Genomic DNA, 249,203 nt, shown 5'->3' with positions numbered 1-249,203 from the left:
GTTTGTGTGTAAGGAAGATTCATGAAATTATATGCAAAATTGTGTGTGCACATGCATATGTTTGTGTTCGGAAGAAAGGCTTCATGGCTTTAATCAATTTTCGGGAGGGTTGATGACAGAAAGAATCCCAGTCTGCCTGTCTCACTTTCCTTCCCTTGCTTCTCTGAAGTCAACAGCACTGTCTCTCTCTCTCTCTCTCTCTAGCTTCCTATTAGTCCCTTACCGGATGAATTGTTCTTTTGTTTTCTGAACAAGTGAGGCTGAGCCAGGGTGGTGGTGGTGGCAGGTAAATGGCAAGATGGCGGGGGGCGGGGGGGCGTGCAGTGAGTGCCCTGTGGGTGGGCTGTTGGGAAGACGGACAGACGGATGGTGCCTCCTGCACCTGCCCTGAGCAGCATCTCCTAGAGGGCAGTGGTGCCTCCAACATGCCACCATGTCAAGCTTCCATTACGTGGAGGACACGCTGAAAGAGACTGTCAAGGGGAGAAACTGAAGTGGCCAGGAGCTTTCCCTGAATACTCAACTGTGATCCATTCTTTTTCCATTTGGTTTTATTTTTTATTTGAGGTTTTGGGGCATTTTTTTCCCACTTTCCTTCGTTTCTGTATCCATTTCAACATCCTAACACTCTAATTGGCTTTCTGTGGGGCAAACAGGAGGTATTGCTCCTGGCAGGATAGGATTTTCTGTCCTGTTGATTGATAGGTTAATTTTTATTGAGCACAGTGTGCTACCAGCAGAACCAAAAATCCAAGACACAATTCCAGCTTTAGGAGTTTCTGTTCTAATGAAAAGTAAGACAGACAACACATGCAAACCTCCCGGTTTCTTTCTCTTACCAGTAGTATTCCCTTCTATCTCTCTCTTTTAAGACAAGTCTACATAAATAGTAAGTGGATATTGAGGCACCAAGACAGATAACTTAGGGCCCAGAAACATGCCATTAAAAAGGGTGGGGGGGGGCGACTGGATCAAGCAGCCTGGTGGGGGGAGTAGGGTCATCGGAAGATTTTGAGTGGCTGTTCAGTGCTGGATTTTAAAATGGGCAAACAGGGGCGCCTGGGGGCACAGCGGTTAAGCGTCTGCCTTCGGCTCAGGGCGTGATCCCGGCGTTCCAGGATCGAGCCCCACATCAGGCTCCTCCGCTGGGAGCCTGCTTCTTCCTCTCCCACTCCCCCTGCTTGTGTTCCCTCTCACTGGCTGTCTATCTCTGTCAAATAAATAAATAAAATCTTAAAAAAAATTTTTTAATAAAAAAATAAATAAATAAATAAAAATAAAAATAAAACGGGCAAACATTTCTCCAGATTCTTTTGGTTCTATCCTATGTCAAGTTAGATTAAATTATGTCAAGTTAGATTAAAGAAGGTTACATTCTTGGACCACATAATAGTTTAACCGCAGAAAGAAATCCCTTCACTGAAATACAACTCAATACTACCTGACTTAATGTCATGAAGATCTGACGACTTTTCGGTAGTCATTTGAAGAATGCGTCATTGTCCCTCCATGTCCGTGATATAGGAACCCGTATGTTCATTCCCCCTTAAATTACCAGGCCCCAAAGAGGTCTCCCTTTCCAGACAGTTCTCCTTCCTTTTATCAGCACTCAATGTGCAGTGACCCAGAATGTTGTGCAATGTGTTCAGAGGAAATTTAGTCCCCAAATGAGCTCGTTGTTTCATCTCTGAATCAGTCACAATATCTCTTCTTTTTAAAGATTTTACTTATGTATTTGACAGAGAGAGAGAGAGCACAAGCAGAGGGGCGGCAGGCAGAGGGAGAGGGAGAAGCCCAACTCAGGACTCCATCCCAGGACCCTGAGATCATGACTTGAGCTGAAGGCAGACACTTAACCAACTGAGCCACCCAGGCGCCACAGTCGCAATATCTCTGAACTGATTTCCTCATCCGTAAAATGATATATATTGGAGATGATGGTCTTTAAGATTCTTCCAGCTCTGAAGCACCTCCCAACACACACATACACACACACACACACACACACACACACATTCTTACATGATTTCTGATCTCATTCATACCCTTACTTAATTACAATGGAAGCTGCATAAGAGCATGACCCATGTCTGCCTTGCTCACCTAGACACCCCTGGTTCCTAGCACGTAAATGGAGTGCACTAAACATATCTTGAAGGAATAAATTACATTCATAGGGATGCGTGCCTCAAAATCCCTCTTTGGAAGCAAACAGTCCATAATAGAAGTTCTCACATTTTATTTGCATGTAATACCTACATCGTATGTAAACATCTTACGTTTACCCTGCCTGTGTAGCTACCGGTAACATTTTGTCATTTCTTTCTCCTCCTTTTTTCTCTTGTTGATCTGGTTCTCTTGCATACTATTTCATAAAAGGCCCCGATTTAAAAATAAAGCTAAAGCTTACACACAGGTGGCCAGAGCTGGGGCCGCTCAGAAAGAGGGGGACAAGGCCCCTGAGCCCAGGGAGGCCAGGTCTGCTGCCACCAAACCTACCGGCTGACAGCCAACCTAACAACACACAGAAGGAGCAAAGCTCCTTGCTCCCTAGGCTGAACACGGTAACCTGCCCCCCCGAAACAGTGGGTCTGGTCCTTCAGAGCTGGGCAGAATGAGGCAGCCACTGCCGCAGAGGCCCCGGAGGCTGCCACTGTCGCCCACGGAGAGAGTCCTCGGTGAGCGAGGGCTAGGGTCCCAACAACTTCGACCATGTTCAGTGTGCTGGGTTCAGCTTTTCCTGACGCGTCAGAGGTTTAGCCAGCACGAGATGGTGTTCTTGGAAGGCAGAGAGTTAAAGGGTGGATTATGGGGAAGATCCAGGAAAAAACGGGAAACCGAGATGAGAGAAGAGATGCCCTTGTGGGATTGACGTGCTGCCTCTGAACGGCAGTCTGCCGCGCCGGCCTTCCGCTACATTTGATAGGCAATGCTGCCCTCTAGTGGCCAAGTCAGATGAGCGCAGGTTCCGATTACATTCCTGTAATATTTAGGGGCATCTTTTGTTACTGCGGATTTCATCAGCAGTTTTAAGATGACTTTGCTTCTAGATCTTGAACTGAAAAGACGGACATTTTGCCACAACACATAAATTCTTATAAAAGAACTCGTGTGACTCTCCTCCTCTTCCTTTCTTCACTCGTTTTTCCATGATGTTCCTACATAACCTGGGCAGTCGACCTTCCAGGTTCGCTCCTCTCTTACACCTCAGGTGCCGGCTATTAGAGGAACACCGGCAACGGCGTGGGGTGGACACTTTCTCTCACTGCTCCTTTCAATTGGAAAGCTCTGTCATTTCTTCACACGGCTGGTTCCTTCCCATCACTTAGCCCAGCTCAGAGGCCGCGAGACTACAGCAGCCCTCCCAGAGTGCCAATCCCCAGTCTTCTGGACCCGTACACTTCATCGCTTTTCAAAATTATGTTTATTTGTTTTCTTATTTACTGTCTCTCTCTCCCCCATCACAATATAAGCTTTATAACAGCAGGAACTTTATTTTTTTCCACTCATATATCTCCAAACACTAGAAAATGTTGCAGGTGTTTGGCACATAGCTGACTCCCAATAAATATTTCCAAATGAATGATAGAGACTATTTATCTCCTAAAACTTCTCTCCCAATAGCGATATTTGTGTCTAACATCTTGCCATCTCCAATGTCGGGAAAGTGGGACCTGAAGATCTAGGCAGAATCTCACCAAGGGAGCTGGAAGGTACAAAGTCCCTGTCCATGCATCGGCAGGGGCAGCAGATTAGAATGCAAATTACTAGTGCTGGGTTTAATTTAATTTCTTAAAAGTCTGATTATCTGTGTTTCCCCTCATCTACTCAGCAAAAAGTCCTATTGTAGGCAGGTACAGTTTTCTAAAACAAAAGAAACACACAGAAAAGAAATAGAAAAGAATGTAATGATAAAGAAAATTCTCACGGTCTTGTCAATAATCAAATGTCAGTTGGTAGTAGTATGATTTCATTTAATTGATTTGAGACATAAACTCATGGATACACAACCCCATCGTACCAAGAAAGTTTTTAAGAGGACAATACCCTTTCTTGGTCATACCAGCATATCCTGTGCTGTAGTGACTACAATATCTGCCCTCATTCATCTTTTATTTTTTTTTATTTTTTTTTAAGATTTTATTCATTTATTCGACAGAGATAGAGACAGCCAGCGAGAGAGGGAACACAAGCAGGGGGAGTGGGAAAGGAAGAAGCAGGCTCATAGCAGAGGAGCCTGATGTGGGGCTCGATCCCATAACGCCGGGATCACGCCTTGAGCCGAAGGCAGACGCTTAACCGCTGTGCCACCCAGGTGCCCCAACCTCATTCATCTTTTAAAGCAACAGTTTCATGGTTTCTTTACTTACCTGCAGAACCATCTTTATAAGACGTGTTTTGATAGTCTACTTACATCAGGGCTTTTCTCCTTTTTGTATCTTTTTTTTTCTTCCTTTTTTCTCCCCATATAAAATATAATATGCCACACTAATGTGTAAAAAAAAAAAAAATCCTGAGCTGCTCTGGTTAAGGCCAAGTTAGGGACCCAGAGTCCTGCCCAGTCTGCCTCTCTCACCATTCTTTCCTCCCTCCTTCCCCTTCTCTCATGATGAAAGCCACTGGGTTCCCTCAGTGGGTTACAGGGCTCCCAAATATAGACAGAAACCAATGGTGTATATTATAGCCCATAGTAATCCCTATACTTTTTTAAAATAGTCTAATATTCTATTATTAATTCCGGCTAAAGAGAAGCACTTGTTAAACAGGCTAATATGTGATTTCCATATATTTGCTCATTCAGTAAACATTGTGGATTATGTTCTTACCATGTGCCAGGCTCTGCTAAGAATGGGGGATACCTACGAAACAAATGGGGCCCCTGCTTTCACAGTTTATTGCAGTTGGAGATACTGATAAATAAGCAGTTACAATACAACATAGCAAATGTGATGATCGGGTAAAGATGGGGGGAGCATCCAGGGAGTACACCTAGCAGGAACTTCATAGATCACAGAAGGCTCTTTGGAGGTGGAGAGAGAGAGACATGGGTGAAGACTTCGGAAAGCAGTTTTCCAGTAGAGAGGATAACAAGTACCCATGGGCCCAGAGTGGGAAAGAGCATGGGCTCATCTGAGCACTGGAAGCAGCTCTGTTTCAAGGAAGATTCGAGTGTATGGGAAACACAGTGGGGAGAGGAGTGAAAGGTGAGGCTAGGGAGGTGGGCAGAGTCTACATCACAAAGGGCCATATAAGTAATTGTAAAAAGTCTGGACTTAAGCTGGAGGACAATGTAAACCTCTTGAACGATTATAATCAGGAAAATGATGTGATCAGATCAGCTGTAGTTGAAGAATGCCAGCAAGGCTGATCAATGAGATTGGTGAGGAGAATGTTGTCGTAACTGAGATGAGAGACGATGATGGGCTAATTCAGCAAATGGCCATGGAGATGGATTTAAGGGGTAGAAGATTCTACTAAAGAAGTAGAATCGACAAGACGTGGTTGGTTGAATATGGGAGATGAGGGTAAAGGAAAGGAAAAATATGTCTAGGCTTCTGGCCTGAGCCACAGAGTGGATGGAGACTCCATGACCAATACAGGGAACTACTATGGGCAGAAGGATAATGAGTTTTATTTGGACATGGTGGGGGATATGTTTGTGAGACAAGCAAGAGGAAATAATTGGGATGCAGTTGTGTATGTGGATTTAATCTCAGAAAAAGTATGGCCTGAAGATTAAGATACAGGATCCATCAGCATATGCGGTTGATGGTACTTGAAAACATGCAAATACATCAGATATCCAAAAGATTTTATAGAGAAAGAAAGAGAGGATCTAGAAGGGAACTTTGTGGGACAACACATGTAAAGGGCGAACAGAAGAAGAAGGGCTCCATGGCAAACAGGGAAGGAAGCAACAAGGAGGAGGAAGGCAGATATTTGAAAGCCAGGGGGAAAAAGGGTTTCAAGAAGAGAAGTGGTTGACAATGTTGGATTTTGCTGAGAGATAACTGAGCAATGTTCTTTGGTTTTAGCCAGAAGGCAGTCATTGGTGACCTTATGAAAGTAATATCCATGGAAGTCATAAGAATAGAAGTCACATTGTTATAAGGTTAAGGGAAGACGGGAAAGTAAAGACAACAGTGAGACAATTCTTAGGAAGCTTCGCTATGAAAGAAAAGTAAGACACATGGTGATAATGAAATAGAAATGTAAGGTCAGAGGAGTCCTTGCTTTTAACTATAAATATAAAGGAATAACTCAGTTCTAGGTACTGGCTTGCCAATCGAGTTTACTAGCTCAGAATCACATTCCAGTTAGTCGTAGGGGGCGAAAAAGCATATCTCAGGTACCCCACCCCCATTTAATGAAATAGGAAACTGAAGCTAAAAGAGTCTGGCTTATGCTTGCACGCTCACCAGTGGCAAATCTCAGCTCCGCTCTTTGTTTCCTTTTATTCTATCTTTTGTCCCATCTCCACTTGGCTTAGGAGATTCGGAATAGGAGCGTTAAGACACGAAGTATCTTGGTTTGACAAGCAAGTGCGTTATGCTATTTAGATTTGCTGCACGAATATTGTGAGGCTCAAGTGCTCTCTAAAAACTCTGATTAGCATGCTAATATGTAAATAAATAAAACTCAGAAGACATATGCCTAACCTCCCATATATTATATTTCTAGTAAAAATTATCAAAATTAGCACTTTTCAACTCAGCCTCAGTTGGTGTTATTCAGCTGGTTGCATAAGTATATTATAACCGCCAATGTTATCCTCAGGGAAATGAATGTATCATTTTTGCATTCCCTGTTTAGTTTGCCCCAAAGTTGTGTAAGTAGAGATTGGATAATTAAGGGAAGTTTTAGAAATGAGAGATGTAAAACCATAATGAAATAAAGAATAACCATATACAAAATTGTGCAGTAGAGGTGGTCAACCTTTTTGTAACACAAAACTCTTGTCTGGGTATGCATCAGATTCAGATCAGTGACCTAGTGGTTTAAAGCATGAAAATTAACTGAGGGGTGCCATCTAGGTAAGGTTCGCTCTTGGTGTCTACTCAAGTGCCTGCCAAACAAGCCCGCAGATTTCGCTTTGAGGCAACGTAAACAAAAACCCTACCGGTGTAGAGCATGTGCCCTGGAACCAGCCCGCTTTCTCAAATGCTAGTCGCACGTGTACTTGTGTAGTGACCTCCGGCAAGTCACTTAACCTCCTTACATCTCAGCTTAGTCGGTTTAATATGAGGATATTCACCGTGTCTATTTTGGGGGCGTAGTTCTCCAGGAGTCTCTCATATTGCTACCTATCTTAGGAAGACACTGCCGGCCATTGTTCTAGACTACCTTCTCAAAGATTTGGTAGAGCAAGTAGCCTTGGAACATAGACACAGTGTCTCCCTCAGAGCAAAGGGCAGGCATACTTACTGCCTATTATAAAAGATTTAGGTTTACTAAGCTTAGGGCTCATCTCCTACAACACAGTCCACTGTGGATGCTGGCATCCCCATGGAACTTCAGAGCCAGAAGAACTGCACAAATATGCCGACACTCATGCTGTAGGCTGAGTCATGAATAATAAAGTCCTGTGTCTCTGACCCAGGAAGCTCGTGTTTTCTGCCAGCCCTCGGAAGCTTGCCAATAGAGTAAAATCTCAGATCCCTCGCAGTTCTTCACAACTTAGAGAATTTAAAGATGAAACGAGTTCATTGCAAATGCTTAGCACACTTCTTGGTACTTAGTAGGCACTCAATAAATGTTAACTCTGTATCCGAACCATCACAATAGGGGTATGCCCGTGGGAATGTCACGTAAGTGAGAGTGTGTGTGCCTGAAGCCCCACTAACAGAAATCAATCCTGTGTGTTAAAGCTTTGTATATTTTCAGGAGTAGACTTTTATATATTTCAGGTACCAATGCCCACACGGAGGTGACTTACATAACTGTTCTTTCCCATCAAGAGTTCAGTGACTACCGACCCTCATTTCTCATAGCAGAGCTGGCAGAGGCAGTCTTAAGACGTGCACATTTTATGTGCTTGAGAGAGAATTTTGAACATGAGGTATTGCCCAGATAAACAGACTTGAGTAGGAGCCAAGGGTATCCTTATGAGGATGGGGTTGGTATCTATCTTGTCCAGTACTGTATTTCCAACACTTAGCATGACGCCTAGCACAGAGAGGCCCAGAAAAATCTTTGTTGAATGAATGGACAATATCTCAGAGAGAAGTTTGGGGATACTTTCTTTGTCACCCAGAGGTAGATTTCTAAGTCATTGAAGTGTCCCTGTCCTCAAATTATCTCCACCAAATTTGACAACCATTTTACCTACTAAAAGGAAACTCCATCAAAAGTCTGAGATAAAAAGAAACAATAAAATAGCAAAACAAACTTTTGACCTACTTTGTTATGCATTGAAAGGCACACTTTGGCAGACAAAAAGGCTTGTGCTGTGTAATTGTCATCAATGTTTCACTTAATATTTTAATGAGCTGAGCAACTGACATCCTGGCTGAACACATGCCTTTTGTGGGTCTTGTTGCTAAGCAAAAAAGTATACAAAAAACTTGTTGTCCTTTTTTTTTTTTTTTTCAAAAAAAAAAAACCCACATAATTCCTTAAAACATAAATACATCCCAACTGCCACTTGGATTTATACAAAGATGAATCCTGTCATCCTCCTTCCAGCTCTTCTCATATTTTCCTTCTCCCTCAGAGCTGCTGAGTTGGGTTCCAGATCCCTGTGCTGGTTTCTGGATACAGAGCAGATCCTTCTGAGCCAGGACATGTCTGCCAGGACAGGCAGTGTCATCCTTAGCTATTTCTCTCCCCTCTCCTCACCCCTTTCCAGAACTACACTGGTATATTTATTTTAATATTCCTTCTTTCTTTTCAACTGGCAAAGACTACTCCGTAGCTGATGTTTTTCTCTTTTTGCTCCATCCTCTTCTTTTCTCTCTTCGCTCCTTTTCCCCCCTCTCTGGGGAGGGGTGATTTATTGGAAACCCCAGGATGATCAAGAGGCAATTTTAGAGAAGCAGGGGACATCGGTAATGTGATTCTAAATTGGGTGGGAGCTGCAGTGAACTGAATACTCTTTAAGCAATGTGGTATTTACACTCCTTATTTGCCAGCCCTTGAAGAGAAGCATTAAAATTCTCCCTGTCAGGGGCATCTGGGTGGCTCAGTCAGTTAAGCATCTGTCTTCTGCTCAGGTCTTGACCCAGGGTCCTGGGACCGAGTCCTGCGTCAGGGGCTCTCTGCTCAGTAGGAAGTCTGCTTCTCCCTGCCCCTCTGCCCCTCCCTCCTGCATGTTCTCTCTCTCTCTCTCTTTCTCAATCTCTGTCAAATAAATAAATAAAATCTTTAAAATAAAATAAAATAAAATTCTCCCCATCATACATACGGGAAAACTAAGGACTGAGAGATTAAGCTACCATACCAGGTCTAAAGGAGAATAAATTTCAACCCCCAAATTTATGCTCAGACAGTGAAACTCCAACGCTGACTCTTAGCCCTGTGATCTCATGTCTTGAGCTCAGATTTCGGGGATAAATAGGAGTTATCTAAGCAAATTAGTAGAGGAGAGGACAAGTTCTTGTGAGCAGATGGCACAGCATTATATACAGACCGAAAGATGTGAACCAGCTTAACAAGTTTGGGGAACCACATATCCACAGGGGAGTAACCAGGAAACAAACAAACAAAAAACCTAGGAAAGTCCGGACACTCACTTATGACATAGCATAGGAGTGGAAAAACAGGTAGGGTCATACCCTAGAGACCTGGGTTGCAATAACATCTAACGTCAGACGTAATGGTCTATGCATTATTTAAGCTCTTAAGCCTCTATTTCCTCATCTCTAAAACTAAGATAACACACATTTCACAGTTTAATGGCACAGATTTTAAAAAGATAACATATGAAAGAGCTTTGTAAACTATGGCGTTCTATGCAAATATCTTTCTCCCTCTTAACTTCTCCCCCTCTCTCATGGAAAGGAGGTTCATAACTGGGACTCAGGAAGCAACTATAAAATAAAGGACATTCCAGGGGCCTGGGAAAATCTTGCAGGCAGGCTGCACTCCAAAAGTTATTCTTTTCTAGCCTGAAGTCTGGGAGGTTTATGAGACCCATCCTAACCCAGCGGCACAGAGAAAACGGTTTTGTCAAAGACATTAGTCAAGCATTTTTCTACTAGAGAGAAGTTGCACCTTTGAACTCTGGCATTTTATGGATTTTTATGAAATACAATAAGAACAGAAATGACTAAAACAAAGGAATGCTAGACTCTATATCTTAAAAACTGAACTTTGAGAAGATACAAAGAACTCCGGAATTTGTATATCTTCTCTAATCCAATGAGCTGGTGTGGGATGCAGGGTCGGCGTGGGATGTGGACTGGGGCAGAAGGTAGGCTGATCGGCAGATGAGGACGTAGCCTGTGACAGAAGATCCCAAGCCCACACAGCCACCTCCCCAAGCCACCACTCAGCTTCAGTACATGGAATGATCTGGAGCCATTTGCCAGTTGGACAATACTAGCCAGCAGAAAATTCTGTCATGTTTGGAGGGCTCTTCCCTGCCCCTAAGCACCCTTCCAGGAGCTAAAGATACAGCCATGGACAGGACCTGCAGTATCACTGCTGCTTGGAGCCTACATTCTAAGCCCAGCTGGGTGGGGTGGAGAGTATAAATGAACCAGATAATTTCAAGTAAGGGGCTCACTGACATGCAGGAGGTGTTCGCTAGTATTTGTTAACTGGATAGATACATTAACGAGGCCTAGGATTCTCTCAAAAGGCCATCTTTGTGCAGCAAGGCAGTCCAGCCAACTGTCTTCACTGGCAATGCCATTTAAAGCAGTCACTCATATTCATGTAACGATTTAGCAAAGAGTTCTGAAGTATCTATTCCATGCCAGGCCCGGTGCTAGGCACTAGGGCTATAAAGATAAAACCTATCCCACTCAGTAACCCTTTTATTGAGGAATCAGCTTCTCCTGACTTTGTTCTTTCCTGATTTTGCCCACTTTCAGATTCAGCCTGAATGTACCAGCAACTAGGAGGGACACAGAAGGCTTGGTGCCAAAAGGCTTGCAGAGCCTGGATGGCCCAGGCTTCCCATCTAGGAGAAGTAAGGAGTGACATTTTCACAAGGCAGGTGGCTCCCTGCTGGAGTTTCGGGTTTCCCTCAGAATCTCATGTAAAACTAGTAAAGAAAATGAAAGTTAAGCATTAGGCGGTGCAGTGACCAATTCTCTCCCAAGCGTGAGCGCACATGCTATTTAATTTATAGATGGGTAACCCAACCACAGAATACTCCAGAAGTCTAGACATCTGGAAGTCTCCAATATTCTAGAAGTCTAAAAGTTTAGAAGTTTACCTTCTGTGAAGGGGCGGAGGGAAATCGTTACAGACGAAGAGTCTCTCTGGCTGCTACTTCCACACAGCAAAGTCCTGTGACTGTCGCAGGTCCCCTAACCGCTGGCTGTCCCTGAACCCACAAACATGCATAGACACATACAAATCATTAGGACTGCTTTGACCATCCTACTAATATTTAAGATATGGGAGGAAACAAATTTGGCCAGTTCTGTGGTGTCTTTTCTTCACTAAATCCCATGAGACCTTTGGGAAAAGCCTACACTTTCTTCTCAAGATATAAAGCTCTCTTCCAGGTGCCTGTTAATCCTTTTTTTTTTTTTTTTAAGTGAAGAGAGCTTATTGAGCTGACAACACCATTTAATTTGTGATTTCAAAATTGTGACCAGAGAAGGTTGAATTTGTGAGTTGTTTAAAGGTTTGTAAAGTGGAAAACAGCCCAGATGAGCCAGAAAAGCTGAGAAGGAAACACAGTGATGAAAAAGGAAAATAATCTCCCCCAAGGGACTGAGCATGCAACACATGGAAAAAACACAATACAGAAGAAAGAACACATCGTGTCCACCTGAAAATTGTCATCAATCTTTTTTCTTCAAAAAAAAAGATGAATTAATATGCAACAATAAATATGTGTGTCAAATGGGGTTTACAAACACCATTGTTATCACACAGCAGGACAACACGGCTCTCTTTTGAGATAGGCGGTGATGACAGGAAGAAAAGATCTAAACCATGTTTAAATTTTAGCAGAGAGTCCTTCTGGAGGAAAGTTGATCCATAAATGCAAGGAATAAATAAACAAGCCATCATCTTAGACAATGTTCTTGAAACACTGACAAGGCAAATTCCTTCTAAGTCGACAAGTTAAGGTTGGAGAAGTGGCCCGGGATTCTGCTTGGTTTCCCCTGACTTGATGAAGGACGACAACTGCTGTTCTCCATCCTCCCTAAACTCTGGTCCCCTCCTCCTTCCACCCATACACACGCACCCCTCCCAGATACCATCTTTATAGCATGTTGAAATATCACACCAGCCTCTTTGGTTCAGTGTGAGTTGTGGATTCTAAAAGTCGGCAGGTTGGTTTTTCCAGATATGCTTTGGTTTGATATCTTTACTATTCCCTAGCTTTCAGTGGCAGGAAACTGGTTTGTTTGGTTTTTTTAGTTTGAAATTTACATATAAATTTCATAGGCGAGTGAGAACAGTAATGTGACTAATGGAAATTTTATATTCTATGGCACTATTAGCATGGACACTGATAATCTTATAGGTTGGTTTTAATTTTGTTTTGTTTTAACTATAGAAGAGGCCTAATTATGACTTAAGCTCTTCTTCCGGATGGAAAATTCTATCATGAACCTTAGATTCAGTGTTCTTTTTTTTTATTTATTTATTTATTTATTTATTTGAGAGAGAGTGAGAGCAAGAGAGTCACAGAGGGAGAGGGAGAAGCAGACTCCCCGCTGAGCAGGGTGCCCGATGAGGGACTCGATCCCAGGACCCTGAGATCATGACCCGAGCCTACAGCAGCAGCTTAACCGACTGAGCCACCCAGGTGCCCCTAGATTCAGTGTTCTGAACAGGAACACTAATATATCTTTGGATACTGGGTGAGGTGGATGTGTTCCTGGATAGACGGTTGGGGTGGGGTACCCTCAGAGCTCTTAGTAGCTCTGTATCAGGCCATAAGTGATAGGACAAACTCAGGTGTAGAAAGCTTGTTCTGAAAAACACAACTGAATACTGTCCTAAAGAACGAAGCATGGAGAGAATACAATAGACCATGAAGACAAGGGCTCTCTTACCTTCAGTGCTGAGCACAGTGCCCAGCATGGAGGAAATGTTCTATGAATAATATTTTGAATGAGTGACGTTCCCTTATCCTCACCAAGTATCTGATAAAATGCCAAAACTTGAAATCACACTTCAAATTTGAAAATTCAAACTTTTCAATTTCCCCCTACTAATGAGTATTTTGCTGCCATTCCCAATGGATGACAGAATGAACCAACTAGACTCTTCCAAGCCCAACCTCTCCTCGCTAAAAGCTGAAGGATCCTTCACCTGTAATACCTGTACTGGTCCTGACCTGGATAGACCACTTTCTGTTCCACAGCCTATCACAACAAAGATCTGGAAGATTTACAAACCACCTCATCATCACCCGAATCATAAAATGTCCAATTCGAAGTAAAGTATGGGTCGAGGGGCAAGGGTGGTTTTCTAATGGTCTGTGCTTCACTGTGATTATTTTATTATTATTATTATTATTATTATTATTAATTATTTTAGAATGTCTTGTTTGGAATGTGGCTGCTGGTACTTTTATCCTACTGAGAAAAGGTTTTGTGCCTGACAAGACTTTTTTAATTAATCGAGGCAATGAAAGGGACAAGACCACGAATAGCTTCTGTTCACTTATGAACCTCTAACCCTCTCTGTTTCTTTGCAGCTGTTAAATATGTTTTGCCTGAGTGCCACCAAGACGGTGAGCACACACTCTACCCCTCTACACCCACCTTCAGGTCAGACTTGATACTTCACTGCACTTCTTTTTAAACACTTTTTTAAAAAGATGAATTCACGGGGCACTTGGGTGGCACGGTCAGTTGAGCATCCGACTTTTGGTTTCAGCTCAGGTCGTGAGCTCAGGGTCTTGAGATCGGGCCCCATGTCAGGCTCCACACTCAGTGTGGAGTCGGCTTGAGATTCTCTCTCCCTCTCACCCTGCCCCACCAGCTCATGCTCTTTCTTGCTCACTCTAAAATAAATACATAAATCTTAAAAATAAAATAAAATAAATAAAAATACAAATTCACATTTCTAAAACATTAGGGATTAGTCGAGATTTTCTGAAGCATGTTCCAAGAAGACGGAGTCCTGCTAGCAGGGGGCAATACAGCCTCTTTGCAGATATCTAAGAGAAGAGATTTGCCATTCCTTCAGCAAGCTCTGACACTGTTGAACAAAAATATCTGCAAGAAAGTGTCAGTTTATTTGGTCTGGGAGGAGATAAGCCATCATATCACATTCCTTCTTTGCATTCCCCTTCTCTTCATTATCTTGCTCCCGAATTACCTGCTGCATTTCTATGCTTAGGAAAGGCAATAAGCTGTAGTGGAAAGCCCAAGGGGCCAGGAAGAGTGAGGAATTGTAAAGTGGCAAGGAACAGAGTCCTACTCCAGCTAGTTCAGGACGCGCAACTCTTGCACAGCACAATCGCATGGGGAGCTCTAAAAACACTGTTGGCAGTTGTCATTAGTGGGTCTGGGAGGGGATTGAGGTCCCTGTCGTTGTAAACACTGCACGTGCACCTGTCCCTCAGCAGCCTCTGAGCTCTCCTTCTCTCTGCACGGACTTCATGCCTGCCTAACAGAGCTCATTCCTTCGCTGATTCCTACACCGTGATGCCAGAGGGCCTGTGGCTTTGGTTTGATGGGGCACGAATCCTGGCTCCCACTCTGCAGAGCCTTTCAGAACTGTCCGTCGGTTCAAATCACAGAGCAAATAGATCTCCTCACTGCACAAGAAATGCATTGGTTCTTCTTCGTTCAGATGTTGGTCCCACCACTTCTAGATGTGTGACTTTGACCGTGATACTTAGAACCTGAGTTTCTTTTGTAAAACAGAGATACAAATTTCCACGTCGCTGGGCTGCGGCGAGGATGAAGTGCAAATGTGCGCACTGCAGCCGTCCCAGTGCCTGGCCCCTGGCACGCTGGTCTCCATCCCCCTTCAGACACAGGGAAGGCTAAGAGCCCGATTTGCTGTTTCTCTCTCACATTGAGCTGGTGTCACCCCCACTTTCCCCAGCGACCTACAATGTGGTTGAATTAGTCTTGTTGTTTCTCCCTTTCCTCATGTCTGTCAATAGCCACTTTCAAAACTCACCAGCGCAGAGATGGGAAAGAAAGTTTCTGAAACTCAGAGTGGTTTAGTTTACTTTTGTTAGAGTCGGAAGAAAATTAAAGAAAATTAAATCTAAAGGCCAAAATGAAATTTTTGTGGCGGGTGTCAGTGGACTGAATTCGTCTCTGCTGTCTTCGTTTGGGCTACTGCCACAAAGTACCACAGACTGTGTGGCTGAAACAACAAACATTTATTTCTCACAGTTCTGGAGGCTGCAAGTCAAAGATCAAGGTGCCAGCAAATCCAGTATCTGGTGAGAACCTTCGTCCTGGGCTGCAGACAACTGTCCTCTTGCTGTGCCCTCACATGCTGGAGAAGAGAGGGAGAAGCTCTCATGTCTCTTCTTACAAGGGCACTAATGCCATCCACGATGGCTCCACCTTCATGAGTTAATTACCTCCCCGAAGCCCCACCTCCTAATAAAATCACACTGGGGGTTAGGATTTTTGCCCATGAACTTTTGGGTGGGACACAACACTCAGTCTGTAACGGTGCCATCTGTCACTCCTGTGGCTCTGACAAATAGGGGCTTTGCACTTAAGTAAGCACAGGGTAACCATGTACTAATCTGTTTTTATTAAAATGCATTCTGTGTTTTCGCTGTTTTAATTGTGTAAATCTTCTGGATGCAGGCAGAATTAAACATGTATAATAAGTCTTTTTTCCTCTTTTTCCCCTCTCTGTCTCCTGACATATTTCCAGTTTCTCTGCTGGGTAGAATCAGCATCTTCCCTGAGGTTGTTGTTGTTTTTAAGATTTCATTTATTTATTTGTCAGAGAGAGAGAGCACAAGCAGTTGGAGCAGCAGGCAGAGGGAGAAGCAGGCTCCCCGCTGAGCAGGGAGCCCGATACAGGGCTCAATCCCAGGACCCCGAGATCATGACCTGAGCTGAAGGCAGACCCTTCGCCAACTGAGCCACCCAGGCATCCCATCTCCCCTTAGTTTTTAAAAGCTCCATAAACCCTCGGTCCTATCCACCCTGCTTTGAGTTAGTTTGTCGTATTGCTTTTTGGTTTTGGTCAGTGGGGAGAGACCCTATCAGTGGGAACTAGAGAGAACGTTCTGACAAGCAGAGTTTTTATTTGATAAGCTTTCTCATGTGAAGTCATGTCCTCTCTGTGCCTTACTAGGACAAGTGGCAGAGAAGCTTTTTAGATCTTTTTTCTTCTCGGAAACCTTGTTCATTTGAAGCAAAAGCTTCCTTTTTTTTTTTCTTTTTTTAATCTTTCGCCACATTGTTCAAAGCTTTAAAAAAAAAAACAACACAGAGAAAATCAGTTTGCATCCAGAGATGGCTCCTTTTGGAAGCCCTGGACTGCAGAGAGAGGTATCAGGGGACAGGAGGTCACCTTTCTTTGAGGTCAGACAGCTATTCCTTTGTCACACTGATAACTTCTGACTGGGAAGAACATCTGAAGAACACATTCCAAACATAAAAGTTGAGGCAGCTCTTTACCCTGCCACTTCCCACCCTGGTCTCTACAGGAGTCCCTCCAAACAAACCTGTCACAGGAGTGGCAGGCCCACTCCTCCAGTCTCATTCTGCTCAGTGACCTTTGCAAGGAGCACACTCATCCTCCCACCCCTCCCACCCACTTCCGTTGGTGTTTTGAAGTTTATACTTTAGAGATGAGAGAAAAGTCTAACATCTCAATGACAACATTCAAATGTATTTTGGCCCCTGCTGAAATGAATAAATCATCAGAGCTACTTTGAAATTGGGAACTGAGGGAGAGCATAGACCACATGAACTTTGGGGGCCTCACTGGGAACCTGCAGTGAGGTTCTGAGTGAAGCTTTAGGAGGGCATTTTATGTAAACATGCCGTGATCCTGCCTATGACCTTGAAAGGGCATGGTGTCACCATTTCCACCAGTCAGAAGGCCCAGGGATGAACCTCTCTGAGAGAAGGAAAAACGATTTATGAAATCAATATTTAAATAAGAATGATAACCAATTTTATTAAACATTTACTCTGTACCGGGTACTATTTTAAGTGCTTTTATAACCCTTATCTTAATTAATTCCCCTACCAAACCCTACACAATTTCTTCATTTACAGATGAGTAAGTAAATACAGTAAATCGGAAAAATATATGTACACGCGTAGTCTGTAGTGGACATAGCCTGGAAGCATCCTGATTCTCCATTAATAGAGAAATAATTAAATATGCCTTTTAGTACAAAAGAAATTTGCAGTATAATACTGATTTTAAAAACCACCTTTTTTAGCCTAAAGAAGAAAGAGAAGGATCAAAAGAAATTTGGATATGATTGAAATTGAACACTTAGTAGGAACTAGGAAGCCTACTGCCTCTCAAGGAAAACTCTTGCCCTGTCCTCGACTAGTTTCTTGGTACTTCAGAAGCGGTATATTTATGTTTTACTGTACTGACAAGCACAGCACCCTCTTGGAATGCCGATGGCATATCTAGTGTGGTGAGTAGGTGGGCTGACAATGTACCTGATCACTCAGATCAGGACCCTTGTGAGAGTGAAAGGGAGTGCTACGGATAACTGCCCTGGGCAACAGGCGTAACCCGGGAGTATCCTGAGCGGACAAGAAGACATGGTTACCTGTACCAGGACACCTAGGGACAGCAAGCCTCAGCCAAGCCCACATACGGCTGTGACTCTGATCCCAGGGTCCGCCTTCCCTTGGCTCCAGCGCTCCAACCTGATCTAACATTCTATTACTTCATCCCATATTCAAGCATTATGTGACTGACTTCAGGTACCCGAGCCCCAACAAACCCCTGGGGTTAATGACTTCCACCCATGTCTCCAAGGGGAGGTGACCATCCTCCGAGGAAAAACGGAACCACAGACACCGTCTCACTCTCCTTCCCTATGAATCCCTCCATGGCCACTACCACGCACACAGACTAAGGACAGGGCAGAACAAAGCAGCCGCCTGGGACTCCATGAGGAAAGGATCCTGGCTCACAACCTCAGGGCTGCTCAAGAGGACCAGACAGTCCTCAGCTCCAGGGGACCGAAGAGAATATGAAAAGAGATGGAGGAAATCCAGAAAGTCAAATGCCAAACCCGGTTCTGCTCAAATTGTTTCAATCATTTGTCAGGAAAAAAAGCACAAAGCTCTGACCCTAAAATAAAATCTTCATTTCATCCTTTTCAAAATGAAATAGAACACAGATGGGAGATTCAACCTCTCCTCTCTTTGCTCACCCACCACTGCCCCGTATCAGTTAGTCACCAGAAGCCTCCTATGCCACATAAAATACAGCCCAGGAGAGGCCAGACGCATCAGTCCAGGAACAGGTATTTATATCAATTTTATGGGGTTCTAAGAAATCCTATTTTCATGGAGTAGAAAATGTCATTGAAAAATATTACGCAGGAGCGCCTGGGTGACTCAGTCAGTTAAGTACCTGACTCTTGATCTCGGGTCAGGTCTTGATCTCAGGGTTGTGAGCTTAAGCCCCACCCTGGGCTCCACACCCAGTGTGGAGCCCACTTTTAAAAAGTACATATATATAAAACGATTTATTAAATCCTCTTCCCCTCCCCCTTTCAATGGTTAGCTCTTGTGTTTTGAATTGCTCGGGTCCGTTGAAACAAAAGCTAAACATTTTGTCCCAAACAGGGAGACATGGCAGAAGCCCTCCTTTAGTCAGCGGGTGTTACCGAAATCAACAAGCAAGTCAAATCGTGTCCCATGGAAAATATCAGCTTCCTGTGGAAAATGCCCCATATGACAGCTTTAAGCAGCTGTTTGCCCTGAGTTCTCTGGTTGAGGTAGGTGGTAGTGGGGAACATCAGAAGGACCCCAAGAACTTGGTCGTTGCACCCAGAGTCCCTTGCTCTGTAGTTATACTCCCACTATAAGACTGAGAGTGGATACAGCGCAAAGGGATTTGAGAAAGTCTCATTTCACCCTGTGGTGGGAGACGGAGGAAATGAAGTGGATAGACAGAGGGACCAGAGCTCTCCCTTCTCACACACCAACCCCTGAGCTTTATGCATAATCATTAGCGCAATGGCTGAGCTGTCTTCTGTAACGTTAGTCATAACTGGGTCCAGACGAAGATTCACAGAGACATCTACACATCATAGCTGGAACTGGATTAAAATAAAAACTATGTCTTAACGTGTCAATATTTTAATTTAGATGATCCCATCAAACACTAAGGTCAATTTATCAGTAGTTAATTGGAGGAAATTAACTGGGAAACAATTTGTCATTTGTTGTCAATGTGCAAATTATTCAGTGTGGGAAGAAAAGAAAATCGACATTTGTTGAGCATTTACCACATGACAAGCTCTGCATTGGGCAATTCTACATTCAGATGCCATTGCTTTCCAGAACAAGACTCTGGGCAGCAGTATTCAATCCATTTTACAGACAACCATGACTTACAGGTGTTAAGTAAGTCAAGTTCCCACAGAGAGGGAGCAGAATCCATGTGGGGCTTGGTTCAAACCTAGACCTATGTGGGGCTACAGCCTACTCTCTTTCCACTGTTCCGAAAGAGCCAGAAGCTTTCAAATATAGAAAACTAACTGCACTCAGGGTTATCAACAATCATGTGCATAGTATGAGGTTTCAATTTACTCACTCTTCTTATTAGACAGGTAAAAAGAAAACTGGTATTTTTAGACAACTGAACAAACTTCTTTCGTCAACTTTCAACTGCTGAGTAGCGAGGAGAAAAATAACTGAAAGTCTGATCTGGTTTAAACCTTGCCCCATACAACCATCTAGAGTCCCTTTGTTTAATGTTCCACCTTTCCAGATAAAGGTACTTGGTGATTCCTCTGTCTTCCATGCCCCCTTCCTGGCTCCTTTTCAAGACGGCAGCTGAACACGTGAATATACATGGGGTTAGGTTGTCATCACAAAACTTGGCTGTCTCGTGGTAGATGGGGTCAGGAGTCTCAAGCATGATGTCCCCTAGCTCCCTGGTCTGCAGGACCTTATCATTTATCCACCTACTTGCTGTTGCCTGCCTAAGGTCTGCTGCTCCTGCTGTTTGCAGCTTGTCCTCTGGGTTCTCTTCAAGCTTGGCCAAAGCCCCGTGGTGCCTCCTGCCTACCTAGCAGCCTCATCTCCACTCTTGCTGGGGGTCCTGCTAGAGATCCCGAGGAGCTCTTCCTACAAATCTCATTTGGGCTTCTGACCAGTGCTGCCCTGAGCTAAAAGGTGATTTTTCTTCTCTGTGCACCCCGCCTCCCAGACTTCTAGACTGTTCCACATGGACACAGACATGGCAGGGACCTCACTGAGCCCTCTGGCAAGCTTCCAGGCAGGCCTTAGCATCATCAGTGTTCCTCCTGGATACACGGGCACCCCTGGATATGTTCAGGGTATCATGGAATCTGGGTGAGACCCCTGAGGGACTGAATTCAGGCCCTCCCTCTATGCCCGCCTGTGTGGGAGTGGGGGGCAACCTTGAAAACAGTGATGTCTGGGTTAAAAGATACTGGAAGGGGAGACACTGGATTTTGCCTGGATGATAGGTTAACAAGTGGCTGGAAGGAGGGCAGGGCCATGTGCTGTTTCTACTTCGGTGTTAAAGGGACTTTTCTTTTACACTCCCATTGTTATCTTCGTCTCAGTGCCAACTGAAATAACCCTGTCCTTCCATGAGTCCTGGGAGAATGTGATCACTGCAGGCCAACTGGGCCAACCTAAAACCAACTGAGCCTTATTCTAGGGTTGGCTGCACCTCAAACCACAGCCTCCTCCACTTTCCTCACCAGTGTCTTGCTCGTCCACTGTCAGGGCCCCAGAGGAGGGGCCAGGGCACCATCCATGCCCTTCCTGCCCCGCCTGACCCCACAGCTTCAATGCTGGAGGTTGTGATCTGTGCCTGGCAGGTCTGGAATGGAGAGCTTTGATTGTCTTTGATTGTCCTGTTTACGTTGCCAGATGTCCAATCTCAAATATTTAAACCTATTTCTGAGAAACAAATTGCAAAAATACCAGACACATAAATGTCCAGTATTAGACAGTGTCTCTTTTCTCAAAATATAACTTTAAATTTTATTAAAGTAACCAAATATTTCCAGGTCTTTCCAAATTTTTATGACTGCCTTTATTTAAATATCCAAATAAAATAGTTCAGGCTATCGTGGGAAAGGTCAGAAAGGTCCTTCCCAGGGCCTCAAGTTCCACTGTCACCTCTCACTTGAAATGTCTGTTCCCACTAAGCTCTTGGTGTTCCCAGCTCAGTATCTCAGCGCTTAAAACCACTGGCCTGTCTCCTCTGCACTCAGCTACTTTGCCTCATTCCCCAAAGCACTGCTCGCGTAAGAAGGTTGTACGCCAGATTTGATTCGTTTTGGGAACCCATTCATTTAACAAATATTTATTGAGCACCTACTATAGACTACACCCTGTTTGGGCTCCAGGGATTCAACATCAAGTAAGAAAAACAAAAATCTCTGCCCGTGTGGAGCCTATATTCCGGGGGAAACACTCAGACAACAGGTACAATAAGGAAGACACTCCAGAGTGTGTCTGGCAACAGTGAGTGCCCAGAGAAAAATAAAGCAGAGAAAAGGGAAGCAGAGTGCTAGGAGGAGAGCTGATTTTTTAAATATATGGCCCAAGCAGGCTTCAGTGTGGAGCCTTTGCATTGAGTAGAGGAGGTGCTGGAGAGAGCCATGCCTGTATCTGGGGGAAGGATGTCCCAGGCAGAGGGAGCAGCAAACGCACAGCCCCTGATGGAGGAACAGCCTGAGCCCAGGGTGACGACAGTGGGAATCAATGAGGGAAGAGCCAAAATGTGATCCGAGGGGTTGGAAGTGGGCTGTGCAGGCCAGCAGGTCAGTGTGACGGCTGACTTTTACTCAGGGTGAGTTGGGAATGCAGGCTTTGGAGTAGAGGAGTGCTAGAACCTGACTTGCTTTAGGAGGGTCACCTGTCTGGCTCCTGGGGTGGGAGGAGACTGAGAGGCAAAGGTAGAAGCTGGATGGTGACTTTGGAAGCTATTACAACTACATAGGTTAGAGCTGGTGACTGGAACCACTGTCCAGCAGTGTGGTGGTAAGGAGTATACGTAGGTTATGGATATATATCGAAGGTCTCCCAACAGGGTGTGCAGATGAATTAAGCGTAGATGTAAAAGAGTGAGAAGAAGCAGGGATAAAACCAAGGTTGGGGGCGCCTGGGTGGCTCAGATGATTGGGTGTCTGACTCTTGGTTTTGGCTCAGGTCATGGTCTTAGGGTCATGGGATTGAGCCCCATGTCGGGCTCCATGCTCAGCATGGAGTCTGATTGGGATTCTCTTTTCCTCTCCCTCTGCCCCTCCCCCTGCTCTCTCTCTCTCTCTCTCAAATAAACACATAATAATATCATTATTAAAAGCAAGAAAAAACAAGGTTCTTGTCCTGTGCCAGTATAAAGACGGGGTTGTAATTTGCTGGAATGGGAGAGAACAGTAGTAATAACACAACTCGAGCAAGAATACCAAGTTGAATGTCGGGCGTAAGAATTTCTCCCCAGTTGTGTCCCTCCAGAGTCCCCACCTCTGGCCTTGCTGTTGGGCTCCTCTCTCTCCATATTCTTTTCCCCTACCCACTCCTTCCAAGGTTCCAACTATGTACCATGAGTGGCTGAACTTGAAACTCCAAAGTTCCTGGTTTTTATTATGTGCCAATGAACAATTATTTCTTTTCATGTGATGAAAAAACTAAAGAAAGCAAGTTCTCCGACAAATTGATTATAAGATACATGGGAGTTTTATCTCAAGCTTACTGCAAGCCAAATCAAAGAATCCCTTTTTGGGAGAAACATTCATGGAAGAGAAGACAAAGAAAAGGAAAAAGAGGAAGAAGAGGGTGCAAAGGAGAAAGGAGAAGCTACAAGAAAGAAGACAGGAAGAAGGTGAATAAATAAAAACTTGGTTGAAGACTGTTCCACATGGTCTGTCAGCAGGTGGGTGGCTAACCCACCTTCCAGAAGAGGGCCTCATTTCAGTTACATCTGTCCAGCATTTGATTAGGAATGCTAATTACGTCTCATAAGAGGCCTAGTACCTCTTAAACTGAGTTAGAACAGTTCTGTCACTGGCCGGATTTGGGACCATGTGTTCTCTCTTACATGTTTCCTTTCTCTTTATCCACAATCAAGAAACCCCATCAAGTTTTTAAATTAAAAAAATAAGAAATAGGGGCACCTGGGTGGCTCAGTCAGTTAAGTGTCTGACTGTTGATTTCGGCTCAGGTCATGATTTCAGGGTGGTGGGATCGAGCCCTGCATTGGGCTCCTCGCTGGGCGTGGAGCCTGCTTAAGATTCTCTCTCTCCCTCTCCCTCTGCCCCTCCTCCCGCTCATGCTCTTTCTCTCTTAAAAAATAATAATAATAGGAAATATGTATTTAGGAAAAACCTAAAGAGAGATGAGTGCTACACCTTCACTACAATGCACAGAATGATGACCATTTTTTTTAAAGATTTTATTTATTTATTTAAAAGAGAGAGAGAACAAGCAGGGGGAGCTCCAGGCAGAGGGAGAGGGAGAAGAAGGCTCCCCCGTGATCAAGGAACCCAATGTGGGGCTGAAGGCAGATGCCTAATAGACGGAGCCACGCAGGAGCCCTGCATGACAAGCATTTCTGTGTCTAGCCACGATTTCATTCTTCTCTTACATTACGCCCTCAGGGACAGGTTTTCACTGACATTATATTAGGGTACGACTTCTATACATGCACATAATTGGTATTGCTGCCCCTCTCCATACTGCCTTTTTGTGAAAAAGGCCCTACTGTCTGTCAGTTCTAGACTAGGAGTTTGGCCAGGAAAGCAACGAAAGCACCGACAGCTTAGAGAATCAGTCCTGTTGGCATTGTTTCATTTAAACCTTCTATGAAAGAGAGTTTCTAACATATGCAAAAAGTAGGCAGAGTGTGATGAACTTTTATATACCCATCACCTATCTTCAGTAATTGCCAACTCAGGCTGATATTTCATCAATTCCCCACTCACTTCTCTTTCTCTTGTATTATTTTGAAGCAAATTCCAGGCATACCTTTCATCTGCAAACTTTCATTGTGTATTTCTAAACTATCAAGTTGATTTTATATAAACTCATGACCATTGTCACAATTTAAAAATTAACAATAATCTCTTAATACCATTACATTTCCAGTAAGAGTTCAAATTTTCAACTGCTTCATGAATGCCGTTATTTTATTTTGTAGTGTGTTTGAATCGGGATGCAAACAAGGTCTACATGTTGTAATTGATTGGTAAGTCTTTTAAGTGTTTTTTTAATAAGTTCCTTTCTCCACCCCCACCCCCCCAACTCCCTCCACTGTGCTCGTTGAAGAAACCATTTGGAGTCTTGTGAATTTCCCATGGTCTGGATATCACCACTCCTTCATGGTATAATTTATCACGTACTCCTTATAAATTGGTAACTAGATCTAGACATTGTTGGCTTGTTCTCAAGTCACATTTGTAGCTGATGTTAGGGCTATTTCCGTTATGAAATCTTACGGTTTCTCCAAAGTGTTGCTTTTGTCTAACTTACGTGTTTTTCAAAGCTTACAACACTCTTCTAAGGTAAGAAATAGTTTTATTCCAAAAGGGCTTACCACCTGAAATCAAATTTTAAGGAAAAAAACCATTACTTTAGAACAAAAAACTGATGATACTGTTTTGGCACAAAAGTTATATTCACATTGAGAATAAAAATTGTCCCAAACCTGGTCTAGGGCAGAACTTTTTTGCATGATATAATTCACAACCTCCTCTGGGATGTAATTGGCATTGCTGTTAAAATGCTTGAGCAATTTTCTGATAGACCTAAATAAGATTAAGGACTTCTGGGAAGCCAGGGTTACCCACCCAGCTGACTGGCCAGCCTAATAATCTTTAACCAGACATGATTTTTTCTTGTATCCAGTTTAACAATGATTAACCATTCACTTGCCTTATAAAATCCCTAAAGAGAATCTTGAATCGGCGCACTGAAAGGTTTCATCGCTTGTGGCTAGCTTGAAACAAAGTTTTGGCCCAGACTTATAATCCATTTGTCTAAAAAGGTGTTTTAACAACATTTAGGGAGAAATACTGTAATTTTTTTTTTACTACTTTGTGTGAAAAGTATTAAATGTATACACAAGAGTTCTTAAATATATGGAAAATTGGTTTCTTTGAAAGCTCTGGGCACTTGGACTAATGGAGAGAAATTTCTCCTTTGGATAACATAATTCAAACTTAGCTGCTGTCATGAGTAAAAGATCTTCCTTCAGATTCCTTCTATGAGCAAGCTGGTGCCTTGAACGTGGGATCCAAGTACCCTGAGAAAACAACATCTCTTGACTGGTGGAAACTGGTTTAACATCATCATTATTATACCAAATACATCATGGATAATCTATGGGCTTTAATAGATCTAACTGGTAAAGGCTGAATTAATAAGAAATGAACTTTACTTCTGCATTTTAAAAAAAATACATTTAATCCAATGGGAAGTAAAAATGAATGCTTAGATAAAATTTTGAACTTGATCATAAATAAATAAAAATTGAACAAAATATAGTAAGAAGTTAGGTTGTATATTTTATGTATTGTGTATAACATGCATTTCAGAAAATCAGTTTTTATCACATCTATACAACAACTTTGTTGCCATTATCTGGAAACTCTTTTAGTTACCAAGGAAAGATATGTGAGCTTATACAATGGAGTTAAGCCCATACTCCTATGCCTTTTGGGATACTAGATTGGGCCAAATGGCTCAAGATGGCTCTAAATTAGACCTGCAGACCTCAAGGTTTGAGCAAAGCCACCAAGGGCTTCACCCTACCCAAGGGTTGACTAGCTAGAGGTCTTCTGAGAGCCAGCCCAGGTAACATATACAGGCTTACCTGCTTTCATCAGCACTGAGTCCACACCAAAAGAGAACGGACTCTTGTATTAAGGAAATTAACTTTAGGGGCCATGGAAAATAATAATAACAATTTCACAGAATGTTTAGAAGGATTAAAAGCAATGATGTATACAAAGTACTTAGCACAATGTTCAGTGGCCACAGGAGGTACTTAATATTTACTATTTTTAATATATTAAATTGTTAATAAATGTATTAAATTATTTTTAATATACTAAATTAATAATATTCATTAGCTCCTTCTCTCTCCCAAATTTGAAAGATCCACATGTGCTCAGGGTCAGGGATTGTCATTGAGGAAAGCATGATGTGACCACAATAATTATGTCAGAATAGTGCTTAATAATCTCTGAAAAGCTTTAACATGTACTCCTACACTTGGACCTCAGCTCACCAACAACCACCCAACGTCCTCTGTGGGACAGGACAAAGTCTATCCAGTTTACTGTTGCTGGGAAGCTGGTATAGAAGGACGTGATATTGCAGCCAGACTCCTAGAGGAGATCTGACCTCTGTGGCTTCTAATTCTCAGGTATGTGACACCCACAGTCCAGGCCTCCCCACACACACACCGCACAGACACAAGATTCCAATTCGGGCGAACAATGAAGGGATTCCTGGAACATCAGACTTCCAGGGCTAAAACGGAGAAAGTCTCAAGCAAACCCAGATGAGTTGGTCACCCTAAGTCTAAGAGAAATGAACACCAAATGCCACAGACCAAGGGAGCAAAAAAACATTAGCCGGCAGAGCCACAGGAAACATGCTGCTTAGCACATGCCGTAGAACCCAGGGTTTCACGGTTGGAGAACCTTACATATGCTCAGTCTGGGAGGACAGCTTCTCCAAGCTCTTAGGAGGGGAGCAGGTTACAAAGCACTTCTCACTAGAGCCCCTGCCAAAGCATCAGCATTAGTGCTAATCTTCTTCTATGATTTAATCATCCTCTTTCTGAAGTTTGTAGGGGCGTCCCCCCATGCACTGGAAACTCAGGTTTCCCCTCCCAGATGCAGATGTCTACAGGAGGGCCAAGCAGCCCTGTTACAGCTCCTTTACAACTGTGGCAAGACACCAGGCACAGTGGAAAACAGAGGGCACCATCTCCAAGCCTCTCCTTTAGAAAAGTCTAAACGCCTTCAGTTGACACAGAATTAAGGAACTTCATGTGCCAAAAAAATAGTGACATCCTTTGCTTTCAGTATTATTCCCCACCCTTGCATTTGTTTCAGAGCCTATATCCGGAGCTCACTAGCACATTCCTCTGTTCCTTTTGGATTTGGTGTACTCGAGTTCATGGAATCATCTCCAGAAGAAACACTCAAAAAGCTGTACCAGCTCAGAAGAGGCTGTGTCTAGGTGGGTCTCCTGCCACTCAACTCCATAATCTCTCAGTCCCCTCCAGAGAATCTGTTCCTCTCTCCAAAGATCAAGACTCTGCTTTTTCAAATTCTCCACAGGTTGGGGTGTGTGTGTGTGTGTGTGTGTGCGCGCACGTGTGTGTGTGTGTTAAGGTGAGAGAAAAGGGAGACAACCCTCTTTGGCTTCCAATACTTACCAGACATGTCTCAGAAGGAAAGTTGATCTCTAGACAAAGAGAAGAGAGGAATTTGGTTTGTGGTTTGTATCCATCACTGAAAGGAATACAACTAAAAGGCGCATCAAAGAAAACTGGTTTTGTCACCAATGCAGCTACCACGGGAGCAACTTCCACAAGATCAAGACGCTGGAGGCCAAAGGGCTAGGAGACCAATCTGCAAGCCAGAGATCCGGTGGGACCCTGAGGCTGTAGGAAATCTACTTACCATATTCTTGGACTATTGTAGAAAAAAAAAGTTTTCATAGAAAAACATGGCTATATAAGCTCCTGAGAGACTTTAAAGACATGTTCCCCTCACTGCGTCAGAACCCTCTTGTTGTGTAAAGAGGCAACCTCAGCTAAGGATCAATTACCACATGTGCCAGATGTCTTCAGCCTCGGCCCCCAGATGTTCTTTCCAACCTCCAGCCTGCTCTGTCCTGAGAGAGGCTGGCCTGTGCTTTCCATCATCTCGGCTCCCATCCCCTCTGCCTTCTGGTTAGATTCGGCTAATGGAGGCACCGGCAAGAGACAGACAGGGGACGGGAGGAAGGGAGGAAAAGGAGGCAGAGGGAGGTCAGAGGTCCTTCCTTGCATGACCGAGGCTTGGCAGTAGCTCCTTCCCTCTGGAAAAGGCCACAGCCCCCACTATACTACAGCTGCAGTTCTCAGGGTTCTGGTAGCTTTTCCATCCTCTATCCCTTTAAGCCAATGGCTGGTGAAGATTCCCACTGTTGCTAGCCCTGGGGATACTTCACCACCCTTTGTTGGTTTCCGTTACACTTGTCTATACTCTTATAGATAGCTTCTTCATTAAATTCCCTGAATATGGCCCTATTAAGTGTGACTTCTGTGTCTTTTGGGACCTGGACTGATACCTTCAGCATCTCAAGACTCTACATCGGGCAATGCAACAAAGTACAAAGGCCAACGGTGAGCAAACGAGAAACAATGCAGAAGTAAACTAGGACTACTTTCCTCCTCTTTCCCACTTTCACCTCCCAGCCAAGGAGTGCATACATTGAAGGGAGGTTTGATAATAAACAAGGGCCATAAGGAATCCTTCTGAGATTTTGTTCCAGGTCCCAAGTTCTTGGCCTTAATAATCTCTGGATGAAATGATCCCGAGGAACTTTCTTCATGCTTATCAGAGTATATTTAAATGGTTTTTGCATAAGTCATCATTTTGGTGACCCTAAAAAAGCTAGTTAACTCTCTCTTTTTTCCAACAGAGGAGTGCATCTGAGTTTCTCTTACTGTCCTAAACAAAACTGAGTAGGGCAGCCAGAAAAACCGAGAAGGCTGAACCATTTGGAAAAAAAACTGAGATGTTCAGGGTCTGGAGAGAGTCAGAGTGCCACACAGGAAGTCATCATGGCCAGAAGATGATTGTTTTATGAAAGGAGATGTGAATCTAGGAAGTGGGCCTGAAACAAATTAGCTGAAAGGAAAAAGGACAAGGAAGACAAAGTGGACTCCTGAGACCTAGGGAGCAGGTGTCTATGGCAGGCAGGCCCAGAGCAGGCAGTTAAGCAGAGATCCTAACTAGAGGCAGCTGGTGGGGTGTTGAAATGCATTCTTCCACTATATCTAGATAAAAAGCCACACAACAAAAAAGTTTTTTAGGGGCGCCTGGGTGGCACAGCGGTTAAGCGTCTGCCTTTGGCTCAGGGCGTGATCCCGGCGTTGTGGGATCAAGCCCCACATCAGGCTCCTCCGCTATGAGCCTGCTTCTTCCTCTCCCACTCCTCCTGCTTGTGTTCCCTCTCTCACTGGCTATCTCTATCTCTGTCAAATAAATAAATAAAATCTTTAAAAAAAAAAAAGTTTTTTAGGCAGCATGTTCACAAAAAGGAATAATATCCTCATCTTGCTTTCAGCATTTTTTAAAGATTTTATTTATTTATTTGAGAGAGAGAGAGAGACAGAAATAGCAACAGAGAGAAGGAGCAGGGAGGAGAGGGAGAAGCAGACTCCCTGCTCAGCAGGGAGCCCAACGTGGGGCTCGATCCCAGGACCCTGGAATCATGACCTGAGCCGAAGGCAGATGCTTAACCGACTGAGCCACACAGGCGCCCCTCACCATTTAAGTAAAACTGTGTAAAGCCCAACATTTCTCCAAATATGACATATCAAAGAGCAAAAGAAAGGGATAAATCCCTGTCAACAACTTGACCGGATATTTTCTGTGCAACTTACAGACAAGAAAGCAAGGTTTTAAGTTTATCTTTTCTTCCTATGTCTAATAGCTCTTCCTTTGTTCCCCCCAAATGCATAATGGAGCCTAGTTAGGATGGTGGTCAGTAAGCAGCAGTGAAGCAGTTGAAGAAAATATGCATAGAACAGGAATGTGGCACATAATTAGAAGTATTTACTAATCGAAGATGCAAGATAATATACAATCTGAAATGAGACATGGATTTTAGTCATGTTGGAAAGGAAGAGCAAGAACAAGAGAAAGGTTTGAAGGCTCTCACTCCTTGAAGTGAAAGGAAATTTTGGAATTTGATCTTTCTCAGGAGTCTGACCTTGACCATCACAGTTACATCATTAGGATTTCAAAACTAATGTAAGAACCTATTATATATGGACCTTGTATTAACACAAACAGTAGTACTTTTGTTGGTCGGAAAACAATTCTTTTCCCATAGTACATGAAAGATGCTCTTTCCTGGAATTCTTAATTTAAATATCTATATGTTATATAGATACTATATATAATAATGCATAATCATATCATATCTGTATACATTATATGTGATGTATAATTTACACATAGGTCTATATGTATCATATAAATCAATAGTATCTATACAGTTATACATACATTTATAATATATAAAATGAATGTCCATGTAGCTATCTATCTATCTATATATATCCATCCATTTCATTCGTCCATTCATTGAAAAGTAACTGGTTATCACGTTCAAGGCCCTGTGTTTGATGACGGGAATGCAGAGGTGCATAAGATGTCTTCTCTATCACAATTTAGTGGGAGAAACTGACTGATACTATGTATCAAATTAAAATACAAGGTAACAAATGCTATCAGATAGCAATATGATTAATAATTAGGTACCCAGTGTCCATGTGGTACCTTATATGTACAGTTACCAAAATCCATAATACCTTAGTCTGTCTGGAATTGTTACATGTGCCCCCATAATCTCTCCCCCAGGCTGTCAAAAAGGGAGCTGTGGAACATTTTCATCTGGACTACAATACCTACCACAGTGCCCACAAGTGTTTGTTGTTTTAGTGAGGATTAGATAGATAACGCTATGAAAGTTCTCTGAAAGATATAAAATGTGACACACACAAACCCTGTAATTGTTTATTCAGTGGAGTTAAAAATAGAGAAACCCATTTAAAATAACCCCATTAGAAGATAAAAGAGCGTCACTATATTTTTGTTAATAATAAGCAGCACTGAGAAGAAGGTAGATAATGTATTAACATGTCCAGGCAAGATGCATCGACATGGACCAAAGTCTACTGCAGCGCTAATGGTCGGTCTAAGTGATCACTGGCTTTGAAATCCATCCTCATTCCCCAGAAAATTATGAGATTTTCATCATCCTCATAATTGTGCTGTGATTTAAAAAATTAAAAACATCACTGCATTCCAGCTTGTTTAATATTTCCACAGTGGAAATAAATGACAATACAGGTTTTACTGAGAGTTTCCATTTGTTGAACACAGCGCGTAAGTTGGTGGCAGCTGAGCTCTGTCAATGAGAAATCAATTTGGGTTAGACTGATATGAAAATTAAACTGCTGTAGTGTATCAGAACGTGGTAAAGTGCCTTTAAATCTTCGCCATAGTGATTTATTGAAACAAAGGAAGTGACTTATTGGAAAGGAGGAAGTAAAGAAGAAGAGAGTAGCGAGAGGAGTTAATGAGGATGAAAGATGGAAGAAATGATCATGAAACCAGCCAGTTCCTTCCCTCCATTTTTGCACCTATGTTTTATTGCACTTAAAAGGAGAGCACAAAAGCCAGGTTGATTTTGTCTTATCTTTTCTCTTTTTTAGGCATAGGAAAAAAAATAAGGGAAAGAGTGATGGTAAGATAGAAATAAGAAGGGAGAGTTGTGAGTAAAAATAAAAGAATTAGTGAATAAGAGCAAAGGAAAGACACAGAAACCTGAGAACTTAAAAAGAAGGAGAAAAGTGAGAAAATTGACTAGAAAATAGGTAGAGTTGGTCCTTTTGTGTAAAGTACTTTTGCCCCAAATCATAGGACAAATACCTCAATAATGGTTTAGTATTTTTGTTTTTCTTCTACTGAGTTACGCTCATCATCGTACTTCCTGTTCGAAAATGTTAAACACTAACCACCATCATTTCCTCCCTCCTTCTCTGCCCTTTTGTGTTCTCACAGTTTTCTTTAGGCAAGAATTTCAAGATCCATATATCTTGAAGTGTGGAGCAACTGGGGTTGGGATTATTTTTTCCAGAACAAAAACAAGCAATTCTATGTAGGAAAGCAGATGATCAAAAATTAAGAGTGGTCTAAACTGTTGGAGTCCAAGCCACTCTAAGATTTTTGAAATGGCTGACTCGTAGGCGTCACACCTAAAACTGGGGTAAATGTATCTATAGGTTACAGAATCTTTGTAAAAATGCAACGAGTTGCTGCAACATGGACGGCACTGGAGGAGATAATGCTAAGCGAAATACGTCAAGCAGAGAAAGACAATTATCATATGTTCCACATCATTTATGGAACATAAGACGTAGGAAGATCAGTAGGAGAAGAAAGGGATAAAGAAGGGGGGGTAATCAGAAGGGGGAGTTAAGCATGAGAGACTATGGACTCTGAGAAACAAACTGAGGGCTTCAGAGGGGAGGGGGTGGGGGAATGGGATAGACTGGTGATGGGTAGTAAGGAGGGCACGTATTGCATGGTGCACTGGGTGTTAGACGCAACTAATGAATCATTGAACTTTACATCAAAAACCAGGGATGTACTGTATGGTGACTAACATAATATAATTAAAAAATATTATTATAATAAAAAAAATGCAACGAGTTAATGTTTATAAAGCCCCTAGGGCCCAGGCACATAGCAAGACCTCAACAGTTGTATTTTGAATGAAGATTTGTACTTGAACTGTTTTAATAACTGAAGCATTAAAAACTTAAATTTTGTGGGGCACCTGGCTGGCTCAGTCAGTAGAGCATGTGACTCTTAATCTCAGGGTCATGATTTCGAGCCCCATTTGGGTGTATAGATTATAAATAAACAAACTTTTGATTATAAATAAACTTTTTAAAAAACTTACATTTTGTTTAAATTGGGGAAATGTTTATTCTTTCTTTACCTTTGTATTCTGCAGAAGCTTTGAGATGTAACACCCACACAATAAAAATAGAGATGTTCAAAAAAGTGCTGAGAACTTCCTTCCTAATGAAAACCTGATCCAAGATTTCCTCCTTTTTCAAAGGAAAATCCGTCCCTGTACTCTTTTCCAGCATCATGACCTTATAATCTTTCACATCAAGAAACAATCTCCAACCTTATGCTTTATAACATTCATTTGAACAGCATAAAGCATGAAGGCATCTCTCCAACTTTCTCACATCCCTCAGCCTTTCTCTTTCAGGTTTCCTATCAGCAGATAAAAAGGAGCTCGAGTAGGCACATGCGTCTACCTCTAGCTGTCTTGCTAGTGAAGTATCGTAGAAATAAATTCACGATGGCAATTTCCTCAAAGGAAAGGGTCAAAAACGAGCCACGTAATTTAATTTTAAAAGTGACTTTAAGACAGGAAATCAGGAGTTGGTTTGTGGGTAACTCAGGGAAGGCTGAGGATTGCAGTGAAGGCACAGACCTTGCACCACCCCAAACTTAGTGAGGTCAAGCCTTGCAAAGGAAAGCTCGTAAGCCCTTTGTAGAACAATATCTTACTTTCAGGCCTCTGCCTGTCAGTCCTCTGCTCTGGTTAATATCATCAAGGGAATCCTTGCCTGACAGAATGTAATTTAGGATCTATTAAATATGATTACTTGGCCTTGAAAATGATGGATATTGGACAGAATTATAGAATCACTTTACAAAAGAAAGGTCTCTTTTACATCCTTTCTTGTGGAGCCTAAAATGAAGCCTGGGGAAATCCCTCAGAGGGGTTGTGGCATTTATAGGTTAGGTTTATGAAAAAGGGAATTGATATTCATATTAAAAACTGTGAAAATTGAGCAAGGTGAAGATAGTGAGCATGCAGACAGCTGTGACGTGTGTCTGAAGGGTGAGTGGCATGTTGCCCAACTGATTTACTTGCTTTAATTATATTAGTAATGTGAAAGACGACATGATTCGAAACAAGCTCTTTGGGTTTTTCATTCAAATACTAGCCCCCAGTGACCACTTTTTATGGTCCTCCCAATTTCCAATTACTTAAAATGTTCATAGCTGAAATACTTCAGAGTTCATTGCTGGGTTTGCTTTGGAGGTGGCCTAGGCCTGAGTTTTTATTTAATTACATTTTGTTCCTGGTTATAAAAGTAATACACAGCCATTGAAAAATTACAAAACATAAAAAATTGCAAAGAAGAAATTAAAATTACTAATAATTCTGTCACCCAGAGATTACCATGAACATTTTCTGTATACCCACTAGGATTTTCTTATATATATAATTATATATATATATATAATTATATATAATTTTTATTACTTAATTGATGTAATATCATAATACTGTTTTCTAAATTTTTCTAACTTTATACTATAGCATGACCATACCTCCATATTTTAAGTATTATCCTATAATGAGATATTTAGTGATTATATGATATTCATTGTATGTATATGCCACCAATTTTTAAATTGATCTGCAATTGATGAGAATTTAGAAGATCTAGTTACATTTTTTACCCACTATCAGATAACTCTGTATACTTCCCTTGTTCTTTCCTTAGGATACATTTTCAGCAGAGTCATTATGCCTAGAAGTTTGCAAAATACTAAATCTTTTTACATGTGGCAAATTTTTCCTATCATGCAAAGTCTACATTACAGTATTTCTTCACCACTTCTTCTGACTATCTTACCAAGACCAAAACAATGAAGGTAGTAGCTAAAATTGAGATTATCACCATTATATTTCTGGCTGACAATGAATTTTGTGGTAGGGATAAGGTGGGAGCCGCATTAGAACTTTAAACTCTCTGAAAAAAATAAGGAAGCAGGGAGTGAGGAATGGGGAGTTATTGTTTCATTGGGTATAGAGTTTCAGTTTTGCAAAATAAAAGAGTTCTGGTACTGGATGGTGGTGATGGTTGCACAACAATATTCACGTACTTAATACCACTGAACAACACACTTAAAAATGGTTAAGACAGTAAATTTTACATTATTTGTATTTTACCACCAAAAAAAATTGGGGGAAAAATGACCAAGCACATGAAAAAAATCTCCACTATTTGTGTTGCAGAGGCCCGCGCGTGAAAAAAGGAAATAGGTTCTCCGTATTCCATGAACATCTTCCTGATGTTATGGTAGATGAAGCTATAATCGTAACTAACATTTGTATGGTTACTTTACAGTTTAAAAGTGCTTCTGTACATATAATTTCATAGACATAACAGCCTTGTGAAATAGTTGATTATCATTGTTTTGTATATGGAACTTTGAGGCGAAGGTCTAATAACGGTGCAAGGTGATAGAGCTGGCCAAGAGCAGAAGCAAGACGTCATTCCAGGGCCCCAACTCCTCGCCTAAACTGTCTCCTGTCTCCTGCGAAATACACCACCAAGATGGCCACAAGGCTACTGTGCTGGCAAAACCATTAAGTCTTTTCATTTGACAAGTCAGATGTTTCATCTATAAACTGAAAAGGGCAAATATTTAAATAGCACTTAAAAGACTTAGCTTAGAAAAACTTTTTGTAACAGCTTTAGATAAATAATTCAATAAAACAGAAATTTTACCAATATCAGTCAAAAATAATACCCTCAGTGTTTGAATTCTTATTTCGTGTTTTTGGCACTTTCAGATATCAAGGTATTTTTAAAATTTGCCCTCTATAACATATTTTTGTCCTCAAAGGGAAAACATGTGACATAACCAGTGATCAGCGTGGCCAGGCAAGGACATAGGGAGAGGAAATGAACACACTTAGGATAATTTAGAGTCAACCGTCTCTCTCTTCACTACCTTTTGTCCCATTAAAATACAAAGAGAAAAGTTACATATTTATAAATTAAATATTAGCATAAACATATGTCTTTAAATGTAGATTTTCCATTGCTCCCTAAGTTTTCTTTGCCTATTTTTGGGTGCAGGATCTGATCAAAGATTTAAAAGTTGTTACTGGCTCTTTTATTCATCATCATCCTGAGTTTTGATAGAGGAGTTCTCCAACTTTTCAAGATCTCTTAGAGTTTTGTCTTTGATGATCCCTGAATAATTTAATCTGACACGCGGGTGTTTTTGGTAAGCAGAAATCTGATCTGGGAGATTTGTTTTGCCTGTGAGCCCATTTATTTTTGGAATTAAAAGTATCAATAGACATCATGAACATTTCTTGTTCTTATATATTGACTAACCACATGCATCTAATACACATTATTATGGACCTGTTATGTGCCCAGTACTGCAAAACTAAATAAGATAAGGTCCCATGGAACTCCCATTATATTAATAAATAGAAAAACTAACACATACACAATTTATTAAAATCAAATAGAGTAAGTGCAATACTAGAAGTACAGGCACATATTTTGGGGCCACAGAAGTATTATTTTTGCTCCTATGAGTAAGAGAAAGCTTCACAAAGGAAGAGTCATCTGAGTTGGGACTAAAAGGATGAACAATTTTTCATAAGGAAGGGGATGGGAAGGTTTATGCACATATAATACTTTGTCCCTTGTTTTATGATTAGATATTTTTCTTCAATTAATAGTATGAAGCCACACAATATCATATGCTGACTATAACATTAAAAATATCTTTAGATTTCATAGCCAGTTCATCATCCTTTTGTGAAGTCCATATTCTCTTTAAATTCACCAAACCATCATCTTCTGCTGCACCTGCCACTGAGTGGACTGATAACAATTCATTGTTGATCAATAAACATTAAGCTTAATTCTGAAGCTCCTTGATTAATTTACCTGTGTACTGGTAGTGTCAGGATGCCCAGCTACAGAGGCCACCATTTATAGACACACTTTTCCAGGGGTCCCTGGGCAGTCCTCTGCACATCTGTGGATTTAAGGTATTTATTGCTGTCTACCATGTACATGACTCTATTTTAATACCACATTTTCCTTTCCAGTTGAACTAAACAGTAGAATTTCAAGAAAAAAAAATTGCTTCTTAATATTTATAATGGTCACTGCTCCAGTTAATTGAGTTAAATAGAATTTCTAGAACAGTAGTAATGATTTTCTAAGATACTATATCATCACCTGTCTCAATTTCTTACTGGTATTGATATAATATGGATCACTGAACAATGTAAATCTCCATTGTATGGTTGATATTGATGGTTTCTGGTCAATTGATGTATGCCAGATTTTTTTCAGAAATCATACCAGCTTTGAGATTCCTCATCAACTATGCTATGTATTCTTTTTTAACCGTTAATTGAATTTTGAAAAGGAATTTGATATATTTCAAATTTCTTTTTTGATGGTAAATCAGGGCATAAATGGTCTATTGTCTAGACTCCTGAATGTGCTTGCCCTTTGTTAATAAATACTGCAGGTTATCTTAAACTATGCTTGGATATTTTTACATATCTGAAACAGATGGGTAATGGTTCTTCTCTACAATCTTACTTCATTTTTTCAGAGTTTTATGTTGGATCTTCTCTATACCATTGGATTTCTTTAACTTTGATATGTCTGCCTGGCCAGGATTCTAAACAATAGCATTTTCCCTGATTTAGATTTTTGCCCATCCGCAGCTTTTGAAGAAAAGGAAATTCATTTACACAGAGCGGTCTGAACATTCAATATGCACTCATAAGAATTAGTTCTGCAGGACTTTCCAGCTCTAGGATTCTGTGTGTATAATGGCAGAGTGAAAACAACAGATGTAGCCGTATGAATGTCATCTGTGTTAGAGAAAAACAACTTCATCCTGAATCAGATCAAACAGTACAGTCCAAAAATTTTTAATGGAGGTGAAAACTTAGTCAATTAATTGAATTGGGAATTATACTTTTCAGTGTTTAGACATCACATATTGAATAAAAGTTTCTAAAAAAATGTTAATTAGATTCTTCACAATGGCTTTTGAATCCCATCAGATTTATTTTATTTTTTGGAATCTTTTGCAATATGGCACATCCGTGCTGAGGTGTCTGCACCGAGTCATGTGTAATCACCCCACTCTAATGCCTCTGTGTGTGGTTTCTCACACAGTGACCTGTCCCCTGACAAAACAGGAGGTCATGACAACTAAGAAACCAGTGATTATGGCCTGAATACAGACGGAGGAAAACAGATTTTTCCATCAATGGATCAGCAGCCTCTTTCCCATTTTTAGAAGAGAACTTCTCTGCAGGTATTCAGGAACAAATTGAGCACTTGTTCAATGCAAAATCAGAAAGTATCAATGAACTATTTTTTTAAGACATTAAAGGAGTGGATTTGTTTTCCTGCATCCAGAAAAATACATCCATCTTCTTGTAATTTATATGCACCTGCAGGGAATTGCCTAGAGTGTTTCATTAGCAACACATACAGTAATGTTTTAACACTGCAGGACCAATAACCCACCTAATACAATCTTGTTCTCTTCCTAAGCAATCTGGGGATGAACAATAAAAATAACGATTTTTACTTTCATCTTCAGTCTTTAGAAATCCTCCCTTATTCCTACTCTGCTCCAGTTCTCTGATGTCTACTCAGAGCCAAGCATATTTAACGTGTTCACTCTGACGGTAGGAAAAAAAAGTGTGGTCCTCAGGCTAGTACTGGCAGCATCACCTGGGAATTTGTTAGAAATGCAAATTCCCAGGCACTACTCTACCCCTGCTGAGTGAGAAATTCCAGGCCCTTCTGGGTTTTACAAGCCCTCCAACTGATTTTGATAATTGTCTGTGTCGGAACCACAGTACTGTACTTACACGCCTTCATTTCCTGTTCACTCTCCCCGTTCCTCCCCAAAGATCCTTCCAGCCTCATCTTCTCCTCAGAGCTTGGTCCTGGTTCCTCTCATCCTCCCTACCTTCATTCTTCCCCAAGGAGATCTCACTCATCCCTTAGTGAGATCTCACCCATTTCTAAAAGAAAAAATTTTACGGACAACAGGGTAATAATCGCTGATAGCAATAGCCTCTTCCAGACTTCTCAGTAAATGCCAAATCTCACCTCAATGGCCTGTTCTTTTCAGAGGTTTCTTTACTGCTGAAGGGACTCGTATTAAATCTCCTATCTGATAGTAACAAAAGCTAGCCCTTGTTGAGCAATTAATATGTACTGTCCTAAATACATGTGTATATTATCCCATTTAATCCTCACTACAACTCTATGAGGTAGGTAACATCAATAGTCCATTTTACAGATAAGCAAATTGAGGCACAAAGTAGCTAAGTGATGGCACAAGGTCGTACAAACAAGTAGTGGGGAGCGTATTAAAAGCCAAAGTGTCTAAGATGGTTGTTACGCAGCAAGGAAGAAAAACCTAGTCTTATAAAGCAAACAGGAAATCAAGGACTTTTCCTTCTGCCACATGAAGAACATAAGGGAATTTTTCCTAAAAGACTATTTTAGAAAGCAGGAGATGCACCATAAAATTATACGTATACTAAATTTTGGGGGAAAATTCCCCCAGGCAGTGACCTTTATTACTAAGATTTGATTTGGAAGCCAATTTTTATAGCTCAGTTAAAAACTGCTAAACCTAGTCACTTATAAAATCGAAATGCTGACATGACCTTAATTCTAGAGGTGCAAAGGGTATAATTGAATTTAAGAACAATGTACCTCATCCATTAAGTCATTAAATAGATCGTAATAATCTGACACACTGGGTAAGTGCTACATGAAAGTGGTTAACAATGATATGCAAATAAAATGAGCTTACTCTATTAGCTACTGTATTTTAGGTTGTGTTTGCCAAATATAACATTAAATTACAATGCAGTCATTTAGAAAATGTTATGGAAATATATTTTAAATGTTCCAGAACATGATGCCAACATAAAGAAAGGGAATGTTAGAATCTACAGGATATTGCCAAGGGCCTATGTGTAATTCAGATAGCTTATATTTACAGTTTATAGAGTTCAGCTTAATCAGGAATACATCCTTTTGACCCAAACTTCTGGAGTTGCCCTGGTGATATAGTGCATCTGATTGAAAAGCATATACAAAGATGCCAACTAAATGCCCAAGTCAGAACACTCCTCCACATAGATGCACATTTGGCCCTGCTGAGAAAAAACATCCAGATGTTTGGCTTCATACAACCAAATGCCTAAATCCAAGTGAAGAGTCATGAGTTAAACGCATAGTTAGGGAGCTTAACCAGTGTAGACATCTAGTCGGGCTCATTCGGGCTCAAACAAAATAAAACAAAGCCAAAACAAAACTTCTTGAGGGCAGGGCTAGAGATCTGAATTTTCAATTTATATTGTCTCAATTCTTCATTTTTTTTTAATTTTTTTTAATTTTTTATTTATTTATTCAACAGAGATAGAGACAGCCAGCGAGAGAGGGAACACAAGCAGGGGGAGTGGGAGAGGAAGAAGCAGGCTCCCAGTGGAGGAGCCTGATGTGGGGCTCGATCCCACAACACCGGGATCACGCCCTGAGCCGAAGGCAGATGCTTAACTGCTGTGCCACCCAGGCGCCCCTCAATTCTTCATTTAATCTGACTATTTCAGGACCAGTAATGAAGCATGGTAATCATTTCAGTGTAATAGAGAATTCAGTAGTGGAAAACATTATGGGCTTCACAATTCCAACAATTATTTTAATCGGATCTTCTGTTTGTTTATTTCCTTATGCAAATGCTAATATAACAAATAAGAGTTCATAAATGAGAGTATATCTAATAAATTATCCAGGTTCTTACCTGTTGGTCACAATAATTGCAAATATATTCAAATGTCTTATGTTAGATTTATATACGGGCAACAAGCCATGGATACGGATATATGTGTTTATATAAAAGATATATAACACAGTGACATAAAAATTGAAAAGGTAAAAAAAAAATCGCTGTCCTAGTAAAGTAAATAAAAATAATTAAGGGTTTAAGTTAAATATAAGTGACTCAATTAGTGTGATAGCTCAATTATAAAAATGGCTCCAATTTCCCCTCTTATAACATGTCTATACAGCTCCTCCCATCATGATGTGGCATTTATTTGTCCCTCCTCTTGAACTGAACTGTCCTGCAACTTGATTTGGCCTCTAGAATGTGGATGACATGACAGGGTGCCTTACTTAGCAGAGGCCTCAAGAGGCATTATGCATACTCACTCGTTCTTTTGCTCCTGTTCCTTTGCCCTGAAAACAATTCTGAGCTAGCCTACTGAAGAATAAGAGCTCATGTGAAACAGAGCCAAATCATCCCAGCTGGGGTCATCCTACCCCACCAGTTTATCACGGATGCACAAGCAAGCCCAAGAATAGCTGAGCCTGGCACAGGCCAGCACAATCCACACAGCTGATCTGTAGGTTTATGGCAAATAATAAATGGTTGTTTTAAGCCAATAGGTTTGGGGTAGTTTCTTATGAAGCAATAATAGATAACTGATACAAATTGGTGTCAGACAATATTTCTAGAGCAAAATAATGAAAATATTATGGTAATCTCTAAATAGTAATGATCCTTAAATTTACATATATTTGATATTTTTTAAAGATTTATTTATTTATTTGAGAGAGAGATAAAGAGTGGGGTGGGGCAGAGGGAGAGGGAGAAAGAATCTTAAGCAGACTCCCTGCTGAGCGTGGAGCCCACTGTGGGGCTTGATCCCAGGATCCCGAGATCATGACCTGAGCTGAAACCAACTGAGCCACCCAGGCACCCCAACATACATTTGATATTTTTTAATGTACTGTCACAAACTTCGCTTGTGTGATAAAGAAGACAAATGTGATTATCCTAATTTAAAGATAACAAAACTGAGGCAGGAAAATTAAATCATGCAGCCAGCTATTACTGAGGTGAGGTAGGGGGGTAAGGATAGATTAAAGTGTAGAATCCAGTTCTCTTCTCACTAAGTCCACATCAATTTCCAATAATCCTTATGATCCTAACTGGCTTCACTGTGAATTTGACTTAAGGATTAAAAATATCAGAATCATGGTACCCCAGCTAACATGGCAAGTTCTATCTTCACCATTAGGAAAATTAGGGTATCACTGCCTCCAATAAGTCCACTAAAACAAAAAATTAGAAGATCCCCAAAACCTACAAGAAATTTAATATTAATTGCTGTTTTGGTTATGTTGTTGTTTTTGTTGTTGAATGTCTTAGGCTTCCATCATGTTTACCCCTCATGGAGATAAAAAGGGAGCAGGAGGAAAATTCACCTCTCCTACTTTGGTGTCAACCTTTGGACTACTTAATAAACCAATTAAATGAGAGATTCAGAAAGTACCAATCTTTACACTGAGATAACCACTGAGCAATCAATGATAATTAAAAAAATCAATTGGTCTTCTGTAGTAATTAAATTTGTCCACTTAGATATAATTGATATTGTTCACAACTAATTATCCAAGTAAAGGCTCTGAGGGACTTTCAGAGACTAAAGGATTGAGCCAAAGATTCTTCCTAATTTGAAATTGGACTGAATGCCATGTTTTCTCAAAAACTGATTAAGTCTTCCCTAGAAACATAGTATTGAACACACTCAAATACAGTCAGGAAATCAGTATTTCATTAGAGGCAGTTTAGCATACTCTCTAGTACTCTCTATGTGACAGTGGGCTAATCACTTAACCCCTGTGTTCCAGCTCCTTCATCCATAAAATGGAAATAATACCAGCGTCTACTTCATGGAGTTGTTGTAAGCATAAATTATTAGTAGTAAAATGTTTAGAACAGTAAGATGTGTGTTGATACCATTATTAGTTGTCCCTTGGGACTCTTTAGGAAGAATGGTAAGATAGTCACCAATCACAAGCTTATTCCACTGTCTTATTCTCACTTGTGTCTAATTCCTGTGAGCAGTTTACATTCAAGGATTACTACTGCCCTTTCCCATATTTGAGATTCAGCTGTTCTTCTTGGGATAAAAGATGGCTAAAATAGGAAAAAGGAAGTTCACATTTGCTGTGTGGCATATCTGATTACGAGTTATTAAGCCAATCCTCCCTTCTCTCTCATAAGCAATTCATTTCTCAGCACCAGAGGGGAGGAATAATAATAAAACACAGGATGATCTTATCACTGATGCTTAGCATTTGTATATTGACTTAAAAAGGCAGCAGAGCAATTTACTACAGCCCTCAAGCGGCCTAAATGACACGTTAGCAAGTTATATAGATACGCTATTACCTATTTATTCTGATATTCAATGCAAAAATGTCAAGGAGATCCCTACTTAAGTACACTAAATTACTGACTCCTGGGGCTAGAAAGTACTTGGAGAAGCTATTAGCTATTGAACCCATCCCCCGGATAAGAATCTATGGCCCGTATAGATGCAAACCTTCCCAAATTCTAGAGAAAGCTATTAAACTATCTTCTACATTAAGATCCTCACTCTTCCAGGAAATTCTTTTCAAGGTATTCTGGCTTCACCTGAAGTACATGTGCATTTGTTCTAGAATGAAAACAGCTGGTCAGCCTTGTGACCCATGCAGCATTTCCTTGAATTCTTTCCTTCGTGCCAGACCTGTATTTCTCAGTACCAATACGACAGGTTCATCTGAATGACATCCACTTATCCTATAAGGATTACTGTCTTATATCCTATAAGGTTACCATCTTCTAATGCGAGATTAAATTAAGAATATCTTACACACTCTGATTCTGAAAATGCAGAAATCATCACTGGAGCTTTGCAATCCAGCTTTGCCTTCTTCAACCTTCCAAAACACCCAGCAGTCATATAAGCATTAAGGGAAAAAAAAATGGCCTTGAAGTCGGACTCTTCTCTATTGTTACTTCCAATAGTGAGTTAAGCAACCTGGTCAAGAATCAGAACTTGAGTCAGAGAGCCAGCAACAGATCATAAGAGCACAGTTTATGGCACACTGTAGTTCCTAAGTAAATGCAGAATTAAATACAAGTAGATGTGTGAGTGAAATACATCAAAAACAGTCAGGTTTCTTTCTTTTTTTTTTACATTTTATTTTATTTTTTTGTTTTTAAGTGATCTCTACACCCAGTGTGGGACAAAAACTCATAACCCTGAGGTCAAGAGTAGCACATTCCACCAACCAAGCCAGCCAGGTGCCCCAAACTGTCAGGTTTCTGCATATATTTCTTAATTGGAAACAACCTGATGTGTTATGTAGGAAAACCAGATTTTGATTTTTGATGGTATTAAAAAGATGGTTTCAAAATGGCAGATTGAACACGTGCTGTGTGGCATATCTGATTATAAGTTCCCAGTGTCATTAAAAGTCATATTTATTAATATACATTGAGCCAGAAAACAAGAAAAGGAGCCAGTATCAGACCAGAAAGTTGCTATTAGAGGAAAAAGTAAAATAAAGACTAATAGGGAAAAAGAATAGGGAAACCTATAGCACAAATCATCAAAAGGTAAGAAAAGTCCTTTCCTGGGAAGCCCTGAAGCAGGCCCAATTTGGGAATCAAGGTTAAGTGCTGAGTCACTAATCAAGGCCATTAATTTTAAAACTTCATTTGGAATAATAAGGCAGGTTGCATTTCTCCTCTTCTTTCTCCACTTCTATGCAAGCAGAATATATAAAGCCGGCATCTGGTTTTTGTTCAAAAAGAAAACACCAAAACTTTTAAGAGATCACTTTAGCTTTCAAAAAGCAGAAAGGGGGCAGGGCCAGGAGGCTTGCATTAGGCACTTTGGTTCAAATGTGCATGCCTAGCAAGACAGTATGGTAATGTATACATTGTATATTCAAAAAATAGCAGAAAACTCTGACCATAGGAGGAGACCTTAGTCTTATAAAGAGCTAAAGGTAACTTCAGGACAACTTGGGCAGGGGGGAACAACTTCTGAGAAGGTCCTGAGCTCCCCTCTAGCTCAAACTGGCTGAGGTAAGGAGCTATCAGGCAGGACACCTAATTGGCGTCTCCTTGGCTGAAACTGTTGGTTCTGCAAAACAAAACATGTTCCTTCCATGTTTTTGTCCTTTCCCTTCCTTCCTTCTGCTGATAGCTGTTATAATGCCTTCTTATTTGAGTAACTTCCCATTGCTTTCTAGCTAACATAAGGATTTCCAGAGGAAAAGAGATATTAACATAAAATCAAAGAAGTTTCATAAACTCCTATAATCCTAAATTCAAGCTAGAAATACCAGTGAAGAGTTGCTGATGCCTTCTCTTCTTAAGAAATTGTGTTATTGGGGCGCCTGGGTGGCACAGCGGTTAAGCGTCTGCCTTCGGCTCAGGGCGTGATCCCGGCGTTATGGGATCGAGCCCCACATCAGGCTCTTCTGCTGTGAGCCTGCTTCTTCCTCTCCCACTCCTCCTGCTTGTGTTCCCTCTCTCGCTGGCTGTCTCTATCTCTGTCAAATAAATAAATAAAATCTTTTAAAAAAAAATTGTGTTATTTCCTAGCTATTTCTGCTGTAAAGGCTAAGCAATAGCCAACCCAGTAGCAGTGAGCACCGCTCCTAAACTGGTTGTGGCCTCTAAACACAATTTCTCCCTGGTCATTTGCAGGTCTGGGACAGGAACTGTAGCACCTGAGACTGAACATTCTGTCACCAAGAAAGTAAGGAGCTATCAAAAGCTATTGGCCAGGGGCAGGGGGAGGTCAAGTCAAAGGGTTCATAGGCCAACTTGAGGACGTTACTCCTGGCAAAGACAGACATCAATATAAATAACTACTGCCGAGGATTACAAACACATCAAATATGTTAACATCCATGAGTTTATGACACTTAAAAAAAAACTCATTGTTTACCTTTGGAGGATGTAAAGGAATCAGTTCATAATTCTTACATCTGGTAAATACTGAGAAAGAATCAAGCATTTAACCTGCCTTTTTGTGTTGAATACTTCAGTGTACTGCCCAATGCCCCCTTCAAGACTGAGACACTCATTCCGCTGCCTGGAGCCTCTACTGCTAAAGGTTCCCAGCTGAGCCTTCCCCAGGAATTGCCTTTGGATAGAGGTTGTTGTCTTACACGGGAATACATGCTCAACCCAGAGGCAGCCCACAAACAATGATTTGTCAGTGCAAGGGTAGAGTGGGAGTACAAAGGCACAGCCTCAAGTTTGAAGAGTTTTCCCAGCTTCAAAGCTCCCTGTGGGGTTGACTGAGTCCTCCTTTGCAATTCCTTCCCCATTCAACCTCTCCCTCACCCAGGCCCTGCTTCCCTCGCTCTCTTACAGGTGTTGTTCCCCAGAACTCTCCCCGTAAGCCTCTGACAGGCGATCTCCACCTCAAAGTCTGTTTCCCAGGGGACTGACCTAGGTCACTTACTTACCCTTATAAAATACACCTTAAAGCAACAAAATAATTGGTGAGAGAAAGTTTTCTCAATAATAAATAGAAAAAGAATGATATAGCCAAACACCATTTTGCAGATTTCTAGTTAACTAATGGATCTAGGCAATGATCATCAGTGGTTTCTGATACCACAAAAAGAGAGATAATTGGATATTATATACCTCGTAATACACATCACCACTGACCAGGTACTCTTGCAAAAAATATTTAACCTGAGTTAGACCACATCTCCACATCCAACTACCACTTTATAAGAAGCACAGAGATAGGGGGTCATGTTGAATAATACTATAGGGATACAATTTTTAAAATCTGGAATGTAGAAGACTCAAGTGGATAACCCAGTTTCCTCAATAAATACAAACCGGGGCGCCTGGGTGGCTCAGTCGTTAAGCGTCTGCCTTCAGCTCAGGTCATGATGCCCGGGTTCTGGGACCGAGCACCGCATTGGGCTCCCTGCTCCGCTGGGAGCCTGCTTCTCCCTCTCCCACTCCCCCTGCTTGTGTTCCCTCTCTCTCTGCCTGTCTCTGTCAAATAAATAAGTCAAATCTTAAAAAAAAAAAATAGGGAGAAACCTATCTATAAATTACAAAAAAGGGATTTGGGTTTCTAGTCTCTGATTCAAAAAAATACACACATATAAAAAAATTATGAGACAATCAGAGAAATTTGAACCCTCTATAGATATTTGATAATATTAAAGAAATATTATTCATTGTTTTAGGTATGATTATTTTTATAGATGTATTTTTTAAAAATCTTTCTCTTTTTACAGATATATAATGAAATATGAAAATATGAGTAAAAACGAAGGGCTATTTTGAATGTTTTATCTATTTGTTTATTTATTGAAAGAATGCACACTGACGGGAGCAGGGCAGGGGTTTCAGAGAGAGAGGGAGAGAGAGAATCCTAAGCAGGAGTCCAACGCTTAACTGACCGAGCCACCCAGGTGCCCCAGGGCTATTTTGAAGGGAAATGTAATTTTAAAACACTAAACGACAACATTCAACTCATATAAGCAGTGATACTACAGAATGAATATTTTTAAAAAACATTTTATTGGGGCACCTGGGTGGCTCAGTCAGTTAAGCGTCTGCCTTCGGATCAGGTCATGATCCCAGGGTCCTGGGATGGAGTCCTGCTGAGCAGGGAGCCTGCTTCTCCCTCTCCCTCTGCTGCTCCTCCTGCTTGTGCTTGCTCTGTCAAATAAATAAAATCTTTTTAAAATAAATATATAAATAAATAAAAACATTTTATTTTTCACTTTGGAATAGTTAAAACAGAACTAAGGGAAAAGGAGATGTTTTCCATTAAAATTTGCCTGATAAAATATAGGACACCAAGTTAAATTTGGATTTCAGATATAAATAACAAATAATTTCTTAATGTATGTCCCAAATATTTTTATTTGCTATATCTGGCAACCCTACTCCTAATTCTTTATTTTTTTCCAGTTTTATTGAGATGTAATTGACATATAACGTTAAGTAAGTTCAAGGCGTACAATGTGATGATTTGGTATATGCGTATATTGTGAAATGCTTTCGCTTGTTTTTTTAGTTGAATTTTTTTCTTCCACCATTTGACTACCTGCCCTAAAATGTTATCCATATGGTGCTTCATTAAGGCAACTATTATTTAAAACCTCTCATGTGAAGAAGCCAAGAGAGATTTCTAGCACTGTCACCTTGGAGATGGCAGTCCAGGTACAGGTATTTAATTTTGGGATCTCAAAATACCAGCAGGAAAATTATCCCCTAGAGAATAAGGAATCTGGAAAGTGTTTTTGACAGATCCACCACACTCTCACACCCGCAAACGCAGCCACTTTGTTCCCTCTCCTCCTCCCCTCTCCCTTGCAATAACACACAAACTGTATTAATCAACCAGATAATGGCAGTGGTGAGTGGGGGTTGATGAGGGCTGCACCGTACCGACTGTGCTGACTTGCCCAGACGTATGGCTTGAGGTGGGAAAAACAGGAACCAGAATGTGGCCTCTTAGTCCCAACCACAGCCCTTTAGAGATGACCCCATTTCTTCTACGTCTCCACAACTGTGCACTCGTATTTATATTGTGTTTAAAGTACTTTCCTACACTTCCCTTTGCTGCTCAGAAAAGCTCTGAGAGAGAAAGATGTTAAGCAGCTAGCCAAAAGTCACATACCTTGTGCTCCAGATTCTCTTCCCGGGATTCTTGGCATCATAATCTGGATAAAGTTGAGCTCTGGTAAAGTTAGAGATTCTATCCACTGGATTTCCTGTGAACTGATCACAGTTCCAGCCCCAACTTTTGATCCTTCTAGGTGAAGGGCTCACTATGCACACAGTCTCACATTCTCAGCTCATTCAGTCCTCAATGCAAATTGAATGAACGTTGGATTCACTCTGAGGAAACTGTGAGGGACAAGACAGAAAAGGTCCCTGCCTTCCTTGAGCTCACAGTGTAGGGGGAAATAGGCAATTAGATATGTAGTAACAATAAAATGTGATGAGTACTATCACAGAGTTGTCAGAACATACGTTAAGAGTCTCTAACCTTTATGTTGGGGAGACCTTCTAAGAAAGGAAGGCTTAAGCTGAGACCTGCAAGACTAATGATAATACAGGTGAAGGGAAAGAGGGTCAGAGAGAGCAGAAGAATATTCCAAGCAATGGGATTAGATGCGCAAAGATTTGGAGGAGAGAAAAGGTGATGTGGGCATGGTGTCAGAGGGAGGGCAGACCAAAACATGGGGAGGCATGAGGCAGGTCAATGATTTGTGCCTCTTCAAGCCAGCATATTTAATATATTTACTAAATATTTACTTAGAGGAGAAGTTGATTAGCCTGGGGAAGAACTGGCAGGGAGGACACTGGTTGCCCCTCAGCTTCTCCTCAGCTAGCCATCCCTCCTGATGACTGGATAAGGTTGCTGTATACTGATCAAGGTCAATTTGACTTTTTCTTAGACATCAGGGTCAGCACACACAAATAGTTCTCAAGTGGCCATGGCAAATATACTGTGCTCTTCTAATGCCTTGGAACGACTTCTAGTTATTTATAGGCATATCTATTTATTATTAAGAAAAAAGTTGCACACGGAGACATACATCAATTTCTTTTCCTTTAACATATTTAGCTGTTTAACACATGTTTGTCAGGATTCAGTTTAAAATTTATTTTATTTCCATTTTCCTTACATCATTATGAATTAGGCTAGAGTACATTGTTTCTATTAAAAACCTCTTTTCCTAGTGGCAAAATCAATATACTGTACAAACCAAAAAACAGACTCTTAACTATAAAGAACAAACTCATGGTCACCAGAGGGGAGATGGGTGGGGTGATGGGTGAAATAAGTGAGGGGATTAAGGACGGCACTTGTTGCGATGAGCACTGGGTGCTGTATAGAAGTGTTGAATCACTATAGCATACCTGAAACTAATATTATGCAGTATGTTAACTAACTGGAATTAAAATAAAAACTTAAAAAAATTAGTATACTGTATGTTCATTAGACACAATTTGGAAAATAGTAAAAATACTATGTAAAGAAGAAAATTAAAACCAACTCTGTCACCTAGAGACAATAAAATTAACATGTTGATGTATTTGTCTCAAGTATTTTATTTTTTTTTAAGATTTTATTTATTTATTTTAGAGCAAGAGAGCGAGCGGGGGCGGGGGAGGCAAGAGGAAGAAGGAGAGAATCTCAAGCAGACTCCCCGCTGAGCCTGGAGCCTGACATGGGGCTCAATCTGAGCCCCTGAGATCATGACCTGAGCCAAAATCAAGAGTCGGATGCTTAACCTACTGAGTCACCCAGGTGCCCCCTCAAGTATGTTATGATCATATATTTTAGAAAGTTGGCATAACTCAATATATATAGTTTTTGAATCATGCTTTTTCCCCTAACCTTATATTGTAGCTTTTTAGTATATTGCTAAATTTTTTCAAAACTGTAATTTATAATGTTGATAATATTGTACTACATAAATATTCCATAATCTATTTCCCTGTTATTGGACACTCGCTTTCCTCCCTCTATTTTTTGCCATAATAAATATTAAGAGCTAGCTTTGCTATTTTCAGTTTACCTTTGGTAAAACAGCACTGCAGAGGTTAAATGGCTTGCTGCAGGACTAGGATGGGAACACAAATTCTGTACTCCAACCTAATTCTCTTTTTCACAGACCAAACTTTAATTTGTTTTAAAACTATTAATCAATATTTAGACCATACTTGCCACTTCAATACATTTCATTTCCTGGCTTTCGTATTTAAAATAAACATTACTGACAGGGTAGGAGGGTATGAATCAAGTTCTATATACTCCCAAAGTGGGTGTAACTGGGAGTGAGGGGGTAATTCAGAGGCCCTACAGCCCCTTTCTTTGTTTCTACCTTTTCTCATTGCACCAACTTTCCTGAATGAATCACCTAATAGTGATAGTATCACTCTCTTTTGATTCCTAAGAGGAGATAAAGTTTCTTTGATGCTCAGCATGGACCCTTATATTATAGAGCTTCCCCTCTTTCTTCACCCGATTTCCCAGCTCCCTCGCTCACTCACTTGTGTGCTCTCTCTCTCTCTCTCTCAAAGTCTGACTGCTATCTGATTTTCTGTAGAAACTGTTATGCTGTCACATCATTAAAAATACGCCTACAGTATAAGAGCTACCCTGTGTCTATTCTTCCCTGCTGCTTAGAGTCATACTTCAAGGGGGCTCAGCACCAGGTCACGGAAAACACCCAGTCCTAAGAACCTGGAAGCCCAAGCTACAAGTGTTCAGCTGAGCTCCATTACTACTTGCAGCCTGACCTTGGACAAGTCACTTGTCTCTGCGGTCTCTATTCCATCTTCATTAGACGATCCTGAAGATCCCTTCCAGTTGGACACGTCACACCTTTGAACAGTGCTGTTCTTTTAGATGCTCTTTTACAACACCTCTTGAAACTGCCCGGTTTAAAAAAGAACTTGTTTGAAGTGGCTTCTTCCTGGCCATCAAACACCTTTGCTTCCATTTCTTGTACAGGACCTACACAAGAGACAATGTCTACAGGAGGGTTCCACTCCAGAGTTTTCTTGTCAGCAGTACTGCTCTTGATCCAATCAACCAAGATGTCTTTTCTGGATCCAATCCTTTAGGTCCTATTCTGGCCCTCCCCTTCCCTCCTCCTCCCATAAGGTGACAGGTCTGTCAGGATTTGCCGTCCTGGAACCTGCTTTCCCTCTTCTAAACCAAGATCTCTTTATCCAGGAAACCTAGAATTGCCTGCTCATGAAGCCCTGAACCTCCTTCAGGTGCCTACTTGGGCTTCTGCTCCTCTCTATTCTCCTAAGGGCAGACTGTATTACCCACCGTGAGGACAAGAGGTGACTACTTGGCAATTTGGGTGCAGACTGGTGGAGAGAGCTTGGATATGTAGAGTGAAGTCTACACACTTATACACAAGAGTCTTTGAGGTCAGTATGGACAGAAGGGTATGTGGCCCATTGAAGTAGGGGGAAGGTTGGAGACAACAATTTGCACATTTACCTCAGGCTCACAAATGTTAAGGGTGGGCCTGCTTGTGAGATACACTGCTTTGCACAGAGCGGCATACGGCAGCAAAGAAGAGTGGCTCTTCTCTATGAGTGATTTGTGGCCATGCTGGAGAACTCACTAACTGGAATGAGTGGGCAATAGAAAGAGCATGGAGAAGCCACAGACTTTTCATCTTTGGTTCTAGCCAGATGCAAATTCTAGACACAAAGATAATTTATAATTTCTTATCTGGTCTTCATATTCCCAAACTAGAGTTGTGATCTCGTGGACATAAAGTGTGATATTTTATTAACAGTAATGACAATAGATTATTGAGCCTAACCTAATGCCCATGTTGACGTTATTTATCTCTACATGTGTTGGTCCATTTTTCCTCATCTCCCTCCCCCACCAAAATAAAATCTTAGGTAAAGCAAAGCAATCTCCTTGGACCTAGTCAACCCTCAATTAACTACCACATCTGAGACCATAGTTATGATAAATGATCTATTAAAAACATGGTAATTCCAAACCTCATTTAACTACTTCTCACATCACAGTGGTTTTTTTAGGATTAGGAGTCATGATTTCATAAATTTGGTTCTATAAATTATATTCATATGACAGCTCAAAAGGATCAAGATGGAAAAGTATGTGCCTTTTAAAATGGTTTTAGATATAGTTCTACCCAATTCAAAAAACTAGCTTCGGAAAAATTCTACCCAGTTTACAAATTAGCTAGATGACATTGAACAAGTTATTTACCCTCTTGGGGGCTCGATTTCTTTAACTGTAAAATGAGGGGGTTGGATTAAAGGATCTCTACGTTTCCTTAAAAAAAAAAAAATCTAAGGTTTTTTATGATTGCCTATGATTTTCTAAGCAGTTATGCCTGAGCTATTTAGCAGAGAAAATTGGAGAATGTGAAGGCCTTTAGGACTTAGTGAAAAAATGAAAAGCCCATTCATCAGGAAATGGGGTCAAGTTAGAGAGCAAAGAGTGTAGTTGCCTGAGCAACTAGAGTTTGAAAAGAAATTATTACAGAGTTAAGCACAGGCCTGTGCAGGCCGAGGAGAAAGAAAAGAAATGAGAGAGCTCCATCTTTTCCTGACGCTGTCCTAGAAGGGGAATCACGTACTGCTTGACTTTTGGGAACAAGGTGAGATATAAAAAAACCCAAACACATAAAATATCCAATTATAAGTTGATTACAGCTGTTTCTGCTACAGCTTCCTTCCTAGTGTTTGAATCAAAGTCTAAAAGCTTGAATGCCAACTCTCCATGGGTACTTCGGTGGCTATGCACGGCAAGCAAAATTTCCCTCCCTCTTTCAGTATTAGAAATCCCACCCAAAATCCTACAAGTATAATTCTATCCTGAAGCTGGGGTTTAAAGCTGGTGTCAAACCTGTTAGTGATAATATGAGGAAGTAAGACATTCAACTTTGTTGGGAAACTAAATCATGATACAGCAGACAAGAATATGAAACTACTTGGTCAGAGTGTTCAACCCAAAGCTACAAACTACTCCAGAGAATATGGAGGCTCCCCAGAAGGTGTGATCTTTTGGTCCTGTAACTTCCTGCTAAAGAGAAAGTGAGGAACTATACGGTCTGTGTTGGAAGTCTAACCATATTAAGAGAAACCAGTTTCACACCGACTTCACATGCTCTGTAATTGATCAAAATGCAGAAAATTGCAGGTTTAGGGTGGGAAGGAAATAGTAAAAAAAAAAAAAAAAAAAACTTGTAAAATATCAGATCTGGCTAATCGGCTGTTGTATAAATAAAAATTGGATGCATTTCTTTTTTTTTTTTTTAAAGATTTTATTTATTTATTCGACAGAGATAGAGACAGCCAGTCAGAGAGGGAACACAAGCAGGGGGAGTGGGAGAGGAAGAAGCAGGCTCATAGCGGAGGAGCCTGATGTGGGGCTCGATCCCATAACGCCGGGATCACGCCCTGAGCCGAAGGCAGACGCTTTAACCGCTGTGCCACCCAGGTGCCCCAAATTGGATGCATTTCTAATAGCTGTAATATTAAAATCTGAAAATGTGAGGTATAAATATATAGTCAATGAATTTCATATCATTTTCTTGCATTCAGAAAGTCACAGATTTCCTGTGAATCCAGACAATTTTCTTTGTATTTATGTTTCTGAAATCTAACTCAATTTCTTCTGTGATGTGTTTTTGTAAAGCTCCTCTGCTTGTGAGAGTATTTTGTTGAACACAAAGAATGTGCTAACAACGATCTAGAAAGTAGACATCCAATATCAGTCCATCTTTTTTTTTATCTAAATAAGGTATCATTTCTCATTAGAAGTTTGGACATCCAGAGCAGACCACTGAAATAAGGACTTCTGTGAGCATTGAACACAGACACCTCTACAGTGAAGGCAAAGGAGGATTTTTCACACCATATTTTGGGGAACTTCAGCTACATTTGAGCTTTGGGAAGATTTCATGAATAGCTGTTTCTTCAGGAAACTCAGAAAAACAGTCACAGTGCCCATATCATTCTTATTTAACAAATACTTATATAGAGTTTATTATGTAGCAGACCCTGTAAGAGCTTTACAAATACTAATCTTTGATTTTTTCATAGCAACCCTACAGAGTAGGTGATATCATCATCACTATCCCTGTCCCCATTTTAATAGATGAAGAAACTGAGTCACAAAGAGGTAAGTCATTTGCTCAAGCCCCAGAGTTAACAAGAGGTAGAACCCAGGGTTCTGACTGTAGAGCCTACGCTCCTAACCAACACACTTCCCTCCTCTCAGAGTAGGTCATTATTTGAGGCAGAGGGTGGAGGCAAAGAATTAGAAAGCATCCTTGTGCCATGGCACTTCTCCAGTGTGGAAACACTGCTTTTAAATTCTAGCAACTTCCACCTCCTTAACCTACAGATTCCTTCTCAGGTCTGTGCTTCTTAGATGTTCCTACAATGAAAGATATGATGAAGTGAACACTAAGGAAGAATTTTAAGAGTAACCTCCAGAATGACCAGAAGATGAGATTGGTGAGCTAAAGGAGTCAACAGCAAGACATTAATGGTTTCTACCATGTCAGAGCCCTCTTAGTCACCCTTATAATTCTCATAAAAAATCAACACAATGCTTTTTGTTGCTGTATTTACAGGTTAACATGAATGACTTCTCTTTGGTTTAAGAGAAAAGAAGTTACCAGTTCCTACAAAATATATGCTTTGGCTAAGGACCTTAGAGAGTGACGTCCTTTAAGTATGACTAAGAGGTAGTACAGAGATGTAAATCTGAAGGAATATTTGCCATCATAAGAACATAGAAAAACCCTATTTACCTGTCAGTAGGACAATGGTTAAATTAAAGAACACCCATGCACCAGAACACAAAGCAATCATTAAAAAGAAGGTTGATCAATACATATTTCCATGAAAAGACATATATAACATACTAAGTGAAGGGGGCAAGTTGCAAAACACCTTCATAGCATTATGCCATTTCTGTGAGGGAATGACACAAGAAACATTTGGTATCTTTTTCTTTTTTTTATTTAAATTCAATTAGCCAACCTATAGTACATCATTAGTTTCAGATGTATTCAATAATTTATCAGTTGTATATAACAACCCATGCTCATCTTATCATGTGCCCTCCTTAACGCCCATCACCCAACATTTGTTTTTGTATATCTATGACATAAGGCACGCTCACATACAAGTTTTAAAAAAGGTCTGAAAGAATACATACATACCTCTTGAGAGTGGCTACCTCTGGACAATGTGTTAAAAGGGGAGGAGGATAGTGGTGAAAAGGAGAACATTTTTTACTTTGTAGACTTCTACTTGCTTGTGGTAGGTAAGATTCACCAAATGCACATGAGTCAAAGCACAAGCAAGCATATGGAAACCATTAAACAATTGGAGAAAGATTAAGAAATCATCAATTATAAGTAAGCTGTGTATAAATTTGACAAACTGATCCCTGAGATTTATCATGTAACCACTTTATGCACCAGTTCTTCCACAATTATGCATAAATTACTGTGCCGGCTTTACTAGATTTCTATTTTGCTAATGTTATGGATTTTGAGGTTTAAGGGTTTTTGTTTTTGTTTTGAGAGAGAGATAGAGAGAAAGCGAAAGCACGAGTGGGATGAGGGGCAGAGGCAGAAAGAGAATCTTAAGCAAGCTCCACACTCAGCATAGAGCCCAATGCAGGGCTGGATCTCACAACCCTGTAATTATGACCTGACCAAAATCAAGAGTTGGACGCTTAACTGACTGAGCCGCCGAGGTGCTCCTGAGGTTTTATTTTCATTAAAACTTAAAGAGGAGAGGTCCCTGGTGGCTCAGTCAGTTACGGGTCTGCCTTCGGCTCAGGTCATGACCCTGACTCCCAGAACCAAGTCCCTGAGTTGATCTCCCTGCTCAGCCGGGAGTCTGCTTCTCCCTCTGACCCTCTCTCCCCCAATAAATAAACTCGTTAAAAAAAAAACTTAAAGAGGGAAAAAATAATACCTTCTATAAAACTGATGAGTAAATAGTTAATGCACCAGTCTTTTATAATTATATATTCTTTTAGAACTCAAATACACATCTTATGGACCATAACCATACTTTAGACTGACTGGATATCAGTGTAGTATGAGAAAAACAATCTGAACTCATTTGACAAATGCAGCACACCAATGAGTTCAGATCGAATTGGTTTTCTTGCCTAATGCTTTCAGCTTTTAGAACTTTTTGGAATTCAGAATTACATCTAAGATATTGTGAACCCATATACTCTACTGCTTCTCTCTCCTGTTTAACACATACTGCTCCTTCTATCTGGAATGCCCTTCTCTCCTTGCCCCACTGGCTAACTTAAATTTAGTCTTTAAACACCATCTATCCAGCGAACTTCAAAGTTGAATTGTCCACTGACCAATCCCCTGTAGACAACCCCCATCCTACAGTCCTGGACACGTGCAAAGTCCCTGGAACAGCCCTGGAAAACTTGTGTGAGAATTGGGCTTAGGGAAACCCTATCCAGGGAAGCAACGCACAAGCAGTGTTAACGTTACATCTGTCAAATATCTGTTGAATGAAAGGTTTAAAATTTCTTAATATTGCTGCATGACACAAGAGACAGTGGGTGAGTGCACTCCTAAATGACTAAAATTTAGTGAGTTCTAAACTTCTTTTGACCACCCTCTTGAACCAAAGGCTCACAGATAAAACATAAATAGAAATTTTTGAAAAATGCTCATCTTTAGTATGTGAAATGCATACTGGCATTTTCTAGCCTATTATAATCAATTCCACTTTGTAGAAATACTGATTGAACCCCTAGAAATGGATCATCCCATACAGTTTGAAAGACTCCAAGCTAAACAATACGGGTTGACAAATGCTTACAAGCACTGTCAAACAAAGAACCAAAATGTAACTAAAATTGCAACCAAAATTTAGTCAGTTTTTCGCCATTTCCACTTTCATGTTGTTTCTCCCCATTTTTAGTAACTTGTTCGCCCAAGTAGGGGCAGGAATTCCTGTCCTAAAGTTGGATGACATCTGGCCAGAACCACAGGACGTGTGCTGAGACAGAAACCAGAGCAGCCAGCAATCTGGGAGTTGGGACTGTCTTAGCCAATTTTGGATATTTGGTCACCTTATCTGAGATTACATATAAACTCACCTGTTTCAGTTTCTCAGAAGGCAGTTTTTATAGTGTAATTTAAAAAGAATTTTTTTTCTGTGTTGTTTAACGGTTTGGGTTAATTTTAAACAAGGGTTTATGAAATGTGAGCTGGTGCCAGTAAATGTGGATCAATTGTTGCTTCCCTAGAGAAAGTAGTGGTGCTTTTAATAATATAGATCCTAGTAAAGTGTCTATATTTCTTTTGAGGACTTAAGAGGCAAAGCAAAAGATGGGTTGGATAGGGGTTTTTTCAGTGTGTATGTACACCAAATTGCACATGGCCTGAGTAAGAAAAAATTGTCCTTATTAGAGTCTTGTTTGTAAGAAACAGATCATTATTTAGGTACCATGAGAAGAAAAGGAGTTAATTATCTGAATATTGTATCATTTAGGATTAACACTATCTGCATGTGACAGAAATCCAAACTAGTGGTGGATAATAGTCTTGTCTTAAATAAGATAGTGTTTAACTCTTATAAAAGATAAAAGGCAGGCAATCTAAGCATGGCATGGCTCTATGGGGTCAAAGGACAGGGTTCTTGTCTGTTGCTTACTACTGGTGTTTCTGTCAATTCATTCAAATTCTAGAATGCTGAAAGTAGAAGGGAGGAGAAATGGCATGCCCCCTCTCTTTAAGAATATGTCCAGCAAATTGTACACATCGCATCCCCCTATAGCCCATTAAACAGAATATAATCACATGGCTGTACTTAGCTCCAGGGAATGTTGGGAAATATAGTCTTTATACCAGGAGACCATGTAGCCAGCTAAACAGTGGAAAGTCTCTTACATAGGAAGATGGCAAGGATAGATACTGGGAAAATAAGCAGATTCTCCCATAAGTATCCATGGCCTGGGATTAAAACAAAACAAAACAAAACAAAAAAACCTTCAGGCTCCATTTCTGCAGGCTTTGCCTCTCCTTCTCAAACAGTCTCTCCTTATCCTTTTTCCCCCTTATTCTTGAATCTAGGGCTAAAGGGAACTACAAAGAGCACTAGTCTACTCGGCTTAGTTGATTACTTGTTATATGGATGGCATGTGAATGGCTGGAACTAGAGCCAATCAAATCCTAACCACAAAGCTGGGAAATAGGCTCTATCCAGGAACCAGGAAGAGGGAAATGAATGCTGGGGAAGCAAGCAACAAATATCTTACCACAATGTCTAAAAGGCAGCACTAAATTAACTTGCTCAAATCAAAATTCTTAATTTCTCTCCCAAATTGCACCTCCAAATGCATTACCATCTACATAGTCATTTAAGCCGAAAACCTAAGTGTAATCATTGAGCTTCTTTCCCCCTCACTCCTCATATCCAGTCAGGACCTGCTACATATTATGCAGGACCCAATAAAAAATTAACATGCAGGGCCCCTTGTTGAAAATTAACATGCAGGGCCCCCTGTTATCACAAGATAACAGAAAATACGTATGTTGGTCTCTGTCCCCAGTTCCTGGCACATAGCTCCTGAAACCCATATCAATTCCTAAGTGATAAGAGCAGTACAAGCATCTTCTGTTCTAATGAGGTGACTTTGGGTAGGTTCCTGGATGGCTCCTGGATAAGGACTGGTCACTGGAAAGAGGGAGCATGATTAGAAGCTTGGGATTTTGAGTCCCAGCCTCATTCTCTTGAGAGAGGTGAAGGCTGAAAATGGATTTAATGATTAATCAATCATGCCAACATGATAAAGCCTCCATAAAGTCCTGAAAGTATGGGATTCAAGGAGCTTCCAAGTGGATGTACACATCCACACCAAGAGGGTGATGCACTCCAACTCCACGGGGACAGAACCTCCCAGACCTCACTCTAGGTATCTCTTCATCTGGTTGTTCACCCATCTCGTTTATCGTATCTTTGAATAAACCTGTAAATGTATGTATTTCCCTGAGTTCTGTGAGTCCCGCTAGCAAATTAAATGTACTCAAGGAGGGGGTCATTGAAACCTTTGATCTAGAGCCAGAGGGTCAGAAGCACAAACAATAACTAAGCTTGCAACTGGCATCTGAAGTGGTGGTGGGGAGAGGCAGGCTTACCCATGAGACCTGAGACTGTCTCCAGGTAGACAGTGTCAGAACTGAGTTGAATGGCAGGACATCCAGCTGGCATCAGAGGCTCGAACCCTACCCCCCCCACACACACACACATTTGGTGACTAGAAATGTCAGAAGTGGTTTGTGTTAGTAGGAAACTCACAGGAAAGAAATTCAAAGTAGAGGAGAACTGGGGTTTTCTCTACATAGGAAGGAAAAAAACTGAGATTTTCCTTTACATCTATGTGAAAGTTAATTTTATGCATCAACTTGACTGGGCCATGAAGTGCACAGACATTTGGTTAAGCATTATTCTGGGTTTGTCTCTGAGAATGTTTCTGGATGAGATTAACATGTGAATCAGTAGACAGAGTAAAGCAGATTGCTCTCTAATGTGGGTGGGCTCTATCTAATCAGTTGAGGGCCTGACTAGAACAAAAACAACAAAAAATATGAGGGACCTCCCTCTGCCTGACTGCTTGAGCTGAGACCTCAGTCTTTTCCTGCCCTTAAACTCAAACTGAAACTTCAGCTCTGCTTGGGTCTCAAGCCTGCCTGCTTCCACCATCAGCCCTCCTGGGTCTCGAGCTTACCAACTACCAATCTTGGGACTTCTCAACCTCCATAATTACACGTGCCAATTCCTTGTAAGAAATCTCTTTCTTTTCTCCTTCTCTCTCTTTCTCTCTCTCTCTTCCTCTCTCTCTCTCTCTCTCTCTCTCCCTATCCTACTAGTTCTGTTTCTCTGGAGAACCATACTACAACCTCCAAAACATTTCTTAAATTAGTAAACTTCTCTCCGTCTCCATGATGACATCTTGGATCTTTGGTCCTGGACTAAATGGTATTGGCCTCTTCACAAGTGTACCAGCCTTCACTTTTGCCCCTGCTTCAGTGGTGTTCAATCAGAGAAGCAGAACCACAAGAAAGGACACATACACACATAATACATATATAACAAACATATAATACATAACATATACAGATTATATATGATAAGTATTTACATAAAATATCACATATTTCAAATATAAAAAATATTTAAATGTACAAAACCATATATCACATATTTTATATAAAATATATTTAGATAAATATATTAAAATATATAAACATTTGACTCTAAGTGAAAAAAAATAAGAACAAAAAGTACAATATATTGAGCACCAAATATGCTGTAAGCATTCCATTACATATTTTATATTATACAGTAGAACGAATATAGGTTTTGGAGTCAAGACAAATATGGATTTGAAACCTACTCCTCAGGACACCTGGGTGGCTCAGCCAGTTAAGCATCTGCCTTCAGCTCAGGTCACGATCCCAGGGTCCTGAGATTGAGTCCTGCACTGGGCTCCTCACTCATCAAGGAGCCTGCTTCTCCCTCTGCCTGCCCCTCGCCCTGTTCATGCTCTTGCTCTCTCTCTGACAAATAAATACATAAATAAAATCTTGAAAAAAAAAGAAAGAAACCTACTCCTGCACTCACTAGTTGCATGACTTTGACAAGTCAACTACACTCCAGGTCTTTATGTTTCCTAATTCATAAATAGAGACAAAAATATTTCCTTTCAAAGTTCTTGAGAAGATTAAGAAATTAGAAAGCAATCATAAGGATACTCACTGACCTGGAGAAAAGAATAGAAGACATCAGGTGGGGGCGCCTGGGTGGCACAGCGGTTAAGCGTCTGCCTTCGGCTCAGGGCGTGATCCCGGCGTTATGGGATCGAGCCCCACATCAGGCTCCTCCGCTATGGGCCTGCTTCTTCCTCTCCCACTCCCCCTGCTTGTGTTCCCTCTCTCTCTGGCTGTCTCTATCTCTGTCAAATAAATAAATAAAATCTTTAAAAAAAAAAAAAAGACATCAGGTGGACCCTTACTGCAGAGATAAAAGAGTTAAAAAAGAATCAGAGATGAAGAGTACAATCAACGAGATTGAAAACAGGCTTGATGCAACGAACAGCGGGCTGGAAGAGCAGGAGGAATGAATTAGTGACCCAGAAGACAAAATAATGGAAAATAATGAAGCTGAACAAAAGACAGAAAGAATTATGCAACAGGAGAAATGACTTAGGGAACTCAGTGATTCCATCAAACATAAGAACGTTCATATTATAGGACTCCCAAAAGAAGAAGCGAGAGAACAGGGGGCAGAAAATTTACTTGAAGAAATAATAGCTGAAAACTTCCCTAACCTAGGGAAGGAAACAGACATCCAGATCCAGGAGGCACAGAGAACTCCCATCAAAATCAACAAACGCAGGCAAACACCAAGACATTGTAATTAAATTTGCAAAATATAGTGATAAAGAAAAAATATTAAAAGCAGCTAGACAAAAAACATCCTTAACTTAAACTCTGTACAGGGGGGATGAAAGATTCCTATTATGACTGCTTCTTCTACTGAGTCAGGGTCCCTCAAAGATCTGAACGGGGGACTGCCTATTAAAACCCCTAGTGAACGCTACATGCCACGAGAAATAAAGTCATTTTAGAAGAAAAAGGATTTTCACATCCTCTGAAATATTAGAGGAATAACAGTTGGAATGTAGACAATGATTAATTATAAGTTTGCAGGATCCAGATTTAGGAATTTATGTGATGGCAAAGTTGCCAGTGCATCACTAGGGAACACTGGGTAGCTGAATGCTTAACAATAGCATTGTTAATGGCAATAATGCTTGGCAATGTGGTAAATGTCTGGATTTGTAAACCAGAATTTAGGCAATGTAACAGCTGGAAGGAGAAGTGACCTTTGCATTTGTGTTAAAACTTAAGAGGCTTTTGCCACAAAGCATCCCCACATTGCTGTTGGAAAGTAGTGTGGAAAATCAGGCTTGTTGGAGTTAAGTTGTTGTAGGAGGAATTTAAAGCAAAACATTACAGGAAAAGCTCAGAACTTCCTGTGAAAATCTGGATTAACCTCCTACTCCTTGCTTTTAAAGAAGTTATTCAAAGGGAGGAAGAGAGAAGATTATTCGGGGTTAGAGGTGAAGGTATCAGTGTAAACGTGCGGAGTGTGCACAGCTCAGCCCCCCAGGTTCAGATATTTAGTTCACATGGGTAGTCCACCCAACTACCAATGCTATAAGCATTCCATTACATATTTTATATGTACCCCACGCTATGGGGTAAGTGAGTTACTTACTCTGGGTCAGGGAACACACTGGAAAAAGCCCTAGGCCTGAACATGACTATTGAATTTTTATCTAGTTGGGAAGCCGGCTCCTAAACAAAAGATCAGTAGTATCTCACACATTTGCCCCTGCAATCTAGCAGCCACGAGAGGCAGATTTAATGCCCATAGCACTACATGGGGTTAGAGGCTGAGAAGAGAAACGCTTCCATCTGTTCTGGCTCTTGTAAGGATAAGTATTTTTTGGAGGAATGGAAAGAACTCAAGAAATTAAGATCCAGAAACAGGAGAGAGGTCACAGAGTCAGGCTCTCCTGACCCCATAAGCAAAAACGTTTGGTAGATACCACAGCTCTGCCCTCAGTCCTTGGTTGGCCTACACCCCAGTATTAATGTAGTAGGAGGGGTTTCTGTAATCAATGTGGGTCCAGAGGTCAGCCCCGACTCTAAGGGTGAACAAATGTGGTCAATGCCCTATGTTGAGAATCCCACCTGCTTTCAGGGTAACCTAGGAACCCCAGGGCTACTGAATTTCAACTAACACATGGGGAGTGGGTGGGGTAGGATGCTGCTGCCTAAACAGACCCAGAAATCCTATAGGCATTAGCACAAGTGGAGCTTTAGAGAAAATTTCTAGCAGACCTTCAAGAGACTGGGACTAGCCTGGAAGATGGATGTGGTCCAACAGCCTTAAGTAAAATACAGCGGTACTACATTTTACCTTCTGATCCCAACTCACCACTCCTCCCCTCCAGCCCCCGCCACCCCCTCTGAAGCCCTGTAGTAAAACATACAACAGTCTGCAAATATTTTTCTTGAGAAAATGTACGATGGGAAAGAGAGAATTTTATTCACCAAAAATCCTCTTAGAAAGGTTGTGCTGTCTTTGCTGGAAAAACTCTGATAATCCCTTGGGGGGTGGAAACTGACATTTGAGGGGTACAGGTTTTAATGGATTATCTACGGAGGCAAGTGGATGGTTTTATTGGTTGCTCCACAGAAAGAAGGGGGAGAGTGAGAGGAAAATAAGAGGGAGGATGAAAGCAGGAGATTTGAACTCTCTGCCAGGCCAATCACTTGTGGGCAGGAAGAGCTTTAGCAAGCATTAAAACTCAACTTCATAGTTTTTGCCTTTAAAATATTCCAAAGACATATGAAAGATGCTCAAAGTGTGGACTCCTTTCAAGTACAGTTATCTTGGATGCACTTGGTACTGGCTGGGGTGCTCTCAGCGCCCCCATCTTTTCAGTTGAAACCCTACCCCCTAGTGACCCTTGAATCCTCAGTGAGGTATTCTCTCTTTCTCTTTCTGTCACACACACACACACCACACACACACACACACACCAGTATGAGTGGATATTTTTTCAGAAACTGATGAGGAGGGGCGCCTGGGTAGCGCAGTCGTTAAGCGTCTGCCTTCGGCTCAGGGCGTGATCCTGGCGTTCCTGGATCGAGTCCCACATCGGGCTCCTCGGCTAGGAGCCTGCTTCTTCCTCTCCCACTCCCCCTGCTTGTGTTCCCTCTCTCGCTGGCTGTCTCTCTGTCACATAAATAAATAAAATCTTTAAAAAAAAAAAAAAAAGAAACTGATGAGGAAGCTAAGTTCTACATTCAACATGTTTTGCTAAAAAGGAGATAGATAGCTCTAAAAGTTAAGAACTACTAAGGAGGACACACACACACTAGAAGCAAACTGTGAGAACAGGTATCATGAAGACTGTCACAGGCCACAGAACTGGATTTTCATCCAAGTTAACCAGATATGCAAGGAGTAGGAAGCCCCTAGCTGACAATGTGGCTATTCTAATTTTGCCACCGCTGTGTTGTCATCCATCTGACTTCTGAGTGAGTTTTCTACGACACAAATGGAAGAGTGCCATACCCGTGATCAAAATTCTTCAACACTCTCCCATTGCCTATGGAATTAAAATAAAGAAGAAAACAAGAAGACCTCTGCAAGGCATTTAAGGCTTTTCTCAGCCTCTTGCAAAGTGCCTGGTGAGCAGTAGCTGCTCTAAACACGAAATAAGCAGCCCTGGATCTCTCATTTCTATCAGGCTCCACTCAAAAATCACAGGACTGCTCAGGAAGGTCATCCCCGGCCACCTACTAAAATACCGACAAGCCCTCCCACCCAAATCTTCATAGCCCCCTTCTGTGCTTATTTTACATATTAGATATGATATAGTTTCCTTATTTAGTTTATTGCCTGTCTCCCTCCATAGGCATATAAATATATTAAAAAACTATAAATGAAAAATCTATGAAGATGGGAATTGTTGACTTTTTAATTTGTTTCCTACTCTATCTCCAGTACCTTAGAACAGGGCTTGGCACAAAGCAAGTGCTTAAAATACATGTTGGAAGGATGGGTGGGTGGATGGATAATTAAAGCCTCAGCTCAAAACAACCTCCACCTGAAGTCCCAGGCAGATTTAGACATCCCTCCTCCCCACTGATGCCCTGCACATATATTCTCTTATCGTATTATACTTCTTTGCATGTCGTTCTGAGCTGAAAACTACATTGAAGTCAGGGCCCTCGCCGTTTCATCTTCACAGGCTTACAAGTGAATCCTTTGTACTTTGTACATGACAGGTTATTGAATGAATGATTAATTATATCCCCATTTTAAAGATGAGGAAACTGAGATTCAGAAAGGTTAAATAACGTTTAAGGACACACACTAGTAACTTGCAGAGGTAAGATATTAACACAAACATATGCCACGCCATTATTTTTCCTTGTCACTACTACCATCTCTCCCTACAATGTCCTAGCCTGCCCACACACTTTGTTTATCCATATTGAACCCACTGCTAAGTCCCAGTTCAACTCTCACCTATTCACTGAAATCTTCCTGATGACTTACTCATGGTAATTTCTCCCTTTTCCCCCCAGAAGGCTCCTGAGATGACTTTCGGGTAAATGGGGAAGGTTATAAGGTAGGGTATGTGGCCTTGGAGAATAGCTTATCCATGTCTCATCTGCGTTCCACACTCCAAATTCAGGATCTTGGTGCAAAGGCCTACTTATTTTGCAGGTAATGCGCCCTCCATTGGTTCCCAACCTCAGGTAATACTCTCTCATGGTCTGCGTATCTTTCCTGAGGATTTGTGTGGCTGGTGCTGGATGCAATTGTTTGCATGATTTGGTTGAGCTGAGCTCCCGGGAGAAGCTACAGAATGGAGCAAGTCTCCAAGAGTTATCTGAACACACAGTCCCTGAGGTTAGCACTTAGGACACGGAAGCTTTTTCCCCTCCTCTCTCTGTCTCTGCTTCTGTTGGAAATAAGGGCTTCAACCTTCCCCAAATGTCACCCCTCCAAGCTTGCTACATAATAATCCAATGCTTATTTCCTATTAGCCATTTCCTCATGTTGCCACATGGAAAATAGACGCTGACTTTTCATTGGCCCAACTTTTTCCTTTTTAAATAGAGGAACGTATACCAACATTAGAAATAACAGTTTTTGTTGTCAGTGGTTCTTGAAAAGTAACGCAAAAAGTTACTTACAGTTGAAAGAAAATGTGCTTGTGGTTACCAGTTCCCATGTCCTCATCTCTCAAGCTGAGACAGTTACAATCGGAACCTGCAAAAAGCCACAATAATTTTCCAATGTCTTTTGTACTAAAATCTTCTGTAGATACCTAAGCACCTTATACCTAATAATGTGCCACCCAAATCTGTAACTGGACTACTACGTTTAACCCTTAATAGTGTCCACATAAAATACTGAGACAGCTATAATTTGGGACAAGTAGTGAATTTAAAGTGAGGTCTGGTACTAGACTACCTGTGCTCAAATCCCACCTCCATCGTCTATCAGCCGTGTGACACTGAGTAAGTCTCTTAACGCCTCAATCTCATTTTCCTCCTTTTAAAATGAGATCTTATCACTTCATAAAGTTGTAATATAAAAAGGGTAATAAACGACAAAGCTATTTGAGGGCTTAGTACGCTCCAGGCACTATGTTGGGCACTTTACATCCTTGTTATCTAATTGTCAGCTATCTGAAGAAACAGCCTTCTTCACTCCTCTATTCTCTTCCCGGCGAAACTGCAGCGCGCGGTGAGCGGCGCCAGCGGGGGGCACCAACCTGTGGAGCCCCCTTTCACGCCCGACTCGCAGACTGCGCTGAGCGACGGCGGCCCTGGGGTGGGGGGGGAGCCTGTTTCCAGCCGGACCGCGTCCCGGGGCGCTCCGGAGCGCCGCGCCTGCGCGCTCAGCCCGTCGCCGCGCCAGCCCTGCGGACGTGCGCTCGCTGCTTTCGCGGCGCCTGGGCCCGGAGATGCGCGCCTGCCCGGTCCGCGCCAGCTCCAGGTGCGTGAGGAAGGCTTGAGGAATCCGTGTGTGAGGTGCAGCGAGCCCCGGGAAGGGTCGGGCCTGCCTCGATCCCTCCAAGGTGCCCGGGGACCCGTAGCGGGGGCGCCACGACCTCGGCTCCCATTCCTTTCCCAGCTCTCCGCCTCCCGACTGCGTCTCTTGGGGAGCGGCAATCTCTGTGAGGAAGGCGCAGAAAGGATGCTTCCCCCCTGTTGCGGGTCGAATCGCATGTGACATTTTCCCCCCTGGCTGCGGCCAAAGCCGTTTTCACCCTTGCCCTTCCTTTCGTGGTGTGGGATTTTGCAGTCTCTGGGCTCGACTCGACCCCCTAGGTGCTTACTGGTTGTGGGCGATTAGGGCGACGGCCGGACGTCAGGGCGCTCTGTCCATTGCTGCCCCTCTGGGACGGGAGGTGAGGGTTTAAGAGCGTGGGCCAGGGGAGTGGGGCAGAAGCCGCCACCAAGAGGGAAAGGCTGTGATAAATGTCACCAGAGATTATTCCCCAGCTGGAAGTGGTCCAAGGTTCTCTCAGGTCTTTCGTCTCTTGTTCATTTGCTTTTGTGATGTCCTCACTTCGCTCTTACAGTGATCGTTAATAAAAAGCCAACAGGCTTGCAGCCTGGAAGCGTCCTTGGAATTTTTTTAAATTGGTTTCTACAGTCTTACAGCAGAGTGTGTCTTGCAGTCAGAGTAATCTTCAGGTTGAACCGCTGAGATTTACTATTTTACTTTTTATTTTCAGTGTAACAGGAAAAAGTACACGGTGTTGGCTTTGTTGTTTTTGTTTTGTTTTTTGTTTGTTTTAATATTACGAACAACAAAAAATCAATTGAGAGCACAAAGAATCAGTCGAAGTGGGATTTGGAGCTCTATCAAATTAATCTGCACCTTGTGGAAGTACATATGGGACGCACTTGGAGCACTGGGGATCCCTGAGCTATCACTTATAAATAGCAGATGAGATCACTTGTTGCCACTAATGGTTCTAGCAATACAGGGCTCCCAGTCAGTGCTCTCCCACATGGTGTGAAGGCAAACGACAACAGTATCCGGTCTTGGTGGTAGTTGATCAGCCATAGACACTTTTTGGCCAAGAACTATAGGTAGTCAATTCCCGTTCTAATCAGAGATGGTTGTGGTGTGTGCTTCTAGTCTGGGACTTTTTTCGAGATTATTCCATAAGAACTATTAAAGAGAAGGAAAAATATACAGTAGGAATTGAGGAGGTCTGCTCCAGACCAAAATCCTTTGTGTGATCTTCAGGCCTGACTGTAGACAATTGTGTGGCTTTGGCTGGCCAGCCTTAGTGGGGGAAACTGCCCTCCTCACACCAGACTTGTGCATGGCCAGTGTATTGCAGTTTTCTGGAGGGAGTTGCAGTCAAGGACTCACCCCTTTCCCGCTGCTACCCATGCTTTATACTAGACTGCATTGTTGGCTCAGTTACCTCCATTCAGATCTTGGCAGGGGTACTTCCCAGGCCCCTCGTTCTCTACCAAGACCTCCTTGGGGATTGGGGGCAGGGCTTGCTTAAGGTACTTTTCTCAGCTTTAACTCAGGACCTTTCCACTCCCAGCCCTTCCTTTTCTTCTGGCCCGCAGGTCCACAAAGAGGCAGAAGCCTTTTGTTCTGGCCTCCTCTGCAGGGAGATGATTGTGTGCACTGCATTCATCTGATCCTCACCTAGTGTAGTTCTGTTTAATGGACCCTGGGGAACCAGTACTTGTTTTGCCTCATGCTTGCACTGTGGCAGTAAGTGAATAAAGGCTTGATTATTATTTTCATTTTGGCTCTTTGTCCTAATTGACCACCTCGACACCTGATAGTTTGACAGGAATGAAATAAATTGCCAAATTCTTGGCAATTTAATGGATTCATGACTTAATTTGAATCCTCATAACTGTTGGGGTGTTAGCATGTTTAGGGATTTGGAGGTTGTTCACCAGTAATTTCTCTAACTCAGTGTAGTGAAAAAGCATATGAATAGCACCAACAGTGGATTGTTGCTAACATGGATATCTGGGTTATATGGTATATTTTATAAATTATTATAGTGGCTTGGAGTCAGATTCTTTTATTTAAATAGACTTGTGTGACTTATCCGTTTGGCCTCTAATTACATTTTTGGTAAATATTTCCGGGTTATATGGGCCAAGTGAAGAAAATTAGATACTGTTGCTTTCCTTAGTAATCCTGCCTCATCCTGTGGGCCCCAATCTTACCTAATGGATTACTTGGTTACTTTGAATAAAGTGATTGATTTGTTGTGGGTTCCTCTGTCTAGTGTTGTGTGAAGAGATATACCAGGAACAGCTTTCACAGACATTCTTACCTCTTTCTACAGAAGTTTCACAAAACAGTATTCATCTTTATGTAATGCAATCTGATATTTTCTACTCTTTATTAAACAAAACTGCTGTTGATTTCACAATGCATTAACGGTAGCAACATGCAGTTGTGTTTTTCAACACTGAAAAACACTGATAAAGCAACTACTAGAGATACTTGTTCAATAAATGAATGTTTTTGTTTCTAATTCACATTGCTGAAGAGAACCACAGTGGGTGTGTTTGTGGGTGTGTTTGTGATTTGTATTTAAGGTGTCTTCTAGGAGAAGACAGTAAATAGCAAATAGCATATATGTTGGATGTTTGCCACATTAGCTGACAAAAGAACACTGAGTTTCCGGTAGATTTATCAACTTTCTGATCTCCACTAGAAGATACAACATTAGAATCAGAGAGGTAGAGCAGCTTTTTTTTTTTTTAAGTCTCCGACTCCTTCATTTTAAAGTAAATGCAATAGTAGAAGAAGGGTGAGAAGAAAATTGGTTTCTCTGATAAAAGAGAAGATAAGGTATACAGTTTTTGTAAAAATGCCCAGTAAACTTTTGCATGTGTCCTAAAGAGTTATATTAGGGAAAGCATATTTATCTTTATATGAATTCCAAGACCAAAATGATCCTTTTATTATATTGTCTGAACAGGGAACCACACTTAACTTTCAGTTACTTAGCCATCGATAAGAAATATAAGTAGCCAATTTGCCTTATTACCTCTGTATCTGTCCTTCAGGAATTCCACGACAAAATGCAAAGGGGGAATACAAAGAACTATAAATTTAGTTAGTATGTTTATTTCTTAGAAACTTTTAAAATATATTATGTAGACAAGGATAAAGTTTTAAAATTTGATTAGCGTTGAGCTAAGTAATACCTCCCCTTTGTGTATGGCTTCACGGTTCTCCAACACATTTAGACCCATTATTTCCATTGATTCTCACAACTTGATGTGGTAGGCAGCCAGGCATTTTCCCCATTTTAGAGATGAAGAATCTGTTTCCTTTTTTCTGCCACTGAGATCATATGGTAGCAAATCAGAACTAGAATCCAGGTTATCTGGGGCATATTCTCCCAGTTGTCCATGTTGTCTTTGTTGGTCCAAAGAAGTAATTAAAAGTAAATACTGTTAATGATGTGGCTAAGAAATCCAGCCTTGGTAACTGAAACATTCTCTCAGATCATACCCATGATATGCTATAATTAAATGCACATACATCTTATTTTTAGTTTTGTATTTTAATTCTTACACTCCTTACCTTTCCAGCTTAATTTTTTTAAAAATGACAAAGCGGGACACCTGGATGGCTTAGTTGGTTGAGTGTCCAGCTTGATTTTGGCTCAGGTCATGATTTCAGGGTCGTGAGGTGGAGCCCCACATCGGGCTCTGTGCTGAGGGTGGAGCCTACTGAGATTCTCTTCCTCTCCCACTGCCCCTCCCCACCCTGACCCGCACACAGGCTTTCTCTCTCTCTCTTAAAAATGAATAAATAAATAAATAATGACAAAGCAACTAAATACTGATGATGCTACTTAATAGAGAACTAGGAAAATTGGAATTGAAAGGTCTAATGTTAAGAAATTCAACTCATCCCCCTTTTAATGTATTATCTCAGTTTATTAGAAATATAGCTTAAAATTATATAGGTTTTTAGAGATTTATTTATTTATTTTATTTATTTTTTTTTTTTTTAAGTAAGCTCTACACCCAACATGGGGCCTGAACTCATGATCCTGAGATCAAGAGTTGTTTGCTCTACCGACTGAGCCAGCCAGGCACCCCTAGAAATTTCTTTTAAAGACTCATCATTTCTGTGTGTGAAGTTAGTTTTATGATTCTAAAGTATTCATCTAAAATGGTTATTAGCTTAGTTTTAAACATAGAAAAAGTCCAGGTTCCCCTATACCCTTAATATCTTAACCAAAGGATAACTTAAATTATTTCTTTTCATATGAATAAATAATTTTTAAATTAATACATTTTTATTTTTAATTTTTAGACATCTGTGGAGTTTAAGAACATGGAGTTCATCAGAGTATATCACTGAAGAATATGATGGCTGAAAACAATTTAAAAATGCTAAAGATTCAACAGTGTGTAGTAGCCAACAAACTACCTAGAAACAGGCCATATATTTGCAATATTTGCTTCAAGCACTTTGAAACACCATCAAAATTAGCTAGGCATTATCTCATTCATACTGGTCAAAAGCCGTTTGAATGCGATGTGTGTCATAAAACCTTTAGGCAACTGGTTCATCTGGAGAGACATCAGCTAACTCATAATCTGCCTTTTAAATGTAGTATTTGTCAACGCCACTTTAAAAATCTGAAGACGTTTGTGAAGCACCAACAACTTCATAATGAAACCTACCAGAATGATGTTAAACAGGTCAGAAGATTGTTGGAGGCCAAGCAAGAAAAGCCAGTATATGGGATGTATCATACTTTTGCTACAGAGGAAAGATGGGCATTACACCCATGCTCTAAGTCTGATCCTACATACAGCCCTACAAAGAAAAGAAAGAATATTCATGCATGTACAATCTGTGGCAAGATGTTTCCATCACAATCAAAACTTGATAGGCATGCACTTATTCATACTGGTCAGAGGCCTTTTAAGTGTGTCTTGTGCGGTAAATCTTTCCGACAGTCAACTCATTTAAAAATTCATCAACTCACACATTCAGAAGAAAGACCTTTTCAATGTTGTTTTTGTCAAAAAGGATTTAAGATTCAAAGCAAACTTCTGAAGCATAAACAAATCCATACCAGGAATAAGACCTTTCAGACTGTTTCATTAAAGGTAAAGAGTCCAGAATCATGCCCCCTGCCTAATAAATTAAATGCAAAGCAGGATGGTTTTGAAAATGGTGATATAGGTGAATCTGAGGAGAATAATCAACTTGATGTCCACTCTATTTATATCGTCCCTTTTCAGTGTCCGGAGTGTGAAGAGTGTTTTGAATCAGAGCAGATTCTCAGTGGACACAAGTGTTTTCCTTCCAGAGGTGGCAAAATTCCAAGCAGGCTCAAAAGAAGCTACAACTATAAAACCATTGTGAAAAAGATCTTGGCTAAACTTAAACGTGCTGGGGGTAAGAAATTAGATAATTTCCGATCTGAGAAAAAAGTATTTAAAAACAATTTCTTGAAAAATTGTGATCTTATTTCTGGTGAGCAGAGTCCTGAACAAACCCAGAGAACATTTATGGGTTCTCTTGGCAAACATGGAACATATAAGACAGTTGGCAATAAAAAGAAGAAAACATTGACTTTGCCATTTTCTTGGCAAAAGCACTTCCAGAGCCAAAATATGGGTAAAAATTTGAAAGGTATCCTTAAAACAGAAAACATGTTAACTATAGATAATTCAATGAATAATAAAGATGTATCTATCTATGGTTCATCAGGTGAGGAATTCTTTGATAACTGTGAAGTGCTTCAGTGTGGTTTTTCAGTTCCAAGTGAAAACATCCATACTGGACATAAGATGTGTCCTTGTGACAAATGTGAGAAAGTGTTTCCTTCTATATCCAAACTACAAAGACACTATTTAATTCATACTGGACAGAGGCCTTTTGGCTGTAATGTTTGTGGGAAATCTTTTAGACAGTCAGCTCACTTAAAAAGACACAAATTAACTCATATTGATAAAATTCCTTATAGAAGATCTCTCTGCCAGGAATTTGAAAATTTGAACCAACTTCTCATTCATCCAGGTGATAATGTTAACTATAATGCTTCCCAACAATGTCAGACTCTTGGTTTCCAAAAATATGAGGTGTCAGAGTCAGATCAAATACCAGAAATAAAAGTTAAGGCAGAATCAGAGGATTTCATTCTTAGTACCCCCTACAGGAACAGGCAGCCTTATCTCTCTAGTACACTACTGCAGTCAGAGCAGAGCCAACACAGTCATTGTTGTAGTTATTCAGGGCGTGCAGAGAGGAATGATGGCCTCCTTTACCAATGCAGCGTTTGTTCCAAAAGTTTTAGATCTCCATCTAAACTGGAAAGACACTATCTAATTCATGCAGGGCAGAAGCCATTTGAATGCTCAGTTTGTGGCAAAACATTCAGACAGGCTCCTCACTGGAAGAGACATCAACTTACTCACTTTAAGGAATGACCGACCACAAGATAAAGTGGTTCTCAAATTCAGTTATGTAACTGACAGAACCAGTAACACATTTGTGGTCTCTCTGGTGATCTTGTTCTTAAAGCCTGTGTCATTTAAAACGTATTTTCATTAAAAGGCCTTCCTTAGGTTGAGTGATTTCATAGGCAGTTGCTTGTCCAGCAAGTAAGAGCCAAGATACATAGAAAATTAATACAATGTTTTAGGAACAGCCAAATTAATTTTTAGGGAGAAGAACATGGTTTGATGCCATACAGTAAGCATTTATTTTAATATATACTTCGGCTATACTGAAAATGTAAATCCATGATACGGTACAATAACTCAATTCATTCATTTTTTAAAGGAATTATTCCTTAATGTATGCCATCTCCTTTTAGATATACTCAAACGACTGATAGGTAAAAATTGGGTTTTGGCTGCAGCAAATAACCCCACTACATTTTATTTATTTTATGTTTCACATGAAAGCATAATTTTGTCCACCTATGGCTCAAATTCCTTTGCGGCATTTTTTCTTGTAGGTTTAAAAACTGAAGGCAGTAAAAGTGAAAATGGATGAGAAAATCATGGCATTATTTTCATTGGTCTTTTGCAAGCTATTTATTCTTAGGACTCTGGTAGCTTCACCTCCTTTTCCACAGAGGATTAGAGTTTGTTTTTGGCCAACCTGTTGTTGTCTTTCCCAAAAGATCTGAAAGTAGGAGAGAGACTAGGGTGCACCTGTACACATTTATCATGTTTACTTATCAGGAATATTGTCCAAGTGCCATAATCTTTTTGATGATATGTATGCAGTATTATCTTTTCAGAAGAATAAATGAAATTCATCTATTTACTAAATGGTTGACAACAGTTGTATAGACTTTAGACTCACCTATAGACCTGAATCTCCACAAGACTTCTATTTTGCTTCAGTAAAACTTTGTTTTAATGCCTCTTGAATTGAATGGTCCTGTGACTTAACTAAATCTATTCTGTTAAGTTTGATCAAATGGCAGTGACTAGGTCTAGCTCTAGTGTTTAATTCCATGTTTCTTGCAAGACTCTAATGCTAAAGAATGTTATTTTGATCCTTAGCAAATTGTTTTGATTGGTAAGGTAATTATTCCCATATAGGAATAAAGTGGTTATGGAATTGAGGGTATCGTTCTAAACAGCACTGTCATGATTGGGAAATACTGAATCTTAAGCTATAAAAGACATAATCACAAATTGTCCTTTGTATTTGCCATTTTTTAATAAAATCTTTAAAGATGACATTTCTTAGTAATAAAATAACCATTATCTTTCAAGAGAAGAACATGTGGGTGTTTGTCCCAGCACACTTAAATATAGTGACAAGCCCTCTGTTGAGGATGGATAAATAAACATTCTTTGCATTGTAAGCTCTTTGTCATACTCTAAGAATTGTCTTTGTGTAGAAGGAGGGGGAAGGAGAGGTTGGTACCTTCTTTTTCAAGTGCGTTTTGAGAAACTTGGGTTTAATAGGATTAATTAGATTAATACAGATAAAATGCCCAATGATGTATAAATGTGCAGGAGAATCATATGTTTTAAAGAATAATTTTTCTTAGGTTTCCTCCAGATATGTTCCTCCAGTGCAAGCAAGATGATGGTTTACAGAATTTGCTTTACACAAAACATGTCAAGAACATAACCTATTACATAAAAGCAAAGAATAATTAGTTCATATTTTCCAAGAATATAGGTTCAAGGATTTTTTGTTTAAAATTATGTATTTGGGGATTTTCTAAAGCTATTTATGTAATTTTATTTGAATAAATGTCTCATTCAGTCCTTTCCCAACCCAAACAGGGAGAGTCCTAACAGTGTTGTGCTTGTATGATTATTAGACTTTATTTGCTTAAGTGATACTACTATACTTTTTTTTTTTTGGCCCATGCCTTTTTAAGCTGTTTCATATTGAAAGTTGGAATATTGTAAAAATTTTGTCAAAGATGTACTGTAGTGCTATTTGAAGTACCTGTAACAAAATCCTTATTTACCTTTATCCCTGCAAGCTTCTTGTGGAAACTTTATAGGAATGAAAATAAACTGTATACATCCATGATAAGAAAATTAAACATTAGATGTTAAATGATGATTTGCTGCATGCTAGAACTGTTAGTATTGTTGAATCAATCACTTTGGTTTTCTGAAAAAATAAACTTTATAAATATCTTTAAAGAGATTTATTAAAATTTTTTGTTTGGGTGATTCCAAGCTGTAGCATGATTTCTTACTGAAGTAGTTTCATTGGCTGAGTTAGTGGAACCAACAATTTTAAGACAAAATGTGTGTGTGTTGAAGGAAAGTCGATGGTGGTTAAGAGTCTTGAAGAATTTAAATTTCAGAGCATTTTAAAAATAAACTTTCAAATTACACAATTTGGACTTTTTTTTTTTTTTTAATAGAAGGTAAAATCGTAATACTGGACTGAGGTACTGATTGCCAAACACTTTACTGGACCGACTCCAATCTACCTTCTACACTGAATTTCCTAATATGGATATTTAATCATCTCCCTTTTACTTTTTCTTTTGAGTACATTTCTTTCATAGGTTCTTATCACCTACAAAAGGATGTTAAATGCATTACATGTCACATGATCTGCCTGCTTACCCATTTATCTTCTTTGGCCTTCTTCCAGATTCGTGCTAAAGAAATAACAGAATTAGTTCCTCCCATGTATATTCTTGTTATTCTTGTCTCCATCTTGTCTACCCACTATTATTTTAAATTAGATACAGACTTTCACACTCTGTTCAAAGAAGAAATTTAGTTAAGCCAGATTTTATTTGGTTTTCTGTGATTACGGGGAAAAAACCAGTATTTAAAACTGGCTTGCAGAAAACTTTTTTAAAAAAATGATGAAGTTTTTTACTTATTTATTTTTTTAACGTAATCTCTATCCCAACATGGGGCTTCAACGCACAACCCTGAGACCAAGAGTCATGTGTTCTACTGACTGAGTCAGCCAGGAAGCCCCAAAATGTTTCAGTTTCCATGTTATGTTAGATAACCAATCAGAACTCCAGTTTTAAGATAGAGCAACAATGTTTGAAGTCGGGGTAACATACAAGAATTTTTTGTCAGAAGTAACATTTGCAAGGACTGTTGTTTGTTTTTTAGTAATCTATACACTGGACGTGGGGGCTTGAACTCATGGCTGTGAGATCAAGAGTTCAGGCTCCACCTACTGAGCCAGCCCAGTGCCTCAAGGGCTGTTTGATGATACAGAATATCTGCTTTTTAGTAGCAGGGAAAGAACATTTAATTCCTATCTTGAAGGACTTAAATTTCAGGGTTAGCTGCTGGAGTTCTGTTAGCACTAAGAGAAAAAAGAAAAGTGGCACAACGGTATTATTAAAGGAATATGGAACATGCAATATTTTGTATCTCCCCTGGCAAATTTCTATTCGTTCTTTGAGTTTGAACTTAAATCCTCTGGAAGCCTTTTAGATTTACCCAAATGATCCATCCCTTGTGCTCCCACTGCCTTTTGTTCATAACTCTATTAATTGTCACTGTTGATCATTGTTTTTCAAACTTTAGTGTTCCGCGGAATCATAGACGGTTTGTTAAAAGCATAGATAGCTAAGTCACATCCCAGAGTTTCTCTCATGTCTGGTGTTGGACCCAAGAATTTGCATTTATGCAGGTTCGCCGTTAGGTCAAATTTGGTGTTTGGAGAGAAGGGAGGATAGGCAAAAAAAAAAAAAAAAAAAAAGATTCCACTGCACCTAGTGTAAAAAGAAATAACAGTTGGGACAAGCAACTTGAATTTTGCCTGTTTTTCTGGTTACTGTTACTATCTTTTTGTCTTTTATGCTGAAATGCATTTTACACCGACTTTCTCCATTGCGTCTTCACTCACTAACCTGTCAGCTCCTTTTTACCAGGTAGCCCTTTTTTTCCCTAGTATGGCAATAGGGATGGATTGCAAAAGGCATGAGGAAACTTTTAGGGCTGTTGAATATGCTTATTATCCTGATTTTGATGGTGGTTTCACCGATGTGTGGCTGAAAACGGATCAAATTTTACACTCCAAAATAGTGCATGTAGTTCATTGTATATCAACCTATACCTCCACGAATCTGTTAAAAACATAAAAAACCGAGCCCCTCATACCCAGCCTATGTTTTTTTCACTACTGCTTTTTTTAGGGATAAGAGAACCGCCAAGTCTCCCCCAACCCGACAACTCCTCACCCACCACCACCTACCTGCCCAGTCATGGAGACCCGATCCGGACGGCGGGTGCGTTCTCTCGGATGCCCGCTAGGGGGCGCATGCGGAGGAGGCCGAAGCCCTCGCCTTCTGCAGCTCAGACCCAACGCCTGCACGAACTTCCGGCCCTGTTCCGTTCCGCTTCCGGGGAAATGTACGGGCTGATGTACGCGCTCCTCTGAGTCTGTGAAGGCTGAGGTTATCCCGGCCCGCGGGCTCCTGCTTCGCGCAGCTGCCTGTTAGGGGAAGCGCATCGGGTTCACCGCTGCTGAGCGGACCTTTCCTTTCCACTGGAGCGAAGTGAGAGTGCTGCCATGGCGGCCCCTGCTCAGCCCAAGAAAATCGTGGCTCCTACGGTGTCCCAGATTAACGCGGAGTTCGTCACCCAGGTGAGCTTGGCCGAGTCTGGTGTGTGTGTGGAAGGAGGAGGCGGGGGGGGGGGGATTTTCTTTGGGACTGGGAGCACCCAGGAGGCATTCGTTCGTCAGTTCATTCGCTCAGGTCTTTTAACTGAGTATCTGCTCTATGTCGGCCACTGTGTTAGGTGCCGCGGATACCAGTGAAAGAGGCCGCCTTGCCCTACGGAGTACAGGTTCCAAGGAAGGTAGACAAAAACAAAGCTACTAAGCGAGCTTTTCTATTTTGGAGTCTGTCGCGGAAGCGATGGATTCACAGAAGAAACAGCACCCCAGCCTATCTGAGACCGGCAAGGTTTCGTAGCAGAGATGATGCCTAACAGAGAGGGAGGGGTAGAGTTTTCTTAGCCGTAGAGTGACCTAGGCTTTTGAGTGAAGTGACGAGAGTCTGACAAGACGCCTGCTCCAAGTAGATGCATCTATGAAGAGAGAGGTCGTGTTATCCGAGAGCGTTCCTTTAGAACCTGTTTACTGTGTTGCATTGTGAACCGTGGTTGGCTGTGAATGGGAAACACAGTCCTGTAGCTCTCAACAACATACCTGATCCTCAAACGCTGCTTTGGGTATTGGTTAAGAGTGCAAGTAGCTCCCTGCCGAAGTTAGTATCCCATCTGCTTCTTTCTTCTGTGGCCTCTGTCTCAGATTTGCCAAGGCAGAAGCCTCGGGGTCATTTTGACCCCCCCCCTTTCTCTTAACCATTGCATATTTACATTCTAAATATCTTTCAAATCTGTCTGCTTCTCTGTACACGAAGCCAGGTTGCCCTTGTTTACTCTCTGGACCTAGGCATCCTAAACTGTCTTGTGGTTCCTCTTGCTCTCCTCCAGCCCATTCTTCATATTGCTGCCAGTGATTTTACACAAATGAAAATCCGATCATATTACTTACCTTCTTAAAATCTTTAAACAGTTCTCATTTCTCAAAGGATAATGACCAGGATCCTTCAAAGTATTATATAATCTGGTCTGTGCTTATATCCAGTTTCTTCTGTCTTTGTAACTCTGCTTTAGCCATACTGACCTGCATTTACTTAAATTTGTCACTCTGTCTTTCACCTCCTGGTCTTTCAACATTGTGCCTTCTGCTCAGAGTCCTCATTTTTTCCCACTTTCCTTTATACGGTTAATTCATTGTCATCCAGCTACATTACTTTGGAGAAGCCTTCCTGACAACTTAAACTATTATACTAGGTTAGATCTTCCTTTTCCCATATACCTGTGTTTTTGTGGTTAGAGCCATTTGCTAGTTTCCTTCGTTCACGGAGCTTAGATTTTTAGAGATGAGTCAGACGGATTAACAGTATAGTTTCAAACAAGGATGAGTACTGTCAGGAAAATGAAACAGGGTGTTATGACAGTGACTGGGTTAGGGTGTATGAGAGGCAGTCAGGAAAGTTCTCTCTGAGGTGACATTTGAGCTAAGACCTGAATGCAAAAAAAGGAGCCAGTTTTGGGGAGAGCAGGGAAAGAATCCAGGGAATAGCAAGTGTAAATGCTTTATGGTGTGAATATAAAGAAGGCCAGGATAAAAACATAAGAGAGAGAATGGTATGAGATGAAGACAGAGAGTATGTAGGGATCAGATCATATACAGTTTTGAAGGCCAAGATAAGAAGTTTGGATTTCATTCTCGGTGAAGTAGATTTTATTTGCAATCCAGGAAATGCTATTTTAGAAAGAATCTTCTGGCTAATATGTGGGAACTGGATGGGAGTGAAAGAGCAAAAGTAGTAATAGGGTTACCAGTTACTCCTGGTAAGAGATGATGGTGGCCTCTACTAATAAGATTAGGGTAGGGGCGCCTGGGTGACTTAGTCGGTTAGACATCTGCCTTCGGCTCAGGTCATGACCTCAGGCTCCTGGGATCGAGCCCCACATCGGGCTCCCTACGCAGTGAAGAGCCTGCTTCTCCTTCTCCCTCTGCTGCCCCCACTGCTTGTGCTCTGTCAAATAAATCAATAAGATCTTTTTTAAAAAAATAAAGATTAGGGTAGACTGGTATATTCTGAAGGTAGAGGCAGCAGGACTTGATGCTGATTAATTGGGGAAGGATGGGGGGCGCCTGGGTGGCACAGCGGTTAAGCGTCTGCCTTAGGCTCAGGGCGTAATCCCGGTGTTATGGGATCGAGCCCCACATCAGGCTCCTCCGCTATGAGCCTGCTTCTTCCTCTCCCACTCCCCCTGCTTGTGTTCCCTCTCTCGCTGGCTGTCTCTGTCGAATAAATAAATAAAATCTTAAAAAAAAAATTGGGGAAGGATGGAGGAAAAGACAAATCGGGCATAGCTTGAACAACTAGGTGAATGGTTTGGACATTTACTGAGATAGGAAAGGAGAGGGTTTAGTGGGGAGTATCAAGAGTTCTGTTTGGGCTTTGTTAAATGTGAGATGCCTAGTAGACATTCAGTTGAAAATATTGCGAAGGCAGTAGAATATGTGAGTCTAGAGTACCTGAGCAAGATTTGGGCTTGAATATAGATTTGGTATTTGTTGACCCAAGGATGGTAACTGGCCTGCATGCCCATATAGTCCTCTTAGAAGATGGAATTACTTTGTCTTCCCAATGCCTCTAGTGCCCTGTTAGGAAACAGCTTGTTACTATATGATCTCAGTCTTCTAGCTCGACAATGATATGAACCTGTGACTTACTATTTATACTGTTTACTTTTGCAGTTAGCGTGTAAATACTGGGCTCCTCATATCAAGAAAAAATCACCTTTTGATATAAAGGTAAGTATTTTTGGTTTACAACATTCTTCTTGAATAGGTATGTTCTTTTTATCTCTTTTTTAAGAGCTAATTCAGCAAAAGCATTCTATGATTTTTTTTAAGTTCAAATTACAGTTTTCTAATTATCAGACTGACAATTATTCATGTTAGAAAATTTGGAAACTACAGAAGTTACACATTAGAAAATAAAAATCACTACCCAGAGATAACCTCCACTAGCATTTTGTTGTGTTAAATTTTTTTTCTTTAATAATAATTTTTTATTATGTTATGTTAGTCACCATACAGTACATCCTTAGTTTTTGATGTAGTGTTCCATGATTCATTATTTGCATATAACACCCAGTGCTCCATGTAATATGTGCCCCCCTTAATACCCATCACCGGCCTATCCCATTCCCCTACCCCCTCCCCTCTAAAGCCCTCAGTTTGTTTCCCAGAGTCCATAGTCTGTGTTGTGTTATATATTTTTTTAAATCGTGTATATAACTTTTTTCCTGTTGTAGATTCTTGGTTTGTTTTAAATTTGAATTATAATGACTGTGTAATGAAAATTTTTGTAAATACACAGAAATTTCTGTACAATTTTTTGACAGTTCATTTAGGGTAGAATCTATTGTTTCTTATTTTTAGGTTGATGAGCTGATATAAAGATTTGTAAGAATGGTGGAAGAAGTGGGATTCGTTTAGGGTAGAGGATTAGATGACCAAAGACCAGTAATATTTCAGTTAGGGAAGGTATTTATGGTTCAGGTAGAGCAATTTAGAATAAATGAAAACAAAAATTCCTAAATGTGGGATTAATTCTCATTGAAATAGTTCCTTAAAGAGAGATCTTAAAATAAAATAGAGATGACATATTGCATGCCATTTCACAACTATAGTTGACCCTTGAGCAACACAAGCTTGAACTGCATGGGTCCATTTATACAGATTTTTTTAATAAATGCAGGATAGTACTGTAAATATATTTTCTCTTCTTTATGGTTAAAGTGTGTTTTTATTAGCTGACCCTTGAACAACTGAACTGCTGATCCTCCATGCAGTCAAAAACCCATGTATAACTTTTTTTTGAAAAAAAAATTTCATTTATTTATTTGAGAGAGGGAGAAAGCATGCGCATGTATAAGCAGGGGAGCGGTAGACTGCTTTAGGCACACTTGGTAAAACTGAACTTAACCCAAAATTTCTTATATCACTTGAGCTTAAATGTTTCATTTGTAAATATATTTTTGTTTTGCCAGCAATCCCTTTTATTCATCAGGAGGATATTCATTAATAAGGCATACATTAATTAATTACCAGTAGAGTTGCTTTATCTTCTTAGATGCTATTTGTATGTGTTTGTATATGTTGGGTCTTGAGGTTCCTAGGGTCATTTCATTAATAACAAGAATATATTAAGACACTACTAGATCGAGTTGAACCTAATTAGATTAAGATTTTCAGAGATTATGGGCGCCTGGGTGGCTCAGCCATTAAGCGTCTGCCTTCGGCTCGGGTCATGATCCCAGGGTCCTGGGATCGAGCCCCGCATCAGGCTCCCTGCTCAGTGGGAAGCCTGCTTCTCCCTCTCACACTCCTCTTGCTTGTGTTCCCTCTCTCGCTGTCTTTCTCTGTCAAATAAATAAATAACATCTTTAAAAAAAAAAAAAAGATTTTCAGAGATTATATCCAGATCATTATAATTCTGGATGAAGCCATGTATGCCTGTTTAGAAGAACTTTATTATAGGTTGGTATTTGAAGATTATGCACTTCATTTTATTATTTAATTTGAATTTTGATAAAAAGAAAAGCAATAACAGAAATTTTATTTAAACTGAACAAAACTTGGGGTACCTGGGTGGCTCAGTTGGTTAAGCGTCTGACTTCAGCTCAGGTCATGATCTTAGGGTCCTGGGATCAAGCCCTTTGGGCTCTATGCTCAGCGGGCAGTCTAGCTCCCTGCTTGTACTCTCTCTCGCTTTCAAATAAATAAATAAAATCTTTAAAAATAAAATAATCACCCACATTTACTTGACAAATCTACTTTGAGCAGTTAAAAGACATTGTAGCTACATAAAATATGATACCGTATTAAAGTACTTTATAATTTTACAGTAGGAATTTTTTTTTTAACTGCTGTTGTCACTAGCCACTAGCACTGCTATGACTTCTGCTGGTAACTATTATTAAAGACTCACGGTGACACTTGGCTGGCTCAGTTGATAAAGCATGCAACTCTTTTATCTTGGGGTTGTAAGTTTGAGCCCTACGTTGGGCATAGGGATTATTTAAAAATAAAATCTTAAAAAAAAAAAAAAGACTTACGATATGCCAGGATTTGCACTAAATTCTTTACATGTGGTATCTTATCTATAGCAACTGGTGGAATACTTTGTATTAGTAGATCCTTTTTGTGGATTGGGAAGGTGAGCCTTAGAGCTGTCCTAGGCAAGGGTCCCAGCTGTCTGCAATGAAGTAGGTGGTTTGAACCAGGTTTGTAACACCAGCGCTGAATTCTGAAGTATCACACCATCCTGGCCTCCCTAACCCAAAAGAATTGAAATTCTGAGGCTTTATCACATGTATTTGGAAAACAGGATATAATTTGCTTCTGTTATGTCCTCGTACTTCTAATTTACTGTCTGTCTGGCTTTTGAAAGTATATTGTTCTTAGATGGAGTCTGATAGCATATACCTTAACATTAAGTTTTAAAAATATTCTAATTTGTGAATTTTTATTTTTCCTAGAAGTATTATAAATATATCACTTTAGAAGTCCAGTGCACTCTCCATTGCATGACAGTGCCACCTTGAATACATCATTTTAGCGATTGTTTCTAGGAATCTTTTTATGTAGATATATTTTATTATTTGTCTTCTATTATATCTATCCTAAACCAGCTTATTTTGTGTAATCTCAGTAACTGGAAACTATCAATTTAGGATCTAAAAAAATGCTGTTTGAGATAGTAAATGTTTTAATATTTTTGGTAACAGGTCATTGAAGATATATATGAAAAAGAAATTGTCAAATCGAGGTAAGAATGAGTTTAATTTTCATACATAGGGATGAAGTGGGACCGAGTTGGATCTCTTTTGCACTTCTCAACTAAATGTGATCGTAACTTGGAACTTCTTTATTTCTTTTTGATTTGGTCATCAGGGAGACGATGGCCAGAAAAACTTTTATATCTAGCTGCTGAAGAACCATAAATTATTTTTTTGCTTTCTAATTTTTGGCTTAGTTTAGAGGAATTAAATCCCCTCAGGTTTATTTTGTTTTTGAAGAAATGTGAGGGAGAATAAACATAGAGATTTTATTTCAATTTCACTGATACTTATTTTCTTATTTTTTTTTATTTTTTGATAAATCTTTCAGAAAGATTATTTAAAAATTATGAAAGTAAAACATACATAACACTTTATACAAAATAATAAAATATATTTTATATACAATGTATAGAATATATGTAAAATAATAAAAATAGATAATAGAAATTGTTTTTGAACAATGTACAGAAGGGGATAAGTTTTGAGAAATCTTCCCTATCCCTTAACCCTCAGTTTATTTATGTACATATGTATCCAGTCCCCCCCAGTTTTTTTTTTAATACAGAAAGTTTATAGTCTACACATCATTCTATCTCATCTTTTTTTTTTTTTTTTGACGTATTTTGGGCATATTTCTATATCTGCACCTGTAAGCATATATGCCTAGTGAGTATCTTAAAAGAACAATTAACTAAATGTTTTAATATGAAATGAAAACATTTAGATTATGAAGGTAAAAAAACTTACAAAATCTCAGATTTGTTATTTTTCATGTGTTTGAGTCCCAGAAGGTTAATTTTACTAAACGTTATGAAAGCAAATCCGTGGCAGCATCAAAATGAGAGGCTTTAATGATTGATTTGTGAGCGTGTAAAAGGAGGCAGGACCAAAGGCCATGCTAAGGATTTTGTTTCTTATCTGAAGAATAATGAGAAGCCAATTAAGCATGTAAGCGTGATGGTGACATTTTAAAAAGGGAATTTGGAGGGCGTAAGAAATAAGAAATTAGGTGAGTATTGTAGTAGTTATGTTCACTATAGTGATGGCTTGAACTAGCTTGGAAGACTGAGATAAAGAGGTGTGCCAGCTTGAGATAGAAATGACAAGATGGTAGGTGGTTGGATGTGGTGGTTGAGGGAAAGGGGAGAATCAAAGGTGACTCCTCTACATTTTTGGCTTAGGTTGCCGGGTAAGTAGTGGTTCCATTACTGATTTCTGCTATTGTCGTTAGGGGTGGAGTTGGGCATAGATCATTAGTCCACTTTTGGAAATGTTGAATTCTATGTACTAAAGAACCCTGCAGATCGAGATGTAGAATAAGCATTTGGTATCAGCACAGAGCTCAGAAAAGAGGATAGGGTTGAGCCTACTTTGTTTAAACCGCCATTTCAATGCTAAGGTACAACAGTGAACATGGTAGATAAAGTCTCTACTCACTGAGCTTATGTTCTAGTTCTAGTCTAGATAGACAATGACAAGGTCCATTTCAGATTGAATGATCAGGGAAAAATCCTCTGAAAAAGGATATTTGAGCATATATAACATATGACTTGTTGGTCTGGGAATGGGTATGAATGAGATTGCCTAATAAAAGTTAAGACGAGTGGGTGCGTGAGTTCTAGGATTCTTTTTTCTTACATACTAAGAGAATACCAATCTGAAAATTATCTTGAGCCTTCACAGCTAGTTTTCTGTCTCTTCAGAGCAGGTTTTTACTCCAGTGGAAAGTAATTGTTTGTGGTTTTGTTTGTTTCATTTAAACCTTAGCTATTAATATTTCTTCCTTAAAGATAATTTTTATGTAACTAATAACCAAAAGCTGCCAGTGATTTTTCAAAGTACATACTTGGCTACATTGGTTTTAATTGTGAAGGAAGTAACTCTTGCTGGCCAGGCTCACTAGGATTTATCATAGCACTCTTAATAGTCATTTTCTCACCTGTACACATTTGAATACTTAAATAAAAGTAAACTGACTACATTCTGCCCTCACATTTCAAAGTTCAGAAAGTTAAGTGCACTTCTGTAATACATAAACTGTAATGTATATGTATGTTTTCATCGTAAGTGTACTCTTGAATTCCCATCCCCTAAGGTAAATAATGTGTGTTTACATTTTTAAATGACCATTTTTTAGACTAGTGCCTGAGGAAGCTGTCTTGCTGCGTTATGTGCTGGGAGCATCTTCATTATGGGGGAATGGCTTGATGTAAGATTTATTAACTTGTTTGTAGGCTATCAAAATACGCAGTGTAGGGGCGCCTGGGTGGCTCAGTTGTTAAGTGTCTGCCTTTGGCTCAGGGTGTGATCCCAGCGTTCTGGGATCAAGCCCCACATCAGGCTTCTCCGCTGGGAGCCTGCTTCTTCCTCTCCCACTCCCCCTGCTTGTGTTCCCTCTCTCGCTGGTGCTCTCTCTGTCAAATAAATAAAATCTTTAAAAAAAAAAAAATAGGCAGTTTATAGCTCTAAGGTACTCTTAGTATACATTAAGGGTCCTGTAATACACATTTTTTGCATATCAACCCTATTTCTGTAGGAGGAATCTGGGAAATTAATCAGTTCTTAATATTCTTATGGTATAAATGATAACTTTTAAGATCTCAAACGTAGTAAAATACCATATCACCCAGTCAGCCATGCAATGTGTGGTCTGTTACACAATTGATTCATATTAGGTATCCTTACCACTATCAAATTTGGCCAGCGTATCTTAATATTTTTATCTGTTTGATTTTAACATCTTAAAAATAATCATAATTGTTATTTGTTGAGTGCTTTCTATGTTAGATTCTGTACTAAGCATGTTGCTTATATAGTAGCTCATTTTTCATCACAACAACCGTGTGATAGTACTATCCTCGTTTTATTGATGAGGAAACTACAGTACAGAGAGGTTAAGTAGCCCAAAATGTTCCCCAGTAGTTGGAGGAAGAGCTGGGTATTAAATCCTCGTTCTTTGACCCTTATCCAATACTCTCTTCTTAAGTAGTGCAGGGTCCATGGCCCTTTAGAACTCCCTTAACCAGCACACTTTGGTGTGACTATTAATTCTGTTAGGAATCCATCTAAGGGGTTTTTATGCAGCAAATAAGAGTGAATTATAGTGTAGTTTACTTTGCCAGTGTTTATATTTGTTTTTATTTGAAATGTTTAAACCCCAGAATACCTAGCTGGCTTAGTCAGAAGAGCATGCAACTCTTGATCTCATGGTCATGAGTTTGAGACCCACATGGCATGTAGAGATTACTTAAATAAATTTTAAAAACTTAAAAAAGTGTTTAAACCCCTTTACTGTGAAACATAACACAGAAAAGGGCATAAAACAGACATGTTTAGCCTTCTAAATTATTATCATTCATAACCACCACCAGGGTAATAAAAGCCAAAATTTGTCGGAATCCCAGAAGCCCTTGCATGGCCCTTTGCTTTAACATTTTAAGATATAAGTGTGGAAGCATGAACACTATAGTTTTGCTTATTTTTAAACTTTAAATAAATGGAATCACATTGTGTATACTCTTTTGTGGCTGGCTTCTTTTATTCACTATTACTTGTTTTTTTAATCATCTTCTTTCCAGTAAATCTGGAAATGGGTAGTTCAGAAGTTAATGTGAGGGCCTTTGTCAGCCTTTTCCCGATTTTTTTTTCCTTTTTTTTTTTTTTTTTTTTTTTTGGGTTTCCCTGTGTGGCTGCAAGAGGACTGCCACAACTCCAGACCTCATATTTTCACACAATTATTTCCCAAGAGAAGATGCAGTGGCATTATAGCAGCAAAGCTTATTGGCAGAATAAAACTCCAAATTTAATGAATACCACCAAGACTGCTAGAAGAGAAATTGACTGTTTTTGCTTTATCTTGACCTATCTTGACTTTTCTTTTGTTCAGTCATCCAAATATAAATTGGCCACTTTTCCACTTTGAATATGAGGAAGCTGGGTCCCAGAATATTTAAAAGATGTGAGAGTAACGCTGAGTCATGACCAAAATACAATCCTCTTTTTAAAAATTAATTAATTTATTTATTATTATTATTTTTTTTTTAGGGAGAGAGAGAGCAAGAGGGCAGGGGAGGGGCAGAGGGAGATGGAAAGAGAGAATTTTAAGCAGGCTTCACGCATAGTGCAGAGCCAAACACAGGGCTCCATCCCAGGACCCTGAGATTATGACCTGAGCTGAAACCAAGAGTCAGATGCTCAACCAGCTGAGCCACCTGGGCACCCCCGGAATACTATCTTCTATTTCATGAGCTGGTATTTTTTTCTTTCTTTCATCATGAGGTACTTTTTGTGGCTGAAGAAATTAAGCAAGCCCTTGAGTGCATTGTGAGCACTGAGTGAATTCTGTTCCCCAACATGTCTGCAGCTGGAGACAGTGTGTCTGACACACAGGATGTTATATCCACTCAGTGGTTGGCTGGCTGTAGAAGCCAGTACCTTGTCAGTGTTATATCTTTGTGCTTTTGCACAGTAAAAACCTACATTCTGTTCTCACTAAAGATCTCTGACACTGCTTGCTTAGTGAAACTACTGAAGAGATCAGAAATCAGTGGAATAGTATTTTGACAGGATAATGGTCTCTTGGGGTATTATAAATTCATAATGCCTACATTTTTAATTTTCAAAGCAGGAGGCTGTTATCTAGTGGCAGTGTTCTGGTCTGACTGCTTTATTTCCAATATGCAAAATGATAAAACTGAATGAATGGACATTTGAACCTGCCTTTGGAGAGATACCTGGTAGCTACAGCATTATTTATTTTTATAAAACAAAGTCCTTGTATGTAAAAAAGACAGTCTAGTAAGGAGAGATGTCTACTATTCCTTTCACAATTTTGTCATATTGTAGCTTTAGGTCAAGACTTACGAAACCTGTGAAAAGTCTGATTCCAGTGTTTATGATAGAGATACATGTGTCCCTTGTGCTTTCAGGAGGGCATGACTTCAGAATGTTTCCTTTTGAATATAAATGAAAGAATGTTGGTCAGTGCTCAAGAAATTAAGATAGGCTACCCTTTGGCAATTGTGATCCAATAATATGAAATGATGAACATTTGTGTTCTCATTAAAATTATTTGCCTTATTAACCTATGTGTTATATCTCAGTATGTCATGGTGCTAATTGTGTTTGTTAATATGGGTAGGATAAGATTTCACTTAAGTAACTTTTCTTAGTTTTTAAAAATAAAATAAACTACCCTGACAAAATACAAAGAAAAAGTATAAAAGCAAAATTAGCTTTCTTCAATGCATATTAAAATATGATTCTGATATGTGGGTCAATATTAAAACAAGATTCCAAAATGCATCTGCATTAATGACTCTGAAATACTTATATTTTCTGTTTAAACATTTTTATTATTTTTATACTTCAGGTTTGCCATCAGAAAGATAATGCTCTTGGAATTTAGGTGAGTTAAAAGGCTTTACTTTGATGAAGTTAAAGATGGTGTCAGATCTGTATTGTCTGTATACCATAGAGATACCTGTATCATGTTTTTTTACTTCTAGTGTAGTTAATGTACGGTGTTACATTAGGTTCAGGTGCAGTATAGTGATTCAGCAACTCCGTACATCACTCAGTGCTCATCTTGATAAGTGTACTCCTAAATCCCCATCCCCTATGTCACCCATCCCCCTACCCACCTACCTGTATCATCTTGAGCAAATCATCTACTCTCATAGTCTCAGTTCCTCATCTGAAAATGTTAAGAATGGGTTTGGAGTTTAACACCCAAGATAAAACATTACTATTAAAAACTGTGACAAGCCAGTGATATCTCTGAGGCATCCAGCAGAAACAAACGTAAGGATATTCTGGGAAGATATGTATTCCAGTTGCATTGCAGAAAAATTCCTGTAGAATCCTGGTAAAGGTGAGTTCATATTCCCTAATTACAAAGCATGTTAGGATAATAATCAACCAGAAGCAAAAGTCCATTGAAATAACAAAGAACAGAATTAGATCCCCACTCCACCCACCCAGGACCTTAGGTAATTAAATAATTGATATACACTATCAAATCATTACGTTTAAAGTTACTATGAGTATAAAAGAAGAAATCGTGTGAACATGGAACAAGACACTAAAAATGAATAGATTTGGGGAAAACAAATAAAAATTATTGAAATTTAAAATTAAATACAGGCACCTGGGAGATATTGCAGGTTTAGTTCCAGACCACTGCAATAAAGCAAGTCACATGTATTTTTTGGTTTCCGAGTGTATATAAAAGTTATATTTATACTATATTGTAGTCCATTAAGTGTGCAACAGCATTATGTCTAAAAAAAAATCTATATACCTTAATTTAAAAATACCTTATTGCTAAAAAATGCTAACCATCATCTGAGCTTTCAGTAAGTCGTGATCACTAATCATGGATTACCATAACAAATATAATAATAATCAAAAAGTTTGAAATATTCTTATTGCCAGATTCTTTGGTAATTCTTATTACCAAAATGTGACAGACACACAGCAAATACTGTTGGGAAGAAATGGTGCTAATAGACTTGGTCAATGCAGCATTGCCATAGACCTTCAATTTGTGAAAAATCCAACATCTGCAAAACTGAATAAAGCAAAGTACAATAAAACAACATAGGCCTGAGGTGCATTAGACAGAACTGAAGAGGGGTTAGTGAACTAGAATATAGAAAACTAATTAGATAATAGCAAAGAGAAATAGAGCTGAATGATATAAAAGGAAATTCAGAGATACAGACATGAAAATTAGAAAATCCAATAAGAATTTCAAAAGAGATTTAGCGAGAATGAGGGAGTAGCAATTTAGAAGAGATGGTGGTTAAGAATATTCTACAGTTGAAACATGAGTTTTTTAGATTCAGGAAGTAAAATAATTCTGAATAGAGCAACTGAAGACTGACAGAGATGGAATGAAGATCTTATCTGCTGAAGGATAAAAAAGACATTACTCAAAGAAGAATGCATAGATTAATTGTAGATTTCTCAATTGTAGTAATAGAGAATGTAATAGAATGAGACCAATACAAAAAAAATCACTAACAATCCAGAAAGAATTATATAACCAGCTAACCTGTCATGAAATAAATTTCAGACAGCTAGAATAATACCAACAGACTTGCTGAGAGAAGTTCTGAGGGTATAATTCAGGAAAAAGGAATTTAAACTTGTAAGAAAGGAATGAAATGAAGCTTTGGCCATTTTATTTTTCTGAAAGAGCACTTAAGTGTCTTACTTGGAGCCTTTTGACCATCATTTTAAGTAAAATTCCACTTACCCAGTTTCCTAGGTTCTTCTAAATAATGTAAGTATTGCTAAAGATAGACCTATGGAAATACTGATGTGAGCATAAAAGGAAGTAGAAAAATTACAGTGCTACAGCAGAATCTAAACCACTTAACTATGTGGGTTTTTACATAGGTCTGCAGACATGTATGTGAGTGATTGCAACATGCATGTGGAGTGATTTAAAGTAGGAACAAAACACCTTGCTTTTCTTTTAATTGGTGCTCAAGAGTATTTTAACCCGAGTATGGTAATTGATGTTAAATGATAAAAAATAGCTAAGTTATGTTGTAGAAATCAGAAATACTTAAATTTATTAAAGAATATTTTCACCACAGTCTTAAAATAAGAATTGTGGTGTCTTGAAAGGAAACTGCCGGTTACCTTGAAAACTGACTTATGTTGAATACCTAGTAAATTAAGTATGAAAATGCTTCTTTTTATTAAGTCTCTTTCTTGGTTTCTGGAAGTCATTTGGTCCTCATATGAGGGTAGTATTAATGTCTCAGATACATTCATCTGCTGAAATTGCCCATTATATCATTTTGGGTTTTTACTTCAGAAATACTTTTAGATAAGGAATATCCAGTGTTCTGATGGTGATAATTAGAAGTTAGTAATCTTTGCTGTCTTCCTACCTTGAAAGTACAAACTCTCATTCTCCAAAGCTGCAATCATGATAAATAAATTGGTAGCAGATAGCAGTGACCTAGATTACAGATAAATTTGTGAAGGATTTTCAAGTTACATAGTTTGTAAGAAGTTTTCAGAAAGTTGTAGATAATCATGCTTTTCCAGGTAAGTGACATAGTGAGTGGTGGTAACTAATAAAATATTCTGTGCTTTTTCACTCTTCACAGCCAGTATCTTGAAAATTACCTCTGGATGAATTATTCTCCAGAGGTGTCCAGCAAGGCCTATTTAATGTCAATCTGCTGTATGGTGAATGAGAAATTCAGAGAAAATGTCCCTGCATGGGAGGTAACAGATTTAAATTACTTCATCCTGTGCTCACTTTAAGCCATTAAAAAGTAGAACTTTTGACTAATAATAAATAATGCTTTTAGAACAGAACTTTGCCCAATAATAAAGTAAGGGTTGAGAAGAAAATGGATATATGAAGAATACTATTCTTTTTTTGGTTTCAGTACTTTGTTCGAACTAATTTACTATGAATTGAAAAATTCTGAAAGTGAAATTATTTTTCTATTTTGGGCTTGAAGAATGGCATGGATTATAAAGACTTCTCATCAGATTGAAGTGAAGTTTATATTAGCACAAATAATGCTCAAATGAGATAATATTTTCCAATGTCTTTTTTCACAACAGGGAATATATATTTGTAGTTTTCCATACATAAAGTAATGTTGCCAAAGTCAAGACAGATATTTACATTGTAATTTCAATTTTCTCTTTATCCCCAATTTAGGATCTGCTTTCCGTTTTTGAAATATCAAGTAGACTGACATTTTCCCTTTGTGCTAGTGTAATAGAGGCTTGGTCAGTAGAGTCCAAAATCTAGGTTTTCTTGCATAAAATGGTCAGCTCATCAGCTTTTTTAAATGAAGAAAAGGCATGGGTATTTGTCATCTTTTTATGGCAATGGTCTCTAAATTGAGGAGGTATTAAACTCTTTAAGATAAAAGCATGGGCACTTCTCTTGAATATTCACTAAGTAAGAGCCATCCTTGGGCAGATTAGAGCCCAGAGTAAACTGTGGGCCTTGTGTATTATTGAAGGATCCTGGGGATTTCTTGAAGTTGCTTCAAGCTACTGTAGGAAGGGAGAGGGAAGATTTTTTGAGCTAAAGAATGACACGATCATTTCGCATTTATAAAGACCATTTTGGTGATTAGGACTTGAAGTAGAGAAATACGGATGAAGAGAAGAGGATACATACAGATTTGGAAAGTAGAATTGACTGGATTTCATAGTGGAATAATTAATATTAGGGAAGGATGTTATTTTCAATAACTTTCCAGGCTTGGGCAACTGAGTGTAAGAGATGATACTGCCCTTTACCAAGACAGGTAATAATAGAGGGGTGACAAGTGCTAAGGAGGGTATAAAATTGTTGAATTGATTTTTGGACTTACTGAGTTTAAATTGCCTTTTGAATATCTAGATGAACTTATCTAGTAGGCAGAGGAATCCTGCGATGTAGAGTTAATGAGAGTAATCAACTGAGGATGTGTATTTGGAATTATTAGCATATGTTGTTGAAGTCAAGGGAGGAGGAAAAAAAGAATGAAGTTAGAACCCTAGAATACTGCTGTGTACACAGCAAAAGAAGAGGAGCCCTCGGCATGTTGAAAAGGAATAGGGGGTTGGAAGAGTCCATTGGACTTGACAGCCCTAACAGCCTCAGGGGTGTCCTGGGGGTGGAAGCCTGTAGAGAAGTAAATGAAAACAACTAGTGTAGAACACACATTTGGAGCACTTCTCTGAAAGAAGAGAGATGTGGAAGTAACTAGATGGGGAGGTAGATCAGAGGGAAACTCGAATATATTTACATTGTTTACTTCTTGTATATCCCATGTTAAGAGTAAAGAGCTAGTACAAAGCAGGAAAGGCTGTCTTTGAGATTAGTTAGTGGGAAACTAATTTTTGCTAAAGATGTTGTTTCTTTTGCTTAATTTAGAATTAAAACATTTCAGATCCTTAGAAAACAAACACTAAGCTAAATGTGAGCATAATCCATAAAAGAAAAAAATAAAGGAAGTAAAACCATTATTTTAGGGACACCTGACTGGCTCAGTCCATAGAGCATGCAACTCTAGATCTTGGAGTCATGAGTTCAAGCCCCTGTGTTCGGCATAGAGATTACTTTAAAAAAATGTTTTGTAATTATTTGGTTTTGTTAATAGACTCCTAAAGTGTCTACTGATGTTTGTTTAAGGGGGAAAAAATGGAGAGTAAGCCATTTCAAAATAAATTTTTGTTCTTTCTCTTTTCAGACTTTTAAGAAGAAACCAGACCACTTCCCATTTTTTTTTAAGTGTATCTTGAAAGCAGCATTAGCTGAAACTGATGGTGAATTTTCACTCCATGAACAGACGGTCTTACTGCTTTTTCTTGATCATTGCTTCAATAGTTTGGTAATTTTACTCTATCTTTGGGTAAAACTTTAACATTTTCTTGTTTTTTAAGTTGAACATAAATGAAATTACCTCTATAGCCAACTCTTTATCCATGATAGGGGAGAAGGAGGATAATTCCAAAAGCTTAATTTCAGCCACTTCTCAATAAAAACCTTTTAGAAGATCCATTCATTTTTCAAATAGATTTGGATTGGATCTCCTTTTTTCTATCTAGACTCTAAGAAAAATGATAATCAGAACTGAAATTCTCCAAAGGTAGAGCGGCGAAGAGTCTGGCTAGTATGAACTTTGAGTGATGAGATCTGTGCGGCAGCTGGACACAGAAGCTAGCCTTACTATTTTTCGTACGTGCCTCGTGCACAAGCTGCCGGGTCAGCAGGAGAGTGCTGTTTTGAGTTGACCGATCAGGGACAGGTGCTGATGATCTTGAAAATCTCTTGGGTTGTGTCTGACACATTTTCAGCCTTCACAAGAGTATCTTCAAAAGAATTAAATATTTACAGTAATTAATATTTCATTTGCACTTCTCTTCTGTGGTAATGTGGAGGTCTGTACCTACTTATTTAAAAATAAGTGCCTCTGAAGTGATAGTGCATTAGACCCATGCAGGAGAACGCCCCCGGTTCTTTCTTACCTTAAGACTGGATGCTAATGGATGGTTACTACTTGTTGTTGGTACTACCTCGCATGAATCTTGTAAAGACATTGAAAAAAAGATTTATGAAGCCCTGAGTGGAGGCCACTAATACATCTCTAACATATAGATGTGATTCTTTATCAGTAATGGGACAAAAACAAGATTTATTTAGTATTAGTAGTTTGGTGCTAGGTTTGGTTACCTTAAAAGCTAGTTTATTATTGAAATACTTGATTTTTTTCAGTATGCCATCAGTTCTCATTACTTGAGGTAGTTAGGTCTGTGAAGTAGTTGTAAACACTGATTTGGCTAAAACTGAACCATTGCTCTTAGGGAAAATACAAGGTTAGGTGCCTACAAGCCTACAGTCACAACATTTTCATCAGTTGATCAATACATAATCTTGTTTTATGTGTTTCTGTTTAAAGATACCTTATGTAATAATATATTGTTGATTTATTAACATTGAACTCATGGCCAACAGCACTGTAACTGAAGTCTGAATAAACCTTATGTAACACACGTGTTTTCTCCATAAGACACATCACAGCCTTCTTGCACATAGGAACACTAACCGGTACTTCAGGTCCTTAATATGAAGTATTAAAATATCATTAATTTGAAAGTATTGGTGGCATGTTTTCACCCCAGGACTTAAAAAAGGTAGTCTATTCCTTATGTAAAGAAATCTTATCTAAAGATTTAAGTTAAAATACTGGTGTGCTTATAAATTTGTTTTCTTTGTGCCTTAAACAGGAAGTAGACTTGATACGAAGTCAAGTACAGCAGCTTATCTCCCTTCCAATGTGGATGGGCTTACAGCCTGTAAGTATCTAATTTCAGAAACTTATGTGTATATATGTTATATAAGTGGAAAATGCAGTTGAAGACTGTGTAGCTTTAATATGGATATAAAGTGGTAACTAAAAATCCCCTTTCCTGCTTAGAAAATATATTTAACTTACTATGCATTAACTTATCATACATGTAGTTTTTTTAGGTTTAGAGTTTTTATGTGTAAGCTAGTAGATGTTTCACCTAATGTCATTATTATGAGGTAAAATAAGGTGATATCTATTGAGCTCATAAAGAAAGGGTTAATTTAGCAAAATGTGGTCATTATTTCATGTGTGTCTTTGATTTAATATCACATCATTCTTTCAGGCACGATTGGAGTTAGAATTAAAAAAGACACCTAAGCTAAGAAAATTCTGGAACTTGATTAAAAAGAATGATGAAAAGATGGATCCAGAAGCAAGAGAGCAGTATGTTGCCAAAGCTTTGTTCCATGTTGGTTTGTTATGCTGGTTGTGAGTCTTAGATGATATTGACTGGTTTGTTGTTTCTTTTATATAAGGCTGAACCAAATAAGTAATTAAGAAGTGCTTTGACTGTCATAGGAATATTTTTCATAAAGATCTGAAGGGGAAGTCACAACATCAACATGTTTTTCTTCTTTCTCTTCCGTCTGCCCCAGTGATAAGTATATCACTGATCTTCTCCCTGCCTATTGACCATAGTTTGTCTGTCATGGATGGTTCTCTATTTCTCCACAATCTTCAGGCTGTCAATTCAACTTTTCTTTCCTTTTCTTACTCCCTTGCTCTTAACAATGACTTTTATACACTCCAACCACCATTCATTCATTCATTCATTCATTCAACGAATAGTGAATGTTTATATTTTGCCAGGTACTATTCTAGGTATAGGGGATATAACAGAGAACAAAATGGAAGTAATTCCTCCTCTATGGAGCTTACGTTCTAGTTGGGGAAGACAGCAGCAAACATCAATTATGTAGTATTCTAGATGGTGATACATGCTAGGGAGAAGAATAAATCAAGTATAAGGATTAAAGAAGCAGGTGAGGGTTATGGGTTCTTTTAATAGTAATATTTATTATCAGTTGGGTAAGTCTGGCAGCAAGTATTTATTTACACTGAACAAAGTGGTATTAGTAGGACACAAGGGGGAAAGATCTGCATACTCTAAGAGCTCTCTCTCTCTCAGGCTAACTGGTCTGACTGTAACCTTGCCTTACGTACGTGGTGACTGTTGCAGCAGCACTCCTTGTTCTGTTTCCATCTTTTATTGTTCTTTTCCACACACTCCTTTTTCTCTACTTATGTAAATATGCTGAAGACTCCCTTCCCTTGGACCTAGGATAACTTTGTAGCTCTAGCTTATTTTTTCTTCCACTTAGGAGAGTGCTCTGTACATGTGTAGCTAATAACGACAGCCGTAAGTATGGGTGAGATGATTTAATGAGATACATAAACCCTGAAAAGAGGGTTGAGTACAAAGAGAAGTGAAACCTAGAGTTATGCTGGTGGTTACTAAAAATGGGAAGAACTGTAAAAAGCCGCATGTCAGACAAATGAGTTTGTGTGTAAGGGAGTGAGCTGTAAGGACAAAATATTAGGGTCAGAGTAGGAAAATTCCTTCTTTAATTACCAACTCTAGTCTCATCTCTTATCATGTCTTCCCACCCAACAGCCTCTTGATTGAACTAATCACATGACATCTGTATTACTTGACAACTCTTTTTTTTTTTAAACCCGCTCTTCCCATTACCGCAATATGACTTAACCGTAAATCTCTGTGGCCCTATCTTCTCTGCTTTCCTATCTTCGTATAACTCTTTGCTGTATACAGTTGACCCTTGAACAGCATGGAGGTTAGGGGCACCATTCCCCCCCACCATACAGTCAGAAGTCCACATATAATTTGTGACTTCCCAAAAACCTAACTGCTAATAGCCCACTGTTGACCAGAAGCTTTACTAATAACAGTCAGTGAACACATATTTTGTATACTATATTTATTATATACTGTACTCTTACAATAAAGTAAGCCAGAGAATAGAAAATGTTAAGAAAACCATAAGGAAGAGAAAGTGTATTCACAGTACTGTAGTGTATTTATTGAAAAATATCCACATGTAAGTAGACCTGTACAGTTCAAACCCATGCCATTGAAGGATCAGTTGTACTTCTATTTGCCATGAACCCCATTTTGGCTTAAGTAATATTAATTGTTTTTCCTCCTAAACTTGCCTTTCTGGCCAATTTCTCTTAATGCTTCCAGACAGTAGGGCTTGGAATATTCCAGTCCTTTGACTAGCAATTCATATCCCATCACCCAGTCCTATTGGATCATCTTTAGTCCTTTTTCTTCTTTCTTGTCTATTCAGACTGCTGTTGTCTTAAGTCAAGCCCTCACGGCTTCTGACTAAAGCACAACAATAAGTTCCTATTTGATGTTTCTTCCAGCTTTCCCACAACAATGAGCCATCTTCATCAAGATGAAGATTTCTTCAACAAGAAAATGTTGTTTTCTTTGCCATATTCCTATTAGCAAGCTTTCAGTGGTTTCCTGGTTCCCATAGGATAAACTCTAAACTCCTTGTAGTGGCATTCAGAAACCCCCAACTATTTTTTGTGACTCCCCTAAATCCTTGGCCTCATCTATTCATTGTTTCTTTTCTTTTCTTTTTTTTTTTTCTTTAAAGATTCTATTTATTTATTTTGACGGAGAGAGACAGCCAGCGAGAGAGGGAACACAAGCAGGGGAGTGGGAGAGGAAGAAGCAGGCTCCCAGCGGAGGAGCCTGATATGGGGCTCGATCCCAGAGCACCGGGATCACGCCCTGAGCCGAAGGCAGACGCTTAAGGACTGCGCCACACAGGCGCCCCTATTCATTGTTTCTTAAACAGTGCTTCCCTAAGTACCTTTTCCCCTCCACTCTACTTAATTGAAGGTTAACCTGAGCACGTCTAGACAAACTACTTTAGGCCACAGTGCTTTCTTCTTCTGAATTCCAAAAACATGCTGTGTGTTTTTGATTGAAACGCCGGCTGTCTGTAATGGTTAGAATATGGATAATTATTTAGAGAAAAGATTCTACACTCACACTTAACTAGACTCCACACTTGCTTGCTATGTAACTGTGGGCAAGTTAACCTCACCTCTTTCAGCACCAGTGTGAAATTGGGACAGTAAGTAGTACCTGTTTCATAGGACTGTTGTTAGTCTTAAATGAGATTATTCATATGAAGTACTTAACACAGTTTAGATCCTGGCACACTAAGTGCTCAATTAATGTCAGCCAGTTTTATTAATTACATGTTGCTTTCTGTTACTGATTATCTTTATAATACTTGCACATTTTAGTCATTCCCCTACTTTGTATTTCCAGCAGGACTGGCATAATCATTTACAGCTGTCCAATACCTGGTGAATGTTTGTTGATTGATTGGTACATAGTGTATCTTAAATTAGTAATGAGTAACAAATTGTTTTTTAAACCAACATTTAATTTTTAGACATTGTAATACTCTAGTATGTGTGATACTTCAAACATATTAAAAGTATAAAATTGCTTATCTTATTTTAATTACATACTTAAACATTAAATTTTGAACCTTAAGGGCAGACTCTAAATGAAATTTTGAAAACCCCTTTCTAGTTCTGACCTTTAAATCACAAGTGAAAACTTCCACAGTAAGAGAAAGGGGTGTGTTCATGGCTGGCTTATTATACCAGTAATGAGGCTCTTCTTTTCTCCATGTAGCCTTTTATTTACATACAAAGAAGCAGCTGTGTGTTCAAATTATGGTCCCAGTTTCAGAGAGAAATGGAACATTTGAACAGTGTAGGAAAGGCTTGTTCGACATTTAAATTTTACTTTTGAAATAATTATTTTTCAAAAATAATTTGGTCAATGTTATTCTCTGATTTTAGAGCCTATCAAGAAAGAAGATTTCTTTCACAACTCATACAGAAGTTTATCTCTGTGCTGAAATCAGTGCCACTTTCTGGTAACTATCTTCTCTTAGCTCATTTGTGAGGTTGTCATTCGGGTGCCCCTGTAGTGTTTACTAGTCTCTAGTCTAAAACCTGCTCTTAGAATAGTTTTAAATCATTAGGACAACATATCTGTCCTCCCCTTTTCATGTATATTACCAGTCTGAATATTGTGACTACCAGTGTGAATATTGTGACTGCCTTAAAAGTTCATATATTTTAAAGGTACCTGCATGGTTATTGAAATACTCATTGATTTAGCAAATATTTTTTAAGTTTGCTTGCTAGACTTAGGTCCTGAACAAGGTACTGGGATACAGTGGTGAACAAGACCATCACATACCCAACGTGGCATTGCCAGTATGGTGCTAAATAGTGTTTTTAAATAGCATCAAATACTGTTTGGAGGGGCGAGAATTATTTTTGAGGTATGAGCTACAAGATAAAATGGGAAAGATTTCCCTCCAACATGGCCTCCATTTATTGATGAAACAAATATATGCTGTGTAGACGATCTACTTAAAAATATACCATGATTATACTGTATTTGTGTGTATATGTGATAACGCCTGTATACCGTGAGGGGTTAATTCCATTATGCTGGGTTTGTCAGATCTTTATAAGCATTTATTGAATGTACATAGATTATTTTTTACTTAATAAAGGTGTATATATGCTATATAAGATAGGTCATTGGTTAATAAAATTTTCTAAGTGGGATGTAATCTAAGAACAGCTCTGTGGATATACCATATTTATATTTTTGCATCAGAGATTGTAGCTTTTTTTAAACTAAAATACAACAGGATTACTTATAAATGCCGACCTTCCAAGTAATATTTTACAGCCGAAAACCACACTTATAATCCAGCAAGGAATAGATACTAATGCTGTCCATCAGCTATACCTGATTTGAGGCCTAAGATTACTCCCAGCATCGGTATAAAAAAAAATTGTCATATGCTAATAATCTAAGTCACTTAATAGTAGTATTTTTAAGTCTTTCAGTTAAGTGGCTTAAATCTAGGAGGAAAACTTAGATTTTTGGGGGGGGGGGCACAAAAGGTAGTAATGAGTGCTTAGAACTACTAATACCTGTAATAATTAGGGCCATAAAAATTGACATCTCTATGGAATGTTGTTAATCTTGGGTCATCAGCAAGGTTTGAAAATCAAGTAACAACAGCAACACAGGACCTGCCATAATTTTAACAATCTACAAACCACCAGCTGTTGCCTTAGTTCGCTTATTGCCAGAAAACAAAATGTCTTAGATTGACCTTGAGCTTTAATCACAATTTGTTAACTCTCTGGCACAGGAACCAACAGGATGATGAAAGTAGTGTGCCAGTTCAGGGAGGGTAAAGATGGACGGATTATATAGTGAGAAAACAGAAAACGGTTTTTTAAAAAAATAAGGATTATAGTTTCATTTTACAGCATCATGAAAAACAACATATCCATATCCGTTGTTATAAAGGAAATCTGTGTAGGTTGATCTGAGATGTCAGGACTGCTGTCAGAAGAAAGGAAAAAAAATCCCACAATATACGGAAGAAGCAAATGATAAGGATATCTTGGTGTCTGAAATTCGTATGACAAGGTTTCAGCTCTAAACAATATGCCCAGTAGGGCCAACTTACATAAAAACATGCAGCTTTATTCACCAGAGCTCAGAAGCTGAGTGGCAAGCATCATGTTCTAATTTTAATTTTAAATAGGTCATTGCCAGTAATTTTCTCAAACTATAAATAAAAATACAGAGTATAGAGTTTGCTCACTTTTTAAATTTTGGACAAAAATATTTTTCTTTTACAGTAACAAGAATAAAAAATAGCAGAGGACTAGTTTGAATGGATTTAATTTATAAGTTGCTCCTTTAAATTCTTTAGTTTCAACATCTGTGTGACTAGACTATGTCTCAGAAAACCTGGATTCCAGTTCTAATCAGCCATTATTTTGTTCTACACTTTTACCAGGTCGTTTTCTCTGGTTTTCACTTTCTCACCTGGAAAATGAAGAGCTAGAACAGGCATTCTCTGAGGTCTTTTCCAGCTGTGAAATTTTATGGTTATGTTATTTCAAGATCTGGATTTGGAGCATGTGTTAACTAGAAAAGTTCTACTTAATATTTCTATATATTAGTCACAAAAGTATTCACATTTCTTTCTTCAGATAAAACCTTCTGTTTTCCTGTCTGCTACAAGTAAATTAAATTATGTGGATTTATTTAAGCATCGATAGGTTAAATGTAAGCACTGGGATTAGTCGCTGCTGGGAGTCCTTAGACTAAGCAGCAGTGGGGACCCTGGAATTACCTTTTAATTGACACAATCTTGGCAGGATGGTTTAGCTGGTAAAATGGTAGACTATTACCTGGCATTAGAAAAAAAAAGCAAAACTTGTACTCTAAAAGTTTATCATGTTACAAGGTTATGATTATTTAAAAACAAAAGTAAATGTTTTTAAAAAACAGTACGTTAATATTCATGAATAGCATAAATTAAGGTGATTTAAAAATATTTTATTGCTCTGACATTGACATTTTAATATCAAAAGTAATATATATATATTGGAAAAAAGCTCATAATAGTTGTCTCATTAATTAGTTTGGTGCATACCTTTCCCATCCATTTTCTTTGCATTCTAAAGATTATCTGTCTATGTCTGCATGTACACATATTCTATATGTGTTTATGTTATGAGAGAAGTTCTAGAAGTTTAGTGTGCGAAAGCAAGAAGGAAAGTGAGTCAAGAACTGAGGAAGAACCGCCTGTTTACTTTTGTTTTGTTTTACACTCCCTTTTTAGTTTTTGTATCACTTGGTTTTTTCAAATCTAGTCATTTAATACAAGTCATTTTTTATGACTAATTATTACAGACATTAGTAGATCTAAGCACTTTTAAAATATTTTTGCAAACCTGATTTTTAAAATGTGTTTCTAACCCAAGATAGGTTTTTCATTTTCTTATATTTGTAGAGCTAAACATAAGGGTAAAGCCTGCCTTTTTTGAAATATAGGTTGGGTCCTTACTCTGCATCATGATCCTGTCCTGATGAGTAAGAGACAAATGACAGTTTCAATAACTAAATAACTGCCAGTTGTAAGATACAGTACACTGAATGGCCTAAGTAAGAAAATTCTAACATGTTTTCTCTGTTATGTCTAGAACCAGTCACTATGGACAAAGTTCATTACTGTGAAAGATTCATTGAACTTATGATTGACCTAGAGGTAAAAAATGTGCAGTGACTCTTCTGTTACTTCATCTTTAAGGGGGATAAGGTTAAGCATATGACTATATGAAATATTTCTTCATTACTTCAAACTGGCCTTGGGTTTTTTACCTGTTTCTAGGTGTCACAAAGAGAGGCAAGTCAAAAGCAGTTGGCCCTTGAGGTTTTCAAATAACTGTCAGATGGCTGTTGTTTGTAGAAAAAAATATGAATATAGTGTAGTTATTAAACATGAGTCTAGCAATAGCTTTTTATTTTCTATCATATTTTAATACCCCATCGTAGAGGTTTTTGTTTCTGGTTTGGTTTTTTCCCCCATTACAGAGTTTTAATAGCGGCTGAAGTTACGGGTTTATGGCCATCTCTTAATAATCTCACTTGTCTAAATGTGCCTAATATTGTTGATGAAAAAAGATGTATTTGCTATTGTCAATTTTTTAAATTAAGATTCTTAAAGAAGATTTCATATTATTAGGTGCAAGATTTTGACAGAAAGTTCAGATGCAGAGTTGGTGTAATTCAGATTGAATTCATTTCCTTTCCTTTCCCTCTTTACTGCAGGAAATTGAAAGAAAATCCTTTGTGTTCATTTCTTATCTGGAGAGACGGGGTGGTTTCTTGACATAAGGATTAGAGTATTGGGCTAGCAGCCATTCATGAGATCTTTATTCAGATTCTAGTTCTGCCAGTAACTAATTTATAACCTCTGAGGATCTCGATAACCTCGTCTGTAAAATGAGGATATTTGATTAGTGGTTTTCAAACTGATAGCAGTATCTCGGCATTGTCTTGCTGACTGTCACGAGGGGGATATGGGAAGAAGATATGGAGAAAGAAGTCTCCACATAGGGGTCCCCAGTCCCTTTTCTCTCAGAGTAGCACCATTTTTACATCTATACACAATACATATTGGGATTTCATGTAGGATTTTGTTTGAAAACTACTGGCTTATATATCTGAAATTTCTTCCAGTGCTGGATTTTATTTTTAAACGTTGCCACTGAGTTTATTTACAGCATTGTTCAGACCCCTTATTTTGCGCACCATGACTTTTGGGAGACTAGAGGGTACTTTGTATGTGATTGACACTTCTAGCAAAATAGTAGATTTTACCTCTAGCTGCGGAGAACATACAGACTTATTGCCCTGGTGTTTATTTGTTCTAGGCCCTACTCCCCACAAGGCGCTGGTTTAATACCATCCTGGATGACTCCCACCTTTTGGTTCACTGTTACCTTTCCAATCTTGTTCATAGGGAAGAGGATGGCCACCTTTTTTCTCAGGTGAGCATGGATATATCTGAACTATGTTTTCATTTCTAAATTGATCTTTTTTTTGCCATGTAACTAAGAATACCAGTGGATGATATAAAGGAAATTTTGCTAAACATTGAATTGAATAATATAAATTCCTAATTAGTCATTTTAAAATCAAGTCTCAATGTAGAAAATGAATGAATGAAGAGTTTTTGTTAATCATGTGATTTTATCGTTGGACTAAATTATAATTTTGGCAATGGAGTCCCACATACTCATATATTTTATGTTGGTAACCACTGTGGAATACAATAGATGATGAGCGTTAATTTCAGGAGAACTCTGCCCTAAAATTATGGCTGTCTTTCCATAAGATGATGGTGACAGAGACAGTTGATAGCATGGATATGCTCGTTTGCTACCTTGGGTAGAAAGAAGTATTCCTGTTTTATATTTCCTGTTTCACATCTCCTTTTCGGGAGGAAAGTCTTCTAACAAACTTCTAACCCTTGCCTTTCAATGAGATTGTACATGGAAATGTAATTTTAGTGTGTTCACGTATTCTTTTAAGAATGCTCTTATATTTTTTTTTTTTTTTTTTACCAGCCAGGGGAGAGGCAGAGGGAGAGGGAGAGAGAGAGAATCTCATCTCAAGCAGCCTCCCCGCTGAGCGCAGAACCCCACTGGGGCGGCTCAGGCTCACAACCCTGAGATCGTGACCTGAGCCAAAACCAAGAATTAACCTCAGTTAACTGACTGAGGCACCCAGGCACCCCAAGAATTCTTTTATCTTATATCTGTATTTTTTCTCATTCTCTTATTAAATTTCTATCCAGTGATTTGCCACATATATTACAACATATTAAATTCTCATCTCTGATCTTCCATAGATTAGAATTAAGAATAATAAAGATTTGGGGTGAATGCAGCCAGTAGACTCTTGATGCCATTGCTACGAAGGGAAAGCAGGCCTTCATTAGCAGCAGTAACTAGGCCAAAGAAAGGGCTCAATGGCCATGGAGACTGATGAGAAGAATAAATATCTTAGCTTTCCTCACCTTGCTGCTTTTCCCAAAAGAAGCAGTACACAGAGGAGAGTATCTCCAATTATGAATTCCAAAACCTTCATTCAGAAAATTCTGTATTAAGTGGCATAAGTAAAAGACCTTACGGGTTCCCCCTACTGGTCTAGTTTTGTAAATTTGCAGTCATGGAGTTTGTGTTTTTTCCATTAGTGTTTGGCTTCCTTTGATTAGATCCTTAATGTCTGCTCATTATTGAGATTGCAGCTTAAGTTCCTCTCTGTAGAAGTAGACCATGTGTATGAAATAGACTTCAGCAATTTATTTACTAGACTCATACTTTATTCGCAGACAAATAACACGTTTGGTATGTTCTAACATACATGTTACGGTGTTTATATTCCAGAGTTCTTCAGCACCTCGGAGAAGTTACGTGGACTTGTTTATTCTTTATAAGAGTTTTTGTTAATGGTTTCTTGTTCTTATGTTCAGACAGTTTAGTAATGTAAATGTATCCTTTCAGCTTTTGGACATGCTTAAGTTCTATACTGGTTTTGAGATTAACGACCAGACTGGAAATGCTCTGACAGAGAATGAGATGACCACAATTCACTATGACAGAATTACTTCTCTCCAGGTAACTGTAATGCACTGCAGCCTGTGATTCTGCTCCGTCAAGTTGGGTCATATGTAATTTAGTTCATGTAGTACAGGTAGAAAAAAGTACTAATTCAATAGTGTTTTCGTACTGAGCTTTTTAAATATTGCTAATTCCAATGAATCCATGGGAAAAGTGGCTTTCTTCAGTCTTGAGAATCCAGATACTGATATTTGACACTCAAATTTTCTATCAGTTATTAGACCAATTTGATGTATATACTTACCACTTTGATTTTATGAAAAAGTATTCCAATATATTGACAAAGTATGTGTGAACATTTTGTACATTTTAAAAATAAACACACATAATGGGACTGCAGTTTGCCAGTACAGCTCATCTGTGTCAACAAAGTACCTTTGTTTGTTTGTTTTGTATTACTGATCTCATCTTACTCCCTCTGGTGGGAGAAAGAAGCTTTTATTTGTCACCTTGAAGAAATTCAGTTCTTTCTGTTTTGAAGAGTCTTTTTGGGTAAAGGTTCAGTCAAAATTGTCTTTCACAATCAACTCCACTATCTCTCAAAGATACTCGCCTCTCCCTCTTCTTTCCCAGAATGCCATCTGGGTATGTGGAGGCACCATGGTAGCCTCATTGTTTTGGCAGAGGACTGATCTGCACAGTGTCCCGGCTCCGATGTCTTTTCCTGCTCTTCTCAGAGCAGTAGTGTTTTTTTGTCCTTCTGCTTCTGCCCTTGAAGTGACCACAGCTGGTGTGGCATGTGGTCTGCTCTCTTGGTACCAGGCAAGGCATGATGATGGTTCCCAAGGAGTTTGGCTATCTCCTTGCTGATGAGGCTCCAGCGTTGCGCTTAGTGGTTGCTAGAGTTCTCCTGAGAGCTGACTCTCATTCATTTCCTAGCTTAAACAGCTCACTGAGACTTGGGTTGCATTGTCATTTTGCTATTACCTGTAGTAATCTCATGGCATCTGATCAATAACCTTGGCAGCTCGTGGTGCCATCTGTCATGGGGCATGTGAAAACTTCTGGATCTTCTCCGTGCAACATGGGCATTAAGGAAGACTAGAGATGTTACCTTATACACTCTTACCCAGTCACTGTAATGCTATTTCTGTTTTCTTGCAGCTTACCCCATGGTTGGTTGGGGGTGTTACCCTGAGAGGTCCTATCTTTCCAGAGTTCCAAAGTAAAAGCACAAACCACTGTACTTTTGAATTCTCCCTCAAGCTATCTCTTCAGTGGGAATTTCCCTTTAGTTTTGTTGGGCCAGTTCTTGATAATAAAGTGTATTGTTTTATTTTTCTCCCTCTGTGTCAGTGAAGCTAGCTTTCATGGCTATTTTCATGTATGTTCAAAATACAGCATTAGAAATAAAAAACTGAACATTGACTGGTTTTGCAGTCTTGTTGGAATAATTCTAGTTTTTTCCCATTGTATTGAATGCTTCTGGCTAAATAAGGCAGAGGTCACATATGAGAAGCATATAAGAGAAAGAGAAGTGCATTAATATTTTTAAAATATTATTTTTATTATGTAGTATATAAATTGTAGTTGATTGTATTAATTTGTAGGCGTTAGTTATTTATTTTTTTTTCTCCTTTCTAGAGAGCTGCTTTTGCACATTTCCCTGAGCTCTATGATTTTGCCCTCTCAAATGTGGCAGAAGTAGATACTCGGGAATCTTTGGTCAAGTTCTTTGGACCTCTTAGGTAAGTCAACATGAAAGAACTGAATTTTAATTTTCTTTTTGCTTTTAAACATTTTGTACTACTAGGTAGTGAAACTTACTGTACTACTCTGTTGACAACTAAAACTAGTGCTTCTTTCTGGCAGTTGGTATCTTTAAGTCACTTAGATATAATTATTGATCTTCTATTTTGGGGGGCAAAATTTATATTTTTCATAACTTAAACATTTTTCCTAAATCATAAATTTTCTTAGAGTAGAACATAAAACTGGTATCCCATCAATCATAACATAAAACAGAAACCAGTAAATGGTCATGTGTGATATTAGAAGATGAAAAAAATTTTTATGTTTAAAATTTATGAAATTAGTAATATTCTTTGACACTTAGCTAATATACTATTTTGAAAATGGTAATAGTACATTTATATACATGGGAGGCACTCTACTAACTGCATAAATAATCCTCAAGACATTCATTTATGTGAGGAGTAGGTACCATTTTTGAAATAAGGTCACTGAGACACAGAATTGAAAAGTCATTTGCCTAGATCAAATAGCAAGTAAGTGGCAGAGCTAGGATTCCTACCTCGGTGGTCCCGATTTCAAACCTAGGCAGTCTAACCTTTAACTGTGCTCTTTTATCTCCCCATTGTCCTTAATTCTTGGGAGAAATTATGTTTAGTTCATTGGCTATTTGAAATGAAACAAACTTGGTTTCCACTTGAAAGTTGGTTTGTTTGTTGGTTTTCATAAGATTTAATAATGACTCTTACAATAACACAGAAATCTGTTTTATTCTCTTAATGAACTGCATAAAATTCCATTGGATGATATACCATACTATTTTTTAATCACTCTGCTGTTGACAGATCTTTACTTTCTAAATTTTTGGCCATTACTAACAGTGAATTAATTTTAGAAATGGAGATATTTGCCTTGCTTATGGATGAGAGGACTCAATTAAGGTATGAATTCTGCCCAAATTGATCCATAGGTATAATTCAGTTCCACTTGGAATCCCAGCAGGATATTTTCTAGAAATTGACAAGCTTATTCAAAAATTAATATAGAAAGACAAAGAGACTAGACTAAACAAAACCATTTTGAAAAAGAACAAAGTTGGAGGATTCCCACTACCTAATTTCAAGACTGCCTATATGGCTACATTAATCAAGACATTGTGGTATTGAATAAAGGACAGACAGACACATAGATCACTGGAACAGTAGAGTTGAAAATAGACCACACATATATGTTAGTTGATTTCTGACTAAGATGCCAAAGCAACTCCCTGGAGAAAGGGTAATCTTTTCAATAATGGTGAAACAGTTGGACATCTATATGCAAAGTATGAAACTTGACACTTACTTCACACCATATACACAGACTAACTCAAAATTAATCATAGACATTTATCAGAACCAGAGCTAATAGGACATGGAGGAGAAAAGTTTTGTGATTGTGATTTGTACAAAGATTTCCATAGACCCCAAAGCATAATCCATGAAGAAAAAAAAAATTGATAAATTGACTTTATCAAATTTTAAAACCTACTATTTCAAAGACATTGTTAACAGAATGTAAATACAACCCCAGACTGGGAGGAAATATTGACTGAACACATATCTGATGATGGACCGGTATCCAGAAGTCTCAGAACTCAATAATAAGAAAACAATTTAAAAATAGCTAAAGATTTGAACAGATACTGCTCTAAAGGTGATACATTTCAATTAGGCCAGAGAAAGATACTTAGCATCATTAGTTATTAGAGAAATGCAAATTTAAATCATAATGAGATACCAATTGTAAAAAACATGCATTGTATTGACTTTTGATAAGGATATGGAACAGCTGGAATTCTCATACTTTTGCTGGTGGGAATTCAAAATGGTAGTGCCTCTTTGGAAAAATGTGACAGTTTCTTGTAAAGTTAAACACCCATTTACTACACAATCTAGTGTTCTCACAGATACACCAAATGAAAATTTATGTTCATGCAAAAGTCTATGGGTAAATATGTATAGTGGCTTTATAGTTGTCAAAACAGCCTTCAGCTGGTCAATGAATAAACACAGTGTGCTACATCTGTATGATGGAGTACTACTCAGCAGTAAAAAGGAACCAACTAAAATGCACACAGTATGGGTGAATTTTAGTTGCATTATGCTAGATGAAAATAACCAGTATCAAAAGGCTATATATAATGTATGATTCCGTTTATATGACCCTCTGGAAAAAGTAAAATTGTAGAGATCAAAAACAGATTAGTGGTTACCGGGGGCTGGGATAGAGTGTGTGAGGGCCTTTGGCCAAAGGTGATGAAACTCTATTTCAGTAATGGAAAGCTGTTCAGCTCACGTTGGTGAATGCACGTTTTCCCAGAATTCCAGTTTTTCACTTGGAAGTTCAAATTTTATCTTTGGTAACAATACTGTCAGTTGTTTTCCTTAAAGTTACTGGTTTATTTTGTTCAGATTTGAAAAGTCTGAATAACCGTGGTTTGTCATTAGTTCTTTCAAGTAAAAATTGTGTGTAAAATGTGTAGTTCCCATCTTGTCACACAGAATTTTTTAAAAACAGATACTCAAGAGTCCAAATTTAATTACATTAGTAATAAATTTTAAGTAGAAGTTTACTTTTAATTAATACATTAATATTACTGCTTCATTAAGGGCATTCTTAAACAAAAGTGGCTTCTTTTCCCCCTCTGCATGTGGCCATAAGGAATGCTATGGCTCCTTATAGTCCTGGTTGGTGCCACTGCCTTCACCTGTGCCAGCAGTTTTACCCACCACTGCTTTTCACTGTGTATGTAAAGATAGTGAGAAAAACAAATAATGTCTTAGTATTAATAGAAAAAAGTATTGTTCTTGCAGACTTACTAGAAAGGTCTCAAGGACCACAGGGGGTTTGCAGAAGACACTTTGAGAACCTGTATTAAGGGGGCTTTCATTGCTGATTTTTTTATTTGCTGTAATATCATAGGATTACATTTGCTAGGTAAAACTTTTTAATCAGTCTATAAAATTACGTGTTTCAAAAGTGAAGTAAAATAAGTTAATAAAATATTCTGATCTGAATATTCCTTATTCTGCAGTTCAAATACACTCCACCAGGTGGCATCATACCTCTGCTTGTTACCAACTCTTCCTAAAAATGAAGACACAACTTTTGATAAAGAATTTCTTCTAGAATTGCTGGTAAATATTAATGTTCTTTAAATGTTCCCTATCTTAAAGACATGGATTGATACAAATTTTTTCCTGGACTAAAGGTTAAGTAGGTCATTGCTACCTGTTTTACAATTATATCATCATTTAATTTTTATCAGATTTCTTATCCATTAGATTTCTTAAGTCTTTTACCTTTTTAAAAAAAATTTTTTTAAAGATTTTATTTATTTATTTGACAGAGATAGAGACAGCCAGCGAGAGAGGGAACACAAGCAGGGGGAGTGTGAGAGGAAGAAGCAGGCTCATAGCAGAGGAGCCTGACGTGGAGCTCGATCCCACAACGCCGGGATCACGCCCTGAGCCGAAGGCAGACGCTTAACCGCTGTGCCACCCAGGCGCCCCAAGTCTTTTACCTTTTAAAACTGCTTTATGGCATGAATTCATTCTGTGCAAACATTTATGAGCAGCTTCTGTGTCAGCCACTAACTTAGTGGTTTAAGAATACTAAGGGATTTTTCAGTCATTTTGGAAAATAATGGACTTTAACTCAAACTAATACTTTTTATGTAAGGTTTTATTTTTTAGTGCAGTTTTAGGTTCACAGAAAAAATTGAGAGAAAGGAATATATTTTAGCTCTAGTAAAATAATTCATATGATGCATGAGTAATTATATCCCCACTATCAATATCTAAGTTGTTTGCAATGTTCACTTTTACAAATAATGATGTGATCCTCACACATGCCGCTTTGTGCCCATGTGTGGACATTTAGGAGGGTACCTAGAAGTGAAATTATTTGATCGAAGCATGTGCTTATTTAAAAGATAAGATGCAGCCAAATTATCCTCTGAAAGATGTGTGTTCCTACCAACAGTGTATTAGAGTGTGTCTCCTTAAGCTCTTACCAGCACTGGATGTTAGGAGTCATCCCAATTTCTGCAGTTGCGTGGGTAAAAGAAATAATAGCTTGTTTTAATTTTTTGTTTTCTGTCTGCTATGCTATAGGTTGAGTAGTTTTTAGTTTGTTTTTTTATAACTCTACAAACATACACTGTGTGGGTGTGTATATGCATTTTTTTTTACATGTATGGCACCATAATGGGCACACAGTTTTGTGACTTATATTCCAAGCTAATACTTTTAATATAGGGTGTGAGATACAGTCTCTTACTGTACAGAAGATGATAATGCTAGTTTTGGGGAAGTAACCAGAAGCTGTTGGTAGCAGGTGTTTTAAGCCTAATGACAGGTGTTTAAGTGCCAGTTGGAGAGAAATTCTTAGAGTTTTAAGTTTTTTCAAGTATGGGAAATACTTTTTTATTGATATGTTTACTTAAGTGAAATGTATGTCTTAGGTCACCATCTTTGCCTTCTTCTCATTATTTCTGACTACAAATGCTTTCCAAAAATTCCTAGTCCTATTTTCTGACAACATGAAATCTTTTCTCATAAGTCAGGTTTGGGGAATTAATAATAAATCCTTACTATACAAAGAAATGAGGATTTCTTTAGGAATCTTTCTAATGGAAAATAGGTTTAAGTATAAGGCTGATCCTATGCCTTTTACAGTCTTACACCTAAGATTTCATCCTTGAAATTTAAATATTTATGCCAAAAAGAAAACATTTTTAAAAATTTATAGCGCTACAGCATTATCTTTCATTTCCTCTCTCTCTCAAAGGATTTCCTTAGGCTTTGGCTTCTTCTAAAATCTGAATTATGATAAAGAAGTAGAAATATGAGTATTATTTAGATGATATCTCACTATTTTCTTTCCTAAAATAATACTGTCTCCACTGAAGAGAATGTGACACATTTTTCACATGTATCATTATTTTAACATGTTAATTAGGTAACAAACTTATTTCTGGTTTGAGATAGATGACTGTAATATTAACAATGGAAATCTACATAGAGGTCATAAAGTCCAACTCTCATTTTACAAGGAAAACTGAGGCCAGGTGTTTTTGTGTGTGGGTTTTTTTTTTAAAAAGATTTATTTATTTCAGAGAGAGAGACAGCGTGAGCAAGGTGGGGGGGGGGGGGCTGAGGGAGAGGGGAAGCAGATTCCCCTCGAACACGGAGCCCAACGCTGAATTCTGTCTCCTGACTTGAAGATCACGACCTGAGCTGAAACCAAGAGTCAGATACTTAACCGACTGAGCCACCCAGGCACCCCCAGGTTTTTTAATAAACAGAATTTTCCAGATTGTTTAATTAGTAGAAGAATGAAAACTATAATCTAGGACTTAGGGCTTAATATTGGTGAATATTAAGTGCTGTGGTTTTTAAGGGCTTGGCATATGCCAGGCACTTTGATGCTGTGTATGCCGTTTCATTTTCATAAGAAACCCGAGAGGTGATTGGTATTTTATCTGTTTTACTGAAAAAGAAGCTAAGATCAGGGAAGTTGAAGGAACGTGCCCAGTTTTTATGTAGCTCATAAATTAAAGGTACTTGGCATTGAACTCTGATCTGCCTGATTTTCCAAAGCCCATCATAATTGATGCTTCTCTCGTCTTTGATTTATGGAGAAAGTAGAAAAAGAAAAAAAAAACCCTCATTTTAAGTGCTACCATAACTGAAAGACATGAAACTTCTCATTCTGTACTTTATGTGAATTTCTCCATACATTATTTTGATTAAAAAATGATGTGCTTCTAACTTTCTGCATGGTCCTGCTTCTTTCAGGTATCTCGTCATGAACGTCGAATTTCTCAGATTCAGCAGTTGAACCAGATGCCTTTGTATCCAACTGAGAAAATCATATGGGATGAAAATATTGTCCCAACTGAGTACTATTCTGGGGAAGGTATGGCAGAGAAGTACAGGATTCAGGTGTACCAAGAAATTTAGTGTAGAATTTATCAGATGTAACTAAAAATACTCCTATCTGTTACATGCGTTAGGATCATTTTCTGGTACCCTCAAGTTCAGTTTTAAAACTGGAAACTATTCAGTATATTGAATGCATAGTATTAAGGATTTTTTTTTTAAAGGTTTTATTTATTTATTTGACAGAGAGGCAGCCAGCGAGAGAGGGAACACAGCAGGGGGAGTGGGAGAGGAAGAAGCAGGCTCCTAGCGGAGGAGCCTGATGTGGGGCTCCATCCCATAACGCCGGGATCACGCCCTGAGCCGAAGGCAGACGCTCCTTGGATTTTTATTAAATTTAACCATGCCCTAATTTGTGTGTGTGTGTGTGTGTGTGTGTGTGTGTGTGTGCGCGTGCTGCACACACATGCTCGGACACACACGTGTAAACATATATTGGGATGATATATGGATGTATATATATCACATCCATATATCATCCCAATATACATATATATACATCCATATATCATCCTTTATAAAATAGGACCGTAAGCATGAAACTATATTTTAAGGAGACCTAATAGTAGAAGTTTAGCTCTCATTATGTCACTGTAAAAGGCTTTGTTTAGTAGTGTTTTTTTCAAAGCCTTTTTTAGAAGTTCTTTTGAATTCCTTGTTAAGCCAACTAATGACCACCCAAAATTGTCATTAGTTAATAATAAACCCTTAGTGTTGATTAAAAGTAGTTATTCCCTGGTTTGTTTACTTATCTATTTCAACAGATTTGTTCCTAAATGCTTTGTTCATCTGCTAAGGATGAGAATTTGCCACAGTTGAGTGTATGCTGAAGTACATTCTGACATATTTTGAAGGCATATTTAAAAAAAAAAATTAAGGAAGTTTTTTGAGCAACGGCATCATTATGAGAAGTTTGGCTATGTTATAGACAGCACCAGTGGTAATTTACTTAAAAGAAAAAATGGGTACTTCAGAGTCCTCTCCTGAAGCTGTAACTTCAGGAAAGCCAGGGCACCGAAGTCGTGCTAGATTTCAGAATAGGCAGTCTTCGTATTTTTTGTTGTTGTTGTTCTTACAAAGGTCAGTGCCTTGTTTTTTCACTTTTCTAATTTGTTCATGCTAAAAGCATTTACGACCCATGTATGTATGACATCTAACTCTGTCTGATCAGTTCCTAAAAGGCAGATGCTTCTTAGTATTCTGTCTTGTCAGTACAGAGCTTACGTGTCCTTAAACATGTGCATAGTCCTACATCTAGCTTTTGGTGCTACTCAGTGATGCTGCTCTGGGTTTAAAATACATTTACTTAGGATATGAAGTATTGTTCTTCTCTCCCTCCTGTAATTAATGAAGGTTAAGGAAAGTATGGCAGAACAGTATTAGTTGTCAAGTGGTTTAACTGTAATAAAGCTGTCTTCAGATACTTGGCTGTGTCATGCCATTGTTTTTTAGTGACCATGGATGGCACTTTGTTTAGGGGCTCAATGTCTGATGCTAATAAATAGGCAAAGATCAAAGCTAATACGGAACGTTTATGCAGACTGCTTCTAGCTCCCAAGAAGAGAAAATAAGTGTGAAATTGGTACAGATATTTAAAAAAAATCAGTTAAGAATTGTAAAGAAAATCCTTGTAAAATTTTTTCACCCTCACTTTGAACCTTTTTAAGAAAATAAACACAAATATGGAAAGCCACACAATGTAAACATAGGGCTTAACGAATTACCATAAGGGAAATAACCACCTTATTAGCTATCCCAGAGCCTTCCCATAGGCTCCTTCCCAGTTGCTGCTTCTCCCTCCACCTGAAAGTAACCATTTTTTTACTTCTATAGCAATCACTATATATTCTTCATAGTTTTATCACCTACTGTGCATCCATGTATGATAGTCAATCTTTTCCATTTTTAAAATGTCTTTTAACTTCACAAATGCCCTCTGCAGCCCTTCCTTTTCTTTTGAAGATCCTGAGTTGTTTGATTTGTATGGTTTCCCACAGTCTAGTTTTTTCTAATTGACTACTCAGTGTACAGTTGAGTATGTCTCTCTGCTCTTTACTTTTCTTGCAGATTGGCAGCTGAATGCAGAGGCTTGGTCAGGCTGACGTTTTCTGTCTGGCAAGATTCTTGGTGGTGCTGTATTCTTTCATAAGAGGCTCAGAATGTCTGGTGGTTGTGTGTGTGTGTGTGTGACATAAGTAGCCATTGCTGCTTAATGGCTAGATTTGTTAATTCAGTGGCATTTGTAAAATGGTGACATTTTAATTCTTTTTTTTTTTTTTTTAATAAAATTATGCTGTCCAAAGAGACACTCCTTCAGCTTCTGGCCTGAAAGATACTGAGAAAGATTATAAATCAGAATTTGCTAACATAAATGATGTAAAATTTTTTTTTACATTGATGTTTTTTGCCATTAGGTTTGTTATTACTTTGGTAAGAATGGATACAGATGATGAAAATAATATGATTTTCCAGTAAAATGTGTTTATTTTGAGGTTTGTTTTTTTTTTTTAAACCCTTTTGGTATTGCAGCTGAGTGCCTATTCACTTATTACCCGAGGGAAATAGCGGTTAGTAGAGATATTAGAAAGAATATTGTTCATTAATACAGTCGGAGAAGGGAAATAACTCCAGGCATAGCATACCAATACCTTATCCTTGAAGTCTAGCCAAACAGCAAAGATTCAGAGTACAATAGTGCTCATTGGAGATAGAGTAATACGTCGTAATATACTGACTAATTAGCTTTCATGGTAAATTTGTCATGGGCTTAGTTTATGGCCATATGCACTGTTATATGTATTAATGAGATTTATCCTTCCCAACTCTTAATAGATAACATTTGTTAACTTGGTTTTTCAATTTCTGTGTGAAAATAAAAATAGGACCTTATCAAATATGCTATATTTCAGACATCATTAAATTAAACTCTCACCAAATTTGTAGTGCATTTCTTTATACATAGTGCAGCTGTCTGATTAAAAGACTAATTCAAATGTGGATGTTGTTTTCTTTTTCAGGTTGTCTTGCTCTTCCCAAGTTGAATTTGCAGTTTTTGACTCTTCATGATTACCTCTTAAGGAATTTTAATCTCTTCCGCTTAGAATCAACTTATGAAATTAGGCAGGACATCGAGGATAGTGTCAGCAGAATGAAGCCATGGTTAGTAAATTGGTTCCACTTGTCATGAAGAGGTGCAAACAGTGACTGACATAACTTCTGTCAGAAACCTCATAAGTGTATTTAGAAGCAGTATGCCTGGCATGAAGATGCCCTCCAACATATAAGATATTTACTCTTTGAGAAATTCTCTAATGTGGATTAGAGTATATCAAAAGAGCTAAAATACATGATATGTATCTGGGTACTTGGGGGTGGGGCTGGGAGAATGGGGATAAGGGAGGAGAGATCTTCATTCTTGGAGGATGGTGCGGGGAGAACTGTAGAGGGGACAGTAGGTTGGACATTAGCAAAAGGGTAAAGAGGGAGGGTATGGGCTGACCAGCAGGCGTGTACTAGGGCAGGACGGTTTAAGCTCTGGGCGCTTATGATAAAGGGGTCTTCTACCCCAGCTGCTCTTGTGGCTGTCACCAGTATCTCAGTTAGCCTCTCTAAAGAACTTGGCAAGAGATGAGGAGCATTGCTGAGCATCACAGAGACGTTGCAAAGTCTCCCCTGGTCCTCCATCCATAGATTACCTTGAAGAAACTAAACCGTCAGGATTTACTTTGGGGGCCAGTTGAGCAGGTCTTTTCATTTGAGGAAGTCTTATGCTTAAACTCAGCTCCCCACTTGCTAGCTCATGTCTGGGATTCTGTTAGCTAAGAAAAGACTTGCATTCTAGTTATCGTAGGCAGCTCTGCATTATGAGATCTGCGAAGGTCCATTTTGATTTTTAGACATGACTAATATAAGATAAATGTCCTTCATTCACTATTTCATTCTACGTATGAAATTGATGAGGGTAAGTTATATATAATGACTATAAACTAGTAACATTAATTCTATAAAATGAATTTTTATTACATTCTGGTCACACCATGCTTACACATACACTTATACTGCATTCTGTATGAAAAGCATAACAGTTTTTGAATGTGAACGGATTCAGGTATCTTCCAGGCTTCTCTCCTGACTAATTACAAAGAGCTACGTGGACACTATGATTATGATCTATTTTTTTCACTTCCACGTTTTATTTCATACACAGTTCTATTTTTTAATTGGTTATTATGTGACAAGTTATTCTGGGTGAGACTATAAAACACAACATAATAACCAGTTGAGTCAGTAGGCAGGCTAGCACTGTGAGGTTTGTGTACTTGCTGGCTGATCATCCCTGCCCACAGCTTTGCTGGAATTAGTGCCCATTGTCGGCACCCCGGGGGTGTACTTGATCAGAAAGCTTCCTTTCAGTTTACGGTTACCTTGGGTTTACATGCTCAGATTCTGGACCTAATTTTGGCCATTTTGCAAACTAGGGATTATTAACTAGCAATTTATCAAATAGAATTCACTTATATTTTACTTAAATGCCAATAAAGCAAAAATACTTAATTGTTCTTATGGTCTATTAGTAAAGGACATTTTTTCAAATTATACTATTTTCTGCTAAGGGAAAGAAAATGTCACTTTTGGAAGTTAACTTACGATAATAAATTTTTCTAGATTTTCATTCCTAATTGCCCATTATTGAAGGCTTTTAAAAAGGATGAGATCTAAAAAGAGGCCAGGCTTCTTCCTGTTTCTTATGTGCTGAAGGTGGAGAAGTAGGGGCATAAATTTTACTCAGCACTTGATACTAATGATCATGTATTCAGGCTGCTGAAACCGCCGAGCAACATAAGGGAGAGGGTACTTATGAGAGGCAGAAATCTTTCCTTTTTAATCCTTCATGTTGCAGGTAGATTTTATAAGGGAGGAAAAAAGAGTTGGGAAGAATAGGTCAGTGGTTGCCTGGGGTAGTAACAGGACTGACTGTAGTCAGATGAGAGGGATCTCTTATCCACAGGATGGAAATGTTCTCAAATTTGATTGTGGTGATGGATGCACAACTCTGCAGATTTACTAGACATTATTGAATTGTGCATTTACAGTGAATGAATTTTATGGTATGTAATCTATATGTAGTAAAATTGTAGGAAATGGAGGAGGTGATAGTTATTAAAAAGGGTTTAGACACAAGGCAATATCTTTTAGAAATTCCCTGTCCTAAGCAAGTCACTGGATGCAGAACATTTATTTTTAATTACTTTCACTCTTTGATGTTGTGAAGTTCTACAGTTTTTTCTTACAGCACAAAGCCTTTACCTGGGATATAGTTTTTCTTTATCTGTGTAAGCGTGTCGTTTTTGGCAGTACTTCCCAGTTTTGGAGTGCTGCTGCAGTATTTATGTTATAAATTTCCCAGACTTAATGTAAAATCTAAAGCACCAGTTAGATTAACATAAGAAGAAAGAATGATATTTGAATATTAGTAATTCTGATTATTACAACTAGCTTGATTATTTTTTTTAATAGATTTTATTTATTTCTTTGACAGTAAGAGAGGGAACACAAGCAGGGGGAGTGGAAGAAGGAGAAGCAGGCATCCCGCTGAACAGGGAGCCCGATGCGGGGCTTGATCCCCAGGACCCTGGGATCATGACCTGAGCCGAAGGCAGACGCTTAATGACTGAGCCACCCAGGCGCCCCTAGCTTGATTACTTTTACCCCCAATCCATGGCAGTATCTTTTAAATGACTCAAATATTACGCCCTAAAGGAAGCATTTGTATAGATACTATTATTTGTTGGTTTGTTTTTAATTTTTAAAATTCTACCTTGTTCTAAAACAGCTTGTAGAAATACCTAAATACATAAAATGTAAACAGTTGAGACTATCTTGATGAAGAGAGGAAAAGGGTAAGAATTATTATAATAATCTAGATTATAATAAAAATAGTAATATTTTATATTTTTATATTTTATAATTATTATTATAATAGATTATTCTTTGGCAAAATGCCTCCACTCTTACGAATGTAGAGTTAAATTTTTTTCTGTGTATGTGGGATACTCCTCTCTACTTCCTTTTCTTCATTGGACCATATTTGCCTATTCATCCTATTGAATGTATTCCCTATATATCGGGACTTAATTTTTTTTTTAAAGTTTAGAAATAAGAGTTATTAATGTCAGGGCTTAGTAACTAAGTTTGTGTTCCTCCTTACTAATTTTACTTGACAAAAATTGGGGAAAAGTCATTTTTTGTTGGAGTAATCATGCACTTCTTTGGTTTTCAGGCAATCTGAGTATGGTGGTGTAGTGTTTGGTGGTTGGGCACGAATGGCCCAGCCTATTGTAGCTTTCACTGTAGTTGAGGTTGCCAAGCCCAACATAGGTGAAAACTGGCCAACCCGAGTTCGTGCGGATGTTACCATCAATCTGAATGTCAGAGATCACATCAAAGATGAATGGGAAGGTAATTTTCTATTTCAAAAAATAAAGTTACATTTTTGCTTTTTTAGTTTATAGACTTAGAAAATTGATGAAGCACTTTTACTAAGCATTACTCTCCTAAACATTTATGAAATTTTATCTTTAAAAGTTGTCTTTATAATTATTAGTAGTAAAAATATCAAGAATCATACAAGAACTTATATTGAATGTATTAATACTTTAGGAAAAAACAAAATAGCATGCAAATGACAGTATTTTGAAAATTGGAGTTTGCAAAGCTGAAAGTAGAGCTCTTTAAATCCCAAATTTAGTAAGATAATATTTATGAATTTGTAGGACCAATATAAAGAGAATCAAAGTATTACTGTTCACTCAAGAAAGGGGGAAACCCACGTATAACTTGCACACATGCAGAGCTAGTAAGGAAAATTGGCATTTTTAAGAGATAAAAAGCCACCAAAGTGAAGAGACTAGGGATGCATACAGTTGCTGGAATATAAAGATACAAAATCAAAATTAGACAAACTCAAAAGGAATTTGAAGGGGATATGGTAAAACAACTCAGAAAGAAATAATAATATTTTAACAATTTGTACCAAAGGAGGAAGTTAGATGAAGAATTAGTGATATTAAGTGTATTCAAGGATAAATAATAGATGCAGGGAAATTAGAGCAGTTATTTCCCCTATTCTTTCCTAGGCAAGATTTTAGGGACAGGAGTTCTGTGTCACAAGGAATTTTATTTAGAGGCAGATATGTTCAGAGTTACTAAGCCAAGTAGAGACTGAAAGCATTGATAACACCTGTGCCAGAAATGACGCATGACCTAATTTTTAAGTGGCACTTTTATATTTTTCTCCCAGCTGTCTGTGAGAGCTCTTGCTTGCTCTTCTGTTGTGAGAAACAGTAGCTGGGAGATTTTATCTTCTTCCACCTTCTTGGCATGCCAGAGGGAAAGGGATAGTCCCTTAATGGATCAGTTTTCAGAAAATATTACTCCTAATATAGCTGTTTATAGCCATAGGGACTATATGGTATGTTTATCTAGTAATTCTGAAGGAATCCAGCAGCAAAGCTGGCCACATGTTTAACAAATGGCCACTGTAGTGGTTGTAGTTTGTGACTGATTGTTTTTGTGATTCCTATATCCTTCAAAGAGTTCCAATCTAATCTAGTGTGTTACACGTCTAGAATACTGTATATTTTTATTGTTGCTAAATCTTAAGAAAGACATTAAGTTGCTGGAAAAGGTTTTATACTTGCTACCTTTGGCTTTTAAGAAGGTATTAAAATAAATACTGTTTTACACAGTTACCTAAACTCCTTTTCGTCATTACTTCGGAGACTTTTATCAGAAGGACATTAAACAGTCTTTTTCCCCCCTTTCGTTCTTTTAACGATTCTCTGATAGAATGAGAAATGTAGTGGATAAATTTTTGATGGGCAGGAGAGAGTACAGTAGGGTCTTGTGGAACAGGTGATTCATAGGATAGGGCATGGTGGGGAGAGGAATGTTTTCTGGGAGGCCAAAGCCAAAATCACTCCCTGTGTTGATCACAAATGGAGTAACTAATTAGAAAACGGAGGCAAAAAATGAGAGGGAGGTTCTGTAAGTAGTAATGAATATTGTCCTGTAGAAATTTGTCCTGTAGTTTTGAAGAGTTTAAGCTAAATACATAAAACATTCTTCTTATTCCTTCAAAAAGGTAATGAAGTTCAGGCCATATCTTCTCCATTACCCCATTTAAAATTAAGGAAACTGAATTAACGACACAGAAATACTGGATTCTGCTCCGGAAGGCACAGCCAGGATGGAGTGGATACATAATGGTTTAAAGGAGAAAGGTAGTTGAGCTATTACATAAGGGTTTTTTTAAATGTAGATCTGAGATGCCCCACAGGGAGATGATCTGCCTTAGTAGGGAACAGGCAGTCATCCCTCAGTGATGCCAAAAAGTGACACTGGTCGGTACTAAATCTCAGGGCCACCCCTTTCACTCGAAGACTTAGACGTTGTAATGAGTTGTGCAGATCAGAGTCCGAAAGGCAGCACAACTCAGTAGAACAGTTCCTCTTAGTTCTCGTTGCTTCTCCTGCTTCTAATTTGTTGGGAAATAAACAATAAAGTAATTATTATGAATCAGAGCAGTTATTACTAGCACATTTAAACCCCACTCCATATTAAAACAAACCAGAATGGTCTCAGTACTGTTAGCCACACACTGACATTGCTGATTTGATTTAGTTGTGTATCTTATTACCAAGGTTATGAGCAAGCAGACTGTTTGTTTGCATTTATGTCCTACAGTGGCTAACAAAACGAATCAGGAAAGCGATGAAGATGAAGTGGTTTGACATCACATGGATATGTGGTCTAAATTTCTGTCCCTTGTCTTCTGTATCTCTACTTTTAATAGAGCTGGGGATCCAGTCGAGTCCAGTATTTGGTCTAATGACTGAGAAGCTATGGACTTGGGCACATGTTTCCTATTTCTTGACATTTACTTATAAAAATTTTTATTTGCCAAATGAAACTATATATATTCAACCATGTTCTCAATATGGTATCTGTAAACAATGCTTTTGTGCCTTGATGAATTATTCTTGAGTTGACCTCTTTCAGGGAATGCAGTTAGACTGTTGTTGGAATGACAGTGATGGATAGTTTACACTGATGTTAGAAACCTGCTGAATATGATACAGATGGATTATATGCCAACCATATTTTTGGTTACTTATTAAGAATGCTAAAAATAAGAATGATGATGAGCACCCAATTTTGGAGCTGTAACATGACTTGGAGGGCTTATTCAATAGTGTATTCATGGCATAAAAGTTTCTAATTTTAATATAAAGAGAAATTTTCATTTTAATTATTCCTGTCAAACATTGAATTTTAAAGATTATAGGAAAACCCGTAATTATATTACAATGCAAATATAACCACTGATCACCTCTGGTACTTTAAATGTTTCTTATCTCTCTTAAGAGGATGAGAATTTGCCAACAAAAGACTAAAAGCAATAACATTCTAATAAGTGAAAATGTCTTTATGTTTTACCAGGTCTTCGTAAGCATGATGTATGTTTTTTAATTACTGTACGGCCCACAAAGCCTTACGGTACTAAGTTTGACCGGAGGAGACCTTTTATTGAGCAGATTGGCCTGGTTTATGTCAGAGGCTGTGAAATCCAGGGCATGCTGGATGATAAAGGGCGTGTCATTGAAGACGGTATGGCGATCTGTAATTTTGAAAGAGTGTGTGTACATAATAAGTTTCTGTGCCTTTTTTTCTTTTTGTGTCTTAGGTAATATTTTTTAGTTACTTTACGTACTAAATCAACACAAAGGATTATATGTAAAATATGTGTAAGGTACCTACCACCCACTTTTAGAAATAAATAATATGGTTTCTAAACTTTTTGTTAGATATTGGAAAGGACAGGAGCTTTTGAAATTACCTTTATTTAAAACTTTCCTTTTATAATACTTTACAGCATTGCTTTTTTAAAACCTCTAAACACATATTTGCCTAATTCTTCCTTCTTTAGTTTTATTGATTTGATTCATTGTAGCAGTGGCTCTCAGTTGGGAATAGCACTACCCTGCATTTTGAAATGTATCATGGTATTTATCTTGTTATGTGCTCAGGATAGTAGTAGGGGATGGTGAGCTATTGGCATTTGATGGATGGGGGCTAGGGATGCTAAACATCTAAACAGAGCTGCCTTGGGGCACCTGGGTGGCTCAGTTAAGTGTCCAACTCTTGATTACCGCTCAGGTCATGATCTCAGGGTCGTGAGATCAAGCCCCGCTTTGGGCTCTGTGCCAAGCTTGGAGCCTGCTTAAGATTCTCTCTCTCCCTCTCTGTCTGCCTCTCCCCCATCCCCCTCTCACGTGCACACACATGCCCCCACTCTCTCTCTTTCTCTCTCAAAAAGAAAAAGTTTAAACAGAGCTGCCTTGTAGAAGGAATTGTCATACCTAACATGCAGACATTACCCCATTTAGAAATACTGCCATATAAGATTAGTCAGTTCTTTGAGTTCTTAGGGTTATCATTGACTTTTCTTTGAAATTCTTTCGTATGTTGTCCTGACTTTTTTGTTATACTTACTGTTAAATTATAATTGCATTATATCCAGTGCTTATTTTCCAATTTGTTTGCCAAACTTCTCTCAGAACTTGAATTAGCTTCTACTACCTGTGATTTTAAGATTGCACCATTGCTAAAAGGGCTGAAACTAAACTGATCTTATCGCTGGAATAAAAGAAAATAGGAAAGGTGGAATAAACATAAGGCCACATATTGGGACCAGTTAGGCAGCTAAGACAAAAGTAAGGAGAAGAGGCAAAGGGGCAAGAAAAAGCCTCTGAGCTATCAGCTATTAGTATATGAAATTTCCTTTTACACTGGTGATAATTAGGAATGGAATGTGGAAGGATGAAGAGAGTGATCGGTTGAATGCTTACTCTAGGTAAGGCTGTAGCAGGCGCTATAAGTAACTGACAGAAGTAACGCTGTTTGACTTCGAGGCTCTTACTTTGGTTGAGAACATATACAGGTAATTGCAGTCCATGGCACTGCATCATAAACATCACATCACAAACATTTTTCGGGGAAAGAAATGGTAAGAATTTAGGGAAAGAAGAAAATATTTTCAGCTTCTAGGCATTTGAGATGGATGAGTGGAAAACATTCTGCTCAGGGGGAGGACTGGGGTTCAGTGTGGACAGTTTACTCATCATTTCTAGAAAAGGAATACTGCCGACTGACTTTGATACTTGAAAAGTATATATTTCACTTACCGCACTTTTTCAAAATGTCTAGGACCTGAGCCAAGACCCAATCTTAGAGGAGAGTCAAGGACATTTAGAGTGTTCTTGGATCCAAACCAGTATCAACAAGATATGACAAATACTATACAAAATGGAGCAGAAGATGTGTATGAAACTTTCAATATCATAATGAGGAGGAAACCAAAGGAAAATAACTTTAAGGTAATTTTTAGGCTATATAACTGAAAACACTGTGTCCCAATTGAGTAACTTCTAGAACACAAATCCGTGGATACTAGGTAAAAGAATGTTTTATTAAGGAAATGATCCCTGCTTTTATTCTGCTTGTAAACAATTCTTTTATATTCTTAACATGTAGACTTAAATATAAAAACTTAAGATTTACTTACTAAATCTATTTTGTCTTTAGATGAGTTTAGAAACTTACAATATAAATTAATCCAGGTCAGCCTCTTCCCTTGCTTTTTGTATATTAGATGCCCAGGATAGCCAGTATAAGGTAAAGGAAACGGCTTGTTTATTTGTTTACTGGGAGTTCTTTTTTAAATCAAAAGTAAGTGCACTTCCAAATCACTTTATGAATACAGATGTGAAACCCCGTGGCTCTGAATTACTTTATGATATAACGTGTTTTACTCATTAGCAGGAAAAGGGAGGTTTGGGGGCTAGAGAATTTTACTTTTATAATTTAATGGAGATAAGGGGTTTTGACAAAAGATTTTTTAATTATTTGAAACTACTATATTATAAAATGTAAGCATTGAATGGTTTTAGCATTTGATAACACTACCTTCTGCACAAGTACCTTTCTTTTTTCTCTCCCCTAAAACATAGTGCTTCTTATGCATTATCAGTTTATTACCTTTTTTTTCCTGTTCTTGTGATTAAAAAAAAACGACTTCACATATAAAGGAATTTATTCCGCATTTTGCCCTATTGTAAAAGACAAAACAACAGAAGTACTCTTGATTCTTTTTGTCTCACGCTGCGCATCTAGTCCATCAATCAGTCTGGTTAGCTCACCACCTCCACTGACACCTCGTCCGAGTCACCTTCATCTCTCACTTCCCTGCTTCCATTCTTTTTTTTTTTTTTTTCTTAAGATTTTATTTATTTATATGACAGAGAGACAGCCAGCGAGAGAGGGAACACAAGCAGGGGGATTGGGAGAGGAAGAAGCAGGCTCCCAGCGGAGGAGCCCGATGTGGGACTCGATCCCAGGACTCTGGGATCGCGCCCTGAGCTGAAGGCAGACGCTTAACGACTGAGCCACCCAGGCGCCCCTCCCTGCTTCCATTCTTGACGGCTCCTCCCCTTCTGCTATTCTCTACATAGCGACTGAATATAAATTATGCCTCGGTACCCTGTTCATCACTCTTTAATGGTTTCCTATCACAGGAGAAAATTATTACCATAGTCAAGAGGCTCCTTCATTATCTGTCCTCCGGCCACCCCTCCCAGCATCATTTTCTAACACCATTCCCTGATTCACTCCATGCCAGATGTCCTGACCTTTCCGCTGTTCTTTAAGGATCCAAGCCTTTACGTATTGCATGGTGCACTGGGTGTTATACACAACTAATGAATCATCGAGCCTTACATCGGAAACCGGGGATGTACTGTATGGTGACTAACATAATATAATAAAAAATCATTAAAAAAAAAAAAAAAAAAGGATCCAAGCCTTTGTCCGTGGTCTTCCCTATACCAGCACAGTCTTCCTCCCAGGTATTTACGTGGTTCGCTCCCTCACTGCAGGTGGGCAACTCTGCTTAGATGTTACCTCCTGAGAGAAGCTTTTTTCTAGAAACTTCACCTAAAGGAGCATCTCCCCTTCTCCTCATTCTTAATCCGATTATCTTTATTTCTCCTCACAGCCTTTTTTATATCTGATGACTCTATATTTGTTATTTATCTGACTTCACCATTAGAATACAGGTCTGTGAAGGCAGGGTCTCATTTGTTTGTCTCTGTTTTGTTTCTCAGTAATGATTGAATCTCAGTCACTTTCCTAAAAACGAAGAAAGTTCCTTCCTTATGTTCATTCATTTGACCATTTTATTTAATGCCCAACCGTGTGTCTGGCATTGTGCTAAGTTGTATGGAGCCAATAAAGATGAGTAAGACACAGCTAATATTTTTAGGGAATTTAGACTACTAATAAGGCAGTTAAAAATATAAACAAATAATTACCATGAAATGTTAGTAAGTGCCAAAAGTCATAAGAAGGATGCAGATAAAAGTGTCATGGAAGGGGCGCCTGACTGGCTCAGTTGAAAGAGCATGCGACTCTTGATCTCAGGGTCGTGAGTTCGAGCCCCATGCTGGGTGTAGAGATTACTAAAAAAATAAATAAATAAACTTTAAAAAACAACAACAACAACAAAAGTGTCATGGGAGGTCAAAAGAGGCATTCAGATTCTGATCCAAGAAACAGGGGCAGTGATTAAGTCTCCTGTGTTTGGGAAAGGACAGACGTCCTTTTGGTGTCGTCAGTGCTTTGTTACATACCTGGGCAGCATCCCTTATTTCCTTCTCTCTTCCCCAGTTCGTACAGCCTGTTCTGACGTGGCTATTCCATTGCCCAACTAGTTGCACTAAATCGCTTCCTCTGCCCTAGCCCTGTTCTCCTCCTGGTCAGCCACCTGTTTTTCATATGCCTCCACTGATCATTTCAGTCAGCTTCTCAAAACATTTCTGTGACTTTCCATTAATGATGAAATAAACCAAGGCTCCTTCACAGATCCTTTGCTTTGAGCTAAATTGAAATGCCACTTTCCTCCATGAAACCATTCCTAAGGTCAAAAGTCTCCCCTGCATGCGTCTCTCGCCTACTTGGACCTGTGTTCCCGTTGTATTTTGTAATATTCTGTATTATTGACCACATTCTGCTGTTTTGTGTCATTGCTTACAGACATATTTCATCTCCCTACTAAAATTCTTTCTTAGCGAGTAGAGCTCTTGTCTTACTCTCATTATGTGAACATACTCATTTATCTGTCCATCCAGTGATTTACCCCTCTCAGGGTCAAACTTCCCAGATCCCTACTCTCGTGGAAGTGATATTCTAGTGGGGGTTAGACAGATGATAACAGGTAACTAAGTACTTGAATAAGAGAATTTCAGGTAGTGATTAGTGCAAAAAAATAAGGTCATGTGATAAGAGTGTGATTAACATACCCTATCCTGTTACTCGGTTGTCCTGTTGTCGTGTATAGCGTTTATGACATAAAAATGGCTGGCTTTGCTATTTTAGTCTCTGTAATTAATAGCCTAGCCTTCTGATTTCCATATATGGGATAGAGCACTTTGTCAAAGTAATTATTAGAAAGTCTGAAAGTTTGCCTTGACTTTTGGTAATTTTGACAATGTATGTTAATAACTATAATGACTTTTTATTATAGAATGTTTCATTTTGAAATGTATTTGACATTTCACTTTTTTCTTTCTATTTTTTATTTATTTCTAATTTTATTTCTCCTAACAGTGTTAATTTTAATATTTTTAAATTATGTTTCACAACTGAGGCCTGTATTAATAGGCTTCTGGTTGTGTGTCATCTTAGCTTTGAGGAACTATGGAATATAAAGAAGAAAAGACTCCAGGAATTTCTAAGAGGAAGCATCCTCTTTAAGGGTTTGTTCTATAATATTTTTTTGTTGTTTTGTAGTCCTGATCGGATTTTCATTCTACCCAACGGGAGTCAAGTGATGAACTCATTTAAAATGACATTCTGTCTAAATGAACTCCTAACGGATAAACTGTCCTTGCTAAGTTTGGTCTTTTGTTTAACTCAGTGTATGGTATCAGCTGAAAATATAGCTGTTGATTCAGTCTAGCCAAGCACCTGTCAGCAGAAAATAGCTTCTTGCCCTGAAACACTCGGGAATTCTGGATTAGTGCAGCCAGCTCTGCATTCCACTGAAGTGCAAATGTTTGAGATGGCTTTTTGACACAACCCTTTTCTGTCCTTTCACTGACAGGCTGTGCTGGAGACCATTCGGAACCTGATGAATACTGATTGCGTGGTACCTGACTGGCTGCACGACATCATTTTAGGTTACGGGGATCCAAGTAGTGCACATTATTCAAAAATGCCCAATCAGATTGCCACTCTTGATTTCAATGATACGTTTCTCTCCATTGAGCATTTAAAGACCAGCTTTCCTGGTCATAATGTTAAAGTAACTGTGGATGACCCAGCTCTGCAGATACCCCCTTTCAGGTAAAGTCGGAACTGGATATGCTCCTTTCAAGCTTTCTGTAGCCAGTGTGAGATAGGCCATAGGACTGTAGCTAAAGTTTGGAATATCTTGGTTTTGTTTGGACAGTCTTTCCCTTCACCATATAATGACTGGGATAAATTTATTTTATTTGTCTCTATTTCTTAGTACAGAAAACGATTTTAAGACCATAATAGAAGTAGCCTCACGTCTAATAAAGGATCAGTAAACGCTTGTTGTCTGAAGAGCATTATATACACATATTTTAGCATTTGACTGAAGAAATATGTCTTTGTCTATTATGTATAATCTGGTATATTTCCTAATTAATGGACATAGTCATGGGATGTTGAACTTTCTTTTGTTTTCAGGAAAAAAATCCTATTTTTCTCTTTACTTGCTTTCACAAAACTTAAATAGTCACAATATAGTTATAGTTCATGTTAAAGGAACTCTGGTTTTAATTTTCAGTAGAAACGGAACAAAGTACCTAGAGCAGCAACTCATCACTCTTCCCTGAATTCTGTTACATGGAAAAAGTACACATAGAGAATCCTTTTTTTTTTTTTTAGTTTAATTTTAATGTATTCATTGACTCCCCCAGGTACTAGGGGGAGTCACCTCCTGAGGTGTCCCTGACCCCAGGCTAAGAACTTCTGCCTTAGGGCTCCTGGGTGACTCAGTCGGCTAAGCGACTGCCTTCAGCTCAGCCCATGATCTCCAGGTCCTGGGATCAGCCCGCATTGGGCTCCCTGCTCAACGGGGAGTCTGCTTCTCCCTCTTCCTCTGTCCTTCCCCTCCACCGCCCTGCTTGTGCTCTCTCTCAAATAAATAAATAAAACCTTACAAAAAAAAATAATTTCTGCATTAAAGGCTTGATATTCCAAGGGTGTCAAAACAGGGCTTCAGCCTGTCTCTCTAGCCTTATTTTCTCTATTGTATCCATTCTGGCAAAACTGTCCACTTGTACTTGAACCTGTAGTCTTCTTCTCAGAATATCTTCCCTCCCATGTTTAAGTTCTTTAAAACTCATCTTTGATGCCATCTCTCCCATGAAGCCTTTTCCGATTTAAGGAGGGACAATGTGTAAATCACTTTACAGTTCATGGATATAAGTATAGAAATGCTACTTGGGTCTTTGATTCTCCCTTAATCAGTTGATTTTTTCTAATCTGAACACCATCAACACACCTTTTAGTGCTTTTAAGTCTACTCTTTTCAGAATGTATGTATAGATAGTGACTTCCTTCAAGCCATATATGTTTCTTTCTGATCTGGTTATACTCCATACAATGTCATGCACAAGGTAGGTGCTTGGTAAATGTTGTTAATGGTAAAAATGTGAACAAAGGTTTTGGTCTTGTAGGATAACTTTTCCAGTAAGGAGTGGAAAAGGGAAGAAAAGGAAAGATGCAGATGGTGAAGATGAAGATACTGAAGAAGCAAAAACCTTAATTGTTGAGCCTCATGTCATTCCTAATAGGGGTCCTTATCCTTACAACCAACCCAAACGGTAATTTTACTGTATGTGTTAATTGAAATAATGAATAATGGTTTGTTATTTTGGATTAATAATAGTTTAAATTTTACTGACCCTTTACAAACCCCAGGAAACTTCTGTTTCTGGACCCTCTTTCCTTGTGTTCTGTCAGACAGCTGAATAGCTCAGACATTTTTGGCCATTCTGTAGTCCTATTTCCAAAAGAAACATTTTGAAGTACTATGAGAAATAAATATTAAAGGGCTACCTTAATTTGAGCACAGCACTCTTCCTTCATGACCATGTGCTATCTGTATCAGTTACCTTCATGCATGGGCGCCATGACTATATAAGTGGCATTATATTTGGTATTAGAATAGGAACTGGAACTTTGACATTCTAAGTGAAATGCAGGATGTGTATTGAAAAATAACTGTAGTCTTTTCTTTCCTTAAGATTCATTCAGTTTTAGCTGGTCAGTAGGGGGTGGAGGTGAAGGAAATCATTCAGAAGAGATTGGTTCAGTCATGTAAGATATAAAAGTACTAGAGATTTGCCTTCCAACATTGTTCGTATAGTTAACAATACTGTACTATGCAGCAGAGGGTGATCTCGTGGTTTTTTGGTTTTTGTTTTACCGCATATACTCCCATGCACACTCACACCCACCCAAAGGGCTGGTGGGGGGGAAGAAGTATTTAGGGGAACAAGGGTGTATACAGAGGACACATTTAGACCTCTGGTCATTGTTGTCTAAATTTTTACTAACTGTTGTTCATCTGTGTTTTTAACCAACTTTTTATTTATTCTTATTTGCAGTAATACAATTCAGTTCACTCACACACAGATAGAGGCTATCCGTGCTGGAATGCAGCCTGGGCTAACGATGGTAAGCAAATTATTGTTACACGTGTTTTTACATGGATTCAGACAAGAAGTAGGCCTCAGATGTTTAGAGTATTTTTGAAGCACAAAAACCCAACTGGATTTGAGCATTTGTAAGTCATTGTGGCATTGTTTGCATGTGGAGAGTTTGCTTACTGCTCATTTCAGTATTCATAAATAAAGTTTTATTGGAACATAGCTATGCCTATTTGGTTATAAATTGCCCCTGCCCAGTTTTGTGCTGGAACAGCAGAGTTAAAATACTTGCAGTAGAGATTCTATGGCCTGCAAAGCCTGAAATGTTTACTTGCTGGCCTTTTACAGATAAAGCCTGCTGAATTTGATTTACAAATGTGTTTAGTTTCCAAATATTTAGAAACTTTCCTGTTAATCTTCCACTTACTAATTTCTGGTCTGAGTCCTTTATGGTCAAAGAAAATACTTCGTGTGATTTCAATTTTTTATTTTTTTAATTTGCTCAAGTTTGTTTTGTGGTCCAGGATGTGCTCTGTTTTGGTGAATATTTCGACACACTTAAAAAGAGTGTTTATTGTTTTGGGGTGGAGTGTCCTGTATAGGTCAGATTCATTTGGTTCAGTATTTCTCTGTCCTTGCTCATATTCCATCTACTATTTCTGTTGATTAAAGAGGAGTATTAAAGTGTCCAGCTACAATAACATATCCATCTGTTTCTCCTTTCATTACTTTCAGTTTTTGCTTCATGTTTTTTAAAGCTTTATGGATAGATATATACACATTTAAGGTTATGTCTTCTTGATGAATTGATGGATTTATTATTATGTAATGCCTTTTTTCATCGCTGGTAATTTTTTTTGTTCTGAAACATACTTTGATATTAATAAGGCTACTGCAGTATTGTTTTGATTAGTGTTTGCATGGTATGTCTTTTCCCATTAGTTTATTTTCTAACCTACCGATTAATGTTTGAAGCGAACTTCTTGTAAACAGCATCTAGTTGGGCTACGTTATTTTCTTTGTTATTACAGTCTCTGTCTTTTAATTGGTGTGTTTAGACCATTTACATTAAAAGCAATTGATATGTTTGGATTTAGGCATACCATTTTATTGTTTATTTTATGTTTGTTCTCTTTGTTCTCTTTGTTTTGTGTTCCTGTTTCTCTTTTTTTGTTTTTACCTTCTTTTGGGTTATTTACATAGATTTTAGTGTTTTCATTTTAATTTATCTGTTGTGTTCTTTTATATCTCATATATATTTTTTTCTTAGTGGCTGCTCTAGAGAATTACAGTATAGATACTTAATTTTTCACAGTCTACTTGAATCACTATTTTGTCTCTTAAGTTGAATAAAGGATCCTTACCTTCATGTAGGTCCCTTTCCCTTTTATGTTGTAGTTATGGATATTACATCTATATACTTTGGAAATACTGTCAGACAGTGTTAGAAAGTCCAACTTTTTTTTAATTAATAAATTATTTGAGAGAGGGAGAGTATGCGTGTGCACACAAACAGGGGGAGGGGCAGAGGGAGAATTTCAAGCAGACTCTGCGCTGAGTGAGGAGCTGACACGGGGCTCGATTTCACAATCCTGAGATCATGTTCTGAGCTGCAATCAGAAGTTAGACGCTCAACCGACTGAACCACCCAGGCACCCCAGAAAGTCAAACATTTTAAAGAACTCTAGAGGAGAAGAACCTACGTGAATTTGCCATTTATCTTTCATTCCTGATATTTTAAGTCTGCTCTGGTATCACTTCCTTTCTGTCTGAAGGACTCTTTTACCACTTTTAAGAGTAGGTCTGCTAGCAGTGAAATATCTTTGTTTTTCTTCATGGGAGAGTGTCTCTAAATCATCTTCATTCTTTAAAGATTTTCACTGGACATAGAATTCTATGGCATTCTTTCCTTTCAGCACTTCTAAAATGTTATTCTACTTCTAGCTTCTATGGTTTCTGAGGGAAACCCGCAGTCACTTGAAACATCCTTTTGTTACATGTAATGTATCATTTTTTCTGGTTGCTATTAAGAATTTTTCTTTAGTTTTCAGCTATTTAATTATGATGTGTCTGGGCTTGGATTTCTTTGGGATAATTCTGTTTGGAGTTTGCTGAGCTTCCTAAGTCTGTAGATTTAAGTCTTTTGCCAGATTTTAGAAATTTTCAGCCATTATTTCCTCATATATTTTTTCTATACCATAAACTTTTTCCTCTTGTTCTAAGACCTCAGTAACATAAATGTTAGACCTTTTAGATTCATAATGCTCTGTTTATTCATTTGTTTTCAATCTTTTCTTTCTGCTAATTTTTTAGGTTCGGTGATTTCTGTTGCTCTATATTCAGATTCACTGACTATCTTGTCCATTCCGTTATTGAACTCATCCAGCAATTTTTAAAATTTATCTGTGTTAGAATGTCCATTTTCTAACAATGTGATTACTTAGTAGTTTGATATGTGTTCATCTCCTTTTTAGGTTGTGGGTCCACCAGGTACTGGAAAAACAGACGTTGCAGTCCAAATCATATCCAACATCTACCATAATTTCCCAGAGCAGAGGACTCTGATTGTTACTCATTCTAATCAGGTAAGAGTGTGTGTGTGTGTGTATACACATGTGCACACACATATATAGGATGGATGGTAGGGGAGATAAAGGAGTGGGGAATGAATGAAAGAAACAACAGTGGAGATTTCTGCTTATATGATAACCTGATCATAGGTACGATAGAATACTGGAAGGCTGATGAGTATAGTGTTTGCTGTTGAGTCACTCTTGGATTGTTACTGGTCATGACTGGACTATATTATGAAAATATAAAACAATCTTTTATTTCTAATGGAGAGGGTCAAAATGTGGGAAAGCTAAGAAGAATACTGGATGTATGGTAAATATTTGGATTAAATTACATTGCTCCCCACCTCCCACCATCTTCCATGCTAAGCTAAACCTTTTACTTTGGGATTGAAAGCATTACCATTACTGGTAACATTATTCATCCTTCAGTAGAACGAATATTACCAAAAGACTAAGGCTCAAATGTATTAATACTGGATTAAGTTGTATGTCCTTATGAAGTCTACATATGAGTATGTATTACATGGATTTTATGCTGTAGATTCAATACATAAGGCATTTATAAACTAAGTAATAAAAACAAACTTTTTTCACATAACATCTGAAAAATTATCTTTACATCTATGTGTGTGCTATGGTAGTTCTTCTAAAGCTGTCAACTATCATAGAAATGAGTAAGACAACTAACATTCAGTAGCTCTTTTGTAAAACGTGACAGGCAGCTCTCAGAACATCATGAAACTTGCAGGATAGTCTAACCTCCGAAGGTACTTACGTTCTCTCACTAATGATTTCAGTTGGCCATTTCTTTGAAAGAGTTGATCTACAAAGAAGCACTGGCTTTTTAGAATGCAAAATGTCACTTAATTCTGTTATTTGTCAACTTTTAATCTACAGGTTTTTAAGATTAATGCTATCCAGTTCATTCACTTTTTTTTGTATCTTTGAAGTTTGTAAGCAATGGTGGCTTACAACCATTTTGCAAGGGAAAAGGTTGACTGAGGCTTTATCTTAATAAAAGATACAAATTATATAAAGGCCTTTTTTTCTTCTATTTAGTAAAATTTAATCTGTAATAATGTTACCTATTTCCAGATTCTTAAGATGAATAAAGAGTAATTCATCTTTTGTTGTTTTAACATAGTATTTTTAGTAAGTTTTGTCATAACTTGATAATGACTTTCCGTAGGATCTTCTACTTATGATTGACTTGCATAGTATAATTACAGAGAAGGTTGTTTTGCAAATATGACCGAAGACTTCGTTGTTTGCTAATGAATGATCCTCGATAATCATACCATCCTCAGTGATGTCTATTAAATTGTTGATTGGTTGCTTTGTACAGTTGTTTCATTTGTCAGATCTTCGTTTGCATACTTAACTGCAAACAATTCTTCAGTATTACTTTAATTCATAATGAAGTCTTGCAGTTTTTTCTGAGAGTTCAGTGTGGGAGTATTTTTTGTTCCCTAAATCTTTGTGGTTCCTGAGTGTGGATAGTGAGTAATGCCACGTAGTCTGATCCATTGGATCCCAGGTTGTGGATGGAGAGCATCAAGTTTGGATAGTGGGGAATTTTTTTCTGAAAATTTGTGTTAATTTCTTCAGTATCTGAGCTCTAATTGCTAGAATTTTGATAGCAAAGGATATCTGTTTTTACATTATATAACCTGGATATTTATAAGACTGGATGTTGTCTTCATGGGTGGGGTTAGATTGATTGTAGTTAAGAGAGATGTTTGGCTGATTTTTAAATGATGTCTTTAAAATTAGCATTATGTTTCCGCACTATGAAACTTTTGCCTTTCTACAAAACACTGTAACTGCAGATTTTAGGTAATTAATACTAGGATTTAAGGGAACCCTAAATATGAGCATTTCATAGGTAGAAAGGAGTGACTTCTAGATGGCCTCCATCAGAATAGTTTGCAATGAATAAGTGCTCTGCTCATTGTTGTATATAGAGAACTCTAGACCTTTGGCCTAAGATTTGAATGATGCGCTTTATCTTTCCAGTGTTTGGTCTTCTTGTTATATTCCACCTACACACTCACTGCCTGAGAGTCCTCCAACCACAAAAATGTTTCAGTTTTCTGCAACCCATGGATATTCGATTGAGTGAAATCTTGGTGTGTTTATTAATTATTTTAGTAACTCTTACTATTTGGGGAAAACAGAAACTGATCTAAAGCCTTTCTTTTTTTCATAAATTAGAAGCAAATATTTAATGATTAGATGATTTTTATGGTTTTCAGTTATTCAGTTGGCCAAATATATGTAGGCAACAATATCAGAAATCAAGAAAAACACTGTTTTGTTTAAATTGTAAATGACCTAACGTAAGACTTGTTTCTTTCTGTGTTTTGAAGTTGATTCTTATCTGACTGGACAATGCTCATTCTTTTCTGTCCTTCTAAATGTTAGTTTTCCTTACTTTTAAAGGAGCTGCTGGTTCATTAAAATTCATCCTTATCCTTTTTGTTTTATTCTCCAGGCCCTGAACCAGTTGTTTGAGAAGATCATGGCTTTAGACATTGATGAGCGCCACCTGCTGCGTCTTGGTCATGGGGAAGAAGAGCTGGAGACAGAGAAAGATTTCAGCAGGTGGGCAAACGGGGATGAGTCTTGAAATGACATACAAAACAATTTTTAACCTTCTTTTTCTTTATTAAAAAAACACCAAGAGACAAGTGTCATGAATAATATAACTTGATTCTGAAAGGTTCTAGCATAACCTACTTGGAGTTCACCTAAAAGTCTGGTCATAATCTCCCTCAACTCCAGTTCTGTGTGTTTATGCCACTTTTTTCTAAAGAATACAGTTATTTCAGTAAAGAGAGTTATCTTGTTCATCTTTTTAAAATTACAAATTGCCATTTGTTCTCTACTTATTGAGGTAATTTTTAATGTTGCCAACTCAAACTGTATTAGCTTACCTGATTTTCTTTCCACATTTCATCCAGACATTTAACTTGTGTATATTTTAGGTATCGATTAAGAAGTTGGTTCATTTAATGAAACACGATTGAAGATTAATGACAGTATAAGCTTTGGGGTTAGAAGTCTTATGACAGTTAGTTAATTGCTGTTTAGCTGGACTTTATATTTAACATTACATGAAATAAAGTGATTAACATTTTACAAATCAGATTTCTTCTGCTGTTAGTATTTTAGGTTTTCTCTTCAAACTTTCATTGTAATAGTTCATATATTTATATTTAAATACATTTTTAAAGCATGATTTCAGATAATCATCATAAAAGACAGCTGCACATATTTAATACAGCCTTTGGCTATTAAACGTGGCCCTTGACTAAATTGATCATAGACATCAAAAGAGCTGAAGGAGTATTAAATTATTATGTTGCATCTATTTTGAGTTCTTTTATCAGAGAGCTCACCAGACATTTGTTAGCTTCTAAAAAATCATAGGGCAAAGAAAAACACCCATTAAGTTATTTGGGGCTCTGGATTCTTAATTTTGGATTAGCCAGAGATACTTCTCTGAATTCCTGCTGTGAATATTTCCTCATATTCAACTTACAAAAGTGGTCTAGACTCTAAAATTTAATAATCCAGCATTCAGTGAACATAAAGGTGCTGGTGAAATGCTAAATACTGTAATTATAATTACACTGCAGTAGAATTTATAGTTTTTTTTTAAATATTGTAATAGAACAGTAGAACTTTAAAATACCAAGGTAATACCAAGTTTCTGAAGAAAAAAATATTTTTTGCTTTCTGATACATAAGCCAAGCCCCAGGTTCTTAGTAGGTGTGTGCTCATTTGGTTGGACTTACTCTTTCATTTCTCTCCTTTTGTTGTAATTAAAAAGGAAAATAGTATCATTTCATAATAAGAGTAATATCATTTTCCCTAAAGAAAAATTTTCAGACTTTGTGAGATAGTAGAAAGGGAATGGTCATCCATAATTCCACTACTCCAAAACAACTTTTTGTTAGTCTTCTTAATAATCATCTGTAAACATGCTATTATTTATAATTGTATACATTGCTTCTTTAAATTAAGATTTTATTTTTTTAGTATAGTTTTAGATTTACAGAGTAATCGAGTAAATAGTACATAGAGTTCCATTGTATATTACTTTTTAAATTTAACCCTATATCACAAGAATTTTGGTATCTTACAAGCATCTTCAGTTTTTTTCTCATTACCAAAGTGTTGATTACAGAAAAAGTATATTAAGCTCTAGATAACCAAACAGAAAAAGGTTACCTGGTGTAACGTTTATATCCTTCTAAGTTGGAAAATTCTTAAAACATAGACTCTGTTTTATATCCCTTTATTCTCCATCATTCTTGCTGCCTCAAAGGTGAATTTCTGATCTGTGGGGCATTCAAGATTTCTCTCTTTGTCCAGTCCTTAAACATGACAGCAGCAGTGTTTATACTATTTTATTTTTTGTGTAATGTTAAAAGGTTGTTAGAGGAGGCACTTTGTTATTGTGGAAAGAATTCTGATTCACTGCTTTTTTCTTAATTACGTGCCTCTGAGCCAGGTACTCCTCAAATTCCAGTTTTCTTACTCATTCAGCAAATATTTATGAACCTACTAGGTTCAGGTGCCTGGCTACATGCTAGGATAACAAAGAATGATCAAATACATTTTAAAATTACTTCCCGAAGCCTTTAGAACTAATCTACTTCTATGATAGGTTAAACCGGGTCATTCAAAGCAGCCAATCTGTAAACTATGTATTCTTGGTCTGTGATGAGATGAACTAGCACCAGAAGGCACTGTCCTGTTTCCCTCTTTGTGAAGACCTTGTTATTTAAAAAAAAAAAAAAAGAATTAAATGGTGCATTTGGTAATACAGTTCATTTTCCTCCCTCACAGACCACTGACATGTTTGCAGATCAACACTGATCCAAGAGCTACCACTTATATTAAATATAAACAGTGTTTTCTACTGGTATTTTTTTTCTATTTGGCCATTTATAGTTTTTATTATTTTTTTTAAAGATTGATGTATTTATTTGAGAGAGAGATGGGGGGGGCAGAAGAAGAGGGAGAGAGAATCTCAAGCAGACTCTGTGCTGAGCATGAAGCCCAGGGAGGGGCTCGTTTCCATGACCTGAGCTGAAACCAAGAGCCTGATGCTTAACTGACTGTGCCACCCAAGCCACCCCATTACGATTTTCTTATACGATTTTCTTAAACGTTTTGCTGTCAGTTTCCTTAAAAATCTCTTCATTACATAATTTTGCTTTTTTGCCTAATTGAAATTTCTAGATATGGAAGAGTTAATTATGTCCTGGCTCGAAGAATAGAACTTTTAGAAGAAGTCAAAAGATTACAAAAGAGTCTAGGGGTTCCAGGAGATGCTTCATATACTTGTGAAACTGCAGGCTATTTCTTCTTATATCAGGTAAGAAATTAAGAGTTTTTAAATCATATGGTCTTCAGTTGGAAACCGGGATGGGTTCTTGAAATCCTTCTTGAAAGCCTATTTTTTCGTTGAGTAGATTAAAATGTATGCTGTTGCCAAAGCTATATTTGTGAATATTAAATGTTTGTATTTCCTATTATCTTTGATTTTCTTGGCTAAATAGCTTCACTTGATGACTCATTCACTGAAAGGCCAATGTTGCTACTTTTTAAATTTTTTTCTTTTTTCTTTCTTGCTACTGACAAATTTTCTAGTCTCTCTTTGTTTTCATTACTGTAGAAATATAACTAAATATGCTTGCTACCCAGTGGTAACAAAGTACAGTTCTCTAACCTACTTCTATTCATATTAATCAACTAATGAAGAAAAACATACTCTCCTTTCAAATTTCCAAAAATAAATTATGTTTTAGAACTAATTTCAAAGTAGGAATTTAAGTTAAAAATTCTTTTGACTTCAATTTAGAGGTGTGCTTTTGCTTTGGTTAGGGTTAATTTTTTAGGTGTGAAAACCATTGAGTAATAGAAAACTAAATTAAATGAACAAAAGTAAACCTTAATAGTCAGTTAGTTTACAAATAATTTTAAGCAGATTAAGGCATAATCGTATAATGGAGAATTTTATATAACTTTGTTCTCTTTGTACTCATGCTATTTGTATATTTTAAGTCCAAATTGTAACATAGAAATTTTAAAATGTGTATGAAAGAATAGGTGAACGCTTGTAAGTAGATACACAGACCAATTCAATCCATTCAAAATGATCAGATTTCATGGTTTCATGTGACACAGAGAAGATATACAATTATCTTGCAAAGTAGCCTGCATTGGACTCATCACTTTGAGTAATGGAGTAAAGAACATGCCTAAATATATATTTGGCACAAAATAAAAATCACTAGGCTCTCAGTGAAAACTACCTTTAAAAGTAGGAGAAATAATCTATAAATTTGTGGAGGCTTAAATAATCGATTTGGAAAAAAAGAACTTGAAGCTTCACAGTGCAGATCAACAATTTTCAACATGTAAGAATCACATTGGGAAAGTTATTTTGAAAGGAAATTGTCAAGTTCTGTCCCCGGAGATTCTTTTTCAGTAGGAGGTGGCATCCAGGAGTCTACATCTTTATTTAGCCTCTCAGATGTTCTGCCTAAGAACCACACTTGGAGAAACCCTGACTGGGAGAATTACCAAAATTGAGATTAAGCAGGAACCGCATGGTAGAGGCATAGTAAAACATACCAGTATGTAGTTGAACTATATCACAAAAGTCATAAAATGAGTTTTCAAATATATACTCAGTTTAACAGAAGTGCTTTGTAAATATACTAAAGAGAATTGGAAAAATGTAAAGGTCTGGAAGACGGGTTGGCATTTACTAAAATGCCGCTAAAGTGGGACTTACCGTTTATGGAGAAAAACTGAGATAATGAAAAAATACAGAATTTCTTTGTCCAGAGAATTAGTTTTTTTGTTTGTTTTCTAAGCATCAGTAATACTGTTTGGAGTATACATGGAGAATCTGAAATGTCTGATATAAGGTCCCATAGATGACCCTGAGATTCTTTCCAGTTTATATATAGTTATAAATTATTTATATTTTTATTTATCCTTATATATACACATGTATTTTTTTCTTTTGAGAGAGAGTGTGTGGTGGGCGGTGTGAGGAAGCAAGGCAGAGGGAGAGAGAGAATCTTAAGCAGGGTTCACACCCAGCACAGAACCCAACTGAATCTCACGACCCTGAGATCATGACCTGAGCGGAAACTAAGAGTCGGACATCTGACTGAGCCACCCAAGCGCCCCTAGTTTTTCTATTTTTGATTAAAGAAACTTTTTTCTATAATCTTAAAGGTCACTTTTTAAAAAGGGCAATATGTCAGTGACTCGGATAAGAAATAGTCTTGTTAGGTAAGGGATTGCTTTTCTTTTTCTTTCCCTTTACTTAGTAGATCTTATTTTTACTAGCTTTCTTTTTTTTTATTTTGTCATTTAAAACATAATAGTTACCTAGGAAACTTAATCTCAAATCCCTTTTTTTCATAGGTCATGTCTCGTTGGGAAGAATATATCAGCAAAGTGAAAAATAAAGGTAATACGCTGCCAGATGTCACGGAAGTCTCCACTTTCTTCCCTTTTCATGAGTACTTTGCAAACGCCCCTCAACCCATTTTTAAAGGCCGATCTTATGAAGAAGACATGGAGATTGCTGAAGGATGTTTCAGGCATATTAAGAAAATCTTCACTCAGCTTGAGGTAAGGATTCTCAGGTTTTTTTAACTTGCCTTTAAAGGCTTTAAGTTTAGTTGGTTTTCTTGTTGTTGCTCTTTTTTGTTTTCAATGAAGTAAATGTGGAATATTCACATCTTACAAACCCGATTGTTACTTTTAAGTGAGATTATTGAAAACATTTATAGTTTTAGTTCAAGAAGTGAGTAAAAATTAAGATATAAATTGAATCCCCATTATTCTGACTATTCTGGTGTAAAAGTCCTAGCATTGAAGAAAGGAACGCTTCCCTCAAGAGAGTCAACAGTGTTTCTTTGAATTGGAATCTGAGACTGCCGCATGGCCCTTCTGAGTTCTTCATACTTTTTGACCAGTGGCAAAAAGTGTGGTAGCTTTGTTAGGCAGGTTGATTTATCTTGAGTATTAAGGTAAAATAAGAAGAGAAGAAAATGTCTGGAATCCAGGCACATAAACCACCTCCCGTGCTTTCCTCGTTTATCATTCTCTGTGGAAAACATCATTTGAAGACTCTAGCAGAGCCAGTAAGGGATCACATTCAGTCTCAGATTCCTCAGTAAGATGATTTAGGATTCCTCCAGGTAAAACGGGCAATAACTTTGTCTGTTTTATCTTTCTACCTTTTAGGTAAGATGATATCTCTATTTCCTAGAGGAGTATCTGGCGCATAGTATATGTTCAATAAATACCGATGTATGATATAGGTAGGGGGGTAGGTAGGTAGGTGGTGGGTACAGAATAATAAATATATGGTATAATAATAAATAAAATTTTAGAACCTACAAAACATTATTAGAGTATGTTTATGATTATAATAAAGTAAAAGGATAAAAACATTTAATTCATAATAGTAGCTGTCTTGGGTGGGGGTGGGGAGAGATTTAAACAGAGTACTTCTCCTGTATCTCTCATGTTTTATTTAAAAACAAAAATGTTAAAAATATCTAACGTATGACATAATGTTCAGAATTTATAATACTTGATATGAGGTACTCTGCTTGGGCTTGTTTGCTTCTCGCTTAATATCTATTGTCCATTCTTCTGCCCTGCTCTGTGGGGGACTCTGCATGGTCAGAGGTGGGGCTGATTCTTGGAGGTTTAATTTCCTGGCCTCCCATATCAGCTGACTTCTGTCTGGGTTTAGCCAATAAAAAGGTGGCTGAAATAGAGAAGCTACGATATTTCTCTACCAGTTGTCTTGGGTTTCATCTCTTCCATGGCTCCAGTTTCTGTTGGCCTGGATGCTGTGATTGTTTTCTAGCTTATTCTGGTACCCCAGTCCCTGGGCTCTGGTAACACTGCCTCCTTCCCTTATCTGTCCTAGCATAGGAATAGTCAAACTTCCTGCTATCGCTAATCTCCGGCTTACCTCAACCATTCATTCCCTGGCTGGCTTTTGTGCTCCTTTGTCAGCTATGGAACCAGACCCCTGCATTAAATTCCCTTTGTTATGAATATTTGAAAAAGTTTCTGTTTTCGTAGTGGGACCTTGAGTAGATACCGTGGTGATAGATATTTATTCAGTATTCTTGTTGATAACTGTCAATATTTTACCTTATATAAAACAACAGTCCAAATTCTAGCTTGAGTATCAGTTATTATATGAACTTAATTAGTACCTAATTAATAATGAACAGAATTGTGATTCATTAGGCTTAGTTTATGATATATTTATGTTAATCCAGAATTAAGTCTGATAAACTGGATTGTATAAATGTACGCATGAAACATGTTTATTTTTCTAAAATACTCTCTCACTGACCCCCCACTCCCATAGGAATTCAGAGCTTCTGAACTGCTTCGAAGCGGACTGGACAGATCTAAATACCTCCTGGTGAAAGAAGCCAAAATCATTGCTATGACTTGTACTCACGCTGCCTTAAAACGACATGATTTAGTCAAGCTAGGTTTCAAGGTGGGGGCTTACAGTTTCATTCTTCAGTTGAGCATCTATTCACCTGTTAGGTTTCTCTTTCCTTTCCTTTCCTTTTCTTTTTCTTTTTCCTTTTTTTTTTTTTTTTAATTTTTATTTATTTAAATTTTCCTTTCCTTTTCTCTTCCTTTCCTTTCCTTTACCAAGGCCATTTCCCTTGAAGATTGGCTTACCTCTTATTGAAGTTCATATTTATAATTACTTAAAAATGTCTCTTCTGAAAGTGATGATAACCTCTGATGTTTATATGATTAGTGAACTCTAAGTCTGATTCTTCGAAGTCTGCTTAACAGTAATATGTCCATTAAGTAACATAACGCTATCATTGTCTAACCAAATTCTAATATTTGTTAAAGCAACTTGATTTGTTTTCACTATGTTAAAAAATCTCCAAACATAACTAAAAGCTATAAATATAATATTTGACAATGTTTTTCACCTATTACACATTTATATGCTTACATTGTTCATGTTTTAAATACACATCCACTCTCACTTACTTGTTCATTCAGTAGATGGAAGGCCTTCCATATAAGGATATGGAATACACTTCTTTATAAGACTGTAGATGAGATATTAAAATGATTTCATCATATGATAAAGACAGGAGAGCCTGATAACCCATGACTCGTTTAAAGTGGAATGTAATAAATAAGCAGTAAATTTGAACTTGCAGACTCTTTATAACTTTGCTAGTGATACTGGCCTAAACTCTGACTTTAATGCAAGTCATTTAACTTCTCTGCAGTTGGTTTATCTGTTGTTTAAAATAGGGTTTGCATACTGGTTTGAATTCAAATTTAGCATAGCATTTGTTATTAATGTAAGTGACAATTTTTAAATGTTGTGAGCTCACTGGAGGATAAGTGCTAAATAAATTCAAGGTGATAGAGTAGTTGCTGTCTTGGATGGAAGGTTCCTCAGCTGCAAGGTTAGCACGAGCATGATAATTTCTTAAAAGGTACTGTGAACTTACGGTAGTGGTGTGAACTTACCCTTTTGCAAATTATTAGTGAGAATTTTTCACCTAACTGTTCTGTTCTTGGAGCTGACATATACAATATGCTTTGTATTTGATATTAAATCATATCAGTTTAATAACAAAGGAAATGATGCAATCATAATTAACATTTTATGGTGTTGGGCAGCTTTTCACATCATATTCTTAAAAACACGACTTGGAGCTTATCAAACTTCCATTAACCATTTACTTGCATAGTGCTATACGTACATAGTTAGCATGAGCGCTGATAGTATTCCTTAGATCTTTTATACTTTTAATTTTGAAGTTTTATTTTTATCAAACTTCCCCTACATCTAGTTTAAGCATTTAAAAACTTGTAGAGTATTTAACATGAAGAAAGGGCAGTCCCCTACTCCCCTGATTAACCATTCTTTCAACTCTTAGTATTTTCTGTGTTCTTTTTATCTGTATCAATAAAGAATGTTAAATTTGCATTTTAGGGGCATCTGGGTGGCTCAGTTGGTTAAGCATCTGCCTTTATGGCTCAGGTGATGATTCCAGGGTTCTGGGATCAAGCCCCACATCAGGCTCCCTACTCAGCGGGGAGCCTGCTTCTCCCTCTGCCTGCCACTCCCCCTGCCTGCCGCTCCCCCTGTTTACGCTCTTTCTCTCTTTTTCTGTCAAATAAATAGATAAAATCTTTATTTATAAATAAATAAATAAATTTGCATTTTCAACATTGTCTTTTGACCCTGTGCCAGGCCCCGGGGAGACATGCATACAAAGTCATGTGGTCTTTTCCTTCCTTAATATGCCCAATATGGTTGTGAGGTTTAATCACAATTTTGCTTTGTGATTAAAATCACTTTTTAAAAAGCAGAATCTATAGATACATTTTTTGTAAGTTAAATTGCATTAGGTTTTCAGAGTTATTTTTCAGAGAGCAGGCTCTTTAAGCCATCTTGAGCTGCTGCCACTCTGTTTTGCATATCGTGTCTGTTATCTTCAGAGTCCACACAGGGATGTGTGAGAAAATGTGGATCCTAGAACTCCTCCTCCTAAGCTCCCATGAGGATGACCTAATTAATCCTTGTAATAGGGAAATTCAGCATCAGATAGAGCTAGAGAAGACACCTGTCCACATACTTTTAGGTATTTTCAATAACAGTACAGAATTGAACCTTAACTTTCATCTTTGGATGTCCAATGGAAATTCATGTCAGCTACTTGTCTTAGACAAAGAGATGCAAGCACAGTTTGGTAAAAATGAGTAACAGAAATTATAGTGTATGTAAACAATTCATTTAAAAACAGAGTTAATAGGGTAGCCTGGCAGGATAGCTGAAACTGAAAAAATAATCATAATAAAATAAATAAAAAATAAAAGAGTTAATTAAGCATTAAGAGTAAATATGCTCCTACCTTCCACCTTCCTAGGAAACAAAATAAGAGGAGAAAACTTTAAAAACACAAAACAAAGGAACTCTAATTTGTCCTTAGTGAGATTCTCAAAGAAGGTATTTTACCAGTAAGACAAGGAAGAGGATGTCACACTAAGTAACAAGCAGAATTAGAAGTGGAGGGGAAGGAAAACATGTTGAGAATAGATCTAGAAGAGAATTGAGCAGATGGGAGAGCAGTAATCATCAAAGAGAGAATAAAATTTCCTTATGTTGAAGAAAGACTTGATTTTACATTATTTTACAAATGTGCAGTGCCTGATGCTACTGGAAACTGGGCTAGTGGAAGGATGCAGGCATCAAACAAGTAAATATACAGATAGAACTACAAATTGTGATGTGCTGTGAGACAAAGGAACAGAGTTCTGTGAAATCAGTTTTAACTTGGGAGGTCAGAGAATATGTGGATAAAGTGGGTTTTAAGCTGGTACTTTAAGAATGAGGAAGACCCAAGCAGACAAAAAATGAAGAGTGAGTAGTATTGCAGAGGGCCTAAGGCCAGAGTGGTTTTGCCATTTCTAAGAAAATGAAATAGGCCAACGTGGTTGAAGTTGAATTAGTAAAGGAGAATGTGGCATTTAAGATAGGAGAGGAAGACAGGCCAAATTGAATATAGGCCTGTATTAATATAGATTAATACATCTCTTACAGGCCATGTTCAGGGATTTTTTTCCTAAGGTAATTGGAAGCTAATGAAGGGTTTGAAACCAGTTGGTGACATGATCTGATGCCAGTTGTATCAGTGTTTTAGGGGAGGTAAACCAGGAAGGGGAGGGGCTAGTAAAAGACTTCTGGCAGTAGTCAGAGCAGTGGCTTAGATTTTAGTGGTGGTGGTAGTAGAAATGGAGAAAGAGTTTTGAAGACAAAATTGCATGCTTTGATGACAGACCGAATCCAGAAGTGTAACAGAGGTAGATCGTCAAGTGCTGGGTGGGATTCATAAGGGGAGAAAAAATACCCCAAAATGCTACCTAGGGTAAGAGTACCAATGGAAATGACCTCATATATAATCATAAATAGATTCTTGCTTATGTAGAACTTAATGAACTGAATTGAAAATAACTTAATTGGTATGCAGTGCAAGAAATGATGCAGGATCTCTTCAAGGTAGAATTGTATGTTCAGGGGTCTTCCCTGCGGTTACAGACTTGAACTAAAAAAGCAGGGGCATCGTGATAAAAAAGATCATGAACTTTCTGTTTGAATAATTTGTATGATTTTTTTTTAATCTGAAATTATTTGGGGTTTTTTTTTTTTTTTTTTGGATAGTTGTTATAGTTATGGTGGTAGTTGTTTGGCTTTCAAGCTGTCTTTTTGACAAGCTTTCGTTTTTCTCCATTTCTCAGTATGACAACATTTTAATGGAAGAGGCTGCACAGATCCTGGAGATAGAAACTTTTATACCCCTTCTTCTACAGGTAAGAAGTGGAGATCTGAGACAAAGAAAGAAGGATTCCGGGGGGCAGTGTCAAAAAGCTACACAGTTTTGGGGTGCTAATTGTCATAATTATATATTCTCTTTAACTTCATTATGTTTGCTATTCTATTTTAAGCCTATAAACTTCCTTTAATCTATTCACTGGTTATTTAGTAGTTTGTTTTGTTTCCGGGAGTACTATTTAAAAATTCGTAGTTTATCTTTAAGTTTTGAAAAGACTTAGTAATTTTAATCAAGAAAATTACATTGTTATGCAGTCTGGAGGGTAGATGAGCTATTTTTTTCATTTCTTTTGTTAGAGTTGGTTCTAGAATTGTTTTTGATGTTCACTGAGTACATTGCTTTTCTTTATTTTATGCCTAAATTTTTCTGAGCTAAATACCGATGTTTAAGAATATTTCTTATCGTACAGTAGTCTTTACTGTGGAAGAATTAGAAACAAAATGTGGAATTCCCAATTTAAGAATAGAGACTGCTTTAATTTATAGATAAATTGGGTTCTAAAAGTTGTTTTATAAGCCAAGTTATTTGGGACTTGGCATGCGTTTTATCAGGGTATGTTTCAAGGAACAAGGAGATGTGTAAAGTAGAAAATCGAAGTAGTAGTATGGGAAATTAAAAACGTAATTTTTACTGCTTTGGGGGTTTTCAGACTGGCTCTTGGCATAATTGTAATACAAAGCATCTACTTTGACATTTGTCCACTTCCCTGCTTGGGCACCCTTTGCCTAATTCTGACCTGAGTCTCCCAGACCCCTTTGGCTTGCCTTACCTGTCAATTAGGGTAATTCCACACTTGCATTCTCAATCCCTCCACCTTCCCTCACCCACTGTCAGTCACAAGGGTGATGGCACGTATTTGTGGTTCACAAGTCATTCTGTAAATTTTCCAGCTTTCTCTCTGTGGAGCTGCTGAATAAGAATTAGTAAGCCAATAAAGCCGTTTTTTAAATAGCGGGACTCTTGAGCGACTAATTAGAGACTAAAAGGACAATATATTGATCAGAATATTTTGTCATCTCTTCACTTTTCATTTCTAGAACCCTCAAGATGGTTTTAGCCGACTGAAACGCTGGATTATGATCGGTGATCATCACCAGTTGCCTCCAGTCATTAAGAATATGGCCTTTCAGAAGTATTCAAACATGGAGCAGTCTCTCTTCACTCGCTTTGTCCGGGTTGGAGTTCCTACTGTGGACCTTGATGCCCAAGGAAGAGCCAGGGCAAGGTGAAGGAGCCTTAAGTACTCCTTTATTTAAGGACCCCAGCTCCACGATCCAACTATTTGATAGCATATTCAGTAGAGACTCTAGAGTTCTCTGTTGTCTAGGAACCTGCCATCTACAAATCTGAAAGCACCTGTATTGCTTTCTGCATGGCGTGTGAACTGACCGAGTTATTTCCTGCACTTCATTCACTGAGATTAATTTATATGACTTGTAAACTAAAGCTTCTTTTCACGGTCCCTTCCTCTTTCTCCATGCCCCCAGAAGATATATCGTTAATATGAATATCATTTTGAAATCTAAAGCAAAAGGTGAACAAGAGGAAAACACACCAGTTCTTACTTACATTAAGTGTACAGGCCCTATCTCATAATTACCTCAAAATATTCCTCAATTTACAGACTCTTCCCTAATTTTTTTTATTTAAGGAGTAAAGATAGCATTTACCTCAGAACACAATAGAGCTTCATTTCTATAATATCAAGTCTTCTGACCTTTGGTCACTTGAAGCAGGGAGGCAAGTTGAAAAACCATTATTGCTAAAAAGATGAGTGCAAAATGGTGAACATGAAAATTAAAAGGAAGAGCACAGCTCCTTAGGAACCCCCTTATGTATATTAAAAGGAGATTTTGCATCACTAATATTTCCTGTTGCGGGGGGTTGTCTTTGGAAAGCTTATGTAACCTCTACAACTGGCGATACAAGAATCTGGGAAACCTACCCCACGTGCAGCTCTTGCCAGAGTTTAGTACAGCAAATGCTGGCCTGCTTTACGACTTCCAGCTCATCAATGTGGAAGATTTTCAAGGAGTGGGAGAGTCTGAACCTAATCCTTATTTTTATCAGGTAAGAAAAAACATAAAACTTTTAAGTTTATTTTGCATTAACTAGCTGAATTACTACCTAAATCAGTAATACTGAACCATTTGGCTGGCCATTGAAAAAACAAAATTAAGTTCCCACTTCACACAACACAAAAATTTCTGTTTCAGGTAGATTCAAGATATATACACCAAAGAAAAGAAACTATAAACACACTAGAAAGAAGAAGATACTGATTTAATATATAATATATACAGACATAGTACATATATATTTATAATAGATAACGTTAGGGTAAGAAAGGTCTTAAGCTCATTACCAAAAACAGAAATCATAAAGAAAAATATTGATTGGAGACCAAAATTTATTTCCAAGACTTAACAGACTGTGGGTTGAATTCTGAATATATATACAGAACTCCTATAAATCACTTTTTAAAATAATCAACACCCCAACAGAAAAATGAATAAGGTTAAGAATATGCAGTTCACAAAAAAAGAGATTTGTAGCAAGTATAAGCCACTGGACTGCATTTTCACCTCTGATAATACTCAGTGTGGAGTAGGTTTAGGGAAATTCTATACTCAACCAATGCTGGAAGGAAAGCAGTTTGGTGAACAGATTGTCAGTATGTATTAAAAGCAGTGTCCTCACTCTGAAGAATTTATCCTAAAAAATAAATGGACAAGTTTGCAAAAACTTATATACTGAAATGTCCATCAGATCTTTTTCTTTCACTGCATATTATTTTAGAAATGAGAAACCAAAGTACCTATCAGTAGGGATTAATTACATTATTGCCTATTCCATATAATGAATAGGCACTGAGTATGATAACATTATAACTTTGTTTACTGAAAAAATGTTTATGTTAAATATTAAATGAAAAAAACTAGGTTGCAAAATATATTTTATAGTGTCCTATTTTTTTTAAAGATTTATATTTATTTATTAGGAGAGAGAGAGAGTGGGGGTGGGGGAGTGCAGGCTGCAGAGGGAGAGGGGGAGAATCTCAAGCAGACTCCCCCGAGCATGGAGCTTGACACAGGGCTTGATCCTACAACCCTGAGATCATGACCTGAGCTGAAATCAAGAGTCAGATGCTTAACCAACTGAGGCACCCAGGCGCCCCATCTGATTTTATTAAGAGGAACAGCAAAACATAGAAGTATATACAGATAATGTCTATAAAAAGATCCAGCAGCATATACACCAAAAGGTTGTTTTTGTTTTGTTTTGTTTTTATCTATACTAATAGAGCTGATGCTTAGATAAAGGTAGTTTGCTATCAGTACAGACAGTGGAAAGATTTACAGACATGTGACTTCTTTTCCCTCCTGTCTTCCAAAGAACTAGAAAAGTTAAATGAAAGAGGTTAACTCAAGCTGTGAGAGCATAACCAAGAACCAGAATATATTTAAATGATTTTCCTGAAGGTGTTCCAGAATTTTATTTTTGCCTTTACATGAAAACCAGCTTGTCTTCCTTTTTTGATTTTCATGTTATGTTTTATGTTCTTGTTTTACTTTCTTCTCTCATCTAATGCTTTTAATTTAGTCTCTGCTGTACTGGGCAGAGCAGCCTTGTGTATGCTTCGTCGCTTTCAGGTTCAGCTAAGCATAAATGTAAGCCAGACAACCAGTTTGAGGCCGCATCCTCTCCCCACTGAGAGTGGTCTCTCTATAAGGGGAGAACAAACACAAAAAATACTAAGAAGTGTAAGGAAAAAGAAAAAACAATACCCCAAATTTTGAGAGTCCATTACAGTACTGCTGGATACATGGGCTGTTAGACTAGATTTTCTCCTGGCTTCTTAGATGGTCACCTTGCTTCTTTGTATTAAGATTTCTTTTACACCTCCAGTTGCAGTACACCGTAGCACAGTATTACTGATCGGTGTTATGACTGTTGTGGTCCCAGAAATATTAAGCCTTTAAGTTGGTAACTTTTACTTTATGGTTATTCCATATATACTCTTTATTTATCAGTGTTAACCTAGGATAGGATTATTCTTTAGTTTTATGAAAGCTGTTCACTTGTCCAAGTTGAGTTCACTTCTTGAGGTGTGATAAATGAACAATTGTGCCAGTTAACCATTCTTTCTGCAAAATTGAAACAAAAGAAAAATAAATGCCTAATCTGATCATTTTTACATTACAGAATCTTGGAGAAGCAGAGTATGTCGTGGCACTTTTTATGTACATGTGTTTACTTGGGTACCCTGCTGATAAGATCAGTATTTTGACAACATATAATGGGCAGAAGCATCTTATTCGTGACATCATCAATAGACGATGTGGAAGCAATCCATTGATTGGAAGACCAAATAAGGTAGTTTTGTGAATATGATAGGTTCTCTTACTCATCGTGCTGGCAAGATGGGAAAATTTATCTTTATTACGAGTTATTTATATTGTTCTACTTTGTCTCTTTGCTATATCCTTTTAAGACGTAAGAAAATGAAATAATAGGAACTATAAATAATTCTCTCGCAGGCCTGTCTGACAGTGTTATGGGTTTGCTGTGAACTTCTATCTCAATTACCACATTGAAGATTTTTTTTTATGGTAATCAGAAATAAATGATCCTAAAACTTTTTGTTGATAAAATGAAAGATAATGAAATTATATTATTTATGTACTGTTATAGTAGAAATAGGATTGTGGCATTTTTTTATTTTGTTATTTTGCAGAGGTATAATTTGTACTGCTTTTTATTGTATGTGTGTTCTTTCTTGAGAGTGAGGGAAGATTGTAGAGTACCTTCAGACCTGAGGATTATTGTTTTATACTTTTTTTATTTTTTGTGTAGTATGGAGTAATATCAAATAAATATGAAGATGCTTGATTATATCAATAAAGGACTGAAGGGTTAGAATAACAAATCTATTACTAATGATGAAATTAAGATTTTGATTGTAGACATGGCTGTATAGAAGCTCTTTCACTTTTTCTTGGAAATGATCCAAAAGTAACAGGAAAATGGGAGGAGGGAAAGACAAAAGACATTTTTAGTGAAATGACACAGATCAGGTGACTAAGATCAGGAAGAAGATGTGGGAAGAAGAGAATTTAGAGGAGCAGTCTTGAAAGCAGCAAAAACACTTTCTGAAGGTGAGTGGCACACTCTGAAGCATAAGAGCCACATTCCTGTTACTGAACAATGAATGTGGGAATTGGGGTGAGCAGAAGCCTTTCTGGTCCCAAATTGGTTCTAAGAAGCCTCCATGTGAGCCATGCTCACCCAAAAGCAGACTTGTCTCTACAGGAGCAGAGGAAAAGAGAACCTTCTGTTGTGAAAACCACCCAGCCTTTAGGAAGCCATCCAGCTCACCCCACCTTAGCCTCTGGCACATAGGTAATCTAAGAAACCATTTATTCAGCGATTAAATAGTGAGAAAAAGGAACCTAGCTCAAGCTCGATTTATATAGAGAAAAAGGAGGGCATCAAAACATACCGACAAGACATTTGCTTCAAAAACACGTTGGCCTGGAACAGATGAAAACTTTGAATACACATTTGGCTGTGAATTTTAAAATGTTTAATGAAGTAACCATTTCTATGGGGGAAGACTACAAAGCAGAGAAATTTAATAACTCAGGAAGAGATGAAATGTGCGCTAGAAGAAAATAAAAACACAGAAATGGAAACAGTTGAAAGGAGTGCAAGGACACACTGAACACTCCATGTAGAAAGTAAAAATGAAAAACTAATAACTTTGAAATATAGAAAGCTTAGAAGTAGAACAACCTCAGTATCTGAGTCCTTTTATTTATAACAGAAAAACTTAAATAATAAAGGAAAGTTATCCTCTTGTAACAAGAAGACAAAAGTGAAACGGCTCCAGGGCTGGGTTACAGAGCGACTCCATGATGTCATCAGAGACCGAGGTTCATTTCATCCTTCTGCTCTGCCATTCTGAGTGTGTGAGCCCAGTTCTCAGACAAGCTCTCCACATGGTCAGATTGGCAACAGAAATTTTCGGGAATTACATCCAAACGTAAGAGCAAAAGACTTAAATCCAAAATATAAGAACTCCTATAACAGTCGTTGTTAAATAAAGACAGCCCAATACAAAATTGGCGAACGAATAGACACTTCACACAGGAAGACATAGCAGTGGCCAGTAAGCACATGCAAAGTGCTTACCATCATTCTGTGTCAGAGGAATGCAGGTTAAAACGACAGTGAGTTACACTGCACACCAAATAGATTGGCTGAAATTGACAGGATTGACAGTGTACCAGTTGTTGACAAAGATGGGAGCACCTAGAACTCTGAATCTGGAACGACGCTGGTCAATGTGTGGAGTGGTACAGCACCTTTGAAAAACAGTTTGACAGTTTCTCATGAGGTTAAACATACACTTACCATACAGCTCAGCAATTTCACTCCTAGATATTCCTTCAAGAGCGGTGAAAAACATATGTTCACAAAAATACTTACACTATGAATTGCAGCTTTATTCAAGATAACCCCAAACCAAATGGAAACTGCTACAGTCACTGTGGAAAACAGTATGGAGGTTCCTCAGAAAGTTAAAAATAGAAATACCCTATGATCCAGCAATCACATACTGGGTATTTACGCAGAGAATACAAAAACACTAATTCAAAGGGGTACACACACCTCTGTGTTTATAGCAGCATTATTTACAATAGCCGGATTAAGGAAGCAGCCCAAGTGTCCATCGATTGATAAATGAATAAAGATGTGAGTGTGTGTGTGTGTGTGTATACACGTACACACATGGAGTATCGTTCAGCCATTTAAAATTAAATCCTGCCGTTTGCAACAACATGGATGGAGCTAGAGAGTGTAATGCTAAGCAAAGTAAGTCAGAGAAAGACAAATACCATATGATTTCACTGATGTGGAATTCAAAAAACAAAACCAATAAGCAAAGGGTGGAAAAAGACAAATTAAGAAACACTCAATTATTGAGAACAAACTGATGGGCAGGAGGATGGCCGGTTGGGTGAAATAGGTGTTGGGGAAAAAGGAGTGCACTTGCCATGACGAGCACCAGGTGATGTGTAGAATTGTTGAATCACTATATTGTACACCTAAAACTAATATAACACTGTATGATAACTACACTGGAATCAAAATTTAAAACAAAACAAAACCCCAAACCAGAAACAACCCAAATGACGTGAACAGGTAGATGGATCAACAAATGTGGTACATCTATTCATCAGAATACTATTCAACAGTCAAAAGGTAGGAACTTCTAACGGACACAGTGCATGGATGAATCTCGAAAACATGCCAAGTGAAAGAAGCCAAACAAAAAAGAATACGATTCCATTTTTAAGGAATCTTAGACAAAAAGTAATCCATAGTGACAGAAAGCAGATCAGTGTTCGCCCAGGGCTTGGGGATATGGTTTTGACTACAAAGAGCCCTGAGGTAATGGAAATCTTCACTTATCTAGGAGCATATATTGTCAAAATTTATCAAAGTAGGCACTTCAAGTGAGTGCATTTCATTATATGTAAATTATACTTCTGTGAAGTTGATTAAAAAGAAATGTTTTATAAAATTCCTTAAGGTACGGACCATGAATTATAGCCTGTGCAGATAAGCGTTTAAACTTTTTTTGTTGAGTTAGTGAAAAAGAGAAATGCCTGAGTGCCAATATCAGACTGAAACCTGCATGAACTTTACTAGTTGTACGTATAGTTTCAAACTGAACAAGAAGCACTATGAAAATTACTTATTTTTTGTGTGTCAGAAGGGTGCTATCCATGAGAACTAAGAATATGTTAAATAATAAGTGAGCATACTAAGTTATACTGCTGGGCATCACGCTGGGATACCAGGTAATAAGATTAGCAGGTCCCTGCATCCGTGGAGTTGGGCAGTCTAGTAGGGGAAAGACAGTTAATTCCACAGATAGTCACTGGGTTGTCCGCAGAGGTAAAGATCAGTGCTGTAAGTGCAGTAACTTAGGGACATAGCCGAATCTGGTTACTGAGGTTTACTTCCTAGTGTTCATTAACTGGTTTTCGCAATTCCAAGTATATGATCATGTTTTCTCTTCAGGTTGATTATTTTAATGATAAGATTTTTATTTCTAGCATATTATTTAAGCACTTTTGAAAATATACCGTTTTTCCCATTTTTTCTTCCTAGGTGACAACTGTTGACAGATTTCAAGGTCAACAGAATGATTATATTCTTCTTTCTCTAGTACGAACCAGGGCAGTGGGCCATCTGAGGTACCTAAGGAAAACTTTTATATTATTGAGATGTATTATCTGCTTCAATTTTGAACTTCTTGGGCTTAGTGGGTTTAAATTTTTTTAAGTTTAAAACATAATTAATTGTTACGGCAGCATTTGGCAAGCTTTTTGTTGCAGTGTAACAATATCAGATTCTTCATAGAGTTAACTATTGTCATTGCTTCTGAATTTTTTGAGTCTTAAATATTTTAGTACATTTACTTTTTAGTCTGAAGTAACACTCAAAAGATAGCATTTTATAATAAAATCTTAATATATATCTTAAATTTGTTGGAAACAGTGTCAGAAATTAAAAGAGGTAAGGTGGTAAAAAGAGTCTTCAGAGTATGTTTTTCATTGCACAGGATTTCTGACTTTTTTCCCACACAGTCTTTCAGCTTCACTGTTAGAGGATAAAGGAACCATTTGTTCTCCCAGGATTAAGAATTGTCAAAACAAACAATAATCTATTTTTATCATTTATTGTGATGTATTTATGTGCTAGAGATTTATGGGAATAATATCTTCTTATTACAAAGCAGCTGTTTAGTTTTATATAAACCTTCATCTCATATGACATACTAACATATAATGAGAGTTCATTTTATTATTTTATTTGGGAGATATAAAGAGAAAAGTCTCCAAGCTATTTATTATTTTATTTAGGAGATATAAAGGGAAAAGTCTCCAAGCTGTTATAATGTTGTCATTAAGTCAAAATCTATTTGGAGCTTAGCCCAGTGATCAAGTTCCATTAGACTGATAACTTTTACATAAGAGTAAACAAAGATGTAATGTTTTGAGAAATTGTTTCAAAACTATTGCATCCTAAAATAGTTTATTTTTGCTTACTTATCAAACATGTATTTGGAGACGAATTTTTCTAAAAAGCAGTTCTTTTTCTGCATTGAGATTTAGAGCTGCTGTCTGAATGGGGCATCATTATGATTTACATAATTAAAATCTCCAAAATCATAGTATGAAGACGTGAATAATGCCTCATCCCCTCCCATCTTTTTTCTTACTGTGTCGTGCTTTTGTCTTTTTCACATTCTTGTGACTTGACTTCTTGTTCCATAATTCTAATGTAGCTACTTAGACCTTTTAATCAGTGCATTAGTCATGATTTCTCCCCTCACAAAAACATAAACATCAACATAGAGGTTAGTGATAAAGCAGTAGCTTTACTTGGTTTAACTAGTCACTTAATATTGATTAACTGAATGTATTCTCTTCAAGTTTTTAAGAAGCTTAACTTTTTATTGCCATAGCTTAATGGAATATTTAGTAGAATAAGTAAATTAAAAAAAAGCTGCGTACATATGTTATTAATCTTGAACTATGCTAATTACTTTTGTTTCCCAAAGGGATGTCCGTCGCTTAGTTGTGGCCATGTCTAGAGCCAGACTTGGACTGTATATCTTCGCAAGAGTATCCCTCTTCCAGAACTGTTTTGAACTAACTCCAGCTTTCAGCCAGCTTACTGCCCGTCCACTTCATTTGCATATAATTCCAACAGAACCTTTCCCAACCAGCAGAAAGGTAGGACTCTTTCTTCATGGTGTAGAGCAGCACTTTCCTATAGACGGCCACAGTAGCTAGGAACAGCCTCACCTGGATCATCCGATCACTGGCGTAGAGTGCTCCTTACACTGTGGAACTGAATTAGACTTCCTGTGCAAAATAATAATACATGCTGACGTTTACTGAGTATTCGCTATGTATCAGGCAGTTAGTCTTTCCATACGTTATCTCATTTCATCTCACTTAATAGTCCTGTTCGGTTGGTTTTCTTATTAACCCCATTTTACACATGAGGAAACGGGATTACCAAAGCTAAGTGGTTTGGTCATGCATCTCATAGATGGAGAATCCAAGATTTGAAAACCCAGGCAGTGTGACGCCAGAATCCATGTTAATCACTGTACTATACTGCCTCTGTTCAGCTCTTTAAGGAGAACTTAACTAATTAAAACAGAGTAATAAATGGCTTAGCTCTTGGAGAACCCTTCAGAAACCTACACTTTGGAGAATGTAGGAGGGGACAGCAACAAAGGACATACTCAGAAGTGCCACTCCCCTCCTTTCTCATCCCTGCTACCCTTTTCATATCCCTTCTCATTGCTCCCCTTTCCCACCCGCCTCTCCAGTCCCTTTAGTTTCAGGTTTATCCTTCCTATACTCCTTTTGCATAAAGAAGCAAATACGTGTTTATTTTCTTATATTGTTTTCTTTCTTTCATAAAGGTTAGCATACTAACTCATCTTTAGGTTGTGACTTTTGGGCTTTGCATGTTTCATTTAATACAGTGTCTTAGAGGTCCATTTGGGTTTTAAATAAAGGTGTTTTAAATGTTCACAGTACACTTCTTTCTCTCCCTCTGAAGAAAAAGATGAGATTATGTGTGTCTGTTTTATACTAAGGCTGAGTACTTTTTTTTTTTTTTTTTTAAGAAATGCTGCTGTGGAGGAATAGAAGGATAAGATGGAATGATATGATGGGGTGGGGCCATGTGAAGCCTTGTATGTCAGCCTCTGAAATCTGGACGTAGTCCTGTAGCTCAGAGTCTTCAATCTTTTGTGGGCTGATTATCACACAGGCAGATTCCTAATGCAAGGTCTGAGGCACAGTCTTCTTACGCAGAGGCCGCAGGGGCAAGTGGAGGCACATGGAGATCAGGCAGTGCCAGTGAACGGAAGGCTTGAAAACCAGTGCTTTACCCAACACGTGGGGGACTAAGGTCTAAGAGCATCTCCCCATCTTCAGCTCAGGAGACCCGTGTCGGAGGCAGAGAGGGCTGCACAGCTAGTGCCTGCGTCTCAGAAGAGGCAGCTCCCAGCAGAGCCACCAGAAAATAAGCAAACAAATAAACCAAACACAAAATCTTCCATGTTGTGAAGGCCGTGTTTCGTAGTTGTAACAGCATGGCAGTCTTTGCACACAGGTGTGACCCTCGCAGAAAGTGACCGCTATCAAAAGAACACCTGCCTACGTGTGATACTGCCATCCTGCTTAATTCTGAGAAATACTATTTAATACACTTACTATTTCTGACGTTATGTGCGCTAATTCGTTGCTTTATGGTAAAAATACTTCTCTTGATAGAAGTTTTTTACCTTTATGGTTTTCTGAACTGTCATCTACAGTAAGAAAGGGTGAGACTCTATGTAAACAGTTTATAATTGGCCATAAATAGGAAACTTGTTCATCTTTAGGATGGCTTAGGGAGAAGTGCAAGTTTTTTATGGTCTTCATTCGCTTTACCACTTGACCTGCACTGGTAGAGCAGTGTTTCTCAGATGGTTCAGAAACTACTGCATCAGCATCCCCTCGTTCTCGGTCAGACCTGCCGAATCTCAGTCTCTGGGAGCTGGAGCCAGCCTCACAGTTTAACAGCCCTCCCCAGTAGTTCTGAAACGTACCACAAAGTTTGGACTTCAGTATCCGACCGTGCCCTTCATTAGTAAAAAAACCTTTTGAATATTCACCCTCATGACTAACATTCTGTAAATTAAATAACAGTAATGTTAGCTTATTTTTAGAAAAACATAAATAGGGAAAATAGTTTTAATATTTTCTTTCTGAATAAACTTGAAAATTGCCTTTGGAGCATATAAGGTAGTAGAGATCATACTTCGGGCCATGTTGATTTTTCTCTCTACTCAAATGACCATGTATCTGTTCCTCTTCCAAATGGGTTCCTAGACCCAAACTCCTGTTTTACTTTCCAGCCTGAAATTAAGAGGTAGTACTTTCGTTCTCTTCTAGTCTCTACCTTTTGCTAAATTTAAATCGAATCTCTCTTCTCTTTATGAAGTCGTTATGGGGCTCTCACACTTTCATCTTAACGTTCTGGTACTATTCTGATGTCTTCCAAACCCTAGTAGTGCTTATCCATGAGGTGGAGACATGGGCACCTGGAATGTTCGCTTTTAGCATATCAAATCTTTCAGTGTCCCTAACTTTCTCTTTGCCTTCTAGAATGGAGAGCGACCATCTCACGAAGTACAGATAATAAAGAACATGCCCCAGATGGCAAACTTTGTATACAACATGTACCTGCATTTGATACAGACCACGCATCATTATCATCAGGTGCGCTTTCTCAGAATTCACTCTTACTTTTCTTGTTGGAGAAGGAGTCTTCTTTGCAGACTACACCTTTAAAGTACTCAATTCCTTGTGGGAAACCAGCTAAACCAAACAAGGTTGCCATTATTCATGTAACATCCATATTTTTATAACACCTTTATGTAGATGTAATTTGGCCTACAGTAAATTCCACATGTTTTTAAAGCATCTAAATTAATATGTTCTGACATATGTATATACCTGTGAAACCATCACCACAATCAAGATCATGAACATACCCATTATCTCCAAAAGTTTCCTCGTGCCCCTTGGTAGCCCTTCTCATCCTTCACCAGTCCCTTTCCCACCTTTTCTAGGCAGCCAGGGATCTTACCCTCCTTCTGTAGCCCCTTCCTTTTTATTGCCGAATAATATTCCATTATATGGACCTACCAGGTATACCCATTGACCTGTTGATGAACATTTGGGTTCTTTCCAACTTTGGCTATTACAAAGAAAGCTGCTATGAACATTCTTGTACCAGTCTTTGTATTTTCTTCGGGGTAAATCCCTAGGAGCAGAATAGCTGAAAAATAGAGTAATATGTGTTCAGCTTTTTAAGAAACTGCCCACCCACTTGTGAAGTAGTTGCACCGCACTCCCAGCAGCAGTGCGCGAGAGCTGCGGGTGCTCCACATGCCCACCCGCACTTGTTATGGGTGGTCTTTTTATTTTAGCCGTTCTAAAGGGGAGGCTAAGCACAGAGAGCTGCTCCCGTGTTCTGCTTGAGTGCGGACAGAAGCTTCGTGCCATGCTGCTCCCTCTCTGCGGTGGTTTTGTCTGAAGGCTTGGTTCTTCCCCACCCTTCACATGGCTCCTTGATTGAGGTTGGCCCTTGCTTCAGTTGTGTGGATTAGTCCTAATCAGCCACTGTTTTTGCAGAAGTGTTACAGCGAATTTATTTACTAAAAAAGCTAATAGATTTTCGTATTATTTTCTTCTCTGAAGATTTAATACATACTTTGATCTTTGGAGTCAGCAAGACCTAGGCCATTGCCATCAGAGTTATGTTTTTACTATAAAATGGCCAGCAGTGTTTTAGAGAACTTTCAATTGAACGGTAGCTATTAGTAAGTACATGTGAGAGCTTAGCTTTGTAAGCCAGTGTTTTTTTCATTGGAGTTCATATTGGTGTTTTCTGGTTTTCATTAGACTTTATTACAGCTGCCACCTGCTATGGTAGAAGAAGGTGAGGAATTGCAAAGTCAGGAAACAGAGCTGGAAACCGAAGAAGAGGCCAGTCCTGCTCAAACTGACCTATCCAGTCTGACAGATGCCACCTCCAGTCAAGAATCGTCAGCCTCTCGGATTGAGGCCACCTGCAGTCAGACTGAGAGCACCCCCAGTGAGACAGGAGCTAGTTCTCATTCGGAAGCCACCCCTGCTGCATCTGACACCACTGCTGCTGTGGCAGGACCTGTAGCTGTGTCAGCAGAGGCTCGTGCCCCTCAAGATGTCACACCGGCCCCAGAGGAGACCAAGTAGCCCAACCGTGGCCTTTCTTAGGGAGGACATTTCTTTCATAAAGTCTAAGTAAAGCTACTTTTTTGTATTTTATATTTGCTCTGCTCTTTCAGGGTACTAATTAGTGTTCTTTTGGTAACCGATCTCAGTGTTTGTCTTCTTGGGTGTATTTAAAAGAAAATTGTATGTGTGTGAACAACCTCAGTTTCATTTGTTCAGTCAGAAGGGCAAATAGCCATTCCTTTGATATTTTTATAATTGAATGTATCTGTAATCATACCTATATTAAAAGAATTTCCTATAAATACACAAGACGTGCTTTCCATTTTCAGTGAACTTCTCTAAAGAAAAGGACAGAATACACCAAAATTAACTATAAACGCCCTTAAGTGGTCTAATTGGGAGGAAGTTGTTTCTTCTCTCATAGTATCAGATACTCAAGTTGTGTTTCCTTTTTTCCTACCTTTCTTGGCTGCCTTCCTTGATACAGAGGCATTAACAGTCACAGATAGATACAGATTTCTCCAGTCAGTTGAGTTTCCTTCCTCCACGTCTCATAATGTATTAGAACCACCTAGGATGTCTGTTTATTCTTGGGGACCAGTCTAAACCTAATGAATCAAATCTCACGGTTAGGGCCCAGGTATCTGTATTTTAGTAAGTGCACCTAATGTTTGCACTGCTGGCAGAATGGCATCAAATCAAGCTGGTAAGGCTGAGTCAGGATATGTCATTCAGCTAAGCAAGAAGAAGCTGGCAAATCCATTTGGGCAAGAAGAAAGATCCAGAATCCAGGCAGTGAAAGTCAGTGAACTTAACTCCCCCGTGTAGGATAGAATTCTCACAAGGCAGAGGTTCTGAGTCTTCTGCTCTGTTTAGGTCTCTTGATAGATAACCAGCCACAAGGAGACCTTAAGGTAGAATGTGCTCAAGATTTGGGAGGGCAGAGATACTAGGACCTTGCTTTTCAAGTGTGGTTTGCAAACCAGCATCCACTGAGGCCCGTTAAAACTGTAGCAGTTTGGACTCTACCCCAGACCTATTAAATCCGAATCTCCTTTTCAGCAAAGTGCCCAGGTGATTTATATGCACTGTGTAGTTCGAGAAGCATTGTTCTGAGAGTGTTGTACCTGTCCTCAGCATGAATGAGAGGTAGAGTGATGAGTCTGTGATGTTGGGGTTGATAGTGAGTGTGACCAGTGTTTTCTGACATGGGACCTCTGCTTCTAAAGTTTCCTGGGCATGGTGGCCAGAAAAGAGATGAAGAAGGTTGGGAGAACGTGCCCACTACTTCTCTTCCCCATTTCGGCATCTGCTGGTGTGGCTGATGGGGAGCATTTCCCCAAAATATCCCCTCTAATGCCTCCACCTAAAGGCTTGACAGTGTTCAAAGAACCTTTGAAAAAATAGGCAAGAACTGCACACTGCCACTGACATGCTTCTGATCCTGACGTTTTGAAGGAATGAGTTCATAAGGAGATGAAACCGAGAAAATCAAGTCAATGATATTTTTGACCGACTAGCGTTTCCTCGGCCCTAGCTGTGGTGGAGACGAGTCAGGCCCTCATATAACAAGGTGTTACTGCATCAGAACACAGGAAAAGGAAAGTGCATGCCAGGGAAACTGTCCTAGGAAACCTTGGTCTATTTGTACCGCCGGAGTAAGGATTGAGCCAGATAGTGTGTTACATAATTTCTCTGATGCTAAGAATTTGGAAGCAGGTGTTGTGGGCATCTGTATGAGGAATAGCACTCAACAGAATTATTCTCATTCTGTGAATATTCTAGTAGCAGGCCAAGTGAGAGGTAAAGAAGCTTTACTGTATTACTGTGTTTCCTGGAAGAGATTGATTTTTCTCTCTACCCTTTAGAGGATATAAATCATGATACCTGCAACCAAAATATGCAAACTATTACACTGCTTTCTCATTAAGTAAACCATTTTCCAGGCACCATATATCACTCTGTCTAGGTAGTGACTTGCTTTTTTCTTTGCTGTTTGATTTTTTGTCACGCTAAAGAGAAAATTTAACTGGAAGACAGGTGAGTCCTTCGCCTTTGTCAAAGAAATTTTAAAAAGGACAGTCATGTTGGGATTTGAGTTATTTTAAATTGTTTTTTCACAGGAATGGTCAGTGAGTTATAGTTGACTATAGAATTATGGAATTTTTAAGGAACTTAAGAGATCAATTCTTATTTTAAATAATGAGGAAACTGAATCAGATAGTCTTAACCAGGGTGGCAACTGTGGAAGAGGGGGTAGAATCCAAGTCTACAGTCCTAGGGCTGTGTTTTGTTTACTGTTCTTTTCAGTCAAGCACACAAGCGTGATTGCTTCATAAATTCAAGAGTTTTCTATCGGGATTACAACAGACACAGGTACTCCAGCCATGTGACCATTTCAGATTAGTGTTCTCATTGCCCTCCATCCTGTTTTTCAGATCTGAATATGTCATAATTTTGGAATCTATTTTTAAAAGCAAACCAAAAAGATGTATGCAAGAGAATGAGCATGAAATGAAGCAATTCCAAGTATTTAGACTTTTTTCCAGAAAATGCTGAGTTAAGGAAGTTCATTACCAGCAGTTGAGAATAAATAGCTCCATTGATTTGGGTAAATGAATGAGATGATCTAAACATTATCAGGTCTCTTGAAGTTAGTGTGATGATAAAAATTGAGATGTTGCACTAGATACCGAGGAAAATGGCATAAGTGGGTCATTCATGCGCCTATATAAGTGGAGTTTTTTATGGTCAGGAAACAGCATGGTATTATAAAACTGACTTTGGACTCATGCAGAACTGGCTCAAATTTTACCTCATTTGCTCATCAGCATTTGGTTTGACCTCAGATTCGTTTTAGAACCTTTCTAAGCCCCGGTTTTCTTTCTTCTCAAAATTGGAAAAAGGTCTATTTGTGAATGAAGTAATGTTTGTGAAGATATCTGGCACCTGGATGCTCAGTAGATACTAGTCCTTCTCTCTCCCTTTTCTTCCCAAATCCTTGAGACATTATAGGATATTGCCAACCAATCCTCTGACCTGGGCGCTTAGCTTTGCCCCTATTCCGAGAGCATGGAGGAAGTTGAAGGGGACACGTGGCAGCAGTTGACAACAGAGGATCGAGGATCAAGTCAACTGATTGGGAATCTGAATTGAGGATGGTCTCTGCTGAAATTAAAATTCTGACAGAACAGGATAACCAGAGGGAAGACACCAGGTACCATCATGCGTCTGATGCCTTCCGTCAGATCTGACCTGCACTCCCCCAACTCCAAATCATCTAATTGTTGCATTCAGTTAGCTCTGTGCCTTGAATGTGCCTTTTCCTTTTTACCTTGCAGTCACTCAAATGACATTTTAGAGATGTTTCTTCAGTTACCATAAGATTGAAAAGATTTCTTAAAAGCTGACCCTTTTGCGTGAGCCAGAAGAGCAGCTAAAGACAAGCAGTGCCTTGCTTCCTGTGAAAAAGGCTTGGCAGTTAGCCTTTGTAATTACGAAGCAATCATGTTAATAGATGTTTAAGAATAATGCAACTGGAGCTGTACTGAGCCAAGGATGGGAATGAACACGTGAGACCATTTTTTCTTCATCCATCAGTACTCTTCAGTGCCCGAGAAGGAGTTTTAATTTAATAGGATCCAGAAGTTTTGGACACTTTAGTTTTTCTTCCTAGGGACAAACCAGAGCTTAGTCCCTGGAGCATGACTCAGAAAGTAGCGTGGTTCCTGCTGATGGACTCCGCACCACCTTTATTCAGTTAGTTTGGCTTATACTTATTTCAGTGTCTGCTGAAACTTCTGCCCTTACATGCAAGGGTGGCTAATCGCATTACTTCTCAACATACATTACAGGAAAACACTTGTCTTGAAAAATCCTGAAAAACATGCTCCATGGTCAAATAAGCCTGGGGAACACAATGAAATTATTCCCTTTTTGCAGAATCATGTTGCATTGTTAGTTAATTAAAGGTTCTGAGAACTCCGGCTGGGAAAAAAATCATGTTTAACTTTGTTTAACCCAGCATTTTTTTTTTTTTAAGTCACTTTAGGAAACTAACTGTGGAATACAGTAGTTTGGGAACCAGTATCTCTACTGGAGCACTTGAACTTTGATTTCCCCTTAGAAAATTAAGGGGATTATAATATGCCACCCTGAAATATGCCACTTTGGCAAAAGGATTATTTCAACCTAAAGGCAATTGAGAAGCAGCAGATGCAGGAAGAATTCTCTGTCCTCTGCTTCTGCAACAACCAGGGCATCAATGTCCCTTTGTAAAAGTGACATAAATTTTCATTTGTAAAGGTGTCCCCTCTCTTCTGTACTAGGAAGAGGAAAATAACCCTTATTACTAGAAACAGATGGCACTGAGATGAGTCTACATAAATAAACCTTACTAAAATAACCCTTCTTTTCCATTAGTTTTGTCCATATATTTACTTTCCCTCAATTTGCCACCTCTAAAAGTCCAACCCCCCTTTTTGTTTGCCTGCTTGGGTCACAATTTATCACTCTTTGTTAAAACAGTGTATAAGCTTCTGAGCCTAACAGCTTCCTTGGGGTTTTTCTTTTCCGTGTAGCCCCCATGAAAGTAAAGTTTTAAATATCAAGTAAATTTGTTTGCTTCTTCTGTTAACCTGTCTTTTGTCCATTTAACTCACAGTCCTCAGTCACCAACCCTAAAAAGGTAAAGTTAAAGTTTTTCCTCCCCTGCACACACACACACACACACACACACTCTCTCTCTCTCTCTCTCTCTTTTTTTTTTCCTAATTAACCAGAGTCTGAAGTAACACAGCTAAAGAGGAAACTAGAGGTGAAGTGATTTGTACAAAATGTCGCATTGTAGTGTAATTTCTTGAGTGTAATATGGTATTAATAGCAACATCCTGAAAATGCAGATGAATTAAAGTTTGATCAGTGTACCATGACATTCTTTCATGTGAGCCTCCTAAGAAAAGGTCACTGAGCATTCTCTGTTTAGATTTTAATTTTAGACCCCAGGATTTCACACTAGGCCTTTCTCATTCTTTACCGTGCAGTGTAAGAACAGTTCATATTTCCAATATACCTTGTTTTCCCAGCCCTTTAAATGTGTGTTTCTTTGAAAAGTTTTAAGTTTCAAGAAAGGAAAAGAATGGGCAAGAAGAATGGGCCAGAAATAATAGAAGAAAATAAAGGCAAATATAGAAAATGAAGAAAATCCCCCCTTCCTAAGAAAGTTTAACATAAAGGACCCCAAAAGTTACCTTGTATCAGACATGTTGAATTCTCTCTTGGTTCATCTCCAGAGATGACTTCCTCTCCATTTTTGGCTTATGTAATACACTCACCTACCACTTACCTCTTCTTGCAGTAAATCTCAGTTCAAGAGCCTCAATGGTAGCCGCTTCTCCTTGGGAGATGCCTGGTTTAATATAAAAAACTCTTTTGAGAAATTGATTCTACTGACATTTTTCAAAAAATTCAGAGTTCTGGATAAGAATTGATTATATAAAATACTATCTTTTTCTACTTTAGTTCATTGGTTCATTATGGCCATTTGGGAGGGGTTTTTTTTCTTTTAATTCAGTTGTTCATGAATAAATGTGCTTATTGTGCTATTGAATTCTCATTACCCCTTTGCTTCCAATAGCACCTTCCTGTGGGTTCTTCTAATCCCAGACTGTCCCAAGAATAGTAGTGGAACAGGAGTAGACCTGGTTAATTTGCATTTTATTTTGCTGGCTTACTACTTTTCACAGAAATGAATTGAGTTAAATATGTAAAAAAGCTGGAAGATGTCTTTGAAAGCATTTAATTCTTATGCATTCATAGGCCATTGAGGGCCTACTGTATGACAGGCAACAATGCCAGAAACGACCCCATTAATTCATAGATAAGAACACAAAAGAACACAAAGGTTTGGGTGATTTGCCTAGGACACTACAGTTAGTTGAACTGGGACTAGAACCACCCTCCAGCTTTCAGGCAAATCCCTTAGGATGCTGTTCTTTAAACCTATTTGCTTGAGACAAAGTAAAAGGAGCCACACCTACACTCTGCATATGAGTAAGGCTAGCTTCCCAAAGAATTCCTCTCATGGTTGGAGCACCAGAGGCATACCAGGTTGCCAAGATCAGGATAGAATATGAGACATCTATAGAAAGTATGCTTTGATGTTTATAATGTTTATACTTATGGGTGAAAGCCAAATTAATGCTTGTTTTGTTCTGAAAAAGGTATGAGAAACATAGAACGGGAAGAAACTCTAGTAAACAGTACTTAATCTGTGTCTCTGAAATGCTAAAGCCTAAAGTCTTTGTGTGGGAAGACCTTCTAAATAATCTCTTTTTTTTTTTCAAATTTTTATTTAAATTCTAGTTAGTTAACATACAGTGCAATATTGGTGTCAGGAGTAGAATTCAGTGATTCATCACTTGCATATAAGACCAGTGCTCATCATACCAAGTCCCCTCCTTAATACCCATCAGCCATCTAGCCCATCCCCCACCCACCTCCCTCCATCAATCCTCAGTTCGTTCTCTAAGAGTCTCTTATGGTTTGCTTGCCTCTCACTTTTTTAAAGTTGTTGGTTTTTTTGTAAGCACAGTCAGAACAGGTTAAACAACAGTTTTAAAAGTGTAACATGTAGTAAGGGGGAAAGGTAAGATTTACCAAAACCTGGTCTTTAAATTGCCATTGTACATTACCTGTTTCAGCCACCCATTTTAACTGTATGGACCACTGTGTTTTAATTGTATGGACCCTCAGCACACTTAGGAGCTGAAAAGAAAAATCTATGTGAGTTAAAGTTCGCAGGAGTAAAAATCTATTGTTAACTCAAAGCAAGACACGCATACAATTACAAAATCAATTGTGATAAGTTTTTTAGAAGCTACCATTGTAACTCTTCATCTAGCTGAACTGTTAGTAAGTGAATGGGTCACCTAAGGAAGGAGAGAATGTGTTTCCTCTGCGGGAATACAGCCCTAGCTTTGGTGAAGAGTCATGAATGTCGGCAGTCACTGATACTTCAGGAATTAAACTGGTCAGGTGGTTCTCTTAAACTGCCAATAGTACTATTAATATTGGGCATAAGAAGTGCAATTATTGGTCCTTGTCTAGAATTGAATTACAGGAGTCACCTGACTCTGACCTGGTTATCCTGAAATGTCAAATGCTGGACAAAGGAATGTAAAGATCTCTGACGTCAGATTTGGCACTCTCAGAACAGATTGAAAATATCAGTTTTGAGGAGTTCCTAAGTTAATGGGACCTTGCAAAAAAGCAGGATGTGCTATGTATCAGTAGGCATTTTGAGATCCTAAGGGATATATCTGGTAATACATTGTGTGAAACACTGACATAATTTTTAGGGAAAAAATGACAATAGAAGGAGGGTATTTTGTTTGTGAAATGTACAAACTCCTTTGGTTTGATGCCAGCCATGTATAGACTACTTTCTTGTGTTTAAGCAGACTTTTTAGTGAAGTGTATTATATATATGGAAAGGTACACAAGTCAGGTGAACAAATCTGTACATTTTTGGGGCGCCTGGGTGGCACAGCGGTTAAGGGTCTGCCTTCGGCTCAGGGCGTGATCCCGGCGTTCTGGGATCGAGCCCCACATCGGGCTCCTCCGCTGGGAGCCTGCTTCTTCCTCTCCCACTCCCCCTGCTTGTGTTCCCTCTCTCGCTGGCTGTCTCTGTCTCTGTCGAATAAATAAATAAAATCTTTAAAAACAAAAAAAAAAGGTTTAAAAAAAAAAATCTGTACATTTTTGTAAAGTGAATACAGTCATATAATCATCACCCAAATCAAGAAATAGAACATTGCCAGCTCCGGAAGTTTGCTGTCAGGCCCCTTACCAGTCATTATCCCTGCCAAATAAATATCCTGTCTTCTGCCATGATTCGTTTTGGTTTTGAGCTTTATATAAATGGAATCATACAGAATGTGCTTTTTTTTTTTTTTTTGTACTTTCAAATAGATTTCTCCATATGGTGTGAGATAGGGATCAAGGTTGAGCACTATTTATTAGAAGACCGTCTTTTCCCTTGCTACACTATAATGTCATTTTTGTCATAAATCTGGTGATAGTTTATGGGTAAGTCTATTTCTGAACTTGTTTCATCTGTATAGTTTTCTTATGTCAACATTTCACTGCTTTAATTACTGTCACTATATCATAGTGGTGTTTGGTTGTGTATATGCTTCAAGATACTGGCCTTAGTCTTTGTGTATAAAGTTTAGAATCATCTCGTCAATTCAACAAAGAAAAAACAGAAACAATGGAAAAACTTGATGAAATTTTTACTGGGATGGCATTGAATCTATAAATCAATCTGGGGGAAATTGACATCTTTACGATCTAGGAACACGGCATCTCCTGTTTACTTAAGCCTTTTAATCTCAGTGATGTTTTGTAGTTTTCTATACAAAGATCTTAGCCACCTTTTGTTAAATTTATTCCTAGGTATTTTTTTTTATGCTATTGTAAATGGTACTTTTTATTACATTTTATTACATTTTGTATTTGTTACTGGTATATAGAAATACAATATATTTTTGTATGTTGACTTGGTATGTGCTGATATTGATGAATTCAGTGTTTCTTATAGTTTACTTTTTCTTATAGTTTAACTGTGGTTTCTTTTGGATTTTTTACACACATAATTTTGTCATCTGTGAATGACGGTATTTTGATTTCTATTTATAATCTTAATAGTTTTTATTTCCTTTTTAATGATATACCTTGTAAATACATATTTCCTTTTTAATGATATACCTTGTAAATTCCCTTTTCTGCCTTATTAACCTACTGAGGCCTTCCAACACAATGTTGAGTAGAGGCCATCAGAATGAGTATCTTTGTTTTTTCTCAGTCTCTTGGGGCGGTCTTTCACTATGTCACTAATCAGTGTTTGCTGTTGCATTTGTGATGCTCTGTATCGGATTTTAAGAGCTTCCTTCTATTCCTAGTGTGCCAAGTGGGTTTTTTTCAACATGAATGAATGTTGAATTTTAACAATTTTTTTTCTGTATTCATCAAGATGATTATAAGCTTTCCTCCTTTATTAATGTGGTGAATTGCATCGATGTGCTTTTCTATTGATTGTTTTTTTCTTCTGGTTATGGGCCAAAATTGCTACTCTTTACATGCCTAGTAATTTTTATTGGATCCTGGAAATTGCAAATGCTATGTTGTTGAATATTTAGATTTTGTTGTCTTTATTTTTTTTTTAAGATTTATTTATTTATTTATTTATTTATTTATTTATTTATTTATTTATTTTAGAGAGAGTGTGTGTGCGTGTGGGGACAGGGGCCAAGAGGGAGGGAGAGGAAGAGAAGCTCAGGCAGACTGCACTGAGCACGGAGCCCACTGCAGGGCTTGATCTTGATCTCAAGACCTGGGCATCACGACCTGAGCTGAAACCAAGAGTCAAGTTTGCTTAACCAGCTGAGCCACCCAGGCGCCCCTTTCTGTCTTCCTTTAAATTTGCTTTGACAAGCAGCTGTGGATTGTGTGGTCAATCTTCTTGATGTTTGTTTTGAAGCTTTGTTGCTCTGATACTGAGTACCTTTAACTCCAGGGCTAATTTAGTTCCGTCAGGTGTGACCCTTCCTGGGGTCGCTGACGGAGGTGTCCAATGAGGGATCGTACTCGGGCTGGTAGAAGTTTAAACGCTTCTTAGGCTTGAGCGAGCTCTGGAAATTGTTTAGCTTACAGCTGACAGGCAGTTAGTTGTTCCTCACTTGACCTCATAGAGTTGTACCCTGTGCATGTGGAGGTTAGTATTCAGCCAAAGACTTGAGGGGACCCCTCTTCAGAGTTCTCCAGTTCTTTGTATGCATAGCTCTCTTTCCTCCTGTACGTCTGCCCCACAAATTCTAGCCAGCTCAGCCCGCCCAGCTTTGTAGCTCCCAAATTCAGTGGGGCTGCTCACAGTAGGTTCCTCACTGTGCCGCTGTTTGGAAATCGCCTCTGGGCAAGGGCCAGGGCAGTCACCGGGCTCACCTTCCTTAGATCCTTTCTCTGGGGGATCACAGACCTATGCTGCCTGTTGTTTACTGTCTGAAAATAGTTGCTTCCTATATTTTTTCCAGTTTTCTAATTGATTATAGTGGGATGATGAGTTACTCTTTCACAAGCAGAAGTCCTCACATTGATTGATTTTTCAAATATGACAACAACCTTACATTCCTAATTTAAAAAAATAATAATTGTTGTATTAAGTTGGCTATATTTTGATTAGGATTCTTACATTTATATTTAGGAGAGAGATTGGTCTATAATTATTATGATGGTATCATTCTTGTCAGATTGGGCATCAAGATTATGCTGACCTCTTAAATTGCGTTGAAAGTGTTTTCTCCTTTTTCTAGTCACTGGAAAAGGTTTTGTAAAAATTGGTATTCTTTATTCACCTTTGGAACAATTCAGTGAAATCATCGAAGCCTAGGGATTTCTTTATGGAAAGGTTTTTAATTTCAAATTTAATTTATTTAATAGTACAGAGCTATTCTGTTTCTTATTGTGTTGGTTTGGTAAATTGTGTTTTTCTATGAATTTGTCCAATTTAAATTGCCGAAAGTAATGTATAATATCTTCATAGCACAGCTTTAGCTATATTCTATACATACCATATCATATTTTCAGCAACTTCTAATTCTAAATGCTTTTTAAATTTCCATTGTAACTTCTTTTTATTCCTTTTTTTTTTTTTTTTTCATTTTTGTTGGAAGTGTTTTAGAACTTAGTTGAGGTGGTGGTTGTATATTGTGAATGCACTAAACATCACTGAATTGTTCATTTTTAAATGGATAACTTTATATTATGTGAATTTTACCTCAATTTAAAAAAACGTTTTAGGAAATGCATTACTTCATTTCCAAGGACTAGGACATTTTTCTTATCTTTTTGTTATTCTAGCTTTGTTTCATTGTGGTCAGAGAACATACTCTGTATGATGATAATCTTTTGAAATTTGTCAGGACTTTTGTATACATGTTTCATGAGCACTTGAGAAGATTGACTATTCCGTAGTAGTTAGGTACCATTTTATAGAATATGTATTAAATATATACATAATTATATAACAATATATGTATTATATATATATGTGTGTATATATATATACACACACACACATATATATATTCGGTCAAGTTTGTTAATTATCTTTAAATCCCTTATATTCTCACCTTTTTTTTTGTGGGGGCGGGGTGTCTGCTTGTTCTGTCAGCTACAGAGAAAGGTGTGTTTAAAAAAAAAAAACAGTATGTTATTTCTTCTTTTAGTTTTATCAAATTTTGCTTTGTGTATTTTGAGGCTATGTTATTAAAAGCACACAAACAGAATTATTATACCTTCCTGATAGATGAATTTTTTTATTATTTAGAAATGCCTTCTTGCCTTAAAGTCTACCTATTCTGACAGTATAGCTATACCAGCTTTCTTTTAGTTGCTTTTTGCATGGCATATTTTTTTCCATTCTCTTACTCAAATTTTCTTTTTCTTTTTTTTTTAAGATTTTATTTATTTGTCAGAGAAAGAGAGAGAGAGCACAAGCAGAGGGAGCGACAGGCACAGGGAGAAGCAGGCTCCCCGCTGAGCAAGGAGCGGATGCGGGACTCCATCCCAGGACCCTGGGATCATGACCTGAGCGGAAGGCAGATGCTTAATCAACTGAGCCACCCAGGTGTCCCATTTACTCAAATTTTCTATGCCCTTATACTTAGGATGTTTCTGTCATAAGCAACATATTGTTGGGTGTGGAGTTTGACTGCCTACTTGTAAGCTAATACGTTGAAGACGTGGAACTCCCGGGTGATACCCAGAATTCTACATCACTCATAGCGCTGCAAGCAGCAGGGGCGTCAGCACGCTTGTCTGCATCAGTTCCTCTTGCTCCCCAAGTCCCACAGACGTGACGTGGAGGGCCCCACGGGATGCCGGCACACTCAGTGGATTGTGTTGTAGCAGAGGAACACTGCGGAATCCAGCCCTCAGATAGCAAGCAGTAAGCAAGCTTGTTTATTGTCCCAGAGGGAGACTTGACCTCATCCCTCAAGGTTGCTTGCTGCGAATTCAGCCCTCTTGAGAAATGACCTGAATAAAGAGCAGTCTTCTATTCTTGGCATGCCCAACAAGAGCATGTCTGTGATTGTGAACTCATTGCTTTCTCCTTTTACTTCTGTCAATTCTTGCTTGATGCATTTTGAGACTATGTTATTAAATATATACAAATTTATAATTATTACACCTTCCTGGTTCGTGGACTTTTTTATCAGGAGGAAATGGTTCCTCTTTAAGCCCTACCTTGTCTTCTATTAATATAACTGTACCGGTTTTCTCTTGGTTAGATTTTTTTGTGCCACATCTTTTTCTGTCCTCCTACTCAATCGTTCTGCATGCTTATATTTAAGATTTATCTGTTGTAAGCAACACATAATTAGTGTAATGGTTTTTGTCTTTTAATTAGAGCAGATCACTTTACTTTTATATAATTGCTGATATATTTGGGCTTATTTTAACCATTTAATTTTCCCTATGTTTTGTGTTCTTTTTCTCTTTCTTGACTTCCTTTGTATATATAAAGAATTTTTTATTATTTTCCTCATTCTATTTCTTAATAATACATTCTCTTGCCAGTTATCCTAAAGATGACAAAGGCATTCTTTTTTTTTTAAGATTATTTGAGAGAGTGAGAGAACGTGCAAGTGGAGGGAGGGGTAGAGGGAGAGGGACGAGCAGACTCTGAGCTGAGTGCAGAGCCTGACCTGGGGCCCGATCCCAGGACCATGAGATCACGACCCATGCTGAAACCAAGAGTTGGACACTTTAACCAAATGAGCCACCCAGGTGCCCCACAAAAGACATTCTTGACTTACTACAGCCTATTAAGAATTAATACCTATTCCATTCCCCAGATGATGCTAAGACTTATAATACTAACTACGTTAAATCCTCCTGCTTTGTGTTACTGTTGTTATACTTGGTTTTTTTTAACATAAAATTTTGTAAAAATTCTTCTGCGTTAGATTGCTTCAATCTAGTTGGGACCATATCTCCCCCAGACTGGCTTGCTGTCTCTGGGAAGGTCAGGCTAGCTCTGGCTCACCCTCAGTCCTAGGATGTAGTCCTCTAGAAGTCCCAGCGGAAGGCCTGGGATATTTCTGGAACGAGTCCTCCGTGGCCAGTCCTGAACTCAGTTTTTGTCTCCATAGCATTATGAAACGACCCAAAATTCTACCTTGCTATTTCACCCAGTTTCTGTTTGCCTTCTAAGACTCTTGTCGTGCATAACTTAATCAGTAAATAACCTGAGGAAAGCTGATGCTGACTGTGGGCTCCCATTTTTGCATTCCACTTTTCTCTAGGATCTTAATTCTAAGTCCTAATTGCCTTGGCAGCCCCAAACTTCAGTATTTATCTTCCCAAGATTTGCCCAAGAATTGCCAAATGCCCTATTTTGCTGCATTTGGACTGCTATGACAAAATTACCGTGGACTGAGTGGCTTAAACGACAAACGTGTATTTCTCAGTTCTGGGGGCTAGAGTCCAAGATCTGTGTGCCAGCAGATTTGGGTCTGGTGAAGACCTATTTTGTTTCATAAAGTACAGTCTTTTCACTGAGACCTCACATGTTAGAAAGAGGGCAAGAATGTTTTCTGTAGTCCCTTTTGTAAGAGGACTCATCTCATGCATAAGGGCTCCACCCTCAATGACCTAATCACCTCCCCCAGGCCCCACCTCCAAATACTAAGACTTGGGGGTTCACATCTCAACATATGAATTTGGGAAGGACACAAACATTCAGTCCACTGCATGCCCCTAGGAAAATACGTGCAAAAAGTTAGGATTTCCCAGCTTCCCTTCCTGCAAGTCCTGGGTATCTCAGCAGGTTTCCAGTGCCTTCTAGAAGATTTTTTTTTTCTTTAATCTAGCTTTATAAATGGTTGTCAGTGGTACTGGTCTGGCTACAGCATCAGAGCCAGACTGGATCACATTTGAGAAACACTAATTTAATGCCTTTTTGTACCTATTTTTGTCACATCTTATTTCTTTTACGGAACTTTAACTTCTAAGTCAGTATCCCTCTAGCATAAGAAGAAAAACCAAACAAACACTATTTCACGTTAGCAGACTCTTTAGTTGTACTGTTGCAGAAAAATTACCCTTAATCCTCAGCTTGGTCAGACCCTACCTCATTCCTAATACCACTTGGCTCTTCTTTTCATCTAGGAACCTCTAGACCCACCTGCAGGTGTGGCCTTATCCCTGAGCTCTGACCAGTCCTGGGACTCATCAGCAGACGGTGCAAGGCAGACACTCAGGGCTAGCCCTGCAACCCCCAGCTTCAGGTCAGCCCTGCTGCCAGGTGGGCTTACAGCTTATGCAATAGACAGGAGCACTTGCGAGTTTTGGTGGGCCCAAAGCGTATACAATTTTAAGGGCCATCTTTAAGAAAAACAATGCAAATTTATGAATACAAAATTGGGTATAAGGTCTTAGAAGGGGTCATCCAAGAAGAGTCTTAAAACCCAACCTTGATTAACTTCCCCCTAATTCTGCCTCCTTATCTGAAGTTCTATCTTAATTCGCTACAACCACTATAGCAAGACCTGTTTCTTCCACACAAGGTTTGGGGCCCTGCCATTGACTTGAGTTCTAATTCAACGTCTGGCCTGACTACATCCTTAAAAGTGTCTGGCAGAAAGAAATGTTTTAAGGTTCTCCAGGAAGAGGGGCCACGGAGCCAGGAGGAAGAGACCCACAAATCAATGAGAGACACTGAAGATAGACTTTTAGACAAAACATTAAAGATGGTTACTGGGTATCTACTGTGGTTTTACATGCTCTCTCATTTGATTTTCTCAATAACCCTAAGACACAGGTATTACTTTAAAATCCCCATTGTATAAAACTTCTCTAAGACTTATTTATCCAAAGTCAGAAAATGTATAAGTGAAAGAGTGGGGATTTGAACTTTGACTCCAAAGTGCATCATTCTCTAAACTGCTTCAAAATATAACCATTTTGTTATATTTATCTAAAAAGCCCTGGCTCCGAGGTGGGTTGTACTGTCTGTGATGATATTAGAAAACTTGCTTTATGGTATTGAGATCACCACAGAGCATACTTACTGTTCTCCCTAATAGATGGAGATAATAAACTCTTCAGTCAGTGTTTTGCTTATAAGAGCCATAGATCTCCTTACTTCAGGCATTCCCTTTTTTTGGTTCTGTCCCCATGGTTATGAGTGTATTTACACCATTCTTATTAAAACATTTTTTAGTTACTCGTCAATCCAGTGTCAGAAAACTCTCCATTGGCATTATTCCTAATTTGTACCCTAGTATGTTTCATGCAGACTGTCATAGGGATATATGCTCATGCTCGTTCATGATTTATCACCACAGGAGTCAGTATTCCTCCAGCTTAAGAAGAGAAACCAAACAAACACTATTTTACCTTAGCAGGGCTCTGGACTTGTACTGCTGCCTCTTGTCAGCTCTGCTTATGTAATTCAGAAGAGGAGCACTTACCACTATTTAACAGACTTTTTCAGGAGGGCCTGGGTGTGCAGCACCCTGCCAAGTTTCCCATTAGTTATGGAGAAAAGCCATTTGTATTCTGAAATTGCAAATCAGCCAGGCAATCACCACACAGAAATAGCCCCCATGAAAATAAAGCAGTGCTATATTTGAAGCCTTAATCATGTATATTTATAGACCTGAGTTTAGTTCTATTTGGAAATTTTCACATTATACAGTAACATTGTGATTACCGACATGCTCAGAGGGGGAGGGGAGGGGACGTTTGATCCATTTACATTTTCTGAGTAATGGAGAGTTAGTCACAAAGAATTTTTCTGTCCACCCTTTGCTAAATGCCTTTCAAAAATTGCTTTAATCAGCTCATGAGGAGATGAGAAGGCCACCTATGAGGTATCAGGGATAGAAGGAGTAGGAGAAGTGTGTTCTCACCAGATCTGTCAGCAATGCATAAAAATCCACCATGAGAGATTCAATCTTAGGCGTAGGACCCTTTCCCACATTAAAATGAAAAGCATTTGGGTTGGCTAACGTACTGTACATAATAGTGTCTTAGTACTCAGTATTGATAAGTTTATCAGGCCATTTCCTGAGAGAAGACCCGAAAAGATGGTGAATACTTGAGGGCTGTGGGTACCTGGGGTGAGAGAGCAGTTTCCCCTGTTTCCAGATGCTGCCCCGGGGCCAGGTCTGGTGGTGACTATCTGCCCTTTAGTGAATATGCATCACTGATCTGTGATGACTCAGCATTTTGTTGCCCCCCCCCCACACACACACACACATTCACAGCCGCAGAATGACTCATCAGCTTTTTCACCCTCACACCTGTTTCTGTGACATTCACTGTCTCCCCATCTCCTAGTCACTCATGCTGGTGAGGAAAGAAGACATCTGGATCCCTGGAAGAATATTCTAAGCTGAGGGAATGGCAGGGTGAGGGCCCTGACTCAGGACCTGGCCCAGAGTGTTGAAAAAGAATGAGGAAGCAGGGAGAGGGAAGCCAGAGAGGAACCCATGTGGGCATTTTCCAAATCAGAAAACTTACAGTTGGCTTTGACTTCTTTCTCTGCCTCTATCCCCTTATCCAGTTCTTCCTCAAGTGCTCTGACACATTTCTCATCCTTGTGACCTCCTCTCCACTCCCATCACTACTGTATGAGATCGATTCCTCCCAGAGCCTCCGCAGCTCTGTCTTTTCCCTCCTCAGATCTGTCCTCCACTTGCTGCTAGTTAGCCTTTTACACCACAGATGGTTCCCCTCTTTGCCGTCCTCCATGGCACCTCGTTGTCTAAGCCAGCACTATCCCATGGAACTTTCCCCAATGATGGAGATGTCCTATAATCTGTGCTAATGCCTATACGTGCATTTGAAATGTGGTTAGTGAGATTGAGAAACTGAATTTTTAATTTTATTTAATTTTAGATAATGTAAATCACCATGTGTTGCTAGTGGCTACAGTATTGAACAGTGTGGCATTTCTATGGTTTTGATCTTTTGAGAAAGTCTTATTTCCCTTTGGGAATCTGATGAAAACTTCATGTCCCTTTAATAGTTCTGCTACAGTATTTTTCCTGGAATTCTAGTGATTCATGATTCCACGGAGCCTGTCCATGTATCCCAATTTAAGAATTTCTGGTGGGCCTACAAGGTAAAGTCCAAGCCCATTTCTGGGAGCAGGAAACAGCACATGGATAATGTCTCAAGATAGATTGGATGGGTCAGTTGTCTTGAACTTCTGGAAGCAGACTAGTTGGAGGGATTGATGCTGATCAGGAGAAGAAGCCAGGGCTTTGTCTCAAAAGAGCAGTATTCGGTGGCACAGCCCTGGGAGTTGAGGAAAGCAGAAACAGATTGGAAATGTGGCGCCAGATGGGACAAGGCAACATGGTCTGCACTGGAGGTCATGAGTGAAGTGAGGCACTGGTCCCAGCGCTGGGACACACTAATCCACTTATAAGGGACTGTAGCCCCACCCATGTGCTCAGTGCCACCATCACACTGGGCCACTGTGTCACAGTTTCCCAAATACGGCATGCTTCCACACCTTTGCTGACATGGCCTCTTGCTAAAATGCTCTTTCTTTCCTGTTGACCTGGCAAACTTCTTGTTCTATAAGGTGAAGTTCATCTCCTTTGTGATGCTTCCCCCACCTGTCTTCCTTGTGAAATCAGTCACTCTTCATGCAGGCTCCTACCACCCCCTCCCAGCCTCCTAGCACCCAGTGTGGATTAGGAGTTTGGGAGTCAGGCAGACCTAAATTAGAAGTTCCTACAGTAGCTCTGCCACTCGCTAGGTTGTTGACCCTGAACCATACTGCATTAGCTTTCTCATCTACATCATGGGGGTCCTAAGACCTTTCCCGAGGTGTTGCTTTGAGGATTAAATAGGCCATGATATGGCAACTGACTACTATAATGCCAGACACAGAGTGGGGACTCAGTATAACAGTACCTGTCACTACAGTATCATCATCTCTCTGAATGGCAGCGTCATCACCTGACGTTACCATGACTTGCCTATGGATGTTCTTCTCTCCCACCTTAGATTGGATTCCAGAGTGGCTCTCCTGTTTCCAGAAGTTTAGAAGCCACCTGATATGAAGAAGGAGATATGACTTGATTTGCTAGTCAGAAAAGTTCCGGGCATCATTTATTTGGCTAAAAATTTTTAGGGTGCCCTAACAGCATACCACACCCTTCCACAGACAGATTAATAGTATAATAAATATGTACCATCGAAACCTGCTTTATTGCTTTGCCTAAAATGTTTGAAAAGGGGGCACCTGGGTGGCCCAGTCGGTTAAGTGCCTGCCTTCGGCTCAGGTCATGATCCCGGGGTCCCGGCTTTGAGCCCCACATTGGGATCCCTGTTCAGTGGAGCGGCTGCTTCTCCCTCTCCCACTGCCCCTCCTGCCATTTGTGCATGCTCTCTCTCTCTGTCAAATAAATAAATAAAATCTCTAAGATGTTCAAAAGATCTGGTCAAGAATGTTTCAAGGTATTGTTGGAATGCTGTGCTTGGGCACACCTTGCTTTAGCAGACTGATGTCAGAGACAGTGCATGAGATGGGGCCGTTGTTGCCAGCTCCGTCCCTGTAAGTCGAGGGAGAAAGACCTAGAGCAGGCATAAACTGAGTGGGGAAAAGACCTGAGACAATGATGATGAGGGGGCTATTTATTGAGCACTTATGCCTCAGATACTGTGGTATGTGTTTTACATAAATGATTACATTTGATTCTCACAATGACTCTACGGTCCTATATTTTCTGTTTTGTAGATGAAGAAATTGAAGCTTCCATTAAGAAGCACATCCTTGTGGCACCTGGGTGGCTCAGTCGGTTAAGCATCGACTCTTGGTTTCAGCTCAGGTCATGATCTCGGGGTCGTGAGAATGATCCCCGCATCAGGCTCTGCGCTATACATGGAGTCTGCTGAAGATTCTCTCTCTCCCTCTGCCTCTGCCCCTACACACACACACACCGTGCCCACATGCTCTCCCTTTAAAAAGAACCCAAAAAAGCACATCCAAAGTTTATACACCAGTAAGCGGTGAAGCCAGGATCTGAACCAGGATATTTGAGTACAATGCATGTGCCAGGGACTGTTCATGCACAGAGCTGCTGTCCTGAAGGGTGGACCCAGATTTTGGGAAAGGGGAGGGACTGGCTGGTGTGTGCAGTTCCGTGCCACCAGAAACAAGACGGAGGCACTGGGGGTGTGGGGAGGCACGTGCTGAGACATGCGTTTTTGTCTGTTCCTGAAATACACGTAGGGCGTAAGCTAACACTCTCTGGTCCCTTAAATGAGTGAAAGCCCCACTCGACTTTCTGAAATGTCTTTCCGGGGGGGGTGGGGGGGTTGACAAATCCTTATGTCTTGCTGCTGCACAGACCATACCTACCCTTTGCCAGCACTGTCAGCAGCAGCACAGACGGAGCAAATGTATTAAAGTAGCATTCATTCCTCAACCCCACACTGGCTGCTCTTAGGTTGTGATTGCTTTTATTAGTGAACCACATAATGGGTTCACTCATATCAGTTCTGAAGGAAAAAACACAGCTCTTCCTCAATTTTTTTTTTCTTTTTTCAGAAATAACTAGAGACTTGGCTTCAAAAAATGTTGAACAACTGCCCGGTGCTGACTCCTCACTCAGCCGCCACAGACCCAGCCAAGAGGGAGGCCTCTGGCATCTGCACAGTAGCCCCCTCCTGCTAACGGAGTGCCCGCTGGGGTAAGGCCCATCACAGACCTCTCTTCTGCTTGTGGTTCCCAGTCATGGCCCTCTCCGGGTCCTGTTCTGCTCCTTCTTTTCGGTCTTCGCTGTGATCTCCCAGCCTCAGAGGTCTTGAACTTCTCACTGCCCTCCCCAGTTCTGTCCCAGTGCCCTTGTCCTCACCGGCCTGTTTCCTCCTCCCCCTGAGCTTCGATGTCTCCATTCCTCCTGCTGTGGGTTAAGCAGCACTGTGCTTCACCCACTGTGATAGGGAAGGCGTCCAGTGCATCTTAGACTGAGATGTCACAAAGCACAAATCTGAATCCCAGCAGCTTTGATTTAGCCAGACCTTTAAGGCCATTCCAGCCCTGAGCAGCTGTAATTAAATCCTGCCTGGAGCTTCAAACAAGGAAGACCTTTGCCATCATGGACTGACTAAACATCTAGAGTTTGACCACTGGGAGAAAAGAGGTGCACATATTGACAGGTGTGCGCCTGGAGAGAGGAGCTGAGAGAGCTCACCAGCTAAGGTCACGGGCTTACTATGCGGGCCGAGCCTTGCTAGGATGTCATCGCCCGCGTTTCTTTTCAAGCCCGGGAAGCTAGCACAGCCCCATTTAACAACTCAGCAGGGCAGTTTACTGATCATGTGCTCACTTGTTTGGAGCACCTGAAGGGTGCCAGCCGTCCTGCAGCTTCGTACGCAGCTCGGGGCGGGCACCAGTCATTACCTACTAAGCGCCACTCACTCACTCACTTGAATGCCGAAGATCCAAGGTGGGGGTTTACAGTTGGGTATCGTAGCTTCTCTGCAGGCATTTTTTAAAAGGTTCTGTTTATTTATTTTAGAGAAAGAGTGNNCGTGGGTAGAGGGGCAAAGGAGGAGGGAGAGGGGAAGGGAGAGAATCCCAAGCAGACTCTGCGCTGAGCATGGAGCCATCACGGGGCTGGAACCCATAACCGTGAGATCATGACCTGAGCAGAAACCAAGAGTCAGATGCTAAACCCACTGAACCACCCAGGCACTCCGTCTCCATAGGCGTCTTTTAAAAATTAAATTCCTGTATCTGGAGAGACAAAGAAATGCCATAACATTTCTAGGCCACTGTCATCACCACCATCTTTAGAAAGGGTGAGAGGAACCAGTCTAGGGTCCCTGTCACAGCCTCCCACTGTTCCAGGCTGCTTGCAGTGTAGTAACCCAATATAATTTCGGAAGAAAATTAATTAAATAGAAGCAATTGTTGATTGGAGGAAGCATAAAGGTGTTGCACAAAAGCTTCTTCAAGAGTAAGATATATTTTTTAAAGATTTTTATTCATTTATTTGAGAGAGAGAGAGTACAAGCGGCAGGCAGAGGCAGAGGGAGAAGCAGACTCCCCGCTGAGCAGGGAGCCTGACGTGGAATTACCTCCCAGGACCCCGGGATCATGACCTGAGCCGCAGACGCTAACAGACTGGACCACCCAGGCGGCCCCCAGTTAGATATTGTATAAGGAAACTAGATAGCAAAGCCTTTCCATATCTTTGTCCCAGGAAGACAGAGTGAAACCTGCCTCATCCCCAGCTCCAGAGAAGGAGAAGACCCAGCGAACCTGTGTTAGAAACGTGAAGCTGGGGCGCCTGGGTGGCGCAGTCGTTAAGCGGCTGCCTTCGGCTCAGGGTTCTGGGATCCAGCCCCGCATCAGGCTCCTCTGCTGGGAGCCTGCTTCTTCCTCTCCCACTCCCCTTGCCTGTGTTCCCTCTCTCTCTGGCTGTCTCTCTCTGTCAAATAAATAAATAAATAAATAAATAAATAAACTCTTTAAGAAAAAAAAAAAAAAGAAATGTGAAGCTGCAGGATTTCTCAGGTTAGCAAAATACCAAAGGCTCCATGCCTGAAGGCAATCTATAAGTAAGTGCATCCTGTAAGACCAAATCCTGAAACTACAACCTTTGAACAAAAGGTCAGCGTTCGCGCACAGATCCATACCCGATCCGTACCTGTGTGACAGAAATCACTTGCACCATACAGATGGGACCAATACAGAGGTTATTCTCTATCCACACTGGTTAAGGGCTCTAACAGCCTCTTAATGAGGTGGAACAGGAGATTGATACTGGAATCCTCTGTATTCCCTTTACAGTATAGTAGAGTGTAAGACTGCCATCCTCAAAAAAAAAAAAAAGGCAAAAAAAACCCTTTGCCATTATTAAATTTTGTTGGAGTTAAGCAACCCCATTGGGCATAGAAATCTGGATCTTCCTGTGCCGTTTATAGGAACCACACATAAAAAAATACATACATTGTGATTCCATTTATGTAAAATTCAAGAACATGGTGATAGGAATCTGTGGTGATTGGAATGAGAACAATAATTGCCTGTGGATGTAGAGATTGCCTGGAAAGGGGCTAAGGGAACTTTCTGGGGTGGAGATGTTCTATATCTTGATTGGTTACATGGATATATACATTTCTTTAAACTCATCAAATTACACGCTTAAAATATGTGCACATCAGATTTACAATTTTAAGAAGATTTAAAGAAATTTAAGTCAACATAAAAGGAAAAATTACTGAAGCTCTTAGGTTACTGCAATGGATAGCTATTTTCTAGAATAACCCCTTTATCAAAGCACATTCTTTCATATATATATATGTATATATATACATATATATATATGTTCCAGTGTAGTTAACATATTCATTTCAGGTGTACAGTATAGTGAGTCAACAGTTCTGTATATTGCTCAGTAATATATGTATATTTTTAAAGATTTTATTTATTTATTTGACAGAGAGAGGGACAGCCAGCTGAGAGAGGGAACACAAGCAGGGGGAGTGGGAGAGGTAGAAGCAGGCTCCCAGCAGAGGAGCCTGATGTGGGGCTCCATCCCAGAATGCTGGCATCATGCCCTGAGCCGAAGGCAGACGCTTAACAACCGAGAGACCCAGGCGCCCCGATAAATGTACTCTTAATCTGCTTCACCTATTTCACCCATCCTCCCACCCATCTCTTCTCTGGTAACCAGCCATCTGTTTTTTCTCTATAGTTAAGAATCTGTTTGGGGATTTCTGTCTCTCTCTTTTTCCCCTTTGTTCATTTGTTTTGTTTCTTAAATTCCACAGAGGAATGAAATCATATGGTATTTGTCTTTCTCTGACTGACTTATTTCACTTAGCATTATACTCTCTGGATCCACCCACGTTGTTGCAAATGGCAGGATTTCATTCTTTTGTTCCTTGTGTATATATGTACCACATCTTCTTTATCCATTCATCTATTGATGGACACTTAGGTTGCTTCCATTTCTTGGCTACTGTAAATAATGTTGCAATAAACATAGGGATGCGTGTATCCCTTTGAATTAGTGTTTTTGTATTCTTTGGGTAAAAGAAGATCCGGTAGTATGATTACTCTCTATGCTGTTTTCCACAGTGGCTGCACCAGTTTGCATTCCCACCAACAGTGCCTGAGAGTTCCTTTTTCTCCACATCCTCGCCAACACTTGTTGTTTCTTGTGTTTTTGATTTTAGCCATTCTGACAGGTGTGAGGTGGTATCTCATTGTGGTTTCCATTTGCATTTCTCTGCAGCTGAGTGATGTTGAGAATCTTTTCATGTGTCTGTTGGCCATCTGTATGTCTTTGAAGAAATATCTGTTCATATCTTCTGCCCATTTTTAATTGGATTATTTGTATCAGAGAACATTCTTACCTCTCAGGTCTTCAGTTCCCTCTTCATTTTTAGCATCCAAGGATTTCTGTTTCTTACAGAGACTTCTGTACACTTACAAAATAATACTGCTTTATTTTATCTGACATTTCTGGTTGTTTGTCATGGGATAGTTTAAGATAATCCCGGTACATTATCTCCTAGAACCAGAAGTCTTTACTTTCTCTAATGATTTTGTCTATACAATATTTTGCCTTGCATTTAAAATACAGGTATATATATGTACATGTATGTAAAAAGTCTATCTTCAGTAGCTTTGAGATTCTTTTCTGGGGTTAAACCTGTGCTTTAAAGTTTTAACCATTGTCCAAAATCTTTCAGGATAAGCCAGGGTATATATTAGGGATACCTAAAGGCAGTTAACTATTATCAGTAGTGTCTGTCTCAAACCTATACCTGACTGTTGCTAACTGAACAGCATGCCGTCCAATCACGCGCTGAAAAAGAAAACAGGAAACACCATCATGAAAACCAGCGTGTCCTTTGGGAGGCTGACAGATGGCTATGTCATCTTTATATTTTCCTTATATTTTCCTCCTGTGGTTATGTTTAACTTTCCCCTAAAAAATGTCACATATAACCTCTTTATTTAGAGTTTTAGAAAGTGATTGGCCCTAAATAACTAAAATGATAAAAATCAATATAGAAGTAATGCAGTTTCATTTGTGATATGATTTAAGTGCCTCTAAACACAATGAAAATCAACATTAAGATCATTCTTTATTGGGGGGGGGCGCCTGGGTGGCTCAGTCGTTAAGCATCTGCCTTCGGCTCAAGGGCGTGATCCCAGCTTTCTGGGATCAAGCCCCACATCAGGCTCTTCCGCTGGGAGCCTGCTTCTTTCTCTCCCACTCCCCCTGCTTGTCTCTCTCTCACTGGGGCTGTCTCTGTGTCAAATAAATAAATAAAATCTTAAAAAAAAAAAAAAAGATCATTCTTTATTGGGACACTTGGGTGGCTCAGTGGGTTAAGTGTCTGCTTTCAGCTCAGGTCATGATCCCAGAGTCCTGGGATAGGGTCCTGGGATCGGGTCCCACATCGGGCTCCCTGCTCATTGGGGAGTCCACGTCTGCCTGCTGCTCCCCCTGCTTGTGCTCCATCTCTCTCTCTCTCTCTCTCTGACAAATAAATCTTTTTTAAAAAATCATTCGTTTTTATTTATACTTACTCATTGTGTGCACATGTGATATTTAGATGTTCTTCACGTAGTTTGGGAATTTCCCGACTGCTGTAAATTTCAACTCCCCACAATATTGTCACACTGAAATCATCATTTGCACTGTAATATTTAAAGCCTGGAAAACGGCACCCAAACTGTGGAATTGCATCACTTATGTGAAAAGCGTGCTTCTACTGATGGCATGTGTTAGTCAAGATGTGAGATTGAAATATATTTACTGTGATGTTGGAGGTTTTCCCCCATATGTGATGTGTGTGTTTGTGTGTGTGTGTGTGTGAGAGAGAGAGAGAGAGAGATGAACATATATAATAGGTATGCTTAGGAGAAAAAATGTATTATATATGTATGTACATGCATGTTTATGAGAATATTACATTACCTGGATTCTAAGGTTTACCTTGTCTCTATTTTAACATTTATAACCATGTGTACATTTTATAGAGTGGTTTCTTTTTCCCCAAATATCTGTTACTGAATCAATGGTGCATTTCACAGTCAGTAGCCTCCCAGTCATGGAAGTGCTGTGTGCCCACACAGAGAACTGGGGCTTTGGTGGAGAGAGTAACATCTTAATGCACGTTTCATCAGACACCCAGATGCCCATATACTAAACAAGGGAACTAGTCACAAAATCAACATTTTCTGCTTGTCAGGTTGTACTTTCTAGGTACTGCTTCAAATGCGTTTTCCAGATAATGTAAGCCCCCTAAAAACACATTGGAGAAATATTTATTTTAATTTTTAAACAGTTGAATTGGCTTGGCCAAAGTTTCAAAGAACTTATGCTAAATGAACAAAAATGTAGCCCTTTTTATGGCATTCTAAGATACATAGATCAGATGCCTCAAAGAGAAACATTTATAAGTAATACATTTTAAAACTTGGGAAACTTAGAAAATAAATTTCCCATCTTTTCTTCAGCCTGTTTTATAGTAACAAGTACAGTTCTTAGGCATAGTTAATATCCAGGTATTTACTTAGTGATTGCAAATATTTATTTGGTGAACTGTATTTACCTGTCAAAAAAAAATAGAATAATTTTGATCTTTCAATGAAAACAAAAAAACTCAGTCTGCAACGCTAATAATTTGCTTGGTGCAGATATGGTCTGAGATGCTTTTTATAGTATGTTCTCTTCATATCAGTGGCTGTTACATTAAGGTGCAGTTACAGCTGAAATACTAGAATGTATGTATGCTGAGAGATGCAGTTGGATGACCTAAGACTTGGCCCTTGGGGCGCCTGGGTGGCACAGCGGTTAAGCGTCTGCCTTTGGCTCAGGGCGTGATCCCGGCGTTGTGGGATCGAGCCCCACGTCGGGCTCCTCCGCTATGAGCCTGCTTCTTCCTCTCTCACTCCCCCTACTTGTGTTCCCTCTCTCGCTGGCTGTCTCTATCTCTGTCAAATAAATAAATAAAATCTTTAAAAAAAAAAAAAAAGACTTGGCCCTTGATCTCAAGATTCATTTCTTTCCATCTGGTTATAAAGGACTGATTACGGAGCTACTGAAATCATGAGCAACGTTGTTTTTTAAATACAAGCTTCATAAGTTGATTCAGTAAAGTGATAATAGGACAACAGAAAATAAAAGTTGATTTAAATGAAGTGTGGATCATTTGAAAACATTAACTCTAAGTGGGAAATATAACTGTTGTAGCATGTAGGTGATGGGTTTTCTTATTTCAATGTTTACACTAACTGCCTAAAATAGGCTACCAAATTAGCTACCAAAAAAGGCTACCAAATTAGCCTTTCAGAAACAGGACCATATGCTAAAATAACGTAACTTTAGACCTCACTGCTTTATATGTAAATGTAAGGATATTTTTAGCCGTAGTGCTCAATAGAAGAAAAAAATGGGCTGTTGTATCTCCAACAATGATCTGATTTTTATAAGACTATTATAGAAAAACTCTGCTTAGATCCAGCTGTCTTTCTAGTCTGTTGCTTGCAAATCTTTGCATTCTCCAGTTCAATTCAATTCAATTCATTCAGTTCCTCCCATATTTTCAAAACTTTATAATAAGAGGATAACTATTAGCTTTGATTCCTACCCCCTTCCACACAATCTTTGGGTTTTGTGGTTTTATTATATTCGCAAAGCAAGTGGAAATGCACTGATTCCCTACTTTGAAAAGAATTTGATTTCTAGCAGATATTTCATATTACATCTTTTACTAGAATTTGTCTTTTTGCCAGTTTTATAACCTGTATTATGAAAATATTACCTTTACGTTTAATCTGGCGTGGTGGTCTAGCATATCCTGCAGAAATAGCGTGTGTCTTTCTCTTTCCTTTTACCCGTATAGCCAAATTTTCTCTGCTGTATGGCTAGTCACATTACCATGAATTTCCATACAACTTAAATAATTTCTAAATGAGGTTCTATACAACTCAATAGCAAAACAAACTAATGACAACAAACAAACAAACAAAATCCAATTAAAAATTAGGGAGAGAAGGGGCGCTTGAGTGACTCAATCAGTTGAGTGTCTGACTCTTGATTTTGGCTCAGGTCATGATCTCAGGGTCCTGGGATGGAGCTTAATCAGGCTCTGTGCTCATCAGGAAGTCTGCTTGAGGATTTCTTTCCCTGTCCCATTGTCCTTCCCTGTGTCCCATGCTCTCTGTCTCTCTGTCAAATAAATAAATAAATTGTTTTAAAAAATTAAGGAGAACTGAATAGTCAGTTTCCCAAGAAGACATACAAATGTCCAATAGGTACATAAAAAGGGACTCAACATCAATAATTATCAGGGGAAATACAAATCAAAACTACAATGAGATCACTTCACACCTGTTAGAATGGCTATTATCCAAAAGAAAAGAGATAACAGGTGTTGGAGTGATTGTGGAAGAAAGGGAATCCTTGTGCCCTGTTGATGGAAATATAGATTGGTGCAGCCACTGTGGAAAACAGTATGAACGGTCCTCAAAAAAATTAAAAATAGAACTACAATATAATCCAGCAATTCCACTTCCAGGTATATATCTGAAGGAAATGAAATCACTATCTTTTTTTTTTTTAAGATTTTTAAAATTTATTTATTTGAGAGAGAGAGAGAGCATGAGATGGGGGAGGATCAGAGGGAAAGCAGACTCCCTGCTGAGCAGGAAGACCGACACAAGACTCGATCCTAAGACTCCAGGATCATGATCTGAGCTGAAGGCAGTCGCTTAAACAACTGAGCCACCCAGGTGCCTGAAATCACCATCTTGAAGAGATATCTGCACCCTCATGTTCATGGCAGCATTATTCACAATAGTCAAGACATGGAAATAACCTAAGAAAATATGGTATTGTTATACAATGAAATATTATTCAGTTATAAAAAAGGAATTCCTGTCATTCGCAACAATATGATGGACCTTGAGGACATTGTGCTAAGTGAAATAAATCAGACGGAGAAAGACAAGTACTGTATGATTTCACTTGTATGTGGAATTTTTAAAAACGGATCTCACAGATTGATAGTCCAGAAGCAGGGGTGGTATGCGGGGGAAAGGTACAGGTGAAGGTGGTCAAAAGGTACAAATTTTCAGTTAAATGATAAGGAAGTTCTGTGGATGTAAGGTACAGCCTGTACATAACTTTCAAACATACAATATTTGCTACTTTATATATAACTGCAGTTAACAATACTATACAGTATATCTGAAAGTTGCTAAGAGATTAGATCTTAGAAGTTCTTATCACAAGAAAAAAATCAAAACTATGTGAGGAGACAGATATTAACCAAGCTTAATGTGGTAATCATTTGGCAATATATACATATATCAAATCATTATGTTGTAAATCTTTTTTTTTAAAGATTTTATTTATTTATTTGACAGAGATAGAGACAGCCAGCGAGAGAGGGAACACAAGCAGGGAGAGTGGGAGAGGAAGAAGCAGGCTCACAGCAGAGGAGCCTGATGTGGGGCTCGATCCCATAACGCTGGGATCACACCCTGAGCCGAAGGCAGGCGCTTAACCGCTGTGCCACCCAGGCGCCCCCATTATGTTGTAAATCTTAAACTAATGCAGTGTTATATGTCAATTATGACTCAATGAAACTGGAAAAAAATATTAAAATGCATTTCTATTCTCCCCAGACTACTTTCAAGATATTTTAGTTATGAGTTTCTTTTTAAAAATTTTTTAAAAGATTTTCTTTAATTGAGAGAGAAAGAACGAGAGAGAAAGCATAAGCAGGGGGAAAGGCAGCGGGAGAGGGAGAAGCAGACTCCCCACTGAGCAGGGAGTCCAATGCAGGGGCTCAATCCCAGGACCCTGAGATCATGACCTGAGCTGAAGGCAGACACTTAACCAACTGAGCCACCCAGGCACCCTAGTTATGAGTTTCATTTTACCAAGTCCATGACCTATGAGATGATTTCAAATTCGTTTAACTCGTTGTCCACTAGTATATGGAAATGAATGAAGACCAGCCAAATGAGAACAAACAGAGGCTATTTTATTCACAGCTAGCTATAGCAAGGGAGTCAGCCACCTTCACTGGCATTTGGCAGAGACTCAAAGGCAGGTAGGGGAGTGGAAAGCTTTGTAGTGTAATAAAGAGAACGCTTCACTTGTACTCTGATTGGAGGGTTTGGGCATGAGAAAGCTAGAGCCTGGCTAACTAGAAGTGGGCCATCTTATGAAGTTGGTTTGGAAAGCATATTTAGCAAACTCTGGTTGGTCCTGAATTGTAAACAGGGATTAAAAAAAAAAATAGGGGAGTTGGTAGTCATTGAACAAGACCCGATCATTCTGGACGGATTGTGACATGGGTTGAGGTTAATTTCATGGATCTGTTGCTGCACAATTTGTGGGTTAGAGTCCTGTTGTCATATTTGGTCTGTCTGTGTATTCAGTCTCTCAAGTGTCAGAATTTGAGCTGACTAGCTGTTTTCACTAGACTTCATGGATTTGTTGCTGCACAATTTGTGGGTTAGAGTCCTGTTGTCAGTCTCTCAAGTGTCAGAATTTGAGCTGACTAGCTGTTTTCACTAGACACAAGGATGCTTGGTAACTGGGTGGATTCAGTAAGACATGGCATAAGAATTGGGGCAGCTAATGGAGCATCATCCTGATGCCTGGCAACCAAATTCTATAGTATACAATAGGCGAATTGTATGGATGGGGAATGACCCCAAAGACCTCCTTCAACTTTAACAATCTCATGATTCTGGGAGATAGTCATTGAGAAAGGCCATCATGGGCATGCAGTTTTTCAACTCCTGCATGGTCATGTAAGAATGGTCCTTGGCCCTGGAACCTAGACTACCTCCTTACCAGCTTGTGCTGAGCTTATCACATCGTGTGGGAACATCTTTTCCTATTTCAGACTACATGTGCGCTTCTTTGATGTGCTTAAGTCTGTGTGTCATACAGCACCTGGTCAGCCCCGCTACTATATGCATTCCTGGTGGGAGGGAATCGGGTCCTTGTCTCACAGCTTGAGAAGGATGCACGCAGACCATCCCCAGCATCAGCTGCAGGACGAGATCTGCTGGCCAGGAGGGACCAGGACCCACCGCTGAAGCTGATCTTGCTCTGTCTCTCCTCTATGGGAATAACATGTTCTTCTATCCAGTGACTGTGTAAGTGACATCTTTCTTGGAGACCTTCAACCGTGGAGTGTGTTGATATCTTGAACTGTTGCTCCTAGGGGAGTGGGAAGCCTCACCTGGAAGTGATAAGAGGTGTCACTGGCTCAATAGTTATCATTAGGGAAATCTGGCTGTGGAAAGAGGGGACCCAGGCTTACGAATAGGACTCAAGAGGAGGAATTAAACCTTCATTTCTAGAAGACTAGCAGATACACAGTAGTTAGGTAAATGAATGGAAGGACTCAGGAGAAGAAAGCACAACATTATCCAGCAACTTATGAGGATAAAAACCAGTACTGGATCTGGGCAATAAGGTTCTAAGAATCAAGCCAGAACCTAGGCACTATTAATAGAACAAGAATATGAGGTCCTGCTGGATTCTGAGCTCCTCTAAATTCCTCATGATTAAAAAATAAGTGGGCCCCAAACCACTTTATCTGAGACTGTGGCTGCCTGGCAAGCAAGGTCACAAGCCACAAAGTTTCCACAAGGGCCAGTGCCCACCTGACTGTAGAAGACTGTTGGGATTGGTTTGTTCATGCTATTCCCTTTTTTATAAAGACACCATTTTAGACAGGAAAAATCACCTACCTGAACACGCATATCTAATAAAACGTGAAAGTAGAATTTGAGCTCTGCTAGGACCTTATCACCCCAATGTCTGGACTCTAAACACTACGGCCCCTCATATGACAAAGCCGCAATGGATTGGGTCTATGTGATATTACACTAAAGAGGAAAGAGAAGGTTGCAGCATAAAAGTGCGTCACTTAGTCAAGGAAGGACTTAGAGAGGAATAGGGAAGATGAGACACCAGAAGACACTGGTTGATACTTATGAATGTTGTTTCCCTGGGAAGACCTATGTGACTTGGAGAAGAGGGAAAGAGGGAGAAAAGTCATGACTTCTATTCTTGAAGACTCAAGAGAGGGAGTAAATAGGCACTGTGTGCGTGAGAACACAAATGGAAAAACGATACCACATAGAGACCCAATTAAAAATGCATATGTGCTAAGTGCACTGCTGAAACTAAACTGAGGACCTAAAGGCAAGGAGCATTAGCCCGGGCAGTGAGGATGAGCTGGGAAGGGAGGTGAGCTGGTGGGAAAGAAAGGGAGGGCAGGAGAGATGCTTTGAAGATGACCATGTGACGAGCAGAGGATATGGACTTTGCCAGGATGGGATGCAGTTGAGAACTGAGTCAAGATATGGCAAAAGTTGAGGGCAATGGGCTCACAGAGCTGAAAGGCTGGGAGAGCCCATCAGAGTCTTCGGAACGGTTGAGTGCAGATGAAAAGCCCTGCCCAACAGGCAGAGAATCAAGACTCCCTATGGTGAGCAACCAGTCTCCAACCAGAGCTGGGAGTGGCCTTAGAGGGTATCAAGTCTGATCTTAAAGTGTAGTCGTTGGACTAGCAGCACACACAGAGTCTCTGAATTTGTTAAAAATTTACTCTCAGAACCCACCTCACTCCTGAATTCGGATGTGCATGTTAACAAGATACCCAGGTACTCGTATACACATGGATGTTTATCAAGCACTGAAGGGGAGTGCATAAGAGATAAGAGTTGCCTCTTGTTAAGTGTGCAAAAGAACTATACCCAGGAACAGGGAATGCTAAGGAACCAGGAATTTGTTGAAGAGGGAAGAGGCTTTTTGATGCTTGTTGTCCTTCCCTAAGTCTAGAATATGGAATATGGAACTTCATGAGAGACAAAAGGTGAGGCCTAATATGTGGCTCAGGAGAACATGTGGTTTAGCGGCCCATAGGTCTAAGGTGAGTGGTTTAAGGATACTCAGCTGATCCTGGCTGCTGTCACCCTATTACCAAGCACAAAATCCCTGCAAAGGCCAGAGAGTAGAGGCCCACGGGAAGTGCTGTCTAAGGAATAAGATGGGAGCACACGCAATGCAGGGAGCCCACAGAGAACCAGCTCCCAGCCTCTCACGTTGGTTGTTAACTATTTCAAGTTGATGGTAGCTTGAACTTGGCCATGGTGGGAGTATTTATACCACAGAAGTCAACAAACACTACAAATCCAGGCTGTGTTTTTTTTCAGAGAGCCTAAATTGGCAGCCCGCCCCTGTGGGAGAGTAGACAGGTCAAAGAAGAAAACCCAGGCATTACTATGTGTAAAATATGGAAGGAGAAAGTCAGGAAAGGAGAAGACGAGTGAAGTCCTAAAACATGGTGCTAGAAAATATTGCTAGAGATATCTCACTCCAAACTGCTGGTAGTGACCAGGATTCATCTGACACCTTCATTTCTAAAACTTCTTTTCACAGCTCTGTCTCAAGAGTGGAAGTTCACTGAAGGTTCAAAGAGGATGGAAAAGGTGCAATAATGTGGAGAATAAAATTCTGAACAGACTAGAGAAACATAGAAAGATGACTGGGTAGCTGTTGCTCCATGAGGTAAGATGTCTCTATAAGCTTTCACCTGCTGGGATATAAGCCTAGACAGTGCGGACGGTGGATTCATCCAGGGTGGGGGCTTTTTCTGAATCACATGGGTATTGCATTTAATAATCAGAATGATAGGGGCGCCTGGGTGGCTCAGTCCATTAGGTGTCCGACTCTTGATTTCAGCTCAAGGTCATGATCTTGGGGTCCTGAGATCAGGCCCTACATCAGACTCCGTGCTCAGTGCAGAGTCTGCTTGCTTGTCCCCCTCCCTCACCCTGCTTGCTCTTGCTCTCTTTCAAATAAATAAATAAAATCTTTAAAATATCATAATAATAATGATAGTTCTCGTGGCTTAGATTTACCCTTATGCATTTGATATTATCATTACCTCCGGTTGAAAAACATGTTTCTGATAAAGAAGTGTACCACTGGAATTCATCTCTCTCTTTTTAATTAAACTGTTAAATGTATTTAATAATACATGCATTTAACATCCCTGAATGTCTCTGCTTCAGCCAGGCCACTTTCACTAGCTTCCATTGAAAGCATCTTGACCTTTCACAACTCTCTGGCTTTGCTTTTTCTATGCCTCTTGTTTGGAATGCCATTCTCTTTCTTGTCCTCTGCTGCACTCTACTTAGATCTTAAGACCAAACACTGCCTCTTCTAGGAAGCCTTCCCTGATCACTCCAGCCTGTCGTAACCTCTTTCTCCATTCAACACAGACTGTCTGCACAAAGTCCTTGGGGATTCTGTCTTACACTTTTTCAATGGAGATGTGGTCTCTCCATTGCAGAATTCTTGCTATGGCAGTAGGACAGTCAACACTCATCTGCATAAAGACACTTGATAGGAGTAATGCATGTTTTTCCCCTTTATAAATTTTCTCTCCACTGTCAGATTCCTCAGTAGTCTTCTAAATATGCCTCCCCTGTGCCGGTTTCCGTTCTTCTTTGTCGCTTTGTTCTAAAACCAGACATTGAGAAATAGCAATGTCACCATCGCCCCTTCTTTCATCATGCCTCCAACTTAAGCCAGCCGAAAGGATCAACTGACTTTGGTTCCAATCTAAATCTTTGCTTTAGATGATCAAATTGCAGAAAACCTAATTTAAGTAACCAAGAATAAGGTGTGTTAATAATACAATAAGCTTACCCTTACTGGGGTAGAGGGAAAAATAAATATCTTGATAATCCCAAAGGAGTCTCTAATTAACTGAACAGATCTGGGGAGAAGGGAGCAAAACAAATATTCAGAGAGACCCTCCCTGCCACTCTGGGACGCTCTAGGACCTCGGGGAGCACGGTTGGGTAGCAGGCTGTCCCGATCATGCGGGCTTTTTCCTTGAAGAGAGGATTTTTTTTTAACCTCCTGGAGCCTCATGAAATGCTCACAACTATCTTATCACACATGGACGTGCCCAGATCTCTGGAAAGAGCTTCTAATTATAAGCATCATGTTTATTTTCCTGGCCCTGTGTCATCTGACTTTCTTTTCATCTATATGAAATACGAGACATCAGTTTTGAAGACTTGCTGACACTTTAATGAAAAGTTTGGTTGTGTGTCGGTAGCTCTTTATCTCTGTTTCCGTGTATTTTCTAAATCAAGTATCTCAAATTCACTTTGGAAGTGAGACTCACATCCTAGTTTCTACTAGAGAAAATCCATAAATCAGCACAGGATGGGAATCTGACCATGAAGCAGGGCAGAGTGACAGGTCTCAATGTTTCCCTCCTTTTTTTGGCCAAGGTTACATTGTTACATGGACACGGTGTTATACCTAAGCAGCCAAAGCCCATGGCAGAAGCTGTGTATCTCCTTCTTTCCTTTCCCCAGTTTACAGGGACCTTAATTTTTTTTCAGTGTAACAACAGAATTTGTCACAGGGTGAGACTTCTTCCTCTGTTCATTGCTCAGAAAATATGTAATCCTTTGTTTCTCCAGGCCAAATTCCTAGGTTTTGGTTTTGGTTTGGTTTTTGCATACAAGCACTCTAAATAATCAAAATATAGAATACAGAATAATCGTTCCTTTTTAAAATGGATAAGATAAAGTTCTTAAAGACATTTCACTTTTCTTAGCTTTACTCACTCAACATTGTCACTCATTCGTAGGCTGTGGGGGAGATGTACACTATGGTTCCTGGCATTTGGAAGCCTGCATTTCAAAAGGAGAGAAAGGGTAAGCGCCGAGAGGATATTAGAGACCCCTGCCCGAAGCACGTGTGTTTATGATCTCCAGTACACGTGGAACAAGCAACCTGTATCTGTGAAGAAGACGGGAGTCGGGGAGAGCAGGAACTGGCCGGGGATGAAGGCACAGGAAGGACATTTTCTTGCTTTGGAAGTCAAGTTGGTTTGGCGTTGGCCTGGAAAGATTTTTTAAAAGGGAGTGCCGACAGAGAATAGAAGAAAAGGAGAAACATGATTTGGCAGGAAAGATTAGAGGTGATATTCTGGGCAGAGAGAGAGAGAGAGAAAGAGGGAGAGAGAAAGAAATAGTCTTGGAAATGAAGTTGGTAGGGTTATCTGGCTAAAGAGGTAAAACCCTGAAGTCAAGGGATAGAGAACAGCAAGGCAAATGTTATGTTAACCTGACACTTTCTTCACTATATTTGGTATTGTCAGTCTTTTAAATTTTAGTCATTCTACTGCTCTGTGATGGCAGCTCATTTTAATTTAATTTAATTTTTATTTTATTTTTTAAGATTTATTTTCATTTATTTTAGAAAGAGAAAAAGAGTGTGGTGGGAAGGTCAGAGGGAGCGTCTCAAGCAGACTCCTCACTGAGTGCGCCGCCTGATGTAGGGCTCTCCCCGGGGCTGATCTCAGGGTCCTGGGATCACAACCTGAGCCCAAACCAGGAGTCTGAGGGTTCACTGATTGTACCACCAGGTGCCCCAGGTCGTTTTAATTTTAATTTGCATTTCCTGTTGCTATTGAGACTGAGTGCACTTTCAAATGTTGATTGGCTGTGTGGCTATCCTCTTTTGTGTAGTCCCTCTCAAAGTCTTTTGTTCATTTTTATATTGGCTTGCCTTTTTCTTGATTTATAGAAAGTCTTTATATAGCCTGAATCTAAGCCTTTTGTGGGATGTATGTATTGCAAATATTTTCTCCCCAGTGTTTTCTCCCCTAATAGACTCTTTGTTGAAGCATAGTTCTTGTTATTTCTGTATAGTTAGTGTTTTCTGTTTAAGAAATCTTTGTCTAGGGGTGCCTTGGTGGCTCAGTCAGTTAAGCGTCTGCCTTCAGCTCAGGTCATGACCCCAGGGTCCTGGGGTTGAGCAACTGCTTTCTCTCTCTCAAATAAATATATTAAAAATCTTTTAAAGAAAGAAAGAAAGAAATATTTTCCTATCCCAAAGGAATCAATATATTATCCTATGTTATATTCTAAGAGCTTAATTCTTTAAAGTCACCCATTTAGAGCTACAATTTGCTTAGAACTAAAATGTGTATATGGTGTGAGATGAGGTCAAGATTCATTGTTTTCTTCATACGGTTATCCGGCTGATCCAGAACCATTTATTAAAAAGATCATCACGTTCTCAGTATTGTTCAAGTTGGTATTTGTCAAAATCAATTATACATTTATGTGTGGGTTAGTTTCCGAACAATCTGTCTAAAGTTGCACAAATGCAGCATTCTCTTATCTTGGCTTTATCATAACTCCTGCTATCCAGGAGTGTATATCCTTCAGCTCCTGCTATCCAGGAGTGTATATCCTTCAGATGACCTTCTCTAAGGTCAGCTTAGCCATTCTTGGCTCTTTGCATTTCTGTATAACTTTAGAACAAGCATTTCTGTATACACACACACACACACTGCTAGTAATTTGAGGGGATTGCATTGAATCTAAAAATCGATCTAGGTTGAATCGACTGTTATAATGTTGACTCTTCTGACTCATAAAGGTGATGTATCTCTCCACTTATTTAGGTCTTCTTTAACTGACTGCATTCATATTTTGTAGTTTTATCTGCAGTGGTCTTATATGTCTTTAGTTGGATTTAATCCTAGGTATGGACGTTTTCTGATGCTCTTTTAAATGGTATATTTCAAATGTTATCTTTTCGCTTGTTTATCCCTGACATGTTGAGATAAAGTTAGCTTGTAACGTGTCCCTTAATTCACTTCGGTAAATTCACTTATTAAATTTAAATAGTTTGACTAAAAATCCTTTTGTATTTTTTACGTTCACTATTAATGACAGCTTTGTTTCTTCCTTTCCAATTCTTAGACCCTGTATTGATATTTCTTGCCCTACTGCTCAGTTGAAGAGCACTGGGATAGTGTAAAATAGAAGTGAGGATAGCACACACCTGCGTCTTACTCACAATCTCAGGGAACAAGAGATAAAATAGAGTGTTGGAGATTTATTGTAGATACTCCTTATTAGATTAAGGATTTTCTTTCTTTCTGTTTCTGGTTTGCCAAGAGTTTTTATTATGAATAGACGTTAACTTTTATCAAATGTGGTTTCTGCATATTGGGTGGATCATATGATCATTCTGCCTTGTTCTGTTAATGTGCTGAATTATATGAACTGAATTTTAAATGTTAAACCAGACATGTATTCTATTGTTCTCTTTGCTTTAATCTGAATATATTCTACTGACCCACCCTAAACCTCACTAATCCTCTCTTTAACTGAGTCAGTCTGCTCTTCAAGTCCTATATTGAGTTATTATTTGTTACTTCGTATGATTCTTTTTAAAAGATTCCAATTCCTTGATGAAATTTTCTTTTTCGCCATTTATTTTCTTGAGCATGTTGGTCAGTGTTTTAAAACGTATCTAACATGGAGGTCAGAGAAGTTCAGTACCCAGAACTTCTGATGGTCTCCTTCCATTGTCCATTTTTTTTCTTGTGGGTTTTCAATGATGTGGTCTTGCCGAGTCCTCCTTTATGTATTTGTATGGACCAGACATGGTGTATGAAAAACGGCAGAGATAACTTAAAGCGCTGTAGGATGTTAGATTCCCCCAGAGGGTATTTACTGTTGATTTTGGCAGACAGGGGAAGGCCAATCACTTTACACTATCCTGGGATTGAGCTGACTCAAAGTCTGATTACTGTTCATCTGTCTTAACCCCTAAGGTGGAGCTTACTGTGGGTCTCAGCTGAAGGCCTGGACTGTTTACCAGGGCCACTCTTTTTTGACAGGCCCCGTACTCCAACTCTGTCTCCCCCCCCAGTCCCATGTGTGGCCAAGGTTGAGACCAAGTGGCCTAGATTTGTGTTTGCTTGATACCCCCATCTGTACACCTGAGTATCAGTGTTCCCCGCATTCACACACTCCTGCCTTTTTGAGGTTCCCGCCTCGTTTGCATTTCCAAGAGTCGCTGGGGGGCATCTCACAGACACTCAAGGTAAAGTATGGACTGTGGTACTCTGGCCACTGCCCTGCTGCATCCACTCTGGCTGTCATTTGCATGGCCTTGGCTGCTTGCTCCTGGCTGCCAACAGCCAGGCTTCATAGCTGCCTTCAGGTTCTGCGTCTCAGGGAAGCATCGGTCACTGTTCAGCTGTGGATCTGGACCTGAGCAGAACTCTAACTTCCCGTCCTTTATGTTCTGTTCTGTTACTGTGTGCTCCCAGCTGACGCCTTCAGGTCCCAAATGGTGTGGGGCAGCTGTCTTTGCAAAATATGCCTTTTGGCTCAAAGTGTTCACCTGCTCCTGGAGTAGCTCGGTTTGGGATGTTGTCAACAGCTACCACGTTATTAATCAGGCATCCCGCCCCTCCGGTCTTCAGGTCCTGTTGCTGAGTCCACTCACTGTTCCAGATTCCACCTTAAGTAAGTATCAGTTCTCCTTCTGGGCTCTTTCATCACCCTGTGGTTTGCCTACTGTCATCGGCACCTGAGTCATCAGACATGCCCATGGACCTTGGAACCTCTTCAGCCCAACGGCGCCTAACTCCACATGCCAGACCTATACTGGGCCAGCCAGTACTCCTGCTATAAATACAGAGAATGTGATATATTTAGTGCAACTATGTAAATTTCATCGACTGTGATCACCTGGGTGTAAGAACTAATTCACTCACACTCAAACTGACTGGAAAACTCAAAAAACTGAATTTTTTCACAACTTATACTTGATTTTTAATACTTTTACAGTTTGAGATAGTTGTAGATTCACATGCAATTGTACAAAAGAATCCAGTGATCCCATAGACCTTCATCCAATTCTCCCCCGATGACGATAACTTGTGTAACTAGAGTACGGTATCACAACCAGCAAATTGACATGATACAGCCCATCAACCGCATTGAGATTCTACCAGTGTCTGTATATGTCTGTGTGTCTATTTAGTGCAAGGCCATTTTATTGCACATACAGATTCATATGGCCGCCAAAATACAGAAGCATTCCGCCACAAGGAACCTTCCCGCCACCCTGCTGACCACCGTGGAGGGAGATGAGGAGCGCTGCCTGTTTCTAACTGGCAGGAAATGGAAGAGCAGTCCCTCAGTCCCACCAACACAACTGGGCAGAACTGGAGCACCACCCCGTGATTCCGCAGGGGTGAGGGGTGGGGAGGAAGATCAGCTCCCTATTCTGCCCCACTGAACCTAGGGAGAGGGGATGCAGTTTTCCCATTAATACATTAATGTTTGGCCAGAGTAGGGCAGATGGCCAAAAAGGCTTTCCATGGTGGGGCCACTCCTTTGTTGGTTCTCTGATCAGAAGGGACAGATTTTTCTTGTAGCTTACTTTATCCATGCCTCTTGGTGTTTCCAGGTTGAAGGCTACTCTAGCACCCAGCCTGGGATCTATGGGAGGCAATCAGGAAACCTAGACTCATCACCATGTTGTTTCTCAAGTCCCAAAGTCCCCAGGCTTCAGTCCAGCTTCTTCTTTCCTCCTTTGAGTCTTGCTATGTTCGTTTGATATGTTGTGTCCGCAGTTGTAACAGGGAGCACCTGGAAGGAGTCGGGTGCTCCATCCTGCCTAGAACCAGCGGTCTCATCTCTACTTGATTCTTAAGAGAAATAAAGAGCTAACTAGTAGGCTGATGCCAACAGTTAACTTATGTAAGCAACTTTCCCAGATGCTAGAATTTTAGTTTAGCTCAGTATTCTATATCTGTCAATATTCTATGTCTGATACGTGTGTGAGACAAGAATTTGTGTTCAAAATGAGAATATTCTATAAATAACTTCTGAAGCATCAAGGGAAATGACATTGTCTTCCCTGTAGTTTTGTGCGGGTGTACTTAGGCAAGTTTAATTCTCTAAACAATGGTTGTTTTCCACTGTGTCAGAAACCCAATACCTAACCAAGCTGGCTGAAACAGATTTAATGCACATAAGTATCTTGAAGCAGAGTTAGATGATTGACCAAATATGAGGACAGTTTTAAAAACAGCAGCACTGGGGTCACCAGAGTGGCTCAGTCGGTTAAGCGTCTGACTTTGACTCAGGTCATGATCTTGGGATCCTGGGATTGAGCCCCATGCTGAACCCAGGTGTCATGCGCCACACTCACTGGGGAGTCTGCTTGTCCCTCTCCCTCTCCCTCTGCCCCTCCCCCGGCTCATGCTCTTTCTCTTTCTCTCTCTCACTCTCAAATAAATAAATAAAATCTTTTAAAAAAATAAAAATAAAAAATAAAAATAGCACCACTGGTGAAAAAGGTCCTGAACATCTCTTGGAAATGCAATCTCTATCTTCAAGTCCGTGGAGGTTATCATGTAGAAACCCCCGTTGGGTAAGCAAGACAAAAACATGCCAGACTTTAAGCAAGAGGATGTTCAATTGGATTGTTTTCTTCTTTTCTGATATTTATAAAAATTAATACTGGAAAGATATTAAATAATACATAAATATAAAACGGGAAATGTAACAGGTCCCTTGCTCTCTTGACTTTCAATACCCTCACCTCTGTTAACAGTTTTGGTGTGTTTGGTTAGATTTTTAGAAACAGGCTTCAGAGTCCAAGTGTCCTATGTGCAAGCAAACTTGAACTTCTCAGTCCCAGGAGATTTTTTACAATCAATCATGGGAAATGACATGGGGTAAGTGGGGAAGAATGCTCTCTCAAGCCTGTTAGCTTTCAATTAATGAAGAGTAAGATGTGGCTGCCCTTTAAAACACATGCACACACACGCACATGCACACACACTCTTCACTTGCAAAGGCTATTTCCGTGGCACCTTCAGTAGTGTGCTTATCCGACTTTCCAAGGAACCTTCTCAGAAGTACAGCATGGGCTGTGTAGTGGACATTCAAAGCCTGCCTGTGGAACACACTGTCATTATTCCAAGAGGGAACAATGTATCTTCGTCTGTGTTCTTTATTCTTTGAACAATGATTGGTAAAGAAACTAATTTCACAAAAAGAGCACAATATACTGAAAGCTTGCCAGTTTTATACTATAACTCAGTTTCGTTGTTGTTTTTTTAAATCTTCGACTCCTGGCCTTCAGTAGTCCTGCCCCCCTCTGAAACTCACTTGCAAAATGAGGTCAAGCTGGTGTGGGTTGGGTCGGGGGGAACTGTTGAATCCATTATTCCCTATAAGCTCAGCTCAGAATCCATAGACTATGAAGCCTTGCCCAAGCGCCATGACAAGGACTCTCTCCCTCTTTCCAACATCCTCCCCCTTGGTGAGATACCTTTGTATGCTGCTTAACACAGGTCTTCGTGGTGGATGGCGAGGTTTAAGTACCGTCTAACATAGTATACACATTTACTTGTCATGCAGGCACTGTCTCACTTGTAGTATTCTTTGTTCCACGTGGAACAATGCCTAACCCAGAGAAGGCATTTAATAAGTATCGATTAAATGGGCAGATTGAATAAACCACCTCTTGATTTCAAGGGAACCCCATTTAGCCACGTGATCGGATTTTTCCTCCTGCTCATAGTTGCACAATAAGTAAGCATCACTGTTTTGATTCTATTTAGTTAAAAATAATGCTTTTTCAAATCAGTGAGTTTCTTCGTCTGAAAAATTTTGCTAAGTGATTTGTAAAATGAGAGACTAGGGGCATATTTAAGTTTCCACATAGGTGAAGGCAAGCCTGAATTTCCCAGGGAAATTATTTGAAACCCCTTGTTCAAAGCCAGTCACTGAGAATGGGATGCTGTTTTGGTCGATGCTGAGCTTTTAAAACACTGTGCAGAGAGACAAGGAGGGTAAAAGATACTTTCCTGGAAATGACACAGGCTCCGACAATCAGGCACTCTGTTTTTCTAGCACGCCGCATTCAGGGGAGGGGGGAGGTGTGTTCAGATCTATCACAGTCTCAGTGTGGCGACATTATAAAATGTTATTGAAGCTTCTCCACCCACATATATCTGAAGAAACAAAGGGCATCTCTTCGTTCTTAGCTGCTGCTCAACGCCAACCTTGAGGCTTCGAAACCCTGTCTGTGTGATTGTAACTGACTCAGAGGCTTTGGGAAGGTGTACTACACCTATCCCTGTGACATCTCTGTGAAATCTAGGAAATCGAAGCAGTAAATCTTCTACGCATGACTGATTCTCTCTGATTCACACAAATGTGTTCCAGGTGAGAAAGTAGGCAAGCCTAACATTTAACTTCTCATACGTAGTCAGATCATAGAAAAATCGGACTACATGAAGTTATAAGTTATGGAACGACACTTTAGGGTTTGGTATTTAAGCCTGAAGGGCGGGCACTTCTCGAGCACACTGGAGCTGTTCTAACAGACAAAGCTTTCTGCCTCCTGGGATCAGTTTTGACTTTCCCATTACCATTTTGGGGCCCACGTCCCTGAGTTGGACAAAATGAGCACAGCTTACCCTAGGTTTTCTACTGCCCAGTGTGAAAGCAAAACGTCAGCCCTTGTACTGGTACCTGTAATGTGTTTCTGCTGTAACATTGTTCGGTTTCATGGGAAACATAGAGGGGTTGTAGGTCACTCCCCCATCACCATCTCCCTGCCCCCTCGCCTCACCCTCACCCACCATCTTGAGCCAGCAGGATAAGGATGTGACACCACAAATGACTGATTAGACCAGTCTATAAAGGATCAGCTTGGTTTAGGGTTCCAGGGATCCCTTTTTGCACCTCAGGAGAACAGCTCTGGACTGTCTTCTCATGAGAGAGAACCCAGAAAGAAGATGGCTGTATCCACTGTTGGGGAGATGGACCCGGCATGAATCTCTTGTGGTAGTTAGAAATATTGAGCTCTAATATCGAACAGCAGCTAGAATCTCTCCCCAGAAAATTGCCTACTCAAAGAGAATTTAACTGAACACAGGACACCCTTCTTGTTCATCCATAAAGAATGTTCTCACCTGAGGTCTATCCGGGTCCTGCAGGTATTTCTTTGGTGATGTAATACTTCACTCTGTTACGTCCTTTGGGTGATGCCTGAGATTTTTCTGATCATTTTTCAAAGCCACATCATGATTTAATGGCTATTTGTCTCCCTTCTCAGTGATTGAAGGCTGGCTCTTGTCTCTGAAAGGTCAGAAGCACCTAGTCCTAGTTATTTACGTGAGTGCCAGCACTCACACTCAAGTAAGGGCTGGAGAGGGCTTTTCAGTTGTTTTTATTTTAGAGACATGATCTCTGTTTCCTTCCCCGAGTTAATACAGATCACTGGCTTTAGGCAAAGCCTTTATCTTTATTACTTTTTTAATTTATGAAATTAAATTAGAGGCTGTGGGGGAGAAGTGAATTGGTTATCTGTAGTCTTAACCAAGAGGAACTTGGAAATACTGATCATACAATCGCCATAAACACGGTCCCCCAAACAACTGCTCTCCAACTCCCCACTTAAAGACAAAGTGCTCAGCAGCATATTTATATGGTTTAGTTTTATGTTAGCAATGGATCTCTGTTTTTAGACGGCAGTTTTGAAGGAGTTCAACAGCTGAGTTGGAAACTACCACCTGCCCTCTAAAATACATAAGTGAGAGATGGATAGTGGAGTTTCAAGGGCAGACCCTGCTGCCAATTTGGCATTCTCTGGTTCCAGCTGTTGACCAGGGATAATTTAGATTACAAGAGTAAAACCAAGAAATGCTTTAAATGTAAATTCCTGGCATTGCATGTCTGTGTTTGAAGAACAAGTGGACATTCTTGCAAACTACCAGAATAGGAGGCTGGCTTTCCTCAGTCCGGCGGCTGTTCAGTAGATAGGGAAGCCAAGGCCTCATGAATTTTATATCACATTTAGTTTTATTTTAGGGAGGTTAAAATATAGGGCTTAAAAAAATCAACCAGACGTGTCATTTCCTTTGTACTTTTCTGGTCGGTGTTTTCTAGCTTACCAAGGTAAGCACATCTTCTTTTTGTAGTGGGGGAAATATTCTGTATTTCCAGTTATACCTCTCATGAGGTTAAGAGGAAAACTGAAACAATACTATACTTGCACTGGGATGAAAGAAACCTACAGACATCTACAAGTCATCTGGGGTTCTTGACCACCTGTACAATCAATGATCACTCTAATTCCAATTTCAAATATTCTCCCCACTGTCCCCAGAGTTCAGCCTTATCTGTTTGTTCGTCCACCCTTTGTTTTGTCCCACAAAGGATTTACGGCAGCTTACAAAGGTAGACAAAAGTTAAAAATCAAAGACAGGGGCGCCTGGGTGGCACAGTGGTTAAGCGTCTGCCTTCGGCTCAGGGCGTGATCCCGGCGTTCTGGGATCGAGCCCCACATCAGGCTCCTCCGCTGGGAGCATGCTTCTTCCTCTCCCACTCCCCCTGCTTGTGTTCCCTCTCTCGCCGGCTGTCTCTATCTCTGTCGAATAAATAAATAAAATCTTTAAAAAAAAATCAAAGGCAAAAAAATGAAAAGTCGAACTGGGTATGTAAATGGACCATAACGATTTGTAATGATGTTAACTAATGGGCCACATGGGTGGTTTCTAAGGTTTTTTTAGCCCCTGCCAAAAGAAAAACCTGGTGAGTCACTAGATTCAGGATCCACAGGATCACAGCAAGCCAGGTACTTGACAGAAGTGCTACTGTTCTTGGGACTAGAGCCAGCAAGGACATTTTTCCAAGAGGCGCATCAAGAAGACCACGTCCTCTGATGAACACCGGTGACGACGCTTTTGCATCAGAGGCAGGCGGTGATCTCAGTTTGTGAGAGAGGTGGTGTACTTCTTACACAGCCCCTCGGTGTAGGTTGGAGACATCACATCAAAGAGCAGGTTCGCAGCTCTTGCAGCTGCCAGTCAGTCCTGCTTCCTCTAGAAAGCTTCATCTGGACCATGCCCTCATATCAAGTCTCGAGTTAGTGCGTGGCCCCTAGCAAGCGCTCAATCGATGCTAGTGATTAGTATTCCGACACTATCATCGTGGGGCAGATGTGCGCCCGAGCTTTCCCGGGGAGAAGATGGGCTCCACGGTGTGCAGGGGAGCGAAGGGAGCCAGCATCTCTGAGCTCACAGATCTCACCTACGCAGTCTCTCTGGCACTTGTGTGAGCACGAATGGCGGGCAGGATTAGGTTGGGCAATGCACATCTGGGCTCCCCAGGAAAGGCAGGCTTGCCCCAGGTAACACCTGAAAAACTGAAACTCCATAAATAGAGTTATTGCGGGCATGGGGAGCATGCCAACTCTGAGCTAAGACGAACACCTTCCAAGCAGAAACCTGTGAGCACCAGCGTTTCATTCTTGGAGGGCAAAGTCCTTTTAAGGAATTAAAAAAGGCTCATAGAAATCCTTTTGTGAGTTTCTGGACTTACATCGGGATAGAAGAGAGTGAAAATGCGGCTTATAGATGGTTAGGCCCATGTGACTCCAAGATCCAGAAGAATCCCCCTTCTACCTCCTGCTTCCCCTTCCCCCCTTGCTCCTTGCTTTGTCCTCCTTTTCAAAATCTCATTAAATGGTTCATCACCATGGGTCCTATCATGTCAGAAGGCAGTCACTGCCAGAATCGGCCAAGAGCAGAATCCATTTGGAGTTGAAATCTCCACCCCGAGTTGATCTCTTGGGCGGTTGCGTGTGAAACAGGGGGAAGCATGTGGCAGAGATTAGGCATGCGTTGGTATTGAATTCCGAGCACTAGGATGTGTGCAGCCCCCCGCCCCGCATCCCTCACAGTCACGTCACTTTCTTCTTTTAATGAAAACTGAAACCCAGCTCCAGCCAGAGGGCAGTAGGAGTGAACAAATGTGCAGGAGAAAGAAAATAGCAATGTTTCGGAAGGCTGGCTCCCCCACCCCTGGTCTGGTCTAGAAAGAGCGTCTCCCTCCTAGCCCGAGGAATGTAGGAGAGGCCACAGAGGAGATGGGGAGGGCTCACGGGGAGGAATTAAGTGTGGCTCAGTCTGTTTCTGGCTTCTCTGTAAATACTGTGACACCTCCAGTGGAGGGACAGCTGAGATAAGTGACTGTTAATCCCCCAGTGCCGGGAGGAGGCTGGCCGCTCCCAGCAGATGGTGGACGAAACAGGCTTCCCTCGAGGCAAGGGCAGCGGGAACTGTCCCACCTTCTGTTCCTTCAGCTTGCCCTGCACGTCTCCCTCATGGCCTGTCCCTGCCCAGAAGGGCCTCGAGGGCCCTTGAGAGCCCTGGGGACATACCCCGGCTTTGCCATTCCGCTGGGATGCTCAAGGTCAGCCAAGCTGGCCCCTGGCCAGGACCGGCAGCTTGGGCAGCATTCGGCAGAGCTCCGTGGGCAGGAGCAGAAACAGCCAGGCAGGGCTGCCAAGTTTCTTCCTCCGTGAATCACCTGGGGAAGAGAGGTGGTGACTTACTTAAAATGCAGATTCAATCTTCCAAGGTGGAACCCGGGAAGTTGAATTTCTACTCCGCGGAACAGGTCATTTGGCTGCGAGTGGTTCGAGCATTCCACTCCGAGACACAGCAGTCCAAGGAGACTGGAAAGCATTCTGGGCGGTGGTCAGAACGGGGTGTAGTCCGGGCCTGGGTTTGGATCCTCCCTCTTCCCTTTGCTCATCTCTGTGACCTCTAGCCAAAGAGGCCCACTGGTTCCCCGCCTCAGAGGATACAGACCAGACTTTCTCAAACTGCACAACGACGCAGCCTCCCCTGGCTTTTGAAGTCACTTTCGTCAAAATTTGCATCAAAAAATGCAATTGGGAGATTGGTTGCACACAGTGTGAATGTACTTAAGACCACCGAACTGCCCAATTTTAAATGGTTAAGAGGGTAATTTTAAGTTCTTTAAATTTAAATTTTTTTAATTTAAAAAAAGGAAAATCTAAACTGCACCACCGAGGCTAAGTCATTTTTACATACTAAGGTAAATGTGACAGAAGCCAATCTTTAATTAAATGGATCCCTCAAAGACTATAGCAAATGAAAATCAGTCATTGACTCTTACTTTCCCATTGACTTAGATTTTAAAATTTATAAAATAGGGATAGGAGTCTTAAAAGGTGGTAATTGAGCAGTATTACAATGAACAAATATTGAACTATCATATAGCTTTAAGGGAAAAAAGTGTTCTTTCTTACCATAAATATAATGCATATGAAAATACGTTTTGTTTTAGGTGGGAGAGAAATGAAACTGGTCTAAAAATATTTTAAGGGGTTAGGTCGTCTCCTGAAACTGGTGTCTGCGCCCCACCGACCTTCCCATCTCCCCCAAGGCAGACTGATCCCAAGGTAGACCGACTGGAATTGGCCTCCTGAGCCCTGGAAGTACCTGCAGAGGGTTCAGGTCAGTAGCCTCCGTGCTCAGGGATCCACTGACTTTCCAGGAGCTCCCTTTGCGCGAATGGCGGTGACCGTGGCGATCTGCCACCCGCCACCACTCCCCAGGTCAAAATTTTCTTCCACACAAATGTTCATGAATTTCAGTCCTATTCTTTTATTTTTTATTTTTTTTAAGATTTTATTTATTTGAGAGAAACTGAGAAAGCGAGCATGAGTGGGGGAAGGAGCAGAGAGAGAGGGAGAAGGAGATGGCCCGCTGAGCAAGGAGCCAGACGTGGGGCTCGATGCCAGGACTCTGATTATGACCTGAGCTGAAGGCATAAAAGCTTAACCGACTGAGCCACCCAGGTGCGCCCTACTCTACTTTAAAGACAACAAAATGATATTCTTCAAGAAGGCTTTCTCTGATCCCTCTTTTGGATCCCTCTTTTCATGACCATCCCGTGATTCCCTCCTTTTTCATCCCAGCATGCTCTGTAAGTGGCCCTGACTTTTCTGTGATTGCCCGGCTCTGCTTTACTTATCACTGTATTCCTGTGACTAGCCCAGTTCTTCTCCCATCAATATTTGCTGAAATCAGTAAATGAATGAAATTGACCCAGTTCTTCAAAAAAAGAAAGCTGCCACTGCCTCCAAGAGTATTTGAGTTGCTGAATTGTAATAGTGACAATTTGCTTTGTATCTTCTATGTGATGCTATCATTTGCCCCTAATTAATTATTTTGATAATTAATGACCCCTGCCAGAAAAGAGTTATCGTTATTGTGTCCTTTTCTGGAGGCTAAAATGGAGGCTCAGGGAAGTGAAGTGACTTGCCCGAGACCAAATGCACCGTAAGTGATAGAAGCAGGATTTGAACTCAGGGCTGTCTGGCTGTACCCGGGTCCCATTTCTCCTTTTTCTTGGCTCTTCTGCATCTGTGTGAGCTGAGGCAGTTCTGCTCTTTGCATCCTGTCAACGGGCATTTTCTTTACAAAAGGTCTATTGGGTGACAAGGCATGACCCCCGCCAGACCCCCTCACCTGGCCCCATCACCCAGCTGCCCCCACAGTTTCTTCTCCAGACCAACCCAAACATGGTTGGGGAGCTCAGTGGGGAGGGCCCAACATTCCCCAGTCTGGACAAGTATCTAATCAGTCGACCTCCTCAGCATATCAATCCAAGACCACTCTAGAGATGAATGCCTGTGCCCAGTTTTCTATTTTTAACTGGTGTGAGCGGGAGGGAAAACACAAGCATTAAAATCAAAGTGCCAGTCAAGAACGGAGAATACGGGGCACCCCAGAGCAAATCAGAGATCTGGGTCCTTATGTCTCTCTGTTCCTTTCCCCTTTCCCCAGTTCACGTCATCTTTCCGTCCCCTTCTCCAAGTTCCAAGATCCTTCTAGATCTGTTTCCACGAAGGAGCTGATATCAGTTATACCACTGCTTCTCACACTCTAATGCATATATGATTCAACTGGACATCTTGCCAATTCCAATTCTGCAGTTTGGGGGGGGCGGACTCTGCTTTTCTAACTCTTCTTGACAAGAATACTGCTCTTTCAGTCTTGTCTCCACTTGAAGTAAAGGCCTTTGCCCCCCAGTCTACAGATGTTCACCTGTTCGCCAGCAAGCGCACAGGCTCCTTTTGGCATTTGGTCCTTCATTCACTTTGGCAGCAGGGGATCCTTGTCTGGCCTGAAGACAGGAGTCCAAGTTTGAGCAAAACCTCGGCAGCAGGAGGACAGCTACCTGATATCCATGCTGGTGTAAACCTGGCCCCCTTCTCCGGCAAGACTTGGCCAGGCTCTCACTCCAGTTCTTTGCCTCTTCCCTAGCCAGACCCTAAGCCGTGCATGAGCTAGGGATCAAGGTGGCCTTGGTTAATCTCTCTTTTCTGACCTAGAGGAGCACGGCCCCAGCAACCTGAGTAAAAAGTCATCCAAGCTGGTGGGGACTAGACCAGAAGGGTGACCTGTCCCAGGTGCTCCCTTTTCTGGCCACCCCAAATGTGCTGCTGTGATGCCCTTGGCGTCCACGAGGACTGCCAGGGCTCTACTCCTCCAGTCCGCAGTCGTGGAAGATGAGAAGCTGCTGTCGCTCCCCTGCCGCCCTGGTCCAGCTGTCAGGACCCCTCAGCAGCGGGCAGAGGGCCAAGCCTTCCGGCTTGTATGTGGCTTATTGTCTTACGCTGGCGGGGCTGCGAGGAACAAACCCACAGCACACCCAGGGTGCACCTCCATCCAAGAAGGGGGAGGAGGTGAGCTGGCGTCACTTAGTCTTCCCCTGCCCCCTACCCTTCGCCGCCTGCCCCTCCCTAGCTCCCTATTTGGCCATCCCCCTGGTTGCCCCCTCCCCTTCCTTACATGGTCTGGGAGCCCCCTGGCTGATCCTCTCCCCTGCCCTTGGCTCCATGAATGGCCTCGGCGCTCCTCAATGGTGCGAAGGCGACCAAATAAGGCAAGGTGGCCGACCAGGCCCCCCACCCCTGCCCCCGGCCGCTGCAACTGACCCCGTCCATCAGCGCACTATAAAGCGGCGCGCCCCGCGCCGGGCACCCAGCGCCTGCCGCCCGAGCCGAGCCTAGCCCGACCCGCGGACGGTGAGTCAGCGCCCGCCCAGCCCGCCCGAGCCCGTGGCCCCCCAGCCGGCCGCGCCGCCGCTTTTTTTTTTTCTTTCTTTTCTTTTTTTTTGAGGAGACCACACTTTCCGACGTAGTTCTCACTTGTTTGGTCCTGGGTGGTGACAGAAGAGGGGCGCGCAGATCGCGAGCCCTGCGGCCCCCCGCCCCGGGCATCTGGGGTCCCTGCTCTCGTGCGCGTTTCCCTCCAGCTGGGGCTTGGCCGGGGGGTGTGGGTGGGGCCCCAGTGGGGCTCTCAGTGTGTGGGAAGGCAAAGCTGTGAAGGGCTGGGGAGGACTTGCGAAGGGGTGACGGCACGTCCTTGCTCCCGGGGCAGAGGGTGACTCCTTCTCCACGCACGTCCGCCTCGGTGTCCGCAGCCTCTTCCCAGCCCGCCTCTGCTGCCCCGAGGGGAAGGGGACGGCGGGCGCTCCCTCCGCCGCCCCAACCCTCCTCCCCTGCTCTGGCCCTTCCTCGGGGCGCGGGGGGCAGCGCCACCGCGGGCACTGAGCGCCGGCCGCCCCGCTCTCCATCTGCAGACCCGGCCGAAGCTGTGCCAGGATGTGCGACGACGAGGAGACCACCGCTCTGGTGTGCGACAACGGCTCCGGGCTAGTGAAGGCCGGCTTCGCGGGGGATGACGCGCCCCGGGCCGTCTTCCCCTCCATCGTGGGCCGCCCGCGCCACCAGGTAAGCTTCCCGCCCGCCTGGCCTGCTCTGTCTGGCCGGGGCCAGTCCCCGGCCCCGCTCCCGCCCTGCCTGCCAGCTCCTCAGTCCAGCCGTCCAGGGAACGTCTCACCTGACCCTCCTGTCCCGTGAACTGCTCAGGTCGAATAAGGAAAGGATGGATTGGCTGAAATCCAAGCCCGGAGAAGCAATACTCACACCACCGGCAACATACCGCCAACCACCTACACTCGCCCCCTTCCACTTGCAGGGACGCGGCCCGCCAAGCGTCCCACTGCCTGAGAAAAGCCAGCAGCTTCTCTCCTGCGCCCCTGCCCTACATTTTTAGTACTCAGCGTCTTCTCTGCCCCTTACACACTTCAGTTTCTAACTTGGTGGCCCTTGTCAGTCCCCCCCAAGACTTGTAACAATATAACTTCTCTCAACCAACCAGGACCCAGCCCACATTCCTCGCTCTCCTTCACAGCCGGCTTACTGGGCTCCCGAAGGATGTAAACCTATCTGCTTCCGGGCTGTTGCTTTTTTAGAAGCCGGGCGTGACAGCAGCAGCAAGTGCCATGGTGATCAGTAGTGACATACCGCCTTGTTTATTAAAGGAGATGCCATGCTCTCTGGCTCTGCCAGATGCCCTGCCAGACAGGCTGCCAGGGAGGAGAGCCGGGCCCGTCGGTGCTGGTGGCTGACGGGTATCGCAGGACAGCGCTGGGCCGGCTGGATTTCAGGATTCACTCTGCAGTGATAATGGCGTAGCAGCCCATCTTTTTATGTTCACTTGGTGAACGTCAAAATCTTTTCTTAGGAGAAATACAATGTGTCGTTAATTCAGTCATTCCGCAGTGTAGTCATTTATATCCTGGTTGGCATGGGTGATGAACTTAATAACTTAATGAAGGCGTTACGGTATTTTTAAAATGAGGCGAGGCTGTACTTCTTTGGTGAAGTACCTTCATCCCTCTCTCCCCAGTTATATCCTAAAGAACTGTAACTGGGGCGTGTGTGTTGGGGTGGGGGTTAGGGGGAAGGTACTAGATTGATTTTAAATGATATTTCTAAATTGGGGTAAATTTCTATTTTTTATTATTTCTAGTATTTATGAGATGTTCCTTGACTTGGGCAGTTAGATGTAAATTTATAAGACATCAGTTGTATTCCTAAAATAGTGGAAGCTTGATTTCCCCATCTTTTTCTTCTTCTAGGGAGTCATGGTGGGTATGGGTCAGAAGGACTCCTACGTAGGTGATGAGGCCCAGAGCAAGCGAGGTATCCTGACTCTCAAGTACCCAATTGAGCATGGCATCATCACCAACTGGGATGACATGGAGAAGATCTGGCACCATACCTTCTACAATGAGCTCCGTGTGGCCCCTGAGGAGCACCCCACTCTGCTCACGGAGGCCCCACTGAACCCTAAGGCCAACCGCGAGAAGATGACCCAGATCATGTTTGAGACCTTCAATGTCCCTGCCATGTATGTGGCCATCCAGGCGGTGCTGTCCCTGTATGCTTCTGGCCGTACCACAGGTATGTCTGGGCTGTGGAGACGGTCACTGATTCACCACGTTCCCAACTCACTGACCTTGCTATGAATCAGCTTCCCTCACGCTCCCTGGGAGGGTGTCCCTGAGAAGAGAGGGAGGTAACAGTACTTTCAGATCACATGCATTTCTACGAGTTGAAAGCACATGGAGTCAGAGCCTTTCCTTTCCCAAAGTATGTGATGCCACATATTAAGGCTGCCCATGACGTATGCATCTGGCATGTAGCTGTTGCTGGTATGTGTTCCGTACCAACACAGCCCCTGGGCACACGTCCCCAAGGAGAACCGACATTCCCTACAGGGTCTGAGTCAAAAAAGAACGTGTGCAAGTTAGATGGGGGGAAAGGAACACACGCGTGGATGCTCCCATAATGTGTTAATGGCTGGTAAAAGGGATGGTCATTTGAAAGTGTCCTGGGGACATTTTTCTACCACAATATTTGAAAGGGCGAGCTGTTGCTGGGTTCAGATTTAGCCCTCGTTCTGCTCATTTTATTCTTTGTGTGTGAGGAATCTAATTTGATCTGGATCCATGCCCAGTGCGAGTATCTGTTAGCCAAGATTGGAAGTGGGCTTTGACACAACTAAAGCGGTGGTGTCCTCAGGGATTTGCTTTGCTCCTGTCTGTTTCTCCCGACAGGCATTGTTCTGGATTCGGGGGATGGTGTAACTCACAACGTTCCCATCTACGAGGGCTACGCTTTGCCCCATGCCATCATGCGTCTGGATCTAGCTGGTCGGGACCTCACTGACTACCTCATGAAGATCCTCACTGAGCGTGGCTACTCCTTCGTCACCACCGGTGAGTGTGTGTGTGTGTGTGTGTGTGTGTGTGTGTACTGCTACAGCATCGTGTCCGTTTCTCCCTCCACCAGAGAATCTACCTACCCGCACACAGTGACTTCATTCTTCAGAGCTTGACTCTGCTACCCTTTTGTGTCTGCAGCTGAGCGTGAAATTGTCCGTGACATTAAAGAGAAGCTGTGCTATGTCGCCCTAGTTTCGAGAATGAAATGGCCACAGCTGCCTCTTCCTCCTCCCTGGAGAAGAGCTACAGAGCTGCCCGACGGCCAAGTCATCACTATCGACAGCAGCGCTTTCGCTGCCCTGAGACACTATTCCAGCCCTCCTTCATCGGTGAGTGGTAGGGGCTGGCACAGGGTCACAGCTCTTCCTTGAAATCTAGGGTCCCCAGGGCGATCGCCGTCAAGAAGGATTAGGCACCTTGATTACAAGAAGCCATAGCTTAGAGCCCCACACAGCTCAGCCTCAGATCCTGACGGCTCATTAAAGGGCAGGCCATCCTGCTCTGTCGCAGTGATATGCTACAGGATGACACGCTGACTTCCGTCAAAATAAAGGAGGAGACAGAATAGTAAGTGAATAATCTGTGTCTGCAGGAAAGGATGATTACTCAGAAGCTGACTTATTCCAGGAAGTCCATCAGCCAGCAGCTGCACTTGGTCTGAACTTGCTCATCATTAAGTGCAACCAAATCATACTCATGATAACCGGACCTTGTATTTTACCAAACATCTTGCCACGGGAATGATTTCTAAGAGGAAGCTCGTCAGGATCTGATTTTCGCCCATGAATAAAAATTGCATTGATCTAACCCTAATGCGCGTCTCACCTTTTCCAGCATAGCTGCATACATCTGATGCGTGTTTTCAAGCGTTCGCTCCAAACAGGTGCTAAACACAGTGGTTTGTGTCTTGACAGTCTGTTGATTAACTGTCAGCACTGTTAGAGACACCTGTTCCTCAAGCGCGAGTATATCTTAAAGAAGAACATATGTTTCAGAGAAAAATGGGCGACAGTTTATCAACACAAAGGAGTCTGTTTTCTTCCCTCCACCCGGCCCCTGGCCCGAGTGCACTGTGATTTTTTTTAACTTATTTCTAGGTATGGAATCTGCTGGCATCCATGAAACCACTTATAATAGCATCATGAAGTGTGACATTGATATCCCAAGGACCTGTACGCCAACAATGTCCTCTGGAGGGACCACCATGTCCCCTGGTATTGCCGATCGCATGCAAAAGGAAATCACTCGCTGGCTCCCAGCACCATGAAGATCAAGGTAAAGAACCCTGTGGGTGGGAGAGGCAAAGCAGGTCTTAGGATTGCATGCAGAACTCACACTTTGCTTCCCATCTCCTATACACTTTACCTCTTAGCTTTTCTAGCACTTTTCCCAAGATAGGAGACTTTAAAAACATTTTCAAGCAGTGGATAATAATAGATCTTGGAAGAAAAAAAATACCCAAAATCTTTGAACACATTTTAAAAGTCTCCAACTTTTGGGCTAGCCTCATCACGCATTTGCTCGTTGCTGCATTATACTCTAGTTCAGAGAAGTGGGACAATTCTACTTTGTAGAGCCTTTGATAATGGATAGGCTGAGCCAGAAGAAAGTGCATAAAACTTGATTCGCATCTAAATTTTTGGTGTGAAATATTAGCGTTACAATGAGTTCCTAGCTCACATTTTTTTCTGCGTCTCTCCAGCATGTTGCTTGATCTGTTGCCTGGTGCGTCAGGAGTTCACCGGAAGCTTCTGTTTTCTTTCCGCAGATTATCGCTCCCCGAGCGTAAGTACTCTGTCTGGATTGGGGTTTGTCACCCGGCCTCCCTGTCCACCTTCCAGCAGATGTGGATCAGCAAGCAAGAGTATGATGAGGCAGGCCCATCCATCGTCCACCGCAAATGCTTCTAAGGTGCCTTCTCTCTTAGTCTACGTTCAGGATGACAGTGTTACGCTCCTTGGAGTCTCCCGAGCCACCCTCCCTTATCTCTCATCAATCATTGTACAGTTTATTTACACATGTGCAGTTTATTTGTGCTTCTACTATTTATTGCTTTATAAATAAACCAAACCAGGACTTGCAACGTACAAAAGTCTCTCTTCTTTCTTTTCCTGGGAGGCATGGGGTGGGGTCAGTGTAGGCTTACTTCAGTCTGTGAATGCACATACCCGTGGTGTTGCCCCCCAGAGCACTGTAATATCACAGTACCCCAAAGTTCGTCAGATGAATTGGCATGACATTTAGCTGAGAGTTACCGCACTAAATATCAACTTTACATTTTGGGATAGAACCACGAATCTATGTCATACCTGAAAAGTAGATTAGCTTTAACTTCACATAATCGAGACATGAAATCGGGTTTCACAATGCCTGGGGATTAGTTACTGTGAATGACAGTGAAAGTTGTAGCATATGTTCCAGTTGTTTTCATAACTTTGTAGAAACCACAAATACATTAATAATGAGAAAGTCAAAGATCATTTTAAATGGATTAGCTTAAATTCTCAATTCTAGACTCCTCAGTTGTCTTCGTGAGGGCTATGCATGTTCATGGTGAAACATGGAGGCCGGCTGACCGTTAGGTCCAGCCATGTCCCATTCCGAATACTCCCGAAACAGATCAAGACCATTGTGCCTATTCGAAATAAATGTGAGGAAACAGACGCCAGATCCTTTTGCCTCATCAGTAACTAACTTGTGGGACAGAGGTCTTTGGACTCTTCATACCTTTGAAATCTTGGACCTTGGAATTGAGTGCAGTGAAGGCTATGAAATCTGGCGAGAGGTGAAGGGGAGTGGGAAGCCACAATATCCCCTTTATTCCATGCTGGACTTTCCACAAAGCATGCTGTGGGGCTCCTGGGGGCAGCATCTAAAAGAATTGTTCGTGCTCTGTCCTTGAGGGACTCACATACACTACACATAAACTCCCAATGTGTTTGGTCTAGGAAGCTTCAAGGAGATGAACATGGGTCTGGGTCTTGAAGAACAGTGAATTACAGAGGTGAGAAGAGCGGGCAGGAAATTACAGCAGAAGGAAATGAGGCAGAAGCCAGTAAACAAGGCACAGGGCAGGCTGGAAGGAGCTGATGACTTAGGAAATCGAGTTGGGAAGGTAAATTTCCAACTGATTGCGGAAGCTCTAAAATTTTTCATTTTCAAGTTAATTGTTCATGAACCGTTGGGGCATTTGAATAGATGTGATTAAACTTTTATCTATTGATGAGGGAATCAAGACAGAAAGATGAAGCAAGTGGTGCAATGTTTCACAGCTTGTGGAATACCCAAGATACGAAGCCGGATGTTCTGACATGTAATATAATGGCGCTTCCCAAACCATCTTTAGTCCTAAAACTTTAGTCTTAAACTATACTCATAAAATGATAAACATAAACATATAGACATAAAGCTTTAGTCACGGTCTTAGCGCATTTTATCACATACCCTTCTGGGAGTCTGGGTTCAAATTTTTGAGTATTTGGGGCTTATCAGACATCTTTAGAAAAGTTGCCAATGTCATTATTCAAGGTCACAATTGTGTCTTTATATTATTCATTCCAAAAATATCTCTTGATCCCTGACTCTGGGCCAAGCACAGTAGTAGATGCTTGGAATTGAGTGCAGTGAAGGCTATGAAATCTGGCGAGAGACGAAGGGAAGTGGGAAGCCACAATATCCCCTTATATCATGTTATAATGATAACAGAGATGGATCCAAGCACATTTTCTGTGCTTAAGGAGTTCAGAGTTCAGAGCTCCATGTTCAGCATAGCTGAATAGAAGTCCTTCTCTGCGTTAAGCATTAAATAATAAGTAACCTTGGTGACATTTGCTCCCCCCTCCTACCCCCACCCTCAGTTGTACCCTATAGCACAGACAGATCGGCTTAAAAGCTAGGTATCAGCCAAGGAGCCGGATTTGGGGCATATATGAGGAGATATGATTTTGCCAGTCTCTGTGTCCCTTTCATCTCTCAAATTGAGTACATAAGTATTATGAATTTAATCCTTGGAATAGCATAAATACTTCAATTTTAGACAACGGACTGAGCTATCACCTATGGTTCTTTCCACGTAGGATTGGAAAGGGAATAGGTATTGTTTTTTTTGTTTTTTTGTTTTTTTAAAGATTTTATTTATTTATTTGACAGAGATAGAGACAGCCAGCGAGAGAGGGAACACAAGCAGGGGGAGTGGGAGAGGAAGAAGCAGGCTCATAGCGGAGGAGCCTGATGTGGGGCTCGATCCCGGAACGCCGGGATCACGCCCTGAGCCGAAGGCAGACGCTTAACCGCTGTGCCACCCAGGCACCCCGGGAATAGGTATTGTTATTTCCGTTTAAGAGTAGAAGCTTTGGGAATTCTACATATATGTAGAAGTGATACGCACCAGACCTTGTTGAATTCTGAAGTTTCCTCATTTCTGCATGGTGATGGGGTGTAAAATATTAGAACAGCTAAATATTCTCATAATTGTGCTTAAGGAAGATACTAAGACAACAGAGGTTTTTCTTAAGGCCATCTTCACAAGTGTAAAATATTTGAGGGGTCTTTGGTGAAGGTGCAATGTAAATAACCTGTAGAGATCATGGTACTTCTCAGTTTATAATGAAAAGAGTATTTTTGTTAATTTCTAACATCCTCAAAGACCATTTCTTCATTTTTCTTAACAATGGTCATTTCTTAGCAATGGTCATTATGTAGATGTATTTAAATAACCAAAAGAATAGAGTTACAGAGAAAAGAAAAAGTACTGAAGAAAATGGAATATTTAGAGAAGTAGGGTCAGTTGACTAAAACAAGTCACTGAGGCTCCACTCTTCTCTCCATTTCTTTTATGGAATCTGTTATGGACTGGATGGTTTCTTTAAAAAATTCATATGATGAAACCTGAACCCCTAACGGAACTGTGTTTGAAGAGAGGGCCTATAAGGAGGTAATTAAAGTTAAATGAGGTCACGAGGGTGGGGCCCTAATCCAATAGGACTTGTGTTGTTATAAGAAGAGGAGATACAAAGAGTGTACAGACGAAAGGGCGGTGAGGACTCAGCAGCAAGACAGCCATCTGCAAGCCAGGTAGACAGGTCCCACCAGAAACCAACCCTGCTGGCACCTAGATCTTGGACTTCCAGCCTCCAGAATTGTGCAAAAATTAATTCCTATTGTTTAAGTCTCCCAGTCTGTGCTATTATGTTACGGTAGCCTGAGCAAACCAGCACAAGATTTTCCCACATGTTGGGCACCATGGCCCAAGATCTATGGTCTACCAACTTATCAGCCTCTGGAACAAAAGAGTGTCTTCCGAAGTGATTCTGAGAAAAATTCCAGGGAAGTCTCAGTCTAGCCAGGCTTGAGGACTGAGTCATACGATCCTCACCATGGGGACTGATCAATATTAAGTAGGGGAGGGGTGATTCTCCAGTGGAAGAGAACAAAATACCCAATGAGCTAGAGCAGGAAGGAAAATATGGCAGCTTGTGGGTGAGGTCTCCAACTTCCAGTTTGAGAGTTTTATTTGATTCAACAGGCCGTGAGAAGGGCTTGAGAAGAGCAATTACTTCGCTCAAACAAAACTAGGAGGTAAGACTGAGAAGCTGTGAAGGGTGGTATATGTGACTGGCCCAGGGACCCAGGAACCCAACGATCTCTCAATGACCATATTAGCCAGGTGTTTAAGAAGAAATAAGTCAGATTCACTTTGTGATTAACATGGTATAAATGCTATAAATATTTCCTAGTAACTGATAGGAAATTTTGAGTCTTTTAGGTCAAAACCAGCAAAGATTGATAGTCAATTTATGGTTGTTAACTTTAAATAGAGCAAAGAGTAATTTCATTTCCGGAAAAAAATAATAAACCCTGAGTTTATTGAGAAATAACAGAGGAATTGCGATTCGGGACAAGCAAGCCATGGTGAACCATCAGACAGTCCAAAGGGACAAAAGGAAGGTCAGCTTTTATTGGGTTTTAGGAGGAAATCAGGGAGGATTGCTTAGAACAGAAGTTTATTGGAGAAGAACAGGAGTTTGAGGTTGTGGTTTCTCATTGGCTGCACGTGGGGGTTAGTGCGATGCTGCTGGGGCAGGAAGGGGGCTTCCTTCCATCTCTTAAAAGCAGGAGACAAAATTCCTATGTGAAAAATGTCCTCCCTTGCTGGGCTAAGTCTTATCTTCTTTCTTCCCCAGGTTACACAGGCTGCAGAGTGGTACATGCATGAGAGCTCCCCCTTCAGGGCTTCCCAGCTCCATTTTAAATGAGATTTCCTTTATTTATTTTCACAAGGTCTTCAGGGCTCATTATACAAGGAATTTCTCCTTCTGGCAGAGCTTGGCTGTTGCTATGACAACCAAACTCCCATTGGGAAGCTACAGGATAAAAGCTCTTGAAGAGATTGCAAAAGTACACTTTTGGTCACTGGTGAACTCAATGGAATCAGCTCTGTGTGCAATGGACGGATGCGAGCAAGACCGACCAGGCAGATAAAGAGCTTCAGTTCAAGAACGGCTCTCTCAGACCCCGGGGTTCTGGGCCCTCTCCCCTGCTTGACACAGGAGAGCTGAGTCAGGTGAGAGCTAAGCAGGGGTGGTAGGCAGGACCCCCAGCAGTGTCGTTTGCTTATGGCTCTGCATTGTTTCACTGCAGCTTCCATGGGAAGCAAGACTGGGGAGGGGAGACAGAAAGAAAACAGACCCAAGGAAGGTTGCAGTAAAGCTGGATTACAATATGGCATTAGTGGTAGATGAGAAATGGACTCTACAGTCAAGTAAGCAAGGCCTTGGGTCAACAGGTTCACTTGAAGAACTTTGGAAATACTACTGGATAATCACAAGGTAGGCATCATGTAAGGTAGGATATGAGACAGCAGGCATCGCGTAGGAAGTTTAAAAGCAAATCTGACCCAGGCACAATAGTGAAATTTTCCCAAGACACCTTTAACTCTAGAATCTACGTTTTGGACTTCTTTTCCAGGGTCTACCACCCAGCGCTGGCTACCCAGGGACATTCTCCCTGCCATGCATAGCTTGATGACACTTACTATTACTCACATTCCTCTAGAGAAGAGACCATGCTAATTAACATGTCAGTTACCTAATCTATGTTCCTGGGAGGAAAGTTAGAACATATTTTCCCACTAGAGAACACACCCGTAATTTAACAATAGTTTTCTGTACATAATTTATCATTATTATCATACTAACCTGAAGGATTGATGTTGCATGAACTTCCAATCAAAAAGATTAAGTTCAGGGGCGTCTGGGTGGCACAGCGGTTAAGCGTCTGCCTTTGGCTCAGGGCGTGATCCCGGCGTTATGGGATCAAGCCCCACATCAGGCTCCTCCGCTATGAGCCTGCTTCTTCCTCTCCCACTCCCCCTGCTTGTGTTCCCTCTCTCGCTGGCTGTCTCTATCTCTGTCGAATAAATAAATAAAATCTTTAAAAAAAAAAAAGATTAAGTTCAAATCCTAGTTTTGCCACTGACTAGTTGAGCATCTTTTAAATAAATAACTTAGCATTTCTGAACCTCAAAACAGAGGGGCTAACTTAAATCATGCTCCCAGGGGCATCTGGGTGACTCAGCTGGTTAAGCGTCTGCCTTCAGCTCAGGTTATGATTCCAGGATCCTGGGATCGAGTCCCGCATCAGGCTCCCTGCTCAGTGGGGAGCCTGCTTCTCCCTGTCCTTCTGCCTACCCCTCTGCCCACTTGTGTGCTCTCTCTCTCTGACATATAAATAAATAAATAAAATCTTAAAAAAAAAAAAAAAGATGGGTTTCATAAGCAGCTATGATAGGATGTGCTGTGGGTTGGATGGGGCAGACAAGAAGACGGAGGAACCACTGAAGCTACCCAGGCTGCTGGCTTGACTGGACTATGTGTCTTCAAGAAAATTAAAATTTCAAGGTAATTCAAATGCAGCGCCAGTGCTACCATGGAGAGAAAGCATCACCCAAAGATGGGATTTGCCCTGAGTCTTGGAACGTGTTAAGGGTTTGGAAGAAAGGGAGGGAGACTGAATGAGCAGAGAGTGGTTTGGGTGACATGACAGTGGTGGGGAGATCTGACTGGAGCAGAGAGTATGTGTGGAGAGGCAGCAATCATGTGGACTGGGATCCAGTAGGATGAGGACTAGGGCATGGGTTCTGGAGACACCAGAGGACAGTGTTCCTGCCGAATAAACACAAGTGATGACAGAATGGCCCTACAAATTTGCTGTGAAGATGAAATGGGATAAAGTCGATACTAGCTCAGGCCTTGACACATAGTAGGACCTTAATTAGTACTCTATAATCATTGTTATCAAAATTTTTACACTTACATATACTTATTTACATATGATATATGTAATACATATAATACGTCATACACACGTGCGTGAATGTGTGTGTGTGCACATGTAAGAACTGAAAGACAAGTAATGAAATTTGGACTTGTTATGAGAGAATATGTGTTCTCTGCTGATGTGTTTCCTGGGAAATGATCCACTGAATAATATTTAAAGAAGGTGAACTCTGGCATTTGGATGCAGAACAGTCTCGTGAGCAGAGATCTTTGCTGAATGACTCAATAGTCCAAGAGCAAGTAGAGAATTCAGGGAGCACATACTCCAAAGGCTGAGAAAGTAAAGCTATACTCCCGTTCACCTGCCAAAGGAGAGATGGACCTAAATAACTTCAGAACTTCAGGACATAGAGTTCACAGATTCAATTAATAATCACATGGCCTTACATTACAGGGCCTTAAAAAAAAAAATCTAAATTGGCTTCCTGAATTCTCCTGTAGGAAGCCCTTCTCGTAGCACATGGAGCCTCCTCTCAAGTTGAAGCAACTTATTTTAAATCTGTTTAAATCTTACTGTAAAGGGTAGCCATATTCTCTTTTATACCCACTACTCTGGACTGTCAATTCCATTGTGTTATAATAACTAGTTGGATTTTAATACATAAAAGGGAGCTCCGTCACTGAAATATAGTATGAGGATTCCAGTTTTTAAAAAGAAAACCGTAGGTTGGTAGGGATGAGAGTTTCAGCAGGAAGAACTTGATGAGTGTTTACGCCAAATATAAATCTTAATAGGGAGGATATAAAATATAAAATATATATCTAAACTCTTAAGAGGAAGAAGCACGATACAAGGAATTGAAAATCTACTACAATACTCACATGTTGAATTGAAGCCTCCATCAGCCTGGGTCCCCACAGGATTAGAATGAGCAGTGCCTCCCACGGACACAAAGCATAAATGAGAAATGCACTGTTACACTAACCGTGAGCTTGTTTGTTACCGCTGCATAACCTAGCCTATTCTGACTGTTAGCACCAGCTTCCAGCACTCACCTCCCCAGGACCTCACTTGTCTCTAGGGCTCGGAGGCGATTTTATGTCAGCTGAATAGTACATTTAAAATAATAACTGTTATCCAGGATTTTTGTTATTTCACATGGGACAGTTGTTCAGGGTGTCCACTCTATCAGAAACAGAAGTCTGGTATCAGGTAATTTTATTCAGTTTTGGGGGGAAGTTGTTTGTCTCTGGCATATGAACGAAGTCAAAGACCTATCTGAAGTTACGTCTTGTTGGCCCAACACGTGGGCACCATGCTACGGAAGTGAAAAGGAAGGGTCTCATCTGGGTTACCTTGCTTTAGTCTGTGTCCAAAGTTTACACCCAAACCTGCCTCATCATTGAATTAGATTATCTTCTTTTCTTTAACAGAAGCTCCGAGATATAATTCACATACCATACGACTCAGTCGTTTAGAGTATATGATTTAATTGGTTTTTAATATATTCACAGACAGATGCAGCCATCACCACAGTCAATTTTAGAACATTTTTATCATCTTAAACAGAAACTCCATACCCTTTAGCTCTTATTCCTGTGTACCCACATCTAGAAGGACTGGTGAGATGATCCAGTTGCATATGCGTTCTCTCTATGGAAGAGTAAAATTATGACCTCGTCTTGAGAAAGTCCTCTATTGCAAGAAAATAAGGGAAACCATCAGGGCTTTTGCTCATGGGATTTCTTCCACATGGGCCTCTTTCCTCCTTATGTCCAAGAACACCCCCTGCACACAGAAGACTCCTGGAGACACTCGTTTAAGTTGGACTCTTGCTTTGCCTCCACCCTTGGCTCATTTCCTTCATATCTCGTATTATGTAATCTTTTGTTTTAACTTTATTGAGCTGTAGTTTATATACAATAACACACGTCCGTTTTACACAAGCAATTCAACGAGTTGACAAACGTGTGTACCCAGTAACCAGCACCCCAATCAAAATATAGTACACATTCCACCAACCCCCCAACTCCCTCCTGTTCCTCCAAATTCAGGCCTCTCCACCTCAACCCCAGGCAACCCTTTCCATCACTATAGATTAGTTTTGTCTGTTCTTGAATTTTGTATTAATCATAATTTATATTGTTAGCTTACTTATTTCTTTTGTCTCTACTCTTAGACTTTTTTAAAAAACCATTATTTTCTGGGGCGCCTGGGTAGCGCAGCGGTTAGGCGTCTGCCTTCGGCCCAGGGCGTGATCCCGGCGTTATGGGATCGAGCCCCACATCAGGCTCCTCCGCTGGGAGCCTGCTTCTTCCTCTCCCACTCCCCCTGCTTGTGTTCCCTCTCTCGCTGGCTGTCTCTATCTCTGTCAAATAAATAAATAAAATCTTTTAAAAAATAAATAAATAAAAACCATTATTTTCTAGCACAGAGCCAGATGGTGTCCGAAGGAATGAATCCCAAATCATTCTATTTATCAACTTAAATTTTTTAGAAAATTGAAGCATTTAAATATTTGACGGTAACAGTGAGGACTCTTCTGTGAGGGCTAGCAAACAGGAGTCCCTGGTTCACCTCTTTTGCTTTCTGGCCCTCCCTGTGCTCCCCTTTTTCATCACAACAATGTCAAAAGTAGCCAAGTGGGTGGGGGGAGAAAGCTGTGTAGAAGTCACAATCTTCTGCCTTTGGGCAAAATGTGTTATCATTTTGAATGAAAGGGTAGGAACAGCCTCATTCGTTTGTAATGTTTTGTTTGAGCTTTTGACTTTGTCAATGAAGACTGTTCTCAGGGCTTCTTACAAACCCACCCATGCCTTTGACAACAGAATCTGAGATGAATTCAAACCACATCTCTACTGAAAATACATTCAAGATTGGTGTCCTACCAGCAATGTCATGGCAGCTCTGTTACTTTTTCACAAAATATTCCTTAAAACCCTGCCTACCCTAAGGGGGAGAGTCAGAGATTTTTTTTAAGACTTACTTATTTATTTGAAAGAGAGTGAGAGAGTGAGCAGGGAGGAGGGGCAGAGGGAGAGAGAGTTCGCAAGCAGACTCCCCTCTGAGTGAAGCCAGACGTTCAGTCCCAGGACCCTGAGATCATGACCTGAGCCAAAATCAGGAGTCGGATGCTATGCTACTGAGCCACCCAGGGGCCCCAATTTTGGACAAAATATTTCTGTTACTGTAATATAATCAAACCTGGAAGCACATACCTATGAACTGGCACCTCTCATTCATGCACAGGGGAGGCTGGGGTCACACTGGGCATCTCTACCTCACCAACGGAGGAGCTGAGGGACAGAGACCCCTTCATGCGGTGCTCTTCCTTGCTTCTTCACACGCATCTACTGCAGGAAGTACGTGCACCCCCTTCGGCCGAAGTTCTAAATCTCTTTCTCTCGCAACTATCTAGGACACACGAGAATTAACTACTCATGTAGATTACGGGGCCCCAGCCCTCATTAACCTTAATATTGAAAGAAATACAGCTTTTGCGGCAGGGGAAGTGCAAACTGCGACATTGGCATGAGAGAGGAAATGGACTTTTTAGGAGGTAATTTATCCAATGCAAATGTTTGTTTCCCGTCAGTGAACATTTCCCATATATAATACCCCTGGATTTGTGGGCCCCATTATAAAGCGTTATAAAAGTGTATCCCTAGGCTTATTTTTTTTTAATTTTTTTTAAAGATTTTATTTATTTATTTGACAGAGAGAGACAGCCAGCAGTGAGAGAGGGAACACAAGCAGGGGGAGTGGGAGAGGAAGAAGCAGGCTCCCAGCGGAGGAGCCCGATGTGGGGCTCGATCCCATAACACCGGGACCACGCCCTGAGCCGAAGGCAGACGCTTAACGACTGCGCTACCCAGGCGCCCCCCTAGGCTTATTTTTTTAAATGGTAGACCAAGGTGCTGTCTCCTCCATATGTTCTTGATGTCCTTTGAATTAATGACTGTCCCGGCGTTCTTGTCCTCTGCAGCAGGCACTCGGTTGCTATTTGCTGAAGAACTGAACAGCTGGCACTTTATTCTTAAACACTGAAGTCAAATGTAGCCTAGACTTCCTTTTTTCCAGACAGAGCCTCTCTGTCTGTCCCCTGCTTGCCAGGCCTGACCTGTACTTAAATAGGATTTAAGTCCTCATCCCTTCTCTTTGGAAGATGTTGCTTTTGTCAGTGACACTGAGTTTGGGGGGACAGTCACCATGTGTGGGGATCAGAAGGGGGGGAGACAGGACAGGATATAAATTCATAACCCTAGCAAATTAGAAAAATGCTTGAGGACTGGCTTGTGTCTTGGAGAAGACAGACACAGGAGACGAGTGGGGAAGAAGCAGCCCAGGCCATGAGGGCTGATTGGCAGTACAAATTCTAGAAGCCAATAAACCCACATAAGGGGGCACCTGGGTGGCTCAGTCGGTTAAGCATCTGGCCTTCAGCTCAGGTCATGATCCTGGGGTCCTGGGATCGAGCCCCCCATCGGGCTCCCTTGCTCAATGGAGAGTCTTCTTCTCCCTCTCCTCCCCGCTTACGCTCTCTCTCGCTATCTCTGTCTCTCTTTCTCTTAAATGAACAAATAAAATCCAAATATATAAATAAATAAACCCACGTAAGAAAAATCGGGCAACTGGGCCATGTACACAGAAGTGGTAGCTTATGAAACTCTCATTTTGCTAAGCCTCGATGACACCCCCTTGCCAGACCAGGGTCAGACTTTTCCAAGAAGGCCAGGCAAATATCCGTAAGTTCTCGTTCCCTTCCATTCCTCCCCACATAGTCATTACTCTTCTCTTGGGTCAGGCCAGCAGGCAAGTATTGGGTTGTCCACCAGAACGATTTGATGGTGCTTGGAACTGTGTTTTTCAAACTGTAAGTCACGAGCCCTTAAACGAGTCTGGAAAGTAGTTGAGTAGCTTCCAGCCAACATTCAAAAAAGAGTAACCAAGCAGGGCAGAAAAGAGAAAACATCAGAGTATACTGTTTATAATGAGGGTAAATACTGTCTGTTTTAGCTTATATGTGTATACAATAGGTTGCAACATAAATGGGGGGTTTTTTGTTTTGTTTTTTGTGGGGCTTTTTGCGGATCATGGTGAAAAAAAAGTTTGAAAATTACTGGTTTAGAACTCCCAATTTTCAGATATTCTTTTAAAAAACCATATTATTAGAAAATTTTCAAATATCCATAAAAGTAGTGACCATAGTAAAAGGAACCCTATTGCATCCTCACCCGGTTTCCAAACTGTCTTTTGTAGATAGTACTATCCTATTCATTTCCTTCAGGAATTTATTTTTATTTCTTTGTTCCATCTTACCAAATGCAGGGAAGATTTCAGGCAGAATTGAAGTAATCCTTCCTGATAGATGAAATTGTGACTATTTCAGTTGAGAACCTTCTTGAGAGGCCTCAGGAAACCTCTGGGAAAAACAAGTTTGGAAGGAGAACGGAAGCATACCTCACAGATGCTGCTCGTACCAGCACTATGCCTTTTCTGGAAGAGGCAGTCATGTCATGTGGTTTAGTTCTAAGTTCCCTTCCCCCATTCCCTTTTCGCCTCATCCCCCTTTAGAGAACACGGAAGGATAGAGCTGGGTGGACCCCGAGAACTTCTAGTCCAAACTTTTGTTTCACAGATGATGAAACTGAACTCTAGGGGTGAGGACTGAGGTACCCAAGAGAGCCTCTCTTGTCCTGCTGTCTGTCACAGCCCCCACAGGAACCTGGCATTGGGGTCACAGACAGAAAACCAGGATACAGAGAAGTCAAGCATCTTACCCAGGGCCTCTGACAATATCATTAGTGAATGAGGAATAAACACGAGGCCTCCTCCTTCCCTCTCAGTACTTTACTTCTTAGGATTCGCCCAAGTCAGTCAACATTTCGACGGAGTATGTGTGTGGCAGGAGGGATGGACCAGGACAGGGGAGTCGCCAATTTCCCTTGTGGTCTTCTCCCTTTCTCCAAGGCCACTTCAGGCAGACAAAGGTGGCCCTGCTGCATTATCAATATTGTCCCATGGACTTCTGGAGGCTTTTCCTGCTCCGCTAGACCACGCGGCCCAGCACGTTCCCAAGGCTGCCTCTAGGTGGTTTCCGATGTTACGTACAGGACTTGGCCATCCCTTCACAAACTCCAGCTCCAAATGCAGTGTGGAATCTGAACTAGGGACTGAGCTCCTGTGGAGAAAAATTAAACTGAATTAAATGTAGACCTTATAAGTAGAAGAAATCATTTGTGCCCCTATGTAAGGAGACACTGCATATAGGGCTGAAGACTAGTATAGAGCACGTATTTAGTGACCAGTAGCCATTTCAAACCTTCTGCCTTAAGCTTCCGAATAATTACTCCTACTGTTCTCTCCAACACTTTTTTTTGTCCTTCCTGACTTGCCCCTGCCAGCTTCAAAAAGAAAAGATAGGGGCGCCTGGGTGGCTCAGTCGGTTAAGCGGTTGCCTTCAGCTCAGGTCATGATCTCAGGGTCCTGGGATTGAGCCCCACATGGGGCTTCCTGCTGAGTGGGGAGCCTGCTTCTCCCTCTTCTCCCTGCTTGTGCTCTCTCTCACTCTCTCTCTCTCTGTCTCAAATAAGTAAATAAAATCTTAAAAAAAAAAAAAAAGATAAGCCAGAGACTGAAGATCCCTCAATTTCTAACAGCAAAAGTGCAAATTTAAGTCTATCCATTAGAAACAACCCGGCCTCAACCCAACATTCCATTGGATACTGTTCTCTTTCTCTTTTCCATAGTCAAACCCCTCGAAAGGGCTGCCTCCTTTTCCTTAGTGCCCACTCATTTCTCAGACCACTCCAATCTGTCACTTCACCCCACTGACACAGCTCTTGTGAAGTCTCTGATGACCTCCATGGTATCTCGTCCAGAGAGCCTTTTTCAATCCACATCACAACTGAGGACGGCCTCTTGTTGAAAGAGCTTCTTTCCTGGCTCCATTCTTGGTTTTCCTCCAACTTGTAGCTTTTCCGTACCCTTTGCAGGTTCACCTTCCACGTACCAGCCAGAACGGAACTTGTCCGGCCAATGCCTTAGGCCATCTTCCCATGCCACGGTGTCTCCCTAAGTTACTCTACCCATGTCCCCAAGGATTGATTCCCACCTTCCTATTTGAAACATTTATATGCAACTACCTCCTTGAATCTCTACTTGGGTCTCAAAGGCACTTTCAATTCAACATGTCCAAAAGCAACCTCCAAACCTGGTCTTATTCTCATCTCTCTGAAATGGCGAGAGTCCACACAGGGATGCCAGGGACTCATCTTTGCACCTCTTTCTGCCTTACTTCTCATTGTCAATCTGTCAGCCAGTCCTTTTGAATGTTCTTCTAAAAATCTCTTGATTCTGGTGGAATGAATTTCACCTCCACCTCCTCCGTTTCCTCACAGTCCCAGTCTCACCCGACACTACAGTAACTCCCACACATCTTCTCCTATTCCCCCATCCTCCCTCTACACGGAATTCAATCTTGCAATGATTAATCTCCCCCTACCAAATAAAACCTTTCAGTGACTTTCTGCTGCTTTAAAGACCAAGCCCTTCAGCAGCCTGGAAGACCAAAATGGCCTGGCCCTCTCTTCTTGTCCAACCCCCTTCTTGGTCCCCTTCCCCAACTGTAGCCCTACTGCTTATATATGTCTACTCCCACTGCCAGGGTTTTGCATATGGTAGCCTCTCCATTTACAGTGCTAACTTCCTCCCCACTCCTGTACTCCCCCACCACCCTCCTTGAACTTCCCACAGATATAACTTATGTCTTTGAGAATAATTATTTGATTAACATCTGCCTTCCCTTCAGACCATTAGTTCTGGGAGGACAGGAAGCCTGTCTGTTTCTGCTCATTGCATCATCTTCAACACTTAGCATTAGGCTTGCCTTGCAGGTGTTTAAATTTTTTTTCAGACAAAGGAAAATTTTTTTTCAGTACCAAGTTCCTTTGCACTCTTCCTCAGCCCCCTTCTCCGGTTTTTGTGTTTTGGTTTTTTTTTTTTTTCCATTCTCCTGAAACTGGTATCTGTTCTTCTGATCCATGATTCTGTGTTTTTGTTTGTTTGTTTGTTTGTTTGTTTGTTTGTTTGTTTTGAGTGGGGGGCAGGGTGTGCAGGTGCAGGGAGGGGCAGAGGGAAAGGAGAAAAAGAATCTTAAGCAGGCTCCACCCTCAGTGTGGAGCCTTACTTGGGCTCCATCTCACGACTCTGAGATCATGACCTGAGCCAAAATCAAGAATTGGACGCTTAACGTCTGCCTTTGGCTCAGGGCGTGATCCCGGCGATCTGGGATCAAGCCCCACATCAGGCTCTTCTGCTATGAGCCTGCTTCTTTCTCTCCCACTCCCCCTGCTTGTGTTCCCTCTCTCGCTGGCTGTCTCTATCTCTGTCGAATAAATAAATAAAATCTTTAAAAAAAAAAAAAAGAATTGGACGCTTAACTGACTGAGCCACCCAGGCTCCCCTGATTCTGTGATTTTTACGCATTTCCCAAATATCTATATATCTGCTAAATATCCCTGTAGAAAACATAGGCTACGGTTTCCTGTGCTTAACATTTATACAAACTAAGCCATATTCTACTTTTCACCCAGCATCTTGCTTATTTCCCTCAACATTTAGTTTTTGAGAACTATTTTTATTGATATATATAGATATAGATGTAGATCGATTTCATTCATTTTTTATTACTAGATACTATGCATCAAATGAATAAGTCACATTTTGATACCTCTATCATTGAATTTTGTGGGTTTTTTAAAATTTATTATGCTTTTTGTTTTATTTAGTTTCCTAGTCTTACTTTACTGACGATTATAGACTGAATGTTTGTGTTCTCCCAAAATTCATATGTTGAAGCCCTAATCCCCAGTGTGACGGTATTTGGGGGTAGGGCCTCTGGGGATAATGAGATTTAGATGAGGTCACGAGGATGGGGTCCTCAAGATGCCATTAGTGCCTTTATAAGAAGAGACACCGGGGAGCCTGCTTTCCCTCTCCTCCATCTGAGGCAATAGCAAGAAGGCGGCCATCTGCAATCTAGGAAGAGAGACCTTGCTGGGAACTGAATAGGCTGGCAGCTTGATCTTGAACTTCCAAGAACTAAGAGAAGATAAATTTCTGTTGTGTAAGCCCTCCGGCCTATGGTATTTTGTGATGGTGGCCTGAGCAGACTGAGACACTGACTTCTAGTGAACTGACATTTTCTCTACTAGCTTTTTTCTCTACTAGTCTGGAAGTTTTACATTCCATTCTATTCCTTTGTGTTTGGTCTTAAGCATTTAATACACGTTTAACTCAATACAATCTAAAGTTATTTTCTAAGCGGCCTTGCTAAGCGGTTGGTTTATTTGTTCTTATTGCCACTTTGCCCACAGTAAGTGTTTACAGTATATTCTTAGCTTTATAAACAAGACTACCTTGTTTTCCATAATTTTTTTTCTCCCATTCCACTCTGGACTTAATTTCTTTCTTGACTGATAGTTCTTCATTATTCTTTCAGTGAAGGTCTATGAAGAGGAAACCCTTTCATTCTTTGTCTCAAAAGCATATTTTGCTCTCCCTCTCTAACACAGGTGGGTATATAGGCACAGGAAAATCACTGCAAGGCAGTGTTTGTATCTGGATGGAGAAACTACTGGTAGTTTTCTTTAGCTACTTGTAATTCTTCTAAGCTGGATATTATTTGTGTAATTTCTCAAAAGTTAAAAGCTACCCAATGAAACACAGTAAGACACGAAATACTATGACCACCGGCTCATCCAATCAGTGCCAAATCTTCATGTATTCTGATCATGTTTCTGCAAGATTTTCTTCAGGAGAACCACGGAAGGTGATACCGTTGCCATGGTACCATGCAAGTAATTCCCTTAGATATTAAAATGGAAGAGTCACGTCACTCTAGGCTCGGGTTTCAGTTACTCTGGGCTGCATTTATTCGCACAACTTCCATGCAAATGTGTCTTTAATCCTGCTTTCTACGCGATATTAGAAATCCCCTCAGCGACAGAATGGAATGTCTGCCTCCATGTGAGACTTGAGGCTGACGTGTGAAAGAATCAGAGGCGTCGCCCACTGTACTGGGCAAGTGTGGCTAGATCCCCTCCCTGCTTTCAAAGCAGATTTTTTTTATGCAAATGATACTTCAGTTGGCGTTGAGAGCAGCATCTGTGCATGGGACAGAAATCCAGAGCAGAATCCAGGTCCCCTCCAGAGCCACCAGATTTCAAAGAACATCAGTGAGAATCAGATTTCTAGCAAGAGATCGCAGCCAGTGACACTGAGTTAACATCATTTCTCCAGCTGCTTGAGGAACTGGTCAGCTGGAGAAATCTGAATTCTGTTCACACAGAATTTCAGTTAGTCAATTAGTCCACACTGCTATTTTATTTTTAGCAGATTATGTTTAGATTCTTGTTTTCTCTTCGGTTTAAGTTTAAAAAAATTTTTTTTTTCCTGGCTCCTATCATACTGCATCCTGCAGAGGATGTGGGCTCCAAATCAGCTTCTCATCTTTGTAGTCAGTAGATTTCTTTAAGAGAAAAAACAAACAAACAAACAAACAGCCAAACCCCTCCTGACATCGAAACTCATTTAGGAACATGCATCTGCAAACTGGCCATGAAAAAGTCAACAGAAGGCAGGCATTTTACCTTGAATTCAGTATAGATGCCTTGGTTTGGGGATTGTTTTACTGGAGAATACCAATGAATGCGTCAACATGAAAAACACAACTGTGGGACCTCTGCATAATAGATGGGGGAGCACACGCATTTACTCTTGTGCCCTTCTGAGATCTCACTAGTAAGATAGTAAAGGGATTTTTAAGGAGACATAATCTATAAAGATAAAGAAACTGGAAAGCGGATAGACAAGTGATAATATCTAAGCAATCAGCCACAGAAAAAGCTGAGCCCCAACTATCTTATTCAGCAGCAACTCCCCTCCCCTCTCGGCCTCATAAAGGTTTAGGAACTGGGAGCGAAGAGGGGGTAAGGATGTAGCTGAAATCAGGATGACTGTTTAAAAGTCTGTTTAAGAAGAAACTTAAAAATATTATCTCCTTCCCCACTCCAAACAGCCAAGTAACTGCCTTTCCTCCATTCTGGTGGAAAACTGGGTGCTCAGCGTCTGGAGAGGGTCTCTGCAGTGGGGGAACTTAGCCATAGCTGCTGATGGGGAGACAAAATTGCCAATGGGGTGATTGGTGCCCTTTGCACTCTGACTGTTAAAACCACTAGCTCACTACTATCCCCCAACCCCCAGAATGTTGGAAGCCAGGTCTAAACCCCTCAGGCAGGATTCTTGGTGGCAGAATCTGACCAGCCCAAGAGAAAGGGAAAAAAAGAAAAAAGAAAAAAATCCAAACCAGAGGCTTTTAACTAAATGGCCTGATGAGATACACAGGATTTCTCAACCAAGACTACTGACATTTCGGGCAAGATAAGTCTTTGTTTGTGTGGGGCTGCCCTGTGCATGGGGGATGCACAACAGCTTCCCTGGGATCCACCCACCAGATGCCAGGAGCACTGAGCACTGCTCTACCCCGAAACCCAGAGTCAGCAGCCCCACTCACACACTTGAAGTCTCCAACCCATTTCACAGTGCTTCATTCACTCTTAAACATGAGCTGACCACCAAAAGTCAGAAGCTACTGGAGGAGGAAAGCCTATAATGTGAAATATGGAGACAAAAACAAACTTTAAAAGAAGTTAAGAGGAAACACAGACCACACAGGGAAAAGAAAACCTCCAAAAATATAGTTACTATCCTGAGAGAGAGAGACAAGACAGTGAAAAAAAAAAGAAGCTTGCAAATTAAAATTATGATTATAGAAATTTTAAAAATAAAATAAAAGAAATGCAAGAAAACGTTGAGGATATCTCCCAGGAAGCAGAACAAAGAGAGAATTCAAGGGGAAGAGGAAAGGTAGATGACAGGTCCAGAAGGGCCAATATCCAAGTGATAAAATTCTAACAGGAGAGAACAGAAAAAATAGGGGTGAAGGTCAGAAGAAAATCATCAACAAAATAATCCAAGAACCTTTTCCACAAGTGAGATGCATGGGTTTGTAGACCGAAAGGGCCTTCTGAATATCTAGCACCGTAGATGAAGAAAAGACCGACATTAAGGCAAACTATTGTGAAACTTGAGAATATTAGGATCAAAGAGAATATCTGAAAAATCTTCTAAAGAAAAAGTTGCACACAAGAATGCAAGAACGAGGGGCGCCTGGGTGGCGCAGTCGTTAGGCGTCTGCCTTCGGCTCAGGGCGTGATCCCGGCGTTATGGGATCGAGCCCCACATCAGGCTCCTCTGCTATGAGCCTGCTTCTTCCTCTCCCACTCCCCCTGCTTGTGTTCCCTCTCTCGCTGGCTGTCTCTCTCTCTGTCAAATAAATAAATAAAATCTTTAAAAAAAAAAAACCACGAATGCAAGAATGAGAATGTCTTTGTACTTCAGATATAATACTGGAAGCTGTAAGACCACAGAGGGATGCCTATATATTCTGAAGGAAATGACTATGCAACAGGAGATTGAAGTCAATTACAGATGTGAGAAGTCTCTAACATTTCCTCCCATGGGCTCTTTCTCAGAAAACTATTAGAGGACGTGCTTTACCAACGCAAGGGAGAGCACCACAAAAGAAGAAAACACAGGGCAAATCGTTGCACACAGGAGGGAGGGGATGGGAATTCCCAGGTTGATTTCAAGCAATGAAATATATAGATATATATAATGGAATATATATAATGGGGTGTGTGTGTGTGTGTGTATGTATGTATGTATGTATGTATAATGGAATATTACTCAGCCATCAAAAAGAATGAACTCTTGCCACTTGCATCAATGTGGATGGAACTAGAGTGTATTATGCTAAGCAAAATAAGTCAGTCAGAGAGAGGCAAGTATCATATGATTTTACTCACATGTGAAATTTAAGAGAAAACAGATGAATATAGGGGAAGGGAAGGAAAAATAAAATAAGATAAAAACAGAGAGAGAGGAAAGGCATAAGAAACTCTTAACTACAGGAAACAAACTGAGGGTTGTGGGGGGGAGTTGAGGGTGGGGGTAGTTGGGTGATGGGCATTAAGGAGGCACTTGTGATGAGCCCCGGGTGTGATACATAAGTGATGAATCACTAAATTCTACTCCTGAAGCCAATACTACACTGTATGTTAACTAACTTGAATTTGAAAAAAAAAAAAAAAAGGAAGAAAGAAAGATGTGCTCGCTAAGGGGCACCACGCCTAAACAAATGTTAAGGTCAGAAAAAGGGTTCCTGAGAAGGTGGTGCCAGAGGAGCAAACTGCTGGATTCTGCTGGCCATGGAAAAACCTGGACCCTAGGCCGCTATCTCCAGGACCCGTATTCTATGGCTGCTCTCTTCAGGAAGTTTTACTTAGTAAATATGTGTCTATTACATTCCGCGTATTGTGCTAGGTACTGAAGGAGGTAAGGGAAAAGCAAAACAAAACAAAAATAAAACAGCTCCCGCCCTGGATAAGTTTACGACCTATTGGTGAGGATGATTATTACTCAGCACGGAAACCTGTATGCTGGGAGCACCTCCCACAGTTGTGCAGGGGGTATGGTAGGAAAGAAGGGGGTCTTCCTGGAGGGCATAGCTGGACTGAGCCTGGGGGAACCAGGAGGAGTCCGGAGAAGGCAGGGGAGCAAGGCCTTCCGTGGAGGGCGTCAGGGTGCCCCGTCAGCGCACAGAGTATCTCAGGCACTCACCTACTGCTTGTTGTATTTATTCTCGGCCTGCCAAGTACGTTTGTGAATATCTGCAGTGATAGCAAACCCATTCTTTGAAGGGGAATTTGATTTTGTAAAAAACCAGAAGTTCCTGGATATTTATGGATAACACAAGGAAACCTTCCAACTTGTATGCTGCAGGGGCAGAAGGAGCCCGAATCCCAGCCCGAATCCCAGCCCGCGGTTGCCAAGAAACTCTACGCGATGCAGGTGCAAATCATTTCTCCCCCTCTTTTAAATTCAGATTCATTAAGATATGTATTTTCAGAAGCCTCTAATGAAAATAAATTGAGTAATCAGGCTGGCTCACACAACTTATAGTAAAAAACGAGGTGTGATTTTTTTCAAGTAATGAGAATCTTTTTACATGCTAACAAGGGGTTCTGGAGACAATTCTAAAAGAGGATTCGCAGAAATAGTTTGAGTTATGGCACCAAATTTGGAGTATATTTATATTCTCCTAGGAAAACAACTTTCATCTGTGTTCTATTCCCCAGGATTTGTTTATCAACAGCAGTGTCGATCTCCTTAGTTTCATTTGATCGTGGCGCCATCTTTAAACAATATTATGCAAAATAAATGGGCAAAATCACAGGAAATTCCTGAATATTGATGTCCTCTTCCTCTTTCAAAGAATCTTACCCTCCACCTGAACTTTTCTTTGGCCTCTACTGAACTAGAACTGAGGCAAAACATGGGCTTCTGGGGCAAAAGGCGCACTGGAACCCTGGCCTCCTTAATTGGGGGCCCCACTNTTTCCATTTCTTTAAAATTGTTGGGTGCTAAGGGGCTGCCTTCCACAATTTGTTTATTGTGCTCAGAGACAAATGTGTTTGAAAGAGGCATCACAATTAGCAATGCGCTTAAGATTTAACTAATCATGGAGATATTTATGTGGACCATTTCAATCAGGGCCTCTTTATTTCCTACATAATTAAAGAAGATTATAAATTCTGGATGGCTCCTGAGAAGTCCTCTAGCCCATTAACCTGAGAGCAGACAGGGTTAAATACTAGAGGTGTTTCCCTGGTGTAGCCAGAGAGTCCCTGCGGGACAGAAGGTAAGTGCATGAATGGGTGTTACTTGAATTTAACCCTTCACCAGTGGCTTGTCATCCCTAGTTTACCAGCATCTGCTTTTGCCCACTCTCTCCCATCTATTCTCTCTATCATACAAATGGATTGAGCCTTAAAAAACAAACCCACTCATGTCACTAGCCTCTTTACAAGCTCTCAAAAGCAGCACACTACTCTTAGGAAAAATCCCAATGTCTTTACCCGAGCCTATAAGGCTCTGTTGGATGAGCCCCCTGCCTCCCTCTCCAGCCTTGCTGCACGCCCCTTCTGCTTCCAGCCCTATGAACCAACCATGGAGGCTTCACAGTTCTTTGAATGTGCTACTCTCTCCCACTCCAGGGTCTGTTCGCCGCTGTTTCCTGAGCTCAGAATGCTCCCTTTCCACCCCTTCCACCTGGTTTACTACTACTCTCCCTTTAGATCTCAGCTAAAGAACGCCTTTCACTCCCTAACCCTTACCCACAAAGCAGGGCAGCCCCTCCCTGCCCTATTATATATTCAGGGCTGCATATTTCAGAGCATCCATTGGTAGCACTTATCACAGTTTTAAAATTATACATTACTACTGATTCATTTGTATATATCTCTCCTACTAGATTTTAAACTCCATGAGGTCAGGGACTATAACGTTTTACTCATTACTGTATCCCCCTGGCACGTACCAGGCACTGATTAAATCTTCACTGGACAAACAAATGAATGTTCGGGCCAAGAATCTATATGTGCAAAGATCAAATATTAATGGGTTGGTGGAATTTGGCTGTAACAATGTACATATATTTATATTTATATATATTTGTCGATTTTTAAATGTTTAGTAAAGGGTAGGAGAGAATGTAACTAGTTGATAGGGTGAGCACCATCCTATGTATTGGTCCATCCAGTCTTCATTCATTCTTGTTCATTCAGATCTCACAAGATGGAAAAACTCCCTTTTTAATTGAACAACTGGCATTATAAAATTTCCTTAGAAGGAGAACAGTTTTGGGGCGCCTGGGTGGCGCAGTCGTCAAGCGTCCACCTTCGGCTCAGGGCGTGATCCCGGAGTCCTGGGATCGAGCCCCACATCAGGCTTCTCCGCTGGGAGCCTGCTTCTTCCTCTCCCACTCCCCCTGCTTGTGTTCCCTCTCTCGCTGGCTGTCTCTCTCTCTGTCAAGTAAATAAATAAAATCTTAAAAAAAAAAAAAAGAAGGAGAACAGTTTTGGTTGCAACAGCAACACGAAAGACTAATTAAAAATTTAGGCTAAGGGGCACCTGGGTAGCGCAGTCATTAGGCGGCTGCCTTCGGCTCAGGGCGTGATCCTGGCGTTCCAGGATCGAGTCCCACATTGGGCTCCTCCGCTGGGAGCCTGCTTCTTCCTCTCCCACTCCCCCTGCTTGTGTTCCCTCTCTCGCTGGCTGTCTCTCTCTGTCAAAATAAATAAATAAAATCTTTAAAAAAAAAATTTAGGCTAAGAAGTGGGTCCCCTTCCCCTGACCCTATCCTACTCCACCAAACAGTGGCAGAAAATTACAGTCTAGGCATATGGCTTTCTGACCACCTGACCTTTGCAGAGAAACTAGAGAAAACAACAACTAACTCAGCTCTTTGGAGCTCTTAGGTGATCTCTCTTATATACCAATTGTCATAACTTGGTTATTAACATGAATTATGTGACATTTTTATCTTTTTAAAGATTTTATTCATTCAATTTAGAGAGAGAGAGCACATGAGAGCATGGGGAGGGGCAGAGGGAGAGGGAGAGAGAGAATCCTGAGCAGACTCTGAGCTGAGCGTGAGCCCAACTTGGGGCTCAATCTCATGACCCTGAGACCACAACCTGAGCTGAAACTGAGATTCGGACACTTAACCGACTAAGCCATTCAGGTACCCCTATGATGAGACATTTTTAAATGGAGATTACTAACAAGTATTTGACCTGGGGAAGTCTATGATTTGACTGAATATCTATATTATATCTATATTTTATATACTATAGAAATATCTGAATCTATGTATTACAAATATATATCTTATCTCTATATCTATATAGAGATATTATATCTATGTAACAGGCAGCAAAATTGAAATTTTATTGTAAGCAATAACATATTTGATGTACACTCTTACCTTACTGGAAGACCACCCCACCCCTGCATGAAATAGAAAGAATAACTTAATTATTGACATCATGAGAGAAACAGTGAGGCTGGAGAACAATAATACATGGACTGTTCTTCTTGTCCTCTGAATAAAACATGTAATCGGATGCAATCATTTCATTAATACACACATGGCCCTGTGCTGGAAATACAAGGACCAGATGGCCAGGAGTGGACTGAGATGAAATGAGATGGGTGTTTGCAGTTTAGAAACTAACTACTTAGCCCATATGGATTACACTAAGTACTTACAGGACCACAGGAACACATTTTCAGAATGAAATCCTGGCTTTATGTCGAGAAGCACCATTCCCAGCATGAGGAGAAAGAATATCTTATTGGGCTCCCGCAGGGCTGTGCAGCCTGAGAAGTCGGTGGTGGGTATTACTGCACTGGTGCTCAAGCCTGACTGCATCCTGGAATCACCTCGAGAGTTTTTTTAAAAACCATCAATGCATTGGGCTCACCTCCAGAACCGCTGCTTTAATTGGTCTGGGATACAACTTAGGCACTGGGGTTCTCCAAAGCTCTCCAGGTGACCCTAACGTACAGTAAAGTCTAAGAACCATTGCGTTAATGTAATTCCTGTATTTCTACAAGTAGGACCACTTTACAGATCAATAAAAGAAGCAAGTCCTTGTGTGGTGTGACTTGAGGAGGCTCAGAACATCCTTACCCCAAACAGCTATTCTCTTGTTCTGTACAGTGTTCGGAAAACTACCTAGAAAATGTCATTTCTTTGAATGAAGGCTTTGCAAGTTAAATGAGGATAATTCCTCTGAGAAGGATAATACATTAAGTGGTTATCAGTTATTAACACCCTGGTATGCTCGTTTATCGGATTACTTTCCTTTATGGTGGTGGAGCAAGGGGTGGGGAGTGGGTGAAGCACACGGTGGGAGGCTCACCCGTCACTAGGTTGAGGATTCACGGGGAGTTCCAGGGCTGGGAGGTATGACCAAAAGAAGTCTACAGTCAAGGCGGAATGCTGATTTTATAACAAAAAGAGAACTTTGGTGTGGGATATCGCAGGTCAGCGAAGATTGTGAACCGGGTTAAATGGGCAAGTTAGAGGCTGTGGTCTTGACAAATCCTTGGCTGACTATCAAAACACTGCACTGAGGGAGCTGAGCATGTGGTGAGGGATGAGTGAGTGAGAGCTTCTTTCCAGTCTCGCCCCAGCTCCAGAAACAAGAGGCTTTCCAAACCGGGCTTGGATTTGGTGCCTAAAAGTGATCAGAAGGCAGCTAGGTAGACAAAAGCTGGAAAACCACAAAAGCCTCTGGGCCGGGTAAAGCCTGAGCCCGCAGTCTTGGCCAAAACAGAAACGGGCTGATTTCAGAGGGTCAAGCTACCAGGCAACCAGGAGAATACAAGTATGATTATGAAAGCAAGAAATAACCTTGAAAATAAGCTCCAGATCTTAAAGAAGGTTCCTTTCAGGATAAATATCAATTCCACATAATTATCTTGACTATAGATACGAAGCACCGGGATGAAGCCAACTTTTAGCAGCACACTGATAGGGAAGACGTGCGGGAAGGGCGCATGTGGGAACTAACCTCCATTCTCCCAGTTTAACAAATCTGCCAGGGGCAGGTCCTACCCACGTGCATTTCCCTTGTAATTTCCTCATCTCTTTTATACAGCCTGGAAAAGCACTCAGCTGGAAGCCCAGCTATATCCTGCTTGGCTGGGACGCTGGCTGGACAGCAGCAGTGAGCGTGTGGAGAGGCGGGTGCCCAGACCCCAGGCAGGCTCTTCTGCGCTGTAGCTGAATGACTTTGGAATAGTGTTGACCTAAAAGAAATCTCTTCCTGCAGGTTTAATAAGCCCCCCTGGGAAGCTCCTGATGTGAATGGGAATCACGACTTGACACAGACGTGAAAGATGATGTGTCAGGAGGGCTGATTCGATTCTAAACGGAGTGTTCATTTATTTGCTGGGATTTCACGCATCTTCTTTGGCCACAATGTCATATTACGTTACTCTCTGAGATATTACTACACATAGGTATATTCTCTGCACAAAGGTGGGGAATTTGTACATGTGATTTTTAAAAAGGGATATACACCTTTTTACTCAAAGGTCTAACACACAGAAGATGTTCAATTTCCCCACTGTTTGGATACACAGTCTCCTGGGGTTAAGACACGGCTTCACATTTGGGACCATGAGATTGAGGAATAGTTTTGGAAGGTAACAGGCTCTGGAAAGCAAGCCACCACATTCACGGCTACTTATAACTCTGGGTTGAACAGCTTTACTCCTACAGGAAATATTACTCTGTAAATTTTGTCCAGACAGCAAAAACAGAAGTGCTTCCCTAAACATTTGGGCTGGGGCTTACATGTCGGTAAGGGAGCACAAAAGAAAAAAGAGAGAGAGAGAGAAAAATCACTTTGCAGCAAAGAGGAGCAGATTTCATTGGTCACTTATGTTCTTTTAAGTCTCACAAGACAGGTTGGGTTTGCCCCCTCAGAAGACAATTTGGTGGCTTCATTAGGAAACAGATGTATGTAGGCCACTGGGGGAGATAAAGCTCTTTTAATCCTAGCTGTTTGTGAATGAAATGTGGAGGACTTTAACACAAAAACCAATCCCAAACTAAATGCAGTCCCTTCCGAGGCACACAAATCCCAGAGGCTACAGAAACGCGCTTCCCAGAATCTATGTATCCGGGGCTGTGGTCAGCTTCCTGGGCTGCCTTGCCTCTCTGATGGGGCAGCGTGCGGCTTGCAAACTCAGCAGCGTTCTCTGGGTTAGTGCAGTGAGTGCTGGGAGCACAGTGAGTGAAAGCAGCACCCAGTGAGAGCAGGGGGCTGGTGGTTAGCAAAACAGCTTTCTAGTAAGGGGCTCAGGCTGCCCCAGGTGTGTAGAGACTTTCCCTTGGCAAAAGGGAGCCCCCTTCTCCTCTCAGTTTGAATGTAACTTATGATCACAGGGAAGCCAGGACCCACCTCTACTCAGGGAATATGCAGCTTCCCCAGGTTGAGGGGAATAGAGAGTCAGAGGAGCCACCCTACTCCTTCAATGAATTTAAGTTTCCACAATGCTAAAGACACTATGGAAAGGACCATGACCTATATAAGGCATGCCTTCTGTTCCCCAAGAACTTACAGTTCAGTAAAGGAGAGGTCAATAGATTCGCTTTCATTCTTCCACCTTCAACAAAGTTCCTAGGGGGGTTTCCTTTACCAAATGTTTGAAGCTGCAAAGCTAACAGGTTCACCTGGGAAACTGTGGTTAGGAAGAGAATGAAATTCTAAGTACATATAAGGATAAGAGCAAATCCAGATACACCCATGTAGTAAATTGAATCATCGTTAGTGACTCCTATTCTCTCTTGTATTAGAATATGCATGCCCTCTGCCCTTGCCTTTACAGTTTTCTCCACTAAATATAGAGAACAGTCTTCTGTTCTATTCATGGAAATTACCGTTTAGTAAGACACTGGCCTTTGCAAAGCCAACCACACAGGTACTACTTTCCTTTAGATGTTTACTGATTGGTATGTCCCCTTAATCCAAACCACTTTAACTCCCTTTTCCTTCTTCAAAGGTCGTATCTTCCATCTTTTAAGTTACTTGGGCTTCTTCTCTAGGACTCTTAAATAGCCCTTTCTTCATAGCTTTTTCCTTACATGTATAACTTTAGGCAATCCATGTAATCGGGGGCCAATTTTACTTATTTATTTATTTATTTATTTATTTATTTATTTATTTATTTATTTGACAGAGAGAGACAGCCAGCGAGAGAGGGAACACAAGCAGGGGGAGTGGGAGAGGAAGAAGCAGGCTCCCAGCGGAAGAGCCTGACATGGGGCTCAATCCCAGAACTCCAGGATCACGCCCTGAGCCGAAGGCAGACGCTTAAGGACTGAGCCACCCAGATGCCCCTCGGGGGTCAATTTTAACATCTGGGACACAAGGTGATGGGATTTCCTGACTTCTAGGACCCTCTCTGCCCTAATACTCACAGAAACAGAAGTTCTCAACTTGTTATTGTTATCAGAGTTGCTGGCAAGAATTAAATGAAAATGCAGGTATTTAACTTCACTTCCATAGATTTTAATTTAGCAGATTCGGGGTGGGAGTCCAGCGTCTGTTTTTTTAATGCATATCCCCCAAATGGTCTAATGTACAACAAGGTCTATCCTATGAGCGCCATTGTTTTTCATCTAAAACCATGATTTTCGTAGAGGACGATGAGTTTTCAATAAAAGCTAAAGGAACGAACTTCCCAGTTGATTTCAATGGGGATCTTTGATCAGAGGGAAACTGAGGCAGTGAGAATCAGCTGGATGAGATAACGCTCTGAGGCCGTTCCTAAATGTCTGACTCCACACAGAACCTCTCCATATTTAATGCAGCACTCTCGGGGCAAATTCTTAATTGAATGTGGCGTTGATCAGGCTCAAAAAAGGAAACAAAACATAGTAAGTAAAACAACTTACGAGTGATTTAAAAAAATAAAACAGTTTGGGGCACCTGGGTGGCTCGGTTGGTTGGGTATCCAGCTCTTTTTTTTTTTTTTTTAAAGATTTTTATTTATTTATTCAACAGAGATAGAGACAGCCAGCGAGAGAGGGAACACAAGCAGGGGGAGTGGGAGAGGAAGAAGCAGGCTCATAGCAGAAGAGCCTGATGTGGGGCTCGATCCCAGATCGCCGGGATCACGCCCTGAGCCGAAGGCAGACGCTCAACCGCTGCGCCACCCAGGCACCCCTAGTATCCAGCTCTTGATTTCGGCTCAGGTCATGATCTCAGGGTCCTGGGATCGGCTCCACGATGGGCTCTCCACTCAGCTGGGGGTCTGCTTGGGGGTTCTCTCTCTCCCTTTCCCTCCACTCCCATCCACTCGCATTTTCTCTCTCTCATGAACAGATAAGTCTTTTTTTTTTTTTTTTTAATGAAACAGTTCGTTGTTTTCAAGGTGTGGCGGTGAGAAGGTTTTCATATAAAAACAAGCTACCAAATCTAACTGATGAATCTTTTACAGTATAGGTTCTATGTATGGAGGTTTTCGAGCGTTTATATGTGTGTTCACATGTTGCATCTAGATGACATATTAAACTGTATTTTACATAACCAACTAACGTAGTCATAACTTAGTGCTTGAAAATTGCATGGTAAGAACATTTAAAATGCATTTCCTGCACTCTATGGCCTTAAGATAATCACCTTTAAGGGTTTGCTAAAGCCACATGCATAGAACATAATGATTTTGAGTTGTGAAGCGTATTTTAAGACATTTGAAGATGTTAGATTTCCTATGAGGCTTGTCTCACTCATTCACCCCTGTCCAAGATCCTTTACTCCAAAAGACTCTGCCAAAGGAGAGAATACAGGGAGCCAGGGTCTAAGGAAGCGGGAGCGAAGTCTGAGAAAACACACGAAGTCTGAGCTGGGGGATCCCCATTCCATCTGGAAGCGGATTGGATAATAGGATATACATCCATCCTCATCTTTGTGTCTCTTCCTTGTCCAGCAGGAAAGAAGGAGCACCTGCCTTAGCCCTAATGTTCCATTCATACCCTATACGCTTCCCATTTTTAGTAGACTCTTTAACTTCTCTGCAATGAAAAACTGCTTCCTTGGGGTAAAAGTGTCCGGCCTAGGAGAAATCTCACTGATCCCTCTTGCACTGAATATTGAGTTGTGCCTTGAAAGTCATTTAACACAAAAGTGCAGCGTGAGTGAAATCAAGCCCATGCCTGGTACCCTTCCTCCCAGTCCCGGGGCCACCTGCTTCCCAAACACCTTAGTTCCTCTAGAGCTGAAAGCTTATCACGTTGTGATTTATGTAAAACACTTATGTGCTATGATCCCTGTGGATAATGAAGGCTCCCAGAATGAGTTAGCAACTCTTTTACAAAGTTGTATTTTTAAAAGGGTGACAACCACTTACCCATTGTGCTTTGGGTCCGTTTATATCAATCACTCCCAACTACTGTGTCTCCTGATACTGACCCCTGAGCTAATTAGCAGCCTGGTGTGATTGTTTCTATTCTGTAGCAACCAATTAAGCAGTCGCTCTGGAGAGAACTGACAACAAAATGTAAATTTAAAGACAGAAACCAGGATCTGTTGGTTGAGAGGAAAAAACCAAGACCAGATAAGCGAAGTGAAGATGGGGTGAGGCTGTCATCAGTTTTGTTTCGGGTAGTACAGTCCTGGGCCTCCTTAAATTCAGATTCAAGCCAAGGTTAACCTGAGAATTACCCCCATTAGCAAATAAATAAACGCACAAATAGATGAACACATAAACAAACAAATAAATAAATGGATTTCTAAAAAAAAATAGCAGAGCATCTGCGTTTGTGCTAGGGAAAGCGAGACCTTAAATCACGGCCACCCACCTGCTCACGCGACGCACTTCCTAGGTGTAGACTTGTGTGCAGACCTCTTCCTCAGAAGCAGCTTCACACCTGAGTTTAAGCTTTGGCCTAAATGGACCCTCCTCAAGCCTTCCTCGCCCCGGCATCGGACCCACGGAGGCACCGGACTGCAGGCTCGCTCTCTGCCACTTAGTCCCTCCAAGGGAGACTTAAAAGTGTCCTACTGTCGCTCCCACTCACCTCCCCCCAACCAGCATCTCCATTTAGAGAGGGACTTTGAGTTGTCTCCCCGAAGACAAAGAGCAAAAAGGTGAGGGACTTACGTAGAGACCACACGACCTACTCGCGTCCCTCCCCACACCCACGCGTCTGCTCCCGGCTCCCCCCTCCTCCTGCAGGGGACTGGCGTTCAGGTGAGGTTACCTGGGCGCCTCCAGAAGCCCCGAGGGCCGCTGCGATCCTTCCTCCCGAGGTCGCCCCACTCCCCGCCGGGCCCCCAGGACTCTTGCCCCCCTCTCCCCGCGCGCGCGTCCCCTGCCCCTCGGGCTCCAGCGCGCAGCGACAGCCGCACGCAGCGCTCGGCTCCCCTCCGCCGACCTGGCGTGACGCAGGCAGAGACTACTTAAGGGCGGATTAGAGGCGGCGGCCGCGGATTCCCGAGCCCGTCAGCCAGCTCCGCGCGCTCCGCCCGGGCCTCGCAGGCGGCAGCCCAGGGGCGCCCGGTGCCCGCTGAAGTGCCAGGCGCTGGGGCTGGTGCCCGGACCCTTCGCAGGCCCCCAACCCCGGGGGTGAGACCGCTCTCGGGCGGGCGAGAGCTCGCGGACCTGCACGCTGCCACCCCCGCCCCGCCCCTCTCCCGGGCATCCGCAGGCTCCAGACCTGATCCCGGGACGGCGCGGGAGGTTCGTGCCCGCTCTCCCGACCGCGCCAGCTGCCCCATCGGTCGGGGAGCGCTACGATTTCTTTCCTCATTTCCCTCTTTTAAGTGCAAAAAAGGGAGAGGGGATTCCTGGATTTTTAAAAAATTTGTTTGCTTCTTTAATTGGGGGTCAAGCGCTCCCAGTCGGGAGGTGCGGCCCAGGGAGGGGCCAGGAGCGGGAACGTGCCCGGTGCTGCCCAGTCTTTGTCTGCTGCCTCCGGATGCACAGCGATGGGGGAATGGACCATCTTGGAGAGGCTGCTGGAAGCCGCGGTGCAGCAGCACTCCACTATGATCGGGAGGTAAGGGCGCTGAGCCGGCCGTCAGCGGGCCCCGTCGGGCGACCCCCGGGAGTCCCTTCTCACGTCCAGACCGAGCCCTGACAGCCCCCAGCCCATCCACTGCCCCTTTCCCATCCTCTTCCATCCTCTTCCATCCGTGCGCCTAGTGTCTCTGGGTAATTGTGCACCCCGTGTCCAGTGATGCCCCCCTCCCCCAGCTGCTCCTCATCAGCTCTCCTGATCAGCTCTCCATCCCTTCCCCTTGAAGCACCACTGGGGGGTTGACTCTTCTCCCATTAGAAAAGGAGTTGTTGGCTCAGTCGTGGTACCCCCACTCTCCGGAGTCAGAGCCAATCTCCATCCGGTTCCCTAAATAGAATCTACAAGGAAGTCAGGATTGTGTTTGGACAGAGAAGGGCAAAGGGGGAGATGGATTTGCTCTTCGGAGCAGATGTATCTTTCCCCCCAAAATATTTTTTAAGCTAAACGGATTTGGCTGTTAAAACTTACAGTATCAGAAACCCGCACTCCCAATTGATACTTTTGTATATATATACATACATATATATATATATTCATATGTGTATACACTATATATATCTATGTATATATGTGGATAGATATTCATAGCTATCTGTTTATATAAAGCATTAAGTTCAATATTTATACTGAGGGTAAACTAAATATCCACTTGGGAGAGTTATATGCACACTCTGCGTATAGACTTTGAAACATGTACTCTGTTCAGATATTCCATGTGCATTTGCCATATCCAGAGTGAAGGTGTGTCTTTTGCCTCTGTACATTCCATGTATACAGCTGAAATTTATCTGTGGCAATACACCATGTCCAGTGTATGGAGGTATATACACTTGAGACCCTTGTAATATGAAGTGTTCCCAGTCTACCAGCAACCAGCAGAAAGGGAAGAGCCAAAAAAGATTTCCTAGATTCCCAGCTCAGTACCACACAGGGATGGACAGCTCCCCAGGCAAAGGACTGGCACAGGGAAAGGAGAAGCAGGGGTTTCCTAAGTCAGTGTCTCAACCCTTGAGAACCTCTCTCCCTCCCTCTTCCCCTGCTCAGGATCCTGTTGACTGTGGTGGTGATCTTCCGGATCCTCATTGTGGCCATTGTGGGGGAGACGGTGTACGATGATGAGCAGACCATGTTTGTGTGCAACACCCTGCAGCCCGGCTGTAACCAGGCCTGCTATGACCGCGCCTTCCCTATCTCCCACATTCGTTACTGGGTCTTCCAGATCATAATGGTGTGTACCCCCAGTCTCTGCTTCATCACCTACTCTGTGCACCAGTCTGCTAAGCAGCGAGAACGCCGCTACTCTACTGTCTTCCTAGCCCTGGACAGGGAACCCCCTGAGTCCATGGGAGGTCCTGGAGGAACTGGGAGTGGAGCCAGTGGTGGTGGCAAACGAGAAGATAAGAAGTTGCAAAATGCCATTGTCAATGGGGTGCTGCAGAACACAGAGAACACCAGCAAGGAGACGGAGCCAGATTGTTTAGAGGTCAAGGAGCTGACCCCACACCCATCAGGGCTGCGCACTGCAGCGCGATCCAAGCTGCGAAGGCAGGAAGGCATCTCCCGCTTCTACATTATCCAAGTGGTGTTCAGAAATGCCCTGGAGATTGGGTTTCTGGTGGGCCAATACTTCCTCTATGGCTTCAGCGTCCCAGGGTTGTATGAGTGTGACCGCTACCCCTGCATTAAGGAAGTGGAATGTTACGTGTCCCGGCCTACTGAGAAGACTGTCTTTCTAGTGTTCATGTTTGCTGTGAGTGGCATCTGTGTTGTGCTCAACTTGGCTGAACTCAACCACCTGGGATGGCGCAAGATCAAGCTGGCTGTGCGAGGGGCCCAAGCCAAGAGGAAGTCAGTCTATGAGATCCGCAACAAGGACCTGCCCCGGGTCAGTGTTCCCAATTTTGGCAGGACTCAGTCCAGTGACTCTGCCTATGTGTGAAGGGGCAGGTTTGGGGAAAGCCTGGGGAATGAAACGTAGCCCCGAGGCAGATGTCTGCTTAGAGAGTGGCTGATTCTGCCCTCATTTACCATCGAGATGTAGGACAAGACTAGTGAAGAGAAGACCTTGCATCAACGGGAGAGGAGAGAAAGTAGAACCATTACTACACGTCACACCATCGGTTCCTCCAGAAACCATCGGGTTAGAGTGATGAGATGGATGAGTGGGACTTCTTTGGGTCCTCTGCATTTATGGCCCC

General features: G+C 40.3%; 4 protein-coding genes and 1 long non-coding RNA gene across 7 annotated transcripts; 4 read left to right on the top strand and 1 right to left on the bottom strand.

Annotated features, from left to right (window-relative positions):
- Positions 1-27,707: 27,707 nt before the first annotated feature.
- On the bottom strand, positions 27,708-66,831 carry LOC103673489. 2 transcript variants are annotated; one of them, XR_571419.2, is made up of 3 exons: positions 66,771-66,831; positions 66,187-66,262; positions 27,708-27,740 (listed from the first exon to the last, which is right to left on the bottom strand). It is a non-coding gene; the product is annotated as an uncharacterized LOC103673489 (long non-coding RNA). The 2 variants fall into 2 exon arrangements; XR_571417.2 differs by lacking the exon at positions 27,708-27,740 and adding an exon at positions 50,666-51,341.
- Positions 66,832-66,886: 55 nt separating this feature from the next.
- ZNF770 (zinc finger protein 770) lies at positions 66,887-75,866 on the top strand. Of its 2 annotated transcripts, XM_008702274.2 has the most exons (3): positions 66,887-66,994; positions 71,336-72,141; positions 72,277-75,866. In XM_008702274.2, the coding sequence occupies exons 2-3, from the start codon at positions 71,389-71,391 to the stop codon at positions 73,465-73,467; spliced, it is 1,944 nt and encodes a 647-aa protein (XP_008700496.1). In that variant the 5' UTR covers positions 66,887-66,994; positions 71,336-71,388; the 3' UTR covers positions 73,468-75,866. The 2 variants fall into 2 exon arrangements, with proteins under 2 accessions (XP_008700496.1, XP_008700494.1); XM_008702272.2 differs by having other exon boundaries at positions 71,336-75,866.
- A 1,983-nt stretch (positions 75,867-77,849) lies between these two features.
- On the top strand, positions 77,850-161,545 carry AQR (aquarius intron-binding spliceosomal factor). The gene is made up of 35 exons (XM_008702276.2): positions 77,850-78,097; positions 80,795-80,851; positions 83,836-83,876; positions 89,261-89,296; positions 92,019-92,139; positions 94,116-94,256; positions 95,653-95,721; positions 96,061-96,161; positions 99,639-99,715; positions 102,873-102,937; positions 104,106-104,222; positions 105,741-105,854; positions 107,442-107,545; positions 110,626-110,728; positions 113,393-113,513; positions 116,554-116,695; positions 119,817-119,995; positions 123,038-123,205; positions 124,805-124,974; positions 128,757-128,998; positions 130,363-130,509; positions 131,296-131,365; positions 133,812-133,922; positions 136,408-136,517; positions 139,168-139,303; positions 141,373-141,582; positions 143,351-143,488; positions 147,277-147,348; positions 148,409-148,596; positions 149,270-149,441; positions 151,578-151,748; positions 155,556-155,641; positions 157,012-157,186; positions 159,626-159,739; positions 160,928-161,545. Exons 1-35 carry the CDS (start codon positions 78,023-78,025, stop codon positions 161,258-161,260), a joined length of 4,476 nt encoding a protein of 1,491 aa, XP_008700498.1. The 5' UTR covers positions 77,850-78,022; the 3' UTR covers positions 161,261-161,545.
- Positions 161,546-211,692: 50,147 nt separating this feature from the next.
- On the top strand, positions 211,693-216,129 carry ACTC1 (actin alpha cardiac muscle 1). The gene is given in 10 exon segments (XM_040620666.1): positions 211,693-211,821; positions 213,015-213,339; positions 213,996-214,157; positions 214,302-214,352; positions 214,355-214,410; positions 214,412-214,439; positions 214,442-214,492; positions 215,261-215,404; positions 215,407-215,438; positions 215,912-216,129. Coding segments are annotated over 10 exon segments (1,140 nt in total). The 3' UTR covers positions 216,074-216,129.
- Positions 216,130-246,869: 30,740 nt separating this feature from the next.
- On the top strand, positions 246,870-248,944 carry GJD2 (gap junction protein delta 2). The gene is made up of 2 exons (XM_008702277.2): positions 246,870-246,984; positions 248,050-248,944. The coding sequence occupies exons 1-2, from the start codon at positions 246,914-246,916 to the stop codon at positions 248,942-248,944; spliced, it is 966 nt and encodes a 321-aa protein (XP_008700499.1). The 5' UTR covers positions 246,870-246,913.
- Positions 248,945-249,203: the final 259 nt, after the last annotated feature.

Source organism: Ursus maritimus, unplaced genomic scaffold (assembly GCF_017311325.1).
Source record: "Ursus maritimus isolate PB19 unplaced genomic scaffold, ASM1731132v1 scaffold_35, whole genome shotgun sequence".
NCBI lineage: Eukaryota > Metazoa > Chordata > Mammalia > Carnivora > Ursidae > Ursus > Ursus maritimus.
This window is presented reverse-complemented; position numbering and strand designations above follow the sequence as displayed.

Coding starts and splice junctions, on each gene's coding strand:
- ZNF770 (XM_008702272.2), top strand. CDS start 71,389: ATGATGGCTGAAAACAATTTAAAAATGCTAAAGATTCAACAGTGTGTA.
- AQR (XM_008702276.2), top strand. CDS start 78,023: ATGGCGGCCCCTGCTCAGCCCAAGAAAATCGTGGCTCCTACGGTGTCC. Junction 80,852..83,835: donor AATCACCTTTTGATATAAAG/GTAAGTATTTTT, acceptor TTTTGGTAACAG/GTCATTGAAGATATATATGA. Junction 89,297..92,018: donor ATAATGCTCTTGGAATTTAG/GTGAGTTAAAAG, acceptor CACTCTTCACAG/CCAGTATCTTGAAAATTACC.
- GJD2 (XM_008702277.2), top strand. CDS start 246,914: ATGGGGGAATGGACCATCTTGGAGAGGCTGCTGGAAGCCGCGGTGCAG. Junction 246,985..248,049: donor CACTCCACTATGATCGGGAG/GTAAGGGCGCTG, acceptor TCCCCTGCTCAG/GATCCTGTTGACTGTGGTGG.